At 33.9% G+C, this 288,358-nt stretch overlaps 4 protein-coding genes and 1 pseudogene across 6 annotated transcripts; 3 read left to right on the forward strand and 2 right to left on the reverse strand.

The window, feature by feature from the left end:
* Positions 1-57,316: 57,316 nt before the first annotated feature.
* LOC129952072 (inactive dipeptidyl peptidase 10-like) lies at positions 57,317-138,455 on the forward strand. Of its 3 annotated transcripts, XM_056064499.1 has the most exons (13): positions 57,317-58,099; positions 58,174-58,447; positions 105,101-105,368; positions 105,627-105,924; positions 111,980-112,109; positions 112,171-112,359; positions 117,961-117,993; positions 127,264-127,388; positions 132,159-132,545; positions 132,729-132,914; positions 136,379-136,536; positions 136,604-136,809; positions 136,881-138,455. In XM_056064499.1, exons 1-13 carry the CDS (start codon positions 57,903-57,905, stop codon positions 137,019-137,021), a joined length of 2,592 nt encoding a protein of 863 aa, XP_055920474.1. In that variant the 5' UTR covers positions 57,317-57,902; the 3' UTR covers positions 137,022-138,455. The 3 variants fall into 3 exon arrangements, with proteins under 3 accessions (XP_055920474.1, XP_055920475.1, XP_055920476.1); XM_056064500.1 differs by lacking the exon at positions 117,961-117,993; XM_056064501.1 differs by lacking the exons at positions 132,159-132,545; positions 132,729-132,914; positions 136,379-136,536; positions 136,604-136,809; positions 136,881-138,455 and having other exon boundaries at positions 117,956-117,993.
* Positions 138,456-147,418: 8,963 nt separating this feature from the next.
* On the reverse strand, positions 147,419-175,650 carry LOC129951092 (CD109 antigen-like). The gene is made up of 8 exons (XM_056063101.1): positions 175,315-175,650; positions 155,068-157,046; positions 152,877-155,000; positions 152,645-152,806; positions 152,390-152,583; positions 148,870-149,044; positions 148,691-148,796; positions 147,419-148,620 (listed from the first exon to the last, which is right to left on the reverse strand). The coding sequence occupies exons 2-8, from the start codon at positions 157,030-157,032 to the stop codon at positions 148,403-148,405; spliced, it is 4,944 nt and encodes a 1,647-aa protein (XP_055919076.1). The 5' UTR covers positions 157,033-157,046; positions 175,315-175,650; the 3' UTR covers positions 147,419-148,402.
* A 16,802-nt stretch (positions 175,651-192,452) lies between these two features.
* Positions 192,453-196,474, reverse strand: LOC129951188 (beta-1,3-glucan-binding protein-like; annotated as a pseudogene).
* A 6,144-nt stretch (positions 196,475-202,618) lies between these two features.
* LOC129950677 (gram-negative bacteria-binding protein 1-like) lies at positions 202,619-207,044 on the forward strand. Its single transcript, XM_056062601.1, has 5 exons — positions 202,619-202,637; positions 205,639-206,233; positions 206,283-206,443; positions 206,520-206,896; positions 206,961-207,044. Exons 1-5 carry the CDS (start codon positions 202,619-202,621, stop codon positions 207,042-207,044), a joined length of 1,236 nt encoding a protein of 411 aa, XP_055918576.1.
* Positions 207,045-244,922: 37,878 nt separating this feature from the next.
* LOC129950678 (uncharacterized) lies at positions 244,923-246,203 on the forward strand. Its single transcript, XM_056062602.1, has one exon. The coding sequence runs from the start codon at positions 244,923-244,925 to the stop codon at positions 246,201-246,203; it is 1,281 nt and encodes a 426-aa protein (XP_055918577.1).
* The last annotated feature ends 42,155 nt before the right edge of the window (positions 246,204-288,358 follow it).

Here is a 288,358-nt window from a genome sequence, read left to right on the forward strand (position 1 = left end):
AATCTTGTTGTCAACATTTAGTTAAAGTTTGAAAAAAATCGAATTGACAGTTTTTTACAAAAAATTAAAAACCGAAAAAAAAACTAACAAAAGTTGGTAAAAACTGATTTTCGACTCAAATATTTCTTTAAAAATTTAAAATATTGACTTCAATTTAATTTTATCTTATAAGAAATATTGTTCTCAACAGTCGATAAAATTTTGAAAAAAAATTTAATTGACAGTTTGTTTACAAAAAATAAAACTCTAAATAAAAAACAATACTAAAACTTGGTAAAAATTTACTTTCGACTCAAATAGCTTTTCAAAAATTAAAAATATTGGCTTCAAACTTATTTTATTTCACAGAACATATTGTTTTGGATATTTAGTAATTTTTATATAAAACTCCAACAGTCCTTTTGTTCAAAAAAATTGAACTTTTAAGCAAGACAAATCGACAGACGGGATGGGAAGTTATCAGTGTGGGTCGCATCCCAGCCTCTTTTTTACTTATTTTTTATAAGTGTTTTTAAATCTTCATGTTTGGTAAAACCCCTTTACTTCTTAAAATATTTGAGATGACAAATACTTTGTTTGATTTAAAAAAAAATAGTTTTGGATTTATTTTTTCAAGAAATAATTTGGTATCACGTCACACACGTTTTCGTGTAGAACGGCAAAAGAATGCAACTCTGCATTTAACAGTACGAGTTTAGCTAATTTTAAAGTTTTTATACAAAGTTATTTGTCGAATTGATAATTTTGACATTTCACGAAGTTTCAAGGTCTCTGGAATCCAAATAAAATATTTTTAATGGGATGTCTGTATTTGTGTGAATTTTTGAAAGTTCGTACATTCGCGAAGCTTTTTTCGTCAACCATATCAACCATATATCGACTTCAAATATATTTTTTTAAACAGATAATAACACAGAAAGGACTCTCAAAAATATTGAAAGGGTGTTTTTTTACATTAGTAATTAAAAAAAAATTGGTTAATCTTAAGTACCTCACGAACCAATAACGCTATGTATTGTGACTTGATACTGAACTGGTATAATTTAAAAAAGAGGCTGGGATGTGACCCAGAATGATCACTTCCCATCTCTTCCGTCGATTTGTCTTGCTTAAAAGTTTGTAGGTTTTTATGTTTTGTTCAAAAAGTTCCTAGTTGAGTTGTTCGAAAAATTAAAAATTGCCAACAATATTTTGATAATGTTAAAGTAGTTTAGATAGATAGATTTTTTATTTTCGTATTTGAATTACATTTGCCAAGCTATCGCACAGTTTACATATATGTACAGAGATTTTATAATATCTTTCTACTGAACCAGTATTTATATAATTAAAATTAAGAATTGTATGGTGATATAAACGTTTGAAGAATAAAGTACAAAAAAAAACTTCAATATGAAAAAGAATGTAAAATAAACAATTTAATTATTAAGTAATACATTAAATAAATAAATAAATATAATAATAAATAAATTAGTTATTCAATAAATAATTTAATAAATACAAAACTAATAGTTATTTAACTATTATTGTTCAAAGAAATTGATGAATAAATAAACAAACTTATAAATAAAAAAGAGGCTGGGATGCGACCCAGACTGATAACTTCCCATCCCGTCTGTCGATTTGTCTTGCTTCAAAGTTTGTCTATATGTACTCGTACCAATTTTTACCAAATTTGCGTACTATTTTTTGTAGATTTTTTTTAATGAAAAAACGGACTGTTGGATTTTTATATACAAATTACTGAATATTGAAAACAATATTTTCCGTGAAATAAAATAAGTTTGAAGCCAATTTTTTTAATTTTTGAAAAGCTATTTGCGCCGAAAGTAAATTTTTACCAGATTCAGTAGGTAGCTATTATTTTTTAGAGTTTTATTTTTTGTAAAAAAACTGTCTATTCGAATTTTTTAAAAATTTTACCAAATGTTGAAAACAATATTTCTTATAAGATAAAATTAGTTTGAAGCTAATATTTAAAATTTTTGAAGATATATTTGAGTCGAAAATCAATTTTTACGAACTTTTGTTAATTTTTTTTTCGGTTTTTAATTTTTTGTACAAAAACTGTCAAATCGATTTTTTTCAAACTTTAACTGAATGTTGACAACAAGATGTTTTGAAAGATAAAAGTAAATTAAAGCCAATGTCTCAAAGTTTTGAAGAGATATTTGAGTTGAAAATCAATTTTTACCAACTTTTATAAATGTTTTTCTAGGTTTTTATTTTTTGTAAAAAAAAGTGTCAATTAGATTTTTCTCAAAATTTGTCCTAATGTTGAAAACAATATTTCTTATAAGAAAAAATTAGTTAAAACCTATTATTTCAAAGCTTTTAAAAGATATTTGAGTCGAAAATCATTTTTTACGAACTTTTGTTAATTTTTTTTTTCAGTTTTTAATTTTTTGTACAAAAACTGTCAAATTGATTTTTTTAAAACTTTAACTGAATGTTGACAACAAGATGTTTTGAAAGATAAAAGTAAATTTAAGCAAATATCTCAAAGTTTTGAAAAGATATTTGAGTCGAAAATCAATTTTTACCAATTTTTATACTTTTTTTTAAGGTTTTTATTTTTTGTAAAAAAAACTGTCAATTATTCATCATTCTTCGTTGCACAAAATCGTTTTAGAGATGAAATCATATTTCAGTCGTAAAATTTTGGAGGTAACACATTTTTTTTTTCAGTTTTTTTGATTTATAAAAAAAAACCGTTATATTGATTTTTTTCAAAAAATATACCTGTTTTGTATCACGTTACAATATATTATATACAATTTAATTCAAGTCTCTAGCGTTTTTGGTTCGTAAGATATTTAAGGTTAACCAAAATGTTCACCTTTTTTTCAAACTGCTATGGTAAAAAAACCACCCACGCAATTTTCTTGAGAGCCCTTTCTGCATCTTTCTGCCTTATTATCTGTATAACAAAATTTATTTGAAGTCGATATCTCTTCTGGTTCTTGAGCTATGGACGACGAAAAAAACGTCGCGAACGTACGGACGTACAAACGTACGTACACACGCACGCACAGACATCTTTCTAAAAATCTTTTATTTCGACTCTAGGGACCTTGAAACGTCGAGAAATGTCAAAATTTTCAATTTGACAAATCGGACCCATTACAATAACTTCCTATGGGAAGTTAATAATAAATGAACATTCAATGAAATAAGTAAATTATAAGAAATAAATTAATATCGCAATGTGCTTAAGCAAATAACATAATTTAAATATCTAAAAAACCAAAAGGAAAAACGAAATAAACGGTGATTTTTTAAGAGCTTGAAAACTTTAATAAAAAAAAACGCATAAAATTTGCAAAATCTCATCGATTCTTTATTTGAAACGTTAGATTGGTCCATGACATTTACTTTTTGAAGATAATTTCATTTAAATGTTGACCGCGGCTGCGTCTTAGGTGGTCCATTCGGAAAGTCCAATTTTGGGTAACTTTTTCGAGCATTTCGGCCGGAATAGCCCGAATTTCTTCGGAAATGTTGTCTTCCAAAGCTGGAATAGTTGCTGGCTTATTTGTGTAGACTTATGACTTGACGTAGCCCCAAAAAACTAGTCTAAAGGCGTCAAATCGCATGATCTTGGTGGCCAACTTACCGGTCCATTCCTTGAGATGAATTGTTCTCGGAAGTTTTCCCTCAAAATGGCCATAGAATCGCGAGCTGTGTGGCATGTAGCGCCATCTTGTTGAAACCACATGTCAACCAAGTTCAGTTCTTCCATTTTTGGCAACAAAAAGTTTGTTAGCATTGAACGATAGCGATCGCCATTCACCGTAACGTTGCGTCCAACAGCATCTTTGAAAAAATACGGTCCAATGATTCCACCAGCGTACAAACCACACCAAACAGTGCATTTTTCGGGATGCATGGGCAGTTCTTGAACGGCTTCTGGTTGCTCTTCACTCCAAATGCGGCAATTTTGCTTATTTACGTAGCCATTCAACCAGAAATGAGCCTCATCGCTGAACAAAATTTGTCGATAAAAAAGCGGATTTTCTGCCAACTTTTCTAGGGCCCATTCACTGAAAATTCGACGTTGTGGCAGATCGTTCGGTTTCAGTTCTTGCACGAGCTGTATTTTATACGGTTTTACACCAAGATCTTTGCGTAAAATCTTCCATGTGGTCGAATAACACAAACCCAATTGCTGCGAACGGCGACGAATCGACATTTCACGGTCTTCAGCAACACTTTCAGAAACAGACGCAATATTCTCTTCTGTACGCACTGTACGCATTCGTGTGGTTGGTTTAATGTCCAATAAAGTAAACTGAGTGCGAAACTTGGTCACAATCGCATTAATTCTTTGCTCACTTGGTCGATTATGTAGACCATAAATCGGACGTAAAGCGCGAAACACATTTCGAACTGAACACTGATTTTGGTAATAAAATTCAATGATTTGCAAGCGTTGCTTGTTAGTAAGTCTATTCATGATGAAATGTCAAAGCATACTGAGCATCTTTCTCTTTGCCACCATGTCTGAAATCCCATGTGATCTGTCAAATACTAATGCATGAAAATCCTAACCTCAAAAAAATCACCCTTTATAACAATAAGTAAAATTACAGGTTTTAACAGAAAATTATAGTAGTTGGCTGAAAAATGGTTACGATATAAGTTGGTTGATCAATGGATTATCCGAAAAATCACATTTTAATACAAACGAATTATTCAGCTTTTCAATTCTATCACAAATTTTTCAAAATTCGCTCTTGCATGCAAGTTGGTTGTAGAATAATAACAAGGAAGATTAAGCATCATTTTAAGCAACTTATTTTAAGATATCTGCAGTTTTTTGATATGACACTTTGCACATTTTCCCCATATCTGGCAACCATACAAAAGAATTGCCTCAAAAACCACTTTATAAATTATAATTTTAATGTCGTTACTAAGACCGGATTTTCTATTGATAAAGGGATATAGAAGTTTTATCGCAATACCAACTTTGTTTAACATTTTTTTCAATATGTTCTCTGTAAATAAGTTTTTGGTCTAAGCAAACCCCTAGATACCTTACGCTCGTTTCCCAGTTTATGTTGACACCGTTAACATTTATCTGGTTGCTTGGAAGAAAACAAGACTTTCTTTTTCTACTAAAAAAGATAGCTTGTACCTTATCAGCATTTAGTTTTATTTTCCATTTAGAATAACACTGAGCTATAAGTTCAATTGCATGGGTTAAATTTGTCTCTATATTGAGACCAAATTCATGCGATGAAAAAAATCCCAGTATCATAAGCAATTGCCATTCAGGAAGCTTGGGAATATCGGACGTATAGATATTGTAAAGGAATGGCCCTAATAAAGATCCTTGTGGAACACCATGTTCAATATGGTAATAATTTGACGAACATCTATTAACATAAACACTAAAACACCTATCAGACAGGAAACTTTGAATAATTTGTATTAGATAAGTTGGAAAGTCTAAGCAAACTAGTTTATGGACCATTCGATCGTGCCAAACAGTATCAAAAGCTTTTTCTATGTCTAATAAAATGAGACCAGTTGTTTTGCCAAGCAAACGATTCTCTTTCACATACTGGCATACTCGCAATACTTGGTGAGTAGTACTGTGAAATTTTCTAAACCCAAATTGTTCATTAGGTATAATGTTCAATTGATCAGCAATTTCTTAATATTTTTCCTTTTAAAATCTTTTCCAAAATTTTGCTAAGATAGATTTTGAAATCTATCTATTTCATCACATGCAAAACATTGATATTCATTTAAATATTTTTGGCATGCAGTTATTTAGAGGTTATTAATTTACATTTTACATTTCAATGTATATTTATTATTGAAATCGGTTCATTAGTCCTTGAGAAAACTTAAACAAAAAATAACGATTCTATCAGATATAAACTTCCGGGGCAATACGAAAATATTTATTATTTAATAGAAAGAAGCCAAATTAAGAAAAGAAATTTAAGAAAAAATTTAAAAAAATCTATCAGTTTATTTTTAAGAAAATTCAATTGACAGTTTATTTTTATTGTTATTTTTAATTTAAAAATAAATGAAAAATCTAATTTTCCAAATTTGAAGGCAATCGATTCAATGCAATGGATGTAGAGCTCGGAACAGACAAGCGGACGGGATCGTTTGAACCACTTTTTTCGAATTCATATCAATGTTATATGATTGTTTAAAATCCTGTGTTCGGAATTTGTATGAATGCAAAACTTGTCATAGTTCCTCTATGTCGGAAGTAAAAAACCACCCAGTCAAATTTTTGAAAGTCATTTCTGCATCTGTTAATGCTATTATCCATAAAACTAAATTTATTTGAAGTCAATATCTCTACTGGTTTTTGAGACATGGATGACGAGAAATTGTGTCCTGAAGGTATGTTTGTACGTCCCAAACATACGTATAAACGCACACACAGACATCTCCCTGAAAATCTTTGTTTAATATTCTTGAGATCTTGAAACGTTGAACCATTACAATTACTTCCTATGTAAAGTTATTAAAGAAAAAGTGTGGTTAGTCATTTCACATTCGTGTTAGTACGTCAAAAAAATACTACTCTTTAGTTTATAGTTCGAGTTCAATTAATTTTTTTTACTTTTTCGTGGACAAAATGTCTTTAAAGATTGTAGATCTGTTTTGAAAAAATATACTATTAATCTGTTTGCACGGTGTTTTGTAAAAAAAAAAAGAAAATTGTCTTAAATACTAAGCGATTCGTCCAATATGTGCCCTATTCGGTCGAATAATCCGAGGAGTCTTTTTTAACGAATATTCACAGTAGACAAAAGACCAAATTCTCTTTTTAAACTCTGTACAATATTTTTTTGGAGCATAGAATTTGTTTCCTTAATAAACTCTTCTTTTTCGATTTATTTTCTTAATAACTTTCCATTAGAAATTATTGTCGAATTAAAAACTTTGACATTTTTTGACAGTTCAAATCGTTTTGATTTTAAATCCAACGTTAGTTCTGTGGACCATATTTCAAAAACCTACAGAGATATTGACTCCATACAAATTTGTCCACATCATAAAATTGAATAATGGATCTTAAAAATATAAAATCAATTCGTGTTTTTAAAAAATAACTGACAGTTTATTAAAACTTTTAAACTGATATAAAAAATACTGCTACGAAGTAATAATCATTAATTTTGATTCAAACATCTTAAGTTCAAAGAAGGGTATTAACTTCAAATTTATTTCTTAAAGAAAAAAGAGGCTGGGATGCGACCCACACTGATAACTTCCCATCCCGTCTGTCGATTTGTCTTGCTTAAAAGTTAGTCTATATGTACTCGTATCAATTTTTACCAAATTTGCGTACTATTTTTTGTAGATTTTATTTTGTATGAAAAAAACGGACTGTTGGATTTTTATATAAAAATGACTGAATATGGAAAACAATATTTTCTGTGAAATAAAATAAGTTACAAGCCAATATTTTTAAGTTTTGAAAAGCTATTTGACTCGAAAGTAAATTTTTACCAAGTTTTAGTATTGTTTTTTTTAGGTTTTTATTTTTTGTAAAAAAAACTGTCAATTCGATTTTTTTCAAACTTTAACTGAATGTTGACAACAATATTTTTTGAAAGATAAAAGTAAATTAAAGTCAATATCTCAAAGTTTTGAAAAGATATTTGAGTCGAAAATCAATTTTTACCCACTTTTATAATTTTTTTTTTTTAGGTTTTTATTTTTTGTAAAAAAACTGTCAATTCGGTTTTTTCAAACTTTAACTGAATGTTGACAACAAGATGTTTTGAAAGATAAAACTAAATTAAAGCCAATATCTCAAAGTTTTGAAAAGATATTTGAGTCGAAAATCAATTTTTACCAACTTTTATACATTTTTTTTAGGTTTTTATTTTTTGTAAAAAAACTATCAATTCGATTTTTTTCAAACTTTAACTGAATGTTGACAACAAGATGTTTTGAAAGATAAAAGTAAATTAAAGCCAATATCTCAAAGTTTTGAAAAGATATTTGAGTCCAAAATCAATTTTTACCCACTTTTATAAATTTTTTTTTTAGGTTTTTATTTTTTGTAAAAAAACTGTCAATTCGATTTTTTTCAAACTTTAACTGAATGTTGACAACAAGATGTTTTGAAAGATAAAAGTAAATTAAAGCCAATATCTCAAAGTTTTGAAAAGACATTTGAGTCCAAAATCAATTTTTACCAACTTTTATACATTTTTTTTTTAGGTTTTTATTTTTTGTAAAAAAACTATCAATTCGATTTTTTTCAAACTTTAACTGAATGTTGACAACAAGATGTTTTGAAAGATAAAAGTAAATTAAAGCCAATATCTCAAAAGTTTTGAAAAGATATTTGAGTCGAAAATCAATTTTTACCAACTTTTATAATTTTTTTTTAGGTTTTTATTTTTTGTAAAAAAAGTCAATTCGATTTTTTTCAGTATTCTTCAAAATGTTGAAAACAATATTTCTTATAAGATAAAATAAGTTTGAAGCCTAAATTTCAAGTTTTTGAAAAGATATTTGAATCGATATTCAATTTTTACCAACTTTGAGTAATGTTTTTTTTAGGTTTTTATTTTTTATAAAAAAAACTGTCAATTAGATTTTTCTCAAAATTTTGTCAGATGTCAAAAACATTATTCTTCGTTGCACAAAATTGTTTTAGAGATGAAATTATATTTCAGTCGTAAAATTTTGGAGGTGACAAATTTTTTTTTTCAGTTTTATTGATTTAAAAAAAAAAACCGTTATATTGATTTTTTTCAAAAAATATACCTGTTTGGTATCATGTTACAATATATTATATAAAATTTAATTCAAGTCTCTAGCGTTTTTGGTTCGTAAGATATTTAGGGTTAACCAAAATTTTCACCTTTTTTTCAAACTGCTGTAGTAAAAAAACCACCCACGCAATATTTTTGAGAGCCCTTTCTGCATCTTTCTGCCATATTATCTGTATAACAAAATTTATTTGAAGTCGATATCTCTTCTGGTTCTTGAGCTATGGACGACGAAAAAAACGTCGCGAACGTACGGACGTACGGACGTACAAACGTACGTACACACGCACGCACAGACATCTTTCTAAAAATCTTTTATTTCGACTCTAGGGACCTTGAAACGTCGAGAAATGTCAAAATTTTCAATTTGACAAATCGGACCCATTACAATAACTTCCTATGGGAAGTTAATAACGAAAAATACACTAACTGTTTTAACATTCTAATATTTCGATAAAAACAGTTTAAACTTAGTTTGATTAGTTTCAGAAAATATCTTTTGGAAATTTTTCAGGAAAAAAATAGGAATTTAAATCATTTTTCCTATGAACTTATGTTTACTTGACGTATTAGATTTTAATTTAAATTTCTTATGAATATGAGAACATTGGAAGTTGAAACACTTTTTAATCTTCCACCAAACTTGATTTTTGTTTTTATAACTAGAAAACCTTCGTCTTTTTAATGCTTGTCATTTGCATAGCAAAACAAACTTCGTTCCTTTTTTCATTTTAACAAATAATGTCAAATGATTTCAACTGAAATATTTAGCATTTCTAGCAATCATCAGATGGTATGCAGCATTAAAACAAACTTAATCCCCAAGACATACCTACCTTCCGTTTGTGTAAGCCCAAAGCAGCATCAGAGCTATTTACATATTTCTTTCCAGCAACAATTTATACGCTCTTCGCTACGCAACCTTCTCAAAAAATTCCTTAGCTTTGACACGTTTTCACTTTATACTATCTTCCATCACTGATGCTGTGCTACAAAAATTCCTTTGTTTTCCCTGAAGAACGATTTTATCGTTTTTTGCTTATCATCTACACGTAGGTTTACAAGCCTGCCCGTTGCAGCACTTTGCTGCAAACAATCCTCAAAGGAATGAAACTTTATCCTTTCGTCTGTCCTAAGCTTATTTTGTGCGCCCTTTTCTAGGTTCCTTCTCCTGTTCCTACGAATTGTAGTTGCATTTTTTTAAATGTGGAAAACCAAGTCTCCTATCACCATCTCCCAACAACCCAACCACCCTCACCAAGCCCTGAATGTTAACGTTGAAATAGTTAAGAAAACTTGAAAATTCTTAAGACTACTGCCTTTTGCCGAGTGAGAGATCCTTGTTTACGTAAAGGATAAGTTCCTAAACCAACACCCTCACACGCTCACGTGGTGCCTCTGCTTGTAGCTTGGATGCCTACCTCCATACTTTTCCACTTGGAATATCAAGTTGTGCTTGAAGAAGCCTGCCATGCCTCCAGTGCCCTACATCTGCGGGGACAACAATTAAAAACTTTTAGCTTGGCTTTAATTATATAAATTAGTTGGCTAAATGTGAGAAAGTTGATAAAGTAGCATTGTAGTTGTTCTATAATATCCTTCAATAGGAAAAAGGAGACACCAGGAAGGAAATAGTTTTCTCTCTGCATTCTTTTCATATTTGACTATTTTCTTTGCTTTTCTTTTGTTTTGTGTACTCGGAAACATTGCGGATTATCCAAGATAAGCTTGATCGTCACTAGAAGAGGTCTTATTTTTTTCCTTTTTAAAATTTTACAATCTTAAATTAAGATGGCCAAGTTTATAAGAATGTTGCTGCATTGTGTGATGCACTTAGTGGCTGGAAAGAGGAAACGAATCAACTTAATAATGTAAAACTGTTAAACTTCAAACGATTGATGATCCCAACAAAGAACAAAATAAAATAAGAAAGTTCCCTCAGCTCCATCTTCGGTTGATTGCCAAGTAATTATGGAATATTTATTGCTTGAGGAAAGTTTTTCAATATTGGCCGGATGAAGTTCTAATAGAGCGACCGACCACACCTAAAAATGCTGCGGGTTAATGGGTTTTTAATGGTTTCTTTTTGGGATTGAAAGCAATCTTTAATAACGTCGTTTGGATGTACAATTTGACACTCAATAACTTTGTCAATTTATGACCCTAAAGGCTTAAGGGAAGATGTATGATGTATTTTTTTTTTAATAAATAAGCAGCTTTTCAAATACAAACACAAAAGCGATGAAATATTTTTTTAAAGAGCATTTAAAAATTGCATCATTGTAAATGGAATAGTTTACGAATGCATTTCTACTTCTGTCATAGTCTTATATCAAAATTGTACGTGTTTCGAACTGAGATAGCTATAAAAGTTTTTATAGCCTTAGAAATATAGTTTAACAGTTTATAAATGAGACAATAAGTTCTAGACGTATGAAGTAATCTTTTTTTTATGGATTTAAGTGTACATAAGCCTTTGGTATTCAGTTTTATATTTTATTTGAATTTCAGCGAAACATTTTATTTTTCATGAGAACTTAAAGTTTTTTAAATGATATAATGTGAGATAGATTAAAATATTTAAAATTCAAAACATTCTTCGGGTATAAGTTTAGTTTTTTTTAACATTTTGATTGTTTTTCAAAAATTCATATTATAAAAATGTCTGCTCATATACCGACAAAATAAAATAGACTTGAATATCAAATAACATCGTGATATTTTTAAATATTTGATAACTTTGAACAAGAGCAATTCATAAACGTTATTGTTATCAACTATAAACACTTTGAAAGAATTGTGAATTGAGAAAAGATATTCAATTTATTGAGAATAAATTGACAAACATTCTTCGTTTTATTAATATTAATGTATTTAAAAACTACATATATATATTATTGGTGGAACTATTTTTGGGGACATTTCCCAGGCAATTTCTGGGGTTTTTCTTTATCAGCGCAATTCCAATAGCAATGATTTATTTTTCAGATGAAGACAACATTTCTTTAAATACACTCTACGAAACAATGATAAGGCCAAACACAAAGTACGTCTTTTTTTCATTGTTATTGGATTTTAAGAAACTAATTTTACTTTTAGTATCTTAACAACTAAACCTATAAGGAATAACAAAAAGAGGCTGGGATGCGACCCACACTGATAACATCCCATCCCGTCTGTCGATTTGTCTTGCTTAAAAATATATCTATATGTACTCGTATCAATTTTTACCAAACTTGAGTACTATTTTTTGTAAATTTTTTTTTTTATGAAAAACGGACTGTTGGATTTTTATAAAAAAATTACTGAATATCCAAAACAATATTTTCTGTGAAATAAAAAAGTTATTTGAGTCGAAAGTATATTTTTACCAAGTTTTAGTATTGTTTTTTTTGAGTTTTATTTGTTGTAAAAAAACTGTCAATTCGATTTTTTTCAAAATTTTTCTAAATCTTAACAACAATATTTTTTGAAAGAAAAATGTAGTTTAAAGCCAATATCTGCAATTTTTGAAAAGATATTTGAGTCGAAAATCATTTTACCAACTTTTGTTAATTTTTTTTTTTGGTTTTTAATTTTTTGTAAAAAACTGTCAATTCGATTTTTCTCAAAATTTGTACTAATGTTAAAAGCAATATTTTTTTTATAAATAAATATTAGTTTGAAGCTATTATCTCAAATTTTTGAAAAGATATTTGAGTCGATAATCAATTTTTACCAACTTTTATACATTTTTTTTTGGGTTTTTTAATTTTTGTAAAAAAACTGTCAATTCGATTTTTTTCAACATTTTTCAAAATGTTGAGAACACTTCTTATAAGATAAAATACGATTGAAACCCAAATTTCAAGTTTGTGAAAAAAAATTTGAATCGATATTCAATTTTTACCAACTTTGAGTAATGTTTTTTTTAGATTTTTATTTTTTATAAAAAAAACTGTCAATTTATTTTTCTCAAAATTTTATCAGATGTCAAAAACATTATTCTTCGTCGCACAAAATTGTTTTAGAGATGAAATCATATTACAGTCGTAAAATTTTAGAGGTGACATTTTTTTTTTTTTCAGTTTTGTTGATTTATAAAAAAACCGTTATACTGATTTTTTTAAAAAAAATATGCCTGTTTGGTATCACGTGACAATATATTTTATAAAATTTAATTCAAGGGTTAACCAAAATTTTCACCTTTTTTTCAAACTGCTATGATAAAAAAAACCACCCATGCAATTTTCCTGAAAGCCCTTTCTGCATCTTTCTGCCTTATTATCTGTATAACAAAATTTATTTGAAGTCGATATCTCTTCTGGTTCTTGAGCTATGGAGGACGAAAAAACGTCGCGAACGTACGGACGTACGGACGTACAAACGTACGTACACACGCACGCACGGACATCTTTCTAAAAATATTTTATTTCGACTCTAGGGACCTTGAAACGTCGAGAAATGTCAAAATTTTCAATTTGACAAATCAGACCCATTACAATAACTTCCTATGGGAAGTTAAAAAAATATAAAATATTAGACTTTACTTTATTATATTTGTATGGGCTATTCGAACGAAAAAATGGTAAGCCTTATTTTTAAAAGCAATTCTTAGTAAAACTTAAAGTTTTTAAAAAGACGTTCAATATTTGGTTCTTAATCCTTTTCGTATAATAATATCTTGTAGACACATATTATTTTGGCTCACTCTTCTTGAACAACTCCTGTCAAATAATTTATTGTGTAAAATGAACGTCTATATTTAAAAACGATTTTTATTAAAATTGCGCAAACGATCTCAATCGGGTTCAGGGTTTGAACCATAAGAAGCAGCGTTATCCTTGTGAAACATACATTCTGGAGTAAATATACCAACCGTATATTTTTTGGAATCTAATATACCTCAAACCATCAACGTACCACTTTCAAAATTGCGAGCATTTCTATGCTGCTTTTCGGTTCGTTTGTCATGTCGAAATTGTTAATTACCGTCTGGGTAATACTTTTCAGCTAAAGTCTATCTGTTCGCTTTTTGACGAAATTTAAGTTTTGGTTTCGGGGCGCTTTCAAATGTTCAATATGTACACCTTTCAAAATTTGTTGCACCTGCCTTTGGTGACACATTCGTTTGATTTCTCAATATGTTAATTTAGGTTTTTACCTGAAATTTGGCTAACTTTGGTTAAAATGAATTTATATTGACTCTTAAAGCCGTATATAAGGTTTTTTGGAATTATAAAAGAAAGGTTGCATCTCAAAAAGCTTGTCGACCAGTCTAATTGATATTTGATATCATATATAAAATACGATTTGTTTCAGCTACTAAGTTTGCTGACCAAAGATTGTCATACAATTTTTTTTTTATTTTTAATTTGTTGGGATTTAATGCTTCGTGGTGAAACCTGGATTTCCCAATTAGTGGTTTTATTTAAACATTAAACAAATTAGTATTTTTTAAAGAAATTAAGAGAAGTAACAGTAGAAAGCGATACATAGGCAAATCTTTCATATGGCCTCAAATTAAAAAAGTCTGATAATTTACAAAAACTTTTTACAAAGGTTATTTTTTTGGACTTCTTTTTCTTAAGAAAATATAAAATGAATATTTCGACTTGCTCGAATAATTTACACCCAAGAGCCTGGCGACAAATTTATGACCAATTTCTTGTAGCGATTGGGACCTAAGAACTCCAAGGCTTTAATTCTAGCGCTTATCTGGGTGGACAAGTGACTTCACATAACCTGACAAAAAATAGTCCAATGGTCCAAATTGCCCGATCTTGTAGGCCACGCGACAGACTCACGATGCGTGATTATGCGCTCACCACAAGTTTTCTTCAATAAAATGATTGTTTGGTTGACTGTATAAAATTTAGCTCCGTCTTGTTGCAACCAAATATATTTCACATCAACAACCTCCTATTAAGCCACTAAAAGATCAACCATAATGGTTCCATAATAGTTATATAGCGTTTCCCATTAACTGTGTAATATTTCATTTCAGAGGAAATATGGACCAATTATTTCCCAAGTTGTCCATAGAACAAACCAAACAATGACTTCTTGAGAATTAGGATGTCAAAAAAATCTCTCAATGTACATATGTGTTTATGAACCACCTTATTTACTTACTTAAGGTGGCGCTACAGTCCTGTTCGAACTAGGGCCTTACCCAAGAAACTTCTCCATCTAGCTCGGTCCCTAGTTAGATGTCTCCAGTTTCGCGCTCCAAGTTGGGTGAGGTCACCTTCATTTGAGCATTGGTTTCCATGCGTTCTACGTGACCCAGCCATCTTAGTCGTTGGACTTTTACTTTTCTGGCTAAGTCTACGTCGCTCTACAGCCCGTACAACTCATCGTTCCATCTTCTCCTCCATTCCCCTTCGATGCATACGGGACCGTAGATCATACGAAGAACTTTTCTCTCGAAACGACCCAAGGTGCTTTCATCCGCTTTTGTCATAGTCCATGCTTCTAAACCGTATAGCAGGACGAAGATGATAAGGGTCTTATATAGCGAAGACTTCACCACTCAATTGCTTTCTTAGTCCAAGGAAACAGCGGTTAGCAAGAGTTGTTCTGCGTTTGATCTCAGCGCTGGTGTTGTTTTCTGTGTTTACTGCGGAGCCTAGGTAGACAAAGCCCTTGACTACCTCATAGTTACGTCTGTCGATGGTGACGTTTTGACCAAGACGTCGGTGGACAGACTTTTGAAAGAAAGTGCCTCTATTGTTGACGTGTGACCTCTGCACTATTCTTTCAAGCACGATGTTAAAAAAATCACATGACAGCGCATCTAAAACCTGTTTTGACATCGAAAGGTTCTGATAGGTTGTTTCCAACATTTATGGAGCAGCGTGAATTCTCCATGGTCATTCTGCATAAACGGACGAGTTTGGCAGGGATGCCAAAACTAGACATGGCTCTATACAGCTCGTCCCTGTAGATGCTGTCATATGCGGCCTTGAAATCGATGAAAAGATGGTGGGTGTCGATATGGTGTTCTTGGGTTTTTTCTAGGATCTGCCGTAATATGAATTTTTGATCAACTGTGGACTTTCCTGGTCTAAAACTACACTGATAAGGAGCTTTTAGGTTTTTGACGATGGGCTTTAGACGTTCACATATTACGGCAGAGAAGATTTTATTCCTCTATAGTTGGTGCAGTTTAGAGGGTCTCCTTTTTTCAGGATCGGGCAAACAATACTGAGGTTCCATTAATCGGGCATGCTTTCTTCGGACCATATGTTACAGATAAGTTGGTGGATGCTCCTAATCAACTTATCTCCAGCTGCTTTTAAAAGCTCGGCATCCGCTCCAGTGGCTTTATTAGACTTCAGCTTAGATATGGCAATCTTTACTTCTTCTAAGTCGGGAGGACGGGAGTGTTGGGTTTCGTCATCTATGTTAAATGGATCATCCTGTCTGACAGCGGAATTTGGTTTGTCGTTGCCGTTATACAGTCTGCAGAAGTGGTCCTTCCATATCTTCAGCGTTGACTGCGAATCCACTATGTACTCGTACCTGTGAATTTTGTTTCAATTGCTCATAAAACTTTCGAACATCATTCCTACTTTTAAACCTTTTAACATCTTCGACCGCACGCTTCTCATGCCCTCTCTTTTTCTTCTGAGTAGTCGGTGTTCCTCCCGCCTCTTCTGCTCATAGAGCTCATGAGCAGCCCTCGTCCTTTTATGCTCCACCTTATGGCTGTACTTAAACAATCAAGAGTTATCATAGGTTTTTGAATGTCTTTATTTTTATCCATTCTTTAAATTTGTACAAAAAGAATATATTTTAATGTTTTGAAATTGTTTTTCTTTAGAAAGACCAACTTCAAAAAAGGTGTTGCCAGATCGAGAACCACTCGTCTAAAAAAATAAAAAACACCTTTTCTATATATAAGTCAAGTAGTTCTCTAAGATTTCCCTTTTACACATTGAAATGTACTCAACGTACGACTTAAAAACAGTGATACAGCAATCATACACCAGGGCGTATATGCACTCTTTGTATATTATTAAAGTACATATTTTTAACAGAACGTAGTCTATTTTTTTGTTTGGATTACATAAATAAAAATAAAATAAAAATATATTTCCAGAAAGACGTTGAGTTTCTTAAATATACAATAATTAACAATGAAAATCCTTATGCAACTTTCAAAGAAAAATTATGTTCAATTTATTATTTACATATTTTTCTTTAAAAAATACTTCAGGCACGGTGCATCATAATTTTTAGTGAAATTCATTTTTCCTCATACTCAACGTTACTCTTATTTCAAACCAGCTGTCAATTCCGTGTCACGTAATTCCATATTTTCCTATTTGAAGTAATCCATCGATTGAGACCTAACAAGTTCTTCTATTTTTTGTGTCTGTTGCCCATTTACTAAGATGCATGAAGCATGATGGTGACGGTTCATCTTCATCTTGTTGCAGGTGGCATAGCAGGTTTCAGGTGGTACTATTATCTTTGTGACACTTTTGCGACACAAATCCTTGTTCGTGTCCAAAAGTTTTAAATTGCTGTTACAAAGTAAAAAATATTCCATGATAAAATTATTCATGTCGAATTGTCGATCCCGAAGGACTCCTCATATCCTCAGTCCTCACCACTCAAGCCAGCCCCAGCAGCGGAGCACAAAAGAATACTTTTTGGATAACATTTTATATTCTGCCTTCACGTATTCACAACGCGCATTGATTGATAAAAATAAAGTAATGTGACATACAAAAATTTCGCTTCCAACTGTCACCGAACATGTTTAGATTGCAGATTTGGCTCCCAGAATTTTATGTCCCATGCCTTCGCTTCTCACCATCACACACCTTCATCACTTCATTGAAGGCGGCATCAGGCCATCAGGCCCCCGAACAGCACGAGCACCAACCATAAAAAGAAAAAGAAAATAATGCACAAAGGTTCCGGCAATTTTCCAACAAAGCGAAGTCGTCCGTCTATTGAAGAGCTTTTTCGTAAATTGGGATTACACGTAGGAACTTCTTATCGGTTCGATGAGTGAGACGCGACGCCAACGACGACGAACAGCCGGCATCGGCATATTCCCTGGTATGCTGTACTGGTAGTAAAAATGTTATTCAATAGCTTCGAAGTTATGGTAATGGGAAAAGTTATAATAGAGATGATGTTGTAAAATTCCATCCCGTTCCGAACTTCCGAACTGTGTACATATACAAAATTGACGCAGGGCAAGTTCCAGTAAAAACTTTTTTGGGTGCTCGCCTCGTCTGTTTGACATAATCCAATGTGGTCGAGTTAGGGGTGAATATAGAAATAACAACCAAATTATGTGTTCCAAGTTCTCGATTGTTTTTGAAACAAAAAAGAAGAAAAAAAGAAACTTTGTTCTTGTGTAAAATAAATTTGGTGTGGAATTATGTATTCAAAAGGTTGAAAATATTTTCTTATAAACAGAATTTCAATTCCCACCTTCTTTTTTGGAGTAAGGGAGTGGTGGGAGATTTTTTGGTTTGAGGAGAATAAAACAAAAACATTTTTGAAAGCAGATTATCTTGAACAGTGTACAAAATTATAATCTGTAACTAATGTTCTTAATGGGGTAGTTTAAATTAAATTCAACTGGCTTAATTTTACGCCTTTATTCACACGAGTGTATTAAGTTTTTAATTTTGGCTCATAATTTTGACACACTCAATAAAGGAACAGAGCGATGATGAGTTGCTCAACTAAGGTTGCATGATGTATGGTTTCGGAACTTTAAAAAACAGATTTTAGTTAAAAATTTGAACAATTTATATACCTATATGTTTATGCACTCAATTCCTATCCGCTTAAAGAGTGGCTTTAGTTGACTCATTAGTTTGTCAATATAACAACCTTGGTTACATTCATTTCTAAAAGTTGTTTCATTACTTAATACAAATAACCCAAACAAATTAAACCATACTTTGAAAAAACAGAGAAATGGTAAAGAGCTTCATTTATACGTCTTGATATTACTTACTTTGGAGTGGTCTAACAAACTTCATGGGAAATAGTAAACATTCATTTTGTTGTGAAAAAAGTCCTTGTAATAGAACATCAAAAGACTGTCAAATTTTGTTGGTACAATTGATAGATTAGGGCGGACCAAATTTAATTTCAAAGTTAATTGTATGTTTCAAACTTTCTCTAGTTATTTTTAGTTTTTCTTTTATAAAGTGAGCATAACCGTTAACACTCGCGGTTTCTGCAATTTTAAGGCTGTATAAGTCCAAAAAATGGCATTCTAGTCGTGTTCACAAAAATCAAATTTTCCACACTGATATTTATATACATACACAGCTTTACGTAAATTTGAGCGTAGACATAATTTGTTCTTTTAACCGGAATCTCAGTTTACTATTATAAATCCTTTATACAGAATTTTTCACAAGGGAATTCCCAAACATTTCTACTAACAACATTTTTCATCCACTTTGACGATTTTATTTTTAATAATTATTACTTACTAAATTAAATTCGCTTCAACCTACAAAGGAAATTATAAAGGTCCAAACCTTTTATCTTCGATAACATTGGTTACCAGTGTTACATTTTTCATAGGAAGAACTTTTGTTTTCTCAAAAACTCAAAAACTTATACAGACGACTTACAGACCCACATGACTTGGAGGTTATGAAACTGAAGTCGTCAATAAAAAATGTCAATCTGTTGATTAAGGAGAACTACTGGTTATCAATTAACAATAACTGGGATCGCAAGTTAACGATTTAATTCCATTGGCCGAGTATGTTTCCTAAAATCAAAAAAAAATATTTAGAAAAAAAAGCGATAATGACCTTCCGAATGTAACTCGAATCTACAATGAAATTGCTCGAATTCGAAAAATTGGTACTATGTATCTATTTGACTACTTTCGAACGAACGAGAATCGAATAGTTCTAGTAGTGCCAACTATATTCTTATGAACTTTCGAATAAACGAGGAACTACGTAACTCGAAAGTAGAATTCAAAACATGGCAAAATCGAAAATAATCACTCTACATCAAATGTGTTTGCGAGCGAAGTTTTTTTTGTTCAAACTGTAAGTAAAATGTTGAATATGAGTGTCATCTACCACCCAATTACACCCAGAATTCGTATTTTTACCGAAATAGCGTTTGTACTTTCGTTCTTCCTCATTCACTTCAAAATTGATCTTCAGCGTGCACGTGACTCTTTCGATTGAAGTCAAAACTTCGGCAAGTATTTTTGACATGGTTTGCTGTGCAATTCCAGCGTTCTTGTCACCACCGATTTAGTTTTGGTAACTCTTGTTGTTAAAAAATTCAATGCTGCTGATAACTAAATGATAATCGGAACAGAATTTTGTCTTTTGCGAGTATGACGGATGACATGGTGTTAAGTAAGAACATAAATCCGTCTTTAGAAAGACGATAGCTCTTAACGAAACTAAACCAAAAGTATATATTTTTCTTATATATGTATGTATGTATAAATTGTACAAACCTTTTCTAACTCAGCTTTATTATTTTGGAATTATCTCTTATTCTTCTGCGTTTAATTTGCTCGTACCGTTCTTCATTTTCTTGCAAATTGAACCAAATTACAACGGAGTCCATTTTTGTAGTAATTATTCTTGTCCAAAAATTTGATGTTTTATTATAGTTTTTTAACTTCCCATAGGAAGTTATTGTAATGGGTCCGATTTGTCAAGGTCCCTAGAGTCGAAATAAAAGATTTTTAGAAAGATGTCTGTGCGTGTGTACGTACGTTTGTACGTCCGTACGTTCGCGACGTTTTTTTCGTCGTCCATAGCTCAAGAACCAGAAGAGATATCGACTTCAAATAAATTTTGTTATACAGATAATGAAGCAGAAAGATGCAGAAAGCGCTCTCAAGAACATTGCGTGGGTGGTTTTTTTACCATAGCAGTTTGAAAAAAAGGTGAAAATTTTCGTTAACCTTAAATATCTTATAAATCAATAAAACTGAAAAAAAAAATTTGTCACCTCCAAAATTTTACGACTGAAATATGATTTCATCTCTTAAACAATTGTGTGCATTGGAGAATAATGTTTTTGAAATCTGATAAAATTTTGAGAAAAATCTAATTGACAGTTTTTTTTACAAAAAATAAAAACCTACAAAAAAAATGCATAAACGTTGGTAAAAATTGATTTTCGACTCAAATATCTTTTCAAAACTTTGAGATATTGGCTTTAATTTACTTTTATCTCTTAAAACATCTTGCTGTCAACATTCAGTTAAAGTTTGAAAAAAATTGAATTGACAGTTTTTGTACAAACAATTAAAAACCGAAAAAAAATTATCAAAAGTTCGTAAAAAATGATTTTCGACTCAAATATCTTTTAAAAACTTTGAGATAATAGGTTTTAACTAATTTTTGCTTATAAGAAATATTGTTTTTAACATTAGGACAAATTTTAAAAACAAAATAATGTTTTTGAAATCTGATAAAATTTTGAGAAAAATCGAATTGACAGTTTTTTTACAAAAAATAAAAACCTGAAAAAAAATGTATAAAAGTTGGTAAAAATTGATTTTCGACTATAATATCTCTTCAAAAATTTTAAATATTGGCTTCAAACTAATTTTATCTTATAAGGAATATTGTTTTTAACATTTGGTAAAATTTTTAAAAAATTCGAATTGACAGTTTTTTTACAAAAAATAAAACTCTAAAAAAAACAATACTAAAACTTGGTAAAAATGTACTTTCGGCTCAAAAAGCTTTTCAAAAATTAAAAATATTGGCTTCAAACTTATTTTATTTCAGAGAAAATATTGTTTTCAATATTCAGTAATTTGTATATTAAAATCCAACAGTCCGTTTTTTTTCATAAAAAATAAAATCTACAAAAAATAGTGCGCAAATTTGGTAAAAATACATATAGACAAACTTTTAAGCAAGACAAATCGACAGACGGGATGAGAAGTTTTCAGTGTGGGTTGCATCCCACCCTCTTTTTTTTTTTAATTTTGTTTCCAGAACTGTCAAACAACTCGATACTCGTTCGAAAGTAGAACATTTTTTGAAAAAAAAGTTGGTATAACTGGCATCCGATTCTACTTTAATACGTAGTACGATTTGAAAGTAGAATCGGAAATGAGTTTCGAATAGAATCAAAAGTAGAATGGAGTTACATAGCAGGGCCCCTGAAGAGAACAGAGACGTACTTAGGACTGCGCATATAAATCCAGAAGAAGCCATCTTTGACGATGAATTTTACGTAATTGAAGATACGAAGGAAAAGTTGCAGGCAGTGGGAACAGCTTTCCAGCAAGTGAAGAAGGTTAATGTTTGTATTAGATCTAACCATGACCTGGAAAACAGAGCCCTACTTTATCACTTCTACCTTCGAAATAAATTGACACAATGGCAATCTAAAACCCACTGTTACATGCGGTTCAATGACGATTCCTTTCCTTACCAAATGCTAGAATCGCCGATTAAACAGGACCAGTTCCCTTGTTAGTGATAAAGATCGAGCTTCAGCTCATGTTCAACTCGATAAAAAACAAAAAGACATCAGACAACGTTGGTATGTCCAACGTTGTACTAAAACATTTACCTATGTAGGCAATTGATATTTATACCACACTCTTCAATAATGCACTGAATAAAATATGCATCCAGCGAATTGGAAGACCGCTGTGGTCTCTCCCGAAAAAGAGAAACAAAAACTCCAACCCGTCAAATCTTCGGTCGATAAGTCTTCTTCCGAACATCAGCAAAGTTTTCGAGAAGATCATCAAAAGGGCTCTGACTAAGTGTGCTGCGGACAACAAAATATTTCCAGATAAACAGTTCGGGTTCAAGGCGGGTCATGCCAAAATTCATGTTGCGTCTAAACTCGATTCTGGTATCTAGTGGAATAATTCAAAACAACAATGCACAGGTTCTGTTCTAGTTGTTGGAAAGGCCTTTGACACCGTATGGTTATAATGTCTTTATCTAAAATTGTCTAAAATTGATATGCTTAACGTTAGAAAGTTCGTTGTCAAAAGTGACAATGTAACTTCTACCACAACATTTCTAATTGAAACTGGTCTTTAACAGGAAGTGATAAATTCGTTAGGTAGTCTATCTAAGGCAATTGCATACGCTGTTGAGGTTATTAGAATTCTCTTGCAGTGTGATTTCGACAAGATTCAGCGATATTGCAACGACTGGAAACTGAAAATAAATGTCCAGAAGTCGGAGACAATTTTGTTCCGGACTCCGTTGACTAGGGCCACGAGGGATACGTGCAAGAATTGGCGCAAGAAAAGTGACGAAGTACCTCGGTATCTGGTATACATGCTGCCGATGATCGTTTATGGTTGCCCTGTGTGATTCAACGTTGCCCCTTTCCAGATGGCGAAGTTTCGGGTTTTCGAGCGGTACTGTTTACGAAGCTGTACCGGCTTACATCGAACAGCCCAATCTTCTTTCATTCAGTACCATTCCAACTAGGTCTTATATAACAAGGCTCCAATCAACAGAATTGACAATTTCGTAACAAAACTCGTTCGAGGTTACATTGCAATAACAGCCCAATCTTCGACCAACAATTTAATTTTCGGGGCGTTCTTCGGAACGACGAGTATTTTGAGAGTGCATGCTTCTTAGACTTTCGGATACAGGATAGATGGGCAGTTCCGCTAATCTACCACGTCAGACGAAGAACCGTGGATAGGCTACTCCTGTACAATCGGGAAGTCATGGCACAAGGTGGAGCAGAGCTCCTTCGGTTCAGTAGGCTGTATCCGAACAGGACCGAACTGATAGGGTGGAGTTTTAGTGGCTACAATTGGCACTTGACAGTAGATAGACGGGATAAGGTTAATAAAGACCTAATGTTTTGTCTAGTTTTATGATAGTTTTTAAGAAATAACGTAAGAACTAGTCTTAAAACCATTGTTTTTACAAGTATTATTTTGCAAGTATTTCAATCATATCAATTGTTATAAGAAGGAGCTCCTCTGTAGTCCGCTCTTTTTCGTAATTGTTTTTCTTTAATTGTTCCTTGTGTTTTAACAATTTTTTCAAGTTCTCCAATCTTTTCCCTGAAAATAAAAAATTGAAAATCTGATCTTCGCGCCAAATAATTTACAATTGCAAATTTTAAGTTTTTAATATTCCATTTTAAATAGCTCAAAGTGAGTTTGAAAGACGTGCCTCTAATTTACACAACAATCACAACCGACGAGAATAAATATGGATAATCTTCAATAATTCAGGATACGTCCTTATATCCAACGATACACACTCAACTTTTATTAAAATGGGACAATTATGTCATACATTGATTTACCAAAGCCTTAACCGTTCCATAGCGCACGAAGTGAAAACTGTCAAAAAGGGAAAAAAGTCTGATTTTGAAACTTTCTTTATTGCTGCTCAGCTGGTATAAGTTTTAGCATGATTTTATATAACCTATAGCCTTACTCAAATTGGCTATCTAACGTGGATAGAATTTTTCTAATTGGATCAGCAGTTCCTGAAATAAGCACGTTCAAACAAACAAACAAGCAAGCAAACATACTCTTAAGCTTTATTATATTATTATAAATGAATTCCATCATAAACGTCTTGAATCTGCATACAAAAAAAAGAATTAAATTTGTTAAATCACGAAATTGCGGTTGAGAATTGTGATCACTTCTTCCAAAATTAAAGGGTCGGACATGTCTTTTCACAAAATTGCGATGGTTTGGAGTTTGTGTGCCATAGTTTGGTGAAAAATAATCCTAATTCACATAAATATCGATGCTTTAACAAATGCTACGGTTCTGCTAGTTGCGTAAAGGACGAATATGACGGAAGATGATTTTCTCGGTTTTTTGAGTGAAGATTTCACATCAAATATTTCCACCACTTTCACTGTTCCCAACTCAATGGGTGCTTCACGCCAACCCAAAAGTTCTTTTGTTTTTCAAACTGAGAGTACAACATTTTAATCAACTTTAATAATTACCAATGTGTTTTTCCGAGCTTCTTTGTTCCATGTTTAGTAATGTCAAAATGTCAAAAGATGACAGATTCAAGAGTGAAAAATAAATTGGTTGCCCTGTTGCGCCACCGTTCTCCGTTTGAGAACAAGGGCCTATTGACTGACAACTCTCAACCATTCCTGTGTGCGAGTACTGTCGTCAGGTACGGAAGGGACCTACAGTTTTAAGCCGAATCCGAACGGCAATTTGTCAATTCCTCGCAAGAGGCAGTACCCGTAAAAAAAACATTAGGTGGCATAGGAAGGGATCGAGCCAAAGACCTCTCGCATGACAGACCATCGCACTAACCATCATGCCACGGATTCAAGAGTGACAGCTGCCAAAATAGTAGCTATTTTTGTGTGGATGCTGTTTGTGCTATTTTTAGACTGATTCCGGAAGTTAATTTTAAAAAAAGTCAAAAATATTTCTCCCAATTAAGTGAAAGTAGATGCTTCCAGATACTAGATCCTTTTTATGTTCATATAGTTACTATTCAAGCTAGGAAAACAATTGGAAGCAGTTACCCCGAGTACCATTTTTTCAAAACATTATTTTAAAAAATTGTATTTTATTTTTTCTTCAAATTTATAAATAAATTATTAATGTTTTTTTGCAGTCTAAAGCAATATCCCACATTCGTATTCTACCGACAAAAACAAACATATGATTTTTATTACTTTTATGACTGCTAAAAAGGATATTTATTGCGATTTACTGCTGTATCTTCAGAGATACATATACAACGTAAGTTGGTGTTTATGTTCGACCTATTTTCTTTGCTGAAAACAACATTTGTTTATTATGATGGCATTAACCTTAAAAAAGATGTTTATCAGATATTCTATTATAGAATTCTTGGGAGGGTATTATCCAAAGATAACGCCACGTATACGAGGATATAGGTCGTCTTGAAATCGATACCTAAAATATCTATCTATACAATCATATGTAGATAGGTACTTTACTCCCTGTGCTACAATATATTTGTTTATGTTACTGATTTTTGGACAAAAATGCTTACGGCAATGTCTTTCCCTGATATCTCGAACTCAAAATTATGACTACGTGTAGTTAAGAGCGAGTAAATGGGGTGTAACCGGCTGATTTATCTGATTAATTATCATAATATGGGTTTGTTTTTATCAAAAAAATATCATTAGATATTTATGATTGTGTTTTTTACGTCATATACGGATATAAGATTATAAATTAATGGTCTTGTGTTTTGAAAAAAAATTGGCATAATAAATATTCGTGATATGTACGATTTGTAAATAGGAAAACATTTCTGGAAGGAGTGTTGGTTCAAATTAATCACAACGTTAACGAGTTGTAAGAACTGATATATATACATACATATACCAGGAAAGCGTCCCGTTTTATGAAAAGATGAAGTCCTAAAGGAAGTCTATAGAAATGAACAGATAAGGTCAAGGCAAATTTATAATGCATACATATATTTTGTTGTACTTTCACAACTTGTCACATTTCTAGCTCCATTTTTTTTTGCTGTTCAATGAAACATTATTGTTGTTATTGGCTTACAGTTAGCCCAAGTTAACTCAGTTAATTTTTATTCAATAACGTATCCAAACCAAAAGGTTGATATCGAACTTTTTCTATCTTAACCGAAATTGCGAATTCTATAATCCCGTACTTAGACGCATTATAATTAATTTCCATACAACTGAGAGAAAAGTGTTTTCAATTCTTCAAATTTATTGAGTCGATTTGATTTCTTGATGAGTTAAGTTAAAAGCACATCATTTACACCTATTTTAGTGTTGATAGCAATTCGACTTCAAACGAATTCGGTCATACCATTGTTGAAGGCGATTAAAATGTACACAATTATTTGTAGTTGCACTATTCTGGTCAGACAAAAACCGAAGGAAGTATGCTGAGTTAAACCACTTGACTCAGTTAGTTGACGAGCCAACTCGGATTTCTAACGTTGCAGGTCAGTCCCCCAACACTCAAGACTTGTTTCTTACCTCTGATCCTAATAAATATGCGATCATGGTATAACCGCTTCTAGGCACATCTAACCATTTATTGTATCTGCAAATGTCTCATGTCAAAAAACGGAATTGAAAAGAAAACTGCTACGAGAACCGTTTGGCAATATGAGAAAGACAACTAAGATGGTCTCAACGACTTTTTCAGGAACTTTAACTGGCCACTTGGATTCCTTGAAAGTAACGTGGATCTTAGCGCAGATATGATTACAAACTTAATTCTTTGTGGAATGAGAAATTTGATCCCGAATATAGTAAAATCTATCAAACCCAAAGAGAACTCATGATTCGAGCTGTAAAAAGGTTGTTAGGATCAGAGATGTAAGTTCCCGTTGTTATAAGGCCAACCCCACTTAGAAAAAGCAACGATCATATTCAACGAACCAAATTGTTGGATGATCAGAAATTACGGCAAAAAATGCTACAGTGCCCCAAAGGTAGTAAAAATTTCTGGTCATTTGTAAAAAATGTTCGTAACACTACGATATCGTCGGTTCCTACGTTAGTTTTTTAAATGACAGTCCTTTTGAAAGATCGATTGATAAAGCCCATTTGCTTGCAGCACAGTTTGCTGTTAATTTGATGCTACCAATGAGTAACATGACTCCGCCTGTAATTGAAGGCTTAAACGATTCTATGGGACGAATTTTCTTTTGTACTCATACAGTTTTCCAAACAGTGTAAATATTTACAAAACATCTCTCGACAACTTGCATCTGTGAATTCGGCAAAAGAATGATGGAGAATCTCAAAAGAAATAAGTGGAAATTCAACGAACATTGGAATATAAATCACGGCTAACGAGTTCATGGAACATTTCAATGGCACACGTCAAGTATTACGTTACTATTAACAGTTTTCGAAACCATTCATAATCCAATGCTTGATAGTCAAATATATAGAACTATCTGAAGTGTCCTCAGCAATAGAAACAACAAAGGAAAACAAAGCAGCCGGTATAGATGGTATTCCGAATGAGTTCTACAAAAACTCAAGCATTTCATTTGTTGAAGAGATACACACTCTATTAAGAGATATCTTTGAAACAGGAAATATACATTCTTCCTTCAGAAAGTCAATAATTGTCCCTCTATACAAAAAGGGTGATGCCAGTATCGCTTCCAACTATCGCGGGCTCTCTTTTCTGTACACGCTTTACAAAATATTTACAACAATTCTGCTTAGGAGGCTCACTCTCTGCATTGAAGAGAACAACATACTCGACGAATACCAGGCCAAGTCTACAACCTTTCTTGTATCATCCAACTTCAGCTGAGCCAGAAGAAAAAGCTTTACGCTTTCTTCGTAGATTTGTCAACAGCGTTCGACAACATTAACGGAGAAGTTTTACTTTACAAATTATCAAAGATAAGCGTCTCTACAAAAATGGTGTCTATTATACGTTTATTGTACAAAGGTAGGACTGCTACAGTCTGGGATGGAACTAGTACGTCTAGCTTCTTCCAGACATCCAAAGGAGTCAAACAAGGATGCGTATTGAGTGCCCTTCTATTTGTACTATTCCTAACCGACCTACACTTAGAACTTCCAACTGGTCTCACTGTGAATGGTATGCAAATAAATGTTTTGTTTTACGCGGACAACATAGTTCTTCTTTCTGATCTCCTAGTAACCTACAATCGATCATCGATAGTTTCGGCAGATATTGCAATAATTGGAACCTTGCTGTCAACTTAGAAAAGTCTGAAATAGTAATTTTTAGGAATGGAGGTAGAAGAGCAGAAGCTGAAAAATGGTATTTCAACTAATTAATACAAATATCTTGGAGTTTACTTCTCTTACAACATGTCCTGGTCATATCACTTAACAAAAAGACTTACATCATCGAAAAACTCAATCAATTTGACATGGTCGAAATTTGTAAAGACCAAGTTTGTTACTCACTTTGCTAAGTATAAAGTGCACGATGCAGCAACAAAGTCAATAATGCACTACTGTGCGCAAGTGTGAGGATACAAGAAACTCAAACTGAAAAACTACAACGTTTCTTCGTCAAAAGATGCTTTGGTCTGCCTGATAATACGTCTAACTGGTCTTCCAAAGGCTTTCCTAAGTACATAGAAGATACATCTGTCATACACGTAGAGTGATGTTAATGCCACGTAACCGCTTACCACGTATCCTTTCTGAAACAGTCATCGAGAAAATATTTATTGGGCGCAGGAATGGTCAGGCCTTTTCCCAGAGATGGAGATTGATTTCAGTCCCGAAATACCAGTTTCAGAATAGAATCAAATACACAAATTGCTGGGGACAAACCTAGTAGAAAAGCATTGGGGCGATTTTACCAGCAAGGCAATGAAGTCACAATTTCACGACGAATATTGCAATATTTTGTATGCGGAAGTCCCGAATTACTTTGAAGATAATAATGTCCGTGACATGATCAGCTTAATCTTCAAAGCAAGGTGCGGTCTTTTGAACTTAAATGCTTAAACTTTTCGCAACGACTCTGTTGGAATATGCACTCTATGTAATCAGGATGCGACAGAAAATACTTACCACTTCATTTGTGTGCCCCATATTTAGAGAATACCGACAAAAATATCTTGGAAATGTAATTTTGGATCGGTCAACATTCCTAAACATTTTAATTTGATCTTGCTACCCAGAACTCTACATTTTTTTAAAAGACTCGCTAAAATATCGTAGTTTAATAATAAACGAATTTTGTTAAAACTTGCTAAGCTTTGCATTCATTTAATTAACTAATTTTTGTTTAACCTGACAGACGACTTAAAAACAAGTTATTGTCATACTTAATTTTGAATACGAGCTTAATATTGCTTTTGTTAAATTTTTTTTTATTATCTATCTTATCTATCAGTGGCCAGAGTACTTAAAGATCTTGACAAACACAAATTCGCTGGCCCAGATAGCTTTCCCAATATTGTTCTGAATAGATGTTCTTAAAGCTGTCAAAATTACTGCGTGAGCTTTTCATCTATACTATTCTACAAATCTGTTTCCAAGTGGATGGAAAACAGCAGGTTAAAAAAAATGAAGACTCCTCACCCACTAACTATACCATCCAATTGCACTTACCTCTCTTTATTTCAGAGTCATGGAAACGCTGATTCATTTGCCAGATAAAGGAATGTCTTGAAAAACGAAAGCTTCTTAATGACCGGCAGTATGGCTTTCGTACCAATAGATCCACTGGTGATCTCATGGTTCGTCTCACCAAGCAATGCAACAAATCTTAACTTCGTTTCAAAGAAAGAAAGAATATTGCACTTGATATTTTGAAGGCTTTTGATAGAGCTTGGCATCAAGCTATCTCATCGAAAATGCGTGCATTTAATATTGATGAATATCTTCTTTGTAAGGTCAGAAATTACCTTTCGGTAATCAAGTAGTATTGGACGGGTTCAAAGCTGATATCCACAAAATAAACGCTTGTGTGCCCCAGGGCTCCGTTTTTTCTCCGACGCTCTTCCTTATCTTATCGTTTGTCTGAATATTCTAACTCACCTAATTGTTTCGCTGATGACAGTGCCCTCAGCTTTTGAAATTCGGTTTTAGATTCGCAACCATCAACGACAGCATTGTTTAATTGGGAATACAAAATCGTGTAGAATTTAATGCTAGGAAAACTCAATACTGTTTTCTGTCGCGGAAACTGAAAAGCTATCTCCTCCGATGCAGGAAGTTTTTTAGCCCTGATTCTGATCTTAATAATTTATAAAGTTTTATTAGACCAAAACTTGAGTATAATTTTAACGTTTTAACATACAATAATAACGTACTTAAGTCTTTTATATGGAACTGGCAACTGGGCTCTAAAAATGATAGGAGATTCTTCTCTTACTAATACATTTGCTTCTCTTGAATATTGCCGCAAGGTTTCGTGCTTTAAATATTTTATAGTTATATTTATAAACAATGTTCTAGTTAAATAAATTCTTCCCCCAAAAAAATCAACGGTAATACCCGTTCTTTTGGGAATGCTTATTGGTTTACACTTGAGATCAATTTCTTTCTTCAGCAGCACTACAGGAAAGTGCAATGGTTTACAGGGCTCAACATTTCAAACTCTAATTACAAGTAAGTTCGAGTTATTAGTTTTTTCCTCTCATCTCTTTTTAATGAAAAAAAGAGGCTGGGATGCGACCCACACTGATAACTTCCCATCCCGTCTGTCGATTTGTCTTGCTTAAAAGTTTGTCTTTATGTATTCGTATCAATTTTTACCAAATTTGCGTACTCTTTTCGTAGATTTTATTTTTTATATGAAAAAACGGACTGTTGGATTTTTATATAAAAATTATTGAATATCGAAAACAATATTTTCTGTGAAATAAAATAAGTTTCAAGCCAATATTTTTAAGTTTTGAAAAGCTATTTGAGTCGAAAGTAAATTTTTACCAAGTTTTAGTATTGTGTTTATTTTAGAGTTTTATTATTTGTAAAAAAACTGTAAATTCGATTTTTTTAAAATTTTACCAACAATATTTCTTATGAGATAAAATTACTTTAAAGCCAATACTTTGTTGACAGCAAAATTTTTTGAAAGATAAAAGTAAATTAAAGCCAATATCTCAAAGTTTTAAAAAGATATTTAAGTCGAAAATCAATTTTTACCAACTTTTATAAATTTTTTGTTTAGGTTTTTATTTTTTGTAAAAAAAACTGTCAATTCCATTTTTTTCAAACTTAAATTGTATGTTGACAACAAGATTTTTTGAAAGATAAAAGTAAATTTAAGCCAATATCTCAAAGTTCTGAAAAGATATTCGAGTCGAAAATCAATTTTTACCAACTTTTATAAATTTTTTTTTAGGTTTTTATTTTTTGTAAAAAAAAGCTGTCAATTCGATTTTTCTCAAAATTTTTCAGAATGTTGAACAATATTTCTTATAAGATAAAATAAAATTTAAGCCTAAATTTCAAGTTTTTGAAAAGATATTTGAATCGATATTCAATTTTTAAGAACTTTGAGTAATGTTTTTTTTAGATTTTTATTTTTTATAGAAAAAACAGTCAATTAGATTTTTCTCAAAATTTTATCAGATGTCAAAAACATTGTTCTTCGTTGCACAAAATTGTTTTAGAGATAAAATCATATTTCAGTCGTAAAATTTTGGAGGTGACAAATTTTTTTTTTCAGTTTTATTTTTATTTTCAAAACTTTGAGATATTGGTCCCATTTGTCAAATTGAAAATTTTGACATTTCTCGACGTTTCAAAGAGTCTAGAGTCGAAATAAAAGACTTTTGGAAAAATGTCCGTATGTCCGTACGTTCGCGACGTTTTTTGGTCTTCCATAACTCAAGAACCAGAAGAGATATCGAAAGGGGGAACAGCCCTTTCTGTACAGAAAGGGCTGTTAAGAAAATTGCGTGGGTGGTTTTTTTACCATAGCAGTTTGAAAAAAAGTAGAAAATTTTGGTTAACCCTAAATATCTTACGAACCAAGAACGCTAAAGACTTGAAATAAATTTTATATAATAAACTGTAATGTGATACCAAACAAGTATATTTTTTGGAAAAATTCCATTTAACGGTTTTTTTTATAAATCGAAAAAAACTGAAAAAAAATTTGTCTCCTCCAAAATTTTAAGACTTAAATATGATTTCATCTCCAAAACAATTTTGTGCAACGAAGACTAATGTTTTTGACATCTGATAAAATTTTGAGAAAAATCGAATAGACAGTTTTCTTACAAAAAATAAAAACCTAAACAAAAATTAATAAAAGTTAGTAAAAAATGATTTTTGACTGAAATATCTTTTCAAAACTTTGAGATATTGGCTTTAATTTATTTCGTCTTTCAAAAATATTGTTGTCAACATTCAGTAAAATTTTGAAAAAAAATCAAATTCACAGTTTTTGCACAAAAAATTAAAAACCTAAAATAAAATTTAACAAAAGTTGGTAAAAATTGATTTTAGACTCAAATATCTTCTTAAAAAATTGTAGATATTGGGTTTTAACTACTGTTATCTTTTAAAAAATATTATTGTCAACATTCAGTAAAATTTTGAAAAAAATCGAATTGAAAGTTTTCGTACAAAAAATTAAAAACTTAAAAAAAATGTATCAAAAGTTTGAAATATTGGCTTCAAACTTATTTTATTTCACAGAAAATATTATTTTCGATATTCAGTTATTTTTATATAAAAAACCAACAGTCCATTTTTTCATAAAAAGTAAAATCTACAAAAAATAGTACGCACATTTGGTAAAAATTGATACGAGTACATATAGACAAACTTTTAAGCAAGACAAATCGACAGACGGGATGGGAAGTTATCAGTGTGGGTCGCATCCCAGCCTCTTTTTTTGAAATACGTTTGTTGTCTCTATGTGCAAAGCTTGGGTTGAGAAATGCCAGGGGAGCATTTTTAAAAATTTTGTTTTGAAGAATTTGCAATTTTCTAATATGCATTACAGCACAATTTGCCCATATGGGTGATCCATATTAAAGTATTGCTTGAAAAACGACTTTAAAAATAATAAGCTTATTGTGCTTGCTATGTAATGACTTTCGGTTAATAAGCGGATTTGATATAACATTTGTGTGTGTTCCTTGAAGGTCAACTTCTTATCTAAGTAATTACCTAAGTACTTGACAGAGTTGACCCAAGGTATATCGCAGTTATTAAAGTTGATATTACGTCCATGTAACAATTATTTATTTTTCTGGTGAAAAAGATAGCCTGACTTTTCCCAGCATTAATTTTAATTTTCCTATGTTTGTAATACTCGAAAATAATGTCTAAATCAGTTTGAATATTGTTTATGATATTGTCAGGATCTTCATGGGATGAGAATATCGCAATGTCATCTGCATACATACCAAATTCACAATTTTCCAAGACTGGAAAATCGGAGACAAACATATTAAACAAAGTAGGTGATAACACTGATCCTTGAGGAACCCCAGCAGGAATATTTTTTGGGACTGAATTTTGTCCAATAAGTGAAACTATACATTTTTTATCACTTAAGAAACTTTGTATAAGTTTAATCAAAAATTTTTTTTGTTCTTTACGGAAACCAAATTGCTGCATTGATATGATATTCTTTTCATTCAAAAAAAGATTCTAATTTGCATCGAATTAATTTTTCAAGAATCTTACTTATAATATTGAGTAGGCTTATTGGCCTATAACTTAGTGGATCACTTCGGGGTTTACCAGATTTCAATATTGGAACAACTTTTGCCATCTTCTATTTAAGTGGAAAATATTGAATTCTAAAACAGGCGTTTATTAGAGAGGATAAATAAATAAATCCACTCATTGGAAGTTCTTTAAGGAATTGATTTAGAATACCATCCATTCCAGGAGATTATTTAGTCTTAAGATTACCTATTAAAAATATTCAATGCCTTCAACAGAAATGAATTCCTCTGCAGATAAGCTTATTGAAGTAATATTGAATTCAATGGCAGACGTATCTACAAGGTTTGTTAAAATAGGATCTTTGTAGAGGTTAATGGTAGTATTATGATTGCTAGCAAAAGTGTTTGCAAGTGTATTTGCTTTGTCTTCGTAAGAAGTATGAACTGTCCCTGACGATCCAATTGGTGGTATTTGAATATTTTTCGTTTTAATTATTTTATGTATGTTCCAAAACTTTTTAGAACTAGGATGTAAAGAACAAAGTTTCTTGTTTCATTCTATGCTCTTGGATTTTGATATTGATTCTGTTATTAATTTGTTGAGATGGTTCATTTGTTGAAATTCGTGCTGTTGTCGGTATCTCTGCCAGTTCCGTCTAAACATATTTCTTATTTTAATAAGATTCAAAATAGTACGAGGAAGAATAACAGCTCGTTTATTAATTGTTTTCTTAGGAACAGATACATTAATACCATCGAAAATACTTTTTTCAAAATAATCAACATGGACGTCAATATCTTCACAACATTCAACACATTCAATACTATTTAAAGTTTGACGCAATTTTGAATTTAAATGTTAACGATAAAAGTTCCAATTATCGTTCTTAAAATCTAAATATTACAAATTTAATAAATTTGGACTAAGGGTAGTATCACAGCAGACAGGTAGATGGTCCGAACTAAGTGCATTTGCAGTAGTAGGAGTCGTAATGCAAATAGCTTTTCAAAAATTAAAAATATTGTTTTTTATTTCACAGAAAATACTTTTTCGATATTCAACTAAATTTTACCAAAAATAAAAATTAGGTAGTGCCTACAGTCCGTACAGAAACAGGGTTTAAAAACAAATCTCAATTAATCCTATGTGAGAGTCATTTCAGGAATGGATGGAACCTACAGTTTATTTTAGAAAGCACTTTTCATGACAAGAATTACTCTTGGAGAATTTTTCAATTCCTCGAAAGAGACAGTAATTTTACACAGAATGTTGGTTTTGATATTTTTTAGACTTTTAGAAAAATCGACATATGAGAATTTGTCAGTCAGAATTTGTCGCATCCCTCCCTCCTTTTTAAGTATCTCCCTAAAACCCAAAAAACAATCCAATATACCTTTGACCAATTATGTCAAAAAGATTATTCTTATTGTTGTGCCCAAAACATTTCTCTGCTTAAATTGAAAGACATTCATCAGCTTTTCCATCACACTTACACAATGGACAGAAATCCACATTTCGACAACATTTTCTTTAAACTTGTAACTCCGAAATCCAAGATCTACTGTCACCGAAATTGTATACCGCTTAACATTAATAGAATACCATTTCTCATATAAAAGCATTCATTTCAAATTGACGAGCATTAATCAAATTTATGCGAACAAAACACCAAAAGTGGATGAAAATCCGTTTAACACTGCAGATGCATTAAGTGCTAAGGAAGGAACCAAAATAATTCCCACTCACTTGTCACTTTGTCCCCCAGGCTGGCTTTCCTTCACATTCCAAAAATTTATATTCACACAGTCGAGTCGAGACGCAAAAATAATAAAATTGAAAAAGAAGAAAAAGAATTTATTCCATCCTATCAATCATAGAGAAGTGAATAAATTAAAGCCAACTTGAGCTGCGTTGGTGATGGCGTTGGTACTTGGTATGATTCTGAAAGCTGATGGTAATGATGGCGCACCATTAGACATTATACTTAGATGAGAAAAAATCAATAACTCCAATCATCGATGCAGAAGATTCAATTCAATTCAATTTCATTCCATCATTTGTAATTTTGTATCTTCGATCCTTTTAGCACGCGCTTCACTGCCTTAAATCATTTTGAATTCCGATTTACATAAAAATCCCTAAACCTCAAGCCCCAAAGCCCCCAAGCCCTTTCTTTTTCTATGCAAATTATGATACTCGCATCTTTCCAAATTCAGTCCATTAACGTCATCTGGATTCTGGTTATAGCCCAAGCCCAAACCGAGCCCATCTACCCTAATTCATCACTTCGCTCACGTCAGGACCAGAAGGCCAAAGTGATTCTTCGGCGGCCGGCACAGGCAGCGCTTCGCTCACACCCAGGAGCTTCGAAATAGGTATACATCAATCACTTTGAATTAATTTCTTTTTTCCTTTTCTTTTCAATTATCCTGACCTAGGTATGATTTGTCTAACTGATAAAACAACAGCAGCGCCCCCCCCCCCCTCTATATGGGATAAAATTCTAAAAATCTTTTAGATTTGAGGGCCTTTCAGACTAGAACTGGGGAAATTTCAATATATGCCCCAGTAGGCATACTAAAAAATGTCAACGATGCTGAGGTGTTATAACAGTGGCTTTCTATCTCTCTATTCCAAGGCAAGGTGGAGGGGGTATGGACTCTATAGAGTCTACAAGCTGCACTGCAACATAACCACCACCTGTCCCATCCCATAGTCATCCTACCACAAAACTCATGTCTAGTGGGGGTGTGGGAGCAACTTAAGGGTAACCCTATAGTGTTGAAAAATCTTTTAATAGCACTTTTAAGTACGCTCATTGAAACAGTCTTCATGCGGCACTACGATGATGGGGGCTTGAGGTGGGCTGATTTTTTAATTTTTCTTTTTCCTTGGGGCTAATGGAACTCATACTCGTACCGTTACCACATTTTTCCTCGTCTTCTCCCTCGTCGTCGTTCGTAGTCGTTGTCATTGTTATCAAATATGTATGTAGGTTGGTTGTATTTGCTTAGATTCTACTCACAGGTCTTGTTTGCGGAAGCTCTTAAGAAATCTTACCTACTCGGAGTAGGTTTTTATAGGGAAGAAGGAAGGAGCGGATATGGACTTTTATCTAGAAAAAGAGAGAAATGCAATGCAAATAAAAGAATCATCTAAGCGGTTTTTTAAATTAAATCCTCCATCCTAGTTTTGCATCACCCACAGACAAGAGCTAATTGAAAAAGTGAATCAAGCATGGAAGATCTTCAGGAAGGGAAATTTTTTGTATAAGGGAAGGAAGAGTAAGGGAGGGGGCACCATTAGCTTGGAAAACTATTTGCTCATTTGACGCGCAGTTAGTTAGCTTTTTATGAACATAATGGAATGAACCTCCTGTAGGTATACTTTAAGAGCTATAAAATGTTGGAAATTATTTAGTAAAACTACAGGAGCATCTTTTCTTTAAAATGGTTGCATCTATTTTTAAGAAAGTTACACCGATTCAACTTTTACGAGTATTTGAAGTGATTTAAAACCTGGACTGTCCTATGTACCGTTTATTAAGCTATTTACCACACTACGCAAGATTAAAACACCTTTATAAATAATATCACACGTTAAGTTTTGTTTTCATTCTTCTTTAAATCATAAAGTTATGTCTAAAGAAAAAAATAGCGTTGTTTTTTGAAAAATTAAACTTAACTGATAAATCAGATCAAAAAGCTTTAACTAATGTTAGTGTGAAAGTCTAGTTTCTTCTGTGAAGTATTTTTTGTTTTTTGTTAGTTTTTGTATACGTTCTATAGTTTTATTCGAAGAATTATATTGTCTAAAACGTTCTACATGTTTTTTTTTATCAATAGATTCTTTAAAATGTTTCCATTTTTTAAATATGACTTTATTCTTGAGCTTTCCTTGAAAATGATATCATTTGAAAATTCGGATCGGTACTGCGAGTTTTCCATGACAAATTTACACAATTGCGGTTGTATTTCTTCAAAATGTATAAAAAAATTATAAACTGGACGAAAACCTAAATCCTGGGGACCTGTCAGACGCCTTAAAAAATATGCGAACAATTTTTCATATCTCAAGTTCATTCTGTTTTACCTGTCATTTTTCAGTTATACGAAAAAAATGAGTTTCTCAAACCAACTCACAAAAAGAGCAGTCCTATAGGTAATTTCTATGTTATAAAAAAACTGTTTGAATCTCTTGTTTAAAATTATCTTTTATTCAATTGTTCCTCCACTTTCTGTAATAATCAAGAATCAACATACATCTGTAAATGAAAAATCTAATGTTGCTACTCTACTTGAATAAACAACGTTTTGTATCGAGAAAAAACAACTATTGTCTTTAAAAATAACCATTATACTGTTTGTTTATTGTTAATATTGGTGTGCCTCAAAGCATCCACCTTGGCCTATTATTGTTTGGTTTGTTTATTGATAAACTTCCCTCTGCCTTAAAAAATTGATGACATTAATACACGGTGATGACGTGAAAATATTTTCAATAGTTAATTCCATACTGGATTGGATTGCAAATCACTAAGAGGTGATCTACTGCAATTATGCAATTCTTTTATTGTTAAATATTGACAAGTGTAGAGTCTCATTGATACAAATGTTATCCATAGAGAATCTCTTATTTAACATTATACATTGCTGTTTAGGTCGGAATCTAATGAGTTTTATCCTATTTTATTGGATAAGAAGTTTCAGAAAGGAGATAAATGAAAAAAACCGAAGGCACGTATTTTGTAAGAGGGTCCGATGCCAAACCCTATCAAATGCTTATGAAATATCAAGTGCAATAATCTTACTTTCCCCAAAGCGATGTAAAAATTTGCTCCATTGTTCGCTGAGATGAACCACGAGATCAATAGTGGACGTTTTGCTACGAGAACCGTACTGCCGGTCATTTAGAAGTTTTTGATCTTCGAAATATTTCTTGAACTGATAAATAATCATCCTTGAAAAGAAGGTCATGGATCGATAAGTAGAGAGTGAGGACGATTCGCCTTTTTTGTTGCAATGGGCTGCACAAATACTGTCTTCTAGGAGTAGGATTGATGAGAAAGAATATGCAGCAGAGTTAAGGAATAAACTTAAGAACAATAGCGGGAATACCATCCGGTTCAGCGGATTTTTGTATTTTAAGATCTCTTAGGATTTTCGACGCAGTATATAAGTGCGAAAAAGAATTGGCTCCATAAAATCAAAAGCATGTTAAAAGACGCAGTCATAACACTCACTGACAGCGTTGAATTGGTGGCGAATTCCCTAACAAAAATATAAGCTTTCTCTAGATAGCTATAAAATGAAGTGTCATTGACATAGAGCGTAGGAAGCGAGGACGAGGAAAATGTCTTCATGTGTTTTGCGAAAGATCAAACAATCTTTACTGCCTTTGGGGCAGAACACCACCTTGCGGTGTCCCTCTACTAACGAATCGTCTGCAAGAAGAGTTGCCCAGTTTTGAGTTAATTATTCTGCTAGTAAGCATTAAATGAATTAGCTCCCGAAGCGAACTCTCTACATTTAGAGATGTTAGTGCAGATGTGATTGCAGATGTGTCCACGTTGTTAAAGGCACCTTCGGTGTCAAGGAAAGCAACCAAAGTGAACTCTTTATGATGGAGGGAATATTCGATGGTGCGTACTAAAGTGTTTAACGCTGTTTCCACCGATTTACCTTTACAGTAGGCATGTTGAGACGAAGACAGAAGTCTTGTAACGATACGTGCCCTTAAATGGATATCAATCAATCTTTCCAGGGTCTTAAGAAGGAATGATGATAGACTTATAGGTCGTAGATCTTTAGGATTGACTTAGGAGCATTTACCTGCTTTAGGTATAAAAACAACTTTAACTTCTCTCCATGCGGCGGGAACATGGACCAGGTAAAGACAGCTGGTAAAAATTGCCTCAAGGATTGGTGCAATTATATCAGAAGCCTTTTGTAATTCGACTGCTATTATACCATCTGGTCCTGCAGCTTTAAATGGTTTGAAGCTGTTGAGAGCCCATTGTAGCTTATCCTTTGTGATTAGACCTTGTGGATATGTTGAATTTGAACTTGAACGTATAAAACTGTTGCAAGTTTCGGTAAGAGAACTACCAGGAAAGTGAGTGCCCAATAGTAAGTTCAGCGATTCATTACTTGAATTTGTCCAGGAGCCGTCTGTATTTTTCAAGCAGCTTGGCATAGCTGGATTAGTTGAAAGAATTTTCCGTAACCTACAGACTTCAGAAGTTTCTTCTATCATGCCACAGAAGGATCGCCAAGAAGATCGCTTGGATTTCCTTAGTTCCTTCTTGTAGATTATTAGGGATTCTTTGTAGGAGTCCCAATGAGAGGCTAGTCTTGCAGCTTTGGCCCGGTTGAAAAGTTTCCTGCATTCCTTTCTGAGCGAGTCAAGCTTTGAGGCCCACCACTGTGGTTTCCTCTTATGTGTATAAGTGGACAAGCAATTTCTAGCGATCTGTTCATAGCTGAGGTAAGGTCATTGACTTTGCTGTCAAGTTCGTTAGCGTTAGAGGAAGGACTAGATAGTCCGGGTTCTAGTAAACTCTGTAATGAGTTCCTGTATAAAGCTCAGTCAGTTTTCCGACAGTTTCGAAAAGTCAATGGACTCGGGTTATCATCCACATTTATATTGAACTGGATATATCTAAGATCAGAGAACGAGTGTTCTTTGGATACTTTAAAGTCCAAGATCATATGGTGTATACTATCTGAGATAAGAGTTATGTCTAAGACTTCTTGTCGAGTTTTAGTTATAAAGGTTGGTTCTTTACCAACATTACTTACTAAGAGGTTAGTACCAAGAATATAATCAAAAAGAAACTCACCTCTGTCGTTGATATTCGTACTGCCCCATACAGTATGATGAGCGTTAGCATCGCTCCCAATAATTAGGCGGATCCTTTGCCTTTCCGCTTCAGCGACGACTTTCTCCAGGGTTTTTCCAGGGAGAAGGCCAAGGTAGTCATGCCCAAGATACGCCGATACCAGCCAGAAACTTCCTTTGGTTGTTTCCAGCCAAGCTACGGTGGTATCTCTGTCACTGAAACGATGGAGTAAAAATACATTAATGCTACGTTTCACTAGTATGCAAGATCTAGGTTCACCTTTATCTGTCACACAAAGTGTGTAGTATCCAGGAGTCCTGAGTCCTCGAACAACGGATCCTACAATACATGGCTCTTGGATCAGGACAATGTCTTCCCCGTTACTCGCCAGACGGAGAAGAAGTGTAACCTCATCTTTTTTATAAATTCGAATTTTAATGGATTCGAAACCATAGTTTATGGAGCCCTCGTTTAGGGCTAGAGGAGCCAAGGATTCATTATTGAGTACCACAATGGCGCTCCTATAAAGACCCTTCACTTCCTCTAGCTTGGCTATTTTCCAGTTATGCGTCGGAAGGGACGGGTTACACACTTTGACCATCTCGAGAATGTCCTCGATACCAGCAGGTTCAATCGGTATCCAGATGCGGGCTCTAGGTCTGCTAGGAATGTCTTCCACAGCGACAACCTCGAGCTTCGCACCTGGCCAAACTTCACCTAACCGGCTGACAGCAAGCTTGTAAAGGTCACAAGATCTCTGGTCGCCACAAACCATGAGTTTGACATGGCCTAGATGCCAACCCCCATCGCTTATGGAAGAAAGTGGTCCTGGAAGCTCTCTCAAAATGCTCAAAAAGCCACCCGAGAGCTTAATCTTGATTAACTGCCAACGATCAGCCGATATGTGCCATCATCATCGCTCCTGTCAATGACCGCAACCACGACTTTGCCCTTCGCGAAGTCACTGAAACTGGCTTGTTTCTTGATGGCATTGAGGGGAGGTGCTGGTATTGTGCACCCGAGGCCGTTTTGGTGTCGGTGCGGCCCCCTCAAGAGACCTTTCTCTCTTGGACGTAGACTTCTTATTGGATCTTTTTGAAGCAAGTATGCTTTTGGCCCATTCGATGCTAGCGATTTGCTGCGGAGTTTTTTCATCCCCCGATGAAGCACCAGAGGCCTTCAAGATTTTCGCCGCTTGCCGCCTTTGTCAATAAGGCCTTTAGAGAGTTTTCCATTTCTGAAAGTATTCTCACTAGTAGTGGTAGGGCCATTTTTCACAACCCTGCCACTACTGAAATTAGGTATCGCTACCTTTTTATTCTCGTTGCTACCAACAGCAGAGAAGGGTCCATGGTTAGCCACTACTCCCTTCTCTGTGTTGGCCGCAAGAGATACGACAACAGGCTTTGACACCAAGCTGCCGCCCGGTCCTGAAGAGATACCGGTCTCACATGTGTTTTTGTTTTTGTTGTTTGTTTTGTACATATTTGGTCCCACGAGACGCGAAGAAAAAAGGTCCATCTGCACAGAGATTCACATGTACAGATAAGGCTAGTTAATCCAAAGGTGTCGGTGCTAGCGATTTGCTGCGGAGTTTTTTCATCCCCCGATGAAGCACCAGAGGCCTTCAAGATTTTCGCCGCTTGCCGCCTTTGTCAATAAAGGCCTTTAGAGAGTTTTCCATTTCTGAAAGTATTCTCACTAGTAGTGGTAGGGCCATTTTTCACAACCCTGCCACTACTGAAATTAGGTATCGCTACCTTTTTATTCTCGTTGCTACCAACAGCAGAGAAGGGTCCATGGTTAGCCACTACTCCCTTCTCTGTGTTGGCCGCAAGAGATACGACAACAGGCTTTGACACCAAGCTGCCGCCCGGTCCTGAAGAGATACCGGTCTCACATGTGTTTTTGTTTTTGTTGTTTGTTTTGTACATATTTGGTCCCACGAGACGCGAAGAAAAAAGGTCCATCTGCACAGAGATTCGCATGTACAGATAACGCTAGTTAATCCAAAGGTCGCCAGGTATCCGGATACTCCGTTAGAGACTAGGCTATTTTTTAATTGGGCCCCCAGCCAGGCTGATCATCGGCACGGGTCGTTTAACACCTTAGATCCAGCACAATATTAATGAGAGGTGGTTTGGGAGGAAGAGAAAGGGTGGGGAGTCAGTGTAAGGAAAAGATTGGGATTCGGTAACAGCAATACAGCTAGGTTACCTTACTTAGAGAGAGAAGGAGTATAGGAGATAGGACCGTTGCTAGCTTTTTCGCCATTACAAACGTGGGAGGTGGGATGGGACTTGGTGACATAAACGTCGCCTGGTATGCCTTGTTTAAGTGGGAGTGGATGATGATTTTGGGAAGGTAGAGGGATAAGAACGTCCATTAGTTTCAGGACTCATCTGGAGAAAATTCTCGAGAATCATTGATCTTACTCAGCTTCTACAACTCGACAAGTTCGACGTTCGGAGTAGAAGTATGATGGTTTTAAAACAATGGAAACTAACTTCCTTCACCTTTATAATCTCCTCACAGCCTTGTCTGATGCTTTTAGCAATGTCCGGGATAAAAGTTCTCATTCCCAGGAGTGTTAAACTTGTGATCAAATCAGCGCAGGCGTCAACGACACTCTCTAGGAAGCATAGTGACCAGATAAAGATCCTGAAATAATTATTGAGATCGTCCCGAATATTAAAGCTGGAAAGAATTGTGTACATTGAAATTGCCCGTAACAACGATATTAATGCGCAGATAGGAAGGAATAATTGTTTGGATTGAATTAGACCAATCATCAAATTCACTAGAAGTTGATACTATGTCTATGGCAATAATAAATTATAATAAGCACAGCTACATTTTGATGACAAGTTTTCCATTCGTAATAAATTTCCAACTCGAAAGTTCAATCAAACATGACATTCCGTCCGTCTGTCTGTCGATTGACTTCTAATTTGAAAATAAAGGATTTAAGCCCATTTGCGTCAGGCGTTTTTTAACATTTGTTTAAGAATAGAAATAACAGCAGTCTATATACAAATTGTTTGGTCAAAAATCGAAATTTGAATTTTTCCAAGAACCAAGCGATAGATTTTTATTAAATTTTATCTATCCCAAAACATAAATTTTAAGTTGTCCTAAGAACTAATAAACCGATGATGATCAAATATGTCATATACTTTGTTTGATTTTTAAAAAACATTTAACATTCTTTTTCGAAATTCGACATTTTGAAAATAGCTCCTTATTTTTTACAAAACTGTAATGTAAAACGTATATTGATAAGTTCTAAATAGCTGCATACTAAAAATATTGTATGCATACAAATAATTAAAAAAAAACACAGATCATAGCATAGGTAATAGCATTTAAAATTGTGATCACAAACTTTTCTTGCAGGCTCATTTTTAAATCTTAAAATAATATTTTTAAAATTCTTTCGATATACAAATAAGCAAGTTTAAAGAATTCAAGAAACTTTTCAACCGGGCCAAAGCTGCAAGACTAGCCTCTCACTGGGACTCTTACAAAGAATCCCTAAGAATCTACAAGAAGGAGCTAAGGAAATCTAAGCGATCTTCTTGGCTATCCTTCTGTTACACGATAGAAGAAACTCCTGAAGCCTCTAGGTTATGGAAAATTCTTTCAACTAGTCCAGCTATTCCAAGCTGCATCAAAAATGCAGACGGTTCAAACCATTTAAATCTGCAGGACCAGATGGAATAATACCAGCCGAGTTACAAAAGACTTCTGACATAATTGCACCAATCCTTGAGGAATTTTTTCCAGCTGTCTTTACCCTCGGCATGGAGAGAAGTTAAAGTTGTTTTTATACCTAAAGCAGGTAAATGCTCCCAAGTCAATCCTAAAATTCTACGAACTACAAATTTATGATCATTCCTTTTTAAGACCTTGGAAAGATTGATTGATATCCATTTAAGGGCAAATATCGATACAAGACTTCTGTCTTTGTCTCAACGTGCCTACTGTAAAGGTAAATCGGTGGAAACAGCGTTAAACACTTTAGAACGCACCGTTGAATATTCCCTCCATCATAAAGAGTTCACTATGGTTGCTTTCCTTGACATCAAAGGTGCCTTTAACAACGTGGACACATCTACAATAACATCTGCACTAACATCTCTAAATGTAGAGAGTTCGCTTTGGGAGTTAATTCATTTAATGCTTACTAGCAGAATTATTAACTCAAAACTGGATATCTCTTCTGAGAGACGATTCGTTATTAGAGGGACATCGCAAGGTGGTGTTCTATCCCCTCTCTTCTGGAACCTAGTGGTGAATGAAATCCTAAATAGTCTGAATGCGGTGGGCTTCAGAGTGATAGACTATGCAGACGACGTTGCTATAGCAGTGTCAGGAAAGCATCTTAACATCCTAAAAGAACTCTTACAAAATGCCTTGGACAGACTAATACTTGGGCTGATCGGTGTGGACTGGGTGTTAACCTATACAAAATCGATTTGGTCTTATTTTCGAGGAGATGCAGAATTCCATTTATCAATCCTCCCTATATTAAAGGAATCCAAATAAATTCTCAGACGAGGCTAAATACCTCTATACCTCCCAGATCTTTCTATGATCTTTTTGGGAACTTTTTGTCACTTGTTATTAACGATGCTTTCAATTTTCAGCAATATTCGAATCAATCTTATCTTAGTTGAAATTTCTATTTTGACTGGGCTACCTGTCAACCTTTAGAATGACCTGAAGTCAGATGTCCTCAAAATCGACTAAAATATGTAATATTTAATTTGTTCCCAATCGCATGCGTTTTTTCTTTCGAACCTTATTGCCGTTTATGTTAAAAAAAAAAACAATGTATTTTCTCAACTCTCGCATATTTACAAACGTCAATAAAAAATTTATAACTTTAACAATAATTATTCTAAACATTAAATATGGCCATAAAATTAAGTTACGGTAGCAAAAAGCAGCCCTCTATAGTCAAGTCACCATCATCAACACCACCACACCACCTGGTAACAAGTGTTTTCCACTGAATAAAGCAGCATGTTAATGGATTGACCACTGAATCCGATAATTTCGGTTCGGTTTCGTTGGGGCTGAGCTGGGAAAGGATGAGACGGCCAACGGACGAGTACGGGACGGAGCTGGTGCTGGACACTGGAGTTTCTCAGCTTTTCGGTCGTAAATGTTATTTTGGTCATGTTATGGTTGATTATTATGCGTATGATGACATTGTAGCTTAAAGTCATGTGGTGGGTGTGGAAGTTGCACAATGCCACAATGCAATATTCACTCATGTAGGCCAAACTCTCAAAATTTAGATAGACAAAACATAAAACAGGAGGCGTCAACAAAATTATATATAATTTAAATTTAAAACGATTAAAATGTTTACCGAGTTATAGATACGCGACTATAAAACACTATATCAACCACTTAATTAGAAAATACAAGCAAAACAAAAAAAATAGTTTTGTGTGGTTTTCAGTTCGAATTTTTTTGGAATATAATGGATTGCATAAATTTCATTAGTTTTGTGGTCGACATTTGCCGGGAGCAAATTTTGTATACTAAATTATTGTATAATGACGTGGAGTGTAGCAGATAATCAGTTTTATATTTAAGTAATTTTTTTTCTATCTCATTTTGAATTAATTGTTTTTGGTTTGTTTTTTCTGGGACTAAGCGCCATTGATTTGGTTTTTGGAACAACCAATTTAAATTAATTACATTTAGCATAATTATTGGTTTCGTTTTCATAAATATGCATAAATTGTTTAAATATAAATTATCTGACTTTTGTGTGTTTTTTGTAAGCCTTTATTAGATTAACTAACTATGCGCCACCAGGGATGTCGTTCTAGTATTTTATCGTATAATATATCAGATCTTAATAACAAATTCCACTTTACTGATTTTTTCAATTATATAAAAACATTTGATATGTTTTTTCTCTTCGAAACCCATGTTTTTTTTGAAAATTCTCTTAAATTTAAATATTGGTATAATAGATTCAAACTTTTTTGGAGTGCAGCAGTTAAAACATCAATTAATGGACGAGCAAGTTGTGGAAGCGTTTATAGAATCAAATTGCTCCGGTTTACATTAACTGCAATAAATGAATAGAAGATTTTGAAAAATTAAACAACATTATGAGTCGTATAGATAGTAAAAATGTTATTTTAATAGAAGATTTCAAGGCTAGAATCAGTAACACCCAAACACACATCGCACAACCAATTAACAATATCCTAATATCGACAACCATCTGAGTGTCTGAGGACGCTATTTGCAATCAAAATGGATTGGTTAGGTTAAAGTGGCAGTCCGTGATTTAGTAGGACACACTTAGGTCAATCTAATGGCCCAATGTGATACCACATAAAACTTGAGGCTTTCTTCTTAGCTTCATGAAACCAGTTTCAGTCCCTTAAGATACGTGAGAGACTGATTTTGTTAAGATGATTGAGATCGTTATAGAAGAATTCTCTAGAGCAGGGCATGTACGACGTACGAACAGAGAAGGTAAAAAACTGTTTCCTCCTATCCTAATCCTCATCCCTACAGCTTCTGCAAAACGTCATTTGAGAATACGCAAGACCGAGTGGCGTGTTTTCGTATTACACAGTGCCCGGTTATGACACCGATTATCGAGCTCATATGCGATCTGCTAAGAGATGGCAAGCTTCTTGATCGTTTTAAATCCGTGTAGGCCAGATGTTTTTTGTGAGCTGACACATAGTGATCTTATTCCACCAAACGCCTTCTTCATAGCGTCCTGAATTAGGTATAGTTTGCATGTAGCTATTGGTATGCCAGAATTGGCCAAAACTTCTTTTAACGCCAAAACTTACTTACCTAAGGTGGCGCTACAGTCCGGGGCGGACCTGGGCCTCAACCAACAAGCGTCTCCAGCTAGCTTGGTTCCTAGCTAGCTGTCTCCAGTTTCGCACGCCAAGTTGGTTGAGGTCCTCTCCCACCTGAGTGCGCCACCTGAGTCGCGGTCTTCCTCTACTGCGCCGTCCCTCGGGATTGGATTCGAAGACCTTCCGGCCTGGAGCGTTGATGTCCATCCGCTCTACATGACCTAGCCATCTAAGCCGTTGGACTTTAATTCTGCTAAGTAGGTCAGAGTCGCTGTGCAGCCCGTACAGTTCGTCGTTATATCTTCTCCTCCATTCTCCATTTATGCGTACGGGACCAAAAATCACCCGAAGAATTTTTCTCTCGAAGCATCCTAAGACGCTCTCATCTTTCTTTGACAGGGTCCAAGCCTCAGCGCCATAAATGAGAACCGGGATGATGAGTGTCTTATAGATGGTGATTTTAGATGCTCGGGAGAGGACTTTACTTCTCAATTGCCTTCTAAGTCCAAAGAAGCAGCGATTCGTAAGAGTTATTCTTCGTTTGATTTCAGTGCTGGTGTCGTTGTCTGCATTAATAGCGGTGCCTAGGTAGACAAAGTCCTTAACTACCTCAAAGTTATAGCTGTCCATATACGTCGTCGTTCAGTGTCCTTTTTTGATGACAGCATATACTTGGTGTTGCCCTCATTGACCACTAAACCCATCTTCTTCGCTTCCGTCGCAATGCTCAAAAACGCTCCACTGACATCACGCTTTGATCTTCCAATTATGTCAATATCATCTGCGTATCCGAGTAATTGGATAGACCTTCGGAAGATTGTGCCTCTAGTGTTGACGGTTGAGTTTTGCAGCGTGCGTTCTCCATCGTCATTCTGCACAAACGGATAAGTTTGACAGGGATGCCAAAACTAGACATTGTTCTGTAGAGCTCATCCCTATAGATGCTGTCATACGCGGCTTTAAAATCGATACAGAGATGGTGGGTATCGATTTGAAGCTCTTGGGTTTTTTCCAAGATCTGCCGTAGTGTGAATATTTGGTCGATAGTGGACTTTCGTGGTCTGAAGCCACACTGATAAGGACCAATCAGGTTGTTGACGAATGGATTCAGACGTTTACATACTGATGCCTCTGTAGTTGGCGCAGTTTAGAGGGTCTCCTTTCTTATGTATCGGGCACACTATGCTGAGATTCCACTCATCGGGCATGCTTTCTTCCGACCATATTTTGCAGATGAGTTGGTGCATGCTCCGTACCAAGTCATCGCCTGCTGCTTTGAATAGTTCGGCAGCGATGCCGTCAGCTCCAGCAGCTTTGTTTGACTTAAGTTTAGATATAGCTATCTTCACTTCGTCAATGTCGGGTAGGCGGAATTGTTGATCTCCGTCGCCGAGGTTGAGTGATTCTGTCTCCCTTACAGTGGAATTCGGTTCGTTATCGCTGTTATATAATTTGGAGAAGTGATCTTTCCATATTCTCAGCATCGACTGCGGTTCTACTACGATGTTCCCCTGATCGTCTTTACAGGCTTCGGTTCTTGGCTGGTACCCTTTCGAGGTTTTTTTACCTTTTGGTAAAATTTACGAACCTCATTCCTGTTGTGACATCCCTCTATCTCCTCGATCACGCGCTTCTCGTGCTCTCTTTTTTCCCTCTAAGAAGCCGGTGTTCCTCTCTCCTCTTCTGCTCGTAGAGCTCGCGAAAAGCTCTAGTCCTCTTGTGCAGCGCCTTATTGTATGCCTCTTGTTTCGCTGCGTGCGCTTGCCGGCATTCGTCGTCAAACCAGGGGTTTCGCTGTGGTGGCCGTGTGAAACCTAGCACTTCAGAGGCCGCATCTCTGATGGCTGCAAGGCAATGTTGCCACTGGTTTTTAATGCTTAATGCAGGAAGCATAGGACCCCTTAAGAGGTTATTAGACACTCGATCGGAAAAGGACATGGCAGTCTCTTGTGATTGTAGCCATCTAACGTCGAATCGTCTCACAGTACTTCCTTGTTTTGGCTTGGATCGGGATATCCGTAGCCTTAACTTGGCTACAACGAGGTAGTGGTCCGAGTCAATGTTGGCCTCTCGGAATGTTCGGATATCTTGGATACTGGAGAAGTGTCGTGCGTCGATCGCAATGTGGTCAATCTTGTTGAGGGTTGATTGATCAGGAGATTTCCATGTCCCCTTCTATATATTAAGATGCGTGAACTGCGTACTAGCTACCAGAACGTCTCGACCCGCAGCGAAATCGACCAGCCTGAATCCGTTGTCGGAGGTAGTGTCGTGCAGGCTGTATCTCCCAATTATGTCACCAAAGATGTCTTCTCTTCCTAGCTTGGCATTCATATCTCCTAAGACAATTTAATGTCATAGCCAGGGCACTACTCATATGTCTTGTCATATTCATATTCATATATTTTATTGAACAGGTTATACTGTAAGATACATTATCTTTTAAAATAGTATAAACTTAATTATTATATGATGTGTTGTGTAAATTTGTTTGTGAATTTTCAAAATGAAAATTAAATTAAATTGCATGTATGTATGTGAAAAGTTTAAAAAAAAGTTTAATATAAATTAATACAAAATAAAATAAAAATCAAAAAATAATACTTTATAACTAACAGAACAAAAAAAAATAAGGACTCAAATCATCACTACCTTAAGGTTTGCAAATATTCCTCAATTTTAATTCGAAAGAGCTTAGTACAGTTTATCATTCTTAAAGATCGAGGAAGACAGTTCCACAGACGAATCGCAGCTATGAAAAATTGGCGTTCTGATACTAAGAACGTGTAACGTATGGGTACAATATTTAATGTTCTAGTAGAATGTGAGTAACGTATCCTATCATAAAGGTAAGGTGGTTGGCGCGTTTGTATAACGTTATTTAGCATTATAAGTGATCTAAACTTGAAAAGGTTTTCAAGAGTAAGGCCATAGATAGACCTTGAGAAATTAGAAACTCGATCGTATCTTTTTAATCCAAAAATGTATCTGGCAATACTGTTGTAAGCAACATTAAGTTTGCGCTTATGCTCATAATCACAATTATGAAAGATTTCACAGCAGTAGAGCATTATAGGCACGAGCAATGTTTTAGCCAGTATCATACGAGTTTTGAGTGGTGTTATTTTATGATTTGTCCAAAGTAGACGAAGGCCTCCGTAAACACGACCTATTGTCAATCTTATGTGGTAATTCCAAGAAAGCGTTTTTGTAAACATTAAACCTAAGTTTTTGGCTGAATCGACAAACTCAATTTGCTTATTATTTAAAATTATCACGGGAAAATAAGACGTGTCGACGGCTTTTCTTGAAATTACCAAACATTTTGATTTTACTGGATTGAGACAAAGTCCATTTTTCTCTGACCAAGAAAAAATTCTGGCAAGGTCTTCGTTGACTTCAACGGCAGCATTTTCAACCAAACCTAAAGGAAAACTTTTACTTATTTGAACATCGTCAGCATACATATCCAATTTAGAGTTCTGCATACATAAGGGTAAATCATTGATGTACATAGAGAAGAATAGTGGTCCTAATATTGAACCCTGCCGTACCCCTCTTTTAACCATAAGAAGTTCTGAAGCAGAAAAGTTTGCAATAACTGCCTGAGATCGTAAATGCAGATACGAATGAACTAGACTTGCTGAAGAAGTAGAAAAATTAAATTGATTTGTTAGTTTACTAAACAGTATTTTATGATTGACCGTATCAAATGCCTTTGAAAAATCAAGGAGAACTAAAAAGGTGACGTTGTCGCTGTCAACAGCTTGTCTGATGTTTTCAACAACGTTAATGAGAGTTGTGGTGCAGCTGTGCTTAGGACGAAAGCCAGATTGGTTAACACAAAGCAGATTGTTCTCAGTTAGGTAATTCCTTATCTGACCATTCATAATTCTCTCTAAAACCTTGGAAAGAAAAGGTAAAATCGCAATTGGTCGAAACTCACGTTCGTTTTTTGGAATTGGAATAATTTTTGCTTGTTTCCAAGCTGATGGAAAAACATTCGACATTAATATTGTATTGTAAAGATGTGTTAAGTATCTTAGAATGTAGGGTAGTATCGCTTTAACAAAGACTGGATGAATTTCATCTATTCCAATAGAGTTTGATTTTATATTAATGCAACTCTCTAAGACGTCAGCTTCAGTTACCTGCGAGAAACTAAAACAAGGAAATGAAAAAGACGCATTCTCAAATGAAGCAAAAGATGTTTCTTCATTTAATTCAGAGTTTGGAAGCGACAAAAACTTTTTATTGAGCTCATCACAGTCAACATCATCATAGCTCATCTTTTTTTGTTTGCCAATGCCAATTTCACGCAAGTTTTTCCAAAGGTTTCTACCCGCTTGTGAAGGATCTAACTTTGGTGCGAAATATTTTTGTTTTGCATTTCGTATCTCAGTTGTAACTTTGTTTCTCAATCGTTTAAATTCAATATACAAAATATTTAGTCGAAAACGTTTCCAACGTTTATAGGCCAGGTCGCGTTCATATATAAGATTTTTAATGTGCGTGTTAAACCACGAAGAATTTTTTGTTACTACCGTTTTTGTGATCAGTGGAATGTGTGTTTCAAATAAGTTTCTTATGTTCTCTTGAATGAAAAAAACTTGATCGTCGACAAAAGGCATTTCATAAACTCGAAACCATTCAATTCGTTTTAAATCATCTTCTAATTGGCTGGTATTCACTCGTTTGAAGTCGCGAAATCTTATAGTTTTGCTCGAAATCAATGGATCACATTGAAATGTCAAATGAATTAGGTCGTGACGCGAAAAGGCAGGAACTGATATTTGATTAAACTTGAGAACTTTATAAATATGACTGACAAAAAATACATCAAGAAGGGTGCTACTGTGAGAAGTGAAATGGGTGGGTGATGAAGTGTTAACAGGAAAGAGATTTAAGGTACTCATATTGTTGACAAGAAAAGAATCATTTAATATGTTGCAGTTAAAGTCACCTACAACAACAACAAGCGGTGATATAAAAGATAATTCATCAATTACTGTTAAGACAGGTGTAATATCAATGTTGTTGTAAGGCCTGTATACAGAGCCTAGCAAGATTTTGTTTTCATTACATAATACCTCTATAAACACATAATCTATACTACTTCCTAGTTCCGCTTTTCTTAAAATTTTACAATTTATCTCACTTCGCACAAAAATAGCTATCCCTCCACCGCATCTCCCAATCCTATCACAACGAAAAGGCTTATGAAAACCGTTTAAGGAACAAACAGTATCACCAACATTACTTGAAAGCCAAGTCTCTGAAACACATACAACGTCAACCCTCGAACCTTCAAATAAGAATCTAAACTCATCTATTTTTGGTAAAATACTTTGCGCATTTATGTGAACAACGTGTAAACCCGATTGCTGATTGCATAAAACATTAATCATTGCGCGTTCTATATTATTAAGCTGCGATTGGTTTGTGCAACTTCGGTTTATATTATTTATTTTAACCATATTCGAAAAACCAAGATGGAAAAGAGAACCAACCTGCGATCCAAACGAATGGCAAACTCCTTTGAGAAGAAAACATTGGGCAAATAAACAAAAGGTGTGATGATAAGAGGTAATTAATGCAAATATATATTACTGAAAAATAAATTGATCCAAGAGCTCGAAGAATATGTCTTTGGTGTCTTCATCTTTCTCCTCTGTTGGGGCATGCGCGCATATTAGGCTTATGTTGGCGAATTTAGCTTTGATGAGGATTGTCGTGATGCGCTCGCTCACACTGTTGAAACTCAAGACTTTTTGCCTGAGCCTAGTTCCAACAACAAATCCACACCCAAATAGGCGCTATCTTTCTTCTCGGTAGCAGTCGCCGTAGTAGATGTCGCAGTCTTTTAGTTTGTGATTGCCCGGTCCATCCCATCGCATTTCTTGGATGGCTGTAATATCTGCCTTGTAGCAGTTTAGGGCTTCAGCTAATTGTTCGGCTGCACGTGGTCTGTTAAGGGACCTATCATTCCACGTACGTATCCGAAGTTCGTTGTCCTTATTTCGTTTGCGTGGGTTGTCAACAGTGAATCCGTCCGTATTCGAGGCTTTTTGGTGCTTCGAAACTTAAGGTAGGGTAGGTTTGGGCTCCAAATATGTCGAAGAAGCCCTATAAGGTGTTCACTAAGTAGTTCAACCTTACTGGAACTGTAGACGCCAACGTTTATTCCATCTCGAGAATTCGTCCGCTGCCGCCAGGATAAGAAGAGGTGCCTTAGTGGAAACACCTCTCCCCCCTCTCTCGTTTGCTGCCCCCAACAACTTTCCACTGGGGTTGGAACCCAATCTCCAGTTGAGGTTCTAGGCACCCGATGTTCACCGCGCGGTGGTGAGAGTAGGAGTTGATAGACAGAGGTGAGTTTTGAGAAAAACCTGTGGACACTTGTGTCCTCTTGAATGCACATGTCTACCATCTGAACATCTTTAACGCCAAAAGTTCCGCCTAAAACTCGTACAATAATTAGGAAGGAGTAATGAGATACTTAATTTCAGTCAGTTTGGGAATGGTGTAGTCTGTGTGCTTTGGAATTTACTATAAACACTCAAGAATTGCGAAATTACCAATTTTGTTGTTAAAAGAGAGCACCAGAAGTTTTTTTGACTCATTCTCGTATTGGGTTTCCAGTCTAGTTTTTTGTCTAAAATAAGACACAGGTACTTAGCCTCGTCTGAGAGCTTTAATACGATTCCTTTTATATATGCAATTTTGGATTCCCTCGAAAAAAGTACTAATTAGTGTGGGTTAACACCTAGATCACACTATCTAGATTTTGTAAAAGTTCTTTTAGGGTGCAATGTCATCCGCATAGGCAATCCCTCTGACTCTCCACATCCAGACCAGTTAGGATTTCATTAACCATAAGGTTCAAGAGGAGAAGATATAGAACACAACCTTGATGTGCCCCTCTGCTTAAAAATCTTCTAGCAGAAGAACTTTGTGTTAATTATTCTGCTATAGTCAGCATTAAATGAATTAGCTTTCCAAGCGATATCTCTACTTTGAAAGATGTGCAGATGTGATTGCTGATGTGTCCACGTTGTTAAAAGTGCTTCGATGTCAAGGAATGATGAAAAATCAAAAATTATGGTACATAAAAGACCGCACAGAATCGTTAGAAGCAATTGGTTCTTTAATGGTCACTAAAAACTATAATTATCTAGGAGTCAAGTTGACCAGCTCAAGGGTTTTGAAACACCATCTTACTGAAAAGTACGAAGTTCTCCCAAAGTTTGTTGAATATAATACGGAGGAATATTTTCTCAAAGGCTTCTCAATATTTTAATGCGTTGTGAAAACACGGCTTTGTTATGCGACACAAGTTTGGAGAGTGGATAAATTTGAAGTAATAGAAAAACTCCAAAGAAATTTCATTAACAAAAACGTTTTAGTTTCAAATTGTTTACCAACACCCTTTAGCACAAGGCTTACTGTATATGTAAAGTTGCATCACATTAAGTTATTCGTCTAACTAAGAAAATACTCATATGAAATTAGGCTAAGTGAAATAAGATCAACACTCAAATCTTGGCCTTATTGCACTTTACAAAAGTGTGAAATAAGGAAAATTTTCAGCAGTTGGTCATATTGCACTATGACAAAGTGAAATAGTGCCAAAATATTCTGAGAAATAAGACCAACTTACTTTTGGACACAATATAGGATTTGTGGTAGCTCCGAGGTTGCATGTTTTGCAATAAGCTTTGTAAAACCGTTTTCTAGATGAGATAGACCTTTAAAAATATAATCGAAATAAAGCTTCAAAGTTGAAATAAATATTGGAGACATTCTTGTCTACAATAAAAGCATATAATTTGGGAAACTAAATGGAAGTGTATAATATAAGCACTCGTTTCAGAAAAAAAAACTAAGTAGATTTTCCACTTCTCCATTTTGCTGATAACCTTTAACTTGAGCGGCATAAAACAAAACTGATTTAGAAGTTGTCTCGAACAGTGTATATTTCATTCTAAAACTAAGTTCGATTGTACTCGTACAGGTCTTCCATGTGCTATTAATTGTTGGTTTTGCTATTTGAAGCTTGTTGGAAAGATGGCTATCCATATTTAAGTTTGAGGTTATTTTCATTGCTAGTCAACTCCTTGATGTTTTTAACGTTTTTTACCACGAATTTCCACTTCTGTTTATGTCATAACTTCCACCAGCCTTTCGGCATATAATTATGTGCGGCTTGCTCAAATTCGCACTTCCAAATCTCACAATATTTTTTAAGGTCCAAAATCATGCGACTAAGTCCTTGGGGGTTGTCCGATAACAAGACATCATCATACATGAGTATTTTAATCCTCCTTCCAGGCCACCAAATTCTACAGCAAAGCACTTCATTTAGGTCATCAAGAAACAGCATGAACAGCACACACCCTTGTTTGCTCCCATTGTTGTTACAAACCATTGTAAAAAATGCTTGCCGTTCCGTACCGCTGATTTTGTGTCCAAGTACAATCGTTTAAAAACATTAAACATTTTCGTTAACGTTCCTATCAGTTAAAGTTTGCAGAATAGTAACCTTCTATCGATATGATCAAAAGCGGCTTTAAAGTCTACATGTAATGTATAAAGATTCCTTTGTTGATAATGAAACGACTGCCCAATATTCATAAGGTTGAAATTTTGAAAATTTGTTGAATGAGTCTGTCTTAAACTAGCCTGAAAATCACTAAGAAGGTTTTCATTATCGACCCATGCTGTGAGTCTTCCGTGCAGTACTAGTACGAAAATCTTCAAAGAACAATTCAGAAACGTAATACCTCTATAATTCTTTTCTGAATCCAAGTCGCCTTTTTTGTGAAGTGACAACAAAATCACATTTCTGAAACCTTGTGATAAAATGTTTTCACTAAATATTTAATTAAACGAATCCACCATTACAATTAAAGCTTCTTCTGTTAAATGTTTGTAAAACTCAAATTTTTTTCTGTTTTCTCCTGGTACTTTGTTACGTTTAGTTCTAGCAATAGGTTCTTTGACTTCCTCCAAACCTATGTGAGGTCTAGGTAATCATTTACAACCAAAAATATTGAAATATTGAGCCGTTGTTATAGGGTTAAGAAGTTTGTAGAATTGATTTTTAAGGATATTAAGATGTAAACTAACGCTAATAGTGTGAGGTCTTCTGGTTATCCCTCTTATAGCTTTCCAAAAACATTTTGAATTGCTTGAGTTCGAAGCCTCTTGCATTAATTGTCCAAGGTAATTTTTCTATGAACTCAAACAAATTTGTTTGAAAATTTTGTTTGCTACTAGAAGTACATCTTCGTGAAGATATCCGGGTTGAATTTTCGAAATAAAATTATACATCTTCAATGCTTTATCTCTAGCCTTTAAACATTCATAATAAAACCATTTGATTTTTGGTATGTTATGCCTTGTTGAATAATTTGTTGGGACAGCTTTAGCTATAGCTTCATCAAGAAAATGCAGTTAAATAGCTTCTTCAAGAATAAGTTTTGATGAAAAATTTCAAAAATATCGTTGACCAAAGATGCGTTGACACAATATCATTTAATGCGACACATTAAAAAGAAGTTATATAAGTCCAAGTTTAGTGACCTTAAAGAACATTTTTCTTTCTTAATGATTTAGGAATATTTTTGATAATTTTTTCCTCATGATTGATTTGGATGTAATTTTTTTAAACTTTTCGTATAAAAGAACTTATCACTAAATTTTGTAGATGATGACAATTTTATTGACCTTTTAGAAGAAAAAAAACCTTAACAACTTAAATTTTTCTAAAAGTATCTATTTTTTATATTTTCAGAAAAACTGCTTGCCATCGATGACTCTTGTGGACAACACAAAACAAATATTCCAATCATGGCGGGCGAAATCCAATCAAGCAGTGGTGGTGGTGACCCATTAAGGGCAGTTGATGAGGGTCCTCCTCATAAATAACACAAAATTCAACCACCACCACCACCCTAAAATTACTATGTAAAACTTTCACCAACAACACAGACAACAACAAACAAAAAAACTACTATAACAATTATCAAAATCAAATTAAGAAAAAAAAACATCAAGGACTAAACTTAATTTTCAATTCTCTTAAAATAAAAAAAAAAAACTATTTAGAAATTAAACAAAAACAAAAAGATCTAAATCAAAGACTCTAAACTCTAAAAAACAAAACATCTATGAATCAAAAATCTTCACTTAATCAAAACAAAAACAAAACCAAAAAATATAGAAAACAAACATCTTAAATTTTCCATATTTATGTAGTAAATGCATCTTCCAATATTTAATCTTAAAACTTAAAAACAAATATAAACAAAAAATAAAAAAAAACACAAAGAATAATATTTAAAAACAGAATTTTCAAATTCATTCAAAAGTGAAATGCATGCAAATGCGGGTGCAGATCGAGGTGGATCATGGCGTTTACCACCCGATGAAACCCTCCAAGTTCAAGATCCAAAGCAGAAAAACGAAGACCTAGATTACGACGAAGGTCACAATTGGCGTAGTATTATCTTTTCGTTATTAGTAATAAGTTTTGTAATAGCCGGTATCATAACAGCGATCTACCTCTTGGGGTAAGTTATATCCTCATAACATTTACTTTTCAATAAAAAATGAAAATAATAATTATTTTTGTATATAAACACAGGTACGTCGATGAACTCCTTTATTGGTCAGGCCGTCGTATGATACTCGATGAGTACCTGCAAGGCGATCTTACGCCGAATCGGCTGCAACCAGCTTGGGTGACAACACGAAAGTATGTCTTCCAATCGGATGATGGAGGATTAGCCGTACTGGACACTGCCACGAACACTGTTCAAACCCTCGTTACAAATCACACCCTCAGACAGTTGAACGTCCGAGGCTACCATTGTTCATATGATCTGCGATACGTTCTATTTAGGCATAATGTAAAGAAGGTAAGTAACTTTGTTCATTATATTTATTAAAAAACTGAATCAAAAGTTTTTTTTGGAAATGGCGGGAAATATCAATTCTGTAATTTACCATTTGTTTCTATTCTTAAATGTAAATAATTTTATTACATAAATAGATAACAAAACTGTAAACTTTAGTTCATATGGTTTTCGAACTGGCAATACTTTTTTCGGAGTTGATCTTTTTTGACAGCTGTCACTTGATTTACGCTTGGTTTGGTTTGTCATTTTACAATTCTGCTCGCACAGTTTAACAAAACAATCAATTTATTGAGCGCATTATATCACGTCCTGAGATTGTGCCGTGGCTTCCAAGATCATGCGATTTAACATCGTTGGACTATTTTTATGGGGTTGTGAAGTCAGTTGTCTACGCAAATTAACCCGAGACGATTGAAGCGTTGAAAGAGAATATTCGGCACGGCAGAAAGTTGTTAAAAATGGTGCTCTCGACTGGAACTTATATGGGTCCGTGTCAGTCACTTGACCGAAATAATTTTTAAAACATAATATCAAACCCTTGTCTTTACAATAGAGCTAAATTCTAGTCCAAAATCATTAAATTAATTGCATATTTGCTTCTTTTTCAAAAACTTCCATTTTTTTAAAGCAAAGACATTAAGAACCATAACTTCTGACAATGCAGTGTAGTCCATTCATGAAGTTCATAATATTTCTTCAAAAGTCTAGAGAATCAAGCGCCGGCCGGCGGCGCCTAGTGTCTCAGCCAGTATACTTTATTTTTGCATCTGCAATGAATAAAAAACTGTAACAATTTTATAATAAGTGTGTTACGATAATAATTTAGCTATAAAGATAATTTAACTTATATTTGTACACCTTTTATGACATCTGAGTTTGACAGGTGTCAAATTGTATCTCTACCAACTTTTAACTACAAAAAAAAATTGTCAGTTAAAATCCGCACATTGCACAGACAATTTTTACAACAAAAATTATTTTCCTTACTATAACTCCAGAGATTCATTTTCAAGCAGCAAGTATTGTATCTGATAATAGATACGGTTAGGATTCGATAACTAGTTGAGCTTCTATCTCCAAAAAGGTTAAGCGAATGAAAACAAATTATTCAGCAAACATTTTAGCAAATTTAATTCTTGACAATCATAGTAAAAGTGCTTATACTATTAACCTATAGAAACGTAGAAAAATCAAGAAAAAGCTGATTTCGTAGCTTTTAGCAGTCCATAACTTATGACGCAGACATAAGATTAAAACTGTTCTATACTACACGTGACAATATTTGAAAGCTAAATTAATGTTTCAGTTTTGATGGAATACCATAATTAATGTTGAAAAAATGTGTGTCTTATGTTTCCTATGCATTGTTTCTTCTTTGTTTCCACGAGCCTCTGAAATGTTCTAAGTTCCCAGATCTTTATACATATTAATAACTTACGCTAGTTCATAATAAGGAGTTACCTTTCTTAATTTTTTAATTAATAAGTTTATCAAATTCTCTTTACTTATTGGGCCATATGCTGCAAACAACTAAAGTTCTTACTAAAATTAGAAAGTAAAAGGAAATGCTGGTACTTGTAGTTAAAGGCAGTATCTACAGGATTCACTTCATTTGGTATGAATAAATGAAATTATGTCCTAGTAACTTTATACTAATAGTGAATATTGGATTCGTACGAGTAAATTCAACAAATTCATCTAAAATCGCAATCACAATTTTAAAGGATCGGGAATCGGCTTTTCATTTGACCAAAACAACGCTCTATAATAACACTTTTTATTTTGCATTATTTTGTACCCGTGGCGTGATGGTTAGTGCGTTGGACAATATAGATCTAGAAGAAGCCATCTTTGTCGATGACTTTTACATAATTGAATATCGGAAGGAAAAGGTGGAGGTAGTGGGAGCTGCTTTCCAGCTAGTGTACAAGGTGAATGCTAGCATTTCCCCCAACCAAGACCTGGAAAACAGAGCCCTACTTTATCACTTTAACCCTCGAAATGGAATGACAAAATGGCGATCTGAGAACCGCGGTTTCATGTGGTTCAATGAGGATTCTTTTGCAAATGCTATAATCGTCGAGCAAATTGGATCGAGTCCCTTGTTAGTGACGAAGATCGAGCTTCAGCTCGTCTTCAACTCAATAATAAACAAAAATTCAGCAGGTTTTGTTGGTATATCCAACATTGTACTAAGGCATTTACCGATGGAGGTAATTACCATTTATACCACACTCTTCATTGGAAAACCGCTGTGGTCTATCCTCTCCCGAAAAAGGGAGAGAACAACTCCAACCCCTTATAAACGGTGATTTTTTAAGAGCCTGAGAACTTTAAAAAAAAAAAACGCATAAAATTTGCAAAATCTCATCGATTCTTTATTTGAAACGTTAGATTGGTCCATGACATTTACTTTTTGAAGATAATTTCATTTAAATGTTGACCGCGGCTGCGTCTTAGGTGGTCCATTCGGAAAGTCCAATTTTTCGAGCATTTCGGCCGGAATAGCCCGAATTTCTTCGGAAATGTTGTCTTCCAAAGCTGGAATAGTTGCTGGCTTATTTGTGTAGACTTTAGACTTGACGTAGCCCCACAAAAAATAGTCTAAAGGCGTCAAATCGCATGATCTTGGTGGCCAACTTACCGGTCCATTCCTTGAGATGAATTGTTCTCCGAAGTTTTCCCTCAAAGTGGCCATAGAATCGCGAGCTGTGTGGCATGTAGCGCCATCTTGTTGAAACCACATGTCAACCAAGTTCAGTTCTTCCATTTTTGGCAACAAAAAGTTTGTTAGCATTGAACGATAGCGATCGCCATTCACCGTAACGTTGCGTCCAACAGCATCTTTGAAAAAATACGGTCCAATGATTCCACCAGCGTACAAACCACACCAAACAGTGCATTTTTCGGGATGCATGGGCAGTTCTTGAACGGCTTCTGGTTGCTCTTCACTCCAAATGCTGCAATTTTGCTTATTTACGTAGCCATTCAACCAGAAATGAGCCTCATCGCTGAACAAAATTTGTCGATAAAAAATCGGATTTTCTGCCAACTTTTCTAGGGCCCATTCACTGAAAATTCGTCATTGTGGCAGATCGTTCGGCTTCAGTTCTTGTATTTTATACGGTTTTACACCAAGATCCTTGCGTAAAATCTTCCATGTGGTCGAATAACACAAACCCAATTGCTGCGAACGGCGACGAATCGACATTTCACGGTCTTCAGCAACACTCTCAGAAACAGACGCAATATTCTCTTCTGTACGCACTGTACGCATTCGTGTGGTTGGTTTAATGTCCAATAAAGTAAACTGAGTGCGAAACTTGGTCACAATCGCATTAATTGTTTGCTCACTTGGTCGATTATGTAGACCATAAATCGGACGTAAAGCGCGAAACACATTTCGAACCGAACACTGATTTTGGTAATAAAATTCAATGATTTGCAAGCGTTGCTCGTTAGTAAGTCTATTCATGATGAAATGTCAAAGCATACTGAGCATCTTTCTTTTTGACACCATGTCTGAAATCCCGCGTGATCTGTCAAATACTAATGCATGAAAATCCTAACCTCAAAAAAATCACCCTTTATCTTTGGTCGATAAGTCTTCTTCCGAGCATCAGCACAGTTTTCGAACAGATCATCAATAAGACTAAGTTGGCTGCGGACAGCAAAATAGTTCCGGATAAACAGTTCGGGTTCAAGGCGGGTCATGACACAATTCATGCTGCGTTTAAACTCGATTCTGATATCCAATAAAATAAAACAAAATAACAATATACAGGTGCTGTTGTGGTTGATTTGGAAAAGTCCTTTGACACCGTATGGTTAGAGGGTCTTTACCTTAAACTGAGCAGGCTTGGCATAAACAAGCCATTGTTGTATATTCCATATGATATGCTTAACGGTAGAAAGTTTTTAGTCAAAAGTGGAAATTTAATTTCTACCAAAACATTTGAAATAACAATGGTCTTCAACGGGAGTGGTGAATTCGCTAGGTAGTCTATCCAAGGCAATTGCATACGCCAACGATCTAATTGCGTACAGAATTTCCCGAAAGTTGGAGATTATTAGAATTCTCTTGCAGAGTGATTTCGACAAGATTCAGTGATATTGCGAAGACTAATAAATAAATTGGGTGGCTCAACAGCCCATAGAGAACCAGGGCCTAGTGACATTAAACTCTCAACCATTCCTGTGTGCGAGTAATTGCAGGGATGGAAGGGACCTTTAGTTTATATGCCGAATCCGAACAGCTAATTTAAGAAACCACTTTTCCATGACAAGTATTACTCTTGGAGAATTTGTCAATTCCTCGCAAGATGCAATATTCCGGACTCCGTTGGCTAGGGCCACGAGGGATTTGTGGAAGAATTGGCGCAAGATTATCATCGTTGATCTTCACGGGCAGCGATTAAAGAGCAAAAGTGTAGTGAAGTATCTCGGTATCTGGTTAGATTAGTATTTATATTTCGACAGAAATATAAATGCTGCTCTGACCAGGGCAAGTGGAGACTTCGCTCTGACGAAACAGAGAAGTTTTCGGTGTTCGAGCGGCAGTTTTTACGACGCTGTTAAGGATCTTCTTTCGTTCACAACTATTCCAACTATGTCCTATACAACGGGTTTCGAATCAACCGAATTGAAAATTTCGTGATAAAGCTTGTTCCAAGCCACATTGACCCACAATTTAATTTTCGGGGCGTTATATCCGAACGACGAGTATTTTCAGAGTGCAACACTTGCGTGTCTTCATTTCACCAAACGCATTCCTCTCTTAGGCAGATGCAGTCTGATACAGGCTAGATTGGCAGTTCCTCTAATTCACCACGTCAGACGAAGAACCGTGGATAGGCGGCTCCTGTACAATCGGTACGTTGATAAATATTGATTTTCGACTAAAAATCTCTTCAAAACTTTAAGATATTTACTTCAAACAAATTTTTTTAAGAAATATTAATTTTTATAAGAAATATTGTTTTCAACATTCAATCAAATTTTGAGAGCAATCGATATGACAGTTTTGTTACAAACAATAAAAACCATTATAACAATTTACTTATAAATAAATAAATTGGGTGGCGCAACAGTCCGTTGTGAACAAGGGCCTAGTGACTTACAACTCAGCGATATCGATATCTCGTGAATAATAGAAGATATTGACTTCAAATTAATTTCTAATATCCAATTTTTATTTGTTTATATAAGACACAAAGGCTTTTAAAAAATGCTACTAAAATTGGTAAAAATAGGGTTTCGACTAAAAATCTCAGTAACAAAAACTGATTTCGAAATTAAACTATTTCATTATATACAAAATATTGTGTTTAATTTTAAAATGTTTTTATAATAATTAAACTGACAACTTTTTTTTTAACAAAACACGAAAACCTACAAATTTTTAAGCAAGACAAATCGACAGACGGAATGGGAAATTATCAATATCCAGCCTCTTTTTTTTAATTTAAACATTTTCTTTTTCAAAATAATAGTGCTTATTTGCCCTCCTTGTAAACTTTTTCTGAGCTAAGAGGTAAAAATGTCTTTAAAATAAACTCACAAATGCGAATATGTTGATTTTCAACAACAAAAACTATTTACTATAAAATATCAGAGATTAAATTTGTTCAATTTTCCTAGATTGGAACCCATAACGAGACTGGAAATTCACATACATAAATGCGTATTATGAGCTTATTTATTTTTATAGGCATTCAATTTTCACTTTTCACCAATTCCAAAATTTCTATTGTAAGCCAAATTGACACTGTCTAGTATCGTTTATATTATTTAGCAATCGGTCGCCACTTCTGACAGGGCCTACGATTAATGACTTCCGTTTCTGGTTCTCGAAATTCATTGCTCACCATAATCATAACATTCAATGAGTTAAGTTTACAACCCTTGTCCTTCCAGTAAATTAACGTCTGCTTTTGTATATATAGTACATAATCCATAAAACTATATAGATACTAAACAGAGTATATGTATAAAGCATACATATAATGTATAGCATGCGAAAGTAAAATAACACAAAAAGTAATCAAAAATAATTAAGTTAATTTTAGGGTAGCTGATGGTCAAGTGTTCCTTCCTAATAAGGAATAAGTATAATGTTTGTACTAAGTGTTTCGCTAATGTAGATACATTGTATATAGTTAATTTGTGCAACATTTTGAATTTATAACACGAAAACTTGGTAAAGGAAACGTCCATAATGAAGTGTAAAACATATTTATCACATGTTTCCTAAAGCTGATATCAATTAATACCTTCTAAAGGAATAAGAAAATTGAACAGAAAAAATTAATCAAGGACCTGTCCGTTGTAAGCATGCTGTGTTTATAGAAAATATACTTTTTTTGGGCACTCCAAGTCAGTTGACATGCATAAATAAAACCCATTTACAAAAATTGAAAAATTATGATATTTTACTATGATTTTGATTTCTTATAAATCATTTATTGATTTAAAAATTTTAATATAGATCATGATTGAATCATTTCTGAATATTGGGTTGCCATATTTTTGCGCTTGAATGTATTTTAAAAGGGAACAACATCACGTTAAACAATCTGACAAGACCGCCACCAACTGTCACATCATGATTTCAATTTGTATCTTCTTATCATCTTGCCATTTCTTGTCAACCAACAAGTTATAATATTTAATTTTCCATCACACAAACCCAAGGCATCATCATCCCCCCAAATAAGGACGAAACGAAAATAAAAATCCTTGACAAAATAAAAAATAAAAATTATTAAGTATGACCATCAAATTCATCATGGCATGGCATCGCATCGGCAAGGATGAAATTCCCAAAAATATGATATTTCCACGAATGTCCTCCCCGTTTTCATCGACTGAATTATGTCGCCTCCATAACGTCATCGTCATAGCCATAGTCGCCATCGTCAGTCGTCATCATCTTCGTCATTGCTGTCGTTGACACCGAAAAAATTATTTAACTATACTTCTCGGTGTCCTCGACAACAAGGACAACAACGAGAGTCGGCGGCGATGACGCGGACACGAACACGGACGAGAGACAGCGAAAATACAATTTAAATAGTCGCTATCGCAACGCTGCTACCCAAAAGTCCCAAAGTGACAACGAAATGTGGACGAGCAATTTTAATATCCTTTCACGCCCATCGCCATCATCAACTTTTCTCATTCTCATTCTTATTCCCCCAAATTTGTTCGTTTCGCTTGGTTTTGGTTTTATTTTTTGTTGCAGGAATCTTGGAAAATTTAAAGTGAAAATTCCTGATTCTTCACTGATCTGCCCACCACCATTCTCTGAAGTTCAAAAATGCTAAGTTAATGATTTTTATCATCTTCTTCTTAACTTTCCTTTTATTTATGTTTATGATGGTACATTCATTCAGTGCTAAATTTGCAGGATATTATTTGTGCGAAATGCAACACTTTATTTTGATTTGCATTTCGGAATTTATTTAAAATATTAATTATAAAATTGTTGCAAGTTGCAGATTATGGGAATTACTTTGTTACCGAACTACTACCAATTGGTAATAATATACAGGTCCTCGAAATGTAGGACAGTGAAACACTTTTTTCTCATCTAGATGACTTTTAAAAATTAATTTATCTTTGAAAGGAGGTTTCACTGCACATAAGTTTTTAATTCTTAAAAATTCTTATGACAAGGTGAGATAGTATGGATAGTATTTAGCATTCCGGTAGTACGGCTAAAGAATAAATCTCCGTGCATGATTGATGAGCGATGAGCATTTTTAGAGTCTCGGGAAACCCAATTATCTTGTGACATATTTGGCAACATTGCCTTTTTAGCGTCCCACAATTAGTGAGGAGGGGATCACTCAAAGATGGTAGCAAAGGTTTTTAATTAAGTTTTCAAGACACCACCATTGAGTTTTGGATGCATTTAGTAATGCTGCAAGGTCAGAATTTAACGAGCATACCCAAGGGACAAGTATGTGAATTTAAACGAGCTTTTTCGATTATCAAATCTGGACAGACATTCTACTTTTTGCGTATTTGATGCTCTGTACAAATCCATTTAAAGAATTGTTGCCCATTATCCTTCGCTGTAATCTTCATTGCGGGAGATTCCACTGTACACAACGCCCAAAGTAAGGTAGTATTGGCTTAGTTAATTCAAATATCTCAGCTTGTTGACGAGCCAACTGAATTTCTGAAGTTTCAGGTCAATCCACATTGCTGTTAATTCGATGCTGCCAGAGAGTGTCATGAGTCCTTCTGTTCTTAAGAGCGTAAAAGATTTTATGGGCCAAATTTGCTTCGCACTCCTTCATTTGCTCTAGTACTTAAAGATCTTGACATTAACAAATCCGATAGACCGGAAAGTAGTTTCCCTGCTATTGTTCTGAAGAGGTGTTCTTTAACGCTGGTTAAACCACTGCGTAAGCTTTTCTATCCTTCCTACCCTACCGAAATTTTTCCGTGTGACGAAAAACAACATTTCTCCAGCCTGTCCCTGCGAAAGCTGAATCCTCCTCACCCTTCAACTATCGTCAAATAAGGCTTACGTCCCTTCTTCTCAAGGTAATGGACACGCTGATTAATTATCACCTTAAGAATTATCTCGAAGAACGAAAGCTTCTTAATGACCTGCAGGGCCGGACTTAGAGGTCCAGAGGCCTCGGGGCAGTAATGGAGCGGAGGACCCTTCGCCCCTAATTATTTTCAAAATAAAGTATACCATTTTTTTCACTCGAGTTTTTCAATTAATAATTTATTGTGAAACCACGTAGATTCCTTTAGTATTGAACAAACACATATAAATATAAAGGGAAAAGAGAATTATCTGAAATTATATTTATGGGAACCTTTCGAGGTTTTTTCGCCGAAAAATCGTTGATGATTTCTTGGAAATCCAGTTCTCGGAGTAAATCGCTTTCAATGCTAGAAAGTTGCGATAGACAATTATGTCCCATGATGGTTCAAAGCTTATTATTTATAATTTTTATTTTTGCAAATGAGCGGTCTCCAGTGCATTTTGCTACCATCAAAACCAAATACAATTTCAATGCAATTTCGAGGTTTGGGAATGTAGCTTTGCAATTTTGATTTTCGAGAAATTGGTAGTAAAATAGTTCCGGCGATTGATCTATTCCATAGTCTTTCTCCTTTTTGTATGAGTCAATCAAAGCACAAATTGAACCAACTTATTACCAAGACTAGGCTCTAAATCATCCGGATATACTTTCAAAAATGCCTCTGCTGCAGCGTGCACATTTTTACAACCATCTTCTCGATGTGATTCAGGAATCTAAATCTCTATCGTACAGCTTCATAGGCATGCAATCTTTCAGTAAGAAACGGATAGCTGGTCAATCACTGGGATGAAGGCGGATACTTTGTATTTTTCCTTGGGTGACGGATTTGCGTCTTGTTCTTTCCCGTAATCGAGCGGATTCAACCTCACATTTCTTGTTCTGGTGCGGATGCGAAATTGTACATCATCAGTATGGGATATTTTTTTGGCTGCTTCCTCGTATTTATCAAAATCATTTCGTTTGGATTCAACGAATGGTTTCAATGATTCTAGTGCACGCATTGCCGATTCAAGAATCATTTTCAGGTCTTGCAATATCTTGTTTGTAGCGTTGAGGTGCTCCAAGATATCGTTCCAGAATGTTGTAAACAAAGCGGTTTCGAGACCACTCATCTTCTGTAGAAGGTGCGTTGCTTTATTCCTCACTATGTCTTTTTGCTCTTCATTAGGAGATATGCTGGTTAGAGCTTCTTCGACTTCCGAATAACAGTTGACTAAGGCTTTCGTAGCTTCAGCTCGACAAGACCAACGAGTGTAGCTGAGCTATTTCAAGACCAAAAACTGGCCGCTTTTGATAAATTTCCAAAATAAGAACCTGCAACTCCTTTGTAATTGCCACTCATGTTTGCAGCATTGTCAGAAGATTTCGATATTTCACTGATTGCCTCATTGGAGTGAACAAATATAGATCAATGATTTCTGTTATTTAACATAAAAATAATTAAATAATCATGTATGTACAAAGTACTGTAGGCTGTAAGTAAAGGTAAAAGACAAACAATATACATATCAAAGGAAAAGATGTTTACTAGTTGGAGTTTGAAACAAAAAATTTCCGAAGTCTCTATTGTGAGGGCCCCCCGTTTGTATTGACCCCAAGGCTTCCACCCCAGTTGCCCTCCCCTCAATCCGGCCCTGATGACCTGCAGTATGAAAACTGCCTAAATTCGCTTACCAAACAATTTATTATTTTTATTTTAAATCGCGTTTACAATGGGTGATCATATTCGTTAATTTTTTTAAAAATGACTTTTGGCATTTCTAGACACGTACAAATTTGTTTCATCGAATATGGCTCAATTCTATCCATGCTAAAGACATTTTGGAGTATTCCCTCCACATTTTTTTATGTTTTAATTCCAAAATTTACATCAATAAACAAAAATTTATATCAAAAACGACTGAACGCAAATTAATTAATTTTGAATGATACTTTCGATACCTGAGGACACTGGTCAACAATGTTTTCTTCCTGGAAATCAAATTACAGTTTACCAATTGGTTTTTTGTTGGTCTTTTATATTATTATTCTGATTTCAAATTTAATTTAAAAAAACTTTGGAAAATTTTAACGTTTCTATATAAATTTTCTTGATTTTGCATCGATAGTCGGCTAGTAGTATCCTTCTGCCCTTCCTATCTGATTCCGTGACCTAGGATGGCTGTTCTTGGCTGGTCTGGTAATATCAACAGCCTCCAGTTTCAACCGGTTTATCAACGGCTTTTAACTGCCTTATCAAGGGATCTTAAGGAGCTTATTAACGGCTCTCAACGGGCTTATCAACGAATTTTATGCAGTATATCAAGGGCTTTTTTATAAACAGCTCTTTACCAACCAACTTTGTCAACGGCTTAGAGTTCTTTAACTAATATAGAGCCCTGCTGCAGGGCGGAAGTCTAAGTTTAGAGTAAATTTACTGGCTTAGTGTTAATTGGCACAACTGTTACGGTCATTTTATTGCTTTTTATTTGTAACTTTTGCCTATTATCTATTAAGAGGATACTTTACTTTGAACCTATTTTTTGAGTGTTTCACCTTTTTCTTTTGTCGAGCTTGTTGGTTTTTTTAATATGATTACTCACATATTTAGTACCCGTCACTTCGTCTTAAATTAATATTCAAGAAACACTGAACCATGTTTGCTGAAACGGTTTTCAAAAGAAAAAGGCAAAACAGATTGAAAGTACCTAAGTTTGGTTCCTGCAACGAATCCATTGCCTTAACAATTCTATGATATTAAGATTTTGAAATATATTACAAAAATATTTAAAAAAATGTCGAAATTAGGTATTTTTATAACACGAGCAGATATGTAGAATCAAGGTTAAACATCGAAAACTTATTTAAAAATATATCTTTCAAAATTAAAAAAAGTATTAAATTTTAGGTTTGCTAAAAGACAAAGATTTGTAGTAAGCAAAATCATCAAAATATTTATTGTTGAGGGGTAAGTTTTTTTTAACTTAAACCTTAAAAACTTGTTTTTAGTAGTCTTTACTATTTTAAAGTTTCATATTTTAAGACATTTTAGATTCGGTTTTAAAAAATCTATTCCTTTAAAAAAGTATTGTTGTGTTTGTGCAAGTAACCAGTGTTATCTTGAACAATTAAATCATTGGTTTTTCTGCACAAATACTCGAGAATTAAAATAATGTTGAATATTTACTTTCTAAAACTATAAGTAAAATTTCCGTGATATCTCAAATGATTTTTATTTGCACTATAAAAAATAAGAAAATGTGCTGTAGAGTCTTTAATTAAAAATTCCATAAACTAATATATTCCTATTATAGCTTTGATTTAAAATATTGTTTTATTTGTTCTATGGGTGTTAATTTTTAAGCAACAACGTTGAAAATAAGTCTCAGTGTAGTTAAGTGCATTTTCTTCTAACACAGAAAAATATGTTTAAATGTTAAGCTCATAAAATGTAAAATTTCAAAAGAATAATATAACAATTCTTTGTATTCAGAGATATTCAAATCATTAACCTTAACAAGATGCTTAATTGTGCAGTTATTTTTCAAAAATGAAATACGAATTAAATAAAACAATACATTAACCTCAACAATATGCTTCATTGTGCAGTTATTTTCCAAAAATAAAATAAAATGCGGATTAAATAAAACAATACCATTCGATTTTCAATTTTAAAATTTCTTCTTCCTTCAACCTCATAAACCTTCAAAGAAAAGTATTAAAAACAGATGAAAACGTTTTGCAAGATAGTTAAAAAAAAGTTAAGAACTATGTTGAGGAATTAGGTTGGAAAAAGACAGAGAACTAACAAGAAAACCTCTTTAAAAGTTTACAGCAACAAAAGTACAATTTCAAATAAATTTCTATATTTTTGTACCTTCTAAATCCTTTTCACTGCATTGCTATTGTATGGGCATGAACTAAGAACTAAAAAATAAAATATAAAACAATTTTTTACCGCTACCACCACCGACCGTTCAGAAAAGACTTAAGTTGGTCTTGGTATATGTTGAGGTCCTTTAGGAGAGCTTTCTATTCCATGGTCCATTGATTTATTTCTGGTATACCTACACATTTATCAGAAGAATTTCTGTAATACTATATATTTTGTATATTATACAATAAACTTGATTTTATAAGGGGTACATAATGGGTTCATAGAGAAAATCGAATTTAACTTTGAAACAATTTTTAACAACGCCTAAATGCATATAGCATTCCCTTTCACCACAACTACAAAAAAAAATATGGTTTTCGAATTTGTATTCCATTTTACCGTAAAAAAAATGTAATTCTTCTACATGGTTCTACATTGTCTTACATTGGCTTTGGTAAAATTTTAACAATACAATTTGTTAACAATTCGAATTTTGAATATGAATAGTTGCAACTGAAGGAAAAATTTGAGGGGTATCCTTCAAACCTGACATATAAAGAAGAAACAAGTCACAACTCTAAAGTGCTGTTCAATACGTTTATTATACAAATTCCCCATTTAGCTCACATAAATCTAAGAATTTCTGAATCTTCTATACTTAACAAAATTCTAAAACCTTGAAGAAAACCTAAATACTGGTCCTGATTTGCGACACATATTTCATATCCATATCCACATATTTCATATAGCTTATTCTTTCGAACCGAACAAGTCTTTTGAATGTTCTCATTTTCTGGTTTTGTAGAATTATTGGTTTCTCAAAATAGCCCACCAAACAGGCCCAAGCATCTTATCTGTAAATATCGTCCTATAACTGAATTCCATGTTATTCCAAAACTGTTTGAATCTGTATTTTGTGATGCTCTTTTTTATAACTTTTCCTCTAATTTCTGTAACCAAAATGAATTTGTTAAAGAAAATCTACTGTTACGAATCTATTTACAAAAGTTTATGTTGATGTTCTTTAGAAAATAACTACAATGTAATTTTCTTTACAAGTTTTAGCAACGCATTTGACAAACGTAGGATTAAAGTACTTTGAAGTAATTTAGATCAAAGCGGATTACAACCGAATTAATTATTGATCAATCAAAAAGGACCATTCTACTTCTTTCATTGTTAATTCTGGTGTACCTTAAGGTAGCCAATTTGGTCCGTTTTTATTTGTTTATAAACGACCTGCCACTACCTTAAAAACTTAAATTCGATTAATATACGCTGATGATAACGTGAAAATATTTCAAACAGTTAATTCCTTAATGGACTGCGAATTATTTCAAGATGATCACCTTAAACTATGGGAATGGTGCAATACAAATCGTTTAATGTTGAATATTGTTTCTTACGAAAACATAACGTACTTGACTATGAATACATGTTAAACTCTACGAACTTGCAAAACTGTCTAACTTCTTCGATCTAACTTTTACTAATCATATCAACTACATTTCATAAAAGAAGCTGGGATGCGACGACCATCATGTCGATTTGTCTTCCTTAAAACTTTTACTTTTTTTTTAAATATTTTGTGTGAGATAAATAATTTGAAGCAAATACCTTTCTTTGTGATCCGAATACTTTAGTCGAAACCCATTTCTTATCAGTTTTCTGTAGTTTTTGTAGATTTTCGCGTTTTGTTAAAAAAGTTGAATTTTTTAAAAGATTAACTAAAAATTAATAACAATATTTTACATATGATGAAAAAGTTTGATTTTTAAATCTATTTTTGTTAACGAGATTTTTAGGCGAAAACCAATTTCCAACAATTTCAGTGACATTTATTCAACGTTTTTATTTCTTATGAAAACAAATTCTAATAAAATGATTTTGAAGTCAATACCTTCATTTATTCACGAGATATCGATAAACGAATATCGATTTCTAACAAATTTTACTAAATGCTTAACAAAATATTTGTTTATAAGTTGAAATTAGTTTCAACACAAAATTTTTAATTTTTCGATTTTTACCAAGTTTTAGAAATGTTTCTTTTTTCAGGTTTTTGTTTTTTGTAAACAAACTGTTGATTCGACCATTTCTTGTTCGTAAAATATTTGAGGTGACATATATTTTTTTTTCAGTTTATAAAAAAGGGCAGTTAATTGATTTTTTTGCGGTTTGCGGTTTTGAAAGTAAATGTAAAAAAATCACATACGAAATATTTTGTCATGATATTTATTTTCTAATAAAAAGTTTGAACGTTGACATTATTTGGGAAGCACTACATCATTTAAAATGACTGCCACGCGGAATGTTGCTACCATCGATTCTTTTGATGTAATTTTTTACCACTTTTTGACACATATTGGCGGTATCTCGGCCATAACTTGTCGAATGTTTATTTTTAAGTGCTCAAGGCTTAAACGTTTATCTGCATACACAAAGTCTTTCGGGTCGCCCGCCAAAAAGTCCAGCTGTATCAAATCGCATGATATTGGTGGCCAGTTTATATTGCCACGACGAAAATTACGCGGCCAGGAAATGTCTCGTGAAATAAACCCATATTCGCTTGAGTTGTGTGGCATGTGGCACCAAATGCTTGAAACCATATATTCTCGGTTATCATATAACCCTACAAATTGACAGTGACAGTCGTTCCATCGTCGCTTTCGAAGAATTAAGGCCCAATCACACTTCCGCACCAAAGAGCGCACGAAACAGTGATTTTTTGTGGAGGTAATGGCCTCTCTTCAATTACTTGGCGATTCTCAGAAGGTAAAATGCGACAATTTTGTTTATTAATAGACACGCCTAGTGAGAAATAGGCTTCGTCGCTAAAGAAAATTTTGTTCGGAAAATCGCCGTCCACTGCCTGTTGTTCAAGCTTCGTCCTATAAGAAGTTAAAAAAAAGCTAATAGCACTCTAGGCTTTATAAAAATAATTGTTAGGTAGTTTCTAAATCCTTATAATTTTTCAGATCAGTTTTTGAATACGGTTGTATAATTTGGGCCCCATTAAAAGTGTTAAAAAAGTGTTGTTGTTGCTTTGTTGTTAACTTCCCACAGGAAGTTATTGTAATGGGTCCGATTTGTCAAATTGAAAATTTTGACATTTCTCGACGTTTCAAGGTCTCTAGAGTCGAAATAAAAGATTTTTAGAAAGGTGTCTGTGCAGGCGGTGTACGTACGTTCACGACGTTTTTTTCGTTGTCCATAGCTCAAGAACCAGAAGAGGTATCGACTTCAAATAAATTTTGTTATACAGATAATAAGACAGAAAGATGCAGAAAGGGCTCTCAAGAAAATTGCTTAGGTGGTTTTTTTACCATAGCAGTTTGAAAAAAAGGTGAAAATTTTGGTTAACCCTAAATATCTTACGAACCAAAAACGCTAGAAACTTGAATTAAATTTTATATAATAAACTGTAACGTGATACCAAACAAATATATTTTTTGGAAAAATTCCATTCAACGTTTTTTTTTATAAATCAAAAAAAACTGAAAAAAAATTTTAAGACTAAAATATTATTTCATCTTCACACAATTTTGTGCAACGAAGAATAATGTTTTTGACATCTGATAAAATTTTGAGAAAAATCGAATTGACAGTTCTTTTACAAAAATAAAAAACTAAAAAAAAATTGGTAAAAATTGATTTTCGACGCAAATATCTTTTCAAAACTTTGAGATATTGGCTTTAATTTACTTTTATCTTTCAAAAAATATTGTCGTCAACATTCATTAAAATTTTGAAAAAATCAAATTGACTGTTTTTTTTACAAAAAATTAAAAACCGAAACAAAACTAACAAAAATTGGTAAAAAATGATTTTCGACTTAAATATCTTTTAAAAAGTTTTTTTTTACTTATAAGAAATATTGTTTTCAGCATTAGGACAAAGTTTGAGAAAAATCGAATTGACAGTTTTTGTACAAAAAATAAAAACCCAAAAAAAAATGTATAAAAGTTGGTAAAAAATAATTTTCGACTCAAATATCTTTTCAAAAATTGTAGGTATTGGCTTCAAATTGATTTTATCTTATAAAAAATATTGTTGTCAACATTCAGTAAAATTTTTAAAAAAATCGAATTAACGGTTTTGTACAAACAATTGAAAACCTAAAAAAAAATTAACAAAACTTGGTAAAAATTGATTTTCGACTCAAATATTTTTTCAAAAATTTGAAGTATTCTCTTCAAGCTAATTTTATCTTATAGAAATATTGTTTTCAACATTCTGTAAAATTTTGAAACAAATCGAATTGACAGTTTTTTTTACAAAAAATAAAACTATAAAAAAAAAAACAATACTAAAACTTGGTAAAAATTTACTTTAGACTCAGCTTTTCAAAAATTAAAAATATTGGCTTCAAACTTATTTTATTTCACAGAAAATATTGTTTTCAGTAATTTTTATATAAAAATCCAACAGTCCAAAAAATAGTACGCAAATTTGGTAAAAATTTATACGAGTACATATAGACAAACTTTTAAGTAAGATAAATCAACAGACGGGATGGGAAGTTATAAGTGTGTCACATCCCAGCCTCTTTTTAAAATTTACTACCGAAGTTCGGCTTCAGTGGCTTCAACTTTAAGAGCGTTACGTCCAATTTATGGTCGTCATAATCTTCCTTGCAGATCAACAATTGAGCGTCTAGTGAAAAATTTGAAACGACAGGCACAATACCAAGTTCTGGCAGTTCAGGTATCAGAGAGACAAAAAAGTGCCCGTAGTGTCGAGAATATTGCTGCCGATGAGTCTTCAGTTGCAGAAAGCCCACATGTGTCTCTCACTTGTCGTTCTCAAGCGTTGGACATCTCTGTGACGTCGTTAAGGCGAATTTTACAAACAAATCTTGGCATACATCCTTACAAGATTAAATAAATGCAAGAACTGAAGCCGCTTGGCCTCCAGAAGCATCGTATGTTCGTGAATTGGGCTGAGCAACAACTTGAAAATGATTCAGATTTTTATCGAAAAATCATCTTCAGTGATGAGGCTCATTTTTTGCTGAATGGCTTTGTCAATATAAAATAATGCGGTATTGGTCAATCAGCAATCCACACGTACTCCATTTGTCATCATTGCATCTCGAAAAAATTACGGTGTGGTCAAGACCGGGCGTTACTGTAAATGGAGATCACTACCGTTCAATGACGGTTTCGCGCCACAAGCCACACAGCGAATGTCACAATCAATTAATTGGAAACCAAGTTTGGAGAACGTGAAATCTCACGAAATGGTACAGTCGCTTGGGCACCTTGGTCGTGCGATTTTCTGTGGGACTACGTCAAGTCTGTGGTCTATGCCAATGTGGTCTATCCAACGATGATTGATGAACTTCGTACGAATATCGAACGTGAAAATGTAGTATCGGCCGATTTATGCTAGAAAATTGGGTTCAGCATCTGGACTTCTGCGTTATGCAAAAGATCCATGTTTGTCAGATCAGTCCTTGAATACATTTGTTCAATTTATGCCCCTTAGTACTTCACTACGTTTTCTCCATTGGCCACATGGATCAGCTTTGCCTCCATATCTTGGTAATCTAAAACGAATAGGTTTGGAGTCCTGACTAATCACCGAAAGTAAAGGATGTCCCAAAATTAACGCAAGATTTGAATTTGCCGCCATTTGTGCAGTGAAGTGTTGGCAACCCTGAAAAAAAAGTAATTTGACAGCTAACAGTATAGGGTTATTAAAAATGGAGCGTTACACGATAGAACAACGGTTCTTCATTATTAAAGAATATTTCAAAATAGTGAAAGCTTTGCGGCTGCAGTTCGAAAATTTCATACAAAATATGGTCGGAATAGTGTTTTAACTTCGTCAACTGTGAAGAGATTAATTGAAAAATTCATGGCGACTGGATACGTTGGAGACGCCAAACACACTGGTCGTCCAAAAACAAGCCGTTCAAATGTGAATGTCGAAGCAGTGCGTGAGAGTGTTGCTGACAATCCAGGAACCTCAATTCGACGTCGTGGACAGCGTATACTCACCAAAGATCTGTGTCTTCATGCTTACAAAATTCAACTAACACAACAATTGAAGCCTAATGACCATGGACAGAGAAGAGAGTTCGTTGAATGGATTATTGAACATCAACAAATGGACCCTGATTTTTCGAGCAAAATCATCCTAAGCGATGAAGCACATTTTCATCTTGATGGCTTTGTCAATCGCCAAAATTGCCGCATTTGGGGTTCGGAGAACCCACATGTGATTGTCGAAAAACAAATGCATCTACAATGCGTGACTGTATGGTGTGGATTTTGGGCTGGAGGCATAATTGGGCCATATTTTTTTGAAAATGATGCTGGTCAAGCAGTGACTGTTACTGGTGCTCGATATTGCGACATGATTACACAGTTCTTTCTGCCAAAATTGGATGATATTGATGTGTCCAATATGTGGTTTCAACCAGACGGTGCCACATGTCATACAGCCCGTGAAACAATTCAATTACTGCATGAGACATTTCCAGGTCGTGTACTCTCTCGTTTCGGTGATTAAAATTGGCCTCCTAGATCGTGTGATTAAACACCATTAGACTTCTTTTTATGGGGTTATTTGAAATCACATGTCTATGTCAACAAGCCCACAACCACCCGTGCATTAAAGGAGGAGATTCAACTCTGCATCAACGAAATTCAGCCACATTTATGCAGAATGGTCATGGAAAATTTCAACAAAAGAGTGCGCATGTGCATGCAAAGCCGTGGAGGCCATTTGTCCGATGTGTTATTCCATACATAACCCTATCCTATGTACTTTACGAGTCAATAAAAATATAACTATCAAAAGACTAAAAACGGCATTTTCTATTTAATTCAAATCTTGCGTTAATTTTGGGACACCCTTTTATTTTCAACTTGGCTTAATAGTTGAAATTTTGAGTAGCTGTATTTCATCTTCATCAGTCCTGTGTGGATTCCAATTAAATTTAAGACAAAATAACTTGAGAAATCGAGTAACAATTCAAAAAATTTAAGCCGATCAAACTGTCGTCTAACAGTAATCGAAATAATTTTCTTTTAAATTCTGTTCATTAAAATATCAAATAAAAATAATCTCAAAATCATTTTTCTCAAATTATTTTAATTCTTAACTTTGTATTTGATATTTTTATCATTAATGTTTAACGTACCCATATAAATTGAAATGTATTACATAATGCTTTGATTATTATGAAATAAATTTAAAAATTAAATTTCATATTGTTATTTCAAACCAAGAACCTTAAGGCAAGAACGTTCGACTTGGTCGTGCATATCATTTTCCATTGAAATCCTTTTCTATTTATTTCCCATTCCAAGAGGTGGTTATCCTTTTTTTGTTTTTCCTAAGTAACTCTCATGTTACATTGAAAATGCTCAGTTTTGTTTTTGTTCATGCAACAATGATTTCCAATCCTTTTTGTAGTTTCCATTTTGTTTTGTACTGCTCCAAATTTATCCAGGATTTAGTTGGATTTAGTTTTTGTTAACACATCCGCAAAAAGTCTCGATGCTGTCAACACTCCGTTGAGTTTTGTCCTCGTCTACAGATTGAAATGTTAAATCAACGATGTGACAAGGCTACCAAATTGCTCCTTCAAATAAATTTAAATTGAGTTTTTTGTTGTCGTTCTTTAGTCCTTTAAAAATATTAATATTACTAAAAGCAATAATTGACGACAAGCAAAAATAAAATCGAATTAAGAAAATAGATGAAGATGAAGAAGTTTTGCATGGCATCAAGTATTCATTTCATCCTCAAAGTAGTCAAGTGCGGCTTTGTATAAATTTATTATACGAATAGAAAGAGCGGAAAAGGACAAAGTGAAGTAGAAAAAGGAGAAGAATAAGAAGAGGTCGAGGGACATTATTTCCACTTGAAATGTGATAATCCTATGAGATGGTTTCTGTGAGCACAGAAAATCTTATAGATAGCCTAATCAAATTCAGTTTTTTTTTTCAAATAATTATTTGAAAGATAATAAGATTTTGACAGTTTTCCCGTAATACGTATAGATATAGGGGAATATATAGAAGTCGAGGGAAAACGAACGAAGGATAAAAAGACACAAAGGACGACATAATGCTCTATTAATAATATACTTTGAGAAAGCTTAACTAATCACTTAACTTTATTTCTCTTCATTTTTGTGTTGTACTTTTTAGGGGGGATTTTGAGAATTCTTGAAATGTCAGCATTCTATTCAATTAAATAAGCCAATTTTAATAACATAATCGTGTGGCATTGAGGATTTCTTTAAAGGTGATTATAACAATTCAAGAAATTTTTTAGGAACTACTTAAATTTATTGGCTGCTGCCAATAAATCATTGTAAATGTTTTTGCTATTTGAAATAAAGCTCAAATATTGTGTTTTACTTATGATGATGCATAAGGACGAAATTCGTTGAAGTTGTTTTTGACACCCAATGAGTTGACTAGAGTTGCCATGTCACGAACTAAAGTGGTGGACAAGAATTTAGCACACTTGTTAAAGAAAATAAAAACCATTTAATCTTCAATTTGTTTTCTTATTATGAAATTAGTTTTATTTAATTTACATAAATCATGTTTTCATAGTACTTCATCAAATATGTTTAACATCTGTAGAAGAAAAAAGTATGGAATGTAAAAACATCAATTTTTTTCGCCTAGACACGAATTTAGCAAATTCAACAGTTTCTTGATAGAATTTTACTTACCGTTATCAATTCTTAGTTTTTTTTATTATTTGATAGGGAACTCTTTATTTTGTAGTACAGAAGCAATTCGTCTTGGCAAACTTTCAACCAAAGCCTCACATCGTGACTTTGGAATTGCATACCAAGCATTTTGAATCGCCTGCCACAATTGTGTTAAATTGGTTGTTATTTTTGCTCAATGTAATGTTCAACATCATTCCACAAATTTTCGATCAGATTAAGATCGTGTTATTGTGCTGGCCACTTCAAAACGTCGATTTTATTCACCTCTAAAGCACACTTCTCTTACTTTGAAATGCGTTTAGTGTCGTTGTAGTGCATGAAGCGCCATAATAACGGCAAATTGTCTTCTGCGTAGGGTATCATATGATCCAACAGGATAGCTCTGTACACGTTCTGGTCTATTTTGGTGTCAATTTTTACGATGGGTCAATGCCGCTGCCGTGCCATGAAAAAGTAGCCCAGACCATCATAACGTTGCATTCATCGTGTTTCACCGTGTTAGTGGTGTACCTTGGATCATATTCCCTGTTTTTCGGACGCCATACATAATTTTTTCCCATCGAACCGGCAGAATTTGGACTCATCGCCCCAGAACACGTTTTTCCAAAAACTAATTGGTTTGTCCAAATGAGCTTTGGCAAAACGTAAACTAGATTTCAGATTTTTTTATACAAGCGGTTTTCTCTGAGCAACGCACATACGTAGATTTTTGTCATTAAATCGGCGTCTTATGGTCCTTGAGCAAATATTTACTCATTTCGTTGAAAGTTCGCTTCGAATGGCACTGGAGGCCTTAAATGGATCCTTGGTCGATAACCTATAAATAATTCTATCTTCATTTGTAGTTGTCTTTCTGGCCCGGGGGTTTTGTTTAACGTTTTCAATCACTCCAAACTTTTTGAAATGAGGAAGGGCATCATAAACCAGCTTCCTGGAGCATTCTAACAACTTAGAAATGTCTGTTACCGTCCGCCCTTTTAACTTAATATTCAAGATCAGACTACTTTTTCCTTTGAGCACCATTTTCCTTTTGCCATGACTAATTCATTTTTTTTAATATAGATCATTAAATTAAATATTCCTTTAATTACCTCAAAAATTATTATTTTCTTTAAAAAAAAAAACACAAAAATTAAAAATACACTCTTTGATTGCAAAACGGGCTAAATTTATGTCTAGCTAAAAACAACGCAAATCACAAAGAATCTTCATATTTCGCAAAACGGTTTTTCACTTTTCAATCATTCACACATTTACACATTTTTATTACCATATTAAGGTAGTCATAGTAACAGCATAGAAATAAACCGTTACTTGCAAGTAGTAAAAAATTGAAAGTAGAAAAATACTTGTACTCAATTCGTGTCCACCACTGTAGATCGATAGACCAATTTCAAAATATTTGCAGCCTTAAGTCGGAACCGAAAATAGCCTAATTTTGGGATGTTGGGATGCGACCCACACTGATAACTTCCCATCCCGTCTGTCGATTTGTCTTGCTTAAAAGTTTGTCTATATATGTACTCGTATCAATTTTTACCAAATTTGCTTACTATTTTTTGTAGATTTTATTTTTTTTATGAAAAACCGGACTGTTGGATTCTTATATAAAAATTACTGAATATTGAAAACAATATTTTCTGTGAAATAAAATAAGTTTCAAGCCAATATTTTTAAGTTTTGAAAAGCTATTTGAGCCGAAAGTAAATTTTTACCAACTTTTATACATTTTTTTTTTTAGGTTTTTATTTAAAAAAAAAATGTCAATTCGATTTTTCTCAAAATTTGTCCTAATGTTGAAAACAATATTTCTTATAAGAAAAAATTAGTTAGAAGCTATTACCGCAAATTTTTGAAAAGATATTCGAGTCGAAAATCATTTCTTACCAACTTTTGTTAATTTTTTTTTCGGTTTTTAATTTTTTGTACAAAAACTGTCAATTCGATTTTATTCAAACTTTAACTGAATGTTGAAAACAAGATTTTTAGAAGGATACAAGTAAATTAAAGCCAATATTTCAAAGTTTTGAAAAGATATTTGAGTTGAAAATCATTTTTTTCCAACTTTTATTAATATTTTTTTTAGGTTTTTATTTTTTTGTAAAAAAGCTGTCCATTCGATTTTTCTCAAAATTTTATCAGATGTCAAAAACATTGTTCTTCGTCGCACAAAATTGTTTTGGAGATGAAATCATATTTCAGTCGTAAAATTTTGGAGGTGACAATTTTTTTTAGTTTTATTGATTTATAAAAAAAAACCGTTATATTGATTTGTTTCAAAAAATATACCTGTTTGGTATCACGTTACAATATATTATATAAAATTTAATTCAAGTCTCTAGCGTTTTTTTGCCAAAAGTGGATCTAACATTTTTGGGGTCGAGCGTTGTTGTGCTTCAAAATCACTTTATCGTGCCTCTTGCGGGCGGTTGCCTTTTAATTCTCTGCTCAAACACATACATTTACTTCGATAACGGTCACTTGGGATTTTTTCACTTAATTTTTACTGAGCCGAGCTGGCCATGGGCACTTTCCCATTTTTTACGTTTAGAGATATTGAATTGAACATTTCGTCACCGATCAGTATACTATGCTTAAATCCCTTCCTTTTTTTACATCTGAATCAATAGTTAACAAATACTTACACGCTGTCGTTCAATGTCTTTTGGTTTCAACTAATACGGATCGCAAGTTCCTTCTTTTGAATCATACCCATGGCTTTTAGACGTTTTGAAATTTGATTGAAATTTTTGCTTAATAAACGTTCTTCAGAACATTCGATGAGACTCAGATTCAGTTTTCTTCATAACAAACTGACATTTTCCAGCGAATACAACTTAATGATGCACACACAAATCGATGAATGTTTGAATGAGGTTATGTTGAAGGAGGTCCAAGCTTACTGCCTCGCATCTGTGATCTGTTTATTTTGACCACTATATCCCATTATACCCACCTTTTGGGCTCATCTTCAACTCAATAAAAAACAAAAAGTCAGCAGGTGTCGATGGTATATCCAACGTTGTACTAAGACATTTACCGATGGAAGCAATTGACATTTACACAACACTCTTCAATAATGCACTGAATAATGCATATTATCCAGTGCATTGGAAGACCGCTGTGGTTCATCCTCTCCCGAAAAAGGGAAAGGACAACTCCAACCCGTCAAATCTTCGGTCGATAAGTCTTCTTCCGAGCACCAGCAAAGTTTTCGAAAAAATCATTAATAGGGCTCTGAATAAGTGGGCTGCGGACAACAAAATAATTCCGGATAATCAGTTCGGGTTCAAGGCGGGTCATGATACAATTCATGCTGCGTCTAAACTCGTTTCTGATATCCAATGGAATAAATCATCAAATCCAATGGAATAAATCAAACAACAATGCACAGGTGCTGTTCTGGTTGATTTGGAAAAGGCCTTTGACACCGTATGGTTAGAGGGTCCTTACCTAAAATTGAGCAGGCTTGGCATTAGCAAGCCATTGTTGTATATACTTTATGATATGCTTAACGGTAGAAAGTTAGTTGTCAAAAGTGGCAATGCAACTTCTACCACAACATTCTCAATTAAAAATAGTCTTCAACAGGGAGCGGTGAATTCGCCGATTCTCTTCAGCATTTACACCAGCGATCTGATAGGTAGTCTTACAAAGGCAATTGCGTACGCCGACGATCTAATTGCATACAGAACGGCCCGAAAGGTTGAGGTTATTAGAATTCTCTTGCAGCGTGATTTCGACAAGATTGAGCGATATTGCGAGGACTGTTAACTGAAAATAAATGTCCAGAAGTCAGAGACAATTCTGTTCCGGACTCCGTTGGCTAGGGCCACGAGGGATTTGTGCAAGAATTTGCGTAAGATGGTCAATTGTGATCTTAACGAGCAAAAGTGAAGTGAAGTACCTCGGTATCTGGTTAGATCAGTATTTATATTTCTGACCAGGGCCAGAGGAGCCTTCGCTCTGACGAAACGGCTGTTTTTTAGCAGTCGGCTTGACCCCAGAGTGAAGGTAATTTGCTACATGGCCCTCATACGGCCAATGATCGTGTATGTCCTGTGTGGTTCAACGTTGCCCCTTCACAGATGGAGAAGTTTCGGGTGTTCGAGCGGCAGTGTTTACGACGCTGTACCGGCTTATATCGAACAGCCGAGTCCTCTTATGTGCATTATTTTTCCAACGAGGTCCTATACAACGGGGCTCGAATCATCAGAATTGACAATTTCGTAATAAAACTCGTTCGAGGTCACATTGCAAGAGCTATGTCTTCGACCAACAATTTAATTTTCGGGGCTTTCTATCCGAACAACGAGTATTTTGAAAGTGCACGCTTGAGCGGCTTTATTCCACCAGAGGCATTCCTCTTTTTAGACAAATGCGGTCTGATACAGGATAGATTGGCAGTCCCGTTAATCTACCACGTCAGACGAAGAACCGTGGATAGGCGACTCCCGTACAATCGGGACGTCATGGCACAAGGTGGAGCGGAGCTCCTTCGGTTCAGTAGGGCTGTGTCCGAGCGGGACCGAACTGATAGGGTGAAGCAGGAGAACCAGTTTTGGTGGCTTCAATCGGCACTTGATAGTGGGTAGTCGGGATGGGGTTTAACCTTGGCCGGCTTACATACTTGTTTTATAGTTTAAGGGTTTAGTTTTAAGTAGAATAGCGTGGCACAAAAAAAAATTCAAAAAAAATTAAAAAAAACAAAAAAAAAAATGGAATTTAAAAAACATACACAAAAAAGACAGTAAAATATAAAAACAAAAAAAGTTAGATTTGCTGCTGGGGTTGTTCTAGTTTTAAGTATTCTATAGGTAGAATAGGTAGTTTAAGTAAGTTTTAAGTTTTATATTAGGGACCTTATTTAAGTAGTTTTTAAGCAAAAATAAAAAGGATATTGATATTAGTTTTTTTTTTTTAATTTTCTAATTAATAAAAAAATAAATAAAATTGAATTGAAGTTAAAATAGATCTTAGGGCCGAAAGGCATTAGTAGTAAGTGTTATAGTTTAACTTAGAGTGTCCGTATGGAACCATTAAGTTAGTTGTAAGTTATGGATAATTACGCTAGTTTTATGAATTTTTGTCTAGCTTTAAGATAGGTTTAAGAATGAATTAATAAAAATGAATTTAAAAAAAAAATTAAAAAAAAAAAAATTAAAAAAAAAAATACCCACCTTTTGGAAAAAACTAGGGAACAAAATTGTTGAACTCCTATAAATTGTAAGCTCCTAACTTGCGAATAGAACTTATAGAGTAATTTTCTGTAGCTCAGTTTCTAGTCCTATACATGCAACTTCTGGAGTCCCACAAGGTAGTCACCTTGGCCCCCTTCTCTTCGTCTTATCTGTTAACGATGTCTGTCTTAAATTAAAAAAACTCAGATATCCTAATGTTTGCGGATGATAAGAACATTTTTAAGATTATCTGTACTCCATCTGATTCCTTACTTTTACAAAATGATCTTAATATCTTTTTTGTTTGGTGCATGCATAATTGCATAATTTCCTAGAGTTAAATGTAGGTAAATGTAAACAAATGACCTTTTCACCCAAACAAATCCCATCTCATAGAGTATACTACTTCCTTAATGACGCCGTCAACGTCGTCGATTCTATTAGAGATCTTGGTATTATGTGTGACAAACACCTGAATTTCCATTCCCATTTTGACCAAATTATTAATAAAGCTAATGGATCTCTCGGTTTTATTAACAGATGGTCAAAAGAATTTCCCAACCCCTATGTTATTAAAGCGCTTTACATTTCCCTAGCCCGTCCTCATCTTGAATATGCATGCCAAGTATGGTCTCCCTTTTATGAAAACCATTCACTCAGAACTGAAAATGTTCAATGACGTTTCGTTCGATTTGCCTGACGTGGCCTCTCCTGGGATGATACATCCAACTTGCCTCCTTATGCCGATCGACTAAAACTGATAGGTTTGCATATATATATATATATATGACGGCATATATATATATTAGACGCAAAAACGCTGATATATTATTTGCTCACCAATTGTTAATGGGCATTATAGATTCCCCGGCACTCCTGAATGATATTCATCTTAACACCAACCCTCGAAATCTGCGATTAGTTTCCCTTTTCTATATCCCTCATCACCGTACTAATTACGGGCACTTTGAACCAATGTCCAGAATTCTTCGTCACTCCAACGCTGCGATGGTAGTCTTCGATTTCAACGTTTCCAAATCCCATCTGAAAGATACCCTTTACTTTTTCAATTTTTGAGTCCGAATTCCCCGTCCCTTGTAATTTTGAGTCAAATAAAATCAAGATTGTTAGTTCTTGTACATTAAAGAGCTTTTATGTGGGCCTTAGGCCCACATGAATTATGAAAATGAAAATTGATAACAAGAACTGCAAACAAAACAAAAAAAGTCAAGCTAGTGTTAAGTTAAGTTAGTTATATGATAGCTTATATTAAGCTGAATAAATGAATAAAAAAAAAGAGGTTGGGATGCGACCCACACTGATAACTTAACTTCCCATCCCATCTGTCGATTTTTCTTGCTTAAAAGTTCAATTTTTACCAAATTTGCGTACTATTTTTTGTAGATTTTATTTTTTAAAAATTACTAAATATCCAAAACAATATTTTCTGTGAAATAAAATAAGTTTGAAGCCAATATTTTAAATTTTTTAAAAAACTGTCAATTCGATTTTTCTCAACATTTTTAAAAATGTTGAAAACAACATTTCTTATAAGATAAAAGAAGTTTGAAGTCTAAATTTCGAGTTTTTGAAAAGATATTGAATCGATATTCAATTTTTTACGAACTTTGAGTAATGTTTTTTTAAGATTTTTATTTTTTATACAAAAAACTGTCATTTCAATTTTTCCCAAAATTTTACCAGATGTCAAAAACATTATTCTTCGTTGCTCAAAATTGTTTAAGAGATGAAATTTCAGTCGTAAAATTTTGAAATTGACAATTTTTTTTTTTCAGTTTTATTGATTTATAAAAAAACCGTTATACTGATTTTTTTTTTCAAAAAATATACCTGTTTGGTATCACGTTACAATATATTATACAGAATTTAATTCAAGTCTCTAGCGTTTTTGGTTCGTAAGATATTTAGAGTTAACCAAAATTTTCACCTTTTTTTCAAACTGTTATATTAAAAAACCACCCACGCAATTTTCTTGAGAGCCCTATCTGCATCTTTCTGCCTTATTATCTGTATAACAAAATTTAATTGAAGTTGATATCTTTTCTGGTTCTTGAGGTATGGAGGACGAGAAAATCGTCGTGAACGTACGAACGTACGTACACACGCACGCACAGACATTTTTCTAAAAATCTTTTATTTCAACTATAGGGACCTTGAAACGTCGAGAAATGTTAAAATTTTCAATTTGACAAATCGGACCCATTACAATAACTTCCTATGGGAAGTTAATAAATAAATTTCCCATTGGCAATAAAGTTGCACGATTGTTTAAATAAAATGCTTCGAAAGTTCAAGAAGAAACATTTGGATAAAAAGCATCTAAAAACAATAGTTCACATCTGCCATGAGTTATTTTTTAGGTATTCTACAGATATAGCAACATTTGCCAAGAACCTTTTCCCTGACTATATACCAAGTTTTTTATTTGTAAAAATTTCGAACTAGAGGGTTTAATCAAAAATGACACTACGTTGAAAGAGAAGTCGAAAATAGCCACTACAGCCAAAAATATTATTTTGATTGAGTTAAAAATAGAAAATTAAAGTTTCAATTTTAATATATTTTTCTACACAAGCTCTTAACAAGGTCTTTAACCGTCTTAATTATGTATCAAAATCAAAAATGTCTTTGTTTTAATTTGGTTTTTTAAAACTTAAACATTTTTTTTTTCAAAATTCGAAATGGGTTATCATTTTTTTACGAAAATTAAATGAAAAACGTAGGCATGTTAATAAGCTCTTAGTAACTGCATACTAAAATAATTTTAAACAAGAATTGAAAAAATTGTTTATATTATAACAAATTTAAAAAATTAAGCAAATTAAAGCTTGTTTGATTAATAAAATGGCATTTAAATTTTTTAAACAAAGTCTTTGGATACAAGAGTGCAATTTATTTCAATAATCACTGTTCTTACCAATTATTGATTAAACATCTTAAAGGCCAAAACTATTCTTGGATGATTTGTCAATTCCTCGCAATAGGCACAACTCGCAGGCAGAACATAAGATGGCACAGCCAGTGATTGCACCCAAGACCTCTGGCATTACGGTCCTATGCACTAAAATTCAAAACTTATGTCTATATAATAGTATTTTTTTAGTGAGACAATCTTATCGTTGGAATGCCAAAAAAAAACCGTTTCCTTTAGTGCCGTAGATTCAAAGTTTTAAGGAACTTAGACGTTAAGCTTTTAGAAGTTTTTTTAGGTATTGACGATTTTAACCCTGATGGGCTATTTTCTTCTTCATAAATACACTCTACAATTTCAATAAATTTTCTTCAAATTCGTGCTAAGTACTATCCGACATTTTGACCAATTTAAGCCCAATTTCGTCTCTATTCCTATCCTAAGTACTATCCGAAATTTTCTGATTTTTGGACATGTTGCGGTTTGGCGTTCGAGTTCAGAAACTAGGATTACTAATTAGGCCAACATGATAAATAATTAACCAAAAAATTAGAAATATCGGCTTTGACTTGACGCAAGGTCTGCTTCTATTCAAAAGAAAAAGTTACTGGACTGTTATGAATGTCTTAAAACTTTTGATGTAAAACAAAAATATAATATAAGGAATATGTTTTATCCAGGAGGAAATCTGTGAGTAACTTTAGTTTGATCTTGAAAGAGCAATAGCTCGAATGTGACATTTTATATCTATAAATAAATCGTAACATTTATATAAGAAAACTTTCCAAAACCTTGTATACTTACATACATACGTAATGCTTATTTGTTATTCCAGTTTTTATAACTTAAATTTTTCTTTTCACATTTTAACATTTCGGTACATTTTTCTTATTGGAAGAAGAACTTTAGCTTTTTATCGCCTCCACGTCCACATCTATCACAAATTCCACATAACCTCCAAGAATGTTTTTTGAGTAATGTGAATTGGGATTAAAAAATGAAATAAACACACAGGCACACAAAAACAAGCTGAATGAAGATGAATTTTTCAAGATACATACCAAGAAAGCTAGTAACTTTTTCCAATACGTCATTTGGATCCATGCCAGCTTATGGAATTATTTTGTATCGTAACTTTTAGAATGTTATTTTTTATTTAAGTCCGATCTTATCTTGCAATCAATAGAGTTTCAGGTCATGCCAGTTACAGTGTATTCTATTTGAAATGCAAAAAAATCACTTATATCGTTCAAAAACAGCGAAATCTTCTTCCTGTCTATTAGAACAGCCTCTAAGATATAAAGATTTGAAAACTGAAAACACAAAAACAAAAAACAAAAAATGTTGCATAAAAGTAATCGCAAGGCTTACGTCGACATCGACCAACCAACAATTTTCTAAAAGAATAAAAACGCCGAAAGCAGTAGCGGATTTACAAAAGACCGCATTCCCCTTTATTAGTTAGGTTGAAATGTGAAATTTGTGAATTCCAAATAATTGTAAATTTCAGCGAGCGAGCAAAAGTAACAATTCCAAACTATTTTTAAATTCGTCAAAAGAAAGATAGTTGAACGAATGTTGCATGGTAACAGATAAGTTTTAGGAGGTAGTGCAACTATCTTCAACTTATTTTACTGACTTTCGCATTCCATTAAATTTCTATAATGTCATTCGCGCCAATTTCAAAATGTTTCTGAATGCTTGAAGAGCGTCTGGGACCTCTTAGAAGTTTTGGGTATGTCGATGTCAGAAACTTTTAGCGTCGATAGGCAAGTTCAAAAATTATAGCGTAGTCTTAGGACTCGACAATTTAGTTCATTCGAATGGTCAGCGGATTGATTTGAATACAGGAAATACAATTCTTAGCCCTCTGTATTGGATATGATTACGTTCATTTAAAAATTTGAATTTATTGAAGAAAAGAAGTAATAGACATTTGGAAAGCACCTGAAACTGATCAAACGATTTTTTTTTCGTAACGATTGTTAACTTGCCATAAGAAGTAATTGTAATCGGTGCATGTCGAACTAAAAGTTTTTGACATTGCTTGTCGTTGCAAGGACTTACAGTCTAAATAAAAGACTTTAATAGTAATTTATGAGTGTGTGTACGTTCGTACCTATACGTTCGTATAACCGTTCGTTCGGGAAGCTTCGTTCATATCTCAAGAACTAATCGAGATATCGACTTCAAATACAAACTTTTTTACCATTACAATTTTAAACATGTAACCAAAAATATATCACGAAAAAAAAAGCGCTAGCCACTCGAATTCAATTTTATATTATAAAGTGTGACGTGATACCAAACTAAAGGGTGATTTTTTAGCTATTATCTTTTTGGCAACACTGGTTTAAACAGCTGACGCACGTTTCGTGTTTTGTTTCACTGTCAAAAATCTTCAATTTGGTCTATAATTTAACCATGAATCGTCTTAAAAACGAACAAAGCTTGCAAATTATTGAAACTTTTATCAAAATGCGTGCTCTGTTAGGAAAGTTCAACGCGCGCTTCTTCCAACGAGCGACGAAGTTCATTTTTGGCTTAATGGGTACGTAAATAAGCAGAATTGTCGATTTTGGAGTGAATATTCTTAAAAGATGGTGCGAATAGTAACGTAAACTTTTTTTCCCAAAATGCAAGAGATTGACTTGCATAACACGTGGTTTCGACAAGACGGTGCCACATGCCACACATCACGCGCAACAATGGACTTATTGAGAGGCGAGTTCGGTGAACATTTTATTTCACGTTCGGGACCGGGCAATTGCACGCCCAGATTAATTTGCAATTTAACGCCTTGAGACTATTTTTTTAGGGCTATGTTAAAGATCATGTCTATACAGATTGACGCATTAGAAGTCAACGTTGAAGCTTCTTTTCGTTGTTAAAATGTTGGAAACCGTCTCATCGAATATTTTACAAACAAATATGAAAATCAAAATGACAGTAAAAATAAAAATCTAAAAAACATAACTAAAACTTTTTAAAAATTGATTTTCGATTAAAATATCGATTTCGACATCACAAAGTTTTTTATAAAAATCCAACACTCAGTTTTTAATAAAACTTTAAATAAAACTTTCGTAATAAATGTGCTTAATGTTCTTTTAAAAAAAGCAATATATATATGTTTATATAAGAAATAAAATGTTCAGGAAATGATACTAAAATTAGAAATTGGTTTTCGACTAAAAAACTCATCTTTAAGAAGAATTCAACCGAAATCCTTCAAAAATAACAACAAACTGATAAGAAATGGTTTTCGATTTGAGTATTTGGAGAACAAAGAAAGATACTGATTTAAAATTTGTTCGTCTCACACAAAATATTATTATTAACATTTTGTTAAAGTTTTAAGCAAGTCGAATGACGGGATGGGTAGTTATTAGGTAGCATCACAGCCTCTTTTTTTGTAACGCCTGAGAATATTAAGCCTTCTAGTCTAGCTTTTAAGCTTTATAGTTTGATTCAATATTTACGAAACGACAATTCATTTTTTAATTTCTAAATGACCTTAAGGCGAGCTAAATGGTAATCCGGCCCTGTATTGAAATCGTATCTAAATTCTCTTTTTCTGGATTCGAAACTGTTTCCACATAACAGAAGAATAAATGTGTTGCGCTGGCTGTATCGTTTTGAAACTTTTTTAATAGAGGAAGAGGAAACAGACTTATGGGCGTCAAAACATAACACAAAAACAAAAACCAAAACCGAAACCGAAACAAAAATGACATGGTTTGGAAACTCTCTTTCGTTCTATATAATGGAAACAAATTTTATCCCTTTTATGGCTCATAAAAGTATGAAAGGATGAAGGACTTGTTTTTATTTTTTGGTTTCTTGTGGTTTGATATTTTGTTGCTGTACATGTGATTGCACCTGGGCTATACCTACCTAAGCAATAACAGGTGAAACATTGCGAAATATAAAGGGGAGTGAGAGTGTAAAAGTTTTATAAATGAAAAGTTGTTTTGGTACGCGTGTGTTGTATGTTTACTACTCGTTACTTTTCCATCTTCTGATAAGCGTTTTGGGGCGTCGTCGTCGTCGTCATAGTCGTCGCTCGCGTCCGTTCTGGGCTTCTGGCAGACTTTTGTTTTATTATAAAAGATATATTTTTCCATTCAGTCATAATATAAAAGTGAGGGTTTAGGTGGTGCGAGGGTTTGATGTTGGAGTTTTGGGCGGTTGGAAATTTTATTTGATTTCATACCTAATTGGATACTTGAACGTAATGGGATAATTGATGGAACTTCTTTTGAAGTTTTCTACATCTACACAGCACAGGTAGGTACTTAATGTTGTGTTTTTAGTTCCGAAGGCAAAAAGAAAAACTAAATAAATCACCGTTTGCTCGGGTTGTGTTCTGACATTCAGTCAAATTGGAACTTTCCCGCGGGCTTTCAAGGAAAGAGATTAATTGTTGCAGAATAACTGATAAAAATTTAAGTTTATTTTTAGTTTTTGTTTAAAGTTAAGAAAATATGCTCGAAGGAACGTGATGTCGTTCGTCGTTGTGTTTTGGTTTTAAAGTCATACATATACTAATGAGATTTTGATTCGGTTTTAATTGGGGTTGAAATACACTGTACCTATATGTTTATAGAAGTTGCCTACCTAGATAAGATAAATTTAAAATTATGACAAATTAGTGTCAATTACAGTGTTATGCGTTTGAAGAATTTTAAACTGTTACAGTTTTAAATATTACTCGTAGTACCTTTAGTTGAAAAGTTGGCTTTATTTAATTTTTCGTTTGTAAAAATTACATGAATCAAAAAGTCTAGTTTTTATTGTTCCCTTTCTTATTAACTTCCCATAGGAAGTTATTGTAATGGGTCCGATTTGTCAAATTGAAAATTTTGTCATTTCTCAACGTTTCAAGGTCCCTAGAGTCGAAATAAAAGATTTTTAGAAAGATGTCTGTGCGTGCGTGTGTACGTACCTTTGTACGTCCGTACGTTCGCGACGTTTTTTTCGTCCTCCATAGCTCAAGAACCAGAAGAGATATCGATTACAAATAAACTTTGTTATGCAGATAATAAGGCAGAAAGATACAGAAAGGGCTTTCAAGAAAATTGCGTGGGTGGTTTTTTTACCATAGCAGTTTGAAAAAAAGGTGAAAATAATTTTTTTTTTGACATCTGATAAAATTTTGAGAAAAATCGAATTGACAGTTTTTTTTACAAAAAATAAAACTCTAAAAAAAAAAACAATACTAAAACTTGGTAAAAATTTACTTTGGCTCAAACAGCTTTTGAAAAATTAAAAATATTGGCTTCAAACTTATTTTATTTCACAGAAAATATTGTTTTCAATATTCAGTATTTTTTGTATAGAAATCCAACAGACCGTTTTTTTCATAAAAAATAAAATCTACAAAAAATAATGCGCAAATTTGGTAAAAATACATGAAGACAAACTTTTAAGCAAGACAAATCGTCAGACGGGATGGGAAGTTATCAGTGTGGGTCGCATCCCAGCCTCTTTTTTCTTAAGTATTCGTGAAATTAAGTTGTGAGGCCTAGGGATTATAAGAATGTACGTTAATGTAGTTCTATTCACATTGGTAATTTTTAGTACACTTTTTGGGAAACAGTTTCGACAAGTAGTCTTACTTGTCAAATGTCAAAAAATAACAGCTTTATAGGTTACAGCTGCTTGAATAGCAGGCTATTTAGAATGAAAGCTCTTCTAGAATAAAGAAACAATTCCTAAGATGTGTACCTTAAAATATAATTAGATTTGCTTCCAATTAGCTTATTCCCCATTTTTGGAATTCATGTCAAATTCTTGTTAAAATGCATACAGTTTAGTCAGTTTATAACCTTTAGATAGAACATTTTTAACTTAATATTAGTGGGGACATATTACATTTATTTCGCTTTATTCAAGCTAAAGTATAACTTAAAAACTAACTTAAATGTGAACTAATAATTTTGAGTGGGGGTGGATCAAATGAGTTTTAGGTTATAAGTGCTGTTGTTCAAATCATATTGGAATTTGGATTCGAATTGGCCATCTTAAGTATACCGGGTAGAGGTACGTTAAGGCCAACGTGTGGTGTGTGAAGAAATAGAAGAAGGAAGTGTTTCGCAGGTTATGGGTGTAAGGGTTAAAAGTAATCGAGTTATTGAGAGGGGAGAAGTCAAATTAACTAAAGAGAAGCCGATGTATGGAAAGTATTACAGCAATTTCTCTTCGTTCCTGTAATGAGTTCAGGTTTAACTGATTGAGGTGGTCACGATAAGGTGGTAAGATCAACGCATTTTCCCAAGGAAGATATCAAAGTGGGTGCTTTATATTCTTAAAATATGTATATATTGATATGGAGACCAAACCTGGGGCGCATATTTCAAGAAGAAGTTGGACCAAAGTTTTGTAAGGTGCTCGGGTGACGTTTGAAAATTCTTTGGACATCTTTAAACAAAACCTAATGCAGAGTTGGCCTTACACAATATTTAATCAAAGATGATAATGAAGATTGTAATAAAGGAGAGATGTTTCTTTTAATGCCATTGTATAACATTTGCTAATATTGAGCAGGTTGAGAAATAATCGATATCTTTTTGGAGGAGAGATATTCGTCTTAATGAGCTGTAATGCTAAGCCATTTTAGTCGTTGGTCTTTTACCCTTCTGGCTAAGTCTACGTCGTGTACAGCTCGTACAGCTCGTCGTTCCATCTTCTCCTCCACTCCCCTTCGTTCAATACGGAACCGTAGATCACACGAAGAACTTTTCTCTCGAAGCGACCCAAGGTGCTTTCATTCGCTTTTGTCATAGTCGATGCTTCTGCACCTTCTGGTAGGACGCGGATGATAAGGGTCTTATATAGCAACACTTTAGTCACTCGAGAGAGGACTTTACCACTCAATTGCTTTCTAAGTCCAAAGAAACAGCGGTTAGCAAGAGTTATTCTACATTTGATCTCAGCGCTGGTGTTGTTTTCTGCGTTTACAGCTTACGTCTGTCGATTGTGACGTTTTGACCAAGACGTCGGTGTTGTATGTCCTTTCTTGACGACAGCATGTACTTTGTTTTGCCCTCATTAATCGTTAAACCCCTTTTTACAGCCTCTGCCTCAGTACCCAAAAAAGTCCCATTGACATCACGCTGAGTTCTTCCGATAATGTCAATGTCATCAGCATATGGCAGTAATTGGACAGACTTTTGAAAGATAGTGCCCCTTGTGTTGACGTATGAGCTCTGCACTATTCTTTCAAGCACGATGTTAAAAAAACCGCATGACAGCGCATCACCTTGTCTAAAACCTTTTTTGACATCGAAAGGTTCTGTTAAGGTGTTTCCAACCTTTATGGAGCAGCGTGAATTCTCCATGGTCATCCTGCACAAACGGACAAGTTTGGCCGGGATGCCAAAACTTAACATGGCTCTATACAGCTCGTCCCTGTAGATGCTGTCATATGCGGCCTTAAAATCGTTGAAAAGATGGTGGGTGTCGATTTGGTGTTCTTGCGTTTTTTCCAGGATCTCCCGTAATGTGAATATTTGATCAACTGTGGACTTTCCTGGTCTAAAACCACACTGATAAGGACCTATCAATTTGTTGACGATGGGTTTTAGACGTTCACATACTACGGCAGAGAAGATTTTATAGGCGATGTTAAGTAGACTTATTCCTCTATACTTGATGCAGTTTAGAGGGACTCCTTTTTTCAGGATCGGGCAAACAATACTGAGGTTCCATTTATCGGGCATGCTTTTTTGCGACCATATCTTACAGATAAGTTGGTGCATGCTCCTAACCAACTTATCTCCAGCTGCGTTTAAGAGCTCGGCATTCAAGCCATCCACTCCAGTGGCTTTATTAGACTTCAGCTCAGATATGGCAATCTTTACTTCGTCTAAGTCGGGAGGACGGGATTGTTGGCTTTCATCGTCTATGTTGAATGGATCATCATGCCTGACAGCGGAATTCAGTTCGTCGTCGCCGTTATACAGTCTGCAGAAGTGGTCCTTCCATGTCCTCAGCATTGACTGCGGTTCCACTATGATGTTTCCACTTTCGTCTTTGCAGCCTACGGTTCTAGCTTTATGTACCTGTGAATTTCGTTTTACCTGTTCATAAAACTTTCGAACTTCATTCCTGCTTTTAAACATGCCCTCTCATTTTTCTTCTGAGAAGTCGGCGTTCCTCTCGCCTCTTCTGCTCATAGAGCTCATGAGCAGTTTTTGTCCTTTTATGCAGCTCCACTTTGCGTGCCTGTTGTTTGGCTGCATTTGCCTGCCGACATTCCTCATCAAACCAGTAGTTCCTTGTTGGTGGCTGTTTGAAACCCAGCACATCAGAAGCGGCTTCTCTGATTGCAATGTTGTAACTGGTTTTCGATTCATTGTGTTGGCGGCAGAGAACTAAGAGAGAGGTTACTTGTAACTCGGTCGGAAAAAAATTTGGCCATCTCTGGTGATTGTAGCCGTTCGACGTTGTACCTTCTCCCAGCACCTCCTTGTTTTGTCTTGGGTCTGGAAATTCGAAGTGCTACCTTGGATACATCGATATAGTGGTCCGAGTCGATGTTGTCTCCTTGATTGATCTGAAAGAGTCCAAGTTCCGTTGAGGTGTGGAAAACGCGTACTGCCTAACATGAAGTTTCGCCCTGCAGGAAAATCTATGAGCCTGAATCCGTTGTCGGAAGTGTCCCTGTAGATGCAGTCATATGTGGCCTTGAAATCGATGAAATGATGGTGGGTGTGGATTTGGTGTTCTTGGGTTTTTTCCAGGATCTGCCGTAATATGAATTTTTGATCAACTGTGGACTTTCCTGGTCTAAAACCACACTGATAAGGACCTATCAGGTTGTTGACGATGGGCTTTAGACGTTCACATACTACGCCAGAGAAGATTTTATAGGCGATGTTAAGTAGACTGATTCCTCTATAGTTGGTTCAGTTTAGAGGGTCTCCTTTTTTCAGGACCGTACAAACAATACTGAGGTTCCATTCATCGGGCATGCTCTCTTCCGACCATATCTTACAGATAATTTGGTGCATGCTCCTAACCAACTTATCTCCAGCTGCGTTAAAGAGCTCGGCATTCAAGCCATCCGCTCCAGTGGCTTTATTAGACTTCAGCTTAGATATGGCAATCTTTACTTCGTCTAAGTCGGAAGGACGGGATTTTTGGCTTTCATCGTCTATGTTGAATGGATCATCCTGCCTGACAGCGGAATTCAGTTCGTCGTCGCCGTTATACAGTCTGCAGAAGTGGTCCTTCCATATCCTCAGTATTAACTGCGGTTCCACTATGATGTTTCCACTTTCGTCTTTGCAGCCTTCGGTTCTAGGTTTATGTACCTGTGAAATTCGTTTCACCTGTTCATTAAACTTTCGAACTTCATTCCTGCTTTTAAACATGCCCTCTCTTTTTCCTTCAGAGAAATCGGCGTTCCTTTAGCCTCTTTTGCTCATAGAACTCATGAGAAGTTTTTGTCCTTTTATGCAGCGCAGCTAAGCTAAAATACTTTAAATTCAATCAAAAAATGGTGAAAATACTGTAGTCACATGTCGCAAAACTAAAGCCTTCCCCTTATAAAAAAAAACTAGGTTACAAAATTAAGCTGCACAGACAAATAAATGAAGTGACGAATAGCTAAAGGTAAATTCTGAGGTTTACCGCTGTAGAACGTAGTGTTGACGAAACCCCAGGTTTTTAATTCGATCTTTGGAATGAGGCATTCAATTGCAACAAAACACCGTATTTTTCATTAAGACTTACGTCAAAAGGCTTTTAACGTTCTCAAAATGTGTTACCCTTTGATTTTGTGATTTCAGACACACCCACACCTTGTATTTCTTGATTTCTTTAAAGGTACATTTTTTCTAAACAATTATTAAGTATCTTATAAAAATTTGAAACTGATTCGTCAATAATAGAAAATGCTAAAGAGTCAGCAATTCCAGAAATAGTTAAATCTTCAGAAAATAACTTTAAATAAGCTCTTCTGAAGCCAAAATTATATAAGCAATCAGGCGGGGTGATATTTATCAATATTAGTAATTCCTGATCTAGATTCTAGAACAAGAGTACTAATAGCGTCAGAAGAAAATACTAAATCGAGAATTCAATTTTTTGAGGTTTTAATACAGAAGGATTTTATCGAGAAAAGATAGTGAAGAACAGAGAGAGGCTTCAAGGCAAAATTCGTCTTCCGATGGAATCCAGTCAACGTGTGGTTAATTAAAATCAACTCGAAGTAAAATATTGTTGTCAGAGCAGGACAAACTGATAAGAAAGTCTAAAGCCAAGGAGAGATCGCAATAAACTTGGTTTTCAAAGAAACACTTCGTTTTTGACTTTGTGTAAATTCTTTGACCAAAGTCTCTGCGGCCATTTGTTTGTATTGCAAATTTAATCCAAGAACGTGAGATTCGTAACTTATTTGAAAGAGGAATCAAAGCTACTTGATTTACTGATCTTAGTACACCTAATGGATGAGCTAAAGTATTTTTGGTTTCAGGGCAGCTTTGATAGGAATGGAATTGTTTTGGAAGTTCAATTTGAGTAAAAAAAAATTGGAGATATATTTGGAGTTCCAGTGTGGGGTCTGTAATTATTGGGGTTGTGTTAACATTAGTTCGTTTTGGAGGGGGGTTTAGAAATTCTAGCAAGCACAGAGTTTTCTTGGCTTCTTTCTTTTACTTTTTCTTTTGTTTGACAGGTTCACAGGTTCTGCGTTGTTTATACCAGAACCTGATTGCGCGGGAATATCTTCACTTGCAGAAGATAAGTAGAAGGAATTTTGGGCTGAGCTAAATCATTACTCGATGTGGAACTACCAACCATGATGATGGTTACAGAATATTCATTTAATTTGCAAACTGCAGTGTTAAATGACTTCAGTAGCGCTTCAAAATCTTTAGAAAGTTTAACAATGTCAACCTTAAAAGAAAGCATTTTAAAAGCTAGTTTGGATACAGAGAGCTTACGGTAGTCATGATAATACCAGTAAACATATTTAGAAAAAAAGCCTTGAAAAAAATACAAATTAACTGCATTTGCAATTCAAGTATTTGGTTACCACGAATGCAAATCTTTGCCAATATTTTTAGCTTATTTCAAAAATTTTAAGTGAAAATACAATAGCCAAAAAAAAAACTGAGGAAATTGGAATTATTTCAATTTGTCAAAGTAGATTTCCCTGAATGTACCTATTCATTCAGCTTCTAGCTCACGAGTTCTCATTTTTTAAAGAGGCTTATAAAAACGTGTATTATATTGTTTCCATTGTATGCCTTGCCAACACAACATCATGATACTTTACTACAAAGTATAGTCATTGAGGCATTAAAATGAAAAATAAAGAAGAAAACGTCAAAACCCGGAAATCATTGAAAATTTCTTATTCCTATTTCTGAGTTCTGACGTATGTACATAATGGGTAGGTGGTATTGGAGTACAGCACATACATACATATGAATAAGCATTTATTGAGAAAAAAATATATGTATGTATATTCAAAACGATAAATTGAAGTCCTTTATAGGTCCTTTCCTTTGAAAAATTGGGTTTCATTTTTCTTATCTCTCTCATGATGTTATTGGTGAGTCAATTTTTCATCCTCTCGTCCTTCGATACTACATTTCTATAAATAGCGACACTGCTATTGACCATTGTGTTGTACCACTCTCAAGTATACATATGTAGGTAATCAGATATAAAATGAGCAAATAAAAATAATAATCTTTTATTTCTTTGCTGAAAGCAATTTTTGAAGTTCCGATTCGATTCCAATTCTTCGGTTTGTTAGATAGCTTCTGTCGATTTAAAATAAAATATGAAGTTGTACTTCAAGGACAAATACTTTTGACAAATATTATTGAACTGGTTAAGTATTGTTGCTATGCGAAACAAATATTGAATCAATTGAATTTTATCACCAAATTCAATTTTAGTCACTTGAAATTTGGGTAGATAAAATATTATATTTTTTTTAAGGGTTGACATTTGTGTTCCATTTGTGGAACGGTAGTCTAAATTTGGTTCAAGGCAAGCAGATAGTTTATATACTCAATAATAGGAAAGCATACCACTCGGCTAGTCGTATTCTCAAATGACCTTTGCAGAATCTGTATGGATGAGGAAGAGGAGTAGATGACCTGCTTTAGTTCAAAAACGTAGGTGAGGAAATTCGTTTAAAAAATACACGGGAGCTACTAAACACCCATACGAAAATAGGTAGGTACCGTCATCTTAGAACTTCACTGTACTGAATTAGCAATTAAAATTTTGTCGTCGAGGAATCAGCTTAAGTACCGAAAGAAAAGGCAAACACTCTTCGACATCAAAAATAAACTCGTAAATTATCCTGGAGCTATAATAAACATTGAGGGTGAAAAATGATCCTCTTTTTTATAAATTATCACTGGAGCTACTTTTACAACACACCCGAAGTTGACTTTCATCAACAATACCTTTGGTGACAGCTCTTTAGGGATTTTTTACTCTATGGAAGACTTTCAAACTGGATTCCAAGTTCTAATCGACTGAGTACATTTTTTCAGCTAGCTTTGCTAGAAATCTAATTAAAGCTGCATTTGAAGGGCTCTATTAAAATAATTTGAATCTATCAATGTATAACGTATGTTTTTAGTGTTCTATCCAGTATCCTCGCGACATCATGTGCAACATTATGGGATGAGTCCAGTTTGTTAGAATGGTTTACAACATCTGCAGGTGTTCCACAAGGATGCATTCTGAGTCCTTTACTTTTTGCACTTTTCGTTGATTTTATTCGTGTTATTCTTTTTGTTGGGGTAATCTTTGGTGAAAATCTGATGAAGGAGCTATGTGCGAAGATGATTAGTTGTCAGACAACCCGTTGTCACTTCAACTCCAAAACTCACAAATAAGTCCAGAAAACTAAGACAAGGATTTATTAGACGCGTTAATGGAGAAGACAACCGAAAGAAACATGGTACCTTGGAAATAATTTAACTGAAATTATGAGGGAGTTCATTTAAACTATAACTTAACGTTAACGTAATTGCAGAAATTAAAAATTCTTTGTCTTTAACCATCCCCAAGTATATTTAATAACGTTTATTGAAGAAAGTTCGGAATTTGGCTTCTCTTTCCACGCTTTTGTTATGTGCAAAAATAACATTTCTTTCCAAGATTTCCTTTTACCCAGCTGTAGTAATTTCTGATGTAATGACCTCAACCTAAACTGTTCCAAAAAAAGAGGCTGGGATGCGACCCACACTGATAACTTCCCATCCCGTTTGTCTATTTGTCTTGCTTAAAGGATTGTAGGTTTTCGTGTTGGGTTGAAAAAGTTGTTCGTTGAATTATTCTTACAAATTTTAAAATTATAAACAACATTTTTCATATAAGGAAAAAGTTTAGTTTGAAAATCTAGTTTTGTTAAATAGATATTTAGACGAACATTTTTGTTTTATTAATTTTAGTATCATTTGTTAAACTTTTACAAATTAGATGAATGAAATTAATTTGAGAGAAAACAACAACCGAGAATCCATTTTTATCAAATTTGCGTACTATTTTATGTAGATTTATTTTTATCAAAAAACGGAATGTTTGATTTCAATAAAAAAAACTACTGAATACCGAAAAAAATATTTTCTGTAAAATAAAAAGAGTTTGAAAACAATATTTTTAATTTTTAAAAGCTTTTTGAGTCGTAAGTAAATTTGTACCAAGTTTTAGTATTTTTTTTGTTATATTTTTATTTTTTGTAAAAAGAACTGTCAATTAGATTTTTCTCAAAATTTTACTGAGTGTTGAGAACAATATTTTTTACAAGTTAAAATTAGCTGAAAGCCATAATCTCAAAGTTTTGAAAAGATATTTGTGTCGAAAATCAATTTTTACCACCTTTTGCTAAATTTTCTTTAAAGTTTTTATTTTTTGTAAAAAAACTGTCAATTCTTTTTTTCTCAAAATTTTACTGAATGTTTACAACAATATTGTTTAAAAGATAAAAGAAGTTTAAAGTCAATACCTTCAAGTTTTGAAAAGATAATTGAGTCCAAATTCAATTTTTACTAACTTTTATTAATTTTTTTGATTAGGTTTTTACTTACTTACTTACGTAAGGTGGCGCTACAGTCCGGGCGAACCTGGGTCTCAACCAACATGCGTCTCCAGCCAGCTCGGTCCCTAGCTAGCTGTCTCCAGTTTCGCACGCCAAGTTGGTAGAGGTCCTCTCGCACCTGGGTGCGCCACCCGAGTCGCGGTCTTCCTCTTCTGCGCCGTCCCTCGGGATTGGATTCGAAGACCTTCCGGGCTGGAGCGTTGATGTCCATCCGCTCTACATGACCTAGCCAACTAAGCCGTTAGACTTTAATTCTGCTAACTATGTCAGTGTCGCTGTACAGCCCTCCATTCTCCATCTATGCGTAAGGGACCAAAAATCACCTGAAGAATTTTTCTCTCGAAGCATCCTAACACACTCAAAGTTTGAAAAATATTGCTCTTATCTTTCTTTGACAGGGTCAAGGCCTCAGCGCCATAAATGAGAACCGGGATGATGAGTGTCTTATATAGATAGTGATTTTACATGCTCGAGAGAAGACTTTACTTCTTAATTGCCTTCTAAGTCCAAAGAAGCAGCGATTTGCAAGAGTTATTCTGCGTTTGATTTCAGCCCTGGTGCGTTGTCAGTATTAATAGCGGTGCCTAGGTAGACAAAGTTCTTAACTACCTCAAAGTTATAGCTGTCCATGGTGACGTTTTGTCCAAGACGTCGTTGTTCAGTGTACTTTTTTGATGACAGCATATACTTGGTCTTTCCCTCATCGACCACTAAACCCATCTTCTTCGCTTCCGTCGCAATGCTCAAAAACGCTCCACTGACATCACGCTTTGATCTTCCAATTAAGTCAATATCATCTGCATATCCGAGTAATTGGATGGACCTTTGGAAGATTGTGCCTCTAGAATTGACGGTTGAGTTTTACCCAATTCTTTCTAGAACGATGTTGAAGAAGTCGCATGACAGTGCATCGCCTTGTCTAAAACTTTTTTTGACATCAAATGCATCGGTGAGATCTTTTCCGACCTTGATAGAGCAGCATGCATTCTCCATCGTCATTCTGCACAAACGGATAAGTTTGACAGGGATGCCAAAACTAGACATTGCTCTGTAGAGCTCTTCCCTATGGATGATGTCGTACACGGCTTTAAAATCGATAAAGAGATGGTGGGTATCGATTTGAAATTTCTGGGTTTTTTCCAAGATCTGCCGTAGTGTGAATATTTGGTCGATAGTGGACTTTTCTGGTCTGAAGGCAAACTGATAAGGACCAATCAGATTGTTGACGAACGGCTTCAGACGTTCACATAATACTGCAGAGAGGATCTTATACGCAATCTTAAGGAGACATCAGCCTCTGTAGTTGGCGCAATTTAGAGGATCTCCTTTCTTATGTATCGGGCACACTATGTTCAGATTCCACTCATATTTTCCGACCATATTTTTCAAATGAGTTGGTGCATGCTCCCTACCAAGTCATCGCCTGCTGCTTTGAATAGTTCGGCAGCTATGCCGTCAGTTCCAGCAGCTTTGTTTGACTTAAGTTTAGATATAGCTATCTTCACTTCGTCAAGGTCGGATATGCGGAATTGTTGATCTGCGTCACCTAGGTTGAGTGGTTCTATCTCCCTTACAGCGGAATTCGGTTCGTCATCGCTGTTATAAAATTTTGAGAAGTCTTTCCATATTCCCAACATCGACTGCGGTGCTACTACGATGTTCCCCTGATCGTCCTTACAGGCTTCGGTTCGTGGCTGGTTTTTATTTCTGTAAAAAAACAAATTCGATTTTTCTCAAAATTTTACCGAATGTTAAAAACAATATTTCTTATAAGATAAAATTAGCTGGAAGCCATAATCTTAAATTTTTGAAAAGATATTTGAGTCGAAAATCAATTACCAATGTTGAGTAATGTTGTTTTTAGGTTTTTATTTTTAATAAAAAAAATGTCAGTTCGGTTTTTCTCAAAACTTTATCAGATGTTGAAAACGTTATTTTTCGTTGCACAAAATTGTTTTGAAGATAAAATCACTTTGTATTCGTAAAATTTTCGAGGTGACAAATTTTTGTTTTCAGTTATTTTGATTTATAAAAAAAACAGTTAATGGGATTTGTTTTTAAAAGATACTTGTCTGGTATCACGTTACAATATATTATATAAATTTCAAGTTTCTAGCGTTTTTGGTTCATTGGATATTTAGGGTTAACCCAAATTTTCACCTTTTTTTAAACTGCTATAGAAAAAAAAACCCACCCACGCAATTTTCTTGAGAGCAATTTCTGCATTATTATCCGTAAAACAAAATATATTTGTAGTCGATATCTCTTCTGGTTCTTGAGCTATGGACGACGAAAAAAAAACGTCGAGAACGTACGGACGTACGAAATAAAACATATTGGCTTCAAACTTATTTTAACTCACAGAAAATATTGTTGTTTTTTCATGAAAAATTAAAATCTAACAAAAATTGAACGCAAAATCCTACTTAAATTGATAAAAATTGGTTAACGACTAAAAATCTCTTTAAAAAAATTGATTTTGAAAGCAAACTATTTCATCCTATGCAAAATGTTGTTGGTTATTTTTAAATTTCTTGGAACAATTTAACTGATTAATTTTTTAACAAAACGCGAAAACTTAAAAAACCTTTTAAGGAAGACATCTAAGATTAGAAATTGAATTTCACTTAAAAAACTAAAATTCTTGATTTAAAATATCCAGCACTTGAAAACGCACATAAACAAGTATTAAATTGTCGTTGTAATTAGGTACAGTTCACTCAAAAACAATTAGCACCCAAAAATGTTTTAAAATTTTTGGATACCCTCAATATTTGGAAAAAAATGTAAAAAGCATTATTGAAAATTTTTGTGCGTATTTAATTGAATCGGAGTGTGTCTTCACACTTATTTATATTTGTATCTTTTTCAATTTAATTAAAATAAAACAAAATTACAAGTTGGAAACATTTCTCTTTAAATTTCATCGCGTCCAATTTCATAATCATTTTTTGGATGTTGTGTCATATCTAGCAGACAGCAGAATATAGCAATTTCCGTCTTCTTAGCACAAGCATTTTCGTAAAATACTGATTTTGAAAAACAAATAGGGAAACTATATCTATCCCTCTATCTAGTTTGCAAATTCTGCAAGAAATCAAAAATGAAGAAGAATTCAATGCTACATTGTCATTGTATAATTTCCTGATACAAACCAAAGAAAGCAATAAAATACGTGGTATCAGAAGTGGGATAAAATCCGAAACACCCAAAACTAATCTTGTATAAGATTTCATTTTCTAATTAAATTAATTACAACTTCAATTTATTTGGTTCATTGTTTTCTCTAATTCTTTTTTCACTTACGAGTATGTTTTGTTTTTTGCAGATTTTTCAACGGTCCTTTACCGCATTCTATACGATATACGATGTTGAAAATGATCATCACATGCCAGTGAAACTGAAGGACTCACCAAAAGTACAAAGAACTCGTCTACAGTACGCCGCATGGTTGGGCAATACAACGTCCCTAATTATTGTAGCTGACAACGATATATATTTAAGACAATCACCGGCAGAGGAAGAGGACATCCGTATAACGAGCACAGGATATCAGAATGTCATTTATAATGGTATTCCCGACTGGTTGTATCAGGGTAAGGGATTAGTGTGCTTTTGAGGATTGTAGATTACTGAATAGGAAATTCTTCCTCTCATCTGTGGGAGCATCAAAGCCAGTCGAGATTGAAATAAATCAAAGCTTTCGGTTTTTTTTAAAGCCTTTTTCTATTTATTTTCACTCGTCTCGCAGTTATTTACTTTTATTTTCAATTTCAAGAACGCAACAGATTTGTACTCGTAAATGCTCTCAATATCGTCCCTATATCTCTATATGTATTTTAATCCAATTTCAGAGGAAATCTTTTCGAAGCCTGAAGCGATATGGTCATCACCGGATGGCAGCCAATTCATGTATGCCTCGTTTAATGATACCAACGTCGGCATCATGACCTATCCGTGGCTGGCATCGGGAGCGATTATAGCTGCAGGTGCTGGCATGAGTTCGGGTAGTTCGTTTCCGGAAACAAAGAGTGTCCGATATCCAACGCCGGGCACCACAAATCCTGAAGTCCATCTGTGGATAGTCGACATAAGCAACCTGACGGATATCCAGAGGAATTTAGTCAAGCCACCGCCATCACTGGACGGACAGTAGGTATTTTTTTGTTTGTTTTGTGTGAGTGTGACTTAACTTTATAAAACAATTTCAATTTTTCTTTGTACATGTATTAATGTTTTGCTTTAACTGTTAGTGGCTCGGCGCGGAGGCAGGCGGGGGTTGTTAATCATCAAGGGTTGGAAATATGTTTTCATAGCACATTTTTATAGTGGTTTCGTCCCTAAAGTGAAATCCAATTATACAGGCCTTGGATGCAATGCCAATTGGATAACACACTGAGTTATTCAAAATACTGACAGGTTGATTGACATCTCAGGTTGTTGAGGTTAAGGGAGCAGTTAGATGACAGTACCTACCTAGTGCTTTTCGATGATGTAAAAGTCATTTGATATGCTGATGATGATGTCGATGATGGTTCCACTGGAATAGGTTTAACCATTTCAATTATTTGAGTACCATAAAGTCTCTCTGGTATGGTCTGGTCTGGTCTTAACCCCTCTCTGGTAACTGGCGTGTGGTTCGGTTCGACTTTATCTATATTGTTCTGAATTTGACAGGAATGTGATGTTAGGATACGTATTGGTCCATTGGGTTTTGTTTTCGAAGGAAATTGGTGTGCATTTTATTTCTACATGATGTGGCCTGGCAATTCAATTATTTCGAGCAGCTGATGCATTTTGATATTTTTGTTTAGAATTTTGACATCATTCATAAGTGTTTTATGTTTTATTGAAATGTGAATAAGAGCGGTTATTTAAACATCATTTCAAAACAAATAACAAAAACAAGTTGGGTGTCAATCTTTGATGCGTACAAAATTTGTTTTCAAACCCTTAGCTGGATATTTAGTTTTGGAAGTAAGATTTCTATAGAAAATACGTTCATGTCTCTTTGAATGCAATTCCCTTAACGGACACGAAGAGGAATTTCAGATGGACAACTGTTTTGTGTCTCGATAAAATTGCAAGACTAGGGCCTCATCCAAAAAAAAATCTCCATCTAGCTCGGTCTCTACCTAGATTTTCTCGTAGCGTACTATCCATGTTATAGGTGAGGTCACTTTTAACCAACAGGTCACCTGGTCCGTGAAATTCCTCTACTACGCTGTCATGCCTTAATGCTCACAAAAGGCCCATTGACATTACGCTGAGTTTGAATGATAGTGCCGCTGGTGTTACCGTGGGAGCTCTGCACTATTTCAAGGTTAATTACCATGTCTAGAGCCTTTTTAGACATCGAAAGGTTCGGATAATTTGTTTCAAACGAATTCTCCATGGTCATCCTGCACAAACGGAAGAGTTTGGCAGGGATCCCAAAACTAGACATGGCTACATACAGTTCGTCTCTGAGGATTTTGTTATATGCGGCCTTGAAATTGATGAAGAGATGGTGGGTGTCGATTTTGTGTTCTTGGAGTTTTTCCAGGATCTGCCGTAAATTGAATATTTGATATACTGTGGACTTTTGTGGTCTAAGACCACACTGATAAGAACCTATCAGGTTGCTGACGAAAGGCTTTAGACGTTGACATATTACGTGAGTGAAGATTTTTTAAGCGATGTTAAGTATACTGATTTCTCTATAGTTGATGCAATTTAAAGGGTCTCCTTTTTTAAACCTCTCAACATCTCCGACCGCACGCTTTTTTTCCTTCTGAGAAGTCGACGTTTCTCTCTCTTCTTCTACTTATAGAGCTCATAATCGTCCTTCCATGTTTTGCCGCTTACCGTGCCTATTGTTCCTAATCAAACCAGGGTTCCCTTATTGGTGGCTGCTTAAAACCCAACACGTCGAAGGTGGCTTCTCTGACTGCATCTTGGCAATGTTTCCACTTGTTCTCGATACATTGTGTAAGCGGCAAGGAACTTCGAAAGAGGTTACTTGTGTCTCGGTCGGAGAAGGAATTGGTGATCTCTTTTGATTGAAGCCGTTCGACGTTATATCTTCTCCCAGGATCTCAGTGTTTTGCTTGGATGTGGAAATCAGAAGTGCTACCTAGCCTACAGCGAGATAGTAGTCCGAATCGATGTTACTGATGATACTGGAAAAATATCTAGTGTCGATCGCAATATGGTTAGTTTGGTTGACGGTAGATCAATCTGGAGAACTCCAAGTTTATTTGTGGATGTTAAAGTACCTTGATGATTCACCCCGCAGCAAAAACGATTAGCCTGAATCCACTATCGGAAGTTTTGTCCTGCAAGCTGTTTCGCCCAAATACTCCACCAAATATGTCTTCTCTTCCTAGCTTGGCATTAAGATAGCCCAGGACAATTTAAATATCGTAGCTAGAACACTGGTCTTATGCATTGTCCAAGAGCTCTTCTCTGTGGGGGCTTGTGCGCTAATGTTACCGAATATAACCTAGATGCGGATGATCATCAGGCGCTCGTTGATGCACCTACATTTCAAGACCTGTTGCCTTAGTCTAACTCGAATGACAAAGCCGCTTCCAAATTAGGTTTGTTGGTTTTTTTGTCAGCAGTCTCCATCCTTTTGACACCTTATTTATTACAATTGAGAGTGATATCCGAAAAAGGAAGAGTTACTAATATGATTGGGACCAGTTATGTTTTGTCTTAAATATTGTATATTCTAAGAAGCCATTGCAATGACTTGTAAATTTGACAATTGTCATCGTATCGATTGAGTTGACCACAATCCACATTAGCTTCGGTCAACTTTTGATTATTATTATTTCTCCCATATCGTAAGACAATCGCATATCTTCCCAGGATATAATCAATTTACTTTGGAAAGGTAGCAATAAACTGAAAATTGCAATAAATCTTTATTTAGACCAAAATAATGTCAAGGTTGACTAACGCCTCCAACATTGATTTATCTCCTTGTAGTTTAATTATAAAACAACACATAATAAATCATCAACCACAATAAGTAACGTGCTATCAAATATTAATTAAATAGTATCGATAGAAAAGAAAACAAAAACTTTGATTGAAAAGCAATTGCTTAAACACAAATTGAAATTGTTTAGCTTAAGGATGTGAGAAGTATTGATACTGAAATGAAAACAGATTAAATGAAAAAAAAAAAAAAACATTTTATAGTCAAGTCAGCAGTCATTTGAAGTGTGATAATATCAGTTGAATGTTGGGTTTTGCTTGACAATTAAACAACAATTTTATAACCAAAAGTTAAGCCTGGAACACGCTACAATGATTTGGAAGGCGGAATGAGAGACTTTATTTCAGTAGTTCAGAGTCCATACCTCCACCAACCCTTTCATTTATTTTTGGTCTATCTTTATTAAAGTGGACTGACTCGTCTTCTAGAAATGACATATCCTCCCAGAAACATCTGCAAGGTATAGAAATATTAATTTTTCTTTCGAATTCCAGTTGGGGGATGGTGTAGTCTCCGTGCTTTAAAATTGATTCTAAATACCTTAGAATTACGGAGCGGCCAATGTTGTTTTTAATCCACTGCGAGAAAGCTTTGAAGCAAATAATAGAGATTTTCAGCTATTTTTGTTGCTAAATATATCAAAAGGTGTTACGTAAAGTATGTTGTGCAGTGCCGCAAATGGAGTCATGCGAAGCGATCCGCTTATAAATTGTGATTTCTCAAAACTATAAGCAAGTTTAAAAAAAAAAAAACACATACAACTCAGATAAATGCATGAAATCTTTATTTGAATCGATAGTATGGTCCATATAATTACTGAAGGTTATTTCATGCAAATATTGAAATTGAATGCGCCTTAATACGTCAGCTTAGTGCAATTTTGGCATAATATTTCCAACATCTCGGCTGGTATCTCACGAATAAGTGCTTCAATGTTGTCTTCCAATGCGTCAATTGAAGCTGGCTCGTCTGCATAGACATGAGCTTTAACATAGCCCAAAATATTCTAAGGGCGTTAAATCGCACGATCTATGCTGCCAATTGACCGGTACCGAATGTTCACCGAACTCAACCTTCAATAAGTCCATTGTTGCGCGTACTGTGTGGCATGTTACGTAAACTTGTGTTGTTGAAACCACATGTCATGCAAGTCAAGCTCTAGCATTTTGGGCAAAAACAAGTTGGATATCATCACACGGAAGCGCTCACCATTCACAGTTACGTTACCATTCGCATCGTCTTTGAAGAAGTATACAGTCCAATGATGCCACCAGCCCATAAACCGCACTAAACTGTGACTTTGGATGTATTGGTAGCTCTTGCAATGCTTCTGGCTGATATTCACTCCAAAATCGACAATTCTGCATATTTACGAACCCATTGACCCAAAAATGAACTTCTTCGCTGAACACAATTTTTCGGTAAAGAAGCGCGCGATGAACTTTACTAACAGGGAACGCATTTTGATAATAAAATTCAATTATTTGCAAGCGTTGTTCGTTTGCAAGACGATTCATGGTTAAATTATAGACCAAACTGAAGATCTTTGATGGTGAAACAAAACACGGAACGGGCGTCAGATGTTTAAACCAGTGTTGCCAAAAAAACAATATCTAAAAAATCACCCTTTATAATTATGTTCCAGGTACCATTGAACTTTTAATTGTTTATGAGGATTTTGATAACGAGGACAAAATTTATTTATCCAGTGATAAAAGCCTCAATATAAGGACAATGTCAAACCCAACCACGATGGTCTAAAAGACTAAACGAGTAACATATATGATTATGAATCGTTCGAATAACTTTGAGTTAAACAACAAATACATGTATATGAAATATGCTTTAGAAAGTAAATCTTTAAATACTTTTTGATAATGAGGTTATGCAATTGATTTCGGAAAATCACCCTTTACATAGGCAATCTGAACGTTGAACTTTATTTAGTTTGTCATGGTTTATAGCTTTTTCTTAAGAAATCAACCATACTGACACACCGTTACAAGAACTTAAATCGGATTTGTTTAATATAGGCACTATTAAGATATGGAATTTTGTATTTCTTCGAAAAAAGGACTAATTCGGTTTTGTGTGTGTTATACCACCAAGTCCACAACGATCATCCTAAAGTATTAGTTTGTCTGAAGCATTTTCTAAGAGTTCTCTTAGGGTATTAAAAACCTTTCCTGAGACCTATAGAAACGTCATCCGCATAGACGATCACTCTGAAACCCTTTGCATCCAGACCAGACCTCCGCGAAAACCTAAAAAGACAACAAAAAACTGATAAGAAATGGTTTTCGACTCAATTATCAAGGAGAGGAAAACAAAGATAGGGATTTTTATCTCACACAAAATTTTGTTATAAACATTTTGTTAAAGATCTAGACAAATCGATTGACGGGAGGAGAAGTTATCAATGTGGTTCGAATCGTAGCCTCTTTTTTATAATTGCTTTCGGAACTGAAGAATGAATGACGCCATGTTTATTTTATTTGACTTGAAGACCAAATAACGTACAGTTAAAAAAAAAGGAAAAATAGTCCACCAACATTCAAAGCATACTTGAAAACCTTTAACTGAGTTTGAATAAAATATCGCATTTATGGAGTTCACTCTGCGAGAGTGACTTGAAATCCTGTAAAAAGCAGTCATTGGATATTTTAAAGAATTCAATCATCATTGCGACAGTGACTTGAAATCCTGTTAAAAGCAGTCATTGGACATTCATTTAAAAGAATTCAATCGTCTTAAGGTAATCATTATTTGAAATTAGTTCAAAGATTCATTAGTTTTTCTTAAATTTCAAACAATTACACTAAGTCCGAAGTTGATAGATGCAACAAAGCAACAAGTTGTAAAAATTGAAAATGGTTTAAAGCTATTTTACCAATAGATTGCCGTAAAATGTTTGGAAACAAATTATGCTAATATTTTTTAATAAAAAAAAAAACAATAAAGGTTGCAGGGTTTTGTCCTCAATATGTTGAACATTGCTTTCATAAAAAATTGCATTCAATTAAGGCAAAGACGAGGAGTTGAAACAAAAAACAAGTATAAATGTCAAGGGGTTAAAAAAGTGCTTTCAGCACCCTAACAGCAAGTTCCTTTTTTTTTTGTTTTTTAAGCTCTAAAAAGGGACTCATACAAAACTGCAAAACAGATAACATCGCATCGCTTTCATACATATTTTCATCTTTTTTTTAAATTTTCTTTAAGGGATTACTATCTTACCTCAGCTGGTTGGGTTACACAGGGTAACCATCAAATCTCAACAGTTTACATGATGAGATCACAGAACTACAGTATTGTAGCTACGTGCTTTGCACCAAATTGGACATGCATCGATGTAAGTTATAAAAAATGCGCATTTTAATTTCGAATTAAATAGAATTTTTTATAATTTGTAGACGCATTCCGAACGTGCCCCAGAAGATGAATGGCTGGATATATTACCGCATCCGGTCTTTTCGCCGGATGGCGATAGTTTTCTCATATTAGCAAGTATACAGGAATCTGGTACTGAACACTTTACCCATATCAAACATGTGACGATAACACAACAACGGATATCTGTTATCTCACACGGACGTTATGAGGTAAATTTTCAATTTTGAATTTATGTTTTTTTGTATGTCTTTATTTTATTTATAGTAGAAAACATAAATTTATACCTTATTATAGTTTAAGAAGGTATTGATGCAAAGTCATACATTATCAAAAAAGAAAGAATTTAAAAAAAAAACATGTCAAAACTTTTGAAGAGCAATACGGTTAGATTGAAATAAAAACAAGTTATTGAATCTCGACTACCTAAAGTAACATTGTTAAAGATAAAAGACAAAATTAGCTTTAGGTTCAGCTTTTTTAATGTGGGTCAAAGCAAAGCAGCAAATATTGTTTGATGCGCTTTAGCACAAAAATATCTGAGGAAGGAATCAACTAAACTCTTCAAAAAAAATTTGCAGAAGATGAATAGACGAAGAAAAATGGGAATACAGTGCCTCACCTTCAATGATACTAGTGATCTGAGAACTTCTGACATTTATTATCTCCAACGCTTCATAGCTAGCACCAATTGGTTTTAATGATTGAGGTAGATCTTTAGATTTCTGTGGTTTTGAAACGGGGCAACTATTGGTCTAAATGTGTTGGATTTTCTTGCCAGCAGACCTAAGAAAGTTTAAGTATAATTTATTTGGCAAGAGCCTAATTTTAAGCTTAACTATAAGGTTAATAAAAAATAATCTCACAATTTTTAAAAACTTAATGTAATGATAACTGCCTGTGCCATCTAGAGTTTTTTTTTCACGGGTACTGCCTCTTGTGGAAAATTTAAACATCCTCCAAGAGTAATTCTTGTCTCAAGTAGCTGGTTGGATTCGGCATAAAACTGCAGGTCCCCTAAATTCCTGACATTACTCGCCCACGGGAATGGTTAAAAGTTTTAAGTCACTAGGCCCTAGTTCTCAATGGACTGTTGTTAGACCAAATTTATTTTTTAAGTTAATATTACTTAAAGTGGTTGTTTCAACTTAAAAATGTATTAAAGAAAAATTAAATTTCAATTATTTCTACATAGGTGTTCTTCATCGCTGGCAAAACCACTGCGTAAGCTTTTTCATCTGTCCTACTCCTCAGGTCTCGTTCCGAGCGGATGGAAAACCACATTTGTCCAGCCTATTCCCAAAAAAAGGCGAATCTGCCTCACCGTCTAATTACCGACCGATTGCACTTACGTCCCTTCTTTCCAAGGTCATGGAAACGCTGATTAATTATCAGCTCAAGAAATATCTTGAAGAACGGAAGCTTCTTAATGACCGACAGTATGGCTTTCGTAGCAAAAGGTTCACTGGTGATCACATGGTTCATCTCACCGACCAGTGGAACAAATCTTTACATCGTTTTGGAGAATGTAAGATTATTGCACTAGATATTTCAAAAGCATTTGATAGGGTTTGGCATCAGGCTCTCTTATCGAAAATACGTGCTTTCAGTTTTCATGAATCCCTCCTTCATTGGATTAGTAATTACCTTTCGAATCGTTCAATACAAGTTGTATTGGATGGATTCAAGTCTGAAATCCACAAAATAAATGCTGGTGTGCCCAGGCCTCTGTTTTATCTCCAACACTCTTTCTCATTTTTATTATTGATTTCCTGTCTGCAACATCTAATCCAATATATTGTTTCGCTGACGATAGTACTAGCTTTTCATATTCGTTATCAGATTCACACCCCTCTTCTTCGGATGTGGAACTGTAACGACAAAATATGATACGCACATTAAATTCCGACCCAAACAGCATTGTACAATGGGGAATAAGAAACCGTGTGAAATTTAATGCTTCGAAAACGCAATGCTGTCTTGTATAGTAAAAGCAAAATATATCCCCCCTGTCATTATCCATGGCAAATGGCACTTGCATTGAAGAAACTGAACATTTCGATATTCTTGGTATGTGTATCACCAATCACCTTTTGTGGAATGATCACATACGCGATGTCGCCAAAAATGCCGCAAGATTTTTTATTTTAATGGTTTATGTTCTAGAGAAATAGCCAGAAGCATTCCTCCCCTTAAACAGTTCAACCGTAGGTAATACTCGCGCTTCTAAGAATGCTCACCTCGAGCCCATCTTCGGTCGTACTGTCAAGTACAGAGATTCGTTCTTTAGCCGTACTATACGAATGTGGAATGCCTTGCCACACTCTGTCTTTCCCAGCTATTGCAATATTCAGGAATTCAAAACCAATGTGCACCGACATCTCCTTTCAACAACTCTCTCCCTTTCCTAGTGCTCACACTGTGTCTACATAATAAGGGTAATATATTCCTTTGAGTGCGCTTATTATAAAAAAAAAATCCAGGAAAGTATTGCAAGTACATATATCGATAAGATTTGACGATACATTCCATTTTTAGACGATTTAGAGTAAGAACACACTTGGTTGAACAAAATATTACAGCTAAGAGTTTTTCAATAAATTGAACAACTTTTTAGAAACCGAAGATCATCGGAAAAAAGTGTTTGTGGTAATTGTTTATATTTTTTTTTTATTTTTTTCTTGTAACTTTTGTGATAAATAGTATCATATGCTTTAGAATAATCTAAAAGTACCAGAATCGTCTCCTTTTTATCGCCTAGCGACTCACAATGACGTCAAATAGTGTAGTTATACTGCTGTGACCTGAACTAAGATCTGATTGTTTTGGAGCTTGAAGAGAATTATTGAAACGAAAAAATGTTATTTCTACATTAATTTTTTCAAAACTTTAGACAGTAAAAAAAGGCTTGAGACTTGATGAAAATCAGAATTAGAACTGGTTTTAAGAATCGGAATAAATTTCAAGTCCCTCCGTTGTGACAGGGTAAAAATGAAAATTTCAAAATAAAACGTCCGTCGCTAGTAAGTTTTATTTTTCTATGTTTATTGATCGAACTCGAGTAAACTTTATTTAAGACACAACTATTTTCTAAAGTGTTTAACTTTAACAAAACTGTTTTCTTATTTCAAAAGATGGGAAATTAAATAAAAAGAAAAATAGTTGCAGTTCCGAATATATTAAAAATATTCTTCAAGTTTAAGGCTAACACAAAAAGTTTAGAAGCACTAATCCGTTTTTACTCATCCGATTTTCAAGCCCCCTCTTAAAACAGAAAAGAGATTATATCCTCATGAGCAAAGTGACAAGTCAAGTAGCCCAGAAAAATGCTTCAGTTCGTTTGCATACAAAAATGTTGAATGTGAGAAACCTAAAAAATATTTAAAAAAAAATTATTTCTAAAATTTGAGATTTAATTTTGTAACATAAAATCCCAAATTTCAAAAGGGGAATAAATCTTTTGATGTGTGTAACCTTTATTAAATTTAAACATAAAATATTTAAAATACCACATACAAAATTCGAAGCAGAGTTACTGCAGGTAAAAGGCAAGTGATATCCTACTGCAGATAGAGATTTTGGGTTTTATTCAAGACAGGAAATTAATGTTCAAGTTTTTAATTTTAAGACGTTCGTTGGCACGTTTGAAAGCTCTTTCAAGCTGTATGGATGTCTTTCTAGAGTAGTGTCCAACATACAAAACACAATGACGTTATTTTAAGACTCAAGATGAAATGATATTTCGGCAGAACTTTTTTTAATTTATGTCAACTAATGTTTGCATCATCGATTACTTGTATTTTGTCTTTTTTTTAAATGTATGTTTTAAATGTGTGTTTAGTCCTAAAAATTTTGTAACGACTCCGAATCAACTGTAGTTTTAAAACCTATACAAACTAATCTTAGCATGTCTTCAAAAAAATATATAAATAGGAAAATTCAAATCTTACTTCTAATCATAACGTTGGCTGTGGTATTTGTAGGATGGTAAAAGCACTCTGTCTTCGAAACCAACTATGGAAAATGTTTGTCCCTGGGACAAACTTTATTTGAACGGCCGGTACATAAGTACATCTGAAGCAGTGAGAAGGATATTTGAGTTGTACCTATTTATGTCTACCGCTAGTACTTAATATAGCCTATGTTACTCAGTGATATTGAAGCTTTCTAATGGAAAAAGAATTAATAAAATCGGTATAGTACTTTTTAAGTTTATTCGTTACATACAAAAATACAAATCTTTTCTCTTTATAATATTAGTGTTGAAGTGTAGATTTTGAATTAAAAAAAATATAGTCTTGTTGTTGTAAGCTGACTTATCTTAGTTCTTTAATTGTATGGAAATTGACTCAAGCTGAACTATTTATTTGTTATTTTGTAAAAAGTAAGTTTTAGTGTGTATAGCGCACATACATAGTTAGACTAAAATCTACAAACCAATTAATTTTTACCGTCTCACTTTACTGTGGATGGAATCTCGAAAAACACGGTTATAGTAATGGTTTGACCAAAAGTCCCTTATTTGTGCAGTTCCGGTTTAAAAAACAATCTTTATTCCTTTTTGTTGAGCTAAGTCAAGAAATCCTACAAAAATTGTAAATCTCAGTATCTGGAATTACCGTTTTTGTTAGTTTTGTAAAATACCAATGCAAATCCGAAAGACTTCAACATTTTCTAGATTTGTTTCATGAATTCGGTAACTATTCAGCCATAAGACAAACAATTTTTTAATTCTTTATTTAGTCACGAATATAAACTTTGGTAGAGAATACTAGTAGTACCCGCGGCCTTATGTTTAGTGCGTTGGATTGTCATGACAAAGGTCTTGGGTTCAATACCTGCCTATGTCATCTAAAGTTTTTGTCACGGGTACTGCCTCTTGCGACGAATTCTCCAAGAGTAATTCTTCTTATTAAAAGTGCTTTCTCAATTGCACTGTTCGGATTTGGCTTTAAATTGTAGGTCCCCTCAATCCGTGACAAACATTACTCTCGCACACTGGAATGCCTGAGAGTTGTAAGTCACTAGGGACTAGTTTCTATACGGACTGTTGCGCCACCTATTTTTTTTTAGAGACCAGAACTTTGTATTTAAAGTTCTTTTTGAAACACAATGAAAAAAAAAATCAAAACAAATATATGACTTTGCATCATTATCCACAATATATTTCCCATACACAACAACATAGTTTTTAATAAAAACAAAATTATACCTACACATTTTACATTCACATTAATTGTACCTAATTTTTTGTATAAAAAATAGCCAATGAATTAAAATGCGTAAATGTGTAACACTTTCTGTGTGATCGATAATAATTTGTTTAAGTTATATTTTTAGTTTTTATTTATTATTTATTATACTTATTATGAATGTTAATTTATTTATTTTATTATTTTTGTGTATTAATTTCTTTTTATCATATTTTTTATTTTCATAAAAAAAACATCTATAAACCAACACAATTTTATGTGTTCTTCATGATTGTAATAATTTGTAATTAATACTATCGTTTATTTTTTGCCATTGTTTCTAAAAAAAAATACAAACAAAAATAAAACAAAACTACTTTGTGAACTCAAAATAAAATTTCAAAACAAAAATCGCACGAATGTATCTTCTCACAATGAATTTGAACTTCAATAAAACATGAATACAAAATGAATGTACGCGCTGCTATCATTAAATACAAAATCTAAAATTTTATATAAATTCGTGCAATTAAAATCTTTAAAATACAAAAATTTAAAAAAACGAAACTTTCTACAATGTTTAATGCGAATTAAAATTAAAACAAATGCCCATAAGTATAGCAAGTTGCCGTTATAACACATGACAGAAATCAGGTGAGATTTCGATATGGAACATTAAAAACTAAAAAAAACTAACTGTTTGTGTTGTTAACAAATTAATTATATTCTTATTAATAAAATACAACAAAAAATTGGCTAATTTAAAAAAAATAACCTGCATTCGAATTAAACTAATCGCATGGATATAAATGCATATTGAACCTCTAAAACTTGATTATGATGTACATCTAAATAAAAATTAAATTAATTAATTTCTTTATGTATAAATCAAGCTTATGTGTTGTCAACGATTTAATATCTATATTATTTATTATACTAACGAGTGCTATGTATATTTGTACGCTGTATATAATGTTGTAAGGATATTAACATGATTTTATTGAAATGTGAAAGAGGTCCTTTTATAAAGTGTCCTTGGCGATTTTTACTATATTTGAAAATAACAGTATCTATACAATACACATAAAATTTTGTTTCTGAAGCGCTGTAAGTAATTTACCTATAAAAGGCACTTCACGTTTAATATACAGTTTTGCTTTAATTATTATTGCAATGTTTGATTGGTTATTTATATTTGAACAACACGTTTTTGCACATTTATACAAATGGATGGAGATTGGGGTGCATCACAGAGGCATAACATTTGTTTGTGATGATGAGCGATTCATCGATTGATTATTTTAAATATTTATTTTTTACTGGTTATTTATTATCATTTTGTATTGATCTTATTTCATTCGAGCGGCTTATGAAATACGAATCAATACGCGGTTCTTCAATATTTCCTTCAGTATATATTTTAAAACCTTTGTTTTAGAGGTTAAATTATTAAAAAAAAATAGCAAATTTCCGTTGACAAGAACTTTTAAGTCATGAAAAATATTTATTTGACTTGTTAAATATTATAACAAGAAGTTTTAAATAATCGGAAATAACTTATTAACTTAATGGGGCTAAGAAGAGCAAACTGAAAATTTAGAAACTAATATTTAAGGCATACAATCAGTCCTTTGGTAATATAAACAGGGAGTTATTTATACGTTCACACTTTTTTCAGATGAAGAACCATTACGGCAGAGAGTGACGAACAGCGATGCCTCAAAGAAAAAAACATTGAGGGTCAATTCGAAATTTGTTGAGGGCCATTTGACCCGTGCTCCAATCAACATGCGTTTCCAGCCAGCTCAACCCAGTGCTAGATAGCTCCAGTTTCACACGCCTAATCCTTTTCCACCTGCGTTTGCTATCTGAGTCCTGTTCTTCCTCTACTACGCCGCGCCGTTCCTTGGGATTGGATTCGAAGACCTTCCGGTTTGGAGCGTTGATGCCGATTCACTCTACTTGACCCAGTCATTTAAGTCGTTGGACTTTTATTCTTTTAAGCAGATCAGTGTCGCTGTACAGCTGGCACAGTTCGTCGTTTTATTTTCTCCCACACTCAAAATCTATGCAGACGGGCCTAAAATCACCCGAAGAATTTTTCTCCCCAAGTAATTTTAAGACGCTTCCATCTTTCTTTGAAAGGGTCGGGCCTCAGTGTTTTATAGAAAGTGATTTTAGATGCTCCATATAGGACTTTGTTACTCAACTGCCTTCTAAGCAGAAGCAGCGATTTGCAAGAGTTATTCTTCGTTTAATTTCCGTGGTGGTGTCGTTGTCTCAATTTACATCGATTCCTACTTTCCTAGGTAGACAAAGTCCTTATAACTATCTCAAAGTTATAGCTGTCCATTATGAGGTTCTGTTCAAGATGACGTCGTTCAAAGTCCTTTTTTGATGACAACATCTGCTTGGTCTTGCCCTCATTGACCACTAAACCCATCTTCTTCGATTCTGTCGCAATGCTCAAAAACGCTCCACTAATATCACGCTTTGATCTTCCCAATATGTCAATATCACCGACGTACCCGAGTAATTCGATGGACCTTTGGACATCTAGTGTTAACGGTTGAGTTGTGAACAATTCTTTCCAGAACGATGTTTGAAAAAGTCGCATGACAATGCATCGTCTTGTCTAAAACCTTTTTTGACATCGAAGGCATCGGTAAGATCTTTTCCGACCTTTATAGAGCAATGTGCATTTTCCATCATCATTCTGAACAAACAAGTTTGAAAGAAATGCCAAAACTAGACATTGCTCTGTAAGAATACTTCGTCAATAGTGGGATTTACTGACCGTTAAGAACCTATCAGGTTGTTTTTAATATACGGGTCCAAATACTTAACATCAAAATTTTTCATTAAAAAATGAACAGCAATTTATTACTATTTTGTAATATTGTAATGGGCCCGATTTGTCAAATTGAAAAGTTTGAAAAAAGGTGAAAATTTTGATTAACCCTAAATATCTTACGAACCAAAAACGCTAGAGACTTGAGTTAAATTTTGTATAGTATATTGTAACGTGATACCAAACAAATATATTTTTTGGAAAAATCCCATTTAACGGTTTATTTTTATAAATCAAACAAAACTGAAAAAATAATTTTAAGACTAAAATATGATTACATCTCAACAAAAAAATTGTGCAACGAAGAATAATGTTTTTGACATCTGATAAAATTTTGAGAAAAATCGAATTGACAGTTTTTTTTACAAAAAATAAAAACCTAAAAAAAATTAATAAAAGTTGGTAAAAATTGATTTTCGACTCAAATATCTTTTCAAAAATTTAAAAACTTGGCTTTAAAATACTTTTATCTTTCAAAAAATATTGTTGTCAACATTCAGTAACATTTTGAAAAAAAAATCGAATTGACAGTTTTTTTACAAAAAATTAAAAACCGGAAAAAAATTAACAAAAGTTGGTAAAAAATGATTTTCTTAGTAAAAATTTGCTTTCGACTCAAATAGCTTTTCAAAAATTAAAAATATTGACTTCAAACTTATTTTATTTCACAGAAAATATTGTTTTCGATATTCAGTAATTTTTATATAAAAATCCAACAGTCCATTTTTTCATAAAAAATAAAATCTACAAAAAATAGTACACAAATTTGGTAAAAATTGATACGACTACATAAACTTTTAAGCAAGACAAATCGACAGACGGGATGGGAAGTTATCAGTGTGGGTCGCATCCCAGCCTCTTTTTTATACATTGAACTAAGTTCCTTATATATATTTACATATCCTAAAAAAAAGAAATAAAAAATCGCACGAATAGAATTAATTTAAAATTTAAAAATATTTTAAGGTAATCAAATTTATATCTTAATTCATTTTAAAAGACCTGGCTTAGGAATTAAATTACCACAGTTAATCAAGTTGCCTGCATAAAATCCTTAAAGCTCATTAACTACGAGTAGGTAGTTAATAGCCGTGTTTTTTGGTGTACCATATATGGTACATTGAAAAACTGCCAAAAAAGTTGTATTGTATTTGAAAGTTGATACAAAAGAATATTTGCCAAAATAATTTATCAAAAAATTAAAAAAAAAACAGCAAATTTAGACCAGGGGTGAAATCGTGTACGCTGATTTTTGATAGTTGAAAATCAAAATCAAGAAAATACGTCTGTGATAGTCGATTACAAATTTTAACCGAACAATTTCACAAAAAATAAATACTTCAAGAAGGGGGTTTGTTCGTAGACTAATACATTAACATGTGGTGTTGAAGCGAGCTTTAAGCTCTCCAAAACGCTTTATATACCTAAATCGATTTGAAATGAGCTTGATTCGAGACAGAAATTTGTGAAGAAAAACCTGTGTGGAGGAGTTGGTTTACAGATAATGTGTAATGGTCTGTTTATTTTGCATATTTGTGTACAAAAACTATAGTTTTGTTTTAATCAAATTAAAAAAAAACAATTGCCCATTTGCATTGCAGGTAGCATATTTTTATATGGTACTGAACTATTCAGTTTTTTATTGTTTAACACAAATCAAACTATCTCACTTGCACTTCATAAGAAACATCGAAACACATAGAAAGTGCTGTCAAACTTAATCATTTTTAAATCTTTTTGTGCGGTGGAAGTACCAAAAAGATTTATTTAATCTAAACTGAGATAAACTTTTGGTGGAAACATAGCAAAACTTAATTATCTTTTCTATTGATTTCTCATGCAAAATAAGCCCAATTAGTCCATTTTCATTAACAAAACTAAGAACAGTAACAGATTGATTTGTTTCCCCCAATGGAAAACACATGATTCCAAATGCAGAACTACTCAAAGAACATAGCCATCGCGATTCAAATGCAATATCAATCGTACCAACATTTGAGAACGAAATCACATACGATCCATTCGAAATGTCTCGTATAAATGTCAAAAACCCATCCGTAGTAAGATTCTACTTTAACTTTTATCGGTAGTATTCATACTACGGATATTGTTTTTGTTATTCGTGTAAAATCCTACTATGCTATGGATAGATTTTCCAACAAAACACGGGTAATAATTTCATACGACAACTTATTTCGATAATACAGTTATAATTTCGTTCAGAGGACGGAAGACTTAATAAGTTAATTGTAAAAAAAGAAATAATTATCACCAACAAAATTTTTAATTTCGGACAACTGAACCCAGCATTTCATTGAGTCAATATTAGGATCTTCTTTATTTATTTCATCTAAACTGTTTTGTGGCTCTCCAGCCATTTAATTTTCAAGGCAAATGAATAGGTTTGGCTATTTGATTAACAGATTTGTCAAAAAATCAGAAATTTATTTAAATTGTTCACATTTTTTTGCCAAATAATTAACATCTACAATTTGAAAAGCTGCTAACAAATTGTCCCATACATTTAATAGGCTTTTAACTGTTTACTAGTTTCTATATAATCTCTTAGAACTGACTTTTATTTAAATGTTAAAACAGTCCATCAATCTCAAACCCGTTAAATATCTCATCAAGAGTTTTTAAATTTTAAAGCTTTGAACTGGACTTTGATTCTTTTTAGTGACTTTACTCACTACCATATTTATTTTTGGTGCTTAACTTTGAACCTATTTTTTAATTGATTCGGGTCTTCCGTAACACAACAAAATACTAATACTTCTACTACTACTACTACTTAAAGCCTGCAAATTATCAACTGGTAGTTGATATTAAAAGTTGTCTTCCATATTCGTTGAGTTTCCGCCAAACGTATCACTTATAAAACTAACTCGTACCTTCAAGTAACGAAACTACACGATTTATTTTTAACTTCCCATAGGAAGTTATTGTAATGGGTCCGATTTGTCAAATTGAAAATTTTGACATTTCTCGACGTTTCAAGGTCAATATAGTCGAAATAAAAGATTTTTAGAAAGATGTCTGTGCGTGCGTGTGTACGTACGTTCGTACGTCCGTACGTCCGTACGTCCGTACATTCGCGACGTTTTTTTCGTTGTCCAAAGCTCAAAAACTAGAAGAGATATCAACTTCAAATAAATTTTGTTATACAGATAATAAGGCAGAAAGATGCAGAAAGGGCTCTCAAGAAAATTGCGTGGGTGGTTTTTTACCATAGCAGTTTAAAAAAAAGGTGAAAATTTTGGTTAACCCTGAATATCTTACGAACCAAAAACGCTAGAGACTTGAATTAAATTTTGTATAATAAACTGTAACGTGATCTCAAAGAAGTATATTTTTTGAAAAAAATATATCTAACGGTTTTTTTTATAAATCAAAAAAACTGAAAAAAAAATTTGTCACCTCTAAAATTTAACGACTAAAATATAATTTCATGTCCAAAACAATTTTGAGCAACGGAGAACAATGTTTTTGAAATCTGATAAAATTTTGAGAAAAATCGAATTGACAGTTTTTTTTTATAAAAAATAAAAATCTAAAAAAAAACTTTACTCAAAGTTGGTAAAAATTGAATATCGATTCAAATATCTTTTCAAAAACTTGAAATTTAGGCCTAAAACTTATTTTATCTTATAACAAATATTGTTTTTAACATTCGATAAAATTTTCAAAAAAATCGAATTGACAGTTTTTTTACAAAAAAAAAAAACCTATAAAAAAAATAATAAAAGTTGTTAAAAATTCATTTTCGACTCAAATATCTTTTCAAAACTTTGACATATTGGCTTAGATTCACTTTTATCTTTCAAAAACTATTGTTTTCAACGTGCAGTAAGATTTTGAAAAAAAATCGAATTGATAGTTTTTTTGCAAAAAATTAAAAACCGAAAAAAAAATAACAAAAGTTGGTAAAAATTGAATATCGACTCAAATATCTTTTCAAAACTTTGAGATATTGGCTTTAATTTACTTTTATCTTTCAAAAAATATTGTTGTCAACATTCAGTAAAATTTTGAAAAAAATCGAATTGACAGTTTTTTTTTTATAAAAAAATAAAAAGCGAAAAAAAATGTATAAAAGTTGGTAAAAATTGATTTTCGACTCAAATATCTTTTAAAAACTTTGAGATAATAGCTTCTAACTAATTATTTCTTATAAGAAATATTGTTTTCAACAGTAAGACAAAATTTGAGAAAAATCGAATCTACAGTTTTTTTTTACAAAAAAATAAAAACTTAAAAAAAAAAATTATAAAAGTTGGTAAAATTGTTTTTCCACTAAAATATCTTTTCAAAAATTTTAAATATTGGCTTCAAACTAATTATATCTTATAAGAAATATTGTTTTCAACATTTGGTAACATTTTTAAAAAATTCGAATTGACAGATTTTTGACAAAAAAAAACTGTAAAAAAACAATACTAAAACTTGGTAAAAATTTACTTTCGGCTCAAATAGCTTTTCAAAAATTAAAAATATTGGCTTCAAATATATTTTATTTCACAGAAAATATTGTTTTCAATATTCAGTAATTTTTATATAAAAATCCGAACAGTCCGTGTTTTCATAAAAAAATAAAATCTAAAAAAAATAGTACGCAAATTTGGTAAAAATTGATACGAGTACATATAGACAAACTTTTAAGCAAGACAAATCGACAGACGGGATGGGAAGTTATCAGTGTGGGTCGCATCCCAGCCTCTTTTTAAATTTTATTTTTATAGTATTGTTGAACATTTAACATAAACAAAACCATTAAATATGTGTTTCAAAATATAAACTATTGAATTGAGTTATAGGGACTGCATAAATGGAAACACACAATTTTTTTTCAAAATCTTAAAAACTACTGTCGTTAAAATTAATTCATTAGCACTTCGTAGGTTGAGAATTTATTTTTTTATCAATACAAAAGTAACTTAGTAGGTTGAGAATTAATATTTTTTAACTCATAAGTCACTTGGTAACTTTTTGGTTAATTTTTTTTAATCAAAAGTCACTAACTAACTTATGAATCTTTAATCCCTACTCGGTTCCACAATTACATTATTTGCAAAGCCCTCATTTTCATTTAATAAATGTCTACTCACATCATCATGCCGCCAGTCCAAAAATCGCATTAAACAGTAACATATTGAATATGGAGAGGCTTTTCAACAATAATTTTTGGATATTCCAAGCTCTTAATACAACAATTGTGAATAGTAACGTAGCCTCGGATGAGAATTGGGCCTTATCAACGAAGATATAATTTTTGAATTAACAACCGTATAATTTGAAGCATTTCAAGGACCGGAAGCACATGTACCTATCAAACCTTCGAAGTTGCTGGTGATCGACCGGTTTAAGTTCTTGTGTTAACTCAACTCTGAAAGCCTTAAGACCGTAAACCTGGATGTTTGTTAACACTGCACAATGCAGCAGCAATTTTTTGAATTATTCTTGAGCGCCACGTAGACGGTTTCTGTTACGGGTTGCGGTCGAAATATGTATGTACAAAATACCTATACTGCATGATCAAAATGTTGTATCTTAAAAATTCAAAATTCTGTATATTAAAATTTCAAAATTCTGTAAATAAGGCTAACAAATAAAAACAGTTCTGACAATGTAAAAAAGTGGGCACTTTTTAAAACTATATTTATTTTTTAGCCTTATTTACAGCATTTTAAAATACAGAATTTTGAAAACAGAATACTTTTTGGGTTGGGTTCGAAATCCTGTATGGATCATAATGCTGTATTTAAAATACTGTATCTCAAAATACTGTATTTTAAAATACTGTTTGTACAAAAAAACTGTATGCTCAAAATTCTGTATCTTAAAATTCTAAAAAATGCTGTAAATAGGCTGACAAATAAAAATAGTTTTGATAATTTGAAAAAGTTCCCACGTTTCCTATTTACCTATTTTTCTATACAGCATTTTGAAATACAGAAATTTAAAAAAAGATTACTTTTATAAAGAATACATGTTCCAATATGTTCCAATATACTTCCCTTGAACAATAACATATGATGATTAATAAGTCATTGAATTTTTGTTGTTGTTCTAAATACATTTGTATATACAATTCATAGATTGTTACTTCTTCAAATTATTGCCAATTGTTATTTACTAATTTATGATATGACTTATTATAGTCCAGTCAAATTAGACGAAAAAAGGGGTTCAGCTCAGTAAAAAGATATCATGTACACGTCAAGGGTTATTCGAGGTCAAAGGTCACGGAATTATCCTTTTTTTAATATCTCGGCTATATTGAACCTAAAACGTTTACCTAATTCTATATGTGGATTGCTAAAGTCATTTTTTTTAAACATTAAAATATTAAACCGAAGTCTTTTTCAACTTATAATACAATAGTATTGATTTAACAGTACAATATTTCTTCTGCAATTATTCGCATTGTAAGATTGTTTTTTTCTACAATGAAATCGCTTCTATTCGATATTTTCAAGAAACATTTAGTTTGGGAACATTAACAACACACTTCATAATAACTCCGAAAAAGATAAAATATAAAACCAATTTTCCGTGTTTTTCGAATTCCAAAACATAAGGTACTAACTAAACAACATCGAATTACTAGCCTTCGATTTACCGAGGTCCCATAGTGCACATTATTTATCGATAAATTTTATGTTGTTGAATTGTTCAGTTTTTGTGTCACTTACATATTTCGCTTTTGCTGTTGAGTTTTGAGTTTTGTCAACATTTTCTACCATCATTGTAAATTTGTTTCAATATTTTTTTATTTGTATTCATTTTTAAAAATCTAAATATTTGGTTTTAAATATTTTATTAAAATTTTCTTCTCTTATGCTTTTACTGGAATAACTAACCAAAAAGCTTTACAACAAAATTATGACTGTGTATAATTTGCTTACCTATAATAAATGAGTGATGCGTGCTGTTTTTATTGCAATAACGCCATACCTAATATCCACATTCATTTTCTTATTTAAAAACATTTTTTTAAAATAGAAACTATTGCAAATTGAAATAACTTGTATTTTTGTTTGTTTCCCTTTTTTCTTTGAATTTATTTTCAGGTTTTAAAGATTCTGTGTTGGGACACGGCGAATCATCTCGTCTATTATCTTGGAACACAAGATAAAAAACCTGGACAAAGACATTTGTATGTTGTCAAGGATCCAGTGAGCGACGATAGTCGAAAGTAAGTTTAGAAAAGTGCCCCACATTAATTAACGAAAGATTTTAATTGACCGCCATTTGTAAAGTTATTTTACAGATCAATTAATTTCGGGATATTCTTTATAATATTTGGAAAAAACTGTCCTTGATTTAATTTAGTAGAAATGTTTTTTTTTTTTTAATTAATGATATTAAATAATTATTAGTACATTTATTTAAATAATTATTAATTATTTTATTTAAAAATACTTAAGGTTGTTTTTTTAGACGTGTGGTTTTAAATGAACGCAAATAATTTAATGTTATGGCCAAGAATTTAGATTTATTATAAAGATAAGGGTTTGATATAAAGTTTTAAAAATTATTTCGGACAAGTGTCCGCCGCCCTGGCTTGTATAAATTTCAGTCGAAAGCCTTATTTAAAAAAAAATATGGACCAATGAGCACACTAAACAGTGATCTTTAAACATTTAACAGCGTCTGAACAATTATTTGTGGATTGTTATAACTAAAATAACGACAATTTTGCTTATCAAGTGACAGCTTTCAAAAAGATGAACATCGATAAAAGTATTGCCATATTGAAAAACCACACGCTCTAAAAGAAAACACCCGTTATTTCGTTAAGAAATTTTTGATTAATTTGTTGCTTTCTACACTGAGGGAAAAATGTATTTACTCATAGTGTAGATTCCTGCGCACATTCTTCTTGCAATAATTAAACATTGAAATCTTTACTGACCACAGGCAGACAAGTTAGGTTAGGTTAGGTTGGGTTAACGTATCTGCGGATTAGAATCCACACACTTAGGCCAAAAGAATGGCCCATTGTGATACCACATGATTTTAGAGAATTATTTCTCACTAGTCGAACCATTTTGAGCTTTTTATAAAGCGAAGAAAATATTTGATATCCTTTTTAGCTAATTCACTGGGATTATCAAAAGAGTAGTCCCCCAGATGAAGTTTGCGTCTGAGTGAAAGAGCAGACCAAGTGCAGAGGAGGTGAGAGATTGTTTCGTTTTCTTCTTCGTCCATACAGCTCCTACAGAAGTCATTTGAGGCTACACCAAGTCGTATTGCGGGTCTGCCTATAAGACAGTGTCCCGTAGGGACACCTATTAGGGAGCTAATATGAAGTCTGCTTTGAGATAACAAGTCTTTAGAGCGCTTTAGGTCCAGTGAAGGCCATATGAGTTTTGTGGCTGCGCATATTGGTAAGTTGTGCCACCTAGAATTTGCTATCGCAAAAGCTGTTTCTTTTAGCATAAGTTTACATGTCTATCTGCTTCCTTTCAGGTGAAATAGGCATGACGGTTCCATTTTTAGCGAGTTTATCGGCTCTACAATTTCCCGTGATGTCTCTGTGGCGCTGCACCCAACATCCATAAGAGACGATCGACAATCGAGGGCCGTTTGAGTTTTGGTTGAGACACCATCAAGAGATTTAATAGCAGCCTAACTGTCAGAGAAGATGCGGATATCAGGAGTTGATATCACGTTTTCTCTTAGCCAGGAGATAACCTCTTTGATCGCTTAAATTTCCGCATGAAAGACGCTACAATGATTATTGAGGCGGAATGAGATGCTTAGATTAAGCTTTTCTGAGTACACACCACTACCAACACCCTCATTTGTCTTGGATCCATCTGTATAAAAATGAATACTTTTGTTATCCAGGAATTTTTGTCTTCCCATTCATCTCTGGATGGGATGGATACCTGTAAGTTTTTTCCAAATAGTGGTTTATTAATAGTGTAGTCTATGTACTTTGGTATAGAATCAAAAAGGTTCAAAATGATGAAGTGCCCCACATTGTTGTTGGTCCATTGAGATGAGGCATTGAGTCTTATAACTGTACTCGCTGCCATTTGTTTACTGAAGATGTCGAGAGGTGTCAGATGTAGGACAGTTTCTAACGCTGCTGAGGGTGTGGTTTTCAATGCCCCGCTTATGGAGAAACACGCAGTGCTGAGTTTGTCGTAGTATGTGACTTTCTCCAGTGTAGTCCACCATACTGCAACCCCGTACATAAGTATTGGTCGGATGACTGATGTGTACAGCCACAAGGTTATGCGAGGTTGAAAACCCCATTTGCTTCCTATGGCTTTCTTGCAAAGGAAAAGAGCTACTGTAGCTTTTTTATCTCTTTCCTGTTTATTAGATTTCCAATTTAATTTTTTGTCCAATATCAGACCAAGATATTTGGCTTCATTGGTAAAAATTAGTGGTACACCTTTTATTGAAGGAGGTACAATTACTGGGAAATTGTATTTCCATGTGAAAAGGACGAGCAGGCCGACAAATATGTAATAGACTAATTTTTGGACTCTCAAAATAAAAAAGATTTCAATCAATGAAAAACACAATGATTTCTTTGATGAGTACAAGCTTTCTTGGAATTAGTAAAGTTCGAGTTGTAGCCAATCCATCATTCTTAAATTATTTTGTGATGACAAAAGGTTGTATTTATTTTTGTATTCACTCATCATATGAATACGTAATTATTCTAGGGAATTTTTAAATAAATATTGTAAGACCTAACAATGATGAGCACATCTTTATGAACTCATTACATATCTTTAAATATTTTGTATAAATGTTACAATATTTATCTTAACATATATACAGCAAGTATAGTACAATGTAGTGTGTAAAAGTTGTTGGTTAAAAACATCTATTTAGTCACTACATAAAATATGTATTTATTACATTAATCATATACTCTTTATAAATGAAATATGTGTTGATAAAATAAATGATATTCTCATTACTTAGCTTTATTAACGCATTTCAAAAATATTTAAATAATTTATTTACTGATATGTAGTCATTCCATAAAGCTATACTCATTACATTTTTTTTGTTTGAGTGTCTTTATGTTGTGACATTTTATGGAATGTTTACGCGTTATTATGATGTCTGCATCTCCTTAAGTTTTTTGAACTGCACTTATTTAGTGTATGGAGTCCTTTCTCATGTTATGATCGGCTTCTTTATAAAAATAACAAACTTCACTTACTTGAACTTACAGTGAGTCCCTTAAAACTACAAAGCAAGCATGCAAACCACTAGGCCTATCGAAATTTAAGCTCCAAAAGTTAATAAGTTGATACATTGTATATTTTGCTTATACTCATTCTATAACTTTGCGGCTGGGTTATAAAAAAGATTACATAATCTACGGAATCACTACACGTTGCTTGTATTCATTCCATAACTCGATATCGTGAACTCACAATGTCGTCCACCACATTTGAAATAAAACTTCATATCCTATTGACTCAATACACGTTGCTCATACAGTGAACCCGAAATGTCGGTACAATTTCAATACAATTTAATATTGTTAACGTTAAACAGTTTCAGATCTATCCCAGATCGCTTAAACTATACCACCCCAAAAATGGTATTCGGTAAAAGCTTCCATGTGTCCATCCCTTCCAGATCCTCCTGGAAGACATTGCGGTACACTTCTATACAGACGGTTCAAAGACCGATCACGGAATTGGAAGTGGTATCTATTCGGAACAACTGAATCTCAGTCTATCATATAGACTTTCCAATCAATGTAGTGTATTCTAGGCAGAAGTAATGGCGATCAAAGAAGCACTATCCTGGCTCAAAGAAAACGTTATATCTTGCAAAGATATACGAATCTTCTCGGACAGCCAAGCCGCTCTTAAATCTCTCGCGTCTGTCTCCACAAACTCTCAAATAGTCCACAATTGTCGATCATCTCTGAATGAGATGACGGAACAGTTTAATATTCACTTCATTTGGGTGCCGAGCCACAGAGACATTCCGGGAAATTGCAAATCCGATGAGCTCGCCAAAAACGGAACACTTCTGCCTAATGTTAGAAAAAAACATAACATAGGAACACCACTTGCTACATGCAAATATCTTCTCAAACAATATGCTCTAGAATCAACAACAACATAAAGCAAATATGGCCAAGCATAGACTTAAAACGATCAAAAGGCTTGATATCCCTGAGCAGACAAAGTATAAGCTCTACAATTGGAGTAATAACAGGACACTGCCTCATAGGAAGACATGCTCTGAGGCTAGGGGTCTACACAAATGACTTCAGTCCAACACCTTCTATGTACATGTCCAGCACTCTCCATTAGAAGGAATAACCCTTCTTCGATAATACCAGTGAATTGGCAACTATTGACATAAAACGTCTCTCTAACTTTATTAAGAGTACAAAATGGTTTGTTTAAGTTCATTACTCTCTGAGTAACCTCATTAGTGGTATCACAATAGACCCTTGAGGTCTACGTGAGTCAATGACATCTGGACAGCCACTCCAACCTAACCTAACCTAACGACAAACAAAGAGCTTTTGCATTACAATATTTCGAAGCAAATATGTAATCAATACATATTACTTTTAGTCAGCAAAAAGTTTGGTTATGGATTGGATGTTCGTTTCAAAGTTAACAGCTATTTAGACAGTGCATGTCTTCTGTATTAAGCATAGGTTTAAGACTAATTAAGGACTGAGTATGTAACCAACGCACGTCAACTTTACAATTTGAAAAGAGGTGTTACAGGAATAACATGCAAAATCCAGTGAAAACGTTTATCATAAAAGCCTCTGTACTGATTTCATACAGTTTTCCCTCAGTGTACTCCCAAAACCTTTCTTAATCCATACATAAAAATATAATCCAGCGAAAATATAAATATTTTTTGAAAAACTTGTTTTTATGTGATTGAATTTGATGAAATTTTATGTCAACTATAATATTTTCTTTTATTAATATTTTTTTTTATTTAGAAGTGAACCTCAGTGCATTACCTGTGATCTAGGCGAAGCGCTCTGGAGTAGCCGTTACTACTATGTAAACTGTTCCCATTTTGATGCCTTCCTAACTCCAAAGTCTTCCATAGCAACAGAGCTGGGTGTCGATTTCTATATACTCGAGTGCCTGGGTCCGGGTCTCCCAGTGTCCGGAGTGCATTCAGCAAAAACGCATAGTCTGCAAAAAATACTCTTCGACACGCGACCCTATTACACGGAACGGTTGCAGGCATTGGCTTTGCCAACTCAACGTTCCTTTGAAATTCCCCTACCGCATGGAAGCAGGGCTCAAGTACAACTACTCCTGCCGCCCAGCTGGAGGGAAGAGTTAAGGGATGCCGCATTTCCTGTGCTCGTCGAAGTGTAAGTATGCCACACAGTAAAACCATATATGTAGATACTCTTACATTGCATTTTTCTTATGATTTTTCTATTCCGGATATATTGTTGAATGTGAATAAAAATAAAATTCTAAGGATGGTTTGGTTATGGCGACAATATTTTTTAAGTATTTCCTTTTTGTTTTGTATGATTCATTTTCTACAGAAATGGGCGACCAGGATCCGAATCCGTTTCGGAGAAATTTCGAATAGACTGGGGGACGTACATGTCCTCACGAAATGATGTAATATATATTCGGTTGGATGTGAGAGGCGCCAAAGGACAAAGTAAAAAATCACTATACCGACATTTGGGGGGAGTTGAGGTGCAGGATCAAATTTCCGTTCTAAGGTAAGTTTAATTGGTTAAAGGTGGGTTGGTTGGGTTTCAACGAAGTTCTCTAGCATTTAAGTGTAGGTGAGTTACCTACTACTCGTATACTTGTATTATTTAAACAGTTTATGTGTGCATTGCTCAAGGCACAAGTGAAATGTTTCTAAAAGTGAGTGTGTTTGCGTTTTGGAATATTGACTTAAATAAAATGATCCTGGTCATGTTTAAGGTACTCAACTTTTGTTTCGTAATAAAATTTTATGTGAATAAGGGAATTACTCGGAAAGGTGTTTGCAGAAGCAGCTATTCTTGCTTTTATGAAGCTGATGTTGATGTCGAGGGTTTCTCATCTATGTCTAGGAAATTGGATTTTTTATAACGCTGAATTCACCTTAATATTTATTTCTTTAAAAATAAAAGACAAATGGATAGGTAAAGTCATGTTTACTGTGTTGGAAAATATAGAATTAAGTACATTTTCAGGGTAAATGAAAATTTAAAAAATACTGTTATTGAAATACTTAAATACGTATTTCTCCAATTTTTTTGCATTGCTAATATAGATTGTACGCAAACAGTCTTTTATCAATCTAACAAGTCCCACTCGTCTAAACTAAACATCTTTCTTTATTAAAGATATGCTGAAATATAAAGGAACATATTTTTGACTTCTTTGAAACTTAAGAGTTAGCTGTTTTTGAAAGGACGTGTTTTTGAAGACAACGTTTAGACAAAAACAGCGTGTTAAATTAAATAAGACTCCAAAAACATAAGGTTTTAAATAGTTATAGTTTTTTAATAAAAAGGTTGCATCGTAAAGTACACAATAATTCAGTAATATTTATTTCTAACCTAAACTAAATATGAATTCCTTAAATAAACATACAAAAAAGATAACCATAAAAGTTTCGGAACAAATGTTCCAAAATATAGGGTTTTCTAATAAGAGGTTTCATTTAAAATTTATCATTTTCAGATTTTTGAAAACTTAAAACTATGTCCTCGTGCTCTGCCGTTTTTAGTGAAACTGGTGAAAATTTTAAGCTGTTGAGAAAAGTTAGTGATTTAAAGAATGGAAATGTGAGTCGCTCAAGAAATATTATTCAAGAATATTGCTTCTCTATGTTCTTCGTCATGAAACTTAGCCAATTTAAATTCAGTTAACCCAAGAACTAAAGCCGTTGAGCCATTAGCAACGTTATACTTTATAATTTCGATGAATGTGTCCTTGAAATGCATAAATATAAACCATCAAAAAATAATTCTCAGCTATGGGGTCCATTTTCACCCGTTACGTTATTCAGCAGAATTATCGATGAGTGATCATTGAAAAGTCTCTTTTTCTTCAACACATCAAAGTTAGGTGCGGTTTTTGGATGGGTGTATATTAATCATTAGAAAATGGGGCTGCAGCAACAAGAATAGATTGCGTTACTAAGCTATGATTAATTTTCAAGTTGTTATATAATTTTTCTTTAAACACAATTTCTTTTAAAAAATGTATGAAACCTCCCAAACACTGAACTTCTAAAAAGTTGCTCATTAAGATTTGTAAAAACTAAAGTCTTGTATTGACTGCAGTTAAGTCATGACTTTCACTTTGTTTTTAAAGCTTTTAGACTTCAAAGCTTTGACTTTTAACATTCAAGTTAAGTCATTTTTAAAAGTCAGGACTTGCAATATAAGAAGTCAATTAACCTTTAAAGTCTTTGACTTTATAAAGTCCTTAAAGTTAATTATACGTCAGTTTTAAATGCAATTCAATTTTAAAACTGAGTTAGTCATGCGAATTCAGTCTTTTAACTGAAGTAATTTGCGTTCCTTAAAAGTTTTTATTTGTGTGTCTATATTTTCGAACTATTCCAAAGCAAAAAAAATGCACGACTGGGTCGTAAGAACTTAGTCATGTTTCAAATAAGTCTGTTTAAAAATATTTCTTGTATTTTAAGATTTAAATGTATGTACCTGCAAAATGAAAAAACCGTGAATCGGCTCAAAACCATAATTTCCAAAATTCAAATCAAATAATTGAATGGTTTGGGTTGTAAGGGAGAGGAAAGTCAGTCAGAATAGGGGGGCTCACATTTTTTGACTTTTTTACCGAAATTTTTTACGAATACAATACTTGTCAGTCACATAGTTCATAAAAGTGGCGAGTTATAACAGTACAGCAGTGTGGTCCCAAAGAGTATAGAATCTGAAAATTTTGAAAATGCAGTTCTATTACAAATCGTTTGTTTAAGTTTATACATCCAATTGTTTAGTTTATACATATCCCGAAAATCTGGGATACTATTTTTGTCAATTTTGTTGTTAAAATTTTGAAAACCATGCAATCATTTGTACATATTTTTATATGACATTTCATTACATTAGTTTTCAAAAACACGAATACTTTGAGTTTTTAAATCATTTTTAAATAATTTTACCATATTTTGAGACATTAGAATCTGGTAATTCCAAAAACGACTTTTTTAAATGTCGCACTGTTTTTTCCGTTATATTGTTAACTCACGAAAATTTTGAAAATGGAGTTTGACTAATAATGTCCTGTACGAGTTTCAACATCTTTATGAAAAGCTTTTTCAAGGTTATAACATATAAAGTCTTTGGAATATATTTAAAAAAATATATATATTACAAATTAGAAACAGTTATTTGTGAGTTTAAGGACATATATTAAAAATTCAGAGTTTAAATTCGAAATCAGCACTTAAAATTCACGATAAAACGAAGCATTCAAAAACATTAGGGATTAAGTTCTTATATCTTATATCTTATATCTTATATCTTATATCTTATATCTTATATCTTATATCTTATATCTTATATCTTATATCTTATATCTTATATCTTATATCTTATATCTTATATCTTATATCTTATATCTTATATCTTATATCTTATATCTTATATCTTATATCTTATATCTTATATCTTATATCTTATATCTTATATCTTATATCTTATATCTTATATCTTATATCTTATATCTTATAAGAAATTACAAAAGCTAAGTAAGATCTAAAATGATTTAAACTAAAGCTAGGAGATAAAGATTTCTACTTTCTAGAATCATCATATAATTTATTGTTAATGGATATATTGTGTTTTGACTAATACTTAAAAACCTCGTTTTTGGTTACTTTAAAATTTTTAAATAGGCAGATTTGATATCCTAGAGTTATAGAAAAAATTAAATTTGAGATTCAAATTCAGGACACCTTAATCCTTTGAAAAATTAATAATCTTTTTGTAAACGTAATTCTTTCGAACAGTGTTATTTTCAAATAAGAATTTAAAAAATATATAACATTTAAAATATATATAACATCCCTGACGTAATCCCTTGAGAGCTTTCGTAAGCTCTCAAAAGCTTTTCACTACAACTCTATCTAGCAGTATCTTTCTGAACTAAAAATATAGAAAACTGTAATGCGTTTGAATTTAAATACAATACTTTTGTTTTCATTTAATTTCAGTTACTTACTAGACACGTTTAGCTTTCTAGACGAAACTCGTGTAGGCGTATGGGGTTGGGGTTATGGTGGATATGTAACTACCATGGTATTGGGCTCCCAGCAAGAAGTTTTCAAATGTGGAATATCCATATCACCGATAGCTGATTGGTTATTTTACAGTAAGCATTATCACAATCAACTTAAACAAAAACCGTGATTACAAAATTTGTTGTCTTTGCGTATTAGATTCAGCCTTTACAGAACGTATCCTTGGTCAGCCTGCTGAAAATTATAAGGGTTATGTGGAAGCCGATGCAACGCAACGTGCCCGACACATAAAATCACATTCGTTCTTCCTGATGCACGGATTGGCGGATTCGACAGCGCCGTATATCCATGGTGTTCAGCTCGCGAGATCTCTTACTGATGCTGGAGTTCTCTATCGATATCAGGTAAAAAAAAGGACACAAGAGTTTTCAAATAACTAAGACACTAATTCGATTAACTTTAAATCACATTTTAGACCTATGCCGATGAGGGTCACGAACTAAACGGAGTTCTGGAACACGTCTACTCATCTATGGAAAATTATTTCTCTGACTGTCTTAGTTTGGATCCTGACGATACAAAACCGACGGTAGAAAAAATCGTTCCGCCTGATTAGTAGTGAATGTAGTTAATAGTTTTATATTACAAAATTAGTCTATAAGATAACATATACTATATATTTAATTAAATTTATATATTCTTAATTTAAGTTTGAGTTTTGTGTTAAAAATAATTTACATAAATAAATAAATTTAAAAAAAAGACAAACAAGTAAAATGTTATGTAATTAATTTTCAACTTTTATTTATTATATTGTAAATTATTTTCTTTTCAATTGGAATGTTAACAGCAAGTGCATTAAAATAATTATAAAAAATGTAATTTAATTATATCGAATTAAGAAAATCCATTAAATATAATAAATAAACATAAAATCGTTCACCATTTGCTATAAAATAAAATAAATAAAAAAAAAGAAAACCCTTCAAAAACTTCAATGCTTCCCATTTTATTAAAACAAAAATAATAATTCAGAAAACAAAACTAAATGAATCTATAGGAAATAAACAAAATCGACAAACAAAAATAAAACAAACATTTTGTACATTTTCAACATATCATTAACTGACATTTCACTACTCTAGAATAATTAGCATAATCAAAAAAAAAAATCATTACATAAAACATTAACTTTATATTTAAAAACAAAATACAAAACTTAAACATGCATAATTTTTGAAGTAACATAATTTTATAATTTTTTTTAAATACACGGAATCTTGCATCGAATTCTATCTTAACGCTTTCAAACATCGACAGATAATAACTTTATTGATTTAATGTATGAATATAACTTCTCTTTTTAGGTTTTTTTTTAAATTTTATTATTCTGGGGCACAATTTTTCCAACATTAAATGCTCTATTCCCCAATGATAGACAAGATCCCATGCATTTTGATTGTCATTCAAAACATAGCCCAAAAAATTTAAACTCAGTTTGCTTTCACAAATTTTTGCAAAGTTCTAAAAAGATTCAATCTTTTATGAAGATAAGAAGTTGAGTTAAATTGAAAAATTGAATTTATTGACTTTTTGAGAGTCTACAACCTTTAAGTATGTAATTGGGGTATTTTAGTATTCAGATCCTTTTTCACGTTTTTCTTAGTTTACTGCAGAATTATGTGAAAAAAAAAACGTTCAAAAGAGTGTAAACAATTGAATGAGTTCTCAAAAGATTGCATTCAATTCGAAACAATGATAATAGCATTACAAGCCCAATCCTTTAAATTTGAAATGATTGTCAAGTGATCAGCCAATGAATTAAAACTTACTCTTAATAGGTTGAGACTTTTAATTTCCACCAAACCAAGAAGATAATATTTTTACTGTTTGAATTAAAGCTTATTTTTTATTTCGTTTTAAAAAATCAAATCAATAATTAATAAATAATTCCTTCATAATTTTACACTAAAATCTAAGTGCTTTTAAAAACGAATCTTAAGAAATTATCGCTAACAATCAATTACTGCAACTTTAATCTTAAGATCTTTCTTCATAATAGAAATTTAAACTAAAAAGAAATTATAAAATAACTAAATGAATAAATTTTGTACATAAACGTTATTTATAAATTAATTTAAATAAGTTTATTATATGTTAAGAAAATCATCAAAGAAAAATTTGTAAATATACATTTTCTGATACGAAAATTTAAAACCGAAAGTCTTCGTAAAATTAAAACTTGGAAAAAGTCATTTACAAAAATAAATAATAATAATAATATGTAATAATTTTTGTGTATGTACATTTTTAAACTTGCGATTGTTAAAAATGAATATAAAAAAATAATTATAACTACAGGAATTTTTGTTATTTTTAAGTGAAGAAAAAACAACTTTTTGGAAAGAAAAAATTAAAATTAAATAATAATTTTATTTGTTAAATTTAATAGTTAATTGAAAATAAATTTATATATTCAAATCAGTTATTTTGTTTTGGTTAAAACTAGAGTTAAAAAAAAAAAACAAAAATCAGATAGCCAAATGGTTGTGAAATTCGCAATTAGAGCTTAGGATTAAATTTAGGAATTTGAATTTAAAGCAAACAAAAATCAAAGAAAGGAATATATTCATAAGAATTGTCATAATATAATTATGCGATTATTATTACATTATTTAAAAAGAAATTCTGTTTAAATTTGTTTTTAAAAAAATACTATTATTATTAATCAATCAAACAAATAAAAACTAAAACAAATAGACAAAGAAATCAAATAAACAAATAAACGATCATCAAAAATTGAAATGATTTGCAATATTAAAATACAATAAATAGAACAAAAAATTGAAAAAAAAAACAATCTTCCGAAATATTTAATGTATAGATTTTACTTTAAGTCGCAAATACATTTTATGAACAAAAAATAATAAAAAAAAGTCACTCATTTATTAAAATAAATAAAAATAAAATACAAGAACTACTATAGGCTAGGCAATGAATGAAATTGAAAAATAAGAATAAATTTACAAAACAAAAAAAAATCAATCAACAAATTTGTAAAAAGAAATAAATGAGTTAATAGAACAATAACAAATAAAATTAATAAGAAAAAATTGTTCTAACGAATAAAATTTATCAATCAAATTATGCCTTGATAGTTAAGAAATAAATAATAAATAAATGAAAATAATAATTGAAATACAAAACTAGCTTACGAAATAGTAAAAATTTATAGTTTTTTGGTTATATGTATTATTTTACAATTAATTCTAATATTATTATTTTCTTTGTGTTATTTAAATAATGTGCAACACATCTTTGGGTTTGTGAATTAAATGATTTTATTTTGAAAATGAATTTTATTTTTGGGGTTGGCTGTTAAGTTCTTTACTTACATTTTTGTTTTAATTTTTTTTACGTTACGTTAACTTGTCGTGTATCAGTGAAGCGGAATACAGTTTTCCATGTACCACTGTTTGCATCTGCCACAGTTTGTAACTACATCATCTTAAAGCCTAACGTTCAGTATTTTACTCACTTTGAACTTGATATGAATGGGATTTGAACACTCATCACTGGAATATCATTGGCCAACAGCTTAAAGTGGCCAGAAAGAAGAATTTTTACTCTTGACTTTTGTAGTTTCTTTTGACCCGTTTTTCTCACTGGTATGTGAGACTGTAGTAGTACCCTTGGAGTGATGGTTAGTGCGTAGGACTGTCATGCCAGAAGTCTTCAGTTCAGCACCTGCCTGTGCCATCTAAAGTTTTTCTCACGGGTACTGCATCTTGCGAAAAATTGACAAATCCTCCAAGAGTAATTCTTCCTATAAAAAGTGCTTTCTCAAGTGTGCCGTTCGGATTCAGTTTAAAACTGAAGGTCCCCTCCATTCCTAACAACATTAAACGCACACAAGAATGGTTGAGAGTTGTATATCATTTAGTCCTAGAAGGACTGTTTTGCCACCTAATTGATTTATTATTATGTCAAACTATAATTTGGTCAATCGAAGAACTTTGAGTCTCGAAATAGTTTTGTTCTTAAATTTATACAATATGAAAGTATTGACTTGAAGAATTTTAAGCCAAAATGAAATAAGACCGAATTTCATAAATCGGCGAAATATAACTTTTTCACGCAACCACAATTTAGTTTGACGGGGTTTTCCAGTACACAACGGAAAATCACATGAATTTGGAAAAACAAAATTGGAAAGTCAAGTTATTGTGTGCCAGTTATTTAAAAAGGTTTTTCCTGAAAGATATTTTCAAAAGAATTATCGTTTTTTTCTGACACATTTATTAAACTCGGAATTTGACAATGGTCAGGTTCAGACAGCATAAGGGACTTCATTTGCAGTGAACTGCAAATAGTTCGTTTTCAATTGAAATGTCATACATTTCAAACTTGGAAGCTTACTTCACTAACTTCTACCTTCAATTCATCGTCCAAAAACAAAAGCATTATTGTGTACAAAACGCTTCTCGGACAAGTTATAAGGAATATTACTTTATTCTATCTCAATTTTACAAGGAATTCTATTGAACTATACTTAAGATACATTGTGCAGAAAATAATTAAACTATAGAGTAATAAAGTTCAGCTTTTAGTTGGATAAAAAAACATGATCAACTTTCATTTTAACATAGTAGACCTGACTTGTGAGATTTTTTTGACTATTTTTCCAGTCAACTTTCAAATAATGTTGCCTTAATTGGAAGGCAATTTTTTGGCAGCTGGTCAATCAGATACTAGAAACTTGCTTTACTTTAAAGGCCCTTATGTCGTCTGAACCTGCCCAATATATTTGCTGCCTTATTCTTAAATGTGCAACTGTCAAATTGTCTCTAATTTTTTAACTCTATTTTGCATAATCATAGAAAACACATATAATAAAATGTTAAAGCCATTTTTAGTTGTTTAATTTTTTTAAAAGATGATTTGCCTAATTTAAACAATTTTATCATCTTTCTAAATTTGTTAATGTTAAAATCATGTAATGGCTTTTTTTTACTTTTAGCTATTTGCTTAATTAATATGACAAATAGTTTTTTAAATGCATTGGATGAAATATTGCAGTCTGAAGTTGGGAATTTCAATTAATAGGTCCGTTTAAGTGTGTTTTCTTCGTTTAATTTCATGAGCTGGACCTGTTTATCTATGTTTCGATTTCAGTTCTTTAATAAAAAGTGATAAAGCAATTTAGAAGTTATTAAAACTAAAATAAAGCGTTAAAACTTTTGAGTAGCTAAGTAAATTGGTAATTATTTACAAAATTGATTCAAAGTAAAATGATAAGTTCTTTAAAAATAGGGCCTTAAAACTTTAAACAACTTTTTGCTGGAGCTCAACATTTTCCTAAGTAGCAATTTTTTAAATATTAAGCAATATAGTGGCCAATCCACAATTCTTTTCGTTATGATTACTTGCTCAAACAGTAACAGTCCGTGAAAATAAACAAATCAAATAAACTAAAACGGCGCTTTTAATTGGAATTCCCAAAGTACACTTTACCATTCCATCCAGAGCTCTTATAACAATTTTTTCTAGGTAGTGACACGTGGCACATTGATTTAGCAAATTGCTAAACTTAAAGTAGACATTCCATCTTTTTGGTGTAGTAAATTTCTAAAAATTTCTTTGAAGTTTTACTAAATCATTTAAATGTTGTGGCATGTTCTTTAAAATTTTGCGCCATTCCTCTTTCTTTAGCCAAAATTAATCGTTTATAGTTTTATAGACAATTCATTCACTTTGACAACAGCCTAGCTAAGTTGTATATTGTTAAAAATCGTAACAATTTGACACCTATACACGATAAGACGATCTTTTAATATTGTTTGAATTGTCTTCCAATAGCATCCAATTAGTAGACAATTTGCCAATTTTCTATTTAGTGAAAATTGTCCGTTTGTACGGTTGGTTGATTTTATCCAAATATTAGAAAATTTGTTAAATTAAAATTGGCTGACAATTGCCCACAATTTTGTATCTTCAAATTAATAATTGTCTGTTCACACGCATTCAAAACTTAAGAAAACAATGAAATTTGTAAAACTCATTGAGAATATAAACATTTACTTTAGAAGGGAAAACAACAAGTCGTTTTTAAAAAGCATTAAAATAGAAAAATGGTGAAACAAAAGTGAGGCAGTCAAATTTTAGCCTTTTTTATAACTTTTTTTTCGTTCTTTTGCTAAATATTGACTTCTCATTTCTTTTAATTTTCGTAGTTTTCAAATTCTTTCAAAATCCTTTAAATCTTGGTATTTTTTACTACTCAAAAACTTTCTGCCAATTAAAAATTGTATGTATTTCTTAGAAAGAACATCATCCAATATCCAAATAGCGGATAGTCGTCCAACTGTTTGAAAATACAAAAAAAAATAGTATTTAGACGACCGAAAACGATTGCAAGAAATCGGCCAAATTTTTGATAGAAGATTTATCCCACTGCATTTGCTGTCACTTTTGACAGATAAAATCGGGTGTTTTGCGAAAAATCTGCAAATGTGGGAAGATCTTTGAAACGTGCATACTTAGCTTTAGGAACTACAACATTTAACGATTATTAACAATAATTAACAATAGCCAAAAACAGAAGTCGTACCTAGTTGAGTCAAATTTATTTTAAATGTCAGAAAGGGAATGTAAAATGAGTGAAGTTTTTGAACATAATGATTGTATAAAATCGACTTAATAAATGACAGACAATTTGACAGCTCCAGCGTTAACAATATGGCAGCAACAATATAAAGTTTATTCTGCGACGAAATTTCGATACTTCATTTACAGTTGAGATGATTTGGTGTTGAAATCAAAGCAAAAGGTATGGGGTGAATGTTCCTATTTTGTGTGTTCAAAAATAAAACTAAATTTTATAATTAGCGACGACGAAATTATAGTGTTTCGTTGTCAAGTCAAAATATAACAGCTTTGTAACGTTCCCTATGAAAATGATGGTTATGAGTTGTAATTTTTTTTTAAATATTTACTTTGACTATCCCAGAACTTTTCTTTTTGTTTATTTTTATTTTTTCAATGATAAAACCTCTTTCAATGAACAGCTGCTTTAAACTTCGACATTGAGAACAAAATCGTTACACTGAAAGTTTTCCACTTTCTTTGTTCCCACCAGACAGTTTTCCTTTCAAAGATCAACTCTAACCCAAACGTTAGATTTTAATAAGGAAATCCTGGATTCGAATCAGGAAATTTGCGTTCAATGACATAAATTGTCAATGAAAGCTTAAATTAACCTGTTAAAAAAATTCCCATGATTTTTTTCTATGAAGAAAATCAAAGATAGCTATAACTGGCAACTTAATTCAACATTTGACGATAATAGTCTGATTTTTAAAATAGAATCTAATTGCTTCACAAATTGTAAGAACTAAAATATTTTTTTTCTTGGCTTTTAAGATACCCAAACTGTCGATTTGAAAATCATTTTAAACTTTCTTTTTACTTTGGTCATATTAACTGTGGTTTTATCAATTTATATTATACGTATTTTCATTTTTTCTTTAAAATTAACTTAAAATTCATCAATAAGAAATATTTCTAAATCTTAAGCTTAATTATTAAAATAAAAAAAATAAAATAAATTATTATTTAATTTCACATAAGTATTAAGTTAATCAATTTAGATAGAATCTTATAAAGAATTAAAAAAGAAAAATAAACATCAATTTTTGAAAGTTATTGAATGTTAAATCAGTAAATCTTTTACTAAAATTCATGCTTATTTAAGAACAGAATAAAATTCCATTTGAAGAAAAAAAACAATATTAATTCAATTATTAGTTATATATAAACAAATATTTTGTTTGTTAACGTTTGAACATTAACTTTAAAAAATAAAGACAAGAAAAGAAATTAACTCTGAATGTATAAAAGTACCTAATTATGTTAGTTATATTAAACAAAAATTATATAAGTATACCTAAACATACATTTAAATGGTAAAAGTGATGTTATTAAACGCTTATAATATTAGTAAAAAAAATTGTTTTAAAAAGTTTGTTTATTTCGTGTTCACAAAAAAAATAAATAAATTATTATATAATTAATATTTTCATTATAAGACAATGTATGAATGTATTAAACATCACAGTGTACATAATTATATATAATATATATATCTAGTATTTAATTTATAACTATTTCGAGTTTTGTTACTATGTTTTAAGTACATTATTATTATTATTTTCTGTATTAATTGTGTAGCAAACAACAACAAAAATAGTGTTCGAAATTTTCTATATATATAAAACAAAAACATTAAAATTAAAAACAAAACAAAAAATAGGTAAACAGTTCAATTATTGCTAACCCTGGGAGTGGAAACGTGGGCTACATAAGTTGCGATATAAAAAATTGAAAATAGAATGAAAAAAGTCTTATTTCTGTATTATATCAAAATTTTAAATAAAACAAAAAAAAAAAACAAATTACAAAAAAAATAAAATAAAAAAGGAGGATGTGCAAATAAATTATACATTTATTATTGAAAAATAACATTCGTTTTATTTCTTTTTTATAAATGCCTACAAAAAAAAAACTAATTGTATATAAAAAATCCATGTTTTATGGATATTTTAAATAAGTCTATCTAAAGAGTGACGACAACTACACTACATCACTGCAGAGAGTAACTTTTAAAATACAACAAGAATAACATTTGTACAAAATAATTGTAAAACATAGAACAAGAAACAAGTTGTCAAATCCGTCTGGGAATTATGAGACTGATACCAAAACGTCTTGACGTAAATTTTTTTATTATAGACAATTTTTTTCTGTCGTCTCGGCTTAAACAGTTGATGTCTTTTAACGCAATTAGTGCATGTCTGGCAAGCGCAAAGATGGAGGGTAAAAGGTCTCAGACAACATTTTTGGACATCAGTGCATCATTCTCTGATTTTTAAATTTGGAACTAAGTGGGTATAAGTTATCACCTCAACCTTAACATGGCAAAAAGTACCATTTTCAAATATTTCAAAAATGTTCATAAGTACATATATACAATTTGATTAACTTAAGACTATAAGAATATAATTAATATAATACATTTGGTTGGCACAAAGGGGTCCTAGTAATACCTATACATTAATAAAATTTCTCAAAAATCGGCTTTCAGCCGTGGTAGAATGTTGACCAGCATAGAAGGAAACTTCATCGTTGTCAGTTGATTTTTCTTTAGAAAATCCATTCCTAAAAGTACCTCGGTTCGGGATGTCTTTTTTGGGTGGTTATCCTTCTAATCTGTGGATAAGGCTGGCTGGTGACTTTTTTATGATTAACTGAATCGTTTTTTCATAAACATTTCTTTTATACTTTTTTGATCCACGAGTTAAGCCAATCAGAACTCGTTTCAAATGAAATAAATAAAATCGTATTGAATAACTAAGTTATAAGTAGGAAATTTCGTTCTTGTTGATTCTCAAAAACTGGTACAACCTTTTCTATGGATAATAAAATTAATTTACAAGGACGTATGGTATTGCTTACACCAGAATAGCGAATATTCTTTATCATTCAACTTAAATGAGAATTGACAAATTCTACAAGAGTAATTCTTGTCATGGAATATGCTTTCTCAAATTAGCCGTTCGAGTTCGGCTTAAAACTGTAGGTCCCCTCCATCACTGACAACAGTACGGCACACAGGAATGGTTGAGAGTTGTAAGTCACTAAACCCTAGTTCTCAATGGACTGTTGCGACACCCATTTTATTTTATGAATAACAAACAATGCAATAGTTGAATTAAATCCATATAGTGCTATTGATACAGCGGGATTCATAAATTCGCCGGAAATCCATTCTTAGAGTAACTTTTTTTTTTAAATATTGCGTTTCTGTATGGTTTAAGAAAAAAGTAATTTATCAAACAGAAAAATTGTTTTTTTATTTTATATTTTATGGAATATAATTTTTGTCAGTAATGTCCTTGTCAATTATTGATTACAAAATTTATTTAAGTTCTTGAGAAAATTTAAAACAATTACTACATCTACTATAATATTTTTAAGTCAAGTTTTCTTTCCTTCGGACAGAAAGTGTCGTTTCCGTAAACAACATAGGCCTTATAAATAATCCAGGTTTTTGACCTCTAGGCCTGGTTGGTACCCCATAAATAATATACTCTACGATTTTTTTTTTTTTTTTGAATTACTTTCCATTCAACAAAACAACAGTCAGGTTCAGACAGCATGAGGGACTTCATTTGCAGTCAACTATTTACTTTCTTTGAACGTACTTTTTGCCTAAGGCAACCAAATAGTTAGTCGGTAAAGTGTCAAAAACTTCAAATTCCTCTACTTTCAGTTGATCGTGCAGAAACTATTAAAAACATGAATAAATAAAACTTCTCAGGCAAAGTACAAATCCATCTCGAATCTTTTTTTCTATTTTAAATAAATATTACTTATTCCTTTACCAATTTGATAAGGAACATAAAACATAAAATTGATTCGTGCAGAATATAAATGAATCACAAAGTAATAAAATTCAGCTTTCAATGAAAAAACCTGATCAACTGTCATCTTGACATAAGTAGACTTGACTTGTTAGTTAGGGATATTTTTCTTGGCTAACTTCCCAGTCAACTTTCCAATGAAATTGCCTTGATGGAAGGCAATTTTTTGGCAGCTGGCCAATCAGATAATAAAAACTAGACTAACTTTCAAGTTTTTCATGTCGCATATATCATCTGAACCTGCCCAGTTTTACTTATAAGGTCCTAAAATTTAAAACTAAGCTTTGAAGACAACGATTTCCTATGACAGAATTAGTTTTAATCGTGTTCAAGAGGTCTCTCGCACTTAAGTGGTAACGCTTGAAAAACCTCTTGGACAATAAGTTCAAAGGTAATAAAACGATTTTAAATGCAATAATATAGTGTTATCATTGTTCGGACGGAAATATAAACAGCAACCCATGTGTAAAGCTAACTTACTGGGTTAAAATCGAAATAAAACAATGCAAACGAAAGAGAAAAACAATTTTTAATTTTAATTTTGTATACTTTATTTTTGTTGGATATACATTTTTTTGAATACAAAAAGGACGGATTACATTTTGTGAATTCATCTTTGTTTTAATTCGGTTCTAAAGGTACTTTTATTTGAAAAAATGTGTTTAAATGAAAGTGCATAGACTAAGGCAATCATTTAACAAGTACAAAAGAATTTACAATTATTGTGTGGGGGTATTTTAAACAATCCCCACAATGTTTAAGGCAATGGTTTATATTGATATAAACCCTCTCTATACACTTTCTTTATTAAATATTGATCTACATATGTAAATGTTTATAAAAATTCTATTCATTCAACAGAAGAACAGATTTTTATAGGTACAGAGGCAAGAAGTTCAGTTTATTTAAAATATTTTGGACATTACAAAATTTGTATTTGTTTTGGTAAAATTATGTTTTAAACATTTCATTTTAATTTATTTTTTTTTTTTTAATATATATTTTATAAACATAAAAATATTCTTTGGATATTTGTTTGTATACAAAAAATGCTTCGTTTTAGAAAAATGTTGTCTTACATTTATAATGATAATATTTTTTCATGAAATAATGATGATTATATTTATTAAATAATTTTGATATGATTTTTGTTCTTAGAATGAAAATTTTAATAAATAGATAAATATAAATAAGAAAAAATCAGTTCGTTTTAATTTAAGTACTTGATCATTGTATAGAAAATTTGTGATTTTTGTTTTTGTTGTTTGCTTTAGCATTTGACTAGCTTAGTATACTTAGAGTATTTTTGTAATTTGTATTTTATATTTCACTGAGCATTGATTTGTTTTTGGTTTGTAAAAAGAAAGGGTACCGAAATTACAATTGCCTGCGAATAAATGCAGACAAGGCCGGACGGTTTACATACATACAATTCAAATTAAAATAAAAGTGTTTACGTTTTTATAAAGTTTTTTTTCTAAAAACAATCTTTGGTAACAATATTTTTCATAAATTACTAAATTCTAAAAAGTAAATAATTTAAATTAATTTTGTAACTTTTAGTTACAAAGTATACTAATGAGATACTTATCATTATCAATGATAGAGAGAATGTCGATTTTGAAGACGACCTGCTGTATATAATGCAATAAGGACACTGAGAACTTCCACAAACCTCGCAAATGTTGAGTAGATATGTAGGCAAGGCGTCAAAAATAGTTTCATTGAAACGCTCTTTAAAAAAAATAAATATTTATTTAGTTTATTTTTTGTTATTTTAAACAATTTCGGTTTAAATATTTACCTGGTGCATAATAATCGTAAACCCGAATTGGAAGATATCTTGACATATTGGCAACTGGAAACCACCGTTCAACGGTGAAATTAAGGCATATTTCCGAGCTATCAAGCTAAATAAGACAAAAATGTATGTTATGTTAAAAAAAAACATTGCTTTTAGAAAAATATTTCAGTATAACTTACATAATCAAAATAGAAAACAATCTTTTTTGTCATATACTTTGCACGCCGTAAATTTCGAACACTTTTGCCCAAAACGTAGGAGTCGAGCTTTTGCTGTTGAATAAAATATCCTGTGGGAATTGTAACATCAAGAATGGCCATACCAGATCGCTCAGATTCGTTAATATGTATCCAGCTTTAAAAGAGAAAAACAAAATGTTGAGTAATGTTATTTTTAAACAGCATTTTTATCCTAAAAATTTGTATCCTAATTTTTTGTTGATACTTGAGCGAAATTTATTGAACAAGTTGGCAGCAAATTTAAAGTTGTGGGTTACTGATTTTCTACAACTTTCGTAAGTGTTTTTTAATAAGGACAGGTAGATGTTGAAATGGAATAAAACAAGCTGTATGTGAGGTATTAAAATATTTTTTTTTTTTTTTTAAAGGCGCATGCATGCCATAAAGTGTGGAATATTACAAATGGCCCGCCTCGGCTTTTTACGGTGGCACGGATCTGAGTGGTCCAATTTTTAATTACTATTCCGCATAGTTCCGGCTGAATTTAAATGATGGCCTGTGTTAAACTTGGTGCCCAATTCACATCACCTTACCCTCAAATCGTTCATGCAAAATGAGGCACGTCGCGCCGCGCCTGGCGTCCTGCTGGAACCACATGTCATCTAGGTCCATTATGGTTCAATTAATTCCATAGAAAATATCATCGTTATGTAGCGCTCGCTGGTGACGGTGACCGTCTCCCTAGGTTAGGTTATAGTGGCTGTCCAAGATGGAAACGGACGCACTTAGGCCAGTTTAAAGGCCCATTGCGATACCACATAAATCTTGAGGCTTCCTCCTAAGCTCAATGGAACCAGCTTGAATCCCTTACGAAACGTGAGAGGCTGATTATACCGATATGATTTAGATCGTTTAGATCGTTAAAGAAGAATTCTCCTAGGTAATTCTTGCGTTTTTGGGCCAGAGCAGGGAATGTGCAGAGAAGATGAAGAACCGTTTCTTCCTCTTCCTCGTCCATACAGCTTCTGCAAAAGTCATTTGAGAATACGCCTAGTCTCGTGGCGTGCTTTCCTATTAGACAGTGTCCGGTTATGACACCTATTATCGAGCTTATATGCGATCTGCTTAGAGAGAGAGCAAGCACTTTGAACGTTTTAAATCTAGAGTTGGCCAGATGTTTTTTGTGACTAGACACGAGGTGACGTTGTTCCACCTGGTGCCGTCTCTCTAACGTGGTTTTCAAAAAAGTACGAACTAATTACGTCGCCGGCCCAAAATCCACACCAAACGGAAACCTTTTGAGGATGCATTATCACCTGGTGAATATCGCGTGGGTTGGTGTCGTCCCATGTACGGCAATTTTGCTTGTTAACACAGGGTCCAGACCTCAGCGCCATAAATGAGAACCGGGATGATGAGTGTCTTATAGATGGTGTTTTTACAGGCTCGAGAGAGGACTTTACTTCTCAATTGCCTTCTTAGACCAAAGAAGCACCATTTGAAAGAGTTATTCTTCGTTTGATTTCAGAGATAGTGTCGTTGTCTGTGTTAATAGCGGTGCCTAGGTAGACAAAGTCCTTAACTACCCCAAAGTTAAAGCCGTCCATGCTGACGTTTTGTCCAAGACGTCGTTGTTCAGTGTCCTTGTTTGATGACAGCATATACTTGGTCTTGCCCTCATTGACCACTAAACCCATCTTCTTCGCTACGTCGCAATGCTCAAAAACGCTCCACTGACATAACGCTTTGATCTTCCAATTATGTCAATATCATCTGCGTATCCGAGTAATTGGATGGACCTTTGGAAGATTGTGCCTCTAGTGTTGACGATTGAGCTTTGCTCAATTTTTCCCAGAACGATGCTGAAGAAGTCGCATGACAGTGCATCGCTTTGTCTAAAACCTTTTTTGACATCAAATGCATCGGTGAGATCTTTTCTGACCTTGATAGAGAAGCGTGCATTCTCCATCGTCATTCTGCACAAATGGATATGTTTGACAGGGATGCCAAAACTAGACATTGCTCGGTAGAGCTCTTCCCTATAGATGCTGTCATACGCGGCTTTAAAATCGATAAAGAGATGGTGGGTATCGATATGAAGCTCCTGGGTTTTTTCCAAGATCTGCCGTAGTGTGAATATTTGGTCGATAGTGGACTTTCCTGGTCTGAAGCCACACTGATAAGGATCAATCAGGTTGTTGACGAATGGCTTCAGACGTTCACATAATACTGCAGAGAGGATCTTATACGCAATGTTAAGGAGACTGATGCCTCTGTAGTTGGCGCAGTTTAGAGGGTCTCCTTTCTTATGTATCGGGCATACTATGCTCAGATTCCACTCATCGGGCATGCTTTCTTCCGACCATATTTTGCAGATGAGTTGGTGTATGATCCGTACCAAGTCATCGCCTGCTGCTTTGAATAGTTCGGAAGCGATGCCGTCCGCTCCAGCAGCTTTGTTTGACTTAAGTTTAGATATAGCTATCTTCACTTCGTCAAGGTCGGGTAGACGGAATTGTTGATCTGCGTCGCCGACGTTGAGTGGTTCTTCCTTACAGCGGAATTCGTTTCGTCATCGCCGTTATATAATTTGGGGAAGTGATCTTTCCATATTCTCAGCATCGACTGCGGTTCTACTACGATGTTCTCCTCATCGTCTTTACAGGCTTCGGTTCGTGGCTGGTACCCATGGGAAGTTTTTTTTACCTTTTGGTTAAATTTACGAACCTCATTCCTGTTGTGACATCCCTCTATCTCCTCGATCGCGCGCTTCTCATGCTCTCTTTTTTCCATCTAAGAAGCCGGTGTTCCTCTCTCCTCTTCTGCTCGTAGAGCTCGCGATCAGCTCTTCTGAATCTTTTTAACCTACTTAATAATTTCACTGATGACAGTACCTTCAGATTTTCTTATTCGTTTCTAGATCCTTATGGATGTGGCCCATCAATGGCAGGATATGATAAATTTATAGCGTTGCCCAATGGGTAATCAAAAACGTTTTAAAGCGAAGTTCTCCCCCAATGCCACTATTCATGGGTGGTACTTGCATTGAGAATTGAACAGCTTCTAGTTCAACGTATGTGTTTTAAAAACCATCTCTTGTAAAGAACATATTTATTCTTCAAAATTTGACCCAATAAAGTACTTGAGTCTTTTAAATAGAGTAAAAAGAGAGCTCTAAAAGTTGTAAGCGTATGATAAATCCCTTACTGATCCATTAGCTACTCTTGAACACCGCGGAAAGGAAATTTTTATAAAAATTGCTCTAGTGAAATAGCTAGATGCATTCTTCGCCTCAAACTTTAAATAACTCAACCGTAATTTCTACGACTGTTAAGAACAGGTATTATTTTTGTAACCACACTAAACACATGTGGAATGCTTTACAGGGCTCAGCATTTTCTAGTCATTATAATAAGCATACGTTTAGAACCAATGAGCATTGATATACCCTTTATAATCCTATCCTTCATTCCTAATTGCTCGCACTGGGTTAAAAAAGAAAGAAGGAAACAATTCATACCTTTGACAACACTCATATGAAATATGTGAATGATTCCTTCCTTGGAAAACGGCATTTGTTTGCAAACTAAATGCAGGCACTGGTGGTTTTGTTTGAAATTTTTCATTATCGACATTATATTGAACATGCATTTGTAAAATAGCGTATCCGGTCCCTTTAGCTTGAACTTTAACTGTTCCCCATGCATTTGGAATCTACAAAAACAAAGAACAACTAAATTTAGAAAATTATCCCTAATTACTATTTCACACTTACATCAACAATCTGCAGTTGTGCCAAATTGCTATCATCAATAAACAACGACTTAGTTCGGTCTTTCAGAGAAGTTGCCTCCAGTGATATGGATAGAGCAGAAACATCTCGAATACGAGAATATACAGTGTACTCGATTAGGGCTTTTAAAGCAGCTCCAGTGTCCTTTTTAAAGAATACAAAGGTGGTCATCTCAAGATTTCCGCATACAAAATTTACAAAACCAACAACTCACCTGGGTAGAAGCCCATCCACCATCTGTCAGTCTTTGTGCATTTAACCATTTCACAATAGGGTCCACCATGAATTCTCTCCGCTGGACATAAACCAGTAAAGCATAAGCCGTCGTTTCGATGTTCATCGAATCAAATTCGTATGGCAGTCGAGGCAGGGAGAAATACTTCTGGTTCTCTATTTTACTTGGCGGCGATGACAGATCATCCCTGCCCCAGTACATGTATTCTCCAATAGTCTTGGCGTGTTTCCGCAATATTGCAAAAGCATGTTCCGCTGTAGGTGCTTTGCAGAGTTGTAAGGCATAAGCGGTCAGTGCCACATCATAGGCCTCCGAGGTTTCTGCCAGCAGCTGCATGTTCCTCTCGATCCAGTAGAGAGCTCTTTGCTGAGCGAGGACCACTCGCGCACCCAGGCTGCCTGAAAGATCCTTGACAGTAGCCAGGGTAATCAGAACGTGAGCAGTGAGGGAAATATTTCGATTGGCAATATTCGAATGATTCATTTTGCGATCGGGCAGCCAAGTCACTTCGAAAAATCCACCTTCAGGCCCTTGATGTTGCAGAATCCATCGAATTCCCTTCTCAATCACCATCGGATCAATGTAGATATAGTTTTCCCATTCATAAAATGCTGCCTCCTGAAAAGTTCTTACGCAATAGGCAGTCAGCCAAACCGAAGACTCGGAATTATTCCAATCGGATCGAAAGAGCGAAAATGAACCATCTTCGCGCATGAAGCTCAGTTGTCTCTGATACGCTTGATTCAGATGGTGGAAGGCGTTCTTCTCGATTGTCTTGTTCCGTTGATTTATCAACCTCATGTACATAACCGTGTAGAGATTCACAGCGAAGCTAAAAGCATTCTGTTCAGCACATTCCATCGGCAGATTCAGAAGTGATGTGGCATTTATGGGCATTGTAGGGAATATCGGTCCAACCACATCTCCAACTACCGAGATCTTAGCCGAGTTCGATCCATACACAAAATATCGGTCCACTTGATAGGGAATTATGGGGGTTTCGGTGATGTTCAAGTGCATGTACTGGAAGACGTATGCTCGGTTACTAAGATCGAGAAGAATCGATTGGTGTCGGTATTGAGGCAGCCCATCTGGTTCGACTTTAAGACGCCGCGTGACTTGATCAGTACCGAGCAGAGTTGCAGCATGAATTGTCACGTCGATTTCTCCTAGTTTTGTTGGAACAATTGGAACATAAACAGTGCTTGAGGATTGTGCATCGAGGTAGACGAAGAATTGCTGTTCACCGAATGAAGTACGTGGATTGTAAGCCGCTACCACTCCATCCTCTTCCACATGAACGAACTGATATTCATGAGAGGCATGGAGAACCACGGTGGCCTCAATGGCACTGCATTTGTAATTGAACACAGTCACCCGAATGCCAATCTGCTCACCCTGTCTCGATTCCAACGGCATCTCCACATTGATGTAGAATGGTTGTTCGCCTATATACTCAATTGGAGCAGCCACAATTCCAAATCCTCCCGATGGACTGACACTAAAAGCCGAGACCATCCAGTACGCTGGCCCATCAGGTACGTCCACGTTGAAAATGAATCGACCGTGTGGCCCAATGTTGACATCACGCCACAACCAAACGTTATCGTAATGTCTTTGGACTCGATTGAAGCGATACTTGCGATATTCCATTAATTCCGATTTATTGAGGATTTGGTATTTCATGTCGTTTTCATAGCCAGACCATGAAGGTTCCCATTTTCGAGGCACTTCAGCATCGGTGAAAATAATCAAGTCATTCAATTCGAAGGTCCTATTGGCATCTATACCAAACGAGGTTGCTGAATATGAAACCATTTTGTCCTGTGGCCCGAGGAATGTGTGACTATGGACTCCACTACCTCCTAACCCATCAAATGTTGTCATCTTCTCAAGTATTCTCATTTTGCTAAGATCACCCTTAAAAGTGTTGTCTATGGCGGAGAGGCCAACGAAGGATCCAGGTTCTCCGTATACAGCAACTTCGACGCGTTCACCGGTTCGGGATTTTCGATTGTTGACGTGAAAACTAAAATTATTCCTCGACAAACCATTGACTGGAAAACTCAGAGAATCAACTACAATTTGACCTTGTTGAGTAACCTGAAAGTTCATCAAAAGAAGTTACAGCCAGGAAATCTTTTAGAACTGTTTTTTTTTTTTTTCTTACCTTCCAAACAACAATAGTTGCAACTGGAGCCATCTCTGCACTCAATGTCACCGCCATAGTGTGACTTCCTTCTTCCATAGCCTCTTCATCACTCAAAACTACAACTCCCTTCGAAACGATCAAATAGTTAAACGACCTCAGGAAGAAATTCGTTCGTATGTGAAATATAATGTACTCGCCAACTTCTGGTTCCTCGGTACTCGTTGTTACCCCAATGAATTGATTCCTTGGCGAATGATGTGTTATCAGAAGAAGTTCCGCCTTAACATCACGATAACTTGCTTCTAGCTTCATCGTGAGAACCCCCGAAAGAAATTCCTTCTCCAATTCCATGTCAGTGAGTAAATCGATCTTCAAAGTCCAAATACCAACTGTCTTGGACATTTGCAATTTCTGTAGAGGATATTCTTGTGCTCCACTTTTACTCTGAATAGTTCCGGTTACAATCATTTCAGTGTTCTCCAGGAATTCCCTTCCCAAAGGTGACCCATCCTGATTTTCCACGACTACATGCGCAGTGAAGGCTATATAAGGTTTGAACACTTGAACTTCACCTCCCAAGAAGGCTGCCTTCAGAGCTGGACTATAGAGCCTGGTCAAGGAGTAACCCGAGATAACTTCGTTGTAGAATCTCTCGCCAACCGTTGCTATGACTAAGAGTTCCATTTCAGCTAAATTTGTCGACATCTGTTCCAATTGAGACAGGGACAGTTGGAAATCGTATGTTCCGTTGAAGTATCTCAGATAGGGCAGTAGATTCCCTTCGGAATCAGGTTTAGTAAGCCAAAACGGCCACTGTTCGTCGAAGTTGAATGTGTGCTCCTTAACATCTTCGAGTGATGCATTCAGGATGCTCTTGGCAGTTCTCCCAACACGATACTGTTCATTCAGCGCCTGGTAGTCAATCGAACCAAGAGGAGCTAAAATCGCCCGGAGAGTCAGATTCCCCTTGACTGGAGCACCACTTGTAAAATTCGCCATCACCTTTCCGGCTATAAATGGTTGTGAAATGAGAAAACTTTCCGGCATTGTGACGTTCACCTCGAACCGTGTTTGATAGTACTCCTCGACGAAGAACGATGACTCTTCGATCTGTCCCTGAGCCACAACGCGTATTGTCCATTCCCCAAAAACAGGTTGATCAGATAGCTTGTACTCCAAACTCACACTTCCCAAATAGGACAGCCTCGATAGCCACCTACGCATCACATACTTGTTCGGATCCAACATGAACACATCGATTGCCTTGTCGTAGCCCTTGAGTTCTGTGTTAATTGGTATAGTTCGGAATCTAACCGAATCACCCTGTCTATAGAAGGGTTTGTCCATTTCTACAAATATCGACAAGGATCTCTGTGAAAAGGTCAAATCGGTTTCGTTGAGAAATGCCAGATTCTCCGAGGGATGAATGTTTGCATAGAAACCCTTGACTCGCAATTTATAATCGCCAGCCACACTACTTGTGGGAATTCTCATCAGAAGAGTCTCGGGAATTCCTTTCTTCACTTCCTTTGTATCGCCAGATATTTCCACACCGTTGTGTGATATACTTGCATGAACTGTTATCGGATATTTGGCCTCCAGAATGCTAACTGACACCTTGTAGATGATTCCAGGACGCACCAGTTTCGATGCGACTATGAAGTGTGTGGCTTGTTTGGAGAAAATGTTGTCACGGAACTTTGCAATCGGTTGGTGATGATAGAGGGATTTTTGTCCATTATAGTTTTTCGCGTCAATCTTGTTGGATTTTTCTATGTCATTTCGACTATCGGTCTTGTAGAGAGTCTTGCCAATTCGGTCCTGATGATCACTAGTAAGTTTCGTAGCACTTTCGATGCTGTATTCGAGGATGCTCGACTCGGGATAGCTATCATCCGGGTAGAGTTCGGTTATGGGTTCTATAATTTTTGCTTGTGCGGGTGCGTAGACCAGAAGAAGAAGTATCACAAAATGTGTAATCATGATGAAAGGAGTTCCTGTAAAGATAAACAAACAAAAAGTTAATAAATTGTTAATGTAGTTGAACTCAAGTGAACTTGAGTGTTACGCCTCCCATGAAGTCATTAAGACTTCTCTTTTTCAAAACAAGACCATTATCTCAACACCTCTCAAACGCATTATGAAATCTTCATAACAAAATAAAAAAAAATGTTTTCCGCCTAAAAACTCAACCAATGGTTTTTCTGTTTTCAAAAAAAGAAATTTATATTATTTGTTGTTTATGTTTTCTTTATAAATATATAAAACAAAAAACAGTGGGAGGTTGGTGTTAATATTCCATTTGAATTCCTCGGTTCATTCAAATGCTTAGGTAGGTACATATTCGAATTTAGAGTGTCTGGTTGTTTGTTGATTTTGAACTTGGATTATTGGATAAACACAAAGAAAGGAAATTATTTTTGTAGGTAAACAAAAAGAAGAAAAAACACAATGCACATTTTTAAATCCTCTTATTTGTCGACTTATGACTAATTGGGGAGGAGAGCGATGACTGACGAGTATGATGCAGGAACCATCGCTCTACTGATGGACAAATAAATATTTCTCGGATATGGATTAATTAGCTTTGGGGCGGGCGGGCTTTCGGTGAGTGGATGTCAATGATGTATGAGATTGAGGAAAAGTCTAATGATAGCTCTACGTGCTCTAAATCGAAAAGCTTTAAATCCTATTCGAATAATAGGGACATAAGAACTTTTGTGGATGTGATAATTTAAATGACGAAATCTTGTTAATGCCGCAGTAAATAAGAAAGTGGATTTATTTATTTTTTAGAGTGTCAAATGTTAATGTTCTTTTATACAAGATTATATATTTTTTTTAATGCGTATTGATTTGGGAGTGTTTTATTTAAAGAATAAGAAAAATAAAAAGTGCAATGATTCAGTTTTAGTTGAATTGTAAGGCATTTGAAAATCTCTTACAACGAGTAATTGTTTTTAATATGGCACATTAAGGTCCCATCATTTTTATTTTATTTATAAGCAACTAGCAGACCCGCCCACGCGTTGTTGTGGACGAATGATTTATGTAGGATTTAAGAGATAAAATTTAATACTAAATTACAGTTTTTGTGTAATGATGCTCCAATCGGTGTAAAGTATTTTTGGTGAACCGATCTTTTGTTAACACAATTAAACTTGATGTTCTTCCTATTCGTAGACAGGCCACGTATAATTGCCAATGGAAGAAACATGAATTTCAGTAAGTCCAAGTCTTTTTCTTTTGAATGGTGTGAAAGAATTTGATGGTATCATCGGAATACATGGTAACGAAACAAGTGTTCCTTTAAACTTTTCTGTCAAAATAGTTGTTTCAAGAATGTTTCCAGTAATTTATTTGATCAAAAAATGAGTACCGGCGCATAGTTCAGGAGGGTTCAAATTACACAGAATAATCGGTGATCTAACTTTCAATCGAAGATTATGTGTTGCCTTCCTGATATATGTAAGGAATTAAAGAATTCAATTGAGAAATTCATGGAATTGAATGATTTTAAATCTCTTGGTAGGTAAGAATTGTTGTAGCTGGTAGTTAATCAGATCTACACTTTTTGTTACCGCGATTACTAATTCATTTATTAATTAAAATATTGGCAAATAGATGACTTGGCGAGGACGTTATAGGAGCATCAGTAAGAGTCAGATCCCAATTGTTGTCAACTTCTAAGTCATCAGTTTTTGACGAAGTGAGACAAATTCAGTTAATGTCGTTTTTGGTGGTGGTTAAAGTGGCCATCCTAAGTCAGAACTCATCCCGGAAATGAAAAATACTTGTAAGCATACTTAACGAAAACAATTGTTTGTGTTTTCAACTAGTTTGTTCAAAGCTTTTTCCTTTGGATAGCTTTAGTTTAATTTCATATTGGAAGAACCAGGATGCAAAATAAATTATCTGATGATAAGAAAGAGGCAGGACATGAATGTTTAAATTGTAAAGCGATCGCCTATTGGTTGTGTAGTTAGGTAGGTGTCTAAAACGAATAAAGAATAGTTTTTTGACGTGCTCAGCTTTATGCAGATAGATAGATAAAGACATGAAAGAATGTTATTGGTAGGTAGGGGTTCTTTCAACAATTCAATCACATTCCTTCTTTCCTACAAGTTTTAAGCGCAAACATGGAGTTATTATGTTCAGTTTATTTTTTTTTTTTCGTTAAAGTTAAATTTTACAAAAAATTAAAAAAATTCTATCAGTTTGTTTCTGAGAAAATTCAAATTATCGTTTCTTGACCAACAAAAATGTATAAAAAAAACGCCTAACGCGAATCTGCTCAAAACCTTAACTTCCAACTTAATCGACTGTAGGCTGTAGGAGCGTGGACAGACAGTGAAACAATAATAAAGCAGGCATCATGCCTCCCATCCTTTTCAACCTTTTTTTTGTAAAACTTCTTTTTTGTTATTTTGCCAAACGGTGACTTCTTATTGCTTTCAAATTTCGTAGTTTTCAAATTTTTCAATAAACTGTAAGCTTTTGTTATTTTTTCCTACAAGTTTTCTACTCCTTAATAGTAGCAAGCCTTAGCAATGCAATAGATACGGGGTCCCTAATTTCAGTAGTGGTGTGAGCGTCATAATCGGTGCCGAAGAATGAAAGGCTGGGGGACAAACCAGTCGCTAACGAGCTCATTCGGATGCCTTGGCAGGGTCCGTCTTATTTTCTGCCTTACCCCGGTATATCGGTTCTGCCGGTATCTCTTTTTTTCCCGACCTACTCGTGGGACCAACATTCAACAAATTTTAACAAAATGGACGAACTAGACATGACAAACGTAAAACCATACACAGACTTGGAGGATGAACTCTTGGCCTCCAGCCAGGAGACCTTGAAGAGGAGCTCATTTAGCGCTGGTAGTTCCAGCACTTGTGAGCAACCCAACAGTACTATTCATAGCACTTCTATACTTCCTAAACCGTATACAAAACCGAAACCCTCGAGTAGCAGTGCAACCATCGGAAGGCGCTCTTCTCAGGAACCGCTTCAAAACGGCCTCTCACATTCTTGGCAAGATTGCCAAAAATGAAGTGACAGGAGTGATTCATGAGAGGGACGCCCAAGATAAAATAAAGTACCAGAAGGTTCTTGATGAATACAATAACATTCTGGTCAACCGAGAAAAGGCCGTTAAGCGAAACAGATCTCAGGTAGAGATCTGCCCGTCTCCGAAAAAGAGAAAGCTTGACGACCGGACAAAGCCAGTGAAAGCACCATCTTCTGGAGCAGCGCAACTCGGTACTCTTTGTGAGGTTGTCAGGGATGACCTCCAAGTAGCAGTTGTGGATGAGCTCTCCACAAACAGCAAAGGTCTGCTGAACGTGTGGAACTCTATCGAAGGCAAGCTCTCTGAGAGGGTGTTTTCATACACTATATCAAACAGTGAGGGCCCCTACCGTAGTTTTGCCTCTGGCGAGATGCTAAGGGGGTATAGGGTAATTAAGTGTGCGGACAGGTGTGATTATCTCTAAGTATGCTTCAGATAATCTGGGAGTTTTCCTTAGGGAGTTTTCTTTACTCTGCCCATAATGCACCATCACCTCCGAATATCTATCAATATCCAATAAGTAGACAATCGTAGAATTATTTTAAAATACAAACAAAATTGGATGCTTAGACGAATACAAACGATTGCAAACAGTCGTCCAATTTTTCGGTAGAACATTTGCCAATGATTGGCTGCTAATATTTGTCTGCAACTTTTGACAGATAAAATTGGGTGTTTATATATTTGATGGAAAAATGTTTAAAGTATTGGAAAGTTTCCAATCGTGTTTACTTATGTAGCTTAAGGTTTGTACAAAATCATTGGAAAATTACAGAAGTCATTGGGCAAGTTCAGAAAACATAAGGGACTTCATTTGCAGTCAACTGCATTCCTTGAACGTACATTTTGACCAATTCAACTAGTTAGTTTTTCAAGTGTCATAAACTTCAAACTCAGAATTTTACTTCCCTAACTTCTACCTTCAGTTTACCGTACAAAAACATTATTGTCTTCAAAACAGTCCTCAGGAAAACTACAAGTACATCCCAATTTCCGTTTCGTATTGTAAATAAATATTACTGGAGTGGAATCGGCTAAGGTGACAATTGACTATCATTTTTTTGATAGGCAAATTGACTCTAATATGGAATGTCGTAGGCTTTTCTAAAGTGAACTAAGAAAATTTTCCAGTCGTTTGTGTAAGTGTCTGGTAGCTCTGTTCGGAATAAACATATTTCTTTTGTGCCAGGCTTTTAAGGTATCATTTTGACTATCACCTTACGTAGATCAAATTTGATCATTTTGATTGTCATTTATCAACAATCACCTTAGCCGATTCAACCTCTGATTTCTTTCCCAATTTGACGAGAAACCCTTTTGCACAAAATATTAAATTAAATTGTGCAACAAATAAAAAAAAATCGTAGAGAAATAAAGTTCAACTTTTAGTTAATTAAAAAAATCGATTTTATTTCTGACATAAGTTGACTTGTTATCGAGATTTTTTTTGACTAACTTTCCAGTCAAGTTTCCAATAAAGTTACCTTAATTGGAAGGCAATTTTTTGGCAGCTGGCCAATCAGATGCTACAAACTTGCCTTACTGTCAAGTCCCTTATGTCGCCTGAACCTGCCCATTGTTTTACCTAAACAAGGTAAGCCACCACCAGAAGTACCATTTTACATACCAATATCACTTATATCAATAATGGCAAAAGTTTTCGAAAAACTTTTACTAAAATGTTTTGGAAATATAAAAGAAAAAAGAAGATTTATTTCGAATCATCACTTAAGATTTAGAAATAAATATTCCCTATAGACCAAGTACGGATGTGGTGGTAAAGGCACATAAAGAAAAACAAGTATGCTGGGCTATATTCTTAGATGCTGCTCAAGCTTTTGACAAGTTTTTGCACTTAGGACTTGAGTATAAATTGTGTAGGACCCTTCGCAGACAGTGCTACGAAATACTGAAGACATACATACATATTTCAAGATAAGTCCAGACCAAAGAAACATTGTTTTCTTTGGTTTGGACGCTTCCAAAAATTCTTTAAAATATTTTTCTTATACTAAGTTTTTTGGAATTAAAGGGAACCAGATGATATACAAGTTTATCTGTTTTCAATTTCGAATGGGAGCTTTTACAAAGTTAGAACGTGCGTGAGTGGCTATAATTATAAATATAAAATGTCACGAAAAGTTTAAAGCAACGAGAATGTTATCCCATTGATAAAAAAGTGTATAAAATAAAATGAAATTTGTGGAATAGACTTGGCGAACATTTTAAAAACTAAATCAGATACATATATGAGAAACAAAAAAACATTTCAGAAGAAAAAGATACATTTCACACCAAAAAAAAACAAATCAGGAACTTTTTTTTAAACAAAGTTTTCTGAAATGTTTCTTATGTTGACACACTTTACAAAACCGATTCTTTTGAGAACGGTATGACAAACAAACTCGGAACTAACGAAAATAGAAGCCACTGCAAGGAAATATAATAAAGAAGCCAACTTAGTTATTATACTAGAATATTGGTGTTAGATAGATCCGTTGCAAAGGCTACTCAACAATGCCGTCGCTAAAACACATAAGTATTTGAACGCAAAAATGGCGTACCAAACAATGGGTGCGCTGCAAAGTCATACCCACTGCGAACTGCAGACCGTCTTAAATGTACAAGACAATCTCCGCAGATTAAGAGGAACCATGAGCTAATGGTCTAAAAGCAAAAAATGATCTACACACAATTTAAAAGAATGCTGAATCATTAATGCTAAAACGGTTTTTAGCAGAAAAATATTTTGTTTGTATTTTTATAGCTAACCCTTAAACGTATTTTTCTGAATCATGAGAGCATGAATTATTAATGTTTTTAAAAAACTTCATAAAGAGTCAATTGAAGACCAAAGATCATTTCATGGCTGATGAGAATTTCCGTAAGTTCAGTGAGGTACTTAACAAATTTAAACTGTCTCCAGAAGATAAAGGTTTTTACTTTGGAAAATCACTAAACAATTTATTATTAAGGACTATTTGTATTTTGCCCTAGCCTTGAAAAAATAGTATTGTGTTTTTTTGTTGCATTTTAAAGAGGTTTATTGCAAAAACCTGACCCAATAGATGGCCGCCAAGTTACCGCTCGCGATTAGCTTGAATAAATCACAGCCTAGAGGCCTAATTTTTAAATACTTTTTACATTAATTTGGGTCGTATTTGAGCAATAATGCTCCAAATATTCTCTTTCTTCAAATGTCTCGGGATTATCAGCGTAGAAAAGCAACTTCAATAACCTCGTAAAAAATAGTCCAGCCATGTTAAATCGCACGATCTTGGATGACATGCCACTGGCTCGCGATGGTCACCAAAAGTGGCCTTCAATATATTGATGCATCCAGCGAACCGATTCTAGAAAGCATATTTCTTATAAAATGGAAACTGAGCATAAATCAAATGACAGCTGTCAAATAGACTAACTCTAAAAAATTTACATTGCCGAATTGAAAACCACATGTCTAAAAAACACTCTTTATATTTGAAAACAGTGAGTACACGGCAAAGCGACCTTCGGTGTTTTCAAAATGTTTATTTTTGATGCACTTTTGTTTTTCACATTAATATAATACAGTACCATTTATTCTGCAACTTTTCACGCTTAGTACATTAATTTTTCAGCCAGTAATATTGTTATTATTTGTTTAAATACAACACACCAATCGGCGTAAACTTAAATTTAATAGTTGGTCTTATCTAAACTAAGAAAACGAACTTATTAATTTTTATTTTAAAAACTATTAACCAAAACCATGAATAGAAGAGGATAATACCGTTTTTAATTTGGTTAAACTCCGCGTCCTCTTTTTTGATGAACTTTACACAACGAATAGACAATTGTCATTCCTAAACAGGCAAAACGTTCTACTCTAAATTTAGTTCTCAAAAAATATTAAAACAAACCACCACAAAGAAAAGAAAGAATCCGTTAAATATTTTAACACGCAATAATATTCCATGCCCTTTGGTCGGTTTACCCTTCAGTTCACGTTCACGCAAACAAAGGATATTAATCCTTAAAACAATGGGGGTACATAATGAACTGACACATAAAACAAACTAAAATATGGAAATACACTAAATAAAAAAAAACACAAATGAAGCTGAACCGGATATCTTTAAGGACTCTAAGGACTATTCATCATTCTTGCACTATTCAAAGACACCAACTCGTGTTAACTATAAAACAAAATTATAAATACACTCACGCATGCAGGAGAACCTGCTCTTCTTTCAAGGGAATACACTCTTTGTAAACGTTATTCTTTTTTCTATACAGAACAGAAGGGATACAAGTAGAAGGCACTTAAGGGTAAAACAAAAGGCTCTTTAGTTCTTCTTTTATGAGAAAATGAATTATAAAATCACTCAAATCGATTTTTTCACATAAAAGGAAACTTGCTTTAACTAGTTTAGGGTTATTTTCTATTAGAACATGTAACGAGCCGCTTTGCCTGTTTGGGGTCGTGACTGGCTTAATTGAACCCGTAGCTCAGCGGTTTCGAAGGTTCTTCGACCCAGGACTCATCACAAAAATAATGCCAGTCTAGCATCCCGGTGGTAGTGATGCGCGAGATATTTATCATAACCCTCCCTACCTGGTTGTCTTCCTCGCTAAGAACAACCCCATTCCTCGGCTTCTTTTCCTTATCACTTCTTCCCCATTTTCCCCTTACTCTCTCATCCCTTTAGAACCAAAACTTAAGCCATCATCTTCATGATTTTAGGCTTCATAAAAATTCCATCGCTTTTCTTTTTAAATAACAAATTTTTTTATTTAGATATTTAAATTTTAAAATGGTTTAATTTATAAACTGTATATATATATATTTATATGCATGTAGCAAAATTTAGATTTCTATTTAACACAAAAATTGATTTATTACTTTAAATCTTTTATTTAATTTTACATAACAAAATAAAGTGGCAATCATACGCCAATCAACCAAAATCTATCATTGATTCGATAAGAATCGTCTTCGATTTTATTACCAAAAATTGGATCTTCAAGATCTCTTTTACTTCTTGTTCTTTTAAACTCTAATTCAACTCCCCTTTATGCGGAACCCCCCCTTTGTTTGAAGTTATATATATACGAACGTATATCTTCTTTTTTTTTTTTTATTTTAATTCGTATATAGTATGTAAAAAAGGAAACATAATCGACTTACCCCGTTCTTCTGCTGTAGTGGCCACTGCTGCTGGAAGGCTGGGTCGACGAATTGTAATGATGGTAGATATATATACGTATATAAATTGTTCACTTTAACTAACTTCAAACAAACTATGTAAACTAATTGTATATTACGTTTCGCGGAACGTATCAAATCAAAAAAATTTCGTAATTGATTAATGATAATGATGTTACCACAAATTTAATTTACTAGTTAAGAAAATTTTTTAATTTTAAAACAAAAAAAAAATTTAACTTTAAAAAAAACACTATATGTATGTATTATATTAATTGGCTTCGAACTGCCTTATGTCTAACGGTGGGGTTTTGTGTCGGCGCCTAGACACTCTAGGCTACCGGGCTTCTATAGCTTGGGTGTGCTGAATGCTGAGTTTGAATCTGGCCACGCAATCCTGTTGATTTTTTTGTCATTGAACATTTATAGGTGTTTTATCCTTCAGGATACCTTTCGGGAGCTTGATAAAAAAAAGGATTTCTTTTAAATTTAAGCACAAAATGCAGATTCTTATATGCATGTAGTTCTATGTATGCATCTACGTGCATACATATATTACATATATATATAAATTGCAAATAATGTCGCCATTTACCTTGATGGGTGGATAATTAATTCCTTTTCAATTTCTTGCACACCAAAGTAATTTTTTTTTTTAAATAAAGAAACCAAATTCACGTAAAAAAAAACTTTAACGTTTAGTAGTTAAAATAATTAGAATATGACACTAATATTGGTAACAACTTTATTTTTTGTCATATAAGACTGCTCTTTATGTTTCTGATGTTTCTCTTCGGCTTTTAAAATTGAAAAAGGTCTAGGCTTCCTAGCCAACCTGCGGACTACCCGTTTTCATATAATAGAGAAAAGCTCCTATCCCGTTGATGGTTCTCCACTTCACCAACACACGAATCCCAGTTTTTATCTCACGCTTCTGAATCAGCGCGGATTGGTCTCTTTTTGTAAAGTGGAAATGTTGCTTCTTAGAAAATCTACTCAACCTAAGCTTCCTAACCAACATTTCCACTTTACCGCCTCCGTATCTGCAACGATTGCTACCAGCTATTAAGTGTTGCCTTCTTTTTGTTGCATACTTTAGGGATACCCGGTTTCGGTTATTTTGAAAATGAGCTTGTAGGTAACAGGGCTTTGCATTTTGCAAGTGTCTCGCCCACAAGGAACATGCAAAGGAACCCACGACCTATCTAATAAAAACAGAGATCGAAAAAAATATTCCAAACAAAATCGTGACTTGAAACGAATTTACGTTACATACAAAAAAATAGGAAGTAAACATCAACGAAACTCAAGTATTGATTGGCAATAAAGCAATCGGATTAGGTCTTGTCAAATAAAATGTAAACACAAAAATATACATACGCACATATAAACATACCTCTGTATGAGAATTGGAGTTTGGTTATGCAATGACCATATGGTTACATTTTGTTAGTTTTGTTTTTGTTTTCTTTTTGTTTTGCCGTCGGGAAATGAAGTTTGAAAATGATGCTTTGCCGACGGGAATTAGAAGGTTAAGAAAAAATTGTTTTGCCGTCGGCAGAACGCATTTTAAATGATTTAAAAATGTTTCTTAGTGAAACGAATTATGAAAATGTTTTTTTTTTTTCACCAGGAATCATTTGATTCAAGGGAAACGTGGGACGCGAACCCACTTAACTTTTATCTAGTCGGGCAAAAATAAAAAATCATATTCATTGTCTCATATCCTTGGCATGGAATATACCTAAGGATTTGCCATTTAAATTCTCTAGTTCATACATGGCACTGCCTATAACTTTTTTAACGCGACATTTGACAAATTTAGGCAAAAGTTTGGCGCTAATGCCCTGAGTAAAGTTACTCTGCGCGAAGTTTCGATGAAAAACTTCTTGTCCTTCACGATAATTGACGGCTTTCGCACGAGTATTGTACGTGTTTTTTGACTTAACGTATGCCCTGAATATATTCTTCGATATATTTTGTCTCGCGAGGGCAGTTTTTACAGCATTTGGCAAGACTAACATTTCCGAGTCGTTCAAGGCATCCAGTTTTCGTAAAAGTCGGTATGAGGATCCGTGAGATATCATGTTTTGCCCAAATAGAGCAAAGTATGGTTGGCAATTCAACGATTCATGTACATCGGAACGTAGAGCGCAAGCTATGCTTGACAAATGAACGTCCCAATCATTTTGCTCCTTAGATATCATCACCCTTAACTTGCTCAAAACGCTCCTGTTAACGCGCTCGGCAATGTTAGCCTGCGGAGAATATAGTGCCGTGCGGATGTGCTGCACTCCATAATTAGACAAAAACCGTTTAAACTCGCTGGAGATGAATTGTCGCCCATTATCGGAATGAATATATTCAGGGGTCCCGAAAGTATGAAAAATATCGCTTTCGAGGAAAGCTATAACTTTCGACGAGGTAGCTTTCGTCATTGGTTTGAGGAACACGAATTTAGTGAAAGCGTCAACTACTACGAAAACATATACATTTCCTCGCTTCGTACGCGGATAAGGTCCCAAAAAATCTATGTACAACCTCTGAATTGGTCTTTCCGTCACGATCTGCTTGGTGATTGGTGGACGAAGAACCTTATTTGGGGCCTTTACCATTTTACAAGTATCGCAGTCACTCACGAATGCTTTTATGTCTTTAGCCATTTTTGGCCAGTAGTACTTATTTTTTAAATGACAATAAGTTTTCGTAAAACCACCATGACAACTGAGTTTAGATTCATGGACTGATTTAATACATTCGTAAGTGAGAGCATCTGGCAACCAAAGACGCCACAATGAATCCTCCTCCACCACATCGCCAGTCCTGAACCTTACTCTTTTGTATATATATTTTCCCGATACAACAAGGTCAGGAAGAGCAGATTGATTGGAAAGGATGCTCTTTCTCAACTGAGAATATTGTTCCGAATCGAATTCAACAGAATCAAGATCGATCTCTTTACCTATTGTTAAAGAATCTAGCTCTTCATAGTCAGCTTTTGAAAAGGTTAACTCTGCAGAAATCTCTTCCATCTCCATTCGCGACAGGACATCCGGCACTACGTTGAGGGACCCCTTTCGATGTTCAATTTTAAAATCATAGCCTTGTAATTCCAGGCTCCATCTAGCCAGTCGTCCGGATAACTCCTTCATCGACATCAGCCATTTTAGGCTAGAATGGTCTGTTATTATTTTGAAAGGTAATCCATCAACATAGGGCCTAAACTTCCTGACGCTTAATACAGCTGCAAGACATTCCTGCTCAGTAACTGTGTAATTTTTTTGCGCTTTGTTCAACTTTTTTGACATATAGGCAATAGGTGATTCGTTATCGTTCTCATCCAACTGGAAAAGAACACCACCCACTCCATCGGAAGACGCGTCGCACTGAATGACAAATTCTTTCGAAAAATCAGGTTGTTTTAACACTGGTGATGAGGAAAGTGCATCCTTAAGCTTGTTGAAAGCCAACACCGCTTCGGGCGTTAATTCAAATTTTGTCTTCTTCTTCAGACAATCCGTAAGTGGAGCGGTGACATCAGCGTAATTTCGAATGAATCGGCGATACCATCCGGTAAGACCGAGAAACCTTCGCACTTGTCGAATTGTTGTTGGAAGCGGAAAGTTGACCATTGCCTCCACCTTGTCAGGATTAGTCTTCAAAGTTCCTTGGCCGACAATATACCCAAGGAATTTTATCTCCCGCATGCAGAACTTGCTTTTGTCTAAGTTGATGGTAAGGTTCGCTCGACGGAGGCAAGCAGCGACTTCGGTAAGAATGCGCATATGAGACTTGAAGTCTGCAGTACAAATAAGCAAATCGTCTAAGTAAACAAACACATTATCACGGAGATGACTGGGCACCACTTGGTCGATAACTCGACACATTGTCTGACCCGCGTTACTAAGACCAAAAGGCATTACTCTGAACTGGTAGAGTGGCCTACCAGGCACTGCAAACGCGGTTTTCTCCCGAGACTTCTCGTCAAGAGGTATTTGCCAGTACGCGTCCTTTAAGTCGATCCCCGTGATAAAGTGAGTGTCTCTTATGCGACTCAATAAGCCTTCAACGTGAGGCAACGGATACGCATCCTTTACCGTGACTGCGTTAACTTTTCGAAAGTCGAGACATAACCGAACTTTACCAGGCTTTCGCACCAAAACGACCGGACAGCTCCATGGCGAATTACTGACTTCAATAACTCCAAGCTCTAACATGCGGTCCAATTCCTTGTACGCCTCTTCTTGACGAACCGGAGACAGTGGGTAATGTCGAGATTTAATTGGTACAGCGTTACCCGTATCGATTGTATGACATCCTAGACTCGTTTTCCCTAAGCCTAACACCATAAAGTTGGGAAACAGGTTTTTCACTTTATCTAACTGAAGTTTTTGTTCTGGAAGAAGATCTATTAGTTGGGCATCATCTTTAAAATTTACCTCCTCGTCACCATTGTCAATATTTCCTTCAATTTCACTGATTTCAGGCATTAAATGAAAATTTCGCCAAAAGTTCATCCCAAGGTAAAGCTTTTGAGTAAGGTTGGGGATTAGATAATAAGTAATTGGTTTGGTAACTCCGTTGTACGTTGTTGGAACTTCGCAATATCCCACGATATCATGCGATTTCCCATCCGCAGTCCGCACTGCGTTTTTATATGGAGTTACTTTTGCACCAATTTTCTTTACCAATACCCAACCATCTTTTCCAATAACGGAGATTGAAGCTCCGCTATCTAACAACCCGAAGACAGATTCATCGTATAGCTTTACGTCGGCATACATCCGACCATCTGAATTAGATGAAATTATAGTTTCGACAATTTGCTTACGAAATTTTTTTCGTTGTCGAAACCTTCGACGACACTTTTGAATATGAAAGCTTGATACATTATAGCCATGCCCAAAAATTCGAGCACGAACTTTGGCATAATTCATCTTGCGATCATGTAATGTTTGAAGATTAAACGCTTTAATGGGATAGGATGCAACTTCAGAATCTTCGACGTGACTTCGTTCCAAGATCTTGATTGGAACGTCTTTATCAGGAGCTTTACTTAAATTGTTGTTGGATGGAAATGATTTTATTGTTGGGAGTGGTTCGGAGCATTCCTGGTGGAACGAAGATCCCCACTCCTCCTCTCGTTCCCGTACAGGTTTCCCGAGTGTTTACCGCATTCCACAGTACTCACATCTTTTGCTCCACAAAAAAAGCAAAACAAATTTCTGGTTCTTGATGGACAGAAATGATACGCATGGCCTTTCTGGTCACAATTCCAGCAAACATAGTTTGCCGTTGAAGTTGCTTTTCGAGCACCTGAAAAAGCTGCAACTTCCTCAGCCTCGAAAGGTTCAACTTCTTGGTTTTCCGCAATAGTAATTTCATGTACTACTTTTGGTACTAAGGATCTTTTAGCTAAAAATCGCTCAGCCTCTCGCGCTTTATTTCTGAGCTCTTCAAGGCTCTTTACATTCGCAGCCAACAAGATTTCACCGAGTTTATCCTTAGTGTTGTTTCGAATAACGTTTATCATCTTCTTTTCGTCAAACGGTTCCATTAATCGGTCGTTAAGACCCGCTACAGCATGGTAAAAATCATCGAATGACTCCTTAGGACCTTGCCTTCGTGTAAGCAAACGCATATATATTTCGACATCACTTTCGAGTCTACCGAACTCCTTGTTCATTGCCGTTTTGACGTCACTAAATTTTGCATTGGGGTTTCTTTTAAGATATGCCCAAAACCATTTGTTTGGCCTACTTCCGGATGAGAGCAAAATTTGAAAATTTGCCATCATCTGTTCATCTGTATAACCAGAGGATTTTTGCATACGTTTGACTTTGAACAAAAATTCGGAAACATTTTCAGACCCATCATAGTTGATATTCCACCGATCAAGCCTACATCTATCTGGCGTGCTAAGCGAAGATGATGCTGCAATTGATTGCCTTGGCTCCGAGGTAAGAACTTCCGGCCCTCTATCAGCGTTTATCGAAAACGGATTAATATTCCTTGAATTATTTTTTTCTTGTTGATTGATACCAATCGACTCCAACTTTGCTATGACGTTATTCATAAAAACATTTAACGTCTGCATGAGCCTAACCTGATTACCAGTTATCGATGACTCTATGCGATCCAACAATTCATTTGTTTCATCTACTCTAATTGCATTATGGTTAGTGCCACCGCTTTCAGGAGCTTCACCTTCGGCTGTATCTTGTACCCTACCACCAATGTCAACATTTTCGTTTTCACTGTTCATGGTAGATGTTAAATCAGAAACAATTGAGTTAATATCTTCAGAAAAACTAAAAGTATTATTAAGATCAAAACGATCGATCGTATTTCTAAATCTTTGATGGAACTCCTCAAATTTAGCTTCGGTATACAAACTGACTTCCTGAAGTTTCTCTTGGAAAGACTTTCTTCTCTGTTTGCTCATACCTCACCCAGAATCTACCGAGTATACCCCTTCACTACGAAAAAAAAACTTCCGCTACTGACTCTTTGAATCCGAGAAAAAACTCAAGATCAATGAATTAATCAATTCGAAAACCCTCACCAGAAAAGGACACTCGAACTCTATTATGGTCCTAGTGCAGGTTGAACTAGGAAAATTCAAAAAAAATAAAAACTGTCTATTGAAAGTCTAAACCAAAGAAAATGCAATTTGCTTTGTGTGCTCAAAAATGTAAATAAAAAATGTACCTAATAGTAAAAGTATTAAACTGAAAAAAATATAATTTAAAAACTTGAGTACCAAAAAAAGTTCAAATTTCAAAATTATTTTCAAAGATAAAAAAAATGTACGTAATCTGTAATTCAATTCAAAGTAATTGTAATTCAATATTGTTTATATTTATATTCGATTATATTTCACAAAATCAACCCTTTTTCTAACAGGATGTTTAATATTAAACTAAATTTTAAAAATGATATCTCAACAAAAAAAAAATCAAATTGAAAATTAACTATAAGTTTTTGAGACGATAAGGAAAATTTCATAAGGATACGTGACCAAATTCAACATAAACATCCAGCTCCAAACCTGAAATTCTTGTTCGAACTTACCATCAAATATAATATTTTAAAGAAAAATAATTCAAAAATGTTTTCAAAATATATAAAAAAAATGTATTATGTTATTATATTAAGAAAATTTAAAATCTTCAAAATGATTGATTATTATTTAATATTGTGTTTATTTTCAAAATGTATCTTCATAAAAAAATAAAGGGATGAGAATCTGATAAGAGAAATAAACAGGAAAAGAAATGATAAAACGGAAAAGAAGCCGCGTTCTGCGAGCCAGATAATAAAACAAAATTAAAATAAACTACTTTAACTATTGTTGAAAAAAGGACTTGAGAAAAAAATGTAATCTTTGAGTTTCAGAACTCCAATGACGAATCACTAACTTCATCCTTGAAGGACTCTGAAACTCTCCGAAAATAAATGACTGCTGGAAGGACCTCCGAATACGCCTCTCCATAGACGGGTCTCTTCCGAGCATTAAGATTTGTTTAAAGTGTGTGCCACTTGTCTTGCTATTTGAGTTCCTTATCAAGAATACTCAAAGACTTAAACACTTGATTCACATCACTTTTTAATAAAAAAGAAAATTTTGATTATGTTTCACTTATGGCAACGCGGAACCAAATACCTTATATCCAGTAACCGGGACTCATAAAATCAACATAATCAAATTCGAATTTAAATGAAAAAAAAATTAAAGAATGTTAATAAATTATTTTAAAATAATGAAAAAAAACTAAATGAATTGGCTCAAAATAACTCTTTAGCCACTCTATCTTCAGAATTCAGATAGAGGGCTCCACGTTGCGGGCGCCATTTGTAACGAGCCGCTTTGCCTGTTTGGGGTCGTGACTGGCTTAATTGAACCCGTAGCTCAGCGGTTTCGAAGGTTCTTCGACCCAGGACTCATCACAAAAATAATGCCAGTCTAGCATCCCGGTGGTAGTGATGCGCGAGATATTTATCATAACCCTCCCTACCTGGTTGTCTTCCTCGCTAAGAACAACCCCATTCCTCGGCTTCTTTTCCTTATCACTTCTTCCCCATTTTCCCCTTACTCTCTCATCCCTTTAGAACCAAAACTTAAGCCATCATCTTCATGATTTTAGGCTTCATAAAAATTCCATCGCTTTTCTTTTTAAATAACAAATTTTTTTATTTAGATATTTAAATTTTAAAATGGTTTAATTTATAAACTGTATATATATATATTTATATGCATGTAGCAAAATTTAGATTTCTATTTAACACAAAAATTGATTTATTACTTTAAATCTTTTATTTAATTTTACATAACAAAATAAAGTGGCAATCATACGCCAATCAACCAAAATCTATCATTGATTCGATAAGAATCGTCTTCGATTTTATTACTAAAAATTGGATCTTCAAGATCTCTTTTACTTCTTGTTCTTTTAAACTCTAATTCAACTCCCCTTTATGCGGAACCCCCCCTTTGTTTGAAGTTATATATATACGAACGTATATCTTCTTTTTTTTTTTTTATTTTAATTCGTATATAGTATGTAAAAAAGGAAACATAATCGACTTACCCCGTTCTTCTGCTGTAGTGGCCACTGCTGCTGGAAGGCTGGGTCGACGAATTGTAATGATGGTAGATATATATACGTATATAAATTGTTCACTTTAACTAACTTCAAACAAACTATGTAAACTAATTGTATATTACGTTTCGCGGAACGTATCAAATCAAAAAAATTTCGTAATTGATTAATGATAATGATGTTACCACAAATTTAATTTACTAGTTAAGAAAATTTTTTAATTTTAAAACAAAAAAAAAATTTAACTTTAAAAAAAACACTATATGTATGTATTATATTAATTGGCTTCGAACTGCCTTATGTCTAACGGTGGGGTTTTGTGTCGGCGCCTAGACACTCTAGGCTACCGGGCTTCTATAGCTTGGGTGTGCTGAATGCTGAGTTTGAATCTGGCCACGCAATCCTGTTGATTTTTTTGTCATTGAACATTTATAGGTGTTTTATCCTTCAGGATACCTTTCGGGAGCTTGATAAAAAAAAGGATTTCTTTTAAATTTAAGCACAAAATGCAGATTCTTATATGCATGTAGTTCTATGTATGCATCTACGTGCATACATATATTACATATATATATAAATTGCAAATAATGTCGCCATTTACCTTGATGGGTGGATAATTAATTCCTTTTCAATTTCTTGCACACCAAAGTAATTTTTTTTTTTAAATAAAGAAACCAAATTCACGTAAAAAAAAACTTTAACGTTTAGTAGTTAAAATAATTAGAATATGACACTAATATTGGTAACAACTTTATTTTTTGTCATATAAGACTGCTCTTTATGTTTCTGATGTTTCTCTTCGGCTTTTAAAATTGAAAAAGGTCTAGGCTTCCTAGCCAACCTGCGGACTACCCGTTTTCATATAATAGAGAAAAGCTCCTATCCCGTTGATGGTTCTCCACTTCACCAACACACGAATCCCAGTTTTTATCTCACGCTTCTGAATCAGCGCGGATTGGTCTCTTTTTGTAAAGTGGAAATGTTGCTTCTTAGAAAATCTACTCAACCTAAGCTTCCTAACCAACATTTCCACTTTACCGCCTCCGTATCTGCAACGATTGCTACCAGCTATTAAGTGTTGCCTTCTTTTTGTTGCATACTTTAGGGATACCCGGTTTCGGTTATTTTGAAAATGAGCTTGTAGGTAACAAACATGCTAACGAAAGTGAACTTTGGCATGTCCATAGATACACATAGGAGTTGGTCAAAATGAAACTGAATCCTGAAGTGAATGAACTGCAAAACTAACCCCAGACACCGGTCAAAATGCTTCAAACTTTTTAAAAATTCGGCTTGGTCGATTTGAAATTGAATATCCAATGTAACCGCCACGATCTCAATGAACTAAGATTCACTTTTTAGGTAGGTATAAGTTTCAACTGAACTGAATAATTTATGTGAGTACTTACAAAGTAACGCGTGCCTTTCTGTTAAATTGAAAAATTGCATTTCCTGGAGCACGATCTTCTTCTGAGATTTGTTTTTCTTTTACAAAAAGCGGAAGATTATTGGAACAATCTATCAAATTTCAACATTGCATAAGTTGTACTTTAAAGTAACGAGAAAATAGGCCCGTCAAAAGATTTCATTCGGCCGAGGAATTAAGAACAAATGATTTTTTTATCTAAATATAGAACCACCGACACGACCGACGACAACGACCACCACCACAATTCACTGCGGAACTAAAATTGAAAAACCACCAGAGAGAATTTCAAGGAACAAATAACAAGAAACCAAACCAAAACCACCTACTCCGACTCCAATTAGAATACAAACTGTCGTGTCGAGTGGCAGTGGCAAGCAAAGCTGGCCAGACATGGTGCATACCTTTTTTTGTTTTTGAAAAGAAAAACAAAAAAACATTGAAGAGCATCGAAGCATAAACTGAACTCGAATCGAGGAGGTACAAATCTGCGGCACTCAGGTGTGTTCTAAATTACTATAAAAAAGAACCAGAAGCAACAAATAAAAAAAGATATAAAAGTCCATGGAACATTATTGAATATTTATTTCTGGATTTCGTAGTTTGTTTCATTCAGAAAGTTGAGGAATTTCTGGATTTATATTCAAGTGGATTTTTCCAACTTAAAAAAAAAAGCTTACCCCTTACAAATTTGACTTCAGATTACGTAGAATTCACATTCAAATTAACTTAACAACTTTGGAATACATTTTAATAACTTTATTTTTTTAATTAGTTTAAGTATGTTTGAATATAATATAAACAAATAAAATTAAAAGAAAATTCTTATTTGCCGGTTTGTCTTCGTTCGTTCTGTTGTTAAGGGTGCGATGTAAACAAAAGAAAAATACCAACTCAAGTGACACTTGAGAGAACTGTCAGTTGCTGAGTGGGAGATTTGTTCCACTTGCACAGGGTGACGAAAACAAAATTAAATGTCTTTAATAATTTTGTATTTTAATTTTTTTGTTGTGTTTATAAAATATATATAAAAGGACTGACGAAAAGTTTAAAAGAATTTAGAAAATTGTTAGTGTTATCTATAGCAATAATTATGATTCGAATTTCGACACGGTTTTTTTTTATTTACCTAATAGATATGTCCAAATAAATAATAATTATAGCACTTTTAGAGCGAGGAAACATTTACTTCTATTTTAAATTGATTTTCAAAGTTCACTTTTTCACATAAAAAACGCGAAAAATGGTTGATTTTGGCATTTCTGACATACCTAGCTGTTAGTTCGCCGTACTATCCATTAAAAAAAATAGTTTAAGGCTCAACAAAAAGAAATACAAAAACGTAGGTTTAAGTCCGAGAAGAAAATTTGTCTTTAGACTTAAACGTGTTTCCTAGCCTTTATATTTAAAACATGTTCTATTGAGACCCCTACCTAACTGTACAAAAATCAGAACGAAATTCGTGCTGTGATAATAGAAAGTCGTCCCATAATTACTAAGCCTTAAAGATAATATGACAAATTTTAAAACCTTTTAACATCTTACTATCTCTTCATTTTTTTTAAAAGTAAAAAACTCGGAATGGCTACTTTTATATTTAATAATTGATATGATATTTGTCAATTAATCGTATAAAAGTAACTGATGGAATTTATTTTTATTTCACGAACTGTAAGAGGAATTAGCAATTTACGAAAATAAAGGTTTTACATTTATCAATTCACTTAATAAACAGCTAAATCTTTAGAAATATATTTCTTAGTAAAATATTAAGACCTTAACAATAGAATTTAATTTTGACACTTAGTTTTAAATAAGTTATTGTATATATGTTTATTTCATTTTAATGTATTCCGTTACATTTTTAAGTCTACTTTCACTTTTTCAATGCTTTAAAAATTGTTTTCACTTTAAAAATGTAAAAAGATGACAGAATCTAAGTTTCAGCTGCCCAAATAGCTTGATATTCAAAACAACATCTTTTATTAACAAAATCTGTTTAATAAAGATGAGAATTCAAGGCACAATAACAGAGGAAAACACCATTTTGAAATCTTTATTAACCGCGGCAATACACAACTCAATGGAGCTTCTTCCTTAGGAATGTGGATAATTAAGTTGAATTAACAACTCTGTGTAATAAAAAACAGATGATAATTTAGTTACCAAAAGAATTAAATTTGACTGAGAGCAACAAAAAGTTGTTTGGGATAGTTTTATAAAAAAAAAGTTTATCAGTTGTCGTTTTAAATTAAAAATCAACCAGTAAATGTCTTTTTTTTTGTTTTAAACATCAATGATTTATTCAGTTTCTGTAGAAAGTTTTGTGTTCACATTGAAACAATTAAAAATTTAGGTATTTAAAGGCATTTATATGTTAGTAGGAACTCAATTGCCAAAGAACTATTATATACGTCTGAATTCATTTATCAATAAAAGCGCAAAATGTAGTAATCTATCTTTCCAATTGAATCACCCTACAGTAAAAATATATTTATTTAAACCATTACCAACTTCACACAATAGAAGCACAAGTACAGTTCGAAACTGAATTGCTGCAGGTGTTTATTTGTACAACAGAGCTTGTTAAACTGTGTCAATTTGAATAATAGGGGTTGTCGCTGTTGAATTTAAATTTTGAAATATACGTTAAGACGGTTAAAAGATTTTGAATGTTGATAGCCCACAAAGTATATCAGCCCTCAGTACACATAACTCAACGTTATACTCTATGTATAATTAGGATGAAAATGAGTTTCCTTTTTTTTCGTTTAGGTATAAATTGAGTAAAATTATCACCCCAATTTGAATTTTGTATATTAAAACAACTGTAATCGTAGTTATACTTTAATATCCATCCATTTCATTTCAGTTAAAAATTCTTTGAAGGTTATTAGCGGCATGTTGGTATTTTATTATTGTTTTGAGAAAAGAGATTATGATTTTGTCTTTTGTACAGGCCGGCTAAATATTTTCAATTTCGATACCATAGAATTTTAAACTTCCGGAACTCACCGTGCATGACGAATATTTTATAGGAATTTTATGCTAATTTTAAGTAAAATTAGCAAACATGTTTAACAAATGCAAAATTAGGGGAATAATACCTATTTGCATACCAAGACATTTCAGTTCGTGCGAAATGGTTTACTTTATTTACTGACAGGGTTCGTGATACAACATAGCTACAAAGGAACGAACATTTCTTTCAAATGGTTAATTTTTTTGGTGAAATTCCGGTGAGTTATAAAAATTGTATATACTGAACATTTTATATGATGTTCAAATGGTAGACATGTGCATTCAAGAGGACACAAGGGTCCACAGGTTTTTCTCAAAACCGACCTTTGTCTATCAACTCCTACTCTCACCTCCCCGCGGTGAACAGCGGGTGCCTAGTACCTCAACTGGAGATTGGGTTCCAACCCCAGTGGAAAGTTGTTGGGGGCAGCAAACTAGAGAGGGGTGAGAGGTGTTTCCACTAAGGCACCTCTCCTTATCCAGGCGGCAGCGGACGAATTCTCGAGATGGAATCAACGGTGGAGTCTACAGTTCCAGTAAGGTTGAACTTCTTAGTGAACACCTTATAGGGCTTCTTCGACATATTCGGAGCCCAGGCCTGTAAGGAGCGGTTTATCCGACTCCCTTTCCTTGAAGTTATACTAAGGATCTGGCCCTCCAGGTTGGGGGTTGTGCCGTCGGGGTGACTTCCTGGCCACGTAAAAACATCATAGTTTCGAAGCAACAACAAGCCTCGGATACGGACGGATTCACTGTTGACAACCGACGCAAACGAAATAAGGACAACGAACTTCGGATATGTACGTGGAATGTTAGGTCCCTTAACAGACCACGTGCAGCCGAACAATTAGCGGAAGCCCTAAACTGCTGCAAGGCAGATATTACAGCCATCGAAGAAGTGCGATGGGATGGACAGGGCAAACGCAAACTAAAAGACTGCTACGGCGACTGCTACCGAGAACAAAGACAGCGTCTATTTGGGTGTGGATTTGTTGTTGGAACTAGGCTCAGGCAAAAAGTCTTGAGTTTCAACAGTGTGAGTGAGCGCATCACGACAATACGCATCAAGGCTAAATTGGCCAACACAAGCCTAATATACGCGCATGCCCCAACAGAGGAGAAAGATGAAGACACCAAAGACATATTCTTTGCCCTGGCTATGGCATTAAAATTGTCTTAGGAGATTTTAATGCCAAGCTAGGAAGAGAAGACATCTTTCGTGGCATACTCGGGAGATACAGCCTGCACGGAACTACCTCCGACAACGGATTCAGGCTGGTCGATTTCGCTGCGGGGCGAGTGGTTCTGGTAGCTAGTACGCAGGTCACGCATCTTAATATCCACAAGGGGACATGGAAATCTACTGATCAATCAACCGTCAATCAGATTGACCACATTGCGATCGACGCACGACACTTCTCCAGTATCCAGGATATCCGAACATTCCGAGAGGCCATCATTGACTCGGACCACTACCTCGTTGTAGCCAAGGTACGGCTACGGATATCCCGATCCAAGCCACAACAAGGAAGTACTGTGAGAAGATTCGACGGATTCGACGTTAGACGGCTACAATCACAAGAGACTGCCATGTCCTTTTCCGATCGAGTCTCTAATTACATCTTAAGGAGTCCTATGCTGCCTGCATTAAGCATTGAAAACCAGTGGCAACATTGCCTTGCAGCCAAGCAAGCGCACGCAGCGAAACAAGAGGCATACAAAACGGCGCTGCACAAAAGGACTAGAGCTGCTCGCGAGCTCTACGAGCAGAAGAGGAGAGAGGAACACCGGCTTCTTAGACGGAAAAAAAGAGAGCATGAAAAGTGCGTGATCGAGGAGATAAAGAGATGTCAAAACAGGAATGAGGTTCGTTAATTGTACCAAAAGGTAAAAAAAACCTCAAAAGGGTACCTGCCACGAACCGAAGCCTGGAAAGAGCATCAGGGGAACATTGTAGTAGAACCACAGTCGATGCTGAGAATATATATCCAAATTATATAACGGCGATGACGAACCGAATTCCTCTGTAAGGGAGATAGAACCACTCAACCTCAGCGACACAGACCAACAATTCCGCCTACCCGACCTTGACGAAGTGAAGATAGCTATATCTAAGCTGAAGTCAAACAAATCTGCTGGAGCTGACAGCGTCGCTGCCAAACTATTTAAAGCAGCAGGCGATGACTTGGTAGGGAGCATGCACCAACTCATCTGCAAAATATGGTCGCAAGACTGCATGCCCGACGAGTGGAATCTCAGCATAGTATGCCCGATACATAAGAAAGGAGATCCTCTAAATTGCGCCAACTACAGAGGCATCAGTCTCCTTAACATTGCGTATAAGATCCTCTTTGCCGTATTATGTGAACGTCTGAAGCCATTCGTCAACAACCTGATTGGTCCTTATCAGTGTGGCTTCAGACCAGGAAAGTAAACTGTATACCAAATATTCACACTACGCCAGATCTTGGAAAAACCCAGGAGCTTCAAATCGATACCCACCATCTCTTTATCGATTTTAAAGCCGCGTATGACAGCATCTATAGGGAAGAGTTCTACCGAGCAAAGTCTAGTTTTGGCATCCCTGTCAAACTTATCCGTTTGTGCAGAATGACCATGGAGAATGCACGGTGCTCTATCAAGGTCGGAAAAGATCTTACCGATGCATTCGATGTCAAAAAAGGTTTTAGACAAGGCGATGCACTGTCATGCGACTTCTTCAACATCGTTCTGGAAAGAATTGTGCAAAACTCAACCGTCAACACTAGAGGCACAATCTTCTAAAGGTCCAAGCGTGATGTCAGTGGAGCGTTTTTCAGAATTGCGACGGAAGCGAAGATGATGGGTTTAGTAGTCAAAGAGGGCAAGACCAAGTATATGCTGTCACCAAAAAAGGACACTGCACCACGACGTCTTGGACAAAACGTCACCATGGACAGCTATAACTTTGAGGTAGTTAAATACTTTGTCTACCTAGGCACCGCTATTAATGCAGACAACGACACCAGCGCTGAAATCAAACGAAAAATAACTCTTGCAAATCGCTGCTTCTTTGGACTTAGAAGGCAATTGAGAAGTAAAGTCCTCTCTCGAGCATCTATCTTGAGATAAGCTTTTTTAAACCCTCAAAAAAATAAGTTTCCTCTTTCCATACAAAATACCCATTTATTGCCGACTTGAGTTCTTCATCATCCGAAAATCTTTTTCCACGAAGACATTTTTTCAAATCCGGAAACAGGAAGTAATCACTAGGGGCAGGGTCTGGACTATAGGGTGTATGTTGAATTTCTTCAAAACCACAATCTCGCACAGCAGCCTTGGAAACTCGCGCCGTGTGAACAGGAGCGTTGTCATGAAGAAGCAACACATCCGCTGCGAGTTTACCCCGACTTTTCTTTTTAATTTCCTCCCGCAAATTATGCAAAGTGGAAGCGTAGGATTTGGCGTTGATGGTTTCACCTTTTTTTGTACTCAATGAGTAAGATTCCCTTTGAGTCCCAAAAAACTGTGGCCATGAGCTTCCCGGCAGACGGAGTGACTTTGAACTTCTTCAGGGGGTCTGTTCCTTTTTTATGCCACTGCATGGACTCTTGTTTGCTTTCAGGGTCATAGTGGTGAACCCATGTTTCGTCCCCAGTAACAATCCGATGCATAACACCGTCCGCGTTTTCACTACACATCTCCAAAAGCTCTCTACAGCATGCGATTCTCACTTTTTTCTGAGGCGCTGTGAGCATTCGTGGCACCCACCTTGCACTGACCTTTGAAAGGTTAAGATGGTCATGAAGGATGGTGTGAATGGTACCAGTCGAAAGCTTGGTGATCTCTGCCATCATTTTCACCTTTATTCGGGCATCCTCGAGAACAAGTTTTTCGACTTCTTTGATGCTTTCTCCCGTCCAAGCACTAGGCGGGGTGCCGGAGCGGGGGTCGTCTTCAATGCTCTCTCTCTGCCTCTCTTGAACTCACTTGACCACTTTTGCACAGTTGATATTGAAGGTGCGGAACCCTGGTAAACTGCCACCATTTCTTCGTGAATAGTTTTTTTGACTTTTTCCTTGCTTAGTGAGAAATTTAATTACAGCGCGATGCTCAATTTTCACCATCATCGTCTCAGTTGCCATTATGATTCTGTTTAAATAGAGATTTAACGGTAAATAATAATCACATTTATATGAAATTTTACATGAATGCACTAAAATAATAGTATTACTTGATAAATAAGTCAATTTAAATATATAACCACAGCTTCACCCCGATACCGAGAATATATTGAACGCCCCTCGTATAAGAGACTCATCATCCCAGTTCTCATTTATGGCGCTGAGGCCTGATCCCTGTTAAAGATAGATGAGAAAGTCTTAGGATGCTTCGAGAGAAAAATTCTTAAGGTGATTTTTGGTCCCGTACGCATAGATGGAGAATAGAGGAGAAGATATAACGACGAACTGTAAGGTTGTACACCGACACTGACCTAGTTAGCAGAATTAAAGTCCAACGGCTTAGATGGCTAGGTCATGTAGAGCGGATGGACATCAACGCTTCAGCCCGGAAGGTCTTCGAATCCAATCCCGAGGGACGGCGCAGTAGAGGAAGACCGCGACTCATGTGGCGCACCCAGTTGGGAGAGGACCTCAACCAACTTGGCGTGCGAAACTGGAGACAGCTAGCTAGGGACCGAGCTGGCTGGAGACGCATGTTGGTTGAGGCCCAGGTCCTCCCGGACTGTAGCGCCACCTTAAGTAAGTAAGTAACTATGGTAGAGAAGTCGAAAAAGGGGTTCAACGATTCCGTCCGTCGGTCTGACCTTCCCCCTACAGCCTAAACCATTGAGTCGATTAAGTTAAAAGTTGAAAGTTAGGGTTTTAAGCAGATTTGCGTTAGACTTTTCTTTCACTTGTTTTAAGACTAAAAATATCAGCATCAGTGGCAGGTCGTGAATTTTATCTTGTTAACATAGCAATAGCAATTTAATCGATACCAAATAACTGAAGAACCTATAATGCACATTGTGATTTCAATCATAAAATTAGTATGAACTTGAAAAAATATTCAAGTATTTTTATAATTAACTAAAAGCAACAAAGCTATTATTGAACTCGAATATTTTGCGTTCAGAATAATTTTATTCGACGAAGAATATGGTTTTTGACATCTGCTAGTGCACGGATGGGAAGTTATCAGCCTGATTTTAGCTTCTCATAGGAAGTTATTGGACAGGTTCAGACAATATAAAAGACTCCATTTGCAGTCAACTGCATTCTTTGAATGTAAATTTTGATTAAAGCGGTTAGTTAGTTTTTCAAATAATACAAATTTCAAACTTGGAACTATACTTTATTAACCTCTACCACCGATTCATTCAAAACACTACTCAAGCAAGCTACAAGTGCATCACGAATTACATTTTGGGCCTTCCCATAAATCAAAATTAAAGCTCACTTAAATATTTAAAAATATTTTGCCATACTTATAAACAATTTAATAGTTAGGTTAAGAGATAACGTCCAGTTAAATTTATTGTTGAGAAACTGAACTATAAACGGACAGTTAAATTAATGGTTTGCAATGTCGGTCGTTTTGACAGCACACGCAACAAATACTTTTCAGGTCACAAGAGCTGAGATTTGTTGTCTGCTGATTCTTCGTGGCAATATTTTATAAAAAAGTAAGTCGAATAATACTTGTTAACTACTCATAGGAAGATATTGTAATGGGTCCGACTAGTCAAATTGAAAATTTTGACATTTCTGGACGTTTCAAGGTCCCTAGAGTCGAAATAAAAGATTTTTAGAAAGATGTCTGTGCGTGCGTCTGTACGTACGACCGTACGTTCGCGACGTTTTTTTCGTCCTCCATAGCTCAAGAACCAGAGGAGATATCGATATCAAATAAATTTTGTTCTACAGATAATAAGGCAGAAAGATGCAGAAAGGACTCTCAAGAAAATTGCGTTGGTGGTTTTTTTTTACCATAGCAGTTTAAATAAAGGTGAACATTTTGGTTAACAATAAATATCTTACGAACCAAAAACGCTAGAGACTTAAATTAAATTTTATATAATATATTGTAAGGTGATATCAAAGAAGTATATTTTTTTGAAAAAAATCCATTTGACGTCTTTTTTTATAAATCAAAAAAACTGAAAAAAAATTGTCACCTCAATAATTTTACCACTAAAATATGATTTCATCTCCAAAACAATTTTGTGCAACGAAGAATAATGTTTTTGACATCTGATAAAATTTTGAGAAAAATCTAATTGACAGTTTTTTTTTATAAAAAATAAAAATCTTATAAAAACATTACTCAAAGTTCGTAAAAATTGAATTTCGATTCAAATATCTTTTCAAAAACTTGAAATTTAGGCTTCAAACTTATTTTATCTTATAAAAAATATTGTTTTCAACAATTGGACATTTTTTGAGAAAAATCGAATTGACAGTTTTCTTACAAAAAATTAAAAACCGAAAAAAAATTAACAAAAGTTGGTTAAAATTGATTTTCGACTCAAATATCTTTTAAAAACTTTGAGATAATAGCTTCTTACTAATTTTCACTTATAAGAAATATTGTTTTCAACAATAGGACATATTTTGAGAAAAATCGAGTTGACAGTTTTCTTACAAAAAATAAAAACCTGAAAAAAATGCATAAAAGTTGGTAAAAATTGATTTTCGACTCAAATATCTTTTCAAGACTTTGAGATATTGGCTTTAGACTACTTTTATCTTTCAAAAAATATTGTTGTCAACATTCAGTTAAAGTTTGAAAAAAATTGAATTGACAGTTTTTTTTACAAAAAATAATACCTTAAAAAAAAAACAACACTAAAACTTAGCTTTTCAAAAATTAAAAATATTGGCTTCAAACTTATTTTATTTCACAGAAAATATTGTTTTCTATATTCAGTGATTTTTATATAAAAATCAAACAGTCCGTTTTATCATAAAAAATAAAATATAGGAAATATTTGTAAACAGACTTCTTGGATACTTGAGCAAGTTCGTACGAAACAGTGGTTTACGGTATTGGGAGAACAGAGAAAAATATTGAAAAATATTATTTATCTCACACAAAATATTGTTAAAGTTTTAAACAAGACAAATCGACAGACGGGATGGGAAGTTATCAGTGTGGGTCGCATCCCAGTCTATTTTTAAAATTTGTATTGTGATGACAAACATTTTAATTTTTTGTGTTTTGTGAACTTAGGAAGGCCACGACTAATGACTAATTGGACACAATTTTTCTCTTAGTCGATTTGAAGTGTAATTACGAAAATATATCTATTCAAGAGTCAGGGCAATTGAGTCATATTATTTCAATTGTCTCGATTTGATGTGAACTTGTTGTAATATAAACTCTTGGGTATTGTACTCATGCATCGATATGAACCTACGTAATAAGTTCTCACACTACCTTTTGATTAAGCACCGTCTTATTCGGTTTTGAAAAATTCCCTCAACAACCTCTCATCATCAAAATCTCGTTCCAAAAAAAAAAGAAAAGTTCTTGAAAAATGTGTCTCTTGCCATTATATACATTCATACATTATCTTCTATATTCTCCGCAGTAATTGGCGGCGTCATCGTCTTATCTTGAATGTCGTCGTCGTACCTAAGAGTATATACGCTAAACTTACTCCTTGTCGATTACAACATCACATCGGCCACAAATCCTGCAGATAATTTTCCATTCAACATAAATTCTTGAGGTTTATCTACATACCTACATACATATATTGAATGTAAATATCTACCTTGCCTATATACCTAGGTATAAGACTCTATTATGTCAGGTGCAAAAAGGAAGGAGGAAACGATTTATCCCAGACACGGTTGAGTGGTTAGTTTATGTATCATACATGAACGAATACCTGAAAACTTTATCAACGTTAAACTACATAACTCTATGTCATATGTATGTCTGGATTTGATTGTGTCCTATAAAATAAGGACTTCTTCATCTTTGGTTAGAAGCTTAGAAGTGAGTTGTCTTACATACAATTGTGGGAAGGAGTAACCACCACAAGATTATCCAGTTTCAGGAATCAACGTCAACGGTTGATCCATTGCTGGAGCTGAGTATAACAATATTCCAGAGGCTCGAATTAAAAAAAGGGCCCCTAACAATATTAAGGTTGATTGAATCAGAATAACACTTTTACGAAAAAGACTTAGTAACCAGTTATAGCTATTAGGTATTGTTTTCATAATTGGAATTTTTTGACAGGTTGGTTATTGCTTAAATTAAAAATGTCTATCATTGAACACAAATTTCCTGAATGGAATCAATTCATTAGCGGTTAGAGTTTATTTTGACTCCAAACATTACAAATTTTAAACTTATCAATCTCGAAACAGAAATGAAAACTAATGATAGCTTTAACTGGCCTTTTATATATTCTATAAAGCTAACCCAGCCATGGCTGTAATGTAAGTCTATAGTGTGATATTATATAATGAGAAACAGAAGGGAAGTTGGTATTTAATATGTCAAGTCATTTAAATTCTTGCCTTGGTAACTTTAACAAAGTCACCTCAGTTTGTTGGTGTACGTACCTACCATATAGCCTTACAATAACCAACAACGTATATTGTGTGTAATAGTTCATGACAAGGACTAAAGCTAAGTAATTGATGATCATGGAAGTTCCATTTGTTAATTTATACACAAGTGGTCTATTCATCCTGACACCACCACACACTATCGCTAACCATATTATTTCGTGGTTTAACAAGAACTAAACTACCCAAAGAAGACCCAACCTATTTAAGTTTCAAGTTGACATACAGTATGAATTTACCTTATTATGATGCTCAATAAAATTTGAAACTGTCTACCTCTGCTGTCCTCTATGTTTCAATTTCAAAGTCTAATTGGACATGTTCAATTGTTATTGGGAAGGATTTTCATATTCAGTATTAACAAACCTGTAAATTGGATAGGCTACTTTAACCAAATCTTATGCGGTCAATAAATTTTAGCATGAAATACTAAAGGAATAAAGTTTAAAATATGTAAGCGTAGCAATCCTAATTTGAGAAGCGGACCAATAAAGGGATTGCTTCGACAAATAAGAATCTAGCACATTTATGAAAGATTTGCAGTACGGCTTTCATATCAATTAGTGCTCTACTGAACTCAAGGTTCGTTTTTTCGCGCAGTATTGGAAAATTCCTTTCTAAGTTTTAGTATAATATTAAAACACTTGAGATGGTTCTAAGATTTCAGAATGGTTTGATAAGTTTGTAGGTGTACCACAGGCATGCATTGTGAGTACTATTCTGTTCACCTTGTGCATTGACGATGTAGCTGATATTCTTCCAGGTGGCGTATAGCTTAACTACAACCAAGCGTTCGGTCGTACCGACTTTGACATATTGAATAGAATGGATTCTTATGAGGCAATCTGAAATGTAAATTTAAACTTTGGGCTCGCTTTACGAGTAGATCGTAAATATTGAAAGTTTGAGCTCAGCACCCGAAAAGATGTATTTTTTACTTTGTCGCGCTTTGATAGCTGACAACTATTTAGTGGTTTTCCTTCTGTTGTTATTTACTTAGTTAAGGTGGATCTACCGTCCTGTGTGAACTAGGGCCTCACCCAACAAACTTCTCCATCTAACTCGGTCCCTGACCCTAGCTAGATGTCTCCAGTTTCGCGTTAATAGTTGGGTGAGGTTATTTTTCACTTGTGTGCGCCACCTGATCCGTGTTCTTCTACCTACTTCGCTGTCCTGTACGTGTACATTCGAAGACTTTCCGGGCCAGAGCATTGGTTTCAATGATCTCTACTTGACCCAGCCATCTTAGTCGTTGGACTTTTATCTTTTTGGCTAAGTCTACGTCGTTGTACAGTCCGTACAGTCCGTACAGCTCGTCATTCCATCTTCTCCTCCACTCCTCTTCGATGCATACTGGACCGTAGATAACACGAAGAACTTTTCTCTCGAAGCGAACCAAGGTGCTTTAATCCGCTTTTGTCATAGTCCATGATTCTGCACCGTATAGCAGGACGGGGATGATAAGGGTTTTATATAGCAACACTTTGATCCCTCGAGAGAGGACTTTACCACTCAATTGATTTCTTATTCAGTGTTTGATCTCAGCGCTGGGGTTGTTTTCTGCGTTTACAGCGGAGCCTAGGTAGACGAAGTCCTTGACTACCTCAAAGTTATGTCTGTCGATGGTGACGTTTTGACCAAGACGTCGGTGTTGTATGTCCTTTCTTGAAGACAGCATGTACATTGTTTTGCCATCATTAACCGTAAAACCCATTTTTGCTGCCTCTGGCTCAATACTTACAAAAGCCTCATTGACATCACGCTGAGTTCTTCCGATTATGTCAATGGCATCAGCATATGCCAGTAATTGGACAGACTTTTGAAAGATAGTGCCTTTAGTGTTGACGTGTGAGTTCTGCACTATTTCTTCAAGCACGATGTTAATAAAATCACATGACAGTCAACTTGTCTAAAAACCTTTTTTGACATCGAAAGGTTCTGTTAAGTTGTTTCTAACCTTAAGCGTGAATTCTCTATGGCCATACTGCACAAACGGACGAGTTTGGCAGGGATTCCAAAACTATACATGACTCTATACAGATGCTGTCATCTGATCAACTGTGAACTTTGCTTATCTAAAACCACACTGGTAAAGACCTAGCAGGTTGTTGACAATGGGCTTAAGACGTTCACATATTTTGGCAGAGAAGATTTTATAGGCGATGTTAAGTAGACTGATTCCTCTATAGTTGATGCAGTTTAGAGGGTCTCCTTTTTTCAGGAGCGGGCAAACAATACTGAGGTTCCATTCTTAGGGCATGCTTTCTTGCGACCATATCTTACAGATAAGTTGGTGCATGCTCCTAACCAACTTATCTCCAGCTGCTTTAAATAGCTCAGCATTCAAGCCATCCGCTCCAGCGGCTTTATTAGAATTCAGCTTAGATATGTCAATCTTTACTTCGTCTAAGTCGGGAGGACGGGATTGCTGGCTTTCGTCGTCTATGTTGAATGGAAAATCCTGCCTGACAACTGGATTCAGTTCGATGACCCCGTTATACAGTCTGCAGAAGTGGTCCTTCCATATCCTCAGCATTGACTGTGGTTCCCTCTATGATGTTTCCATATTCGTCTGTGCAGCCTTCAGTTCTAGGTTTATGTACCTGTGAATTTCGTTTCTCCTGTTCATAAAAGTTTCGAACTTCATTCCTGCTTTTAAACCTCACAACATCTTCGACCGCACGCTTCTCATGCCATCTCTTTTTCCTTCTGAGAAGTCGGTGTTCCTCTCGCCTCTTCTGCTCATAGAGCTCATTAGCAGCTCTCGTCCTTTTATGCAGCGCCGCTTTGCGTGCCTGTTATTGGCTGCATTTGCCTGCCGACATTCCTCATCAAACCAGGGGTTCCTTGTTGGTGGCTGTTTGAAACCCAGCACATCAGAGGCGGCTTCTCTGATTGCATCTTGGCAATGTTGCCACTGGTTTTCGATACATTGTGTTGGCGGCAGAGAACTTCGAGAGAGGTTATTTGTAGCTCGGTCGGAAAAGGATTTGGCGATCTCTGGTCATTATAGCCGCTCTACGTTGTATCTTCTCCGAGCACCTCCTTGTTTTGCCTTGGGTCTTGAAATCAGAAGTGCAACCTTGGCTACAACGAGGTAGTGGTCCGAGTCGATGTTAGCTCCTCGGAAAGTTCGTACATCCATAATGCTGGAAGCGTGTCTGGGGTCGATCGCAATATGGTCAATCTGGTTGACGGTAGATTGATCTGGAGAAGTCCAAGTTCCTTTGTGAATGTTGAGGTGTGGAAAACGCGTACTGGCTACGATGACGTTTCGCCCCGCAGTAAAATCTATGAGCCTGAATCCGTTGTCGGAAGTGTTGTCGTGCAGGCTGCTCTTCCCGATTATTCCAACAAAGATGTCTTCCCTTCCTAGCTTGGCATTAAAATCGCCCAGGACTATTTTGATATCGAAGCTAGGGCACTACTCATATGTTTTGTCTAGGAGCTCAAAGAACATATCTTTCGTTTTGTCGTCTTTCTCTTCTGTGGGGGCGTGCGCGCATATCAGGCTAATGTTGCCGAATTTAGCCTTGATGCGTATGGTCATGAGGCGCTCATTGGTGCACGTATAGTTCAAGACTTCTTGCCTAAGTCTGGCTCCAATGACGAAGCCGCATCCAAATTATCGCTGTCGGTTTTCGTGGTAGCAGTCACCATAGTAAGTATCGCAGTTTTCATCCTCTTTTTGCCCGGCCCATCCCATCGTACTCGTATTTCCTGGATGGCGGTGATGTCTGCTTTATAGCAGTCTAAGGCCTCCGCTAATTCTTCGGCCGAACGGGGTCTGTTAAGGGACCTACATATCCAAAATTCGTTGTACTTAATTCGTTTGCGTTGGTTGTCAACAGTAAATCCGTCCGAATCAGAGGCTTGTTGGTGCTTCGCAACTATGAAAACTTTTACGTGTCCAGAAATTCACCCCGACGTCACAACCCCCAACATGGAGGCCAGATCCTAAGTATAACTCCAACCGCTCCTTATAGGTCTGGGCTCCGAATAAAACGAAGAAGCCCTATAAGAGGCTGGGATGCAACCCACACTGATAACTTCGCATCCCGTCTGCCGATTTGTCTTGCTTAAAAGTTTGTCTATATGTACTCGTATCAATTTTTACCAAATTTGCGTACTATTTTTTGTAGATTTTATTTTTTTATGAAAAAACGGACTGTTAAATTTTTATATAAAAATTACTGAATATCGAAAACAATATTTCCTGTGAAATAAAATAAGTTTGAAGCCAATATCTTTAATTGTTGAGAAGCTATTTGAGTCGAAAGTAAATTTTTACCAAGTTTTAGTATTGCTTTTTTTTAGAGTTTTCTTTTATGTAAAAAAACTGTCAATTTGACTTTTTTTCAAAATTTTATGGAATGTTGAAAACAATATTTTTGATAAGATAAAATTTGTTTAAAGCCAATATTTCAAATTTTTGAAAAGATATTTGAGTCGAAAATCAATTTTTACCAACTTTTAATAATTTTTTTAGGTTTTTATTTTTTGTAAGAAAACTGTCAATTCGATTTTTCTCAACATTTTTCAGAATGTTGAAAATAATATTTCTTATAAGATAAAATAAGTTTGAAGCCTAAATTTCAAGTTTTTGAAAAGATATTTGAATCGATATTCAATTTTTATCAACTTTGAGTAATGCTTTTTTTAGATTTTTATTTTTTATACAAAAAACTGTCATTTCGGTTTTTCTCAAAATTTTATCAGATGTCAAAAACATTATTCTTCGTTGCACAAAATTGTTTTGGAGATTAAATCATATTAGTCGTAAAATTTTGGAGTTGACACATTTTTTTTTTGATTTATAAAAAAACGTTAGATGGAGAGCCCTTTCTGCATCTTTCTGCTTTATTATCTGTATAACAAAATTTATTTGAAATCGATATCTATCTCTATCTATCTCTTCTGGTTCCTGAGCTATTGTCGACGAAAAAACGTCAGGAACGTACGGATGTAGGGACGTGAACGTACGTACACACAGACATCTTTCTAAAAATCTTTTGTTTTCAATTTGACAAAAATTAACTAAGAAAAGTATTAATAACCTTAAGTAATCTTTCTTCTCAACGCCCGATGTTTTAAACAGCAGTAAGGTTTGCAAATTCTTAGGTCGTGCTCTAAGAAACACGATATCGTTAAATACTGTAAAGTCAGCAAGAAGCTAGTAAAAAGACCAACCGACCTAATGCGTGATTGTGGATTATCCACATAGTTTTCGTGAGATCTCATAGAGGTGCTTCTTTATGCAGATGATTTGGTGCTGATATCAGATAAACCCTTTTCGCTTCAACTCAAAATTACAATCGATTACAAACATATTACAAGACATGGAATCTTCATATTAATACATTAAAAAAGAACAAAATCATGATCTTTGAGAATAAGAAGACTAAGGGAAGAAAGCGGATAGAAAGGGTGAGCGAATGCAAATACATACTTTGTCTTACTACTGCAATACAAGTAAATTAAAACTTTTAAGCATATTTAAATATTTAAACGGATTTATTCCCTGCTCTGATGTATCTTTAAATTAAAATAAAATCTACAAAGCATAAACTAAAATAAAATTCACTTGAAGTTTCGTATCATATTTTTCCCAAGACTTCATCCAATTTTGTCGATCTTTCCAAAAGTTCAACATAGCTTTCGGATCATTATTTATCCATGGTTTTATAACCCGATCTTCTCCACTCCTACAATAATCTGGAAAATCTGTATGGCCACCAACAGATAATCCAATACTTAAATAGAACTAAAATTTTCGACAAAATTAAAATTTATAATGAAATTAATGAAACCATAATCACAATACTCACTTCTCTATCAAAAGGCGCCATTTTATGATCGCTATCGTAAGGAGTGGAATATTTGTTTGTAAATAAATGCGAAAATCCTCCTTCGATCTTTCCATATTCATAATCATCAATTCCCACTGTAATATCGTCTTCGGTCCAAGTAAGTGTGAAATTATGAAATTCATCTGATACCCGTTCTTCTGCATCATAATGTCGAAGACATGCATCATGCAAATGGTCCTCGATCTTCAAGTACAACTCCACCCGATAAATACCGACTAGAAATGACCTTGCCTTCAGCAGTTCGAAGAATTTGATTTCCTCGCAAACTTGCAATTCTAATTTGGCCAGATGCATAGTTTGATGGACCATAGAAGTTTTCCAAAGGTTCCAATAGCAACACTGCAAAAATAACAAAACGAAACTTTTGCTTCTGTTTCAAGATGTTCATGTTTAACCGTTACAGACTTACTTGGCATTACCCAGTCACCTTTAGGCATAGTAGCTCCTATAACAATTTTTCCATAGCGAAAGTTGAACGAGTGCTTTGTCCGAATTCTTCCAGAAATGATTGGAGGCAGGATCTGTGAAAATTTCGCTTTTCTCATGCACTCCTGTTCTCTCCCTGAACAACTAACAAACTTAATTAGGTTAAAGAGGTAATTTGACTTATCAATTGTACCCTGCAATTTTCAAAGTTCCAGTCATCAAAGAAGATTCATTGAAACCCGATGCTTTGGATAGAAATTTCGGTTTGATATTTAACCAGCCATTCTTAATGTACACAATTTCGGGATCATTTTGAAAAGACACAAATGGAGAGTCTTCTGTGTCAGTTGGAATCCGAGCATCTATTTTCCATATCTTTGGATCTAAATTGTCAAAATGCTCTTGGAAAATTAATTTTTCTTTACAAACTCTTTGCCCGCTAACTGTTGTTACCGAAAGTTGACATCTTTCACTGATTCTATAGAGCGCAGCACACCTTTCTTCTACAGGTTCGCTTATGTCAATTGTGTAATAAGGAAGTTCAGCTTCTTTTTCCATACTGCTCACAGGCTTATTTTTCGCATTGGGATCGTATGGATCATGAAAGACATCCATGCGGTAGTAAATTTTGCTACCTCCTTCAACCCGCGCATTTAAATTGATATAGACCCATTGGTCTAGAATACTTTCTGTTATAACAGCAACGAAATCAGTGGGCAAGTCCGGTGTCAGAGTCCTGTTGATGTTTACATTGTAGATCACATATGTAATTCGGTCATCGACGATGTCTATGAAAAGGAGAGCTTTGTAACAAATTATCAATGCTTTGAAAATATAAAAAAAGTTTGTTTTCGGATTGACAGCAATATACTTTAATGTTTGTATAAGTTGTGGAATATTGATTTTTTTTTCAACAATATTTGTAAAGTAACTCGTTGATATAAAGGGTGTAACTTGATTTTTTCTCAGTTTGGTTTGCTATTTAATAATGAATAGAAAAGACTTATGATTAGACAAAGTTTGCAAATTGAGCAAATTTATTACAAAAAAATGATATTGAAGGACCATTTTTGTGATCGCATTACCCCGCGTCGTCGTGGGCCTATGATCTAAGCGGAATGGCCCCTTGCCTAAAATCATTTTTAAACCATAATAGAAAATCCTTTAGAATAAAATAAAATGTTTGGCTATAGCATTAAATTATATGGTTTCTATTTCGTTTTAAACACCACACGTCTATAAAACAAAATCCTTTAATAGGTGAATAAAGTCGGTGTGTTGAAGTGTAGTTGATTAGTTGTTTAACTGTCTTTTATGGCTTCTTTAAATCGAGTCCATAGCTTGAATCCCTGGTGTAATAAGCTGATAAGAAGAACATTACCAACTCCCTGTTTCTAACATATTATAAGTTTATAATCAGTGTGTAATGCCAATTCCATCCATTTCTAATAAAGTAAATTTTGGACAGCTTCAAACGTCACTTTTTTGGAAATCAGGAGTGACAAAAGACCACTTTTTAACATTAGCATGTAATGTAGGGAATAATAAAAGGCAGGTTGAAAGTCTTTATTATATAAAGTCGAAGAAGTTTCCCCACGGTATAATACGCCCTTAAACTTTAGAATTGTGCTTCGTATAAAAATACTGCTTCCGCGACAGTATTGAATGTGTTTTTTCCATTTTAGATTTCGAATGAACATGATTTCAAGATATTTATATTCTTTTACCAATTTCACCGTTTTTCCATCACAAACCCAGTTTTTCATAACAAAAAATTCTTTATTTCTCTTTTCTAATAGTAGTAGTACCAGTGGCATGATTTTTAGTGTATTGGGCTGTCATGTCAAAGGTCTTGGGTTCAATCCCTGCCTATTCCATCTAAAGTTTGTTTTCACGGGTACTGCGTCTTGCAAGGAACTGAAAAATTCTTCAAGAATGATTCTTGTCATGAAAAGTGCTTTCTCAAATTAGCCGTTTGGATTCGGCTTAAAACTGTAAGTCCCACCATCCCTGACAACCGTACTCGCACACATGAGTGGTTGAGAGTTGTAAGCCACTAAGCCATAGTTCTCAACGGACTGTTGCGCCACCCAATTTATTTGTTTTATGACTTTTGACTTAGATTTAAAGTTCCAAATTTAACAATACTCATAAAGCTTGATCACAATAAGTTGTATAAACTGCGGTGTGTTTGATATTATGACTTTATTGTAATCTAAAAGTAAAGCTTTAATCATGACTCTAGCATATTCAATACATGTGGGTAGCCTTTTAACAAGATCTCTTTTAAATAGCTTTAAGAAGCTGCGACTGAGCACTGAGAAAGACCTTGTACATGAGTGAGTCGGTATCTTCTCTATTAAATTAATTTTTTCATTTGCTTTGCAAAGGAAATTCATCTATAATGTTTTTTATCATATAAATTCGATCCATGGTATTATTTTGCAAGGTTATTGGCATCAATTCCCTTATTTAATAGTTTTTACGGAATCAATGTATGTAGGCTTTGTTAGAAGAGTTCGATAAAGATGTCCAATTCTAATTTCCAGATTATTTTGAGCATCATCTGTTTAAAATTAGAAATATGGTTTCTGGTTTAAATTCTGTTTCTTGAAAAAAGCTTCTTTTTATCGTTGACAATTTTTTTAATCTACATTCTAACTTATATAGAAGTTTTACTCATACGTTCCTGATAGAGTCATATTTTGTAAAAGACATTTGTTAACTGGAATGGTCTAATTTTGTATTTGTCCAGATAATTTTATTTAACAGTATCATTTCGAAATTTTCATTCTTACTAGTTCCTCATTTATCCACGGTAAAAGTAATTGGCTTATGGTCGCAATACTGAACATTTAGCAAACCAAAATAGAAACCATATTCTGTTTCCTCACCTAAGTGGAAGCTGTAGTCTATAACAGAAGTTGATGCATTAACTTTAAGATCGCTTGCATTAATTGTAGAATTTATGCGTATAATGTTTTTTTCATTTTCTAAGCCTCTCAAAACAATTTCTTTTGAGTTAAGACCATCAGATTGTGTGTTCTTACAGCTGGTATTATAATTTAATATCGGTTTATTTTAAGATGTTTACTAATTATTTTGTAAAATCCGGTTGTAAACTTACTACTTGAACTCTTTATACGAAAGCCCTTTGGACTAATTCGATGAACACTTGCAGTATATTCAAAAGAAAATTCCACCAATACACTAAGAAATAAAATATTTGTGAAAATAAACTTCATTGCTAAATACTTTTAAGTCAACTGAGACAAAATTTTAATTTCAATTCGTTTTGACCTATTGCAATTAATATTGATAAGGTATCATTGGAAGCTGCTCACAATCGTTATCAAAACGAAACAAAAATACGTCATTTAATGCAATGTATATGCAAATAATAAAAAATTGACTTCCCTATTTTTATTAATAATATCTACAAATCTGAATCGCTCTCTATTTTGTGTAAAAAACTTTCGATAGGGAAAGCTTAGCTTCCTGAACTGAAAGTGGTACTGTTTACCATGACCAAAAAATATCAATGCAAAGAATTAGTCACCGACTTCCACCATAGACACACTATAAGTATTTGTTTGGCTCTAGAGTTGAGACACTTTTTGTCTAACATCTCAATCAACAAGCGTTGACAAGCGACTTCACATAACTCCACAAACTATAGGCCAGCGGTGTAAAACCGCACCATTGAGACCATTTCACAGATCCACGACGCTATCTAGTGCACACCACAAGTCTAGAAAAACAGTCCGTTATGTTAGAAAGAGTATCCTTAAATTGGACTTAAAGGATGGCCCGTATTCAAACATTAAATTATATCGACTCAAATAAAGATTTTATGTACTTTTTTGAATTTTATATGTATTTGTATTTTTTTTTAATTTCCGACACCTCTTCAAAAATCACTCTATACAATTGAATCTGGGCGTGATCTTTTTGAAATTTGATAATAATTTATTCCTTATAATCTTTTTTTCACCAATACACAAATATTTCGATACCTTCGACATTATTTGCTGTTATTTCTAAAACTTCTAAAGTAAAAATAAAAATTAATTTAATTTTCAAAAATTTGAAAAGTTACAGCCTAAAAATGATTTTTTTTTTTAATTTCAATGACTTTTGATACCCACTTGGGATTTCAAGATTCTTCTTAAGGTGGCGTTACAGTCCTGTGTGAACTATTGGGCCTCACCCAACAAGCTTCGTCATCTAGCTCCGTCCTGTTTCGCGCTGCAAGTTGTGTGAGGTCGTTTTCCACTGTGTGCGTCACGTGATCCGTGTTCTTCCCCTACTGCGCTGTCCTGTGGGTGTAGATTCGAAGACTTTCCGGGCCAGAGCATTGGTTTAATGCTCTCTACTTGACCCAGGCATCTTAGTCGTCGGGCTTTAACCTTTTTGGCTAAGTCTACGTCGTTGTACAGTCCGTACAGCTCGTCGTTCCATCTTCTCCTTCACTCCCCTTCTATGCATACGCGGCCGTAGGTCACACGAAGAACTTTTTTCTCAAAACGAAAAAAGGTGCTTTCATCCGCTTTTTGTCATATTACATGCTTCTGCACCAAGATAGTGCCTCTAGTGTTGACTTGTGAGCTCTGCATTATTCTTTTAAGTACGATGTTAAAAAAAATCGCATGACAGTGCATCACCTTGTCTTAAATCTTTTATGACATCTAAAGGTTCTATTTAGTTGTTTCCAACCGTTATGGAGTAGCATAAATTCGTCATGGTCATCCTGCACAAACGGACGAGTTTGTCAAGGATGCCAAACTAGACATGGCTCTATACAGCTCCTCGCTGTAGATGCTGCCATATGCGGCCTTGAAATATAGATGAAAAAATGGTGGATGTCGATTTGGCGTTGTAGGGTTTTTTCCAGGATCTACCGTAATTTGAATATTTAATCGACTGTGGACTTTCCTGGTCTAAAACCACACTGATAAGGATCTATTAGGTTGTTGACGTTCACATATTACGGCAGAGAAGATTTTGTAAGCGATGGTTGACCTTAGATTGATCTGGAGATCTCCAAGTTCCTTTGTGGATGTTGAGGTATGGAAAACGCATACTGGCAACCATGACGTTTCGCCCGGCAGCAAATTCTATGAGTCTGAATCCGTTGCCGGAAGTGTTGTCGTGCAGGCTATTTTTCCCGATTATTCCACCAAAGATGTCTTCCCTTCTTAACTTGGCATTAAAATCGCCCAGGATAGTTTTTATATCGTAGCTAGTACACTGCTTTGTCTAAGAGCTCGAAGAACATATTTTTGTTTGGTGTTGTCATCCTTTTTTCTGTGGGGGCGTGCGCGCATATCAGGCTAATGTTTCCGAATTTAGCCTTGATGGTCATGAGACGCTCGTTGGTGCACCTAAAACTCAAGACTTCTTGCCTAAGTCTGGCTCCAATTACAAAGCCGCAATTCAATAAGTGCTGTTGGTTTTCTTGGTAGCAGTCACCATAGTAAATGTCGCAGTTTTTCATCCTCTTTTTGCTCGGCCATCCCATCGTATTTCCAGGATGGCGGTGATGTCTGCTTTTAGCAGTCTAGGGCCTCCGAACATTCTTCGGCTGAACGTGGTCTGTTAAGGAACCTAACAACAAACAGTAAATCCGTCCGTATCCGAGGCTTGTTGGTGCTTCTCAACTAGGAAATTTTTACATGGTCAGGAAGTGACCCCGATGGCACAACCCCCAACTTCGAGGGCCAGATCCTAAGTAATGATAAGGTGAGGAGCCTTAGTGGAAACACCTCTCTCCCCTCTCTCGCTTGCTGCCCCCAACAACTTTCCAATTGGGTTAGAACCCCATCTCCAGTTGAGGTACTAAGCACCCGATGTTAACCACGGGGAGTTTAGAGTAGGAGTTGAAAGACAGAGGTGGGGTTTGAGAAAAATCTGTGGATGCTTGTGTCCTGTTGAATGCACATGTCTACCATTTGAAAATTTTTGGATACTTTTGTTAATAACGATGAACTCAGTGCTTGTAAAAATTTGCATTGATATTCGAATCATTCGTAGGTTTAATGAATTTTACGTCTGTAATGATTCGGGAAGACCCACATACTCAAAGGCCACGCACGTACGTAGCAGCTTTCGGTGATGGTTACCATTGATGGTGATGGGTAGCATAAGCGTTAATAGGTCATAGTCCGCCAAACTGATTGCCAATTTTTTACAAGCAAATAACTATCTCAAGTTGTAATCAAGTTAACCTATGGAAACTTTTATCGGCTACAAACCCTTTTAAGAAAAATGAAAGTGTGTAATTTTGCAAAAATGTTTACATCATTTGAATAGGAATGATTTGCAAAAACTTTGTAGTTCCCAATTCGACCTTTTAAGGTCGACCGGAAATTCCTAAGCCGATAGAAAATATTGCTCTCAGAAATGTATACATTTAAAAGAAACATGTAGCCATCAAACCCAAATTGATATTAAGTTAAGTCACAGTAAGAGTTTATAAACACCGTATCTAGTCCAAGAACTTTCGCTGTCTTACACATTGTTCATCGGCTTCAAGATCCTTACGCAAAAGAAACTATAATTTGGTCTGAGCGATGCCCAAATTCTTGAGAACGCCGTTGAATAGACTGATTTGGATTGTTTACTGACGACGATTGATAGGCAGCGATATTTTCGACGATATTTTCGACACCACGGCAACATCACTTTAAGAACATGTATTGTAGATTGAAATTTGTACACTAAACTTATTATCGCCCTTCAACTAGGTTGAGAAAAACGAACAAAAATTGGAGTTACCACGCTTTGAAGATTTGAAGACGTTACTTGGTCGTGAACTTTACAATGATGAAAATGAATCATTAAATTGACAATAATACAAATAAAATTCAGAGTGAAAACCCCGAATAGTTCTTAGACAGATCAAAGTCTTAGTTTTGATTTAATATTTGAGATAGGTAACAAATTTTCAAGCCTGCGATGAAAAATTTACGAAGAAATTCGACTCAGTATTTTGAGCACTAAAATTGATGCTTATAGTTTCTCAGAAACAATTACTTACCATATTTCTAGTTTTATGTTACTTAGGGCCTTATCCCCAATTTTGTTCCAGCTTACAATTTGAAAGTGATTCAACAGAAATTCTCTAAAGTAAGAAACCAAAAGACTTAAAAAATAAAATAATTGTGAATAAATTTATACGTTTTTATCGCATTCAATTCCAAGATTGCAACTTAACCAAGGCTATATCCCTTAAATCCTCAAGCTTATAGTCCCCACAAAAGTGTTTTGTCACTGTTTACTGAAGTGAACCGTAATTGTTGGGAGTTGAGCAAGAAAATCATATAATATTAAGTCCAAGCTGATGAAAATGAGGAGCTGATGATGAGACTTAGATAAAATGCAAATTGTCATAATCCATGGGACTATGTTTGTCTTCGTTTTGTGTGAATTCTCTGGAATATCCGTTTATGCGGCCACCATCTGCTAACTGAAACTGACTGATGTTTATCCTTAAATGAAACACTTGACGGTTTATTCTATAAACATTTATATATGTATACGTATTCTAATAAGCATCGACATTATATAATTTAAAATTGCGTACGAATATCCATTCTTTATTTGCCATTTAATCTAATTTTAAAATTTGAAAGAAATGAGGCTTGATATAGAATTAAATTATTTTATTTTAGAATACATATTGCTCGTTTGATATTAATCCTCTTTTTATATTATTCTTTAATAAGAGATGCATAAATATTTATGAGGCTTTATTAAAGTGACACTGATGTTGTTATTTAAGTAAATGGTAATTTCTTGTTTTTTTAAGGTTTTGAATATTCATTACTTCCGTATTTCGTTTAGTCTTTTTTTATTAGTCTGTTTATTGATAGATATTTAGAATTCAAATGGATGCAAGTTGCACAGAGGTATGTATGTATGTATTTGTTATTTTATTTTCCATAGAAATTGAATCGAAATGGCAGCTAAATCATCCTATATTAATCGATTTTACGGATTAAATTATCACCTCGAATTTATTTCTAAAATGGGACTTCCTACTACTGGGAAAATTGCGGAATTGAGTAAGCGTTAAATGTTTGTATTTCCGTTTGATAGAAAAACAAAACAATAAGAGTATTTTTGGTGTTTGCTTTTATTTATCAATGGCGTATTGATCATTTTATTTCTCAATACAAAAAGTAAAAAAGGTATATTTTTGTTTCAGCTATCCTTGGAATATATGGAATTAAGTGAAAAATTGTAATTTATAACGATGAGTTAAAGTAATAAGTTGATACAGTTGAAGTTATTCCGAACATACTTTTAGTGGAGCAACTAGGCTTTTTGAGATGGACAGTGGTTTTGTGTTCCTGAAATTGGAATGTTGCTGCATCACTTCATTATACGAAAATTAAAAATTTTTATCGAAAATCCAAAAGCATGTTTTTAAAATTTTATTTCATATAAAAAGTTAAATTTACAACTTGGTTTTTCTTTATAATTAAATGATAATAAACATATAACTTGATATAAATTAGTTTTAAACCTTATTCAAACACGAATGTAATGGTAAAGTACGCGAATGAGCAACGCCAGCAAATTATAAAAATTATCTACTGACATTCGTTGTCGGTGACTGCATCTTTAAGATTGTTAAAAACAAATTCAAGTCGTAGCTTTCACACTAAAAGAGGGACATTAACGAGTTTGGTGCACAAATTTAAGTCCACATAATCTTTTTGTATGTTGCCGTGAAGGGAGGAGACCCTAAACCTGATATGTCCTTATCAGTGTTGGTTTGGACTAGGAAAGTCCACAGTCGATCAAATATTCATATTACGGCAGATCCTAAAAAAAAACCGAGAACATCAAATCGACATCCACCATAAATCTAAAGGGCCAAACTGTATGGAAGGGCAGGGATGTAGTTTTAGCATCCCTGCCAAACTCTTCCGTTTGTGCAGGATGACCATGGTGAATTCACGCTGCTCCATAAAGGTCACAAACAACTTAACAGAACCTTTCGATGTCAAAAAAAGGCTTTAGACAAGGAGGTGCACTGTCATGCGATTTCTTTAACATCGTCCTTGAAAAAACGTCACTTTCGACAGACGTAACTTTAAGGTAGTTAAGGACTTTGTTTAATGTCTAGAGCTTAAACGGAAAATAACTCTTGCTAACCGTTTTTTTTTTGGGCTAAGAAAGCAGTTGAGTGGCAAAGGCCTCTCCATGAACCAAGTGTCGCTTTATAAAACCCTTATCATCCCAGTCCTGCTATAGGGTGACCTCACCTAACTTGGAGATCGAAACTGGAGAAGTTTGTTGGGTTTAGTTCACACAGAAATTGGCACTACATAGTCCTTAAGTAATTAATTAAGTTAGATGTTGCAGTGTCAGTGAGACAACTAATGAGACAATGAGACGAGTGATACAGCGTAAGAATCTTGACTTATAAAAAAATAAATAAATAAATAAGGTGGCGCAACAGTCCTTAGGGAACCAGGGCCTAGTGATTTACAACTCTCAACCATTCCTGTGTGTTACAGTTTATATGCCGAATCCGAAAGGCTTATTTGAGAAAGCACTTTTTCATGACAAGAATTACTCTTGAAGAATTTGTCAATTCCTCGCAAGAGGCAGTACCCGTGAATAAAACTTTAGGTGGCTTAGGCAGGGATCGAACCCAAGACCTCTCGCATGACAGCCCAACGCACTTACCATCATGCCAGGGGTACTACTCTCTTAACTTACGCCCATTTAAGATTAAGCTGACTCAAAAATTGAGGCCTAAAAACCATTTGAAGCGTCATGACACGTACGTTTTTCGATTTGATAAGTTTTTTATAAAAGAGTACAAAATCAAGCCGACACTTCAGTCATCACACCTAGAAATGACGGAAAGGCCCCGTAAATTTCCATTCTAAGACTGTCTTTAAATCGATAATTTTGGGTCATGGTAAACAATTACAATTTTAATTCAGGAAGAGGTAGTCTCATGTGCTGGAAGTTTTCCCTGTCGATAGCCTTTTTCTTATTTTATGATTCCAATTTGTTTGACTTTGTTCAATTTAGAAAAATGGAAAAGAGACACCAGTTTTTATTTTATATTTGCATCTGCGGCTCATTTAATGACGTATTTTGGTTTCGTTATAATAACAAATGTAAGCGGCTGGCTTCCATTGATACCTTATTAAAATTTATTGGAAGAGATCAATAAAAACTGTTGTTGCAATTTTCTCAGTTGACTTAAATCAATTTACCAATATTGGTGGAATTTTCTTTTGAATTTACTGCAAGTGTTCATCGAATTAGTCAAGTAGTAAGTTTACAATCGGATTTTATAAAATAATTAGATTATAAAAGTAAACATCTTAAAATAAATCAATATTAAATTATAATACCAGCTGTAAAAGCACACAATATGATGGTTTTAACTAAAAAAAGTTGTTATGAGATTTTTAGAAAATAGAAAAGCTTCTGTTATAGACTACAGCTTCCACTTAGGTGAGGGAACAGAGTATGGTTTCTATTTTGGTTTGCTAAATGTTCAGTATTGCGACCATAAGCCAATTACTTTTACCGTAGATAAATGAAGAGGTAATAAGAATGAAAATATAAAAATGAGACTGTTATATAAAATTATCTGGAAAAATAAAAACTAGACACCTATAGACGAAACTTTGAAGTATTTACTTATTTAACAACAAGAGGTCGTAGATTCCAGAATTTAAACCAGTAACCATATTTCTAATTTTAAACAGATGATGCTCAAAATAATCTGGAAATTAGAATTGGAAATCTTTATTGAACTCTTCTAACAAAGCCTACATACATTGATTCCGCAAAAGCAATTAAATAAGGGAATTGATGCCAATAACCTTGCAAAATAATACCATGGATCATATTTTTATGCTTAAAAACATTATAGATACATTTCTTTCGAAAAACAAATGAAACTTTATGTAAGCCTTAAAAAATTAATTTAATAAAGAAGATACCGACTCACTAATGTACAAGGTCTTTCTCAGTGCTCAGTCGCAGCTTCTTAAAGCTATTTAAAAGAGATGTTGTTAAAAGGCAACCCACATGTATTGAATATGCTAGAGTCATGATTAAAGCTTTACTCAACAGTACGTTGAGAACTATGGCCTAGTTACTTACAACTCTCAACATTTCTGTGTGCGGTTACTGTTGTCAGGGATAAGGAGGACCTACAGTTTTCAGCCGAATCCGAACGGCTGATTTGAGAAAGCACTTTTCATGACAAGAATCACTTTTGTAGAATCTGTCAGCTCCTTGCAATAGGCAAAACAAGTGAAAAAAAGCTTTAGATGGAATAGGCAAGGATCGAACACAAGGCCTTTGACATGACAGTCCAATTCACTAAAAATCATGCCACGGGTACTACTACTACTAGAATAGAGAAATAAAGAATTTTTTGTTATAAAAAACTGGGTTTGTGATGGAAAAACGGTGAAATTGGTAAAAGAATATAGATATCTTGAAATCGTGTTCATTCGAAATCAAAAGGAAAAAACACATTCAATACTTTTGGCGGAAGCGTATTTTTATACGAAGCACAAGTCTGGAGTCGAAAGGTGTATGATACCGTGGTGAAACTTATTCCCTACATTACATGCTAATGTTTGAGACCGGTGTTTTGTCACTCCTGGTTTCCGAAAGAGTGACGTTTGAAGCTATCTATAATTTGGTTTATTAGAAATGGATGGAATTTGCACTACACACTAATTTTAAACTTATAATGTGCTAGAAACAGGAAGTTGGAAATGTTTTTCTTATCAGCTCATTACACCAGGGATTTAAGTATCAAGCTTTGGACTCGATTTAAAGAAGCCATAAGAGTCAGTTGTACTACTAACCAATTACACTTTAACACACCGACTTTATTCACCTATTAAAGGATTTTGTTTTATAGACGTGTGGTGTTTAAATAGATACAAAAACCATATAATTTTATGTTATTACCAAGAATTTAGTTTATTATAAAGATAAGGGTTTCCCATTAAGTTTTAAAAATGATTTCAGGCAAGTGGCCATCCCGGTTAAATCTCATTCCCCACGACGCACGCGGGGTACATATCGCTACTCTGCAACCACCGAAACATTTTTGTGTAATAAATTTGCAAACTTTGTTTAATCATAAGTCTTCTCTGGTTATTATTAAATCGCAAACCAAACTGAGAAAAAATCAAGTGACACCTGTCTGAAAGCCCTTATTTGAAAAAAGTAGGTATTGCCAAATTGATAACCACACGTCTAAAAAACACACTTTATATGAACGAAATATTTTACAAATATTGTTGAATAAAATGCAATATTCTACAAACATTAAAATATATATCTGTAAATGCAAAAACAATTTTTTCTATATTTTCAAAGCATTGGTAATTTGTTACAAAACTCTTCTTTTCATAGACATCGTCGATGACCGAATTACATATGTGATCTACAATGTAAACATCAACAGGACTCTGACACCGGACTTGACCACTGATTTCGTTGCGGTAATAACAGAAAGTACTCTAGACCAATGGGTCTATATCAATTTAAATGCACGGGTTGAAGGAGGTAGCAAAATTTACTACCGCATGGATGTCTTTCATGATCCATACGATCCCAATGCAAAAAATAAGCCTATGAGCAGTATGGAAAAAGAAGCTGAACTTCCTTATTACACAATTGACATAAGCGAACCAGTAGAAGAAAGGTGTGCTGCGCTCTATAGAATCAGTGTAAGATGTCAACTTTCGGTAACAACAGTTAGCGGGCAAAGAGTTTGTAAAGAAAAATTAATTTTCCAAGAGCATTTTGACAATTTAGATCCAAAGATATGGAAAATAGATGCTCGGATTCCAACTGACACAGAAGACTCTCCATTTGTGTCTTTTCAAAATGATCCCGAAATTGTGTACATTAAAAATGGCTGGTTAAATATCAAACCAAAATTTCTATCCAAAGCATCGGGTTTCAATGAATCTTCTTTGATGACTGGAACTTTAAAAATTGCAGGGTACAATCGATAAGTCAAATCACCTCTTAAACCTAATTAAATTTGTTAGTTGGTTAGGGAGAGAACAGGAGTGCATAAGAAAAGCTAAATTTTCACAGATCCTGCCTCCAATCATTTCTGCAAGAATTCGGACAAAGCACTCGTTCAACTTTCGCTATGGAAAAATTGTTATAGGAGCTACTATGCCTAAAGGCGACTGGGTAATGCCAAGTAAGTCTGTGACTGTGAAACTTCAAAAGTTTGCCACACTAGCTAGTAGAAAAGTTTCTTTTTGTTATTTTTGCAGTGTTGCTATTGGAACCTTTGGAAAACTTCTATGGTCCATCTAACTATGCATCTGGCCAAATTAGAATTGCAAGTTTGCGAGGAAATCAAATTCTTCGAACCTCTGAAGGCAAGGTCATTTCTAGTCGGTATTTATCGGGTGGAGTTGTACTTGAAGATCGAGGACCTTTGCATGATGCTTGTCTTCGACATTATGATGCAGAAGAACGTGTATCAGATGAATTCCATAATTTCACACTTATTTGGACCGAAGACGACATTACAGTGGGAATTGATTATGAATATGGAAAGATAAAAGGAGGATTTTCGCAATCATTTGTAAACAAAAGTTCCCCTCCTTACGATAGCGATCATAAAATGGCGCCTTTTGATAGAGAAGTGAGTATTGTGATTATGGTTTCATTAATTTCATTATTAATTTTAATTTTTTCGAAAATTTTAGTTCTATTTAAGTATTGGATTATCTGTTGTTGTGGCCATACAGATTTTCCCGATTATTGTAGGAGTGGAGAAGATCGGGTTATGATACGAAACTTCAAGTAAACTTTATTTTAGTTTATGCTTTGTAGATTTTATTTTAATGTTAATAAGGAGATACTTCAGAGGAGAAAATAATTCTGAAATCTATATTGAGAGAAAACAAATATCAACATGGAACTATTTTCAGTCTTAAAATTAAAAACACACCAAAAGCAATTACTTCCCTTGCAAGCTGGGGTCTTTCTCTATGTGCTTAAAAAATAAGATTGTAAACAGCGTAGACATGTGTGTAACATTTATCGATATTTACTTAGCGAAGTTTTACGATAATCATTTTGTATGTGACCCAAGGCGGAATTCATACCTTTTTTTTGAACGCGATTCATGTGAAACTAATGTTAAAATCTCATCTTTATTACACAATAAGTGCATGTTTTATGAGAACACATTCAATTTCTTAAGTCGAAAGACTACGACATAGTATACAGTGTGACAAAAGCAAACACAATTTGGAATGAAATAAAATAATCATTTCATAAAAATATCAGCTAAAAGTAAACAGTTCTCCCAATAGCCAAGGATAACAAGTGAGCAATTCAAACAATACAACCTAAGTTAAATGAAAAATGTTGTATACCGTCATTTTACAATTTATATACGATACTTCTGGTGAGATTCTTAATTTCATCAACCCACTTACATTCTTCTCCGAAATATTTCCTAAGTTCTTGTAAGTTCTTTTGCTGATACTAATAAAATTTAAACTTAAAATTACGGACAATTTATAATCGTTTTCGAAATATATTTTGGCATGAAAAAAGTAAAGAATAATTCCACTGTTTGATAGTGATAAAAATTTGTAATCGACTTGAGTATGTGCGGGGTAGAAATAAACTAACAAAGGATAACTCGCTAGAAGGGGTTTTATTAACACCGGAAAGGGAGTGCTTTTGTAAAAATAAACAATAAAATTAAGAACCGAGAAGAAAGCACTAGCTATGTGTGATATAATAATATTGTGATGGCCCAAGGGTTTCTTTTTAAATCCTTCACAATATAGCTGTTACTCTAGTTGAAGGTCTTGAATAGTTTAGTAGTTGGTAGTATAGATGTTAAATTTGACAAGGACCAAGGACGTCATAAGAAAGATTTTAAGGTATAACGTATGGAAAGAATATGAGTAAGTTAAAAATATTAATGAATTATTAAATAACATATACAATAAACATGATTGGCTAGTAGATCTTTCAATAACTTTTAATATTTGATAAAATTCATTATATAAAATGGAAAACTAAGGAACATTTAGTTAATCAATTAATTATGGTTATGAAATCTAGACTTCAGACTTAAAAAAAAACTTACGAACTATTTCATAAATTTAAGTTACTTTTGTATACCTTTGTGACATTTACCGTGTAACGGAGGCAAGGGGTAAATTTTTGGCATGGGTTTAATCGAAAAGGATAAAGAAAAAAACGGTGATTTGACCTAGGACAAATAAGAAAAAAAAGAAAGGGATTTCGGAAAAGAAGAAACTGTTGATGTTGCCGGTGATGGGGATCATTATCACGTTGGGTAAACCCGCGTGAAAATATGGGGGATTCTGCTCAGTAACCAGACCCCACCTCGAGACAGGTCTGTCTGTCCGTACAATCGTAGGTCCATACTTTTGAGATACCATTTTTGGTTGTCCATATCTCAAAAACTAGTAGAGGTATTCACGTCGAATAAATTTTGTTTTACATCGAATAATGCAGAAAGGACTTTGGGAGGGGGGTTTTTTTCACTATAGCAATTTTATAAAAGAGGGTAAGGTGCGAACCACAATAATAACTTCTAATCCCGTCTGTCGATTTGTCTTGCTTGAAATTTTAACAAAAAAGAGGCTGGGTTGACCCACACCGATAATTTTTTTGTATAGTTGACGGGCACTCTAGGGGTTATTAACACCCTTAACATGTTTGAAGTTTAAACACAGTGCTAGCTTAAGGAAAATAGGGAAGGACGAAAGAGGAGATACCGATCCACAATGGTCTTAAAGTTTTGAATGTTAAAATGGTGGTGAAAAACAGAGTTGGGTAAAGCATTCCACATTCTCGATGTGCGGTTAAAAAAAGAATCTCTTTACTTGACAGTACGTCCAAAACTGAGCTAGAGGGTAAACTGATGATCATTCCTAGAAGTATAAATATTAGGGCTGAATTGTTTGAAGGGGGAATGCATCTCGTCAGTCAATTTGTCTTGTTTAAATGTTTGTAGGTTTTCGTGTCTTGTTAAAAAAGTTGTCACTCGAATTATTCTTAAAATTACCAACAATATTTTGCATATAATGAATTTCAAAATCTAGAGAGTAGAAAACAAATTTTTACCAACTTCAGTAGCATTTCTTAAAAGTTTTATTTCTTATATAAACAAATACGAATTGGATGAATGATATTAATTTGAAGTCAAAATCTTCTATTATCCACGATGTATCGAGAACCGAACATCAACTTTTACCAAATTTGTGTAGATTGTATTTTTTATAAAAAAACCGAGTGTTAGATTTTTACAAAAATACTTTACCAAATGTCACAAACAATATTTTTTGTGAGACAAAATATGTTTGAAGTCCCTATTTCCTAGTCGAAATAAAATATTTTTAGAGAGATATCTCAGCGTGCGTGTGTACGTACGTTCGTACGTCCGTACGTCCGTACGTTCGCGACGTTTTTTTCGTCGTCCATAGCTCAAGAACCAGAAGAGATATAGATTTCAAATTAATTTTGTTATACAGATAATAAGGCAGAAAGATGCAGAAACGGCTCTCAAGAAAATTGCGTGGGTGTTTTTTTTACCATAGCAGTTTGAAAAAAAGGTGAACATTTTGGTTAGCCCTAAATATCTTACGAACCAAAAATGCTAGAGACTTGAATTAAATTTTATATAATATATTGTAACGTGATATCAACGAAGTATATTTTTTGAAAAAAATCCATTTTTTTTTTTATAAATCGAAAAAACTGAAAAAAAATTTGTCACTTCCAAAAATTTACGATTAAAATATGATTTCATCTCCAAAACAATTTTGTGCAACGAAGAATAATATTTTTGACATCTGATAAAATTTTGAGAAAAATCGAATTGACAATTTTTTTTACAAAAAATAAAACTCTAAAAAAAAACAATACTAAAACCAGGTAAAAATTTATTTTCGATTCAAATAGCTTTTCAAAAATTAAAAATTATTTTCTTCAAACTTATTTTATTTCACAGAAAATATTGTTTTCGATATTCAGTAATTTTTATATAAAAGTCCAACAGTCCGTTTTTTTTATAAAAAATAAATCTACAAAAAATAGTACGCGAATTTGGTAAAAATTGATACGAGTACATTATAGACAATTTTTTAAGCAAGGCAAATCGACAGACGGGATGGGAAGCTATCAGTGTTGGTCACATCCCACATTTAAATATCGGATTTCTCAAATGGCCTAGCTACGTTGTCTGACCACCACATCTTGGCTAGGATCATTGAATTCTAATTTCATCTTACAACCTAGGCCGGAGAAGCTTCCTGATTAAGTTGGCGTAATCGTTTGTTCACAACCAACCTTTTATAGTTTTTTAAAATTGGTTCATAAAATGATATATTCCTTCTGAGGTCAGTACTTTATCTGCAAATAAATCATCGTTCCACTACTCAGGATGGTAGGGAATATTGTAATAAATCTGACATGACATCAAATTTATCATCACTCAAACATTATTGTCCTCAGATTTTGTTAATTTATTACGTTTTTTATATCCCTACACTCGCATTCCAATTTATATAGTTTGAATTTAATTTTTATGCCAAGATATCCTGCAACCTACACCACATCATCAAAACCCGAATGCCTCCCTTAAAAAAGTTAATACCATTTGCAGTTTAGAGAAATACCCAAACCCAAGTATAGTAATGTTGTGCATCTATGCAATGTGCTGCATACATCGCTTTCGCTGTTAAACATTTATTACCCTCCGAAGCAGAACTCTTTCACTGATGTTAAAGTTTATGGGAATTCATTTGTATTGCACTTTCGAAAGCTTGGGGTTTCCTTTTCTCCCGTTTTTGTAGAGCTTCATATATCTTCGCATTTTATTTAACGCATGTTTCCCTCTTTGAGCAGTTGAGTAGTTTATGTGAAGCTATCAGCTGATGCAAAGCAATCACTTTTCGGATATTGTATCAGTTGACATTCCTAGATTTGTTGGTCCTTTTTCGTATATTGTCTTCTTTTTTAATACAAATTTATGGTTTGCAATAAAAACTGTACTTGGTATTTTGTAGGGTTAGTTTCTATTTTCTTCCATGAATGAAATGAATTAAAGACTTAGACAAGACTAGGTACCTACACGCTTTGAGGGTGTTTTCACTGCAGCGTGACTGAGAAGCAGTCAGTTTCGTGCAATAATTCAGGAAGATTAATTGATATTTTTACAGTAGTTCTAAGGAATTATCCTCACAACATGTGTTTAAAATTTTGATACGTGTGTTTTTTCATTTGAAAATGTATACTGGATACAGGTATTGTGAACTGCAGTGCTTTTCAAAAGTTTACTCCCTTAAAATAAATTTTAAAGACAACCTAATATGGAAACGAAAACTTATACTAAAGTAATGTTCAATATTTTAATGGAAGAAACGGTTTTGGAACCACCGCCCATTTTGTTGTAGCCGATCCCATACAATTTTGGCTTATTTGCATTATGCACTACCAACTACTACGATGAGGTCACACATTTTGAAATGGATTACGGTTTTTTAATAGGTGGTGGAAGTCTTTTACCCAGAAACGTTTCCTATTTGTGAATGAGTACGTATTTCTTCAGAACAAATTCATTAAATTAAAGGTTGAATTATAAACTATCACTGGAATTTCCTAATATCAGACAATGAACTTCTCAAAAAGAATGTAAAAAGGTGCTCCACTTGGAGGAGGCCATTGCAAGTATTTCCTTGAGGGAGTTTAGTAGTGCGATCTTTTTTTAAAAAAATGTATAAACTATCCATAAGAGTCCTAAAAGCAACTGTTTTAATTTAATTTGAAACACACAAAGGCTTTGTTAGCTATAATTATATGGTAAAAGCAAAAATATATGGTATCAAGGATTTAGGACTCTCAGGGCGTGAAAGAGCTAGGAGACTTAACAGAAACAAGAAAGTTGTAAGCAATCATGTTGCTAATCCACAAATACAACATCATGAACAATTCTACGGCTTGAAAAAGTGATACTATCCAGAGAAGAAAACTTAAAAATAAATATATTTTTTGAAGCAAGTACACAAGGAGCATTGGATCAATTTTAAAAGTGTGCTACCTGGAGCAGTTTAACCTTGACAAATTTTAAAGGTGGCAGACAATTTGAAGACAATGACACCTTAATCAAACCTTTTCGTGATTTCTGGGTCTAAATTTCCTGTGATTAGTAAAAGAAACTAAATGTTTCTATTCCAAACCATCTTAGAGGTTACATCTGAAATTGGCGGGAAGAGGTATTACTAATGTAAAATAAAATGCACGACTTTGTCGCACGAACCTGCAAAGAGTCTGTTTAAAAAAGTACCTATATAAGATTTAAAAAAATACCTGTAAAATAAGTTTAAATTGTAAAGCGAGCGACTATTGGTGGTGTAGTTAGGTAGGTGTCTAAAACGAATAAAGAATAGTTCATTGGCGTTTTCAGCTTTATGCAGATAGATAGATAAGGACTTGTTTATGATGAAAATGAAGAAATGTTATTGGTAGGTAGAAGTTATTTACTGCAATCCATTCACATTCCTTCTTTCCTACAAGTTTTTAGCGACAAAATGTTGTTTTTAAGTTTAGTATATTGTGTTCGTTAAAGTTTTAAAAAAAAACAAGCATACGCATAGGTACAAGAAATTGCTATTCGGGTGTTTTTTACAGTCAGGCTCTTGTGCTTTTTGGATTTTAGTTATGAAGTGACACGTAATCAGTAGTTGTATAGGTTGTACGTAATACAATGTATAGGTTTACGTTGAAAACATGATTCTAATAGAAAATACATACACTCTTTCTGGCCCGTTTCTTAACCTTGTGCTAGGTATTAATTCTTTATATAGGCGAAGGCAATAAAAAAAGGAATGTTATTAAAATTTTGTCAAAATAATGCGCTCTTTTGGGCTCACGCATAGGATTTGATCTGATGAGATGGGTTACATTTAATGCAGTTTAAATAATTAATAAAAAAAAAACTATTTTAAGATTCAAAATTTTACTTGAAAAATAAGATTGTCTTCAAAAATGTATATTCCATTTTATAAATTGAAAAACCTTTGATTTTTCAATTTAAATTTTGAAAATCGTTAGAGCGTTTTTTTTTTTAATTTATTTTGTATATATAAAATTGTTCTAAAAATATTTTTGGTATGCAGTTGTTTAGTGGTTGTAAATATACGCTCTACATTTAAATTTCGTAAAAAAATGTTGACCCGTCTTTAAGATATAGAATTTTGAAAAAAATCAATATTTTTTTAAATCCAAACAATAAGTAAAACTACTTTTGATAATCAAATACTGTTAAGGCAACATAAAAGCTTATTCAAAAAACAATTTGTTGAAATCATTTCATAAGTTGCTGAAAAAATTAAAAAAACAAAATAACGGTTCTATGAGCGGTAATTTTTCTGAGCAATACAAAAATATGTTTTTCTTAATAAAAGAAACAAAGTTAAAAAATTAAATTTTAGAGAAAATTAAAAAAAATCTGTCATTTTGTTTTTTTTTTTTAGGAAATTATGGTTTTTTGACCAAAAAAATTGTATTGCCACTGTTAGTTTTGATCTTAAAAAAATGAAAAAACTCCTAACGCCAATCTGTTCAAAACCTTAACTTCCAAGTTTGAACTCAATCGACCCAATGGCTTAGGCTGTAGGAGCGTGGAAAGACAGGCCATACAGACCGGACAGAATGGCGGGACCCACTGCTTTCGACTTCTCTGCCATCGTAATATCAAGTTTGATTAAAATCTCGAGTTCAAAATTTGCACGAATGCAAAATTTGCCATATAGTTCCTATATGTCGCAAGTAAAAAATGTATAGACTATTCAAAAAAATCCAAAACATATGGGTTTTGAAATCCACAGAAAGAACAAAAATAGATGGTCTCAAGGATTTAGGAATATCAGGGCGTGAAATAGCAAGGAGAGTTAACAAAAACAAGAAAGTTGTAAGCATCATGAAAAATTCTACGGCTTGAAAAAACTGATATGTACTATCAACAGAAGAAAACTAAAAAATAAATATATTTTGAGCAAGTACACAAGGAGCTTCGGTTAAATTTTGAAAGCATGTTACCCGGAGTTGACGGCCCGTTGGATAGAACTTGTATTTCCTTGATATAAGAGAGGATGAACTTATTTGAAGAGACAACATATTCGTACATCAGATGTATAGTGTGGGGAGCTTTAACCACCATTACCACTTCTCAAAAAAAAGTGGAAGTAGGTTTTAGCAAAAAAGAGCAGTAGATTTAAAAAAATTTAGTAAAAATAAATTTTTTCATATTGCTCTACATATTTTTAAATTGCATTATTTCAATGAAAAAATTAAAAAAAAAACTAGAATTATTTAATAGTTCATATCATATAATTCAATATGTTAATGTAACATTTCATAAATTCATTATTGGTTTTTGACTCCGAAAACGCAAAGATAAGGCTCGTGTTGGTAAAATGAAATGACTTTAGGATGTTTAAATTGCAAGGGACGAGTTCTACAAGGAATAGTTATTGTAATCATAATACAATTTTAGAACATCAACAAACCTTTGTTTTTGGACAACTTGAAAATATCTTTTCATATCGAAAACAAAAAATTAAATCCAAAATAACACTGGAGCACAACTGACCTGAAATGCTAGCACAAATAATAAAAAAAATCTAACGGTTTGTTTTTGAGAAAATTCGAACAATCGATTATTGACCAAACAAATTTGTTTTAGGGCTACTGTTATTTTGAGTAAAAAAAGAAACAGGTAAGGCATACAGAAAAACCAATGACATCGGGTAACCCACTTTTTTCGACTTCTCTATCATCGTAAGGTCATGTTTGATTAAAATCTCGAGTTCGAATTTGTTTACGAATGCAAAACTTGCCATAAAGGTCCTATATGTCGAAAGTAATAATTACAAAAGGGTTAAACTAGAATACATTAGATAAAACGGAACCTTGCCGCAAATGCAAGCACTGAAGCAATTTTTCACTCTCTAAAGAATTTTGAGAAGCATATACATGAGTGATAAGGAGTAGATTCAGTCTATTTTTATTAAAATTGAAGTAGGTAGAAACACAAGACTTGAAAATGATGGTGCGAAGTAGGAATAGATTTTAAATTTATTTAAAAAAAAGAAGTAGAATTGAAGTAAAGTTGTAACGCTTTCTAAAACCTATAATGCAACAATCTATTTTTGATTTTTGTCCACAATAATGAACGGGAAGAATTATAAATGTTTCTTGGAAAGCATTTTTGAACCTCTGCCTTGGATTTTCCAAAAAAATAATACCCCATTTACACTTCGAGGGTTAACCCAAAATATCTTACGAACCAATAACGCTAGAGACTTGAATTAAATTTTAAATTATATATTGTAACGAGTTACCAACCTAGTATATTTTTGTTAACAATTACATAAATAGTTTTTTTTATAAATCAAAAATCTGCACAAAAACATTTGTCACCTCGAATATTTTACGAAAAAAAGATGATTTTATCTCCAAAATAATTTTGTGCAACCAAAAATAACGTTTTTCACTTCAGGTAAAATTTTGTGAAAAATTAAATTAATAGTTTTCTTTTATAAAAAATAAAACAAATAAAAATAACATTACTAGAAGTTGGTAAAAATTTACTTTCGACTCAAATGTCTTTTTATAAAATTTGAGGTATTGATTAATCTTATTTCATCTTATGTAAAATATTGTTTTTCGACATTTAATAAAAATCCGACAATCACTTTTTTTCAGAAAAATTGAAACCTACCAAAAATTGGTAAAAATTGATGTTCGGTTCTCGATATCTCGTTAATAAATGAACGTATTGACTTCAAAATGATTTTAATTTGTGATAAAGTTTCTTAGAACCAATTTGTAATTGTTTATAAAAGAAATAAAAACTTTCAAATAATGCTACTAAAACTGGAGAAAATTGGTTTTCACCTAAAAATCTCGTTAACAAATTGTTGCTTCCCAACATATTTTTGTTAATGTTAATACATCACTTTTGTTATTTATAGCTTAAAAACACTTTTGTTTAATTTTAATCTCAAAATTATATATAGATTTATTCAATTCAAAGAATTTAATAACTTTTATCTGCACATTTGACACCAATGATGAAGGCGGGAAAAACATTCGTTGGACTGAGATGCTGAGATGCCTTTTAAGAAATTAAAACACAAGGTTTAACAATCTCAACAACCAGTCAAGCGAATTTTTACCTTGCTCTTCCATGTTAGATATTTTTGATTAATATAAACTAAATTAAAAACAAAACAATTTAATCTAAATTTAAAATCACTAATAATTAACGCGTGAAAGAAACAAGCCGAAATGTAATAAACTGTCAAACACGAACTGTCAAATGTGCAGACTAAATGTGCAGACTAAATATGCAGACTAAATATGCAGACTAGATTTGCAGACTATATGTGCAGACTGCAAAGCTAATTATATAATGATCTCTTTTCTTTTCATTAAAATTTAATTGTCATACTTTCATCATTACTATGTTTTGTATGTATTAAATTAAATATGTATTTGCTTCACACTGCAAAAAGAAGTTAAACATGTAATTGTATATGCTAAATTTAATATTATTCCAGTCTGCAAGAAATTTATGAAATGTCAATAACCTTTGAAATACTTATGTAATTATTTATATATCACAGCTGACTTTCATATAACTTTCAATAGCGAGGTGTAAAGTTTTCATACACTTGTAATATTTTCATTCTTCCTTGCAATTTAAAATAAAGAAGTCATTCTTATAACGTATAACTAAAATCTGTATTTTATTAAAACTTAAAAGAAAATAAAATTATTTCGCTGGTTATACCTTTGCCGCGAAACACAAATAAAAGATTTTCAAATCAAACTATTTCATCATATATACAATGTTGTTGTTAATTTGTAAAATAATTTAACGGAAAACTTTTTTAACAAAACGCGAAAACCTACAAACTGTTTAAGCAAGACTAATCGAAAGATGGGATGGGAATTTATCAGTGTGGGTCGTATCCCAGGCCATTTTTTATACCCGTTTTAAGTAGCTAATTTTTGATCTTGGGAAATTCCAACGCTTAGTGCTTTACTTGTAAAAAAAAATAAACTTATCCAAACCAGCTGGGATGTCAAAAAGCAATCCAAAGGTATACATTAATACCAACTGACAGAATAGCTGATTTAACAATAGTGGAATTTGAAAATTCATTGCAAGTTTGTAGGTTTTTTTGATAAAATCCGGTGAATTATTAAAATTATCCATTGAAAATTTTATTTTACAATAATTTTGGTCTTTAAAATGTAAGTAATGTATGCTTTTTGTGCTTTCATTTTTTATCAGCTGTCTCAATTAAGATATCCAACTCGTTCAATAAGGTATCTTAAAATCCACATATCCAAAATAGCCTATCCAACTTGAGATTAAACATAACCATCGTTATAAATTATATGCTTTAAGCTTACTCGGAAATTGTTTTCAAACACCAGATTTGACTTGCACAACATACAAGAAAGGTTATTTTAATGATATTGTTAACATCAATTGTTATTTTATAAACTCTTTCCCAATTATAGAGCTTCAAAAGCCGCAACCATAAACGGACATCCATGCTAAGATACGATCAATATTCCTTTGCAAATACGTGGCGTAAGGTTTTGCAAATTATAAAATGATTAACTCCAAAAATGTAATCTCTTAATCTCAAAAACAATCCTTTAAACAGAAAACATGTTCTTTCTCAATAATTTCTTCTAAACCATAGACGCATGTCAAAGAATTTTTCTGACAATTTGCAAGTTGTTTTTCTACATTTTGATTTTGAAAACAACAAAATTTAAGGTTCTATAACCTTATGTTTGTTTAACAATTTTATTTGATAACTTTAATTTAAATTTGTTAGCACTTCTTTAAATTTGTAAAGTTTACTTCTCAACATCCAAGTTCTCACATAACAAAGGCAATATAACTTCTTAAGGGGGTATTCTGGTCTATAAATTAAAAAAAATCGATTTTTTTTTCTCTTCATATTTTCATAGTTTAACTATTTAAGAATATGTCTACGAGAGGATTTCCCCAAATTCAAATTATTTTCGGAGAAATAAGTATTTTGCTGATCAGCCATCCAAATCGGTTGGGCTGCAACTAATAGAACAAAAGACATAATGGGTACTTTAAACGCGTTTTTCTCAGAACTGTCTTTTTGAATCTGATACCCACGATTTCTCAGGTTCTGCCGAACCGATTTACTTGAAATTTTAAGAGAGTCTTCTTTAGGGACTTGTCTACGTCCGGAACTACGGCCATGCCCCAATTTTCATTTTTACTATTTTTAACAAATCGAAGAATGTTCAAAAAAATGGTAATTTTTTTTTATTTTTCTTTAGACAGTCGCCATTTTGTAAAAAATAATGTTTGTAACTTTTCCGTAGTTCCAGACGTTGCGACATTATTGTAGATTAATAATCATTTTTAGTTTTTGATTTCAGATTTCTAGGAGAGTTAAAATCGTGGGTATGGTCACGCCCCAAATTTTTGAGACGCACCACTTCATCAGCTGATAACTAACGGAATTTTTATTTTTTTTTTACTTTTTTATTTTTTTTTCTTCTTCCTAAATGTAAATAAATAATGTATACAAAAATTGATGGTAAAATTTTTGCTTGCTTTTTTCTACAGCACTTCAAAAATTACCTAAAATTCATGTCTCTAGACCAGAATACCCCCTTAAACTAAAAATTAGTATTTTCTATCCAATATTATTATAAAAGGGTAATTTTTCTAAATTATGGAAAACTGGAAAGAAAAATTCTTTTTAATTTCCTCTTTTTTTCAACTTAGACAACAGTGTTTGAAAATTAAGTAAATAAGCAGCATCAATTTTTTAATATTCAAATTTTGTATAAAGAGCGGTTCTTGTGTGCTACAATCATATTGTATATACTTTGAGTTACGAGTACATTTACCTGATTAAAATAGTTGACCTATTGTCACATTCATCTAATGAGTACAATAAGTTTATTGATTGAGGTTAAAGTACAATTATAGTTCATATTGTTATTAAGAAATACCAAATTAAATTCTATAGCTGTGTCCTATTTTTAAATCAGATGGATTTTTTAAGAGTAAAACCAAATTAAATTTTGTCTCTTTAAGAAAAACCTTAAGAGAATTTTTTTTTAGATTCAATGGAAACTGAAGTTAAAGGAAACATGTTCCTAATACTCTAAAAAGAAGGCTGCAATATTTTCATGTTCAAGGTCGTTTTCGTAGTGTTTTTGTAGAGAATAAAGGGTTGCAAATGTTTTTTGAGAACATGCTGAAAGCTTTTTGTCATTATGATTTCTCTCAACATGTTTATTAAACACCCTTATTGAGTAGTGGTCTTATACAAATTTATTGGCATTTGGTCTATTTCGTGATTTTTATTTTTATTAAACCTATTATGCTGTTATTTGCACATATTTGACCGATATATTTTTCTTTTACAAACTTGCGGTTTAAATTCAGTTTAAGTATTTTTTTCATCACTTTTAAATTAGTTGAGCGTTAAGCTTAATATTTAATTAATTCTTTAATGTGAATTGAGTTCACTTAAATGTAATCGCAAGTAGATAATCCTTTTTTTTTCGAGTGTGATGTAAAGGAATCATAACCTTTTTTCATTTCACCAAATTAGCCTTACATATGTGGTTTGTATATGTTTTAAAATTCTCATATATCGAATTAATCCCAAAAATATTAAATATTGTTCAATTGAGAAAACCTTTCGTAACCGCATGAATCCCTTTTTAATTGTTTTGTCATTGTAATATTTCTTTGTGTATTTGCCTTGTCTTGGTTAACATTGGTTTAGGGTCGGTTATTAAATTTTCTTGCAACATTTTTTTAGGGTTTAAATTCATAAAAATAAAACAAATTTGGTTTCGGCCAAATTGAATATTAAGACGATATTGAACAAACGAAAAAGAGAGATCCACATAATCGCAGAGATTAGAAATAAAGGTTATTCTTTTGATGAAATATTGAAATTTTTAAGTTAAAGGAATTTTTTTTTTTCAAATAATACCAAGTTTTATATATGTATACATTTTATTATCCTAAGAAATGCAAGCTACTAAGAACTACAATAGACCTACAAAAATTATATGTGCCCCGAATAAAAAGTTTTAACTATTTCACAGCTGGTCTATGAAACTTGTTTATATTAAAAAGCATTGCTTTTAAAATTGTCAAAATTACAAGCCAAGCTTAGAAAATTCCAAACAAACTCAAGAATAAATCCAATCACATTGATAACTTCCCATCCTGTCTGTCAATTTGTCTTGCTTAAAAGTTTGTAGGTTTTCGTGTTGGGTTAAAAAAGTTGTTAGTTGAATTATTCTTAAACATTTTAAAATTATCAACAATATTTTTCATATAGAGAAATAGTTTAATTTGAAAATCTAGTTTTGTTAAAAAGATTTTTAGACGAAAACAAATTTTTTGTACATTTATTTTTTTATGAAAAAATGGACTGTTGGATTTTTATAAAAAAAAAACTACTAAATATCGAAAATTATATTTTCTATGAAATGAAAATAGTTTGAAGACAAAATTTTTAATTTTTGAAAAGCTATATGAGTCGAAGGTTAATTTTTACCAAGTTTAAGTATTGTTTTTTTAAGGTTTTTATTTTTTGTAAAAAAACCTGCCAATTCGATTTTTCTCAAAATTTTACTTAATATTGACAACAATGTTTTTCAAAAGATAAAAGTAGTTTCAAGCCAATATCTTGAAGTTTTGAAAAGTTATTTGAGTCAAAAATCAATTTTTACCAACTTTTGTTAATTTTTGTTTAGGATTTTTTTGTAAAAAACTGTCAATTCGATTTTTCTCAAAATTTTACCAGATGTTAAAAACGTTATTTTTCGTTGCACAAAATTGGTTTGGAGATGAAATAATTTTGTATTCGGTAAATTTTCGAGGTGAAACATTTTTTGTTAGTTTTTTTTGATTTATAAAAAAACAGTTAACCATATTTTGTTTTTCCAAAAATATACTGGTATCATGATACAATATATAATAAAAGAGGCTGGAATGCGACCCACACTGATAACTTCCCATCCCGTCGTATCAATTTTTACCGAATTTGCGTACTATTTTTTGTAGTTTTTATTTTTTATGAAAAAACGGACTGTTGGATTTTTATATACAAATTAGTGAATATCAAAAACAATATTTTCTGTGAAATAAAATAAGTTTGAAGCCAATATTTTTAATTTTTGAATAGCTATTTGAGTCGAAAGAAAATTTTTAACAAGTTTTAGTATTGTTTTTTTTAGAGTTTTATTTTTTTTTTTAAAAAAATTGTCAATTCGAATTTGTTCAAAATTTTATGGAATGTTGAAAACTATATTTCTTATCAGAAAAAATTAGTATGAAGCCAATATTTCAATTTTTTGAGGCGAAAATCAATTTTTAAAAAATTTTGTTAATTTTTTTAGGTTTTTAATTTTGTGGAAAAAAACCATCAATTCGATTTTTTTCAAAATTTTACTGAATGTTAACAACAATATTTTTTGAAAGATAAAAGTAGTTTAAAGCCAATACCTACAACTTTTAAAAAGATATTTGAGTCGAAACTCAACTTTTATCAACTTTTATCCATTTTTTTTAGGTTTTTTATTTTTTGTACAAAAACTGTCAATCCGATTTTTCTTAACATTTTTCAGAATATTAAAAACAATATTTCTCATAAGATTAAATAAGTTTGAAGCCTTTATTTCAAGTTTTTGAAAAGATATTTGAATCGGTATTCAATTTTTAACAACTTTGAATAACGTTTTTTTTAGATTTCTATTTTTTTAAATTTGATTTTGTTAATTCGATTTTTTTTTTAAATTTTATCAGATGCTAAAAACATTATTCTTCGTTGCACAAAATTGTTTTGGAGATGAAATCATATTTAAGGCGTAAAATTTTGGAGGTGACAAATTTTTTTTCAGTTTTTGTTGATATATAAATAAAACCCTTAAATGGGTTTTTTCAAAAAATATACGTCTTTAATATCGCGTTACAATATATTATATAAAATTTAATTCAAGTCTCTAGCCTTTTTGGTTCGTAAGATATTTAGGGTTAACCAAAATGTTTCCCTTTTTTTCAAACTGCTATGCTAAAAAAAACCACCAACGCAATTTTCTTGAGAGTCCTTTCTACATCTTTCTGTTTTATTATCTGCAAAATTTATTTGAAATAGATATCTCTTCTTGTTCTTGAGCTACGGACGTTCGAACGTACGTACACACGCTCGTACAGACATCTTTCTAAAAATCTTTTATTTCTACTCTAGGGACCTTGAAACGTCGAGAAATGTCAAAATTTTCAATTTGACAAATCGGACCCATTAAAATAACTTCCTATGGGAATTTAACAAGCTGTGCCTGAGGTATTAACAAAATTATCTTTTTTTCGAAAGGCCAATCCACACCAAACGGTCACTTTTTGAGGATGCATTGCCACCTGATTAACCTCTCGTTTGTTGGTGTAGCCCCATATACGGAAATTTGGGTTCTCTTCCAAACGATTTGAAGCCGAGTCAGCGAACAAACGGTCGGTTTTGTCTATGGTCATGAACTTTAAGCTATTGGGTAAGTTGCATCTTGTACGGGTTTAGTCACAATTCATGACGCAAAATTCAAGTTAAAGTCTGCAAAACGGCCGAGTTCTTGTGCACGGCGAGGAATAGACTGCCTCGAGTTCTGCTGTACACTTTTACGGACCGCGGAGCTGTGATTCTCTCGGCCGATCTTGCGTTCCTTGAACGTAGGGTTGTTGGCAGTTTGTGTACTGAAACAGTCGTATCAAATTGGCCACCAAATGTCAAAGAGTCGACTGTGAAGGGCCACAACGTCTACCGTAAAATGGGTGCAATGCGCTCAACGTTTGCGTTTACGAATAATAATAACGTTTTATTATTTAAACGTTCTGCTAAATTGTGTAACCATTATGTTTAATCTGAATAATAAACAGTTGGCAGATGTCACCAAAACAAAATGCCCACCACCGGGCGTCAAAATCTACCCGCTCCAATTGAAATACCCTTTATAAAATATAATGTGATCAAGGGAAATGAAATTTTTTCTAAAAGCTCAAGTACAACTCAAGATCCCATTGGCATTTGTAACTAATCAGTTTTCACATTTTTTGCACCACAATAAGTATCAAACTTATAGCTGTACGTAGCCATAACTACTCGTTAGAATCCAGTTCTTGAAACCAAAACAAACAGGTTTTCCTTTGATATAAACTGATTTGAAAAATTGTGGCCAAAGTCAAGCACTTTGACCCCCATTTTTCATCAATTAATAATTTTTCTTGTAAAAAGCCCTATTGCTGATATTTTTGGCATAAGAGATTATATGCAGCGTGAGCTTTGCCATTTTGCCTTAAACATCTAACTGATTATTATTCGTGAAATCAATGTATTTTTTGATCTCGGGACATGCGGTTCACGTATTCTTATCTTATTTCCAATGCATAGACTTCCTGGAGTGGTAACCACTTTGGAGCATAATGCCATAGTAGAAGTCTTCTTTTTGCAAATTAAGATTATGATGATTTTTTTGAGATGCGAAAGACTAGCTTGATTCCAGATCAATTTCATAACCTCAGTATCAAAAATTGTTTAAAATATTTCCATCACTGGAGATTTTGTTTCAAAAGCATATTTCAAATTTACTCTGTTAACCTCAAAGTCATTAGAACGGTTTATCATTATATCAGTTAATCTTTTAGTCTTTCGAAAAACAACTAAAGTCTAAGCCTAGGCCTTGTGACATTCTTCTCAAGAAATGTTCCCCTATCTAAAATTCCAGAACCCAAAACCTGCAAAAGAAAACCCAGTTGTCAAAATTCCCAAAGCCAAAATCTCCAAAACAAACATGTTTAAGTAGTGAAACATACAATTAAATCACGCTAAAAACAATATCATTCAAATGTCTTCCTCGGAAAATTTCACACGCCACGGCTAAGATCAGAGATACAATTAGAGGAAGTAGCTCCCACCAATGACAGTCGAAAGGTTTGGCCACAAAACAAACCATGCCTAAAAGATTACAAGATCTAAAATTATTTATTTTCTTTTAAAAAAGAACTTAATTTTATATCATACAAAATAAGAATCAAGGCAAAGTTTCGGTTGCCCTAGTTCTTCATCAAGATCTCCAAAGCATGAAAAACTTAAAAGATCTATGGAATGTTTCAGACACAGTTCCGCACCGGAATTTCACATTTTTCAAAATCTTAAAACTACATATTAGTCAATAAATTAACGACAAAATAAAACTGCAATAATTTTTATAAAGATTAAAGGAAAATTATGCATTTCTTATAGGGCGAACTTTCTTACAATCGGAACAATAGTCAAAACTTTTAAAAATGAAATGTGCGCTTTTCGAAAAACTTTTTCACAAAGGATTTCTACGACATACATACGTACATATGTATGTAAAATCAAAAAATATTATAATTCTAGACTTCAATTTAAAAGTAGTTTTAAAGTTAATTTAAATAAATTCTGTCCGTCTCGCGACGAACAATGGTTTCACAATGACGCCCGTCGTTGTCGCATTAAAATAGTGCAACTTTTTAAAGTTAACCACTGACTTTGTGGTGTGCAATGTGACCATTTCTTCTGGAATCTGAATTCAATAACATTTTTTGTTTTTGGTAAAAAATTATTAATTAATTTCTTACATTAGGAGGAAACAGCTGCCACAGCTTCGCTAATGTCGAATAAGTTAGACCCATCCCACAAATCGAAACAGTGATGAGGATGGAGAGAATTTGCAACAATCATTCTTAAATTGTCCAAACCACGAACGCGACAATTCTTCTTTTTTAACATAGCCCCCAAGCATAAAGTGGGCCTTGATGCATTTTTGCTTCAGTGTTCCGAATTGTGACTTAAAAATTCTCAACATTTTTGTAGGGAATCTAATAAATTTCAATGAATTGTTGAAGCGCAAAAATTAAATTGTTAAAGCATGAAAGCTTTAAAAGTGACAAATGACCAAATAGATTCTGTTCATTCCCAGCGTGAAGCCTTAATATATTCTTCTGCCTCTATCATGATTTCAAGGGTTTTAAAATTGATGTATTTTCATGAAAAAATTGGTAGCTCCTTTTATTCGTAACGCATCGAAAAAAGGTTAAAACCTCTAAGTACCTTACACTTTAATTTTGTTCTTCATATTTCAAGAATTTGTATAAACTTAGTTCTCTTAAGCTATTAGGACGTGCAAAGCAGCAGAGATTTTCGGAAAGTTCATAACAGAACACTTTTAATTGACTTTTAAAAAATGGTAACTTCATTGAGGCAATAACTAGGAACTAGGTAGCAAAATTTCTTGACATTGTCGTTGGATGATTGCGCGAACTTCATAATAAATGTATGTTCCTTATACCAAGAACCTAGGTAGTTAAGGGAAAAGTTTTCCCCAAAAAATCATGGTAATGAATACCAACTAAGTGCAGTCCCAAAGCAAGACTACTTTTTTATCCCACGAAAAGTTTAGAAAATTTAAACCCAAAAGTCTATCGTTTAGTAGGATAAAAAAAGGAAAAATAGGAAATATCAACTCCATATAAAAAGGAAACTGTATTTTAAATGCATTTTCCGTTGAAGTGCTTGTTAAGGACATACTTATATAAGCAGAGGTACCTACTTTGTGTACTTATCATTTGATTAGGGAATATTAGAAGGCTAATAAATGAAATGTCGTTACTTCCGAAGATCGTACTTTGTGAGTCAAAACGTTAACATATACAATATCGAAAAAAGCTACTGGCTTTTTACGTAAAATTCCAAGTCAATTTCCATTTGATGGCTCCCGGCGGAAAAGAATCAATTTTCCTTTACATCAAGGTCGTTGTCGTTCCTAATAGATATAAGTATGATGCTTGCATCATATAGGTATGAGGTGTAGCTGGATCTGGATATCTCTAAAAAACCTTTTCAATACGATACCATACCCAAATTGGGTTTAATCTGGTACAAAAGATTTGAGAATTCTCTGATGTGCATTGCCATGGAAGGAATATGTTGGTATTATAAAGTAGTTGTTAAAATATCAAAATTGTTAAAGCAAAAGTCAAAAGTTTTCCCTAAGTGGAATATCATGTTTTAAAGTGCTCTAAGGTTTGGGGTATGTTATCCTTTTTGATTTTTTTGAACTTAATTTTTTTTTCTGGGAATTGAATTGATAGTACAAATTTAGCTGCCAGCAAGACAGATATATTTTTGTTAACATGTTGAGTTAAAGGTATTCAAAGCTTGATTTGCTTGATGAATTGTGAACTTGTGAGCAAAATTTATACGAAAAATCAGTAACAACATCCTGATTAGAAAAAAATGTAAGTTCAAGGCGTTTTGGTTTCAGCATTTAAGAAGTTATGTCTTTCAATAATTTCATTATTGAAAATTAACAAATTACTTTACTTTTTGATAAATTGGATGTTACTATTTTTTGTTTCACTGTCATTAACTCCCGACTTTGTTTATATTTTTTCCCACCTGTCTAACATTATAAATTTAATTGGTTAGTATCACAACAATAACATACTTAAATCAATTAATATTCCTTATTCGTGTCAGCACGCAAAGTCATTGAATTGTTAATCGCTAGCAATACAATAACCTATAGCTATGTTTTCCTTGTCATCCCTGGCGGGAATTGGGCTTGAATATACAAAATCGAGATATAGTTCTTTCATTGTCATACTATGCGATAAAATTTTCTTACCTGAAAGAATTATGGAAACAAAAAAAGAACCATTTTTCTAAAGATTTGAGTCTTTTAAGAATTTTGGATTTTAGCATAACGTATCTTATAAAACACAGGTATTAAATAATGTTTGACCGAATCAGAACTTTATGTCAAAAAATTTCCATAGCATGACAACAGTCTGAGACATGGAAATACATTCACCCTAGTCGACCGTTTATGACAGCTCTTGCCCTGTATCGAAATCAAACGAAAGGTCAACTACTCATGGTGGTCAAATGAACTAAGTATCCTAATCAGCAAAATTTCAAGATCCCTAGAGTCTAAATAAAATACTTTTTGAGGGATGTATGTGCGTTTGTGTGTACGTACGATCGTTGGTTTGGAAAGCTTTTTTGCGTTGTCCATTTCTCAAAAGATATTGACTTCAAATAAATTTTGTTAAACAGATAACGATGCAGAAAGGAAAAAAGAGGCTGGGATGCGACCCACACTGAAAACTTCCCATCCCGCCTGTCTATTTGTCTTGCTTAAAAGATTGTAGGTTTTCGGGTTAAAAAAGTTGTCAGTTGAATTATTCTTAAACATTTTAAAATTACCAACAACATTTTACATATAAGGAAACAGTTTAGTTTGAAAATCTAATTTTGTTAAATAGATTTTTAATCGAAAAAAATTTGTATCAATTTTAGTAGCATTTCTTAACTTTTTTTATTTCTTACGTACTATTTTTTGTAGATTTTATTTTTTTTGTGAAAAAACGGACTGTTGGATTTTTATAAAAAAAAATACTGGGGTGGAATCGGCTAAGGTGTTAGTTGACTATCGTTTTTTTGATAATCAAATTCACTATCATTTTCATTCCGTCTAAGATGTCGTAAGCTTTGTGGGTCACAGGAATGTTAGTTTTTAAAGAAACAAATTGAACTGAGAAAATTGTCCAGTCGTTTGAGTAAGCGTCTGGTAGCTCTATTCGAAATAAACATATTTGTTTGAAAATTTGTGTCAGCTTTTTAGGTATCATTTGCAATGTAGATCAAATCATTTTGATTGTCATTTCTCAACAATCACCCTAGCCGACTCCACCCCTGAAAATCGAAAACAATACTTTCTGTGACATAATATGAGTTTGAAAACAATATTTTTAATTTTTGAAAAGCTGTTTGATTCAAAAGTAAATTTTTAAAAAGTTTTAGTATTGTTTTTTGTTAGACTTTTAGTTTTTTGTAAAAAATAGATGTTCCTCAAAATTTTACTAAGTGTTGACAACAATATTTTTTAAAAGGTTAAAGTAGTTTAAATCCAATATCTCAGAGTTTTCAAAAGATATTTGAGTCTAAAATAAATTTGTACAATATTTTATTAATTTTTTTGTTTAGATTTAAATTTTTTTTGTAAGAAACCTGTCAATTCGATTTTTCTCAAAATTTTTCCAAATGTTGAAAACAATATTTCTTGTAAGTTTAAATTAGCTGGAATCCATAATTTCAAAGTTTTGAAAAGATATTTGAGTCGAAAATCAGTTCTTACCAATTTTTGTTAAATTTTCTTTTAAATTACAATTTTCTGTAAAGAAACTGTCAATTTGATTTTGCTCAAAGTTTTACTGAATGTTGAAAACAATATTATTTAAAAGATAAAGTAGTTTTAAGGCAATATCTCAAAGTTTTGAAAATATATTTGAGTCGAAAGTCAATTTTTAACGACTTTGAGTAATGTATTTTTGTAGGTGTTTAATTTTTATAAAAAAAAACTGTCAATTCGATTTTTCTCAAAATTTTACCAATTTTAAAAACTTTATTTTTTGAGACACAAAATTGTTTTGAAAATAAAATCACTTTGTATTCGTAAAATATTCGAGGTGATCATTTTTTTTCAGTTTTTTTTTTTTTGATTCACAAAAAAAACCGTTAATTGGATTTTTTTTTCAAAAAATACGCTTTTTTGAATCAAATTACAATATATTGTATAACATTTAATTCAAGTCTCCATCGCTTTTGGTTCGTAAGATATTTAGGGTTTACCAAAATGTTCACCTTTTTTTTAAACTGCTATCCAAGCAACAATATTTGGTAAAAAATCAGCCTACAAACCGATTTATAACCCGAGGTTATTTACCGAAAAGTAATTTAATCTGGAAAAATCACGGCTTGGAGACGTTCCAGAACCATTAACATTTCCCGAAATGGTCAGTAACTTTTGAACTTGGGTTTTTTCTTGGTAACAAAAAACCGATTTAAATGAGTTTAATAATAATTTCTTCTAAACCTGGGTTTTTGTGTGGTAACAAAAACCAGATTTTAACAGTAAAATAATAACTGTTTATTGGAGATTAAATGTAACCGATAAGACGTGGTTAATATCTTACGTTCCGTTAACGTTATTTTGAAGCGTTATGGCGACGTATTTTATTTACCAGTTTTTACAGGTAGTAAAGAAATCTACACATCGGTTTTTTAATACTTATTGGTTTTAACGTTGTAATTAAGTTACTTAAAAACCACTATTTTTCGTCGGTTAGAAATAGGTTACCAAAAAAAAAAAACAGTATAATTCCGAGATCAGTTATTTTATAACTATTTATAACTTTACTGAAAGCAAAATTCTTTTTAAATACAAATATGTTAAAAAATTACTTTTTACATGTTTTTTGTTCATGTTTAAACTAAACATTTAACTATTTTAGGAACTTATAACTAATGCATACTTAAATATATTTATATAACTTAAGATTAATAAAAAAACATTAATCGGTTGCTGCCGGTCGCTGAAAATAAATACAAAAATGTATTAGAAATAAAATAAAAGTAAAATTTAAATATTTTTTTTTTAGTTTATTATAGCTACATTAATATATAAATATAACTATATAAAAAGAAATGTAGGTAAAATGAACTTACATTTTTCCCAGCCCGAAACGGGCCTGTTTTAAGTACGTTTTTATGTATGCGGATCCCTCCGCATCGCTAATGTTGGGGAACCTGACCGCCTCCACCATCAACTAAAAAATTTGCTTAAACACATCGAACCGTTTTTTGTTGGCTGTCCCGAAGCACGAATAATGGAGGAGCAAAGGATCTTCAAACATGCACATGGACACTGTACAGTTTTATTCGCGCTTAATCCTCCTAATGTGCTGAGTTTCCGAACCTGTTTAAAAGAAAAACAGAGCGTTACGAATATATTAGTTATAATTTAACACATATAGAGAAAAATAATATTAGTAAAAATTCATTATTGAGAAACATTAAAAAAAATACATTATTAAAAATACAAAAAAAATTACACATACCAAGGCTAGCTAAAAAACTGGATCAGCCACAATTTTTTTTTCGTGCTCATTCATCTGGGCTTGATCTTTGATGTGCAACAAATTGTAGGGAATTTTAGCTGTATCCGTCCCCTCAACTCCAATTCACAGTTTCTCGATAACAAGGTTCAAGCTAACCTCCGGCTTAGCCATCAACTTTTCGAGGAGTTGCTTATTTTCAACGGAATCCACTTTGTATGCCCCCAGCCCCATTTTGATGGATTGTAGACTTGCCATTTGTTCAGAAGTGTAGGAATCTGAAATGTTCAATAAGATACATATATCTTACAACTTATTTTTAAAGTACGACAAGTATTTCTGGTTTTTAGGTTTTAGAAAATTTAAATTAAATTAATAAATTGAAAGTACTTACCGATATTATCAAAAATGATTTTGCACGCTATTTTCTGCCAGTCGTCCGATGGTTCGAGTCTTTTTTTGCGTCCAGGGAAAATGCTTGTAATAGTTGTACTTGTTTTTTATGAGGAAGTAAAAAAGATGTTATTTGTTTACTTATTTTTTACTAGATAGTTAAAAAGATGAGATTTGTTAACCTATTCTTTATAAGAAATGAGGGGAAAAATTACAAAAAAAGGCCAACCGCGAAAAACATGAAATGACTTGCTGTTGTATCTGATTGTGTATGTATAGTTAAATACACGATTCAAAATTCAAAATAAGTGATTTGTTTACTTGTTTCTTACGAGGTTTGTTTACTTATTTTTCTTGGAGAGTTAAAAAGAAGAGATTTGATTACCTATTCTTAATGAGAAAAGGTAAAATAGGAACAAAACTACTTCATTCAATAAAAATAATTAAATTTAAAAAATTCCAAAATGACTTTCCCAATATTATTTTTAGCACAATAATCATGTTGACTCCAACTCCTTTGATAAACAATTCTTTTGTTTTCGACAAATTACTTTTCATTATTTTCACAACTCAGTTATTGCAATTAGCGCACTTTACGACTTCACGCCACGCACAACAAAAATCAGAGAGAACCACTTGGTTGAGTGAGTTTGGTTGTGGAGAGAATACAAATGAGTTAGACTATTACTCAGGCTTAAGATAGGTAACATTTAGACTAAATATAGATACTATGAAGTAAAAATAGTAATTGTTCACCTTTTACTAAAAAAAGATTATATTTCAACTCAAAATTAAGCTTTTTTAAAACTAAATTTACAATTCAAATAAAATTAGTAAAGTAAATAGGAACCAATAAAACAAATTATATAAAAACCAATTCGACTTCCAAAATAAATCGGCTACATAACTACCAATTTTCAAATTATACACATGTGCATTCAAAAGGACACAAGCGTCCACAGGTTTTTCTCAAAACCCACCTCTGTCTATCAACTCCTACTCTCACCTCCCCGCGGTGAACATCGGGTGCCTAGTACCTCAACTGGAGATTGGGTTCCAACCCCAGTGAAAAGTTGTTAGGGGCAGCAAACGAGAGAGGATGGGAGAGGTGTTTTCACTTAGGCACCTCTCCTTATCCAGCGGCAGCGGACGAATTTTCGAGATAGAATCAACGGTGGCGTCTACAGTTCCAGTAAGGTTGAAATTCTTAGTGAACACCTTATAGGGCTTCTTCGACATATTCGGAGCCCAGGCCTGTAAGGAACGGTTTATCCGGCTCCCCTTCCTTGGAGTTATACTAAGGATCTGGCCCTCCAGGTTGGGGGTTGTGCCGTCGGGGTGACTTCCACGTAAAAATATCACAGTTTTTGAAGCACCAACAAGCCTCCGATACGGACGGATTCACTGTTGACAACCCACGCAAACGAAATAAGGACAACGAACTTCGGATATGTACCTGGAATGTTAGGTCCCTTAACAGACCACGTGCAGCCGAACAATTAGCGGAAGCCCTTAACTGCTGCAAGGCAGATATTACAGGCATCCAAGAAGTGCGATGGGATGGACCGGGCAAACGCAAACTAAAAGACTGCGATATATACTACGGCGACTGCTACTGAGAACAAAGACAGCGTCTATTTGGGTGTGGATTTGTTGTTGGAACTAGGCTCAGGCAAAAAGTCTTGAGTTTCAACAGTGTGAGCGAGCGCATCACGACAATCCGCATCAAGGCTAAATTCGCCAACATAAGCCTAATATGCGCACATGCCCCAACAGAGGAGAAAGATGAAGACACCAAAGACATATTCTTCGAGCTCTTGGACAAGACATATGAGCAGTGCCCTGGCTATGACATTAAAATTGTCTTAGGAGATTTTAATGCCAAGCTAGGAAGAGAAGAAATCTTTGGTGGCACAATCGGAAGATACAGCCTGCACGACACTACCTCCGACAACGGATTCAGGCTGATCTATTTCGCTGCGGGGCGAGACGTTCTGGTAGCTAGTACGCAGTTCACACATCTTAATATCCACAAGGGGACATGGAAATCTCCTGATCAATCAACCGTCAACCAGATTGACCACATTGCGATCGACGCACGACACTTCTCCAGTATACAGGATATCCGAACATTCCGAGAGGCCAACATTGACTCGGACCACTACCTCGGTGTAGCCAAGGTACGGCTACGGATATCCCGATCCAAGCCAAAACAAGGAAGTACTGTGAGAAGATTCGACGTTAGACAACTACAATCGCAAGAAACTACCATGTCCTTTTCCGATCGAGTCTCTAATAACTTCTTAAGGAGTCCTATGCTTCCTGCAATAAGCATTGAAAACTAGTGGCAACATTGCCACCACAGCGAAACCCCTGGTTTGACGACGAATGCCAACAAGCGCACGCAGCGAAACAAGAGGCATACAAAACGGCGCTGCACAAAAGGACTAGAGCTGCTCGCGAGCTCTACGAGCAAAAGAGGAAAGAGGAACACCGGCTTCTTAGATGGAAAATAGAGAGCATGAGAAGCGCGCGATCGAGGAGATAGAGGCATGTCACAACAGGAATGAGGTACGAACCGAAGCCTGTAAACACGATGAAGGGAACATCGTAGTAGAACCACAGTCGATGCTGAGAATATGGAAAGATCACTTCTCCAAATTATATAACGGCGATGACGAACCGAATTCCGCTGTAAGGGAGATAGAACCACTCAACCTCGGCGACGCAGATCAAAAATTCCGCCTACCCGACCTTGACGAAGTGAAGATAGCTATATCTAAACTTAAGTCAAACAAAAGTGCTGGAGCTGACCGCATCGCTGCTGAACTATTCAAAGCAGCAGGCGATGACTTGGTACGGACCATGCACCAACTCATCTGCAAAATATGGTCGGAAGAAAGCATGCCCGATGAGTGGAATCTCAGCATAGTGTGCCCGATACATAAGAAAGGAGACCCTCTAAACTGCGCCAACTACAGAGGCATCAGTCTCCTTAACATTGCATATAAGATCCTCTCTGCCGTATTATGTGAACGTCTGAAGCCATTTGTCAACAACCTGATTGGTCCTTATCAGTGTAGCTTCAGACCAGGAAAGTCCACTATTGACCAAATATTCACACTACGGCATCTTGGAAAAAACCCAGGAGCTTCAAATCGATACCCACCATCTCTTTATCGATTTTAAAGCCGCGTATGACAGCATCTATAGGGAAGAGCTCTACAGAGCAATGTCTAGTTTTAGCATCCCTGTCAAACTTATCCGTTTGTACAGAATGACGATGGAGAATGCACAGTGCTCTATCAAGGTCAGAAAAGTTCTCACTGATGCATTTGTTGTCAAAAACGGTTTTAGACAAGGCATTGCCAAACGTCAACACTAGAGGCACAATCTTCCAAAGGTCCATATGCAATTACTCGGATACGCAGATGATATTGACATAATTGGAAGGTCAAAGCGTGATGTCAGGCGAGCGTTTTTGAGCATTGCGACGGAAGCGAAGAAGATGGGTTTAGTGGTCAATGAGGGCAAGAGCAAGTATATGCTGACATCATAAAAGGACACTGAACAACGACGTTTTGGACAAAACGTCACCATGGATAGCTATAACTTTGAGGTAGTTAAGGACTTTATCTACCTAGGCACCGCTATTAACACAGACAAGGATACCAGTGCTGGAATCAAACGAAGAATAACTCTTGCAAATCACTGCTTCTTTGGACTTAGAAGGCAATTAAGAAGTAAAGTCCTCTCTCGAACATCTAAAATCACCATCTATAAGACACGCATCATCCCGGTTCTCATTACTGGCTCTGAGGCCTGGACCATGTCAAAGAAAGATGAGAGAGTCTTAGGCTGCTTCGAGAGAAAAATTCTTCGGGTGATTTTTGGTCCCGTACGCATAGATGGAGAAGGAGGAGAAGATATAACGACGAACTCTAAAGGCTGTACAGCGACACTGACCTAGTTAGCAGAATTAAAGTCCAACGGCTTAGATGGCTAGGTCATGTAGAGCGGATGGACATCAACGCTCCAGCCCGGAAGGTCTTCGAATCCAATCCCGAGAGACGGCGCAGTAGAGGAAGACCGCGACTCAGGTGGCACACCCAGGTGGGAGAGGACCTCAACCCACTTGGCGTGCGAAACTGGAGACAGCTTGCTAGGGACCGAGCTGGCTGGAGACGCTTGTTGGTTGAGGCCCAGGTCCGCCCCGGACTTTAGCCCCACCTTAAGTAAGAAAGTAAGAATCTCTTCTCACTTGAGCTCTCTAGGAATTTAAAGCTTTTATATTAAAATAATAGATACAAATCACTAATTTGGTTTTTCACTTTGTCATAAGTTTAACGAAAGTGTGACTTTTGCTTTTTTTGGGAATTCATATTATTAAAATTCATGTTCAAATGTTATTTGCATCCAAAGCAAAGTCAACTCAAAAAGCAGATTTCTTCAGTTTGATCTTAAAAGTTTTTGTATTTTATAGATAATGAATTTTAAAAGAAAACAAACACTTAAAACTTCTTTGCGTTTATAAAAATAAGATGGAATTGAAGGCGTGTTTCAGAAACTTATAGAAAATTTCAGTATGTGTTGAGAAAATAAAAAAATGCTTATTTTTTAGAATACAATATTTAATTGACGTTTTTTTATTCAAGGTTTCTTTTTAAGAATTTAAATATTTGATCCTTCTCTCAGTAAAGAATTTATTAAAATAACTTAAAGTATTATGAAAGTTTTGCAAATTTTAAATTCTGTGAATACCTTTAAGATTAATACACATATGTTAGTTGTTTTTGTCAGTCAATAAGCCTCTTTTTTGATAAATTAAATTATAAACAAATAATGCAGATGATACAAGTTGGATCGTAAAAGACAATATTAACCTTAATGCAATCTGCTCAACAGCAATATTGTAAAAAAAAAATGTTTGTATTTTTTCACCTTGAACATTATAGGGACGGTCAAACATAAGCATATGTAATTTTTGAGCACCCATTTCAATGAAATAAAAAAGATTTGTGCTGTAATGGATTTCGGGTTAGAAAGTTATTTTCTTAAATAAATAAATTAGGTGGTGAAATATTCGATAGAGTTATAACCATGGCCTAGTGACTTACAACTCTCGGTGGAAGGGAGTTACAGTTTTTATGTCGAATCCGAATGGCGACAACCATCACGACACCGGTACTATCTCATTACTAGGACGAACTTTATTTATTACTAAATTATTTAATTTATTTAATGTCTTCATATATTTTTTTTATACCTCAGCATTTTTTATGGTCGCAAAACTTCTGTGGAACAAAAGTATGACAACCACTTTCTTAAAGCATCTCTTACCACTCCGATTTCTAAATAAAATATTTTCTTGTTATTTTTTAAAGTCTGTAATAAAGCTGCAAACGTTTTTCTTGAATTTATTCAATAACCGCTCTAAGTTTTTATTAAATCAAGCTGACACAAGGAAAAGTTACTCCTTCCTTTAAAAACACTTGTAACTTTTAAATTATCAAAAGTAAGTCAGTAACAATTCTGTTTGACTTTTCTTCTTTAAATTTAATATAGTGTCAAGAAAAGGAAAACAGAAGTAGGAAGTATAAATATTTTTTATTTAGTTAGTTGAAACTTTTCTTTCCACAGTATCTAATCAAAGGTAAAAAATAAAGGTAAACGCTCCGTCTCGTCGCTCAACGTCCTAAAGTAGATTAAATGCCTTGGGAATGTAGAATTATACTTTTATATCACTTTCTTTATTAGGGAATAAACCCCAAGCTATAAAATCTACTCTCAACTTTATTTAAGGTAATCCCATTTGAAGATTTGAATGAAATTTATGAATTTAAGCTACTTTTATAATTTGTATTATATGGAGTGAGTATTGAGAGTTTTAGAAAATTTGATATCGCCTTTGACAGTCATATAGTGGAAATAATAAAATGCACGACTGGGTCGCACGAACTTGCTCCTGTAATCAAAGAGTCTGTTTAAAATAAGTTTGGCTTCAAAGATATAAATGCCATTTGAATTGTCAAAAAACCGCACGATCTTTGTATATGAAAACCATAGTACTCTCATGAGCATAAACTTTTAGGGCGACTCGGTGTGGCGTGGCGTTAGTATCGAAAGTGGAGAAATTCAGCGGGAGCGAGAGAAAAATATTATTCCCATTCCCATAAGCAGCCAACAGAATAAGGGAGATAATTAATTTTCGACCCAAAAAGTCTACACAATTTCCTTCATTCTACTTGAGTCTATCCTTGTATATATTTTCACATAAAGAGCTTCCATATGAAGGTTGATGAATTTGTTTTTGTTTTATTTATATCAATGCACTTTATATAAAAAACAAAATGGCTTAATATTGTATCTAATAAGGGGATGAAACAAACTTTTGCATTCTTACGTCAGCTGTTTAGGATCTTTTACCGATATTTGTTTTTATTTACATTCATAAGTCTGCTTTTACTTCGGTACGATCTTTGTATATGAAAAATGGTTTCTATTATTGTATAAAGCTACGATGCGTTCGATATAGATTCAACTTGTTCCTTAAAAGCTTTTTTCCTTTAGATAGCTTTATTGTTATTTCATATTAGAAGAACCAGGATGGAAAATAAATAAGATAAGGAAGAGGCATGGCCATGAATGTTTAAATTGTAAAGCGATCGCCTATTGGTTGTGTAGTTAGGTAACAGGTAGGTAGATGTCTAAAACGAATAAAGAATAGTTCATTGGCGAGCTTAGCTTTATGCAGATAGATAGATAAAACCATGTTTATGATGATAATGAAGGAATGTTATTGGTAGCTAAAAGGTACATACTACATTCCTTCTTTACTATAAGTTTTCAGCGCTAACATGAAGTTTTTACGTTCAGTTTATTTATTTTGTTAAAGTTTAAAAAAATAACAAGCATACGAACAGGTACAAGAAATTGCTATTGATGTTTTGTTTACAGTCAGGCTTTTGTGCGTTTGGGATTTTAGTTATGAAGTGACACGTAAGCAGTAGTTGTAGAAGTCGTACGTAATACTTTTATAAATAGGTATAATGTGTATACGTTGAAAAAGTGATTCTAATAGTAAATACATATACTCTTTCTGGCCCGTTTCTTTAACTTGTACTAAGTTTATATAGGCAAAGGAAAGTAAATCATGTGTGAAACAACCTTATTCGTAAAGAATAATATTTTAAAATCACATATACAAAGTTACCAAGATAATACTTCTTGATAGACACTTTAAAATAGATTGTTGATTAAATATATCATATTCGTTAATCCGATACAGTTGCGCTACATGGGCGGCCATCGTTGGTATTTACAATAATTTTAGTTATAAAAATACATAAATATGTACCAAATGCACTAATTTAGATAAAAGCTAGGAATGTAATTACAATTTTGTCAAAATAATGCGCTCTTTCGGGCTCATGCACAGTTAAAATATTAAAAAAAAAATATTTTAAGATTCAAAATTTTGCCTGAAAAATAAGTTTGTCTTCAAAAATTTAAATGCCATTTTATAAATAAAAAAACATTTCATTTTTCAAAATTTTTTTATGAAAATCGTTAGAGCGGTTTTTTTTTAAATTAATTTTTTATATATAAAATTTTTCAGTTTTGTTCTAAAAATATTTTTGGTACGGAGTTGTTTAGAGATTGTTAATATACGCTATACGTTTGAATTTCGTAAAAAAATGTTGAAACGTTTTTGAGATATCGAATTTTGAAAAAATAAAATTCAATATTTTTTTAAAAATCCAAACAATTCAAAATTGCACTTTTGATAATCAAATATTGTTAAAACAATATAAGAGCTTATTCAGAAAAAAAATTATTGAAATCGGTTTATAAATTGCTGAGAAAATTAAAAAACAAAATAACGGTTCTATGAGCGGTACCTTTCCTGAGCAATAAAAAAATTTGTTTTTCTTATTAAAAGAAGCCAAGTTAAAAAATAAAATTTTAGAGAAAATTTAAAGAAAATCTATCGGTTTGTTTTTGAGAAAATTCGAATTTTCTGTTTTTGACCAAAAAAATTGTATGGGGGCCACTGTTAGTTTTGTTCTTAAAAAAAAAATGAAAAAAACGCCTAACGCGAATCTGCTCAAAACCTTAACTTCCAAGTTTGAACTCAATCGACCCAATGGTTTAGGCTGTAGGAGCGTGGACAGACAGACAAAACCGACCGGACGGAATCGCGGGACCCACTTTTTTCGACTTGTCTACCATCGTAATATCATGTTTGATTAAAATCTCGAGTTCGAAATTTTGCACGAATGCAAAACTTGCCATTTAGTTCCTATATGTCGCAAGTAAAAAAGACTTTAGAAAATAAGTTTTGGGTTTACATATATGTATGCGTAAAATTTGTGTTCAATTGTATTTATTTGTCAAATTGTTAACATTTTAAAGTTCTATAAAATCACAAGGACATGTCCTTCATTGGCATAACAAATGTTTCACCGTTTCACTAAAATATATTGCTCATTTGGTATTTCAAAACTGTCATCGAAACCATTGTATCAATCAAATAAAATATTACACCACCCTTTATCGAAAGTGAAAATAAATAATTCATTCATTGAAGTATTATTCTCTATTCTAGTCATCCATCAAAGTTGAAGCTTCCGACAGTTTCAAATGCATGTCAGTAAAAATTGAATGAATTCGTTCGTAAACAAATCAATATTTTGAGTAATGAATTTAAATTTTCTGTTATTCCCTCTCGTATTGTATTCATCACTATTCTAATTTCAAAGTAAATTGAAATCGGAAAGAGAAACCAACGAAGTAATTTCTTATTTTTACAAAATGAATAGTTTTTTGAAATGCATGAATAATAAATACTTAGCATTGGAAACTTTAATATGGCTTACAATAAAAACAATCTCAAGGAATGAAGGAATTTATTTTGCTTTAAATTTCTCTGTAAGTTTTTTGTTTGGGAACAATTTTTTTAACATCAGTTAACCGTTAAACCCATTTTTGCCGCCTCTGCCTCAATACTAACAAAAACCCCATTGACATCACTCTGAGTTCTTCCGATTATGTCAATGTCATCAGCATATGCTATTAATTGGACAGACTTTTGAAAGATAGTGCCACTAGTGTTGACGTGTGAGCTCTGCACTATTCTTTCAAATACGATGTTAAAAAAAATCGCATGACAGCTTAATACCTTGTCTAGAACCTTTTTTGATATCGAAAGGTTCAGTTAAGTTGCTTCTTACCTTTATGGTGCAGCGTGAATTTTCCACGAGCTTGTCAGGAATGCCAAAACTAGACATGGCTCTATACAGCTCGTCCCTGTATACGCTGCCACATGCGGCCTTGAAATCGATGAAAAGATGGTGGGCGTCGATTTGGTGTTCTTGAGTTTTTTCCAGAATCTGCCGTAATGTGAATATTTGATCAACTGTCGACTTTCTTGGTCTAAAACCACACTGATAAGGACCTATAAGGTTGTTGACGATGGGCTTTAAATGTTCACATATTACGGCAGAGAAGATTTTATAGGCGATGTTAAGAAGACTGATGCCTCTATAGTTGGTGCAGTTTAGAGGGTCACCTTTTTTCAGGATCGGGCAAACAATACTGAGGTTCCATTCATAGGGCATGCTTTCTTGCGACCATATCTTACAGATAAGTTGGTGCATGCTTCTAACCAACTTATCTATAGCTGCTTTAAAGAGCTCGGCATTCAAGCCATCCGCTCCAGCGGCTTTATTAGACTTCAGCTTAGATATGGCAACCTTTACTTCGTCTACGTTGGGAGGACGGTATTGTTGGTTTTCGTCGTCTATGTTAAATGGATCATCCTGCCTGACAGCAGAATTCAGTTCATCGTCGCAGTTATACAGTCTGCAGAAGTGGTCCTTCCATATCGTCAGCATTGACTACGGTTCCACTATGATGTTTCCACTTTCGTCTTTGCAGCCTTCGGTTCTAGGTTTATGTACCTGTGAATTTCGTTTCACCTGTTCATAAAACTTTCGAACTTCATTCCTGCTTTTAAACCTCTCAACATCTTCGACCGCACGCTTCTCATGCCCTCTCTTTTTTCTTCTCAGAAGTCGGTGTTCCTCTCGCCTCTTCTGCTCATATAGCTCATGAGCAGATCTCGTTCTTTTATGCAGCGCTGCTTTGCGTGCCTGTTGTTTGGCTGCATTTGCCTGCCGACATTCCTCTTCAAATCAAGGGTTCCTTGTTGGTGGCTGCTTGAAGCACATCAGAGGCGGCTTCTCTGATTGCATCTTGGCAATGTTGCCACTGGTTTTCGAAACATTCTGTTGGCAACAGAGCACTTCGAGAGAGGTTACTTATAACTCGGTCGGAAAAGGATTTGGCGATCTCCTGCGATTGTAGCCGTTCGACGTTGTACCTTCTACCAGCACCTCCCTGTTTTGCCTTAGGTCTGGAAACCCGAAGTGCTACATTGACTCCAACGAGGTAGTGGTCTGAGTCGATGTTAGCTCCTCGGAATGCTCGGACATCCATGCTAGAAGCGTGTCTGGCGTTGATCGCATTATGGTCAATGTGGTTGACGGTAGATTGATCTGACGAACTCCAAGTTCCTTTGTGGATGTTGAGGTGTGGGAAACGCGTACTGGCTACCATGACGATTCGCCCCGCAGCAAAATCTATGAGCCTGAATCCGTTGTCGGAAGTGTTGTCGTGCAGGATGGGGAGCCGGATGAAACCGCTCCTTATAGGCCTGGGCTTACTGGAACTGTAGACGCCACCGTTGATTCCATCTCGAGAATTCGTCCGCTGCCGCCTGGATAATTAGAGGTGTCTTAGTGGAAAAACCTCTCCCCCCTCTCTCGTTTGCTGCCCCCAACAACTTTCCACAGGGGTTGGAACCCAATCTCTAGTTGAGGTACTAGGTACCCGATGTTCACCGCGGGGAGGTGAGAGTAGGAGTTGATAGACAGAGGTGGGTTTTGAGAAAAACCTGACGACGCTTGTGTCCTCTTGAATGCACATGTCTACCATTTGAACATCCTTTCTATCGTGTCTGTGGATTTGTCTTGCTTAAAATTTTAACAAAACTTTCATAACATGTAACGTGTTTTGTTTAAAAAGTTTTCAGCTGAAATTTGCTAAAACATTTATAACAATATTTTGCGTATAATGCAAAAGTTTGATTTCAAAATCTATTTTTGTTAACGACATTTTAAGTCAAAAACTAAATTTTACCAATTTTACATATCTTGAAAACTTTTATTTCTTTATTCCCCAGAATGAAATCATTTTGAAATCATTACCTTCATTAATTCACTAGGTATCGAGAATCGAATACCAATTTTTACCAATGTTGTAGATTTTAATTTTTATTATAAAAAACTGACTGTTGGATTTTTCTAAAAATTGTACTCAATCTCGAAAACAATATTTTCTGTAAGATAAAATTAGTTTAAAGCTTATTTTTTAATTTTTGGAAATATATTTGAGTCGTAATCAATTTTTACCAACTTCAAGTAATGGTTTTTGTCTTTTGTAAAAAAAAACTATCATTCCGAATTTACTCAAAATTCAATCAGTCGTCGAAAACGTTATTCTTCATTGCATACAATTATTGAGATAAAATCGTTTTTTGTTAGTTCAAGGTTACATTTTTTTTTATTTATCTGTATAACAAAATTTATTTGAAGTCGATATCTCTACTGGTTCTTAAATATAGCCAGACGAAAAAAGCTTCCCGAACGTACGTAAAAATCTTTTATTTTAAATTCGAAAAATCGGACCGATTACAATAACTACCTATGGTAAGTTAATAAGATTCAATTAACGGTCACTTTGAATACTATTTGAGAGAAAGTGAAGTAAATGTATATCTTTCCAAAAATAAAACCGTCAAAAAGAGGCTGGGATACGACCCACACTGACCTAACCACAACGTTTGTTGGTTTTCGTGTTGGGTTAAAAAAATGTATTAGTTGAATTATTCTTACAAATTTTACGATATTTTTTTTATAAAGAAATAGTTTGGTTTCAAAATCTAGTTTTGTTAAATACATTTTTAGTCGAAAACAAATTTGTACTAATTTAAGAAGCATTTCTTAATTTTATACAAGTTGGATGAATGAAATTAATTTGAGAGATATCAAGAACCGAACATCAGTTTTTATTAAATTTGCGCACAATTTTTTGTAGATTATATTTTTGTATGAAAAAACGGACTGTTATTTTTATTAAAAAAAACTAAAAAATATCGAAAACAATATTTTCTGTGCAATAAAAAGAGTTTGAAGACAATGTTTTTAATTTTTAAAAGCTATTTAAGTCGAAAGTAAATTTTTACCAAGTTTTTGTACTGTTTTTATTATCTTACCACATTTTAAAAACTTTATTTTTCGTGGTACAAAATTGTTTTGGAGATGAAATCATTTCTTATTCCTAAAAAATATCTATATATATAAAATATTCCTGTCACAGTGTTAGTGGCCATATTCCTCCGAAACGGCTTAACCCATTTCAATGAAATTTTGCATATACATTCGGTAGGTCTGAGAATAGGTTTTTATCTATTTTTTATATTCCTAAGTGCTATTGTTTAATAAATATTGTTTATTTAATAATTTTAAACTCTGTCGATAACTGCGTAAGTGATTATTGATCAGTTTTTCTTTGTAGGAGCTGTAATTGTTTATTATTTATATTGGTCTTATTCATAATTTAAAAAAAGTTTAGTTCTCACATTAACTTAATACCTCAAAAATACTTAAGACGTGTCGCAAGCTTCCGTGAACAACGGCTATTGTATTAAACGTATTATATTTCATTTATTTCACTATATTTAATTCATTTATTAATTTCTTTATTATTAAAAGACCCTTTAGTAAGAACATTAAGGCCAGTGTGTGCAAAATTTGGGAAAATCATTATAAAAGAGAATTATTATGAATGGTAAGTGAAATAATAAACGAAAATACACCAATAATTATTAAATACACTGCTTTCCACTAATTGAATTTCAGCAAAACGCAGAAGAACTTCTTTTGGGACGTTATACACGTACATAATTCTGCAGGCATGCGGAATGCAAGAACCCAAAGAACAGAAGAACAAACCCAACAAGATAATACTAATGCGCGTGTGGGAATGGCGCGATTGCGTCAAGCTGAACCAGAGGATGAACGAGCTGGACGAAATGAACAAAGACGATTAGAACAAATGCAAGCGCGTCGTTTGACAGTTAGCAGAAGCAGAGCAAGTGACCAGCAGCGTCAAGAGGTACATCGATCATTTACATATAATTCATTTCTGCGTCTAGCATTCGAGTATGACCCTGATATTCAATATTATGCTCATTCAAAAGTGGTAATTGGTGCTATGGACAAGGAATGTCCGCATTGTAAAGCTCTTAAGTTTAAAAATGAGACACCCGGGATGTGTTGTTCTTCAGGAAAGGTCGAATTACCTGCAATTGAGACACCACCGGAACCATTGAACGGTTTACTTATCGGCACAGATCCAGATTCTAATCTTTTCCTAAAGTCAATTCGAACATTTAATTCGTGTTTCCAAATGACATCGTTCGGAGCAACAGAAATAGTTAAGAATATTCCTATCAACAATGGTCAACAATTCAATTCAACATTCAAAATCAAAGGCCAAATATATCACAAAATGGGCTCATTGCTCCCAATGCCGAACGAAGCATCTAAATTTTTACAAATTTACTTTATGGGCGGAGAAAATGAACGTGTGGATGCACGTTGTGGCTATAATAACCTCCACTCGCATTTTGCCAGACGCATCGTCACAGACCTGGATGCTCTATTGAATGAGCATAATGAATTGTTGAAAATATTCAAATCTCACATGCACAATTTACAAAGTGATAATCACGCTATTGTCATCAGTCCCGATAAATCACCTGTTGGAGAGCATATTCGTTGATTTAATGCACCTGTTCTTGACAATGTTGCTGGAATCATGGTTGGCGACCGTAAGCGAGAAATCGTGTTTATTGCTGATACACACCGTTTATATGATGCTCTCCAATATCCGCTAATGTTTTGGAAGGGACAGGATGGGTATTGCATAAATATTAAACAACGAGATCCCACAACAGGTGCCGAAAAAAAACAAGAATGTCAGCTCGAAGGATTTTTATGCGTATCAGTTGATGATTAGACGCGACCAGAGCAACGTTATTCTACGATGTCGTGAGCTTTGTCAGCAATTCATGGTCGACATGTATGTAAAGATAGAGAGCGAACGATTACGATACTTGAGATTTAATCAACAAAAGTTGCGTGTGGAAGAATATATTCACCTACGAGACGCTATCATCACCAACGCTGACGCCGCTCAAATCGGTAACTCTGTCATTCTACCATCATCATACATAGGCAGTCCACGCCATATGCAAGAATATGTCCAGGATGCTCTGACCTATGTACAAGAATATGGGCGGCCGTGTTTATTTATCACGTTCACGTGTAATCCAAAATGGTCGGAGATTACATCTTTACTATTGCCTGGCCAAAATGCAATACATCGCCATGACATTACAGCACGTGTATTCAGACAAAAATTGAAGTCTTTGATAAATTTCATTACAAAATTACATGTATTCGGTCCCACACGTTGCTGGATGTATAGCGTTGAATGGCAAAAGCGGGGATTACCTCATGCTCACATTTTGGTTTGGTTAGGCGATAAAATACGTCCTGTGGAAATAGACAGTATAATTTCTGCGGAAATTCCAGATCCGTCTACTGATCAAATGTTGTTTGATATTGTTACAACAAACATGATTCATGGCCCATGCGGCAATCTTAATCGTTCATCACCTTGCATGGCAGACGAAAAGTGTACTAAAAGTTTTCCAAAAAATTTCACTAACGATACAATCACAAATGTTGATGGATATCCAACTTATCGTAGAAGACATCCCGACAATTGCGGACAATCATTTGTTAAAAATGTTAACAGCGTAGACATTGACATTGATAACCGTTGGGTGGTCCCATATTCGCCTCTGCTGAGTAAAACATTCAATGCTCACATTAATGTTGAGTTCTGCAGTTCAGTGAAGAGCATCAAATACATTTGCAAGTATGTGAATAAAGGCAGTGATATGGCTGTTTTTCGGGTTGAAAATACCAATTTGAATGCTCCTACGGTTAATAAAGATGACGAAATAACACTTTATCAAATTGGCCGGTACGTCAGCTCCAATGAAGCTGTTTGGCGTATCTTTGGTTTCCCAATTCATGAACGGGATCCAGCAGTTAATCATTTAGCCGTCCATCTTGAAAACGGCCAGCGCGTATATTTCACGAGCGAGACAGCGTTTGATTGTGCTATTAGTCCACCAAAAACTACACTCACTGAATTTTTTGAATTGTGTAATCGTGCGGATGCTTTTGGTGCTTTCACACGGACATTACTCTATTCAGAAGTACCACGCTATTTCACATGGGCTGCTACAAAAAAAATGGATGTCTCGCAAGCAAGGTACGCCAATTGATGCATGTCCCGGTTTATTCAAATCAAATACCTTGGGGCGAGTATTTAAAGTCAATCCAAAGCAGACTGAGTGCTTCTATTTTCGACTGTTATTGGTTAATATCACCGGCCCATTATCATTTGAACATATAAGTAAAGTGAATGGACAACAGTATCCAACGTATAAAGATGCATGCCTTGCACTCGGCTTGCTGGAAGACGACAACCAATGGGAATGTGTACTTACTGAAGCAGGATTGAACTGTACAGCTAAACAAATTCGCTTACTATTTGCTATAGTGCTGAGTACATGTTTCCCGGCCAGAGCAGAGACATTATGGGATAATCACATAGATTCAATGACTGATGATATATTGCATCAACATCGTACACGGTGCAACGATCTTATGATAATATTCAGTGACGCTATGTACAATGAAGCATTGATTGCTATTGAGGATCTTTGCGTTATAATTGCCAACTTACCACTCAGTAATTTCGGTATGCATTCACCTAATCGAAATGCATCTGATTTAATAGACAATGAATTGAATCGTGAACAACAATACAATACTGCAGAAATGGCAGCGGTAGTTGCTCGCAATGTCCCACTAATGAATGAAGAACAAAGAACCATTTATGACCACATCATGCTCGCAGTTTCGGCAGGACAAGGTGGATTCTTTTTTTTTGATGCATCAGGTGGAACTGGCAAAACATTCCTTATTTCGCTAATTCTTGCTAAAATACGATCAAACAATGGTATCGCATTGGCTATTGCATTCTTCTGGCATTGCGGCAACTTTATGGGATGGAGGCAGAACAGCTCATTCAGTATTTAAACTGCCACTAAATATTCAAAACAAACCGGACGCGGTGTGCAATATAAAAAAACAATCATCCATGGCCACAGTGCTAAAACAGTGTAAAATTATCATCTGGGATGAATGCACTATGGCACACAAACATTCACTTGAGGCATTTAACAGGACATTGAAAGACATAAAAAACAACGACAGACTATTTGGCGGCACTCTGTTACTCCTTTCAGGTGATTTCAGGCAAACACTTCCCGTTATTCCGCGTTCAACGTACGCTGGTGAGATCAACACGTGCTTTAAATCATCGCCACTGTGGCGTAATGTTGAAAAAGTACAATTGAAAGTAAATATGCGTGTTCAAATGCTTCAAGATCCATCCGCTGAAACATTTTCAAAGCAACTGTTAGATATAGGCGACGGAAAATTTACTACCGATGAAACTAGATGCATAAAATTACCGGTCGATTTCTGCACGATTATTGATTCACAAGATGCTCTCATTAAACAGATATTTCCCGATGTACACCGAAAATATACAAATCATGAGTGGCTGGCAGAAAGAGCAATTTTAGCAGCAAAAAATGTGTATGTCAACGATATAAACCTTAAGATACAATATTTGTTACCAGAAGACTTGGGGTCATACAAATCAATTGATACAGTTTGTGATGCTACCGAAGCAGTAAATTATCCAACTGAGTTTTTGAACTCATTAGATTTACCAGGCATGCCACCGCATAATTTACAACTAAAGGTTGGATCTCTGGTAATTTTGCTTCGGAATTTGAACCCACCGCGGTTGTGCAACGGAACCCGATTAGTAATTAAAAAATTAATGCAAAATGTTATCGAAGCCATTATTTTAAATGGCAAATTCCGAGGTGAACAAATATTATTACCGCGAATCCCTATTATACCTACAGATGTGCCAATTCAATTCAAGCGCCTTCAATTTCCAATTAGATTGGCATTTGCAATGACTATCAATAAGTCTCAAGGCCAAACGATGTCTGTCTGCGGCTTAGTTTTGAGCACTTCATGTTTTTCACATGGACAATTATACGTGGCGTGCTCTAGAGTGGGCAAACCATCCAGTTTGTTTGTATTGGCGAAAGATGGGATCACAAAAAATATTGTACACTCTGTTGCATTAAGGGATTGATATTTTTTTTTTTGTAGTATTGTAATAATTAGCGATATGTTTAATTAAATTGATTAATTAAAAAAATTTGTTTGGTGATTTGTTATTTTAATATTTTGTCACCGTTTACAGTACTCTATAGCTCTCCCACTTACATATATACCACATCCGTACAAACTTACAATAAGTTAGTTATATATTTCTATTCTCTAGAATTTATTTATATGACAAAACAAGGTTTGTCGGGTCAGCTAGTATTATATAAAATTTATTTTAAATCTCTAGCGTTTTAGACACCCACTTTCCAGGGAGCTGTAACATACTCAACGACTTAACATCAGAGTCTCAAGCTTCTACAAGCGATTTTGTTGATCTAATAACGCGAGAAAAACTGCAATGGGCCATTGACAGCTTTGACCCATATAAATAAAATGTCAAGCTGTTTAATGTTGAGATATATTCCCAAAGCCTGGAGAATGGCAAAAGTAGTCTTCACTCCTAAAGCAGGAAAACCCCCCCACGTTAACCCTAAAGATCTACGACCAATCAGCCTATCATCATCCTTCTTAAAACCTTGGAAAGATTGATTGAAATTTATATCAGACATAATTTAAAACCATGTCTCATTTCCATAGCTCAACATGCTTACTCTAAGGGAAAATCAGTAGAATCAGCACTTCACTCACTGGTACGTACTATTGAACATTCCCTCGAATAAATCAAATGGGGTGGCGCAACAGTCCGTTGTGAACCAGGGCCTAGTGACTTACAACTCTCAACCATTCCTGTGTGCGAATACTGTTGTCAGGAATGGAAGGGACCTACAATTTAAGGCCGAATCCGAACGGCTAATTTGAGAAAGCACTTTTTCATGACAAGAATTACTCTTGAAGAAATTGTCAATTACTCGCAAGAGGCAGTACCCGCGAAAATTAATTTTTTTAAATTAAGGTGGCACAGGCAGGGATTGAACCCAAGCCCCTTGCATGACAGTCCAACGCACTAACCATCATGCCACGGGCACTACTACATTCCCTCGAATACAAAGAATATTACCTGGTAGCGTTCCTAGATATTGAAGGAACTTTCAACAACGTCAGTTACCAGGCGAACAGCAATGGATAAGCTGAAATTAGAGAAGTCACTCATAGATCTTATAAGTCTCATGCTCAAAAGCAGCACAATAACTTCTAGCCTGAGAAGTTTTGCTACCACCAGATCGGTGAATCGAGGCACCCCCGAAGGTGGGATCCTTTCGCCTCTTTTATGGAACATGGTAGTAAACGACCTACTCACATCATTGGAAGCAGAAGGTTTCATGGTGATCGCCTGTGCTGACGACGTTGCAATATCCGTATCTGGGAAGCACCCCCAAGTTCTCTCGGAACTCATACAAAATGCCTTAAATAGGCTAACAAAATGGGCTAAGCAATGTGGCTTGGACGTCAATCCACATAAAACAAAATTAATACTCTTTTTGAGAAGATATAAAATTCCTCAGATTAGCCCACCCAAGATTAAAGGAATACCATTAAGCTTTTCCGAACAAGCTAAATATTTAGGCCTCATTTTAGACAAAAAAACTAAATTGGAAGGCAAATATTGATGAAAGAGTAAAAAAGGCCACTGTAGCGCTTTTAACTTGTAAAAAGGCCATAGGATCAAAATGGGGCTTCTCCCCAAAAATAACCCACTGGCTATATACTTCGGTAATCAGACCGATACTCATTTATAGAGCTGTCGTATGGTGGACCGTACTGGACAAGATGGTAAATATAAATAAGCTCATCAAAGTCCAGCGGTCAGCGGAGTTGGAAGTGGTATCTTTTCGGAACAACTGAATCTCAGTCTATCCTACAGACTTCCCAATCCATGCAGTGTATTCCAGCCAGAAGTAATGGCGATTAAAGAAGCACTATCCTGGCTCAAAAAAACGTTATATCTGTCTCCACAAACTCTCAAATAGTCCACGATTGACGATCATCTCTGAATGAGATGACGGAACAGTTAAATATTCACCTCATTTGGGTGCCGGGCCACAGGGACATTTCGGGAAATTGCAAAGCCGATGAGCTCGCCAAAAAGGGAAAACTTCTGCCTAATGTTAGACAAAAACATAACATAATAACACTTCTTTCAAATATCTTCTCAAACAATATGCTCTAGAATCAACTGGATGTTCACAGAGTACCACCTGCCTAGCAACCAAGCAAATACGGCCAAGCATAGACTTAAAACGGTCAAATGGCTTGATATCCCTGAGCAGACAAAGTATAAGCTCTACAATTGGAGGAATAACAGGACACTGCCTCATAGGAAGACATGCTCTGAGGCTAGGGGTTTACACCAATGGCTTTTGTAGAAGCTGCATGGATGAGGAGGAAGAGGAAACAGTCTAACACCTATGTACATGTCCAGCACTCTCCATTAGAAGGAATAACTTTCTCGGTAATCCCTTCTTCCATAAAACCAGTGAACTGGCAACCATTGCCACAAAACGTCTCTCTAACTTTATTAAAAGTACGAAATGGTTTGTTTAAGTTCATTACTCTCCCATGAGTAACCTCATTAGAGGTATCACAATGGACCCTTGAGGTCTACGTGCGTCAATGACATCTGGACAGCCACTCCAACCTTACCTCTAGCGTTTTTGGTTCGTATGATATTTAGGGTTAACCAACTTTTTTAAACTGCTTTGGTAAAATAACCATCCACTCAATTTTCTTGAGAGTCCTTTCTGCATCTATTACCCGTATAAAAAGAGGCTGGCCACACTGATAACTTCCTGTTAGATTTTTATATGAAAATTACTGAATATTTAAAACAATATTTTCTATGAAATAAAATAAGTTTGAAGCCAATATTTTTAATTTTTGAAAAGCTATTTGAGCCTAAAGTAAATTTTTACCAAGTTATATTATTGTTTTTCTTTTAGAGTTTTATTTTTTGTAAAAAAAACTATCAATTCGATTTTTTAAATTTTACCAAATGTTGAAAACAATATTTCTTATAAGAAAAAATTATTTAGAACCTATTATCTCAATGTTTTTAAAAGATATTTGAGTCAAAAATCATTTTATACCAACTTTTGTTAATTTTTTTTTCAGTTTTTAATTTTTGTAAAAAAAACAGTCAATTCGATTTTTTTCAAACTTTAACTGAATGTAGACAACAAGATTTTTTGAAAGATAAAAGTAAATTAAAACCAATATCTCAAAGTTTTGAAAAGATATTTGAGTCGAAAATCAATTTTTACCAACTTTTATATTTTTTTTTAGACTTTTATTTTTTTTTAAAAAACTGTCAATTCGATTTTTCCCTTCATTTTTTCAAAATCTTAAAAACAATATTTCTTATAAGATAAAATAAGTTTGAAGCCTAAATTTCAAGTTTTTGAAAAGATATTTGAATCGATATTCAATTTTTACGAACTTTGAGTAATGTTTTTTTTAGATTTTTATTTTTTATATAAAAAACTGTCAATTAGATTTTTCTCAAAGTTTTATCGGATGTCAAAAACATTATTCTTCGTTGCACAAAATTGTTTTAGAGATGAAATCATATTTCAGTCGTAAAATTTTGGAGGTGACACATTTTTTTTTTTCAGTTTTATTGATTTATAAAAAAAACCGTTATATTGATTTTTTTTTTCAAAAAATATACTATACCTGTTTGGTATCACGTCAATTTATTATATAAAATTTAATTCAAGTCTCTAGCGTTTTTGGTTCGTAAGATATTTAGGGTTAACCAAAATTTTCAACTTTTTTTCAAACTGCTATGGTGGAAAACCACCCAAGCAATTTTGTTGAGAGCCGTTTCTGCATCTTTCTGCCTTATTATCTGTATAACAAAATTTATTTGAAGTTGATATCTCTTCTGGTTCTTGAGCTATGGAGGACGAAAAAAACGTCGCGAACGTACGGACGTACGGACATACGAACGTACGTACACACGCACGCACAGACATCTTTCTAAAAATCTTTTATTTCCACTCTAGGGACCTTGAAACGTCGAGAAATATCAAAATTTTCAATCTGATAAATCGGACCCATTACAATAAATTTCTGGAAAGTTAAAAATCTACTAAAAGTAGTAAACATTTATTTCGAATCAGATATCTTTCTAAAAACTAAAATTATTGCCTTCAAAATAATTGTATCTTATAAATATATGGATATGAACATTTGGCAACATATTTTTGAAAAAATTAATAAATTATAAAAGTAATCAAACAAAAAAAAATACACAATATTGATAAAATCTGATGTTCGATTGGAATATTTTGAGAATAGATAAGGGTATTGACGTCATTCTATGCAAAACTTTCAAAACTTTAAAAATGCTGCTAAAATCTATACAAATTATTTTCGATTAAAAATGCCGGTAATAAAAACAAATGTTGATATCAAATTTTATTTAAATGTGGACTATTTGTAAGCGTTGTTCAGAAGTAAGTATATGACACCTGTCAAAAAGATTATACGTTTAAAATAAAACTCTCGTTACCTCAATCTATTATATTTGCTAGTCGTTGCGAAAAAATAGTATTAACTTCGGTTTGACTTAAATGAATGCGGATGTGTCCCAATATTTTTTGTTTTCTGCTTTGTTTATATCCAAGGACCTAAAGAGTTTCAAGTTTTAATTACCCTAATAATTATTTACTTAAACTTTATATTCAGAATCATTCTATAGAACAATTGTGCCTTAAGTTAAATTATTTGCCTATCTATAGATTTATTTTTATTTAAGATACTAAGATAGTCTTTAAGTATGTCGTACCAATGTCCGCCTTAAGCACGAATAAAATATGTAAATATAATAAAATAAAATAATTTTTAACAAAAAAAAAAAAAATCTCAGCATGCCACAAGAATTTTATCTGAATCTGAAAAGGATTTATTGCTTCGAGCATCTCCTTTTGCCCATCTTTTCAATGAATCCTTTTCCAATTACATCAGATTTTTATCCTCACCAAAACAGTAAGCACAAACGACGTGTAATAAATCTCCATTAAAATTGATTCCACACACATATTTTTATAAGAAAATAAGTTAAAGTGGAGAATCCACTTCAATATGTCCTTGGAATTTAAAAACCCATTTATTAATTTCAGTCTCTCTAAAGCTAAAACTTTTTTCTTTTGCCAAACAAATCTTGTTCCTGTGATTCTTACTCCACAATGACTCTCCGTGGCAATAAAAAAAATTACACTCATTCAGAATTCTCATGCTTCATCTGGTTTCAATGCCAGAGCAACTTAAAGCCAAAGGTCTTCTTGAATTGAGGGTTTTTTTTTTTTTTTTTTTGTTCAACAGAGGGAGCCACGGAAAGGATAGAAACACATCTACTGCATTTAGCAGATATGTTAGATATAGAAGGCAAAAGAAGCTACTTCCTTATGTTTGTTTTTGTTTGTGCGTTTTAAAATACCCCTTGATCTGCAGCAGGGTTACTTTCATCTGAAATGTGAATAGAATTTATTAGTGCAGCACATTTTATCTCTCATTTTTTGGCCTGACTGCATATTTACTTTGTTGTCCTGAACATAATGGCTATACAAAAAGAATAGTTTCATATCTCCACATTCGGTGCTTACTTTACTTTTAGCTTTGAGTCGCGAGATTCTTTGCTTTGGTCTTTGACAGTTAGCAGCGAAAATGTTTTAAGATTGTTCAAAATGGATAAACTTACAGCGAAATTACTCGCTATGTGAACTCTGGCATTTCTGTTTGATGTTTTGAACTTCTTAATACCAACAAAGTGTTTTACTTGAGTGGTTACGAGTTTTTGAAAAGTTTGTACTTCTACTAATACACTCCAAAAAATTATAAGAAAAGTTTTGGCGAACACGAAAACACTAAAAGTAACATTTTCGGACTAAAAATTTATCTAATCGTATAACTATTGTCTTTGGGTCGAAAACGAAACGCTTTTTATATAAAGGTTGTTCATGATATTTTAAAAATTTAAACTTTTATTAAGGCATCATCCTCTATTGTCTCCACCGTGAGTCGGCTTCATCGTAGAATGGTCGTTTTGCAATATGTCTGTGAATCTATCATCTATAATAATTTTGGGGTATCTCTGGATTTTCGTGTCATTTTTGGATTCTTCAGAGATTTGCTGGTAACGTCAAACTATATTAATGGGTATTATGTAAGACCTGTTGCTTCGAAGAAAATTTTATGTTGGCAGTACTGCAGTTCCGATTTATTGCAGTGCACATCTTCAAAATCTGTAAAAGCTATACCTTCTTATTCGCTGATACCTTTAACCAGGAGGTTTGTGCTTTAGATTGAAGGGCATTCCATTGTCGGCCTAGTGTAGGGTTGTCTAGCTGAAAGATGTTAAGCCTTTTGTAAGGATTGACTTTTTTACTTTATCAGGTGTTTATTTTGGTGTTTAAAGAAAAGGTATATAATTCTGTTTTTAACAATATAGGGTTTTCTGCACACACAAATATGCCGGAAGATTTTTCATCATTAAGTAATCGAGTAGATCCTCAACCACAACCCACAACCATTTCTTATCAATTTTATTCGTTATAGGTTTTCGTTTTTCGCAAGAAAAGTTGTCTATTAGAATCTTCTTAAAAAAATTAACTAGAGTTAACAACAATATTTTGAATATGATAGAATTTCTGTTTCAGTTAACGAGATATTTTATCCGAAAACCAACATTTGGTAACATTTTTTGAAGCGTTTAATTAGCTGAAAATACTAAAATTTCCAACTCACGAATCTTGCTAACATACATATATGTTAACAATAATATTTTGTATAGAATAAAATACTATTCTCGAGATATTCGAGCCGAAACTTAGCTTCTACCAATTTTTTGTTGTAACAGAATTGTAATTTTATTATAAACCAAATTTTTCCAAATTTTAAGAACAATGATTTTAATGAAATAAAATTAATTTGAAGCCAATTCGGAACAAATCTCGAACTTCAGGTTTTAATCAAACATGACATTACGATGGGAGAGTGGGTCCCCCTCTCCCGGCCCTTAAAACCCAAAGAATTAGATCGATTTCCTTCAAATTTGAGAATTAAGATTTTGAGTCGATTCGCTTAAAGATGTTTTTTTTATTATCGTTTAAAGACTTAATATAACAGTAATCCACGTACAACTTTTTTGGCAAAAAATCGGAAATTCGAAACAAACGATACATTTTGCTTGATTTTCGCAAAATTTGTTTTCTTAAATTGGCTTCTTCAAAATAAAAATTATTTTTGTCTGGCTCCAGAAGGGTAACCCCTGTAGAACCGTTATTTTGTTTCTAAGTTTTCTCAAGAGCTAATCAACCCATTTCAATATTTTTTTTTGTCTACACAAACTCTTATCTTCTTAAAATTACGTGTCACTTTGTTTGTCCGCGATGGGCTCCTAAACTATTTAAACGACTTTAATCAAATTTGTACATCGTGTGCAATTTGATCCAACTTGAAAGATAGGTTAGCTTACATCTCAATTTATTATCGCAATATTATTTTATTGCAAATTATTTGTCTATTATTTGACAGTCAGAGCGGAGGTTATGTATGGTTAGGTAATAGCGGCTGTCCAAGATGGAAACGGACACACTTAGGCCAGTTTAATGGCCCATTGTGATACCACATGAATCTTGAGGCTTCCTCCTAAGCTCAATGGAACCAGCGTCCCTTACGAAACGTGAGAGTCTGATTATACCGATATGATTTAGATCGTTAAAGAAGAATTCTCATAGATAATTCTTGCGTTTTCGAGCAAGAGCAGGGCATGTGCAGAGAAGATGAAGAACCGTTTCTTCTTCTTCCTCGTCCATACAGCTTCTGCAAAAGTCATTTGAGAATACGCCTAGTCTCGTGGCGTGCTTTCCTATTAGACAGTGTCCGGTTATGACACCTATTATCGAGCTTATATGCGATCTGCTTAGAGAGAGCAAGCTCTTGAACGTTTTAAATCCAGTGTTGGCCAGATGTTTTTTGTGACTTGACACGTGGTGATGTTGTTCCACCTGGTGCCTGCCCTCCTCTTGCATTAGCAGCAGCTTACAAGTAGCGATTGATATGCCAGTACTTACCAAACGTTGTAGGATGGGCTGTACTGTACCGTTCCTGGCGAGTTCATCTGCCTTACAGTTACCTGGCCCGGCACCCAGCAAAGGTGAATATTAAACTGTTGCGCCATCTCTATTAGAGATGATCGACAATTATGGACTGTTATAGAGTTTAAAGAGACAGAGTCTAGAGATTTGATAAGCATTAAAGCGTTCCCGAAGCGAACTCTCTACATTTAGAGATGTTAGTGCAGATGTGATTGCAGATGTGTTTACGTTGTTAAAGGCACCTTCGTTGTCAAGGAAAGCAACCATAGTGATATCTTTTTGAGAGGCGGAATATTCGACGGTGCGTACTAAAGTGTGTAAGGCTGTTTCCACCGATTAACCTTTAAAGTAGGCATGTTGAGACGAAGACAGAAGTCTTGTATTGATACGTGCCCTTAAATGAATATCAATCAATCTTTCCAAGGTCTTAAGAAGGAATGATGATAGACTTATAGGTCGTAGATCTTTAGGATTGACTTGGGAGCATTTACCTGATTTAGGTATAAAAACAACTTTAACTTCTCTCCATGCCGAGGGAACATGGACAAGGTAAAGACAGCTGGTAAAAATTGCCTCAAGGATTGGTGCAATCATATCAGAAGTCTTTTGTAATTCGGCTCATATTATTCCATTTGGTCCTGCAGATTTAAATGGTTTGAAGCTGTTGAGAGCTCATTTAGCTTATTTCTTGTGATCAGACCTTGTAGATATGTTGTATTTGAACTTGAACGTATATAATTGTTGCAAGTTTCGGTAAGAGAACTACCAGGAAAGTGAGTGGCAAATAGTAAGTTCAGCGATTCATTACTTGTATTTGTCCAGGAGCAGTCTGCATTTTTCAAGCAGATTGGCATAGCTGGACTAGTTGAAAGAAATTTTCTCAACCTAGAGGCTTCAGATGTTTCTTCTATCGTGCCATAGAAGGATCGCCAAAAAGATCGCTTTGATTTCCTTAGTGCCTTCTTGTAGATTCTTAGGGATTCTTAGTAGGAGTCGCAATGAGAGGCGAGTCTTGCGCCTTTGGCCCCGTTGAAAAGTTTCCTGCATTCCTTCCTGATCGAGTCAAGCTCTGAGGCCTACCATTGTGGTTTCCTCTTTCCCCTTATGTGTATAAGTTGACAAGCAATTTCTAGCGATCTGTTCTGAGGTAAAGTCATTGACTTTGTTGTCAAGTTCATTAGCGTTAGAGAAAGGACTAGATAGTCTAGGTTCTTTCTCCTGGGTTTTTCCAGGGAGAGGGCCAAGGTGGTCATGGCCAAGATATACTGACACTAGCCAGAAACTTCCTTTGGTTGTTTCCAGACTAACTACGGTGGTATCTTTGTCACTGAAACGATGGAGTAAAAATACATTAATGCTGCGTTTCACTAGTATGCAAGATCTAGGTTCACCATTATCTGTCACACAAAGTGTGTAGTGTCCAGGAGTCCTGAGTCCTCGAACACCTGATCCCACAATCCATTACTTTTGGAAGAGGACAATGTCTTCCCCGTTACTCGCCAGACGGAGAAGAAGTGAGGCTGAGGCCTTTATGGAGTGTTGGAGATTAATCTGTACTAACTGCAGCATTTTGACTACAATTAGGCAGATCAACCTCCACCACGGTTTTGTTCTGATCCTCTGAGTCTGAGGATGAACCCAAGAGTTCGTCCTCGCTCAGAAGGATCATATTAAGGTCGTCCTCAGTCTCCATTAAGGATGGACTGTCTACGACTTTTGTAAAGGGTGGAGTCGCGATTGGAGAGGACATCTCTCACCCTCTGTTAGGCGAGAAGGCGACGTCCCAGGCCCACCAACCGCTAGTTCACTTTCGGTTGTTTTTGGAGGTCTGCTTTCCGCGTTAACCTCATCTTTTTAACGGATTCGAAGCCATAGTTTATGGAGCCCTAGATTAGGGCTAGAGGAGCCAAGGATTCTTTATTGAGTACCACAATGGTGCTCCTATAAAGACCCTTCACTTCCTCTAGCTTGGCTATCTTTCAGTTATGCGTCGAAAGGGACGGGTTGCAAACTTTGACCATCTCGAGAATGTCCTCGATACCAGCAGGTTCGATCGATATCCAAATGCGGGCTCTAGGTCTGCTAGAAATGTCAACCGACAACCTCGAGCTTCGCACCTGGCCAAACTTCACCTAACCGACTGACAGCAAGCTTGTATAGGTCACAAGACCTCTGGTCACCACAAACCATGAGTTTGACCTAGGCTTGATGCCAACCCCCATCGCTTATGGAAGGAAGTGGTCCTGGAAGCTCCCTCAAAATGCTCAAAAAGCCACCCGAGAGCTTAACCTTGACCAACTGCCAACGATCAGCCGATATTGTGCTATCATCATCGCTCCTGTCAATGACCACAACCACGACTTTGCCCTTCGCGACGTCACTGAAACTGGATTGTTTCCTGATGGGATTGAGGGGTGTGCTGGTGTTGTGCACCCGAGGCCGTTTTGGTGTCGGTGTGGCCCACTCAAGAGACCTTTCTCTTTTAGACGTAGAGTCCTTATTGGACCTTGTTGTAGCAAGTATGCTTTTAGCCCATTCAACGATAGCGGTTTGCTGCGTAGTCCTTTCAGCCCCCGATAATGCACCAGAGGCCTTTAAGATTTTTGTCGCTTGCCGCCTTTGTCTATAAAGGCTTTTTTAGAGTTTTCCATTTCTGGAAGTATTCTCATTAGTAGTGGTAGGGCCATTTTTCACAACCCTGCCACTACTGAAATTAGGTATCGCTACCTTTATATTCTCGTTGCTACCAACAGCAGAGGAGGGTCCATATGGTTAGCCACTACTCCCTTCTCAGTGTTGGCCGTAAGAGATACGCCAGCAGGCTTTGACGCCAAGCTGCCGCCCGGTCCTGATATACCGGTCTTAATTGTTTTTTTAATTTTTGTTGTTGGTTTTATTCATTTTGGTCCCACGAGATGCGAAGAAAAAAGGTCCATCTGCACAGAGATTCGCATGTACAGATAAAGCTAGTTAATCCGGAGGTCGCCAGGTATCCGGATACTCCGTTAAAGACTGGGCTATTTTTGAATTGGGCCCCCAGCCAAGCTGATCATCGGCGTGGATCGTTTAACACCTTAGATCCAGCCCAATAAAGATGAGAGGTGGTTGGGGAGGAAGAGAAAGGGTGAGGAGTCAGTTGATGTTAATTCATCATTCTGATGTGTAAGGAAAACATTGGGATTCGGTAACAACAATTCAGCTAGGTTACCTAGAGTGAGAAGGAGCATAGGAGATAGGACCTCTGCTAGCTTTTTCGCCATTACAACGTGGGAGGTTGGATGGGAGTTGGTGACATAAAAGTAGGCTGGTATGCCTTGTTTATGTGGTAATGGTTGATGATTTTCTTCTACAACTCGACAAGTTCGACGTTCAGAGTCAGAGCGGAAGAGTTCAATAATAATTTTGGATGAGTACACAATCGCTCACAAGTTGAAGCATTGCATAAAACTATGCTAGATTTAAATGTCAATCATCTCTTACTTCGATCTGGTGATTTTCGTAACAGCTTATAAGTTATACCTCGCTACAGTAAGGAGGCAGTCTCCTATTCATTAAGCTGTTTCATATCCATTGTGCTTTAAATTTTTAAAATTCATGTTTTTTTCATGGGTATCTATATGTTATATATGTTCATGTGAAAAACCGTCGAACCTTTTTGTGTTAGCGAAAGAAAGGTTAACCAACAATATTGAGCATCGATTAGTGCACAGTTTAAAGTATTTATAATTCAAAATATTAAATATTATTGTAAGAAGATTTTAAACTATCTGCCGTACGTACCTCATTTTTGATTTTAAACCTCACATGCTAATTGTTTAAAACTTTGTAAAATACTCATTTCTTACAAACTTGAAAAAAAAAATAATAATACATTTTAAATTTAATTCTTTTGTATTGATTTTGGTTTAAATCAGCTGTACGAAAATTTTGATCAATTGTGTTCAAAGTCCTTCCCCTTCAAATATCAAACCAGTTAATTTGTGTACTTTAATGTTTCCGTCCTCGTTCGTAAATAATAATTTCATTGTAATAAGGAGTCACGATGTTCTCTTACAAATGACATCAATGTAAAAGAAAGGCATGGCGGTGCCCTGTCCATGTCTGATGTCCTTCTATCATTCCCCTTAAATAGTCAACAACAATGTAATATGACAAAAAACCCTAGCCACAGCAACGCATGGCTGGGTCAGCTAGTACCTAAGTATATATAATCTTCAAAAATAAGAAGGAAAGATATTGACTTAAAATGGTATGTCACACAAAATGTTGTTTTTAATATTTTGTTGAACTTTAATAAAAATCGACAAACGGACACGGATTGGCAGTTAACATTGTTATTTTTCGCTAGTTGTTTCCAGTCAATCAAATTGTAATGCTTGGATTCATTGTACTCATAACGGGTCAAGGATATCTTTCTTATGTTATCATTTCCGGTGCAGAAATAAAAAGTATTTTATTATTTTCTTACTTTCTGTTAGGCATGCATGATAAAATCTAGTGTAAATCTTTTAAAGTAACACATTAATCTTTTGCAAAATTGAATTTCATTTATAAAAAAAATCGAAAAGTTCTATTGCTTTTATAAATACCAAACTTTTAATTTTCAGCTAATGCCCCTAACAAGCTCTTGTCAGCTTCAAAACATAATAAATTTGGTTCCACCACTACAAACAGTCCATTAATTCAAACAGCAATGGTTTATGTTTTCAACATTCATTTTTCTAGGTTAAGTAGATTGCATATATTTTAATTAATTTTGTTTTGTTTCTGTTCTATTGAAAAATCAATGGCCAAGCAATTACTCAAGCATCCACCTTCCGCCGAAAAAAAAACCTGCCCGCCGTCCACAGCCAACGAATCTCATAATTCTTATTCTTTCCATTACCTCGTTCGACCGACGTCGTCGTAGCATCCAGAACGTAAATATACATAGCTTTAAGTTGATAATGGAGAAAAGTTTCTTTAATGAATGAACATTTAACCAATCTGTCATTCGCTGTCGTCCTATATAATAATTGCGGCTGTAGGGATGGGCGGCTATTCCTTACAATCTTTGTTTATTGTGTTGACTTTAATCAACCATTAGTTAATGAAAATGAAAAGGCATTCAGCTGAAACCAGCAAGGACATCTGATCAATTATGTTCAATGTCAAAATTTGTATGATTGTTTAAATTTTTAGGTTTTTCTTTTTTAATTACATATCCTTTTAGTAGTGAACATTGATATACCTTTTATTACTACTTTTTATTGCTATAATTATTGTTCTTTTAACAGTATTTCATGACTGATTTTTGAGTCAGGAAATTCAAGAACCATGACTCTATTTTCTGTACATGAGTTTTATTTTTATTTGTTTGTTTAAAAATATATTTTGTTTTGAAAACACTTCTGTGTTAAACGAGTTAGGTCGTAAAAAATTTCACGAGGCTTTTCTTTATTCCATATGATGTCTCTATTATGTCGTAAAATATGTTGTACTTATTCCAATTCTCATAAGTTTCTTCTAGTGTAAAAGGATAAGTTTAGAAGGAAGCTTATTTTTATGTTTCATACATGATGTTTCTACCAGCTTTAATAAAATACCTATAAAATACTTGTACACACAACTCTCAAATTTATTTTTGATTTATGATTATTTAAGCTTAAAATCTTTTCTATCACAAAGCAAAGAAATAAAAAAAGCTACAAGCTTTAAAAATAAACAACTGAAACAGAGGTACATTATATATTTAAGTTCTGGAATCGAGAATAAGATTTTTGAGCATTTTTTGAAGTCCACTTAAAAATTGAATAATGACAGTTTTTTTTGAATCTAAACACTTTAATTTAATGTCAGAAACTGGTATTTTATTTTATGACCTGTACAATATACATAACAGAAGTGCGGGGTATGCGAACCGCAATGATAACTAGGTGGCCTTTAAAATAATATAACTTTGCAAGTGTAACAAATTATTTCTTATTTACTTACTTATTTAAATAAGGTGTCACAAAGTCTTGTGTGAACAAGGGCTTTACCCAACAAACTTTTCGATAATAATTCTTATTTTTCTATAGCTTCAAGGCTGTCCCAGACTACTTTTAATAATGTTAAAATTAAATAAAAAATAAATTGGGTGGCGCAACAGTCCGTTGAGAACTATGGCTTAGTGACTTACAACTCTCACCAGAGATGGCAGAAATGCGATTTTTTGTGATTTAGTACATTTGCTACGTCTGCTACATAAATGAGGTAGTTAATGTAATTAAATGTAGTTAACGTAGTTAAATGTAGCAAACGTAGCGGTAGACGTCAAAACGTAGTTTGAAATGTCCATTCAACCACCAAATTGACAAATTGCATCTAAAAGATCACTGTGTAAGTGTGAAAAACTAACTCTCGTTTAATTTGCTTTTTTCTTTCATAAAACTTCGAATTACTGGATTTAGTTCATTTACGCAAGATATTTGGTTCTTATGTATAGTTCAGTGTTTTTCACTCATTAGACGTTACTTATTCACTCGTTTTTTAAATTCTTTTTGAAATTTAACGTTTTTTGTGAAGGTAGCACACGTAACAAATGTAGGGTAGTTAATGAAACAAATCAAACCCGTAGTTTATCTAATTAACTACACGTAGTTTACCGAGTAGATTACCTGACGTAATCTACTCTGCCATCTCTAACTCTCACCCATTCCTGTGTACGGGTGCTGTTGTCTGGAATGGAGGGGACCTACAGTTTTAAGCCGAACCCGAATAGCTTAAAAAAGCACCTTTCATGACAAGAATTACTCTTGGAGATTTTTTTTTTTACACTTCAGAATTTCAGAAAGTAGTAAGCTTATAGCAAGCGTCAAACTACGATCAGAGGCTCATCATAAGTGCATGTGTTAGTTGTTAGTAAAAAATAATACAAATATAGCCTAACACACGCACAACATACAAAACAAAATTAACATTTAACTATTACAGAACAAAATATAAAATGAGAACGTTTACAATAGTGGAGCACTGGTTCTAAACAATGATTTTAATCCCACCTCATTTAAATATAAATCTATCGATGAACGGTTAAAATTATATAAAATGCTCATTCGACTTAAGGCTTCATTCTTCCCATAGTTAGTTCAATGGAAGCCAATATGTGTAAAATCAAATGTACGCAGGTGATGAGTTCCTCCTCGGTAGTTAAAATATACACAAGAAAGCAAATAAGGTGCATCAATTTCACCGTTAATTAGTTGATGAAAAAATACTAAGTCATTATTAACACGCCTTTGATGGAGAGATTGCATTTGAAGAAGTAGAATACGATGTTCATAGGGAGGCAGATCATAGGGATCTTCCCAAGGAAGACCTTTTAGGGCAAAGCGAATGAAATTATGTTGAATTGATTCAATACGTTTTCTATGAATTTCGTAATAGGGAGTCCATACCTGCGAAGCATACTCAAGATGAGGACGAACATGGCAATTATACAAAGAAAGGGTAACATAGGGATCATTGAACTCCTTTGCCCAGCGTTTTATAAAACCAAGCATAGAACTTGCCTTATTAACAATAAAATTAATGTGATGTGAAAACTCTAAGTTTTAACAGAAATGTACATCTAAATCTTTAAATGTGGAGACACGAGAGAGTTTTTGCGGTTATAAACAGTATTCAAATAAGTTACTGATTAGTTTTTTAGTAAAAGTTATCGTCTGGCATTTTAAAGGGTTGAGTGAAAGGCTATTTTTCCCACACCAAAATGTGAAACTATCAATTTCGGGTTGTAAAAGAATACGATCATGGGCAGACTTTATTATTTTGAAAATCTTCATATCATCAGCAAAATTGAGAAGTTCACTTGAGCGTAGACATGACGATGCATCGTTAATAGACAGGATGAACAGAAAAGGGCCAAGATGGCTTCCCTGGGGAACACCAGATTGAACAACAAAAGGTTCAGAATGACAATTTCTAAGTTTTACCTCGTAGGATCTGTTTTCAAGGTATGACTTAATCCAAGCTAATGGTGGAAAACCAAGAGCCTTAGGTTTAAATAAAATAATTCCGTGGCTAAGTTGGTTAAAAGCTTTAGAAAAGTCAGTGTGACCGGCTGAGCAGGCATCATTTAACGCAGATAAAAGATCAAGGACCGTACTGTGTAGCACAGGTATGTGACTACAGCTAGTTTGCAAAAAGGAGTGAAGATTATGAAAATATACTTCATCAACTTCTTCAGGGCTATTAAGAAAGGACTCACGGAAATTTGTTTGCGAAAGCGTTACACATATCAATAGTTTTATCTAACGAAAGGTTCTTGCAAGTGAATTTAACTGGAAAGCCATCTAATTTTTTCTTTGACACAATTCCAAATTTTTTTAGGATTCTCTTTCAAAGAGGTGCCCATATCAGTAACATAACAAGCATATGCAAAATTTGAAAGAGACTTAAATTGGTTAAAGTGTTCAACATAAAAAGAGAAGTTGATTGGAGACAAAGTTTTGACACACGTTTTCCATACCTTATTTCTTTTGTTACGCAGTAAACCCAATTCTTTCGTGTACCAAGGATGGCTAAAGTTTGTATTTCTTGATTTCTTTATGGGTATATATTTTCAAAACAATAATTAAGGATCCTATAAAAAGTTGAAACTGCTTCGTCAATGTTAGAAAATGCTAGTGTATCAGCAATTCCCGAAATGGTTAAATCTTCAGACAACTGCTGGAAATTGGCTCTTCTGAAATCAAAATTATATAAGCAATCAAAAGAATTACTGTGATTAGTAGGGTGAATACTTAAGTTAAAAAAAATGTCCAAAGGGGGGTGATATTTGTCAATATTAGTAATTCCTGATCTAGATTCTAGAACAAGAGTACTAATAGCGTCAGAAGAAAAGACTTAATCGAGAATTCGAGTTTTTGAGTTTTTAATACAGCTTTTTTGCTGTAAGTCAGTAAGAGGGACCGCTATGAGAACACCTCCACCTTAATCCTTTGCTTTACCAACATGACAATCGTTTCTGTACAATTCGAACTCTTGACTGAAAAGTTCTGTGTCGGAAAAGCTTGAATTAAGCGACGTTTCTGTCAAAACGAATACGTCGTGTGGAAATGATTGACAGTCAAGAAACACCCTGTTTTTGACTTTGAGTAAATTCTTTGACTAAAGTCTCTGTGGGCCATATATTAAGGTTGCAAATAGAATCAAAGTAAGTGGGATTCGTTATTAATTTAAAAGGGAAAACAAAGCTTTTTGGTTTACTGATCTTAGTACACCTGGTGGATGAGCTGAAAGGTATTCTCTTGGTAGATACTAAGTGGGAAGTTATATCTTCTGACGTTGTAACTGGGTCCAGACGAGATATAAAAATTAGTTTTGGTTTCGAGACAGCTTTGATAGGGATGAGTTGTTTATTATTATTTATTAAAAATAAAAAACAAACAATTTTACTTACTGACCTACGCAAGGCCTTATAAATCGAATGACAAAAATGTAATCAAATAAAACAAAGAAGGTGGAATCAATTTAGTCAAAAAAAAGATTAATTTGTCAATTAATCGCAAGAGTAAATAGACGTAAAAAAAAACTTTATCTGGCATTGGCAGTGATGAAACCCCAGACCCCTTGCATGACAGTCCAACGCACTAACCATCACGCCACGTGTACTACAAATGTTGAAACTACGTTAGAAAAAATCTAAAATTACTTGTACTTTGTTAAAGATGATTATTCTTCTGGATCAGATGAAATTCTCAAGCTTTTTGAACAAGTTGTTAGTGATAGTTTAAGTGTTTACTGCAAGAATATTATAAATGTAATCAACAACATGGTTTTATGCAAAAACGTTCGACAATTACTTAAATCCTGCTCAAATAACCTAGGAATGAGTCAAGAGCTCGAATGTATTTACGCTGATTATTTTAAAGCTTTTGCTTAACTTCGCATGACATCATCACATTAAAGCTAAAGGAAATTGGATTTCTTCTTCAGGTTATCACATAGTCTTCTTATCTCCAAAATAAGTCTCATCAAGCTAAATTCATAACTTCTTTTCAAAAACTTTTTATTGCCAAATCAGGTGTTCAACAGGGTAGTCATTTAGGACCTCTACTCTTAATGTTAGCTATCAATAATGTACACCTTTATGTACGATAGAGTTAAATTTTAATAAAGATGAAATGACAATTTTCAAAAGCATAAAATCTCTAAACGATCTTTAGGCAATTCAAGCAGAATTTTAACATGTTTTCTTATTTGGCTCAAAAAGAATGGGTTACACCTTATCCTAATTAAATGTCAGGCAATGACTCTCTAAAAAACGTACTCCCAATTTGATTATATAACATTGCAGCATTCGATAAATTGCGTTCATAATTTTAAAGATCTTAAAACTATGAACTAATTCAAATCTCGATTTCTAGGAGCATATTGAGTTGTAAGTGAGCTTTTGTTGGGGAAGGTCTTTGTCTGTTTTGGTTTTCGGTATTTTTTTATTTGCAATGGCTGTAAATTTCAGGGTAGATTATTGTAATATTCATGAGCTAGGAACAAATTTTCTTTCTTTCTTTCTGAGGAGTCCCATCCTGCTGAATTTTCTATTAATGGGTATTGCTTGGTGCCTTTATTCTTTTCCCACCATGGTCTCGCCATTCACATCAGAATGATGTTGCTTATCAGCTCTTAACTCGATACCTCTTTACACCAATTCTATTTTTAATTTCATTTGGTTTAAATTTTTCATAAATAAGCAAATAAATGACTATTGCTTCTTTTATCGAAGACCAAATTTGAACAGAGTATCAACTTCTCGTGATTTTGATGCTTTGTTTGACTCAATTCAAAGAATTGTTTCGTCCTATCCTCGCACTGAAATCGTTGTTACGGGCGATTTCAATGTATATAATTCTTCATGGCTTTAACATTCGGGCCAGACAACACCAGAAGGAGTGTGTGCTGTGATCTTCGCCGAACTGAACCACCTAACTCAGCTGGTCAACGATCCCACTCGAATATCGAACGTGGTAGGTCGAGCAGAAAACACCCTTGACTTGCTTCTTAACACTGAACCTGGTTAGTACACTCTTATTGTTCTATCTTCTCTTGGCACATCGGACCATTGTGTCATATCAGCCAATTTCTTGTGTCGAAGCTCTCCAGTTAAAGAAAGACCTGCTAAGAGAACCGTTTGGCAATACGAGAAAGCCAACTGGGACGGTCTCAACTGGTCACTATGCTTCCTCGATAGTGACGTTGACGCCAGCGCTGATATGATCACAAGTTTGATTCTCCTGGGAATGAGAACTTTTATCCCGAGTAGGGTTAAACGCTTCAGACCTTAGGAAAACGCATGGTTCAATGCGAACTGTAAAGATGTTATTAGGGTCAAGAAGGTAAATTTCCGTTGTTTTAAAGCCAATCCAACTGAGGAAAACCGGAATGACCAAAAATTATGGCAAAAAATACTGCAATGTCCCAAAGGCAGTACACATTTTTGGTTATTTTTTAAAAAATATGAGGAATTCTTATTCTTCCTCGGTTCCTACGCTCGTTGTCAATGACACTCCATTTGTTAGCTCATCTCTTTGCTAGGCAGTTCACCGCCAATTTAACGCTGACAGTGAGTGTTATGACTCCGCCTGTATTTGAGCAAGTTAGTGATTCTATGGGAATAATCTTTTTTCGCACTCGTACTGTGGCAAGAGTTCTTAAAGATCTCAACATTCATAAATCCGCTGGTCCGGATGGTATCCCTGCTATTGTTCTGAAGAGGTGTTCTTCAACACTGGCAAAACCACTGCGTAAGCTTGTTCATCTATTCCACTCCTCAGGTCTCGTTCCGAGCGGGCGGAAAACCGCACTTGTCCAGCTTATTCCCAAAAAAAGCTTATTTTCTTCACCGTCTAATTACCGACCGATTGCACTTACGCCCTTTCTCTGCAAGGTCATGGAAACGCTGATTAATTATCAGCTCAAGAAATATCTAGAACATCGAAAGCTTCTTAATGACCGACAATACAGCTTTCGTAGCAATAGGTCCACTGGTGATCTCATGGTTCATTTCACCGAACAGATCTGTACATCATTTTGGAAAAAGTAAGATTATCGCACTTGATATTTCAATAGCATTCGATAGGGTTTGGCATCAGGCTCTCTTATCGAAAATTTGTGCTTTCGGTTTTCACGAATCCCTCTTTCATTGGATTAGTAATAACCTTTCGAATCGTTCAGTACAAGTTGTATTGGATGGATTCAAGTCTGAAAACCACAAATTAAATGCTGGTGTGCCCCAGGGTTCCGTTTTATCTCGAATACTCTTTCTCATTTTTATTAACGATCTCCTGTCCGCAACTTCTTATCCAAAACATTGTTTCGCTGACGATAGTTCTCTTAGCTTTTCATATTCGTTTCCAGAAACACATCCCTCATCTTCGAATGTGGAACTGCAACGACAAAATATGATAAGTTCATTAAATTCTGATCTAAAAAGCATTGTACAAATGTACAATGGGGAATAAAAAACCACGTGAAATTTAATGCTTCGAAAACCCAATGCTGTCTTGTATCGTTAAAGCGAGATATATCCCCCTTGCCATTATTCCTGGATGACACTTGCAGCGAGGAGACTTAACATCTCGATATTCTCGATGTGTGTACCACCAACCACCTTTTGTGGAACGATCACATACGCGATGTCGCCAAAAATGCAGCAAGATGTTTGGGTTTTCTAAGGCTATGCAAGAAGTTTTTCTCCCCTTCTGATCAGGCTGTTATTTACAAGACTTATATACGTCCAAAGCTTGAGTATAACTCCTATATCTGGGCTGATACTCACGCAACTTACTTAGTCTTCTTAGATAGTATTGAACGTAGAGCATTTAGATTGATTTACATCGCTCGAACATCGTCGTAAAGTTTCCTGTCTCGCCTCTTTTATCGTTATTTCAATGGTTTATGCTTTAGAGAAATAGCCAGCTGCATTCCTCCTCTTAAACAGTTCAACCTTAATACTCGTGCTTCTAGGAATGCTCATCAGTATAACCTCGAGCCCAACTTCGGTCGTAACGTCAAGTACAGAGAATTGTTCTTTAACCGTACTACGCTAATGTGGAATTTCTTACCACACTCTGTCTTTCCCAGCCAATGCCATATTTAGGAATTCCTCCTTTCAACCCCTCTCTCCCGTTCCTAGTGCTCACTGCTCACACTGTGTCTTTACATAATAAAAGTAGTAATATCCCCTTAAGTGTTCGCTTATTAGTTCGGTCGTTAGCAATAACCGACTGTAAGTTTTAGATTGTAAGTAGAATTAAAAAACAAAGTTTAAATAAAAATAAAATTAAATCTAACTTTCTCAACACCACCAAGATGTAGGAGTTCTCCAGGAGGCTTAATGAATACTTGATCGACTGTGCACTTTTCTGGTCTAAAGCTACACTGATAAGGTTGTTTAATATAAGCTGTATGCATGCATGAAGGGCACACATTACGGCAATAATAAAACTTGTTGACAAAATTACGCTTTTTTCGTGAGCATAAATAACACAATAAATAATTTTATAAACTTACGTAGTTTTTAAAAATTCTTTTATAATGTTTTGCATTTGAATTTGATACTTTTAAAATAATAAAAAAGTAATATCTTAAAAACCTGGCGTGATACACTAGTTTTGAAGTGGGATTAGAATTAAGGTCATCAAAACCCGCATAAATATGTGCAGTAAGAAAACCTTGTCCACCAATGCAATTGAAGTCTTACCGATTTTCTTGAGATATTTAAAACCGTAAACCAATTCACCACAGTATAAATTAAGCTCCCTTGGATTCTTTTAATCATGTTATCGAATGTCTTCATTAACCTTGAAGGTAATATTATTTTTTGTTATTTAAATATTTAATCTGGCAAATATATTAAGTTCTTATTAATTATTTATAAAAACTCCCCAAATAAACTTTGAACTTTATTCAACCGAATTTGAAACTCCAAGAAGCTCAGAGCCGGAAGGACCTGCGGGCACTTCCTGAAATTGGATATGCAATTATTTTATAAATTAAAAATAAAATCAAAAGAGTAATTTAATAAGATCAATTTGATATTTAAAAAAAAAGGACGCAAATCGAGAACCCTACCAAAGGAATATAATCTTCTTTCATCTTATTTCGTGATGACAGTTTATTTTTGTTTTTTAATATTTTGGATCATCGTTTAGGGAGTTTTTAGAATTTACTTCAAAGTAATCAAAGTACTTTACTTATGGTATATCATTATGGCAACCTTAACCTCCAACTACATGCAAATGAAAACTCTTAAAACTTCAAACAGACGAAGAATTAAGTGAATTTTTATAAGAAAAATCGATTAAAACATCTTTAAATTTTATTCAGCTTCACTAAGGTACGTAACTGGGAAAAGGTACACGTTCAGGTGAAAATATTCTATTAAAAACACACGTATTATGAAGTGTACGAGGATATGCATACTCATTGTACGTATATTATGTTTGGGTGGTTGTGAAAAGTTAAGTCGTCAAACAAAAAACGACAAATTTCAAAATATACTATTTCATGAAGCACCAAATTCAAAATTTCCCAAGAACAATATAATAAAACTCCTACAGCAAAAAAAAAACGAAGAATCAGACTTGATTAAAATCAACAATTCGAAGAACCAGCGTAAATGAGTCCAGATTTTGAAAAATATATATTATTTCGAAACATGATGGTAAGTCACCAGCATTAACTTTGAATAAAGCTGTCTTAAGGTCATTGTTTCATGCTGACGAACCAACTTTTCTTAAACATTGGAAGCTTACAATCATGACACGATTGACGTTATACGGACAGATTTATTTAAAAATTATGCAAAACAAACAATAAAAAAATCTTTCCAATACTATTTGCAATCATGTATTGATTAAAGTTTTCTAAGAGTAGCTCCTGCATTCTGATATACAAATTTAAGATTATCTGGTTTTTAAATCTCGTCCTTAACCATATTTTCTCAAGCTCAATGATGTTTCAAGTCACACGAATTACTGGTTATGACTTTACTTTTTTTAGACATCTTTCAAAGTGCCTTCAATAAGCAGTGATCGGATCAAATCCCCTGTAAAATCGGACATAATCATCTTAAGTGCAAAAAATATGTTCGTCCTCAGATTTAATTTATGTCCGATATGAGGTCTATAAATTAATTTAAATACTTCTGTTCTTACTTTGAAGATAAAGCTCATTCCCCGAACTGAGAGCTGATTTCTATAGTAGTTTTTCTCCTTCAGATTAAAAGATGATTTTCGATAGATCATTTAAGACGATGATTTGGAGCATCGTGATTAAAATTGCGTCATCTATGCAAGTTATGCAGTCGTAAAACTCCGTTTTTAATTCTACCGGGTTATCAATTTGTAGTGAAGATACGTTGTGTTCAAAAAAATAGGAGTGCCTGTTCTTTTTAGATTAAATCGTGACTCAAAAGTTGTATAATTTTTTTAAATTTATTTTTTCTTTTGTACAAAATAGGTAATCCAGTCTTTTATTATTATGATTAAAGACTACTTTGCTTAAAACAAATAAGGTAGTAAAAACATGAATTTTAACAAAATAAAGCCAAAACGAATTGTTCAAAATAATAGGAGTAAACAAAATAAAGTAGGTATAAAAAACTAAAAAAAATATTAAATATTAAGATTTTTTGTCAGTATTTTGTTGAAAATCCTTTGTTTTTTATAATTCCTGCACATCTGCGTGGCATAGAGTTTACAAGGGCGTCCCACAACTGCCTCGAATTCAAATGTCTTCGTTGAGAAACACCCTTTTTCACATCTGCCCATAAATATTCTATGGGATTCAGGTCAGGCGACTGAGCTGGCCAGTCCATGACCTCAACCCCATTGACCCGAAACCATTCCTTGGCAGACTTACTGGTGTGTTTCGGGTCGTTGTCTTGTTGAAATACCCATTTAACCGGCATATTCCAACTCGCATAAGGCAGCATCACACTGGACATTATATCCACATAAACGTGCTGGTCCATTGTGCCAATGATTTGATGCATGGGGCCAACACCAGCATATGAGAAACTGCCCCATGCCATTACTTTAGCACCTCCATGTTCTACCGTTTTAATGGTGTACCGAGGCTTAAACTCGGAATTTTTTGGACGTCGGACGTATTGCCTAGAGCCAGTTACACCGAATGAAACAATTTTGGTCTCGTCAGTCCACAAAATGTTTCGCCATTTCTCTGCAGGCCAATTAGCATGGCTTCTTGCAAATTTCAAACGAGCGGCTACATGTTTTTTTGTAAGCATCGGCACTTTTCGTGGACTCCGAGCGGAAAGATTATGTTCCAACAATCGGCTTTTTATTGTTACGCTACTTACTGAAAGTCCTAGATCTTCCTGGATTATCTTAGAGGACGCAAAAGGATCCTTTCGGCTGTATCGAACAATACGACGATCGTCATTTTCACAAGTTTCTCGTTTCCGTCCCCGGGATTCGACTTTTGTTTCATATTTTACAGCATTGGCGATCATTTGGTCAAAGCACCCCAACATCGGCTTCATATCCTTATACGTTTTTCCTGTATTTCCCAACTTTTTTATGATTTCCCGTTTTTCGTCGTTGCAGTGCTTTTCTAGTCCCACTGAATAACCAAACTTGTATAGATATTCGATATTCCAACTATTTAATATTCCTATTTGAATTTAGTTACTTACTGTTTATTTTTTTTAAGTTTTTGATTTTTTTGTATGTACAATATAACTCACACTCCTATTATTTTCAATAGCCTGATTGAGAGTAAAGATCATTTGATCTCTGGTTACAAATGTAAACGGTTATGAATTGCAAACCAGTTCATTGTTTTATCATCTTTAATGTCCCGTTATCCGGTAGAGAAATGGGCTGATTACCAGTATCCACATGGTAAAAAAAAACACTTGAGCAAATTTTGTAAAAGCACTCCTATTATTTTGAACACAGCTGTACAACATTGCTAGACCGTAGGTACCAATTTTTGAAAGGACTGTAACCCTTGTCAAAACAGATCTAGGACACGTTTTTGCAGATTTTGAATTTTTGTGGTAGACTGGTTTTTCACGTATATGGCATAGTTTGGGGTGCCACTTCAGTCTTTGAAATTCTTTTAAAAAACTTCCTCTAAACATCTTGCAGGTCTTCCAATTTTTCGTATTCATATGCTTCATTGCATCGTTAAACACTTACGATTTTGAAGCTGAAACAACGGAATTGTTATTGAAAAAATTAGACCACATGATGTTTAAAGCCACTTTCGACGCTTTAATTTTTCTTTAACATGCGCATGTTTAAGTTATAAGTTAATAAATAACCATGGTATTTGAATTCGTCAACTTCTTCTATAGCATCGTCCCCGAGAATAACGTTACGACTATAACCTATTTACCTGTTACGCAATCTGAAATACATAATTTTTGATTTAGTTAGTTTGTACGGCCCACGTATAACAATATTGTTAAAGCTTTTTAATATGTAGCTAAAGAGTAAGTGGGTTATCGTACAAGATAACTAAATAGTCTGCGTTAAGGTGAATTTTGACAATTTCATCACCAATCCTTCCCCCATATGGTGCCATTTTCTACATCATTTAAAGACAGGGGAAAAAGCAAAGGACTTAAGATACAACCTTGAGGAACACCAGTCAGACATTTAAAGAATTTTTTCGTAAACTGATTTTGAAAGCTTGAATATTAGCTTTCAAATCAACTACACAGGTGTAGGTGTAATTTAAACACCTGGGCAAAGTAACTTAAAGAAAGATTTGATCAATAGTGGAAAATATTTCCACAAAACCCAGCTTGGTAACAACTTATCAAATAAGTTTGTTCTACCAAATTTGAAAGTCGTACGTATAGAATTTGAGACAATAGTTTTCTTAGAAAATTTTGCAATGCAACGTCCATATAATTTTCTGGTTGTGATCGATCACCTTTTTTTTTAAGTAACCAAAATTTTGTGGAGCACCTAAGACTTTCTTGAACTGTCTCTTCATTTTAATAATATACTGATCAAACGAAATATGTATTCCAAAAACACGGCTGTTATAAATAGACGATAATAATTACTATTATCGTCTTTGATCGCTGCAAATTAGCACGGTTATTTTAAGGGGCGTTTTACCTTCACTTGTTAAATGGATCTAGTTAACTTCACATAGGAAGTAATTGTAATGGGTCTGACTTGTCAAATTGAAAATTTCCCTAGAGTCGAAATAAAAGATTTTTGGAAAGATGTCTGTGCGTGCGTGTGTACGTACGTTCGTACATCCGTACATTCGTGACGTTTTTTTCGTCGTCCATAGCTCAAGAACCAGAAGAGATATCGACTTTAAATAAATTTTGTTATACAGATAATAAAGCAGAAAGAACTCTCGAAAAAATTGCGTGGGTGGTGATATTTACTATAGCAGTTTGAAAAAAGGTGAACATTTTGGTTAACCCTAAATATCTTACGAACCAAAAACGCTAGAGACTTGAATTAAATTTTATATAAGATATTGTAACGTGATATCAAAGAAGTATATTTTATGAAAAAAACGGTTTTTTTTATAAATCAAAAAAAAACTAGAAAAAAAATTTGTCACCTCCAAAATTTTACGACCAAAATATGATTTCATCTCCAAATCAATTTTTTGTAACGAAGAATAATGTTTTCAAATCTAAACAAAATTTGAGATAAATCGAATTGACAGTTTTAAAAACAAAAAATAAAAAACTAAAAAAAACATTACTTAAAGTTAGTAAAAATTGAATATCGATTCAAATATCTTTTCAAAAACTTAAAATTTAGGCTTCAAACTTATTTTATCTGATAAGAAATATTGTTTTTAACATTTTAAAAATTGTTGAGGAAATTGAATTGACAGTTTTCTTACAAAAAATAAAAACCTAAAAAAATTTAACAAAAGTTGGTAAAAATTGATTTTCGACTCAAATATCTTTTCAAAAATTTTAAATATATAATAATAACATGATAATTGTTATATAAAAATCCCATAGTCCGTTTTTTTCATAAAAAATAAATTCTACAAAAAATAGTACGGGAATTTGGTAAAAATTGATACGAGTACATATAGACAAACTTTTAAGCAAGACAAATCGACAGACGGGATGGGAAGTTATCAGTGTGGGTCGCATCCCAGCCTCTTTTTAAAACTGTATTGATTTATTTAAAAGCACTAAACAATAAGACTATATTTTTACCGACTTTAGTAAGGCGTTTGACAAACTCTCATATGAACTCCCTATTTTTAGGGACCACCCTTATCAAATTTATGTAAAATATTTTTCCTTTTGTTGCAATATTATATGCGTCGTTCATAACGCTTTTCTTCGTTTTTCCTATCAGTTGTTCAGAAAACTGAAAATGGCAGCCAGTCAAGTGTGAGATGAAAGTCACAACAATTTTTCCCATAAACACACATTCACAGCATGATGATTACTTGAAATGAAAATACACACCAGGGACTCGTTCCCGCGTCGTCGCTAGTCGGCCCACCGCGTTCGTCGGGCGGCGTCTTTCCACTTGCCTTGCAAACAACTAAGGGATTTGCTTACTTGCTTTTTTCCAAAATTATCCTTCCAAAAAGGAAGTGTTTGTTTGTTTATTTACAAATTCAACGACGACGAAGAACGTTAAAGGTATAGGTATGCTTGTGATGACATTTTTTAAGATATTATGATATTTTGTTTTTGTCTTTGCGTGTTGAATTGTAAAAACACTTAAGGCAAGTTGTAAGAACTGGTGGTACAAGAAACAAGGCACAAAGCACAAGAGAGAGAGAGAGAGCGGTTGAGTCAGGACTTTGTATATGTTTCAGCAAGAGATCTCAACTCAAACTCATTGCTGTTTCTTATACAATTTGAAGTCTTGTGTCAACTTTTAATTTCTTACACAAACTTGGGTCTTCAAGCTTCAAGGACTTACAACAGAAAAGATGCCTGCTGATGTTTAAAGCTGATTTATTTTATATAAATATCTAGAACGCAAGGACACAAGCAATATTTATGTACATTTTTGTTTCCAGTTTTTAAAATCTTAAAATCATTTATTTGCAAATGACCACTCTCTAGTTGCAATATCAACAAATTTTAAAAACTTAATTTTATTTATTAAAAGGGCACAACTCGATCTTCAAAACTGTCACAAAATTAACTCATTTCTCTTGGAATTATTGTTTTTATAAAATAATCTTCATTGAAAGGGGTGAAAAAAGAAATTTCGTGATATTGGCGTAATGCAAATATGCAGCGCAAGAAGGTATTCAAGTCGCCAGCAAAGACACTTCGAACATAGAAGTCAAAAATATATTTAATGATAAATATTAATTTTCTTTAATTTCCCGTGGTTGTTGTTTAACTTTAAGTTAAAAAAAGAAGAAAACATATTTATTTTGTTTTGTTTGTTTATAAATAAAATAAAGAAATATTTTTTTTTTTTACAAATTTCTGACATTTGAATAAAGATACCGAAACAGAAATGTAGGGTGGATCGATTTTTTTTTCGAGTTCAGCCATTGATAGAAAGTTGTTACCATCAAAACCGAACAAAATGACATAATTAAACTTTCCTCCCTCCTGAAAATTTGAAAAAAAAATTTTTTTGACTTTTGAATTTTATGTGAATGAATAAAGGAAAACATTTATTTCATTTTATATTTATGTTTAAATACGCTTTAAAGAACAAAAAAGCAACATTCTTATTTAAATTTTTTCTTTCAAAATCGTATTTGAATATTTTGGTCATAAACAAAGGATTTAAAATAAGGTTTATAATCGTTTTTTGAATCAAAAACAGGCATTATTCTGCGGGATTCAAGTTTAGTTCTGATCTGGTTACACCGCATACTGCAGCTGAGGCCTCTGTAACAATTTTGACACACCTTTCCGTAGCTTGAGTGTGACAGGGAAATTCCTTCAGAATAGGGATCATCATTGAATAAATTTTGTCTGGTATTTTTATACATTCTTTTATGATGTCAGTTTCAATATTTTTCAGTAGTGGTGGCTCGGTAACGTTCAACTCCTTCCAAGCAATGATGTCAATGTAGTCCTTTGAATTGAAATTAAATTCCGGAACTTTAAAAATTCTTGAACCAAAATATAAAGCATCTCTGCATTTCAAAATCCTTCGCAAGGCTAATATGTTAATTGATTTCCTTTCGTCTGCCAACATAAGAAGAATGTTTTCAGGATGTCCAAAAAAGCCATTCCTTTGAAATACAGGATCTATCACAGCTTTCAAGTGTTCCGGCATATATCTCGACAGAATTATAGTTTTATGCAAGTGTTTTGATCCATAGATGCAACTTGGCTTTGTTTTAATGGAAAACCACATCGGAGCATACACTTTCAAAATGAAATTAACAAGGTGTAACATATTTTCAGACGGAGAATCTGTCGATACATACAACCTCAGAATTCTATTTGCCGTGGTAAGCCATCTGGAATGAACAATTTTTCCGGGGTTGTTTTTGGAAAGACTTTCGCTGCAATGACCAGAATTAATAAAGGCACAAATCTGAAACAGGTACGATTGATCGGTGCTCAGATCTATAAAATTTGATATATCTGGTAAGGTAAAGCTTATTGATTTAAAGACTACCAAAGACAAAATCTCCCAATCTTTTAGATCTTTTCCTATTGGTCCTACAAAGCTTCGTGGGCCAGTCGTAGCACCGTCATTTTGCTTCGGTCTACTACATTGTCGGTGTCTTCCTTCGTAATAAGACCAACGTCTTGAAGTGTTGTAGAAACGATTCTGCTGCAGCCCTGTCGGAAATACCGTATCTATCAACAGCATGAGCAACAGTAGGCATCGATGACTTCAAAAGTTTCTTTGGTCCTGCCGAAGATGTTGACGGCTCTATTTCTGATGAAATCTCTTCTTGAATTTGATATTTTGATTCCTCTTCAAAAGTAAACTCGTTTTCAGAAAGTATGAGATTCAGGTTCGTGGAGATTTGTTTGGTTTCTACTCTCATAATTTCTTTTTCGGGTCAATTTCTTCGTGTTCTTAATTGAAGTTTTAACATCTATGCTCCCAATGCCCATTTTACGCCTGGTTCGTTGGTCTATCAAAAAAGGTCTCACCAATATTGGACTTTTAGCTGTTTTTCACATTTACATGCTAAAAAATCATCATACTTACAAGCAGCTATATCGAATAAAGATTTTGCATCGTCCTTAAAAACCTTAATGCGCTTCTGATATGAATCCAAAGCTTTTCTTGATTTCTAAGGCTTAAGTAAATTCTTGTAACTTTCGTGGTACTGCTTTATCTTTCTTATAACTGAACGGTGTTTGATAGTAGGGATCAAAGCTGTCTGCCAGAGCTTTAATAATTTTTCGAAAATCTCCTGACAAGTGTCGGTAGCCAAATTTTTAAATTGATTGTGTTTGTTGCGACTTACCCACAAGTAACATCGTATAATATCTTCTTTAGTCGGCAAGACATTAGATCTAAAATCTTGTCCATTACCAAAAACCGGACATATCAAATCACTACGGAGAGTAGACAAAGACATTTTCTTAAATTAAAACAAAATCACATCACAATACAACAAATTTGAAAGAAATGAAGCATAATATGTTTGACTATTTTAAACGGGAAAGTGCATTGCTACCGGGTTTATTTGATTTTTTTTAAGCGGTTTAGCCCCAGTGGAGTGATAGTTTGTAACGCAAAATATTGATAGGGTTGCTTGTTATAGGATTCAAATAAAAAAAATATTAAGCGGAATAAGACACATTTTCTCGTTTTTTTTTTTACATATTGCCTGTTTAAATTTCAAGTGACTTGGGGCAGTACTAAAAATGGTTCAATTTTAAAAATATTTTGGATTTGGTAATTTCATACATGGATACAACTTTTGGACTGCGGCCGATTCTTTTTGACGATTTTTTTTTCATATCGAATCCCCCTGAAGAATAACAAACATAATCAAAATTGGAGCTGAAACTTCTTGCAACATTTTGCGCTATTGCAATTTTGGAGTTATTACGTTTTTCAAAAGAGTAAAATTTCTAGAATACCTTCGACATCCCTTTAATTAAAAAATACTTTTAAGACGCAAGCTACTGATTTTTATATTAAACCTTAATTTTTGTAATCACACCTGCTTAAATGTCCTTTATCTAAAAAATATCTCTTAAACTAAAAGAGTTTTTGTAAACAAAGTATGTTAATATCTCAAGAACGAAAATTGTGAACCTTATTCTATTTTCAACTTCCCATTCCACTTAGAATTCAAAATTTCGACATTTCTCGACGTTTCAAGTTTATCAGAGTCGAAATAAAAGTTTTAAGAGAGATGTCTGTGTTACGTTCGTTCGGTAGGTTTATTGGTCGTCCATAGCTCAAGAACCAATAAGGATATTGACTTCAAATAAATTTTGTTATACAGATAATAATGCGGAAAGATGCAGAAAGGGCACTCTAAAAAATTGAGTATGTAGGTTGTTTTTTCACTATAGCAATTTTAAAAAGATGCGACCCACACTGATAACTTCCCATCCCGTCTGTCGATTTGTCTTGCTTAAAAGTTTGTTGGTTTTCGCGTTGAGTTAAAAAAGCTGTCAGTTGAATTATTCTTACAAATTTTAAAATTACTAGCAATATTTTTCATATCACGAAATAGTTCAGTTTGAAAACCTAGTTTTGTTAAATAGATTTTTAGTCGAAAACAAATTTCTACCAATTTTAGAAGTATCTCTTAAATTTTTACAATTTGGATCAATGAAATTAATTTGAGCGATATCAAGAACCGAACATCAATTTTTAACAAATTTGCGTACTATTTTTTGTAGATTTAATTTTTGTATGAAAAAAATTGACTGTCTTATATCTCAAAGCTTTGAAAATATTATTGAGTCGAAAATCAATTTTTGCCAACTTTTATTATTTTTTTGTTTAGGTTTTTATTTTTGTTAAAAAAATCCTGCCAATTCGATTTTTCTCGAAATTTTTCCAAATGTTGAAAAGAATGTTTCTTAAAAGATAAATAAGTTGGAAGACATAATTCCAAGTTTTTGAAAAGATATTTGAGTTGAAATTCAATGTTATTTTAGGTCTTTATTTATTATAAAAAAAACGTTAATTCGATTTTTCTCAAAATTTTACCAGATGCTGGTAAATTTTTGGAAATTTTTTTGGAGCTAAAATCACTTTTTATTCATAAAATTTTCGAGGTGACACATTTTTTTCGATTTAAAAAACCGTTGATTTGATTTTTTCCAAAAATAAACTGGTTTGGTATCACGTTACAATATATAAATATAAAGTTTAATTCATAGGTGATTGGTTCGTGAGATATTTAAGTTTAACCAAAAAACCAATGACGCAATCTTCTTGAGAGCCCTTTCTGCATTATTATCGGTATAACAAAATTTATTTGAACTTGATATCCCTATTGGTTCTTGGACTATGGACGATGAAAAAAATTTCGCGAACATACGTACACACGCACGCACAGACATCTTTCTAAAAATCTTTTATTCGTCGAGAAATGTCAAAATTTTCAATTTGACAAATCGGACCCATTACAATAAATGACTATGTTAAAAATATTTTTCACTTCGAGTATTTTACAAACAAAAAATTATTTTATCTCTAACATAATTTTGTGCAACGAAGACTTACATTTTTGCCATCTGGTAAAGTTTTGGAAAACTAGATTTTTTTATAAAAATAAAATCTCAAAAGTTACATTACTAAAAGTTGGTAAACATTTCCTTTCGACTCAAATATCTTTTCAAAAATTAAAAATATTGGCTTCAAAACTATTTTATCTCACAGAGTATATTGTTTCCGATATTTCGTATTTTTTGTATGTAAATCCAACAGTCTCTTTTTTCATAAAAAATAAAATCTACAAAAATAGTACGCAAATTAGTAAAAAATGGTTTTCGATTAAAATTCTCGTTAACATATTTAGATTTTGTTATCAAACTTTTTTCAATGGACTACATTTGTGTCCAGGTAAAATAATCCTTGCAATTTATAAACACAAGAGTGGTGCAACTTTAAACTTCAAAACAAATATTTCGATCAAAGTCTTTTTTGAATATTTTATAAATATTTCAAATGTTTAAAACAAGTGTTAAACCTAAGTGACTTTCATAGAGTGAAGACAAGATTTTTTCTGAAAATGAAGAATTTTTGAACGAAACATTTCGTTTCCAGGTGATGGAATTGAAAAAATAAAGGTAATTGCGCAGAATTATTTAAATATAAAGCATGATGAGGATCCTAACGACTTTTATTCTCTAACTCTCATATTATAATTTAAGAAAACAAAATTCCAAACGTTTGCGTGCGTTTAATTTTTTCCTACATTGTTTATTATAAAAATGGTCAATTAAACAATTTATACTATGTCGATGAGTTAAATTGCTTAAAACATAAAAGAAAATGTTAGTTTTCTTATGCATCCATTATTTGAAAAATTATTTTTTGTAACAACCTGTAAGCAATTAAATCTTTTGATAACCAAAATCGATACTCATCAGTGTTGCCGCAAGACAAAAAAAAGTTGCTAGATGGACCTTAAAATTCCGCTAGATATTCTTAAATTTTGAAAAAAATCGCCAGAAAAAAATTTCAGTACAAATATCACAAAAAACATTCAATTTTAATAAAAAAATTTATTTCGTATCGTAAAAAAAAACTTTTAAACAAGTTAACATACTTACTTACTTACTAAAGGTGGCGCTACAGTCCGGGCGGACCTGGGCCTCAACCAACAAGCGTCTCCAGCCAGCTCGGTCCCTAGCTAGCTGTCTCCAGTTTTGCACGCCAAGTTGGTTGAGGTCCTCTCCCACCTGGGTGCGCCACCTGAGTCGCGGTCTTCCTCTACTGCGCCGTCCCTCGGGATTGGATTCGAAGACCTTCCGGGCTGGAGCGTTGATGTCCATCCGCTCTACATGACCTAGCCATCTAAGCCGTTGGACTTTAATTCTGTTAACTAGGTCAGTGTCGCTGTACAGCCCGTACAGTTCGTCGTTATATCTTCTCCTCCATTCTCCATCTATGCGTACGGGACCAAAAAAAAAACAAGTTAACATACAAAAGTTAAAAAGAAAAAAACAAATTCAGTCTCAACTTATCATCATTTTTTAAAGGAAAAGTAAGAAAGTTTTAATAAAAACTTAAAATATCTATTATAAAAAATAATAAATAAGATTCACATTTAATAAAACATTTAAAATGTATTTTTTTACTTACAAAAAAGCTAAGTTAACTCCCGAAATCTTCCATTCAGCCGAGGTAACATAACCAAACAAAAACAATTACAGTTTTAAAATTTTGCATAACATAATTCGTAGAAACGAAATGACTAGGTAGTCTTGTTTCTAAAACCTACACCCGTTTTGCTCACTCAAACTCTTTTCGGTCTACTTCTGAAGTGTGGTAAAGTTTCAACTTCAGTGCAGTGGTCGTGGTAAAAAAAAGTCATTGGAATATCATTTTAAAAGTGCGAAACTCGAATACCAGCGATGTAAGATCACCAGGGGCGTAATATTTACAAAAAACATGTTTTTGCAAAAATCGCTAGAAAAGTATCTACAATTATTAAACATAAAAAAAATAAATTTTTGTCGCTAAACCTTTGAAAATTCCGCTTTATATAGCTACAAAGTCGTTAAAACGGCAACTCATTTTGGTTCAGTTACCGAACGTGCACTTGATTGGCTTTAATTCTTGCTTTAATTGATCCTTCAGGAAAATTTTCTGTTAAAGAGGATGGAAAAAGCTTTAATTGTTGAGCGTGATGGCAAATACACTTATAAGGTCTTCCTTGATACTCTTAGAACAGCAGCAATATCGTCTAAACCAAACGAGACTAAACCGATCCATGGATGCTCCATTTGTTATGAATTGTCAAACTAAACTTTGCATAAATAAAGTAACGAGAGTCTAAAACATCAACTCCGAAAAAAGTATTGCAAAAGTATAAAAAACCTGAAGCTGCTTCACAAAAAAAACATATTCACATTTTTTAAATAGTTATAAAATGTGATAGTCCTCTTCTGAGACATTTAGTTCTGTCTTTGACCATGTACACTGTACAGTGCAGTTAGGATACTCTCTAGTACAATAAGATATAAGTTCTTTATAACCTTTATGTTAAACTTAGAGGCTACCCTGAAATATGTTTCCTTTTTTATTGCATTCAATTTTAAGTTTCAGGTTTTTTTCTCATCTGGGTACCCTATTGTGGTTTTCTAATAAATTCATTTTGTTGCCCACAGTACTGGAAACGAATAATCATTCAAACGTTTTATTTTCGTTGTTAATTACTCCTCTTATTCCTCAGTTTACATATTTCTGCTTTAAGCTCTGGTCGCATTCATGCAAAGGTTGCTTTAGAGTGACTGAACCTGGTAGCTCTTAAGGACTGCGGTAATATCCAAGGTGCTGTGATAACAAGACCAATTTTTAACAGTTGGCCATATTGCTTTTTGACAAAGTAAAATAAGGCCGTGACAGTGAGGTATATGCATACACTTTGCTTGGGTAAACTATTAGGTTTGTGAAAGGTGCGAGTTTGAGTGTATGCAAAGTTTCTTTGTATTTATAGCAAACAAATCAAATATAACCAATTTGCCTTTTTTCACTTTGTTTCAGTGTAATAAGACTAACTGTTGGAAATTGGCTTTATTACACTTAACAAAATTGAAATAAGGCCTTTTTTCACTTGGCTAAATTTCACGACACCATTATCCAACTTCTTAGTTACGAAACTATTAGCTAATATTTATTTTTTAGCTTCACTCGAAATGAAATTGAAATCGGTTCAAAATATGATGAATTTCACTTTTATCGATATTCTTTTCCGTGTTCTACATTTCGTTATTTGCGATTTTCAAGTGATTTGACAAGATTCAGTTGGTGTGATTTGACCTAAAGAAAATAAATACTACACAAAATATACCTCAAGTCTTTTATAGAATGTACTTAATTCGTTAGAAATTGCAGATTCTACTTTCTATTCGAGGGAAGGAACAAAGCAATTAAAACGATTTTTCAACACACCTAATGTCTTCAGGACACATTCAGAAACTAAACTTTGATATCAAAGTCTTTTCTAACTGTGCGATTATACATGAAATATTTAATCAATCAAATTTAAATAAAAGCAATGTAAATTCAACTTTAAAAACAGTATTGCCAACCTTTATTTATGTAAAATTAAACTTATCGAAAAATTAAAAGAATTCAATGTCAAATTAAAGTTAACGCAAAGATATACATATGTTATAATTGAATATTCTATTTTAAGCTTTGTAATAAACTTATACTTAAATTAGCCTTCAAACTTTGCGGTTTAACTTAATCAATTGTTCTCTTTTTTTCTTAATTTTTTTTTCAATAAAAATTCTTGTTCAAAGTACACATTGGTCCTTCGAGCCTTCTTTTAAATATTTATTTAATTTATAACTTAAAAACAACATCAAATTTAAAAGTTCAAATATACATATTAATTTGTCAAACTTTATAACCTCAAAAGTGTTAACGTAAATCTGTGACAGTACAATTTACAAATTACAAATATTTAAAAAACTTTAAATCTATTAAATTTAAATTGCGATATAAAAATCGCAAGCAAATTGCATCTAAGCAATATTAAAATCAACGACAGCGGCGGCGGCGACAGCGGCAGCAAAGGTTACACCGGCATCACCAACTTCAACAGCAGCATCAATATCTTCAAACAACGCAGTAAGTCTTGCTTGATTTGTGTTGTAAACTCGTCAGTATTAATTCCTGTGGTTCTATCTGTACGATAAAGATATTAAACAAACAAAATGGACCGTAAAGGTTTTAAATGTGGTGAACTCCAAAAAGGAATTCTCAATAAAATAGTGAGAGACCTTGAAAATTTAAAAAAATAAACCAAAAGAACGCTTGACAAAGACACACATATCAGGACGCTTAGATAAGTTGAATGATGATGAAAAATCGGCCAAATCTTATCATGAGGCAATTTTTGGTGGATGTTGTCTGGAAGAAGGCTTAAAATTAGAAGACTTGAAGGTTATATATGACAAAATTAGTGATATTTACCTTGACTATAAAGCCATTTTAATGGAATCATTAGAAAAGTTTTCGACGCCTCCACCTGCAGTCAAGTTGGACGACAAAGATTATATTGCTTCTGTTTCTGAAGGACAGCGATCTGCCCATTCAGAAGTTAGGTTGCCTCGCATCGATCTTCCTAAGTTTGATGGCTCTGGTCCACATTAACAAAAGTTTGATAGATTTAGATAGGCTCCATTTTCTACAGTATTGTTTAACTGACGACGCAAAACAATTCCTTTATAATTTATCTGTTGAAGCTGCCAATTATGAGAAGGCATGGACACTTTTGAAGGAAAGATATGACCACAAACGCGCTCTGGTTTATATCCAAATGAAACTGCTAAAGGTTTAAGAAATCTGTTGTACACTACAAAAGAATGTTTTATTGCGTTGCAAAATATGGATGTTCCGGTTGAAAAGTGGGACATTGTTCTCATCTGGTTCATCAACCAGAGATTGCCGTCGGCTACTCAAAAGCTGTGGGAAGAAAGTTTAGGTGATAAAAAAGAACTACCAAAATTCAATGAATTTACCTCATTTTTGGAAAAACGTTTTCGAACTCTTGAAGTTTTCGATCAAAAGGATCAGAGTACTTCAAATTACACAAAATTTGATCCAGCAGCTAATGCAAAACTACGTTTTCCACTGAAGTCCAAGGTTTTACTTGCTAAGCAAAAATTTAAGCCTGCTAAACCAACTGTGACTGAAGATTTAATATGTAAATTATGTAATAAAGAAGAACATTCCTTAAAAAGATGTCAACAATTTTTAAATATGGACACCATGGGTCGTACAGATGTTGTTCGACGGTTGAAGGTATGTGAAAATTGCCTTTCTTACAGGCAATGAATGTCCAAGTCCACTATGCTGCTTCTTTTGTCAGCAGAGACATCATTCTTTGTTGCACGTAAACCAACAAGTGCAGAATAACAATTTCCAAAGAAATCCCGCACAATCTTCTTCGAGATTTCCAACACAGCCGAGAGCAACTACCTCAAATGTAGTTCAAACAACAATGAATGCAAATGCCTTCGAATTCCAACCCAACAATGATGCTCAAAATTCTACCACCTTAAACTCTCACACTTCATATGGTAATCGAGATTTCTCTCACCAAGTGCTATTAGCAACCGCTATAGTTAAGGCCCGTTCTTCAGACGGCCGGTTACATTTTTTAAGAGCCATGATTGATACAGGTTCTGAATCTTCATTTATTACTGAAGAAGCTGCTCAGTTGCTAAGTTGAAAAAATTGAAGACATGTGTCGAGGTATCAGGGCTGGGGTTGGTCAGTAGTGGCACATCGCAGAACGCTGTACAGGTACAGATAATATCTTGCCACTCACCGTTTCATACTGCCTTACAGGCATTCACATTTAAGTCGCTCACTGGCCTTCTACCAACCCAAAGAATGGTGCCTGATACATGGAAACACCTAATTGGACTTCCGTTGGCAGATCCACATCTCCACGTACCTGCACCCATCGATTTACTTTTAGGCAGTGACGTTTGTGCCCAAATATTTCTACCGGAAATTAAACGCCCAGAAGATGGCACCGGACCGATGGCACAAAAAACGGAATTGGGCTGGATCGTACTAGGAAGAGATATTTGGAAACTGCTTATTGCAGAGAACCGCAAATTAAAAAACAACTAACATTTTATATTTATTTTATTAAAAACCACAATAATTGGTTATTGTCCGATTTTTCAAATGTCAACTGATTTAATTCCACTTGAAATGATTTCGAAGTTAAGAAATCGATTGAATTATAGAACCCTAAGTACAATTTCAAATAAACGAATGCCGTAATAAAATGTTTCAAGCAAAACTTCTAAAAGCTAATATTTAACAATTTCACGACTTATTTCACTGTTTCCGATATTCTTTAGCATTATTCTCACAGTCTATTGTTTGAACTTAGCCTTCCCAAATTATATAGCTTTATTCTTAAATCTATTCTTGAGTTCATTGATATTTCATCTATTCAACTTTTGGTAAATACCTTTCAACTGTCAGGTTTTTGTTTCAATTTTGTTTCATTTTCTTCCAAGTCAAAACTAGCCATTGCTTTCCAAAAATGATAAAGAAAAACTTTCCGGACAAAAAAAAACAAATGATTCTATTTACAAAATTCAATTTAAAAATTAAATCTCAACACAATATAAAAAGAAAAACTAAAATAACGACAACCTCGAGAGGACCTAAATTGGATACAAAAAAAATTATATAGCGTGTATAAGGTTATTCTCATAGTTTTCCTTTCAAAAGCAACGACGAAAATGTGCAATCATAAATTTTCTTTTTTCCATTGTAAACTAGAACAACTAAAATAAAAGAAAAACATTAAAAAATACGTATTATATAGTAGGTCCCTGGAAGACGAAATGTAATGCTCCCAGTTTGGGTTATATTTCAATCCTGTTCTGCACATGAAGAAATAAAACAAAAAATCAGAGGTCAAAAAGTTTATAGTTAAAAGGATAAAAAGGATAGTTGAACTGTTTGCGTTATCAGGTTATCAGATTATATATGGTATCACACTCCTGTGACTACTTTAGTGAAGGAATGAAAACATTTTTATGAACTTATTATATGTAGCTATATTTCATGGAGTACACTTTTTGAAAAAGAAGGTCAAGAGAAAGTTTTAAACTTGCATGAAAATGATAAGAAACTACAATTTAACGAAAACTGTCAGAACTATAGTGTCATGGGATAACAAACAGTATAGCTTACTTATTTATTTATAAGCTTTGTAAAAGTACGCGGCACGAACTAAAATTAGGTCAGTTTTTTTCCAGACTTTAGATAGTAATTGATCTAAATTTTGACAGACGAACGGAGTATGAAAAATGCATTGATCTTGTGAGAATAATCCTACAAGGTCCATCATAGTTAAATTTTTGTTTTCTCTCTTTATTTTCGGTTCCAGAAGATATTCTTCAAGAAATGACTCCTCAACATTCATTTTATTTAAACTCAGTACAAAATAACATACCCGTGTTTTGTTGGAAAATCCATCAATAGTAT

This window comes from Eupeodes corollae, chromosome 3, assembly GCF_945859685.1.
Source record: "Eupeodes corollae chromosome 3, idEupCoro1.1, whole genome shotgun sequence".
Classification (NCBI taxonomy): domain Eukaryota; kingdom Metazoa; phylum Arthropoda; class Insecta; order Diptera; family Syrphidae; genus Eupeodes; species Eupeodes corollae.

Bases quoted from the DNA above. Each gene is read 5' to 3' on its own strand.
- LOC129952072 (XM_056064499.1), top strand. From the start codon at position 57,903: ATGCATGCAAATGCGGGTGCAGATCGAGGTGGATCATGGCGTTTACCA. The intron at 105,369-105,626 runs GTAAGGGATTAG...ATCCAATTTCAG, and splicing joins TCCCGACTGGTTGTATCAGG to AGGAAATCTTTTCGAAGCCT. The intron at 127,389-132,158 runs GTAAGTTTAGAA...TTTTTTATTTAG, and splicing joins GTGAGCGACGATAGTCGAAA to AAGTGAACCTCAGTGCATTA.
- LOC129951092 (XM_056063101.1), bottom strand. From the start codon at position 157,032: ATGATTACACATTTTGTGATACTTCTTCTTCTGGTCTACGCACCCGCA. The intron at 152,584-152,644 runs GTAAGTGTGAAA...TTGTTTTTGTAG, and splicing joins CACAACTGCAGATTGTTGAT to ATTCCAAATGCATGGGGAAC. The intron at 148,621-148,690 runs GTAAATATTTAA...TTTTTTTTAAAG, and splicing joins TTACGATTATTATGCACCAG to AGCGTTTCAATGAAACTATT.
- LOC129950677 (XM_056062601.1), top strand. The intron at 206,444-206,519 runs GTAAGTCTGTGA...TTATTTTTGCAG, and splicing joins AGGCGACTGGGTAATGCCAA to TGTTGCTATTGGAACCTTTG. The intron at 206,897-206,960 runs GTGAGTATTGTG...CGAAAATTTTAG, and splicing joins TGGCGCCTTTTGATAGAGAA to TTCTATTTAAGTATTGGATT.
- LOC129950678 (XM_056062602.1), top strand. From the start codon at position 244,923: ATGTATGTAAAGATAGAGAGCGAACGATTACGATACTTGAGATTTAAT.